Here is a 224,815-nt window from a genome sequence, read left to right on the forward strand (position 1 = left end):
TTTGCTATGATGTGTCATAGCATGCTATTTTATGCTGTTTTGAGGCGTTTTCAGCTGTTTTTGGGACATGTCATATTTTGACATTTTTCCATACTATAGCCTTGCCTTTTGGTCATTTTTTGGATGTCATTCTTCATGGTGTTTTTGAATGTTTCTGAAAGTTTCTTTGCTACAGCTTGTCTTAGCTCGCTATTTTATGCTGTTTTGAGGTGTTTTTAGCTATTTTTGGGACATGTCATATTTTCTCTTTTTTTCCATACTATAGCCTTGCCTTTTCAGTCATTTTTTGGACATCCTACTTTATGGTGTTTTTGAATGTTTCTGAAAGTTTCTTTGCTACAGCATGTCTTAGCACGCTATTTTATGCTGTTTTGAGGTGTTTTAACCTGTTTTTGGGACATGTCATATTTTGAAATTTTTCCATACTATAGCCTTGCCTTTTCGGTCATTTTTTGGACGTCGTACTTTGTGTGTTTTTGTCTGTTTTTTAAAGTTTCTTTGCTATGCTGTGTCTTAGCACGCTATTTTATGCTGTTTTGAGGTGTTTTAACCTGTTTTTGGGACATGTCATATTTTGACATTTTTCCATACTATAGCCTTGCCTTTTTGGTCATTTTTTGGACATCCTACTTCATGGTGTTTTTGAATGTTTCTGAAAGTTTCTTTGCTACAGCTTGTCTTAGCTTGCTATTTTATGCTGTTTTGAGGTGTTTTAACCTGTTTTTGGGACATGTCATATTTTGACATTTTTCCATACTATAGCCTTGCCTTTTCAGTCATTTTTTGGACATCCTACTTTATGGTGTTTTTGAATGTTTCTGAAAGTTTTTTTGCTATGGTGTGTCATAGCACGCTATTTTATGCTGTTTTAAGGTGTTTTAACCTGTTTTTGGGACATGTCATATTTTGACATTTTTCCATACTATAGCCTTGCCTTTTTCCTCATTTTTGGATGCTGTATTTGGTGGTTTTGTCTGTTTTTTGAAAGATTTTTAGCTATGGTGTGTCTTAGCATGCTATTTTATGCTGTTTTGAGGTGTTTTAACCTGTTTTTGGGACATGTCATATTTTGACATTTTTCCATACTATAGCCTTGCCTTTTGGTCATTTTTGGATGTCCTACTTCATGGTGTTTTTGAATGTTTCTGAAAGTTTCTTTGCTACCGCTTTTCTTAGCTCGCTATTTTATGCTGTTTTGAGGTTTTTTAACCTGTTTTTGGGACATGTCATATTTTGACATTTTTCCATACTATAGCCTTGCCTTTTCAGTCATTTTTTGGACATCCTACTTTATGGTGTTTTTGAATGTTTCTGAAAGTTTCTTTGCCACAGCATGTCTTAGCTTACTATTTTATGCTGTTTTGAAGTGTTTTCAGCTGTTTTTGGGACATGTCTTATTTTGACAATTTTTCCATACTATAGCCTTGCCTTTTCAGTCATTTTTTTGGACATCCTACTTTTATGGTGTTTTTTGAATGTTTCTGAAAGTTTCTTTGCTATGCTGTGTCTTAGCACGCTATTTTATGCTGTTTTGAGGTGTTTTAACCTGTTTTTGGGACATGTCATATTTTGACATTTTTCCATACTATAGCCTTGCCTTTTCTGTCATTTTTTGGATGCGCAATATTTGGTGGTTATGGCTGTTTTTGAAAGATTTTTAGCTATGGTGTGTCTTAGCATGCTATTTTATGCTGTTTTGAGGTGTTTTAACCTGTTTTTGGGACATGTCATATTTTGACATTTTTCCATACTATAGCCTTGTCTTTTTGGTCATTTTTTGGACATCCTACTTCATGGCGTTTTTGAATGTTTCTGAAAGTTTTTTTGCTATGGTGTGTCATAGCACGCTATTTTATGCTGTTTTGAGGTGTTTTAACCTGTTTTTGGGACATGTCATATTTTGAAATTTTTCCTTACTATAGCCTTGCCTTTTCGGTCATTTTTTGGATGCGCAATATTTGGTGGTTTTGGCTTTTTTTGAAAGATTTTTAGCTATGGTGTGTCTTAGCTTACTATTTTATGTTGTTTTGAGGTGTTTTCAGCTGTTTTTGGGACATGTCATATTTTGAAATTTTTCCATACTATAGCCTTGACTTTTTGGTCATTTTTTGGATGTCCTACTTCATGGTGTTTTTGAATGTTTCTGAAAGTTTCTTTGCTACAGCTTGTCTTAGCTTGCTATTTTATGCTGTTTTGAGGTGTTTTTAGCTATTTTTGGGACATGTCATATTTTCTCTTTTTTTCTATACTATAGCCTTGCCTTTTCAGTCATTTTTTGGACATCCTACTTTATGGTGTTTTTGAATGTTTCTGAAAGTTTCTTTGCTACAGCATGTCTTAGCACGCTATTTAATGCTGTTTTGAGGTGTTTTAACCTGTTTTTGGGACATGTCATATTTTGACATTTTTCCATACTATAGCCTTGCCTTTTCGTTCATTTTTTGGACGTGCTGTATTTGGGTGTTTTTGTCTGTTTTTTAAAGTTTCTTTGCTATGGTTTGTCTTAGCATGCTATTTTATGCTGTTTTGAGGTGTTTTAACCTGTTTTTGGGACATGTCATATTTTGACATTTTTCCATACTATAGCCTTGCCTTTTTGGTCATTTTTTGGACGTCCTACTTCATGGTGTTTTTGAATGTTTCTGAAAGTTTTTTTGCTATGGTGTGTCATAGCACGCTATTTTATGCTGTTTTAAGGTGTTTTAACCTGTTTTTGGGACATGTCATATTTTGACATTTTTCCATACTATAGCCTTGCCTTTTCTGTCATTTTTTGGATGCGCAATATTTGGTGGTTTTGGCTGTTTTTGAAAGGTTTTTAGCTATGGTGTGTCTTAGCTTACTATTTTATGCTGTTTTGAGGTGTTTTCAGCTGTTTTTGGGACATGTCATATTTTGAAATTTTTCCATACTATAGCCTTGCCTTTTCGTTCATTTTTTGGACGTGCAGTATTTGTGTGTTTTTGTCTGTTTTTTAAAGTTTCTTTGCTATGCTGTGTCTTAGCACGCTATTTTATGCTGTTTTGAGGTGTTTTAACCTGTTTTTGGGACATGTCATATTTTGACATTTTTCCATACTATAGCCTTGCCTTTTCTGTCATTTTTTGGATGCGCAATATTTGGTGGTTATGGCTGTTTTTGAAAGATTTTTAGCTATGGTGTGTCTTAGCATGCTATTTTATGCTGTTTTGAGGTGTTTTAACCTGTTTTTGGGACATGTCATATTTTGACATTTTTCCATACTATAGCCTTGCCTTTTTGGTCATTTTTTAGACATCCTACTTTATGGTGTTTTTGAACGTTTCTGAAAGTTTCTTTGCTACAGCTTGTCATAGCACGCTATTTTATGCTGTTTTGAGGTGTTTTAACCTGTTTTTGGGACATGTCATATTTTGAAATTTTTCCTTACTATAGCCTTGCCTTTTCCGTCATTTTTTGGATGCATAATTTTGGTGGTTTTGGCTGTTTTTGAAAGATTTTTAGCTATGGTGTGTCTTAGCTTACTATTTTATGCTGTTTTGAGGTGTTTTCAACTGTTTTTGGGACATGTCATATTTTGAAATTTTTCCATACTATAGCCTTGACTTTTTGGTCATTTTTTGGATGTCCTACTTCATGGTGTTTTTGAATGTTTCTGAAAGTTTCTTTGCTACAGCTTGTCTTAGCTCGCTATTTTATGCTGTTTTGAGGTGTTTTTAGCTATTTTTGGGACATGTCATATTTTCTCTTTTTTTCCATACTATAGCCTTGCCTTTTCAGTCATTTTTTGGACATCCTACTTTATGGTGTTTTTGAATGTTTCTGAAAGTTTCTTTGCTACAGCTTGTCTTAGGTCGCTATTTTATGCTGTTTTGAGGTGTTTTTAGCTATTTTTGGGACATGTCATATTTTCTCTTTTTTTCCATACTATAGCCTTGCCTTTTCAGTCATTTTTTGGACATCCTACTTTATGGTGTTTTTGAATGTTTCTGAAAGTTTCTTTGCTACAGCATGTTTTAGCAAGCTATTTTATGCTGTTTTGAGGTGTTTTAACCTGTTTTTGGGACATGTCATATTTTGACATTTTTCCATACTATAGCCTTGCCTTTTGGTCATTTTTAGGCGTCCTACTTCATGGTGTTTTGAATGTTTCTGAAAGTTTTTTTGCTATGGTGTGTCTTAGCACTATTTTATGCTGTTTTGAGGTGTTTTAACCTGTTTTTGGGACATGTCATATTTTGAAATTTTTTCCATACTATAGCCTTGCCTTTTGGTCATTTTTGGATGTCCATATTTGGTGGTTTTGAATGTTTTTGAAAGTTTCTTTGCTATGGTGTCTTAGCTTACTATTTTATGCTGTTTTGAGGTGTTTTCAGCTGTTTTTGGGACATGTCATATTTTGAAATTTTTCCATACTATAGCCTTGACTTTTTGGTCATTTTTTGGATGTCCTACTTCATGGTGTTTTTGAATGTTTCTGAAAGTTTCTTTGCTACAGCTTGTCTTAGCTCGCTATTTTATACTGTTCTGAGGTGTTTTTAGCTATTTTTGGGACATGTCATATTTTCTCTTTTTTTCCATACTATAGCCTTGCCTTTTCAGTCATTTTTTGGACATCCTACTTTATGGTGTTTTTGAATGTTTCTGAAAGTTTCTTTGCTACAGCTTGTCTTAGGTCGCTATTTTATGCTGTTTTGAGGTGTTTTTAGCTACTGTTGCGACAGGTCATATTTTGAAATTTTTCCATACTATAGCCTTTCCTTTTCAGTCATTTTTGGACATCCTACTTTATGGTGTTTTTGAATGTTTCTGAAAGTTTCTTTGCTACAGCATGTCTTAGCACTATTTTATGCTGTTTTGAGGTGTTTTAACCTGTTTTTGGGACATGTCATATTTTGACATTTTTCCATACTATAGCCTTGCCTTTTCGTTCATTTTTGGACACAGTATTTAGGTGTTTTTGTCTGTTTTTTAAAGTTTCTTTGCTATGCTGTGTCTTAGCATGCTATTTTATGCTGTTTTGAGGTGTTTTAACCTGTTTTTGGGACATGTCATATTTTGACATTTTTCCATACTATAGCCTTGCCTTTTTGGTCATTTTTTAGACGTCCTACTTCATGGCGTTTTTGAATGTTTCTGAAAGTTTTTTTGCTATGGTGTGTCATAGCACGCTATTTTATGCTGTTTTGAGGTGTTTTAACCTGTTTTTGGGACATGTCATATTTTGACATTTTTCCATACTATAGCCTTGCCTTTTCTGTCATTTTTTGGATGCGCAATATTTGGTGGTTTTGGCTGTTTTTGAAAGGTTTTTAGCTATGGTGTGTCTTAGCTTACTATTTTATGCTGTTTTGAGGTGTTTTCAGCTGTTTTTTGGGACATGTCATATTTTGAAATTTTTCCATACTATAGCCTTGACTTTTTGGTCATTTTTTGGATGTCCTACTTCATGGTGTTTTTGAATGTTTCTGAAAGTTTCTTTGCTACAGCTTGTCTTAGCTCGCTATTTTATACTGTTCTGAGGTGTTTTTAGCTATTTTTGGGACATGTCATATTTTGACATTTTTCCATACTATAGCCTTGCCTTTTCAGTCATTTTTACAACATCCTATTTCATGGTGTTTTGACTGTTTTTGAAAGTTTCTTTGCTATGGCGTGTCTTAGCATGCTATTTTATGCTGTTTTGAGGTGTTTTTAACTATTTTTGGGACATGTCATATTTTGAAATTTTTCCATACTATAGCCTTGCCTTTTCAGTCATTTTTTGGACATCCTACTTTATGGTGTTTTTGAATGTTTCTGAAAGTTTCTTTGCTACAGCATGTCTTAGCACGCTATTTAATGCTGTTTTGAGGTGTTTTAACCTGTTTTTGGGACATGTCATATTTTGACATTTTTCCATACTATAGCCTTGCCTTTTCGTTCATTTTTGGACGTAATATTTAGGTGTTTTGTCTGTTTTTTGAAAGTTTCTTTGCTATGCTGTGTCTTAGCATGCTATTTTATGCTGTTTTGAGGTGTTTTAACCTGTTTTTGGGACATGTCATATTTTGACATTTTTCCATACTATAGCCTTGCCTTTTTGGTCATTTTTTAGACGTCCTTCTTCATGGTGTTTTTGAATGTTTCTGAAAGTTTTTTTGCTATGGTGTGTCATAGCACGCTATTTTATGCTGTTTTGAGGTGTTTTAACCTGTTTTTGGGACATGTCATATTTTGACATTTTTCCATACTATAGCCTTGCCTTTTTGGTCATTTTTTGGATGTCCTACTTCATGGTGTTTTTGAATGTTTCTGAAAGTTTCTTTGCTACAGCTTGTCTTAGCTCGCTATTTTATGCTGTTTTGAGGTGTTTTTAGCTATTTTTGGGACATGTCATATTTTCTCTTTTTTTCCATACTATAGCCTTGCCTTTTCAGTCATTTTTTGGACATCCTACTTTATGGTGTTTTTGAATGTTTCTGAAAGTTTCTTTGCTACAGCATGTTTTAGCAAGCTATTTTATGCTGTTTTGAGGTGTTTTAACCTGTTTTTGGGACATGTCATATTTTGACATTTTTCCATACTATAGCCTTGCCTTTTCGGTCATTTTTTGGATGCGCAATATTTGGTGGTTTTGGCTGTTTTTGAAAGATTTTTAGCTATGGTGTGTCTTAGCTTACTATTTTATGCTGTTTTGAGGTGTTTTCAGCTGTTTTTGGGACATGTCATATTTTGAAATGTTTCCATACAATAGCCTTGCCTTTTCGTTCATTTTTTGGACGTGCAGTATTTGGGTGTTTTTGTCTGTTTTTTAAAGTTTCTTTGCTATGCTATGTCTTAGCATGCTATTTTATGCTGTTTTGAGGTGTTTTAACCTGTTTTTGGGACATGTCATATTTTGACATTTTTCCATACTATAGCCTTGCCTTTTCGTTCATTTTTTGGACGTGCAGTATTTGGGTGTTTTTGTCTGTTTTTTAAAGTTTCTTTGCTATGCTGTGTCATAGCACGCTATTTTATGCTGTTTTGAGGTGTTTTAACCTGTTTTTGGGACATGTCATATTTTGACATTTTTCCATACTATAGCCTTGCCTTTTCTGTCATTTTTTGGATGCGCAATATTTGGTGGTTATGGCTGTTTTTGAAAGATTTTTAGCTATGGTGTGTCTTAGCTTACTATTTTATGCTGTTTTGAGGTGTTTTCAACTGTTTTTGGGACATGTCATATTTTGAAATTTTTCCATACTATAGCCTTGACTTTTTGGTCATTTTTTGGATGTCCTACTTCATGGTGTTTTTGAATGTTTCTGAAAGTTTCTTTGCTACAGCTTGTCTTAGCTTGCTGTTTTGAGCTGTTTTGAGGTGTTTTTAGCTATTTTTGGGACATGTCATATTTTCTCTTTTTTTCCATACTATAGCCTTGCCTTTTTGGTCATTTTTTGGATGTCCTACTTCATGGTGTTTTTGAATGTTTCTGAAAGTTTCTTTGCTACAGCTTGTCTTAGGTCGCTATTTTATGCTGTTTTGAGGTGTTTTTAGCTATTTTTGGGACATGTCATATTTTCTCTTTTTTTCCATACTATAGCCTTGCCTTTTCAGTCATTTTTTGGACATCCTACTTTATGGTGTTTTTGAATGTTTCTGAAAGTTTCTTTGCTACAGCATGTTTTAGCAAGCTATTTTATGCTGTTTTGAGGTGTTTTAACCTGTTTTTGGGACATGTCATATTTTGACATTTTTCCATACTATAGCCTTGCCTTTTTGGTCATTTTTTAGACGTCCTACTTCATGGCGTTTTGGAATGTTTCTGAAAGTTTTTTTGCTATGGTGTGTCATAGCACGCTATTTTATGCTGTTTTGAGGTGTTTTAACCTGTTTTTGGGACATGTCATATTTTGAAATTTTTCCTTACTATAGCCTTGCCTTTTCCGTCATTTTTTGGATGCGCAATATTTGGTGGTTTTGGCTTTTTTTGAAAGATTTTTAGCTATGGTGTGTCTTAGCTTACTATTTTATGCTGTTTTGAGGTGTTTTCAGCTGTTTTTGGGACATGTCATATTTTGAAATTTTTCCATACTATAGCCTTGACTTTTTGGTCATTTTTTGGATGTCCTACTTCATGGTGTTTTTGAATGTTTCTGAAAGTTTCTTTGCTACAGCTTGTCTTAGCTCGCTATTTTATACTGTTCTGAGGTGTTTTTAGCTATTTTTGGGACATGTCATATTTTCTCTTTTTTTCCATACTATAGCCTTGCCTTTTCAGTCATTTTTTGGACATCCTACTTTATGGTGTTTTTGAATGTTTCTGAAAGTTTCTTTGCTACAGCTTGTCTTAGGTCGCTATTTTATGCTGTTTTGAGGTGTTTTTAGCTATTTTTGGGACATGTCATATTTTGAAATTTTTCCATACTATAGCCTTGCCTTTTCAGTCATTTTTTGGACATCCTACTTTATGGTGTTTTTGAATGTTTCTGAAAGTTTCTTTGCTACAGCATGTCTTAGCACGCTATTTAATGCTGTTTTGAGGTGTTTTAACCTGTTTTTGGGACATGTCATATTTTGACATTTTTCCATACTATAGCCTTGCCTTTTCGTTCATTTTTTGGACGTGCAGTATTTAGGTGTTTTTGTCTGTTTTTTAAAGTTTCTTTGCTATGCTGTGTCTTAGCATGCTATTTTATGCTGTTTTGAGGTGTTTTAACCTGTTTTTGGGACATGTCATATTTTGACATTTTTCCATACTATAGCCTTGCCTTTTTGGTCATTTTTTGGACGTCCTATTTCTTGGGTTTTTGAATGTTTCTGAAAGATTTTTTGCTATGGTGTGTCATAGCACGCTATTTTATGCTGTTTTAAGGTGTTTTAACCTGTTTTTGGGACATGTCATATTTTGACATTTTTCCATACTATAGCCTTGCCTTTTCTGTCATTTTTTGGATGCGCAATATTTGGTGGTTATGGCTGTTTTTGAAAGATGTTTAGCTATGGTGTGTCTTAGCATGCTATTTTATGCTGTTTTGAGGTGTTTTAACCTGTTTTTGGGACATGTCATATTTTGACATTTTTCCATACTATAGCCTTGCCTTTTTGGTCATTTTTTAGATGCAGTACTTCATGGTGTTTTGTCTGTTTTTTAAAGTTTCTTTGCTATGGTGTGTCTTATACGCTATTTTATGCTGTTTTGAGGTGTTTTAACCTGTTTTTGGGACATGTCATATTTTGACATTTTTCCATACTATAGCCTTGCCTTTTCTGTCATTTTTTGGATGCGCAATATTTGGTGGTTATGGCTGTTTTTGAAAGATTTTTAGCTATGGTGTGTCTTAGCATGCTATTTTATGCTGTTTTGAGGTGTTTTAACCTGTTTTTGGGACATGTCATATTTTGACATTTTTCCATACTATAGCCTTGCCTTTTTGGTCATTTTTTAGACATCCTACTTTATGGTGTTTTTGAACGTTTCTGAAAGTTTCTTTGCTACAGCTTGTCATAGCACGCTATTTTATGCTGTTTTGAGGTGTTTTAACCTGTTTTTGGGACATGTCATATTTTGAAATTTTTCCTTACTATAGCCTTGCCTTTTCCGTCATTTTTTGGATGCGCAATATTTGGTGGTTTTGGCTGTTTTTGAAAGATTTTTAGCTATGGTGTGTCTTAGCTTACTATTTTATGCTGTTTTGAGGTGTTTTCAACTGTTTTTGGGACATGTCATATTTTGAAATTTTTCCATACTATAGCCTTGACTTTTTGGTCATTTTTTGGATGTCCTACTTCATGGTGTTTTTGAATGTTTCTGAAAGTTTCTTTGCTACAGCTTGTCTTAGCTCGCTATTTTATGCTGTTTTGAGGTGTTTTTAGCTATTTTTGGGACATGTCATATTTTCTCTTTTTTTCCATACTATAGCCTTGCCTTTTCAGTCATTTTTTGGACATCCTACTTTATGGTGTTTTTGAATGTTTCTGAAAGTTTCTTTGCTACAGCATGTCTTAGCACGCTATTTTATGCTGTTTTGAGGTGTTTTAACCTGTTTTTGGGACATGTCATATTTTGACATTTTTCCATACTATAGCCTTGCCTTTTTGGTCATTTTTTGGATGTCCTACTTCATGGTGTTTTTGAATGTTTCTGAAAGTTTTTTTGCTATGGTGTGTCATAGCACGCTATTTTATGCTGTTTTGAGGTGTTTTAACCTGTTTTTGGGACATGTCATATTTTGACATTTTTCCATACTATAGCCTTGCCTTTTCTGTCATTTTTTGGATGCGCAATATTTGGTGGTTTTGGCTGTTTTTGAAAGATTTTTAGCTATGGTGTGTCTTAGCTTACTATTTTATGCTGTTTTGAGGTGTTTTCAGCTGTTTTTGGGACATGTCATATTTTGAAATTTTTCCATACTATAGCCTTGACTTTTTGGTCATTTTTTGGATGTCCTACTTCATGGTGTTTTTGAATGTTTCTGAAAGTTTCTTTGCTACAGCTTGTCTTAGCTTGCTGTTTTGAGCTGTTTTGAGGTGTTTTTAGCTATTTTTGGGACATGTCATATTTTCTCTTTTTTTCCATACTATAGCCTTGCCTTTTTGTCATTTTTTGGACATCCTACTTTATAGTGTTTTTGAATATTTCTGAAAGTTTCTTTGCTATAGCATGTCTTAGCATGCTATTTTATGCTGTTTTGAGGTATTTTCAGCCGTTTTGGGGACGTGTCATATTTTGACATTTTTCCATACTATAGCCTTGCCTTTTTGGTCATTTTTTAGACGTCCTACTTCATGGTGTTTTTGAATGTTTCTGAAAGTTTTTTTGCTATGGTGTGTCATAGCACGCTATTTTATGCTGTTTTGAGGTGTTTTAACCTGTTTTTGGGACATGTCATATTTTGAAATTTTTCCTTACTATAGCCTTGCCTTTTCCGTCATTTTTTGGATGCGCAATATTTGGTGGTTTTGGCTGTTTTTGAAAGATTTTTAGCTATGGTGTGTCTTAGCTTACTATTTTATGCTGTTTTGAGGTGTTTTTAGCTATTTTTGGGACATGTCATATTTTCTCTTTTTTTCCATACTATAGCCTTGCCTTTTCAGTCATTTTTTGGACATCCTACTTTATGGTGTTTTTGAATGTTTCTGAAAGTTTCTTTGCTACAGCTTGTCTTAGGTCGCTATTTTATGCTGTTTTGAGGTGTTTTTAGCTATTTTTGGGACATGTCATATTTTGAAATTTTTCCATACTATAGCCTTGCCTTTTCAGTCATTTTTTGGACATCCTACTTTATGGTGTTTTTGAATGTTTCTGAAAGTTTCTTTGCTACAGCATGTCTTAGCACGCTATTTTATGCTGTTTTGAGGTGTTTTAACCTGTTTTTGGGACATGTCATATTTTGACATTTTTCCATACTATAGCCTTGCCTTTTCGTTCATTTTTTGGACGTGCAGTATTTAGGTGTTTTTGTCTGTTTTTTAAAGTTTCTTTGCTATGCTGTGTCTTAGCATGCTATTTTATGCTGTTTTGAGGTGTTTTAACCTGTTTTTGGGACATGTCATATTTTGACATTTTTCCATACTATAGCCTTGCCTTTTTGGTCATTTTTTAGACGTCCTTCTTCATGGTGTTTTTGAATGTTTCTGAAAGTTTTTTTGCTATGGTGTGTCATAGCACGCTATTTTATGCTGTTTTAGGGTGTTTTAACCTGTTTTTGGGACATGTCATATTTTGACATTTTTCCATACTATAGCCTTGCCTTTTCTGTCATTTTTTGGATGCGCAATATTTGGTGGTTTTGGCTGTTTTTGAAAGGTTTTTAGCTATGGTGTGTCTTAGCTTACTATTTTATGCTGTTTTGAGGTGTTTTCAGCTGTTTTTGGGACATGTCATATTTTGAAATTTTTCCATACTATAGCCTTGCCTTTTCGTTCATTTTTTGGACGTGCAGTATTTGGGTGTTTTTGTCTGTTTTTTAAAGTTTCTTTGCTATGCTGTGTCTTAGCATGCTATTTTATGCTGTTTTGAGGTGTTTTAACCTGTTTTTGGGACATGTCATATTTTGACATTTTTCCATACTATAGCCTTGCCTTTTCGTTCATTTTTTGGACGTGCAGTATTTGGGTTTTTTTGTCTGTTTTTTAAAGTTTCTTTGCTATGCTGTGTCTTAGCACGCTATTTTATGCTGTTTTGAGGTGTTTTAACCTGTTTTTGGGACATGTCATATTTTGACATTTTTCCATACTATAGCCTTGCCTTTTCTGTCATTTTTTGGATGCGCAATATTTGGTGGTTATGGCTGTTTTTGAAAGATTTTTAGCTATGGTGTGTCTTAGCATGCTATTTTATGCTGTTTTGAGGTGTTTTTAGCTATTTTTGGGACATGTCATATTTTGAAATTTTTCCATACTATAGCCTTGCCTTTTCAGTCATTTTTTGGACATCCTACTTTATGGTGTTTTTGAATGTTTCTGAAAGTTTCTTTGCTACAACATGTCTTAGCACGCTATTTTATGCTGTTTTGAGGTGTTTTTAGCTATTTTTGGGACATGTCATATTTTCTCTTTTTTTCCATACTATAGCCTTGCCTTTTCAGTCATTTTTTGGACATCCTACTTTATGGTGTTTTTGAATGTTTCTGAAAGTTTCTTTGCTACAGCATGTTTTAGCAAGCTATTTTATGCTGTTTTGAGGTGTTTTAACCTGTTTTTGGGACATGTCATATTTTGACATTTTTCCATACTATAGCCTTGCCTTTTCGGTCATTTTTTGGATGCGCAATATTTGGTGGTTTTGGCTGTTTTTGAAAGATTTTTAGCTATGGTGTGTCTTAGCTTACTATTTTATGCTGTTTTGAGGTGTTTTCAGCTGTTTTTGGGACATGTCATATTTTGACATTTTTCCATACTATAGCCTTGCCTTTTCGTTCATTTTTTGGACGTGCAGTATTTGGGTGTTTTTGTTTGTTTTTTAAAGTTTCTTTGCTATGCTGTGTCTTAGCACGCTATTTTATGCTGTTTTGAGGTGTTTTAACCTGTTTTTGGGACATGTCATATTTTGACATTTTTCCATACTATAGCCTTGCCTTTTCGTTCATTTTTTGGACGTGCAGTATTTGGGTGTTTTTGTTTGTTTTTTAAAGTTTCTTTGCTATGCTGTGTCTTAGCACGCTATTTTATGCTGTTTAGAGGCGTTTTAACCTGTTTTTGGGACATGTCATATTTTGACATTTTTCCATACTATAGCCTTGCCTTTTTGGTCATTTTTTGGATGTCCTACTTCATGGTGTTTTTGAATGTTTCTGAAAGTTTCTTTGCTACAGCTTGTCTTAGCTCGCTATTTTATGCTGTTTTGAGGTGTTTTTAGCTATTTTTGGGACATGTCATATTTTGAAATTTTTCCATACTAAAGCCTTGCCTTTTCAGTCATTTTTTGGACATCCTACTTTATGGTGTTTTTGAATGTTTCTGAAAGTTTCTTTGCTACAGCATGTCTTAGCACGCTATTTTATGCTGTTTTGAGGTGTTTTAACCTGTTTTTGGGACATGTCATATTTTGACATTTTTCCATACTATAGCCTTGCCTTTTCGTTCATTTTTTGGACGTGCAGTATTTAGGTGTTTTTGTCTGTTTTTTAAAGTTTCTTTGCTATGCTGTGTCTTAGCAAGCTATTTTATGCTGTTTTGAGGTGTTTTAACCTGTTTTTGGGACATGTCATATTTTGACATTTTTCCATACTATAGCCTTGCCTTTTTGGTCATTTTTTAGACGTCCTTCTTCATGGTGTTTTTGAATGTTTCTGAAAGTTTTTTTGCTATGGTGTGTCATAGCACGCTATTTTATGCTGTTTTAGGGTGTTTTAACCTGTTTTTGGGACATGTCATATTTTGAAATTTTTCCATACTATAGCCTTGCCTTTTTGGTCATTTTTTGGATGTCCTACTTCATGGTGTTTTTGAATGTTTCTGAAAGTTTCTTTGCTACAGCTTGTCTTAGCTCGCTATTTTATGCTGTTTTGAGGTGTTTTTAGCTATTTTTGGGACATGTCATATTTTCTCTTTTTTTCCATACTATAGCCTTGCCTTTTCAGTCATTTTTTGGACATCCTACTTTATGGTGTTTTTGAATGTTTCTGAAAGTTTCTTTGCTACAGCATGTTTTAGCAAGCTATTTTATGCTGTTTTGAGGTGTTTTAACCTGTTTTTGGGACATGTCATATTTTGACATTTTTCCATACTATAGCCTTGCCTTTTCGGTCATTTTTTGGATGCGCAATATTTGGTGGTTTTGGCTGTTTTTGAAAGATTTTTAGCTATGGTGTGTCTTAGCTTACTATTTTATGCTGTTTTGAGGTGTTTTCAGCTGTTTTTGGGACATGTCATATTTTGAAATGTTTCCATACAATAGCCTTGCCTTTTCGTTCATTTTTTGGACGTGCAGTATTTGGGTGTTTTTGTCTGTTTTTTAAAGTTTCTTTGCTATGCTGTGTCTTAGCATGCTATTTTATGCTGTTTTGAGGTGTTTTAACCTGTTTTTGGGACATGTCATATTTTGACATTTTTCCATACTATAGCCTTGCCTTTTCGTTCATTTTTTGGACGTGCAGTATTTGGGTTTTTTTGTCTGTTTTTTAAAGTTTCTTTGCTATGCTGTGTCTTAACACGCTATTTTATGCTGTTTTGAGGTGTTTTAACCTGTTTTTGGGACATGTCATATTTTGACATTTTTCCATACTATAGCCTTGCCTTTTCTGTCATTTTTTGGATGCGCAATATTTGGTGGTTATGGCTGTTTTTGAAAGATTTTTAGCTATGGTGTGTCTTAGCATGCTATTTTATGCTGTTTTGAGGTGTTTTTAGCTATTTTTGGGACATGTCATATTTTGAAATTTTTCCATACTATAGCCTTGCCTTTTCAGTCATTTTTTGGACATCCTACTTTATGGTGTTTTTGAATGTTTCTAAAAGTTTCTTTGCTACAACATGTCTTAGCACGCTATTTTATGCTGTTTTGAGGTGTTTTTAGCTATTTTTGGGACATGTCATATTTTCTCTTTTTTTCCATACTGTAGCCTTGCCTTTTCAGTCATTTTTTGGACATCCTACTTTATGGTGTTTTTGAATGTTTCTGAAAGGTTTTTTGCTACAGCATGTTTTAGCAAGCTATTTTATGCTGTTTTGAGGTGTTTTAACCTGTTTTTGGGACATGTCATATTTTGACATTTTTCCATACTATAGCCTTGCCTTTTCGGTCATTTTTTGGATGCGCAATATTTGGTGGTTTTGGCTGTTTTTGAAAGATTTTTAGCTATGGTGTGTCTTAGCTTACTATTTTATGCTGTTTTGAGGTGTTTTCAGCTGTTTTTGGGACATGTCATATTTTGAAATGTTTCCATACAATAGCCTTGCCTTTTCGTTCATTTTTTGGACGTGCAGTATTTGGGTGTTTTTGTCTGTTTTTTAAAGTTTCTTTGCTATGCTGTGTCTTAGCATGCTATTTTATGCTGTTTTGAGGTGTTTTAACCTGTTTTTGGGACATGTCATATTTTGACATTTTTCCATACTATAGCCTTGCCTTTTCGTTCATTTTTTGGACGTGCAGTATTTGGGTGTTTTTGTCTGTTTTTTAAAGTTTCTTTGCTATGCTGTGTTTTAGCACGCTATTTTATGCTGTTTTGAGGTGTTTTAACCTGTTTTTGGGACATGTCATATTTTGACATTTCTCCATACTATAGCCTTGCCTTTTCAGTCATTTTTTGGACATCCTACTTTATGGTGTTTTTGAATGTTTCTGAAAGGTTCTTTGCTACAGCATGTTTTAGCAAGCTATTTTATGCTGTTTTGAGGTGTTTTAACCTGTTTTTGGGACATGTCATATTTTGACATTTTTCCATACTATAGCCTTGCCTTTTCGGTCATTTTTTGGATGCGCAATATTTGGTGGTTTTGGCTGTTTTTGAAAGATTTTTAGCTATGGTGTGTCTTAGCTTACTATTTTATGCTGTTTTGAGGTGTTTTCAGCTGTTTTTGGGACATGTCATATTTTGAAATGTTTCCATACAATAGCCTTGCCTTTTCGTTCATTTTTTGGACGTGCAGTATTTGGGTGTTTTTGTCTGTTTTTTAAAGTTTCTTTGCTATGCTGTGTCTTAGCATGCTATTTTATGCTGTTTTGAGGTGTTTTAACCTGTTTTTGGGACATGTCATATTTTGACATTTTTCCATACTATAGCCTTGCCTTTTCGTTCATTTTTTGGACGTGCAGTATTTGGGTGTTTTTGTCTGTTTTTTAAAGTTTCTTTGCTATGCTGTGTTTTAGCACGCTATTTTATGCTGTTTTGAGGTGTTTTAACCTGTTTTTGGGACATGTCATATTTTGACATTTCTCCATACTATAGCCTTGCCTTTTCGTTCATTTTTTGGACGTGCAGTATTTGGGTGTTTTTGTTTGTTTTTTAAAGTTTCTTTGCTATGCTGTGTCTTAGCACGCTATTTTATGCTGTTTTGAGGTGTTTTAACCTGTTTTTGGGACATGTCATATTTTGACATTTTTCCATACTATAGCCTTGCCTTTTTGGTCATTTTTTGGATGTCCTACTTCATGGTGTTTTTGAATGTTTCTGAAAGTTTCTTTGCTACAGCTTGTCTTAGCTCGCTATTTTATGCTGTTTTGAGGTGTTTTTAGCTATTTTTGGGACATGTCATATTTTCTCTTTTTTTCCATACTATAGCCTTGCCTTTTCAGTCATTTTTTGGACATCCTACTTTATGGTGTTTTTGAATGTTTCTGAAAGTTTCTTTGCTACAGCATGTTTTAGCAAGCTATTTTATGCTGTTTTGAGGTGTTTTAACCTGTTTTTGGGACATGTCATATTTTGACATTTTTCCATACTATAGCCTTGCCTTTTTGGTCATTTTTTGGACGTCCTACTTCATGGTGTTTTTGAATGTTTCTGAAAGTTTTTTTGCTATGGTGTGTCATAGCACGCTATTTTATGCTGTTTTAAGGTGTTTTAACCTGTTTTTGGGACATGTCATATTTTGACATTTTTCCTTACTATAGCCTTGCCTTTTCGGTCATTTTTTGGATGCGCAATATTTGGTGGTTTTGGCTGTTTTTGAAAGATTTTTAGCTATGGTGTGTCTTAGCTTACTATTTTATGCTGTTTTGAGGTGTTTTCAGCTGTTTTTGGGACATGTCATATTTTGAAATTTTTCCATACTATAGCCTTGCCTTTTTGTTCATTTTTTGGACCTGCAGTATTTGGGATTTTTTGTCTGTTTTTTAAAGTTTCTTTGCTATGCTGTGTCTTAGCACGCTATTTTATGCTGTTTTGAGGTGTTTTAACCTGTTTTTGGGACATGTCATATTTTGATATTTTTCCATACTATAGCCTTGCCTTTTCGGTCATTTTTTGGATGCGCAATATTTGGTGGTTATGGCTGTTTTTGAAAGATTTTTAGCTATGGTGTGTCTTAGCATGCTATTTTATGCTGTTTTGAGGTGTTTTAACCTGTTTTTGGGACATGTCATATTTTGACATTTTTCCATACTATAGCCTTGCCTTTTTGGTCATTTTTTGGATGTCCTACTTCATGGTGTTTTTGAATGTTTCTGAAAGTTTCTTTGCTACAGCTTGTCTTAGCTCGCTATTTTATGCTGTTTTGAGGTGTTTTTAGCTATTTTTGGGACATGTCATATTTTCTCTTTTTTTCCATACTATAGCCTTGCCTTTTCAGTCATTTTTTGGACATCCTACTTTATGGTGTTTTTGAATGTTTCTGAAAGTTTCTTTGCTACAGCTTGTCTTAGCTCGCTATTTTATGCTGTTTTGAGGTGTTTTTAGCTATTTTTGGGACATGTCATATTTTCTCTTTTTTTCCATACTATAGCCTTGCCTTTTCAGTCATTTTTTGGACATCCTACTTTATGGTGTTTTTGAATGTTTCTGAAAGTTTCTTTGCTACAGCATGTTTTAGCAAGCTATTTTATGCTGTTTTGAGGTGTTTTAACCTGTTTTTGGGACATGTCATATTTTGACATTTTTCCATACTATAGCCTTGCCTTTTTGGTCATTTTTTAGACGTCCTACTTCATGGCGTTTTTGAATGTTTCTGAAAGTTTTTTTGCTATGGTGTGTCATAGCACGCTATTTTATGCTGTTTTGAGGTGTTTTAACCTGTTTTTGGGACATGTCATATTTTGAAATTTTTCCTTACTATAGCCTTGCCTTTTCCGTCATTTTTTGGATGCGCAATATTTGGTGGTTTTGGCTTTTTTTGAAAGATTTTTAGCTATGGTGTGTCTTAGCTTACTATTTTATGCTGTTTTGAGGTGTTTTCAGCTGTTTTTGGGACATGTCATATTTTGAAATTTTTCCATACTATAGCCTTGACTTTTTGGTCATTTTTTGGATGTCCTACTTCATGGTGTTTTTGAATGTTTCTGAAAGTTTCTTTGCTACAGCTTGTCTTAGCTCGCTATTTTATACTGTTCTGAGGTGTTTTTAGCTATTTTTGGGACATGTCATATTTTCTCTTTTTTTCCATACTATAGCCTTGCCTTTTCAGTCATTTTTTGGACATCCTACTTTATGGTGTTTTTGAATGTTTCTGAAAGTTTCTTTGCTACAGCATGTCTTAGCACGCTATTTTATGCTGTTTTGAGGCGTTTTCAGCTGTTTTTGGGACATGTAATATTTTGACATTTTCCCATACTATAGCCTTGCCTTTTCGTTCATTTTTTGGACGTGCTGTATTTGGGTGTTTTTGTCTGTTTTTTAAAGTTTCTTTGCTATGGTTTGTCTTAGCATGCTATTTTATGCTGTTTTGAGGTGTTTTAACCTGTTTTTGGGACATGTAATATTTTGACATTTTTCCATACTATAGCCTTGCCTTTTTGGTCATTTTTTGGACGTCCTACTTCATGGTGTTTTTGAATGTTTCTGAAAGTTTTTTTGCTATGGTGTGTCATAGCACGCTATTTTATGCTGTTTTAAGGTGTTTTAACCTGTTTTTGGGACATGTCATATTTTGACATTTTTCCATACTATAGCCTTGCCTTTTTGGTCATTTTTTGGACGTCCTACTTCATGGTGTTTTTGAATGTTTCTGAAAGTTTTTTTGCTATGGTGTGTCATAGCACGCTATTTTATGCTGTTTTAAGGTGTTTTAACCTGTTTTTGGGACATGTCATATTTTGACATTTTTCCTTACTATAGCCTTGCCTTTTCGTTCATTTTTTGGATCCGCAATATTTGGTGGTTTTGGCTGTTTTTGAAAGATTTTTAGCTATGGTGTGTCTTAGCTTACTATTTTATGCTGTTTTGAGGTGTTTTCAGCTGTTTTTGGGACATGTCATATTTTGAAATTTTTCCATACTATAGCCTTGCCTTTTCGTTCATTTTTTGGACGTGCAGTATTTGGGTGTTTTTGTCTGTTTTTTAAAGTTTCTTTGCTATGCTGTGTCTTAGCACGCTATTTTATGCTGTTTTGAGGCGTTTTAACCTGTTTTTGGGACATGTCATATTTTGACATTTTTCCATACTATAGCCTTGCCTTTTCTGTCATTTTTTGGATGCGCAATATTTGGTGGTTATGGCTGTTTTTGAAAGATTTTTAGCTATGGTGTGTCTTAGCATGCTATTTTATGCTGTTTTGAGGTGTTTTAACCTGTTTTTGGGACATGTCATATTTTGACATTTTTCCATACTATAGCCTTGCCTTTTTGGTCATTTTTTGGATGTCCTACTTCATGGTGTTTTTGAATGTTTCCTGAAAGTTTCTTTGCTACAGCTTGTCTTAGCTCGCTATTTTATGCTGTTTTGAGGTGTTTTTAGCTATTTTTGGGACATGTCATATTTTCTCTTTTTTTCTATACTATAGCCTTGCCTTTTCAGTCATTTTTTTGGACATCCTACTTTATGGTGTTTTTGAATGTTTCTGAAAGTTTCTTTGCTACAGCATGTCTTAGCACGCTATTTTATGATGTTTTGAGGCGTTTTCAGATGTTTTTTGGACATGTAATATTTTGACATTTTTCCATACTATAGCCTTGCCTTTTCGTTCATTTTTTGGACGTGCTGTATTTGGGTGTTTTTGTCTGTTTTTTAAAGTTTCTTTGCTATGGTTTGTCTTAGCATGCTATTTTATGCTGTTTTGAGGTGTTTTAACCTGTTTTTGGGACATGTAATATTTTGACATTTTTCCATACTATAGCCTTGCCTTTTTGGTCATTTTTTGGACGTCCTACTTCATGGTGTTTTTGAATGTTTCTGAAAGTTTTTTTGCTATGGTGTGTCATAGCATGCTATTTTACGCTGTTTCGAGGTGTTTAAACCTGTTTTTGGGACATGTCATATTTTGACATTTTTCCATACTATAGCCTTGCCTTTTCGGTCATTTTTTGGATGCGCAATATTTGGTGGTTTTGGCTGTTTTTGAAAGATTTTTAGCTATGGTGTGTCTTAGCTTACTATTTTATGCTGTTTTGAGGTGTTTTCAGCTGTTTTTGGGACATGTCATATTTTGAAATTTTTCAATACTATAGCCTGGCCTTTTTGGTCATTTTTTGGATGTCCTACTTCATGGTGTTTTTGAATGTTTCTGAAAGTTTTTTTTGCTATGGTGTGTCATAGCACGCTATTTTATGCTGTTTCGAGGTGTTTTAACCTGTTTTTGGGACATGTCATATTTTGAAATTTTTCCATACTATAGCCTTGCCTTTTTGGTCATTTTTTGAATGTCCTACTTCATGGTGTTTTTTAATGTTTCTGAAAGTTTCTTTGCTACAGCTTGTCTTAGCTCGCTATTTTATGCTGTTTTGAGGTGTTTTTAGCTATTTTTGGGACATGTCATATTTTCTCTTTTTCTCCATACTATAGCCTTGACTTTTCAGTCATTTTTTGGACATCCTACTTTATGGTGTTTTTGAATGTTTCTGAAAGTTTCTTTGCTACAGCATGTCTTAGCACGCTATTTTATGCTGTTTTGAGGTGTTTTAACCTGTTTTTGGGACATGTCATATTTTGACATTTTTCCATACTATAGCCTTGCCTTTTTGGTCATTTTTTGGACGTCCTACTTCATGGTGTTTTTGAATGTTTCTGAAAGTTTTTTTTTTGCTATGGTGTGTCTTAGCATGCTATTTTATGCTGTTTTGAGGTGTTTTAACCTGTTTTTGGGACATGTCATATTTTCTCTTTTTTTCCATACTATAGCCTTGCCTTTTCAGTCATTTTTTGGACATCCTACTTTATGGTGTTTTTGAATGTTTCTGAAAGTTTTTTTTTTGCTATGGTGTGTCTTAGCATGCTATTTTATGCTGTTTTGAGGTGTTTTAACCTGTTTTTGGGACATGTCATATTTTCTCTTTTTTTCCATACTATAGCCTTGCCTTTTCAGTCATTTTTTGGACATCCTACTTTATGGTGTTTTTGAATGTTTCTGAAAGTTTCTTTGCTACAGCATGTTTTAGCTCGCTATTTTATGCTGTTTTGAGGTGTTTTAACCTGTTTTTGGGACATGTCATATTTTGACATTTTTCCATACTATAGCCTTGCCTTTTCGGTCATTTTTTGGATGCGTAATATTTTGTGGTTTTGGCTGTTTTTGAAAGATTTTTAGCTATGGTGTGTCTTAGCATGCTATTTTATGCTGTTTTGAGGTGTTTTAATCTGTTTTTGTGACGTGTCATATTTTTACATTTTTCCATACTATAGCCTTGTCTTTTCGGTCATTTTTTTGATTTGCAGTATTTGGGTGGTTTTGGCCGTTTTTGAAAGATTTTTTGCTTTGGCGTGTACGGAAATTATATTTTATGCTGTTTTGAGGTGTTTTGAGCTTTTTTTGGGACGTGTCATATTTTGACATTTTTCCATACTATAGCATTGCCTTTTCGTTCATTTTTTTTTTTTTTGCAATATTTGGGTGTTTTTGGCCATTTTTGAAAGATTTTTTGCTTTGGCGTGTCCGGAAAGTATTTTTTGTGCTGTTTTGAGGTTTTTTAAGCCGTTTTTGGGACATGTCATATTTTGACATTTTTCCATACTATAGCCTTGCCTTTTCGGTCATTTTTTGGACATCCTATTTTATGGTGTTTTTGAATGTTTCTGAAAATTTCTTTGCTATGGCGTGTCTTAGCATGCTATTTTATGCTGTTTTGAGGTGTTTTAATCTGTTTTTGTGACGTGTCATATTTTTACATTTTTCCATACTATAGCCTTGTCTTTTCGGTCATTTTTTTGATTTGCAGTATTTGGGTGGTTTTGGCCGTTTTTGAAAGATTTTTTGCTTTGGCGTGTACAGAAATGATATTTTATGCTGTTTTGAGGTGTTTTGAGCTGTTTTTGGGACATGTCATATTTTGACAATTTTCCATACTATAGCCTTGCCTTTTCGGTCATTTTTGGGATGCACAATATTTGGTGATTTTGGGTGTTTTTGAAAGATTTTTAGCTATGGTGTGTCTTAGCTCGTTATTTTATGCTGTTTTGTGGTGTTTTCAGCGGTTTTTGGGACATGTCATATTTTGACATTTTTCCATACTATAGCCTTGCCTTTTCGGTCATTTTTTGTATGTGCAGAATTTGGGAGTTTTTGGCCGTTTTTGAAAGACTTTTTGCTATGGCGTGTCTTGGCATGCCATTTTGTGCTGTTTTGAGGTGTTTTATGGTCTTTTTGGGACATGTCATATTTTGACATTTTTGCCATACTATAGCCTTGCCTTTTCGGTCATTTTTTGGACATGCATTACTATAGTGTTTTTGGCAATTTTATTACAACTTTCTATGCTATGGCTTGTCTTAGCATGCTATTTCATGCTGTTTTGACGTGTTTTCAGCTGTTTTTGGGACATGTCATTTTGTGACATTTTTGTCATTTTTTCGACATGCAGTATTATTGTGTTTTTGGCAATTTTCACAACATTCTATGCTATGGCGTGTCATGGCATGGTATTTTATGCTGTTTTGAAGTGTTTTATGGTGTTTTTGGGACATGTCATATTTTGATATTCATGCCATACTATAGATTTGCCTTTTCGGTCATTTTTTGACATGCATTATTATGTTTTTTTTTGTCCAGTTTTCACAACATTCTATGCTATGGCATGTCGTGGCATGCTATTTCATGCTGTTTTGAGATGTTTTCAGCTTTTTTTTTTGTATGTCATATTTTGTCATTTTTGCCATACTATAGCCTTGCCTTTTTGGACATTTTTTTGACATGCATCATTATGCTGTATTTGCCCATTTTTAAAACATTCTATGCCATGGCATGTCTTGGCATGACACGCCCCAAGAAAAGGTGAAAACACCTCAAAATAGCATAAAATAGCATGCAGAGACACGCCATAGCATAGAACCTTGCAAAAACAGCCAAAGACACAATAATAATGCAGGTCAAAAAATGATAGTAAAGGCACAGCTATAGTATGGCTTAAAATGTCCGTATGTTACATGCCTGAAAAACTGCTGAAAACACCTCAAAACAGCATAATATAGCGTGCAAATACACGCCATAGCATAGAATGTTGGAAATATGGCCAAAAACAACATAATAATGTATGTTGAAAAAACGACAGAAATGGCTAAAAATGTCAAAATATGACATGTCCCAAAAACAGCTGAAAACATCTGAAAACACTATTAAATGCCTTGCCACGACACACCATAGCACTGAAAGTTGCAAAAACACCATAATATTGCATGTCCAAAAAATTACCCAAAAGAACAGACTATACTATGTCTAAAATTGTCAAAATTTGACATGTCCCAAAAACAGCTGACAACACTTCAAAACAGCTTAAAATAGTGTGTCATGACACGCCATTGCATAGAAAGATGCAAACAACACAATATTAATGCATGTCCAAAAAATGACCTAAAAGGCAAGGCTATAATATGGCTAAAAATGTGAAAAACATGACTTTTCCCAGGTGAAAACACCTGATAACATCATAAAAAAGTGTGACGAGACATGCCATAGCATAGAATCGGCCAGAAACACCACATTAATGCACATTGAAAAAAAGACAGAGAGGACTTAAAATGTCAAAATATGACATGTCCCAAAAACACCTTGAAACATCTCAAAACAGCATAAAATAAGAGTGCAAAGACAAGCCACAGCAAAGAATGTTGCAAAAACGGGCAAATACAGCATAATATAGTATGTCGAAAATATGAACGAAAAGGCAAGGCTTTGGTATGTCTAAAAATGTCACAAAAAAAACATGTCCCGAAAACAGCTGAAAACACCTCAAAACAACATAAAATAGTGTGTCAAGAAATGCTATAGCATAGTATGTTGCAAAAACTGCCAAAAACACCATATTAATGCAAGTATTAAAAAAAATAACCGACAAGGCAAGGCTATAGTATGGCAAAAATGTCAAAATATGACATGTCCCAAAAAGAGCTGAAAACACCTCAAAAGAGTATAAAATAACATGCCAAAACATATCATAGCCTAGAATGTTGCAAAAACAGCTAAAAACACCATAATATAGTATGCCAAAAAAGATAACCGAAAAGACTATAGCATGGGAAAAAAGTCAAAATATGACATTTCCCAAAACAGTTGAAAACACCTCAAAACAGCACAAAAACCGTGCTAAGACACGCCATAGCATAGAATGTTGCAAAAACGGCAAAAAGTACCATAATACTGCATGTCCAAAAACTGATCGAAAAGGCAAGGCTAAAATTGTCAAAAATATGACGTGACCCAAAAACAGTTTAAAATACCAAAAAACAGCATTAAATAGCATGCCAAGACAGGCCATAGCGTAGAATGATGCAAAAACAGCTAAAAACACCATAATATAGTATGCCGAAAAAGGTGACCGAAAAGACAAGGCTATAGTATGGCTAAAATTGTCAAAATACGACATGACCCAAAAACAGTTACCTCAAAATAGCACCATAATAATGCATGTTGAAAAAAGTGACCGAAAAGGATAGGCTATGCTGTGGCTATAAAAGTCAAAATGTGACATGTCCAAAAAACAGTTAAAGACAAAATAGCATAAAATAGCATGCCAGGACAGGCCATGGCAAAGGATGTTACAAAAACAGCAAAAAACACCTTGATAATGGGGTGTCGGGTAGCTCAGTCGATAAAGCAGACACCCCATATATGAAGGCAGTTTCTTTGCCGCAGTGGCGACTGGTTTATTCCAGCTTGCGGCCCTTTGCTGCATGTCATCCCCTCTCTCTTCCCCTTTCATGCTAACAATGTCCTTTCCTATCCAATAAAGGCAAAAATGCGCAAAAATAATCTTTAAAAAAAAAAGACCATAATAATGCATGTAAAAAAAATAACTGAAAGGGCAAGGCTATAGTTGGCTAAAAATGTCAAAATATGACATGACCCAGAAACAGTTTAAAACACCCCAAAACAGCAGAAAATAGTGTGCCGAGTCACAACATAGCATAGAATGTTGCAAAAAGAGCCAAAAACACTGCAGTGCTCTAGCTAGCTAGCCAAGAGCTGTTGCCATAGCAACGACAAACATCCAGGTCAGGATCTAGACACGAGCAGAGTCTTTTAACTATTCTAGTTCACTGGGCATAAACATCATAATTAAGCATGTCGAAAAAATGGCTCAAAACGACATGGTATTGTATGTTGAAAAACTTACAATACATACATTTATATTTACACGTACAAGGAATTGGTGGTTTGGTGCAAAACGATTAGCATAAAGGAAGAATAAAAATATTGAAATTAAATAGTATAAGACAAGATAAAAAATATAGAAGCAATTTGAAAATATGAAATGAAAAAAATAGAATATAAAGAACACAAAATGTTTGTACAAAAGGTATTGTTCATGATGGTGACAGCAGTGGGGAAGAAAGTGTTCTTGAGGTGTGAGGTGTTGGTCCTGATGGACCGCAGCCTCTGGCCAGAGGGGAGGGTCTCGAAAAGTCCGTGTCCGGGGTGAGAGGGTTCGGCCACAATTTTACCTGCACGCCTCAGGGCCCTGGAGGTGTACAGGTCATGGAGAGATGGCAGGTGGCAGCCAATCACCCTCTCTACATGGCGGATGATATGCTGCAGCCTGTTCTTGTTCCTCGCCGTGGCTGCAGCGTACCAGACTGTGATGGAGAAGAGGAGGTTGGACTTGATGATGGCGGCATAGAAGTGCACTGTCATTGTCTTTGGCAGGTTGAATTTCTTCAGATGCTGCAGTTAGTACATCCTCTGCTGTGCTTTCCTGATGAGGGAGCTGAGCTCACTTGATGTCCTGGGTGATGATGGTCCCCAGGAGGCGGAAAGACTCCACAGTGGAAAATGGGAGAGGATGTCAAATTTTGACATGTTGAAAAAACACCTAAAAACGATATATTATAGCTTGTCGAGACACATCATAGTATAGCATGTTCAAAAAATGGTCAAAAACATCAAAATATAGCATGTCAAAAACATTGGCTGAAAACGACAGAGTATAATATGTCAGAAAACGTCAAATTTTGACATGTCAAAAAACAGCTGAAAACGACATGTAGTGCTTCTCAAAAAAGCTCGACACATAGTATATTATTAAGTTTTTTCATGATTTCAGACCACATACTGTCCTATGACCTTTTTTTACAAAATTGCGGACGACAATTATACTAACGTTTTTTTCATGTGTTCAGAGAACATACTATACAATGACATTTTTTCATGATTTCGGAAGACATACTGTACTGTGACGTTTTTCCATGATTTCGGAAGACATATACTATGACACTTTTTTCATGATTTTGGAAGACATGCTATACTGTGACGTTTTTTCATGATTTCGGAAGACACATACTATGACACTTTTTTTTATGATTTTGGAAGACATACTATATTGTGATGTTTTTTAATGATTTCAGACGACACACTATACTATCACGTTTTTTTTTGTGATTTTGGACGACATACTATAATGCTTTTTTATGATTTCGGATGACATACTAAACTATGACAGTTTTTCATGATTTTTGATGACATACTATACTATTACACTTTATATGATTTCGGATTACAGTATACCATGAGGTCTTTTCATAGATGACAACAATATGTCGGTCAAAGGTTTAATGTAATTCTGTTGGTATTGGATGTTCAAGACTGTAGAATGCATGTAAGTGGGGAAGGCAGGACTAAGATGAGAAAGTGATGTCTTCAGTTATTCTACTCTGGGATGATGTACTTGTGGATGGGTAGCGATAGACTCAGTATGGGGGTCCTGTCTCAGTGAGTGTCCACCCAAGCTCATTCCAACCCCCCAGAATGAGACATGGGAGAGGTGAATACAGGGTTGAATAAGGAGGAATGAGGGTAGAAGGCAAGAAGTAAGGAATGAGGACAGGTGAGGACAAGAAAAGGATGAGGGTGGAGGGCAACAGACAAGGGAAAGGGAGGGTCGGCCAAGAGGTTTGAGACAAGTTGGATGAGTTGACCAGGTAAAAATAGGTAGGCAAGTAATTAGATGTGTGGTAGAGGTGTGGTTGAGTCATGATCCTGCTCCTAGACAAGTTAAAAAATTAACAATATGGCCCAAAAAAAGTCAGAATATAGCATGTCGTTCAAATGGCATTAAATTGTCATACTATATTACGTAATCCATAGCAAAGTATGGCCTCCAAAAAGCATATGTCATATTACAGTATATTGTCCGAAAAAGCATCCAAAAGTCCAATGTCGTCCAAAATAGCATAAAATAAGTCATAGTAAAGCATGTTGTCCGAATTAGCATGAGAAATTCATACTATAGTAAGATGTCCAAAAAAACATAAAAACGTCGTGTTAAAGCATGTCATCCAAAAAAGCATTTAATAATGTCTTGTATACTATATAACAGTATAGTTTGTGATTCAAAATAGCACAAAAAGTCATGGTATTGCATGTCATCCTAACTAGCATAAAAAGTCATACTAAAGTATGTGGTCAAAAATAGCATAATATAGCATGTCCTGGAAAATAACATAAAATATTCATAGTACAGTATGTTGTCCAAAAAAGCTTTAAAAAAAGTCATAGTATACCATGTTGTCCCAAATATCATGAAAAAGTTATACTACAGTATGACATTTTAAAAAAACATTAAAAATAGTCATAGCATAGCATGTTGTGCAAATGCCATAAAAGGTCATTATAGTATGTCTTCCAAAAAAGCATTAAGTCATAGTAACATATGTTGTGAAAAATGCTATAAAAAAGTCATACTAAAGCATGTTGTCCAAAATACCATAAAAGGTCATACCTTGTCTAGCTTGTCATCCAAATAGCAAAAAAATAATAGAAAATGTCTTCCAACATAGCAAAATAAAGCCACAGTATAGGATGTCATTCAAAATAGCAAAAAAGCGCATAATAATATATGTCATCCAAAATATGATTAAAAAAAAAACATAGCACAGCATGTCTTCCAAAATATCATAAAAACAGTATTTTGCAGAGAATGGTAGAGAATAGTCATTTACCATCCAAAATAGCATAAATAAGACACACTATAATATATCCTACAAAAAAGCATGAAAAAGTAAGTATCACATGTCTTCAAACATAGCATAAAATATTTACAGTATCATATGTTGTGCAAAATTGCATAAAACCTCTTAGTATAGTATGTCGTCCAAAATAGCAGAAGAAAGTCATTGTACTTAATGTACAATAAGTACAGTACATTGAAAACATTCAAGAAAAAAAAGTCATAGTATAGTAAGTTAGAAAAATATCATAAAAAATGTCAGAATGAAACAATTCTGTGCATACTTAAAAAAAAAAACATTAAAAAAACACTATACTACAGCCTGCCATAAAATGTGATTATTTTGATTGTCATTAAAACAATTCACCAAACATTACATTGTGTAGTATCCCATTAAAGATTAATCAGAAATGTCAGAAGTGTCATAACATGTCAAAATATAGTGTGTCATAAAAAATCATTTAAAAAAATCACCAAAGAAGTCTAAAATGAAATAGAATAAAAGAATAAAAATATCAAGGTGTATTTCACCATGAAACTATAATTAGAAAAAGGTATACTACAGCATGCCATAAAAATATTACTCAAGAAATCATAGTAAAGTATGCCGTAATAAGTAACATAAAATTGAAATACTTTAATAAAGTAAAAGTACCTAAAAATCATTTTGAAGTTAATGTAATTAATTACTCTGTTCATTTAGAAACATGTTTGCTGTCGCCCAGTGGTCACAGTGAGGAGCTGCAATCACAGCAATCATATTGCATCAACTAATATTACTGCATTACTTGCATTTAACACATCTTTGCATCTGCACTGACGTGTGATTTACTCATATGCACCATTTAAGTTGCCTGGTAAAACCATCCTGGAGAGGTGAGCTCAACATACTGTTTGGCTTGTGCTCTCGCCATCAGGATGGTGCAACCAGGCTACCATATGACAGTGTATTTGCATTAATTAAAGAAGTTGCCGGTTTATTCTATTAAATCTAGGTCGTGCATTACAATTAAACTAGAAGAGGATGCTATTTTAAGATATCACTGTGAGCACAAAGCTTAAAGGACAGGTACAGATAAGAAGGTCCTATGTATGTTCACATTTCTGTAAATCCAAACAATGAAATATAACACCAAACTAGGAAAAATATTACCACAAAGTATATACTTTATTTCAGGCCAATTTTAAAGTATCATATGAAGCAAGATATAATGTAACAGAATTTATTGTTCTAAAACACATGCACATATCTATCAAAAAATGAACAGATCATTACTGAATATAAATTCATTTCATGTGCATTTAGAAAATTCTAAACACAAAATCCTTTAACTTGTGTGATTAGTTCTACTGCTACAATGACAGTCAACAGCTAATATGCTCTGACAGTTACACACTAAGTAAGCATAAAATCAGGTTTGTGTGACAAAATGCGTCATTGCATCAAAATGAAAACTCTGTAGCCGTGCAATACAAGCACTGTAGTGTACCACTCATTTTAGTTGCATTGTTCTCACCAACACTGTTTATCCATCTTTAATCCATCATCAACATGATTTAATGATCAGTAAAATCAAAACTAAAAAGAGGTTTCTCACACAGAATAAAAAAAAAATTTCATGATCTCTGGTCTAAGAAAAATAAAATAAAATAAAAAAATTGTTCCATCAAGTTAATGCTACCAGTTCGGTCGGCAACAGCAACAGTGTGACACCCTACAAGGCTTCAACCAAGGGCATGCACGGCAGGCTGATTATTCAAAGGTTACTGCAGTAATGCAAAGATGTAGACACGGTGTAAACATGAAATTAATGTGATTACGAGATAATTGTCAGTGTGCTGTGTTGTCTCCACTGCAGCTGTAGCAGTCTCTCACTCAGAGAGAATGTAAACATGTGAGCGCTTATAGAAAAAATCACTTACTTCTCTGTTCTGAAACCTCATCCTTAAAATCTCAGGGTTAGTCACTCAAAACAACCATCTAAAACATTTTTTTAAAAGAATCTCTCAGCTAGACCTATTTTGACATGTCCATTAACACTTGAAACCTACATCATTTTCTCATTAGCTTATACAGTGTGTTCATACAGAGGCTGATTTACAATTTTTTCTGGACTCGGTGAAAATGGAAAAATAAGTGTTAGCGTCTTAACAAAAACATCTTTGGAATCTGCCACAACAATTCCTGACTTAGATAACTGATTGTTTCTTAATAATTTCACAAAAAAATTCAACAATCCGCGCAACTCACCGCCGTCAGTCAAACCCTGGCCTTCTACACTACCCCCTCGACAAACCTGCTTAAACTTGTCCAAGCTGTGGTCTAAAAACCCTCATTTCAACACGCAGCATTGCGCTGAGGGGCTCAGCTCCCTCTTTAGGAAGACTCGTAACTCTTGTATACTGTCACAAGGTTCAGTTGATCAAAGAGCTGTAGTTCATTTAGCCAAGAAATCTGCCTTTTTGGTTAATGTTTAGGAAACATAGTTTAAAAGCTGCATGTGATCAACAAATAAACAATAACACTAATATGTATATAGTAAATCAGAGACGAGAAGAGAATTAGCTAAATGGTTAAAAAAAAAAAAAAGAAGCCAAAACTGAATCATTCTGTCTTGGCAGACTTCATCTTGGTGAAGTGATGTGCTGTGATAACAGTTGACCCTGTTATTAAAAATGCATTAATTCATCTATGAAAGAAAAAACAAGAAGCAAAATGCCATTTGATCTAAGCTATCATACATATGTAGTAACCCTAAAAATAAAAGAATACTAAAAAAGATAAAAAAGACTGAATGATGAATTAGGCTTGGATAAGACTGAGATACTTAGAAGCTAGGGTTTAAAAAACAAACAGAAATCCCTAAATCCCCTTATAATGTGTATAAAACAAAAATAAAATTTGGATTATTGAACATTAGAAAGAGGAGAGTGTGACTGATGTCAATGAATACAGCCGAATGCTTATTGCTGCGTTACAGAAAGTAATTGTTCGTGTTGCTCGTGTCTCGAAAAAATACAACTGAAGGCACTTGATCTATTAAAGGTTTAACTTAGACTTGCTGGCACAGCCAAGCAGCAATGTAGTCGGTCCCCAGGCTCCAACCCTCACTCCACCCCCCGCCCTGTCCCCCCGCCGCAGCAAAGCCAACATGTCCAAACTGGGCCTCACATTACCTTTACTCCAAATCAGTATTGTTCTTTATGCTTCAAATACATCATTTTTGGTTTCTCAGGCTCATTGAAAACAAACAAAAAAAGAATAAAAATGTACAAGGCCAAATATAAAGCTACTTAAGCTAGATGCAATAGTCCCAAATGCAGTTAGGTAGTGCTGCTTCACGCTATGTTGCAGGAAAAAGAGGCACCAGAGACTCCAGGTGATAAGTGATGATGGCAGTCCTTGCAGAAGAGCGCATGCACCCGCCCAGGGCAGCTATGAGGGGAGACCAGGGGAAGGAGCGACCCCTGCTCTAGGTAAAGATGCCCTAGATTCACTGACATTTCTGTGAAAGATTTTGGGGACCCTTGCGTAATTGTCTGTTCATGGGCCAGCCTTGAAGACACAGACAAAATAAAGAGATAACACACCAGTGAAAAGAAAAGAACAATACTGCCCCAAAAGAGGTTACACGCCGAGACAGAGACAGACTTCCGGAGAGGCTCGCTGAAATGTCTTGTAAAAGCATTTATGACTCCTTCACAGATTAGAGTGGCAGCAGTTCAGAGTGTGGCAAGAGGAGGAAGGAGCGCCCTGCCTCGATCTTCTATAACCATGTGAGGAAACTCTCCTTGTCGATCTTGGTAGCTGCCAGCACTGTCTCCATGTCATTGAGGATGTCGGAGCTCAGGGCCTCCTGGAGACTAGGCATCAGCTCTTCGCCCTCCACCGCCATGCTCTCGCTCTCAAGGGTGCCTAGGTCCACGTCTGTCCCCGGGATGGCGTCCAGGTAGTCGGGGAAACGACTGGGCTGTGTTGCCATGGAGGGTGGAAGAGGGTCCCCTAATGAACAGCAGAAAATGCTGTTAATGATCTGACGAAGCAAGCCAGGGGATGTTTGGAAGATCTCGTCCGCTCGGCGCGTTACAGGGAAGATAATAATTGAGCCACATTCCTATCTTTTGGTACAGACTCTAAATATGAGCAGCCAAGTGGGGAAAAATCCATCAGACTCCTCGTAATTACAAGCAGGAGATTTGGGGGAGTTCTGACAGCTGCGACATCCCCCACATGGTGGGAAGATTGTGAAATATCAACAAGCCAAGGCGGTTGAAACACCACTGTCATTATCAGTGGTTCAGTGTAAATAAGATCTACTTTTAAAGGGACAGTTGCCCTAAAAATTCAAAAATACATATTTTTTGACTGTAAAGGTGTGGGTTTCCGAATGATGGAGAAATCTGCCATAGAGATGTCTGTCTTCTCTCCAATATAATGGAACTAAATGGCACTCGGCTTTAAAGCACCAAAAACTCAACAGCAAAGTCTCTTTTCAAAAATCATGACCCGGTTACTGAAGTTAATCCACAGACCTTGTTGTGAGTGGTTTCATGTAGGTACGCAAACCGTATAACTGTGCAGAAGGAAACTTGCAGCTACTGCTAGCTCACCTAAAGCCAGTGATCTACCTACCATTACAGCTCAGCCAAGAGGGACGCCATTAATGTTTACATCTCACATTGTCACGAGCATGAGACACTTGCCCATGAGTAAATGCACACTTCCTTCTGCACAGTGATACAACTTTCAAAGGAGGGAAGCGTTCATGGACAAGTGGCTCGTGACAGTGCAAGATGTAAACATTAATAACAATCTAGACTCAAAATAATCTAGACTGATAAATAGCACTAGGGACAATAGGCAGTTCTGGGGAGTAATTGCTTTTTTTGCCCTGTTTAAAACATTTGATAGAAAAGTAATCAGATGTAATAAGTTACATTACTTTGAAGTAAAAAAATAGGTATGTAACTTTTTAACAGGGTAACTAGTACTCTGTAACCTTGTACATTTCAAAAATAACTTTTGACACTATGAAGACTATGGTAAGAGAAAAGTATGTATTTTTGATTTTCAAGTAAATTGTCCCTTTAACGGTACCACTCTTAATTCTGATTTGATATGCTATAAAATCATTACTCTACATGTATAGTACATGATGCAAGTACAAGGCTAGAGATGCAGGTTCCAATCTTTGATTAATAATCTCATGTTAATGACAGGATATTTACCCATTCTTTCTATTCAGCCAACATGTATACATGTGGCATTTTACAAAACTTAACTGGGAGAAACCAAAAATTCACGTAACACTTTAATTAAGCTAAGAGCTGTCGCACTACAGTCCAAGCTGTCTGAGAACTAATCATGTCCATTTTGTTTCCAGACTCACCTGTGTCCATCTCGTCCACGCTATTGAGGAAGTCATCTGGAGTGCGAGGGACGCTGTAGCTGCTCATACTCAGGCCACTGTCTGTGCTCTCATCCCTGGAGTGGTAGGTCCCGCTGTAACATAGAAAAAAATAAAGCTTATAAACTAGGAAATCAGGATGTTTATCGCCAGTCAAACTGAAGGAAAAAAAAGCTTTTTGTGTCTGCAGAGTTGTGGTTGACCTTAATGACCTTCACTTAACTACTTTGAATCCGAACTGCATGAATCTAATTAACTGATCCACCAAAGCAAACACACTCAGTTATTAAAAGTACACAGGCTGGAAAGTAACAGTGTGGCCTGAATTCCCTCAGGGAGCTTCTGCATACATCCACGCTTCAACTGTATCTATTTGAACGGCTATGGCGACTAATCCGCAGTGACACAGAGCTTCACTTTTTCGCCACTCCACTGCAGAATATGGCAAAAAGAGCAATGCTGAATGGGGCAACAGAGAAACAAAGAAGCAGAGAGAAGACATTTGACAAGCCTATACTAATTAGCAGAGGAAAAATATGTAGGCAGAGTATGGCAGAGGCAGAATGAATGAGGCCATTGTGAGAGGAGGGGAGTGGAGGCAACGGGGGGAGGAGGAGAGATTAGGTTGGCCTGTCTACTGACTGGACCACATGTTCTCATGGCCTGTTTGCTATTCAGCTCTTTCCTCACTTCATCCGCTCACAGAAGAAGTAGAGCTTGAACTGCTAGGAACAACTTCCCAGAATGCAATGGAGCAGCATTTACAGATAGTCAGAAAAAACGCCCTGTTCCTTTTTTAATCGCAGCCATTGTCAGATCTAGTTTTAGGTTTTGTGTTGTTGCTACTCAAATGTGGAAGTTGTCCATCTCTACTTTAAATAAAATGTACTTTATGTAAGTTTTTCCCAGGTAACAACACAGTTTAGGTTCTGATTGCCTGTACTGCAGCAGTTGTACACCAGAGGTCCTTGTTGTGCAGTAAACTCTGGCACAGACTGAGTGAGACATTACCATGTGAGGAGGGTTAAGCTTAGAGACTGGCCTTCTGTTTTTACTACTTGTGTAACTCACAAACTTGAGCACACCGATTTCCTCACGCAGGATACATAAAGTCTGTCGAGCTGGACGCCAAATTCACCTTTGTTAATCAGTGCACCTCAGATGTGTATGGTGGGGCCGAGGTACATTTTTAACAACAAATCTTAATGATTTTTCAACAGATTTTAAAGAAAATTAACCATCTGAAATGACCACCAGTACTTCTTATCCATTCCTTTTCATTATAGTACAAAATCCTTTTAAAATATATATTATTTAAAAAAAATAATGAATTCAGAGCGGGATATAAAGCTACTTAACGAGCTACTATCTATATTTTTTAACCAAAGACCACCTTCTTTTGATGCTTCACCTGCCTATAGAATGTCTGTATGGCCATTACTAAGGGACTGTTAGTTGTTTCAAAAAGGGGGTAGGGGTGTTGCAAAAAGGGGGGAGGCATGTCATAATGTTTTTAAGCACTGTGAAGACTTATGATTTTATATTTTGACCTAGGGGAAGGGCATACAAACTTTACATCTCTATATTTTGTGTTCATTTTACTACCATGAGCCTGTAATTTAGAGGGCATGTATTCTTTAAAAAATATAAGATTTTCTAGCAATTTTTGAAGAAAACATTTTGGTGATTTCTTTTTTTGATGATGATGATTTTTATTCATTTTTTGAAAATGATGGCATTTTTTCCCCTTAAAACATGCCTTCCAAACCCACGCTAGTTTTCTTCAAAAATCCCTAAAACTACACCATTTATCAAAGCCACAAACTACAAACAAAAGTTATTGTTGTATTTCAAATTTCCAAAGTTTCTTAAAACATGTCGTGTTAAAATACAGGTTTGTGAAAAAGTTTTTCATGATTTCCAAAACTTACAGGGTATATGTAGTTTTCCCAAACTTTTTTAGGAAATTGCTATTTGCAAATTCCACGACTTTTCAAGGTTTTTAATGACCATACAAATCCTGTTGTACTGAGCTAGAGATTTTTTTGCTCCACAGAAGCTACTCCTGGCGTCTCTGTGAAAACCAACCTGTTGAGGAATGGATCAGAGCTGTTGGCGGTCATGGTCCGGGCATCCTGGGCCATCGGGGAGGACACAGGGTTTGTGCTGCCATCTTGATCCATACTGGTAGGCAGCTGATTCCTTATAGCAAGCTCCTGTGGACAATAAAGCACAAAATCCATGAGCAACACGAGTCAAACTCAGCAGCTAATTACAAACAGCTTCATAAAAACATGTCACAACTGCCCCCCCCCCCCACCCCCCACCCCACCCACCCACTGCGCTGCTGGCACCAGAGAAGATGTTTAATTGAGGAATTACGCACAAGCATGGTGCTCTCCATTTCTCCCCATACCGAGTGTCAGATTACATGGGGGCCAAGAACAGTTGGAGACAATTGTTTTCTACACATGCTCAGATTATGCTCTGATCAGATAAGGCCACGGATATGAAGTCATGCTTTTTTTTTCACCTCCTTCCCCTAGAAGTCCTTGAACGGGAAGGTGAAGTGACCAGTGTCGCAGTTTTAAGCTCTCATTAAACTTTAACAGGGTCATAGATGACAACAAAATGGCAGCCAGGGATGTGATGTTTTTAGTAAGGACATAAGATTGCTGCTACACACCATAAGTGCTTAGTAGAAACTTTAATTGGTTGTGGTTGAGGAGAAATGCACACAATGTTCTCTGAGGCAAAAAATAAATAAAAAGCCCTAATAAGATGTTTTTTTCATTCTGTTTTTAAACAAACAGCTCAATTTATCCCAGAATCCCATACACACATGTAAACAATCTGGTTATGATTAAGAGGGATTATGAGGGCTGTGTGTACTGTAAACATCCTTTATGGTTTTATTGGCTCTCTTTTTGTGCATGACTGAGCAGCGTCAGCATTGGACTGCCACCAGCAAGTTGCATACATCGCCGTCTGCCTTTCATCCTACTTCTGCCATGTGGAATCACTTTGGGTGGGGCAATTATTGCCCTGAAGTTGAACTCCCTACATAAGCATATAGCTGGCACCGTTGCACAATTTCCTACTATAATCACAGTCTCCTTTATTTGCAAACACAGAATGGCCTCTGTATTCCAAGCATGTGAAATGCTACAGAAATTTAGGGTTTACTGGAATCTGGTAAATAACATGATAGAGGAACCCCTGAAATGGTTTGACCTACAATCTCCACATTTTATTTTCCATTAAGCTCAGATATCTGTGTTTTGGATAACAGAGCTGCCAATGTGTCAGCTTCATAACTAATGCTTTTTTTACTTGCAGTAAATCCTGAATCTATCCCTGCATATGCATGCACACAGACCAGAAGAAAGGTGGAAAATAAAAAATGCATGCATTGAAATAACCTGGTTACTCAAAAATCTGGAGTTACACGCATGTAAAAACCAAGTTAGATACCAGTACAAGTCTTCAACATAGCTGAGAAATCAGGATTCTCCAGTAGAAATTGATCTTTGCTTTTCTGATTCATGCTCTTCTAAATGCCTTATCCAATTCTGAAAACCACATTTCTCCCTCACATGACATTTCAAAAAGTTGACAATAACCAGGTTAGATCATCTGACAGTGCATGTACATTAGGGACTTCCAGTAAGGACAGTCAAAATCATCTTTCCCCCTCTCCAGCCTGGAGCATGTACACACTCAGGTCACTTCCTACACTGTGAACTTTAAACAACCCATGTGAATGGCACGGTAAACAAAGTCACCTGCACCCTCATTCATAATCATAAAGCTTGGTTTCTGGTGCTATGACACGGCCTTGAGTAAACTACTGGACTTGGCTGCACCACCCTGTGTGGGCGGCGCAGTGACACATCGCAGTTAGGAAGTGATAAAATCACCACATGTGACTCACAGGACTTCGTTGCAGGGTGGTGCTACAATAAAGACCGATCAAAGGGGGCTTAAAATCCAATGCCATACCTATGAATTATGACTCACATTTAAAGGCCTGCTCAAGATTTACATTACAGCAAACATTGTGCTGTTTTTTTCATTCAACTAGTGAGCAGTGGTCCAGTGTCTTGCTACTTCACTGATGTGCTTTCACATACTGCAACTTTTGACCTTGTGATGCTTTTGATAGATGTTAGCTGTTCCTCCATAAGGGCTGCAGTACTCCCTAAAAGGCCTTTCTTAAATTCTGTGACTCTGATTCCTAACCTGTGGTCTCTGCCGGAGCAACTCCTGTTGCTTCAGTCTCAGTCTTTCCTTCTCGATCTGCAGTCTCATCTGGTTGTTGCTTCCCATGATTCCTGGAGGGAGCTGCCCTCCCTGTTTGACGGGAGCGCTCTGAGTGATCCTCTGCTGGTTCAGGGCTGAAAAGAGACAGAGAGGAGTTTTCAAATTGTTAAACTATACAACATGTAGTGCTCATTTGAAACTTTGCATGACTCAATTTGCATGACAATTTAAAGACACATTATGCAGGAATTTCCTCCCAAAAATCACTTACGACCTACTAGATTTATGTGGCGGTTTGTTCATCTGCAGAGTCCCTGACCTCTGCTTGTATTTTCTTATTTCCGTCTTATTTTGCTGTGGTCAGGACGAGGCTTGGGAAATATCATAATATTATGGTCTACCTGTTTATTTAGAAATCAACTAGATATGATTTTCAAGACCATCAAAAACAGATGCTTTTCTTTAATTTAACTGATATGGAGATGCTGTATTGAGACAATGTATTGTAGTGCACAGCACACACCACCAGAGGTCAGTCTCTGCTGGTGGAAAAGGGCAGCTTAGCTAAAAAAGATGGTGACTGCTCTGTCCCTGTATTGTCAATTAACTTTGCCTTGAGATGACGTCCTCTTACGAAAAAAGTAGTGTATTAGCCATATGAGTTATTTCGACACATCATCTCTTTTCAGCCCACTCGTGTCGGTATATATCAGGGAAAAAGTATCATCGGATCCTCAAGCAAGAAGAGCGCTTATTTCCTGTGTTTTCAATATTCTATTTTTAACTCAGATATAGTCTAATACAGTATATCCTGGTGAAATGTCAGTTATGTATGAAGGTATAAAAAACTGATAACGCCTAAGCCTAGGCTTAAAGACGTATGGGCCCCGGTTGATAATGGCACTCAAGAGGGGTTTTGGAGTTAGCAGCATGCATCAAAGAGGAGGCATTGAAAATTGCAGACACAGCCCTGAAAATGCAAATATAATGAGAAGGCACAACACTAAGTGAACTAAGATTGTTCAAGAAAAAGTGTGAATCTGGGGTTGGCTTTCATTTTTGCTGGCCAGCACTTAAGAAGAGGGTTGGGATGAAGAGCGATGCAGACTTGACCCGTTGGACAAGTGGGTGCTGGTGATTAGTTGAGTTAGCTTACTTAGTTATTAGCTTTTCTAATGCAAATGTAATATTCCTACATTAGCAAATATGATCTTTTAAAATTCAATTTCTTCATTGTGTGTCATGCACACAAACTTGTGGCCGACCCTCACTGCTTTACAAGACACCATTACAATATCATAGCAGCAATCCAAAGTAGAGGCTATTTTACCGCTCAGTCCCCATATACTGAGCCTTCTGTCCAGGCCCAACAGACAAATTTTGCCACAAAGAAGTTTTCTCTGCAAAAACATACACAGACAAGCAGTGTAAGGAGGAGAGGCCAAGTTTGAATGTTGTATTTACAAACAGTAGCAATGCCAGAATAACATACTTTTACATTTTGTAAAAAATGTCTGGAACTGCTTTGTCTGAGCAAGACCGTTGCTGCGACTACAAGACAGCTGCATTTTCTTCTTTTTTTTTTTTTTTCATGTGGGAAAATGTCCAAACCCAACAACAAAATATGTTTGGGGCAAACTGGGAAAATCTTCTGGGATCTATGTTAAGTGGGATGGGACAACTTTGTGTTTTGCATACCCATTCTGTGTTTAGGCCAATAAGACCACAGACAGACAGAATAGGCCAGTAAACATATTAAGCAACGACAGCTTTCAATACTGGATGCCTAAACAATATTTGTAAGCTCTCCAGCAGACTATAACAAACTACCGTCTCTGCAACTGCACCTATTAATACCTGGCTGCATTTAATGCTGCACAACAAGACAGACAACTTGAGCGTTTTGTGCATGAGGTGAACCTGTAGAAGACTGGAGCCAGTGCAGCAGGTTGTGTAGGTCAAGGGAAGTCTCAGCACAAGATTTCCAGCCAGTGTCTGAAACAGCCACTGTTCCTGTAAGACCTGATCCCCTCCCACTCACTGACTAAGACAGGCTTTGTTAGTTTTGCACATTGCATCAGTTATGACTTATCCTCTCATTGTGCGTTTTGTTTCCTTCCAAACAATAACAGATTATCCCTCAAGACTCACTGCTTCCTTACTTTGGCCTGATGCCTCCAGTGTGGAGATCAGGCAAATGAATTCAAAATAGACCTACATCAAACACTGTACCAGTGTCAACTGCAGTTTCAGAGTTCTTTCACCCAGCAAATGTAATTGTGCACTAACAAGCCTAACATCATGTTTACATTACCAGAACAAATGTGTGTGTATTGAAAACACAGCTGTTCCCCAGAGAATTATTTGTTATTCTTTACTCCAGTGAGGGTGGAGCTAATAAACATGAGCACTGCAATCTATGCATGCAAACTAGGTCACACATTTTATCACTATAGTAGAGAAAGAGAAGCAACTGTGCTTGATCACGAGGGGTGTAACAGTAATGAAACCAATGAGGAGCGCTGTTTGCTTATGCGCTTTAAGCACCAACCAAAACAAAGCCTTGACGGGGGCACAATATTCATGCGGGGCTGCCTCTCTGTGCTGTCCTGCCCGCCCCGGCACCTTTCTCATCACCATTCAATCACTGTCTGTTTACACTATCTCAGGAGCTGAATGAACCGTGGCTCAGGGCTCTCCCTGGGAAGTGCTGGAGGCCCCGCCCTGCCCTGCCTGCCGTCTCTCCCTCCCTCCACGCTGCCTCCTCCAGCAACCCCACCCCAGCACATACACATGCACACAAACACACACAGACTCATGGAGCCGCCTCTTCTCTCCCACACATCAGCTGAAGCCATGGGAGATAGTTACTTCTCTCTGCTTCTTATCTTTGGCAGATACTGAGACCTTTTGTGGCTGAATCACTCCACCATCAGGGCACCATTAACTGTTCTCAAGGCAGAGGTGCTGTACATGGGCCATGTCAGCAGCTGGAGATCTGTCAGGGCCAGAACTTTGAAGCAAAGGCATATGGAGAAAGACTCACCGATACACAAGGCCACACATTAAAGGTGGTTTGAAACAACCCAAACTCAAACAAACATAAAACTCACAAAACAGGGGAAACCCAGTAGCTCCTATGTTAGAGCAGGTCCCCCATTTACAGAGGAACAGAGGCTGTACCCTGGCTGCATGGGCCGTGGGTTTGACTCCGACCTGCAACCCTTTGCTGCATACTTAAGGAATTATGGGAACTTTGAAGGTTTTAAGTGTTTTAAAGAACGCAGGTGCTGACAAGTGGCTAAATCTTTGTCATAGTGACGCTCAGTCATTCTAGTACAATTCATTTAAAGCCAAAATTTAGCTCTTTACTTCTGCCGATTACATTTCAATTGCAATTTAAAAAATCAAAAACTTGGTGTTACTTGTGAAGTTTATCTTGACAAACGTGACACCAAGGTATCATAAAATCTTGTTTGCCACCAAGCTTATTTTCTGCAATAATCATAAACCCAACAGAAAAATCCCATATGCTTTTTGACGATGGAAACCAATTTCTGTTTTGGCCTACAAAAAACGTCATCCCTGCAGCACTCTATTGCATCAATACCGCCGTGTTTCCAGATGTAATCAACCATTATGGTGAGTACAATCTTATCATAGCTGATAAAATGGATAGCCAAAACTATGTAAATAAAAAAAAAAGATCAAATTACAAAAACTTCTCCTTTAAGGTACAAGTTATACAAAAACAGTGTGTGCCTTAAAAATCGAGAACACAAAACCATATGTAGATAAATGCAGCTGAGTTTAAATTGAGCCACCAAGTCAAGGACTCCTTCACAGACCAAACACCCAACAGTAACCAATGTTACTGCAGGAACTATGCACAAACAATGAGCATATCAAAGCAGAGAATTACATCTGCGGGTGAGATAGGAGCGGAGGACAGGTTCAGTTCAGGGCCAGAGAACTGATAGCAGTTCTGATAGCATAAAAAAGGAGGCTAGTCCCAGCTGAGAAGACAGTGTGTGTAAGTGTCCATGTGTGCATGCGTGTGTGTGTGTGTAGGGGTGGTTGCAGTCAGCAGCACATATGGGTGGTGATAGCTGGTGGGCAGATAAGAGACAAGGTAATGCTGTCTGCCTTTTGTCTTCCTCACGCACCTCTGCAAAACAACGAGCCAGCAACACAAGCCCTTATCAGCCAATCACACTGTCAGGCATATTACGCCACAAGATCACCTGGGGCAGGTAGAGTTGAGGGTGTGCCAGCTGTGGGAAGTTCTCTATGTGACCAGGGCACAGCACCTTTGAAGGATTGGTAAATATTTGCCTGCTGTCGATTTAACAAGTTTAAAAAAAGGGCCCTTTGGGAAGGTGTTGTGTTTCGAGCGTAGAGATAAGCAAAGTGGAGAAACAGTCTGAACAGATACAAACACTGTTTTATCACTGTGTACAACAGTACGGTGTGAGTAAAGCCAGCCTGTGTTGACCTGGCTTTAAGAGACAAGGAGAGAGGAACTATCAACAATGTCGGCCAGCCTCTATGGAAATCCACACAACAGGTTAAAATGGAAGTTGTGCTGGATTTACCTGATCACTTAATGCCTGGTCATGTTTTACTAAAACTGAAATGCAAATACAGCAACACAATGAATTTTTTGATCATCCAACTACTGGGAAAATCAGGTTAAAGGGCTCATTCAGGTTTAATGTTAGATACTTATATGGACAAGGATGGAGCCTTCTGTCTAAAATATTCATTGGTTTTGTCCAAATTTGTCCAAGTTTTAAAGCTTATAGATACTGACAAAACAGAGCAGTGTCATCGGAAATCGTGAGGGCAGTGTTCCGTAGTTCAAGTGAGATACGATTGTAGAAAATGACAAGACATTTTAAATTTCCACATGCTATAATGTATTTAATGGCATCACAGACCACAGCCCTCCGCTATAGGGCCTCTGTTAGAAGTAACATTATTATGACATTTGACTATTTTTGCCAACATAAAGGACGAATCGAAGTATAAGGGCAATGACATTCACAGCTTTTGAAATGGGCTTTTCTATATTTTCATACGTAAAGTATAAATGATCCCCTAGAGCCCTGACACACCAAGTCAACAGACAGCTGTCTGGCCTCCAGTGGAGTGTCTGTCACCCTAGTCACCCTTGTAATATGCCCACCATTGGGACTAGTGGGCTCTTGTCGCCTGTTTTTTTTTCAGATCAGCATGTTGAATTACCATCAGAGCCAGCGTAGCCCATTGGTGAGTAAAATTACTCCGATTGGCAGTTCGGCTCAGTGCACGAGAAGAGACATGGCAGAGAGGAAAACAAACAGATTGCTAAAGTCATGAGGGAGTGAGATCAAAACAAACTTGTTATATAAGATAAAATTATTTTTCTAGCAATGGACTCCTCAGCAAAACAGTTTGTTTGCTAGCATATGATAAATATGACGTATACAGACTATCACCACCGGCTCCTGTAGGGAGTTATTTTCTCTCACGCAGGCCCAATGCTTGTTGGGCATTAGCTGCAGTCTTTGTGGTGTGTTCAAGTGCAACTTTTTGGCCAAGACACAAATGATGTCAGGCAAAGCGACAGTTAGCCTTCCTCACCATAAGTTCCTTGATGTCAGCTTGGTGTGACTGGTCCCTGAAAGGGTCAGTTCACCCAGATTTGTAAACAGGGACTATGTCAGTAGGTAGTGACTCGGATAGAATGCAAGTTCAGGAGAGTTATCCATAATAGCAGACACTGTTTTTGAAATAACAAACTGACATCAAGTTTTTCCAAATGTAGGTAAAAGAACTAACCCTATAGTAGTACTAACACTAGTCGTAGTAGTAACACCTTTGACATTATGTCCAAGATGTCTATGTATTGTATTGCAGAACAGCCAAGGATGGGCTGTTCCTTCTGTAATAATAATATTACAGTAATTACAAATAGGTAATTAAAATGCTTTTTGCACCACAAACAAAAATGTATATCATCTACATGGTATTGTAGTGGGTGCATAAATATCAGAGGTTTAAATCTCAAAAAAGAAAATCAACAGATTAAACCAACACTGTCCTAATAAACAGAGACCTCTCACCTAGGAGTGAGAAAATATCAACTAACCCTTTAAGCTGACGCACTTCTGCCTCATCACACTTTGCCAATTCCTCTGGTGAAGTCCTCTGACAGCCGAGGCAGAAAACATCACATGACAGATAACGTAGCAACGTGTTTGGCAAACAGCTTTACATTATGGCTTCAAAGCAAAAACATTGAACTCCCAAAGGAAATCTGTCTATTTGTGCACTCCAGTATCCTCCTAGTATGTTTTGCCCTGCTGTTCCTGCAGAGTAGTACGTACAGAAAACAACATTTCCACACAAGCCTGGCCCCCTTTTCGACCTCAGCCACAGTGCACTCATGGCTTGTTCGCTGTTCACCACCTCCTTGGAACTTAAAGAGGATGCATGCTTATCCCGTCGGCATTTTCTCTCTGTTCCTCTGTTTTCCTTTCTTCCCCTTTCGCCTTGCCTCTCCCTGCCCCCCACCTCCCCTCTCACATTGGAGTTCTTTGACTGAAAAGGTCTGGAACAGATTAAGAGTTGGACTACAGAATAAAGAGGCCTGGCAGAGATTCAAGTCTGTCTGGAGCTGCGGCAGAATGGGGCTGTGCCTGCACTGGGCCTCACGCAGGGGAAAGCCAGCCGGCAACAACCCTCAGTTAAAGGCGCTCTGCTGCTTTTCTTCTCAAAGCTCAAATTAGCCTCCATTATCAAAGCAGCTGGCTTATGATTGGAGACCTACATAGCAGCAGTATAGATGTTTCTGGAGCCCATTTCAGTGCACAAGTGTGATATTTTTCAATCCCACTTCTTTTAAGAACACAAATAGGTTTTTTTTTTTCCTTTAAGCACTTCTGAAATATCAAGTAGTTTGAGCATAAAGGTTAAAAAATCTTTTAGAATCCAAAGGATCAAAAAGTGCAAACTATAGACCAGTAAATGTGAAATGTGAGCCATTAGAATAATTATCTACAAAACATATTTGATATATGGTGAACAAAACGATGTGTGATGGCACATAATGAGTTAACATGATCTCTTTCTCCCTCTCACTCGCTTTTAAGGGGCCCAGCAGCCTTGTGTGTTCAAGACTTATAAATCTTCAAAGAGCTGCGCCGATCAGAGCTGCCATCTCTTCCCAGCTGCCCTGCTCCCCCTTACAACTCTGTTTTGAACTCGCCTGCCTGCCTTCAGAGTGCAACTTACAATTGCGTACAGAAGAACTGCCCGTTAAGTGCCCGGGCTGGGTAAAAAGGTAAAGCTAAAATTAAACAGGATAACAGGCTGCGTGCTGATTCACACATGTTGCCTTTGTGAACCGGGGTGAGCTTCCCTGGGGAATGCTGCTGTAATGAAGGAACGGCCCCTGAAGCGTGAATGAGTCAGAGTGACATAAGCAGGAACCTTCATCTCTGGAAGTCTTCCTTGTGCTGGAGGATTAGCTCATTCCCATGGCCAGGGAGAAATCTCAACACATGTACCACGGTCCTGTCACTAATTCACCAACCTCACACTGAAAGCTAACTGTCAAACTTAAGCTCGGCCCGGGGGATTAATGGCTAACTCAGCTGTTGCTCCAACACTAAAATGGCTGACAAAAGGTTAGGTGCCGATTGTGAGGGTAGGGGGGTTCTGTGAAATCTGGTTTCAACAAGCGGTGGTACTGCTAGTCACTCCAAAACAATGTAGTGCGGTGAAATTAACAATGAATCATACAGAACTGAACTCATGATTACAAATGTGGTAATACATCTTTTATGGGTTAGCCAGAGCTTTCTAGTGGGGAAAGTAAACTGCTGGTCCCAAAGCAATTTATTCATCAATCTCTTTACTGCAGAGGCAGGTCCTTATATAATTCCCCTTGCTCAATTCAATATAAAATATTTTTTAAAAATATCACTTTAAGCAGCTACAATGATTTTTGGGTCCCTAATAATAAAGTGTCTTAAATTAATAATAACAACACTCAGAGACCTTCGTCGGGCACCAAAGTGCATTGAACCAAACTGCCACATAATGTTGCTTTAAATCAACAACTAAGCCAAGAAAAAAAAAATCCTGTCTGTAGCAAACTCACCAAAGCGCGGGTCAAGTCGTGGGTCAAGCCAGGATGTGGTCTTGTTCTTGTGGTTGATGTAGTAAATTTCTCCCTCTGATGTAATAGCTTGTTCCCAGCCCTCAGGGAGAGGACCTGAGGGACGATAGGAAAAAATAATGTTGGAGAGATGCTGGTGGTTCACTCAAGACTCAGATTTCTCCTTACTGACATAATGGTGCAACATATAGCAACATCACTGGGTATAATTACAGCATACTGCAGTTTAAAAAGCAGTAATATCAGATATATAGTATATGTTCAAATGCTCGGGTGAAAATAAACAGTCTATATGGGAAAATGATATCCAAGCAAAATAGAAGTACATTTTTCCATTTTCGAGACTGTAATAAATCTTTGCCAGCTATTTGAGAGTATTTATTTAAGAATCAAAAAAAAAATTTTAAAATCCCACAACATTCTGGGTACAGACAACAATAACAGACATGGCACCAGTATGACAGGTGTTCATGAATTTAAGTTTTCCCAAAGGCAATTTTATGCATTCTTAAATAAGGGGATGAACTAGATCAGACACTTTTTTCAGTCTTGTGGTTATAGTAGATTATATTTAGATTACAGAAGTTCTAGCTTAGATGATTTTTAAATTTATATTTATTTTTTAGTATCAGCTTATTCTGTATGTTGAAAGTTACTTAGTATTGATTATTTTATAGTAACAGTACAATTTTAGTCTATTTTTTAAATTCATTTTGTGATCGATTTCATATCAGTTTTCTTGTAACAGCAAATTATTCTGTGTTTTTAATGACAACTGTCTTCATTAACCTGTGATAACGCTGACAGGTCAATAAACTAAGAATACAGAGAGACTTCATTTGTAAACTCTGTAATCTGTGAGTCATGGAGCTTCCAAACATGTCAGACAGGACCTGTCACGTTCTAACTCAGTCTTACCTCACCTAGGGCAAATTCCAAACTGCATGGACAGAACTGAGGTGCACAGAGTCTCACTGACAAGTAAGAACTAGACTAAACTGCTCCTGACTTCTGCTGTCTGTTGAAAGTAAGAAAATACCCAGAAATAACCTCATCCTGAGTTTAATGCTAAAAACAATACAATTAGGAGCATTATCTGTAAAACATTCTGCCTTTCTGGAAAAACTAAACTTAACAAAGTCATTGTAAACATACCACTGGCTGGATTCATAATGTTCTGTTGCTGGACTGGCACAGAACCGGCCGGGGCGGCCTGGTTCATCTGGAGCAGGGCCTTGCGAGGATCCTGCCAAGTGGTGGTCTGATCAATGTGACTGTGAGGAGACAAGAGAGGCAAAATAAATTATCATTAAATTGTGTCTAGCAGTAATCAGCAGTGAGTTCAAAACAGAGGCCATATCAACGTGAAACAGCAGGTGACATGCAGGAACTGATGACTCAGAGCAGTTTCAACAGGCTCTTTGATGAAAACACTGAATCTAACCCCGGCTTTCTGTAAACGATGACTGTTACAGGAAACTCAGCTGTGTCTGTTTAGACTCATACTGAACCCACAATTCAATATAGATTCACACAAGGCTTTCATTCTTGGTTTGGACTGGACTGGGATTGTTTTACTCTTTAATTCACTTAAAGTTGCGCAGCATGGATCAGAATGGAGAAACTGCACCTTGTTTTGAATTAAAATAAAGTTAAACAGAATTAATTAAAATAAAGTTAAACAGAATTAAGACAAAAACAACTAAAAATAAATCAAGTCAAACATATGTAACTGTATTTACGCTGAACACTTCTTGAAAGTCTTTAAGAGGCTACGATTGGTTTCAAAACAACTATTGTAGCGACTAACAATGTTGCTCCATCTATTTTACGGCTCGTCTTTGCCGGGACGGGAGCAGGGGAGCATCGGGGGATGGGGCATTGTGTTGCATTCTGTGAGGGCATTGATAATTAGTGCTTTGTTGGTACTTGTTGCTTGATTAAGATGGAAAGCTAATACAGGAAGCCCTCCTCTCCCGAGCAGGACCCTCTCCATTGAGGGAGGGTCAGTCCCAGGGCTCAACGCAGGGGGTCCTTTTTCCTGGAAGCAGCTCGGACACTGTGGAGTGTCAGGGGCTTTAACAATCTGGCGCCACATTTACAAAGCTTTCACCTGCTTGACAAAGGCACAGACTGAGCTACGACCTAAAACCCCACTATTCACTTGTTCTTTTTTTTTGTTTTTTGAAACATCCCATTTAAAGGGGACACCCCCCCCACCCCCACCCCCCACACCTCAAATAAATAGGCACCAAACTCCAGTAGCTTGTTTATGCAACACCACAACGCTTTTATTTCAATACACATGAGAAAAAAAAAGAGTTTGCTCATGAAGCAATTTAATATTACCCTCAGCAATCTTTATTTTGTACCCAGCAGTAATCATGTTCTTCCATCCACTCTGATTCTTCATGACTCGCTGTTAATTTGATCCCAAAGCGCCATTACGCCAGATTTTGGAACAGCTGGCTCAAGTGAGAGATTCGGAGAGTTTCTCTTGGCCTCTGCGGTAATCCCAGCCTGCCTGTCTGCTCTCTGTCCCAGGCCAGAGAGCGAGAGGGCCTGACTCAGCACTCCTCCCCCCCAACACAATGCAACCCATTTTGAAGCCCCCTCTTGTTTATGCTTTACTGATCAAAGGAGCTGCCAAATCCCCAACCAAACCCTCCCCCCCAGCCCTCACCCACACACACACACACACACACACACACACACACACACACACACACACCACAAAACCAAGCAAAATAGTTGGAACTGCTCAGATTGGAGGGGCCCCTTGAGAAAGTGGGGTCACAGGGAGCGGGGTGAGACAACTAGAGAAAAGAAAAAAGTAGAGTGAAAGACGGGAGGGGTAAAAACATCTACGGAAGCAATCCCTCTGAATTCCATTGGCTGCACGAGTTGCTGTGGTCCTGTTACACTCGGAGCGCCCGCCCTGCCCCCTCCACTGCCTCCTTCCCACTCTGGAAACTATGACATTTATTATAGAGGGGAGGGGAGAACAGGGGAGGAGACTGGGAGAGGAGCACTGGGATAAGGGAAGGGAGGGCTTATCGTAAATGAGAGGCCTTCGCATCCTGGTACACCAAAGCCGAACAGAAATGCTACTAGTGGAAAACACGGATGGAAATATACAACCTCAAAGCCTACGAGAACTACTGCTTATAAATTGTTCTTTGCCTCCCCCATTACTTCTCCAGAAGAAAGTACAAATATTGAATTTTCTATCAAACCTCAGCCTGGGAGGCTAATGTTTGTAGCACAAATCAATCAAAACCGATGTAAACAAAGCTTCAGCTCAAAACAGAGATTATAATCAAAAAGTCTGTGATAAAACCGACACCCTATACGAGTTTCCAAGTCAGCACAGCACTGTATTCAAACAGCCCGCAGAGGGAACTTAGAAAACTGGTAAATCAGTTACCAAGAGCCAGTAATTCATCACCGGATTCTAAAACTAAAAGATAATCCATTCACTCGACCTGCCCCGAACCCTATATGGCCTGAGCTATACGCTGCTTCCTGTAACAGAAAACAAAACAATGTCATGGCAACTGTTGGGGACGGCTGGAGGCCACCAGTTGCTGTTAGGAATTGCTGATGATCCGCAACCTCCACAGTCACAACTGCTCGGTGTTGTCTTTACATGTCTCTGACACCACGGCGAGCTCAGTAGGATGGCCACCACACCCTCCCCCAACATCCATCCCCGGGGCAGGGCAGCGGAGAAAACTGGTGGTGGGCCAGGACTCGTAATACAGTTATATTTGACAGTCTTCAGTCTTTACAATTTCAAGGTTTTATAACCACAGTAATGTTTTTTGATAGTTTTCTAAAGGTTTGTTGTCCAAACTAACATGGCATAACATTAAGATGACACTTAAAGGGACAGTTACCCCTGAAATCAAAACTACATATCTTCCTTCATTCCGGCAGTGCTATTCATCAGTTTAGATTGTTTTTGTGTGAGTTGCAGTGTTGGAGATATCAGCCAAAGAGAAGTCTGTCTTTTCTCTGATTTCATGGAACTAGATAGCATCCGGCTTGTGGTGCCAAACAAATAAATTTGAACAACAAATACATTTGAAAAACGCAAAGTGTCTTTTCAGAAATCATGACCTGGTTAATCAAGATAATCCACAGACCTTGTTGTGAGCAGCTTCATGTAAGGACTATTTTGTTTCTGCCTAACTACACCTGCCAACTGTATCAACACGCAGAAGGAAGCGCACATTGTGCTCATGATAATGTGACATGTAAACATTATTGACGTCCTCCTCGGCTGAGTTATAACGTTAGCAGGTTTGGTGGTGGTAGGTGAGCTAGCAGTAGATTTGTGCTTCCCTCTGTGCAGTTATACAGTTGGCAGGTGTAGTTCAGTTGAAAGAAATTAGTCCCTACATGAAACTGCTCCCCACAAGGTCTGTGGATTATCTTAGATAACCAGGTCATGATTTCTGGAAAGAGTCATTGCTGTTGAGAATTTCCAATCTAATTTTTTGGCGCTTTGAGCACCACAAGCCGAGTGCCATCTAGTTCCATTATACTGGAGAGAAGGCTGACATCTCTATAGCCGTTATCGCCAACGTGCTGCAACTCACACCAAAATATAGCAGACCAATAAATAGCACAAAAAAATGTATTTCTGATTTTCTGTAGAACTGTCCTCAAGTAAATCCTTTGAGTCTTGATTAAGAAAATTGGCTTTGGTACTGGACTGGTTATGTGCCATTAAGACTCTTTGTAAAGGAGCAAACTACAGTCTTTTACAGCCCCCTTTAAGCCTTGAGAGATGAGACAGCAGCTTTTTCTGCAATTTCTGTCAAGTGCTTTCCACAAGTTTCAAAGCCCTGTTTGATGAACAAAGTGCTCCATTTCTTTCATAATCAACCACTTTTAAAAGTTTATAAATGAAAAACATGTTTTTGGTGTTCTGACATGCAATCTTTTTGTAGACGACAGGCCAAAGCAATGGAAAGAATCAATCCATCTACATTATTGTGGACATGGCCTCAATCCGATGTTCTGTTGTGAATCCCCAAAGACAAAACATAACCTATCATTTACTTCTTCATGGGAAACTGACTGTAAATGTCCAAGTACTGCAAAGATGTGGTTCAGACATGACCCATTATCAAATCTGCTGGCTGCAGAGTGGTGCTTGACTTGCTAATTTTTGCTCAAGCTATCATCATGGGTCAACTGTGGCTCAGCAGAGCTCAGAGTGGGACTCTTGATCCACCCAAGCACTTGACATCTCCTTGACTGATGGCCCAATTATCAAGGTAGCGTTTATTGTGCCAGCGTTATTTATAACGCGTCTTGCTGAGGAGGAGAACCTTTCGCATAAAGGCTAAACTTGACTTTGCTTAAATGATTTGGCATTTGAGTTTTTCTGTTCGGTGCTGTTCACATGGAAGCTGATCCACATCAACTTGCATTCAAGATAGAATTTCTTTCTATCAGTAGTACTGCGACTGAAGATTTTAAATGGATTCAGCTTCAAAGAGTGACCTAGAAGAGGTTCAAGAACCTTAAATAGATCAAAGTGAAGAAGTCTGACTTGCACTTGTTTCACAGAGTTCATTTGATTTGACAAACTCCCTAACACAGAGATTGCCTGTTTACATCCATGAAAACTGTGGCATTTACATCCGGCTTTGAGGTGAATGTTCCAGCCAAAAATAAGTCTGCTCCGTGGTTGAAAAGTTACCGAAAAAGCTCTGCTACCTGCCAAAACAGCAGATCAAAGCGCAATTCAAGGCCAGATTGACTGTTCATTCCTCCGAAATCGTCTCTCTTTAAAGACAGAAGTCAAAAGCTGCGTTTCGCTGGTGTGAAACAAGGGAGTGAAGCTGTGGGGAGTGCAGCAGTGATGAAACACACCCCACAGCTGAGTTGTCAAATGTTAAAAATGGGATCCTCAGGCCACAGTGGCTCCACCCAGGGAGTATATACTCAGAAGGTTGTTGAAGACGATGACTAAAGAAATGCACTGAGGGAGGCGAGATGTAATCAGGGCTCTAAGATGAGGATGACCACCTCCACTGCGGCTGACTCGAAATGCCTGGCTGACTCTCTATCAGCAGGACATCATCAAGAGAGATTATTGGGGCAACCTCTGTGACCCTACTGTGGCTTTAAGTTTCCCTTTGAAGGAGGGTTTGTGTCATCGTCCTTCCTAACAAAGCAACAATGTGCCACGGCTGAGTCTGGCTTGGAGGATTTATTTATTTAAGTGTTATTTTAAGGATAGAATTAGATAGAAACAGAATTTCATAAATTAGTTAACTAAAGAGGGAAAAACAAAGCCCACACACTGCATTATGCTCCCATGAATATTCACTACAATTACCACCTAAGTGAGGTTTCGAGCTACACACTCTTCATCAGTAGTAGACGTAGCTCGAAACGTCACCTCGGTGGTAACTGTATTACATTTTCCATCTACTGTGAGGACTTTGCTTTTTCTTCTCTTGTGTTATCTTAAATCCAGCAACTTTTTGTTTATTTTGAAGTTTTTGTATAAATTCATAAACTCCAATGCAATATCACACCTACATACTAGGGGTGGGGGGATTGATATAGCATAGTATTGCGATATATGTTCGTGGCAATATCATATTGATATACAGATGCCAAGTACTGATTTTATATAATGTTTAACAATATTATGTTATGTATTTTTTTAATTAATATTACAAATACAAATTAAACTTTTGGTAGCTTACTAGAATAAAAACAATCTATTGCTTTTACAGTCCACTAGACACATTTTGCTGTAATGAAATGATTGAAGTGAGATGAACAGGCTGAAAACTTTATCGTATTTGAGACATTATTTGCAATTGAAAAAAGGTAATAAATCGCAATACATCGCATTATTTATTGCAATATTTGACAAATCTCAACACATATAACATTGTTATCATATTATTGTGACTTTAATGTCGTGATAATATTGTTTTGTGGGGCCTCTGGTGATTCCTACCACTAATACATACATTTTAACAGTAAAAAAGTTTAAATGTATGCAACTGACAACATATGTACAGTTGTTTCTTTATTTTGTTATCTAAGCTGTATTCGGTTGCCATGAGGTGGTATGGTTTGAGTACTTTTGGGAACTCTAAACCCCACCTGAGAGGCTCCACGTCTCAGATACTACATCTCTGTGGAGATGCCCTCAGTGACAGTGGAGGCATTGATGTCTGGAACAGAGGTGTTACATCAAGACTTTGGTAAACACTAGCCTGACTTTCTCACAGTCCCATTTGTGTACTGAGCTGACAGGCCCCAGTTGAACAGGAAGGGCCTTGTCTGTGTGTGGTCAATAAACCAAAAGTTTGTCAAACACAAAGTTGCTCCAAATAAGGGCTTCACGCAGGCTTACAGCCCAGTCTTCCCAGCACCATTTGTGACCGGCCGAGTGGCCGCGGCTTGTAACGGCTTAGTTTGAAAACCAATTTGCGTACTTCTGACATCAAGCTTTAAGCAGAGTTGAAGTGTATTAGATAGGTTCATATTGAAGATATTTAGGCATTATACATGATGTTTGCATAAGATGCTAAGCTGTGAGATCTGTGTTAGCCAATCAATAAAACTGAAATCAACAAATGTGGCGCAAATTTACACATCAGGCAATGTAACTGACAATATTATTTTACATAACCACAACATTTGTGTGCATCTCTCAATGCACTGTGGGTACTGTAGTATTCAAATGCACTCTGGGTGTTTATTTATTAAGGATGGGAACCAACAGAGGCCCTTCGATACAATATTATCTGATACTTAAGTCATGATAAAATATTATTGTAATTTTAAGCCTTTTATATGTTCAGTATTTTGATAAGATGTTTTGCAAATGCAATTTATTACCTTCTTCTATTGCAAATTATGTCCCAGCTCTTCCAAAATCTAGCGTAATGGCGCTTTGGGATCGCATTAACAGCAAGTCATAAAATTTGTCAACATCTGTTTTATCTATTAATAAAATTTTCAGTCTGTTCATCACCCTTCAGTCATTCATGCACCAAGTTGTCTCTCGCTGACAGGCAAAGCTATTGATTTTATTATATTAGTAGGCTACCAATAGTCAATTTTTTTATTTGTAATATTAATAATCTAATTGCAAAACTGATACTTGGCATCTGTGTATGATTACAATATTGCTGTGCAAAAATATCATTTTTATTATTGCCAGTGCACACGCTGAAGAAGGGCGTCTTGCCCGAAATGTTCGAATGGCAGTAAAAATATTGTTTCAGTGGAGTGCTGTCTGATTTGACTGTTTTTGTTATCTATTTTTGAGGATTCAGCACCCTTTTTCTATCATTTATATTGGAGTGAGCACATTGGATTAAATTTTATTTGTGCAAAAATACTGCAACACTATCTCTGGCCCTTAATATTTATTCATCAAAAAAGTGATTTTCACATAATAACAAAGGGGAAACAGACTGAAATAAAAGAAGCCAATGTTGTTTTCTCTTAGGTAAACAGGAAAAAGTGGAAATTTTCAAACAAGAACCACCCATGTCTGTTTTACACAAGCTAAATATATAATAATCTACTGGAAACCACTCACCATTTTAATTCAAGATATATTGTACATATTTCATATTTTATAGTAATTTTATTCTTTATTCACCATTCTACAATATTTGCTTTTATTTTAAATTTTCTCTTACTGTGTTTATGTTATGCACCAATACAACTAAGCAAATTTCTTGTGTGTGAAAACCAACATGGCAATAAACAGGATAATCTCCAAAGCCATATGTGGACATTGCATACTGCCAACTGTATACAATAGGAGCATAGTGTCCAAATATACATTTGATCTTTCCTGCTCTGATAGGGGGTCTCTTTGTATTGTATTTAGTGCAGCAGGTGTTCAGGAAACCCCATAGTGTACACTGAATTTCCACTAGTTCTCAGTCTGTTTAGTGTTCTTGGTTAACCAGGAGTGTGCGGCTTCACATAGAAAACAAAAGTCTGTAATACAGTATAAAATGTTAAAAATTAACAAATCTGGTCACTAATTTCATCCTTTATAATCGCTGATAAGTTACATTTTGAAAGACGCAGGTCAGCCTCTCTGGTTGTGGGAAACCAGGCTCATCCAAACAGTTTAAAATCCAACTGAGAAAAAACAAAGTGTCCGTCAGCACACGGCCCTACCTGCCCCTGAGGGCAGACAAAAGCTACTCCCCCAGAGCTTCCCTCTGCTTAGGGCTGATTTCCCACGGACTAAAAGCTCATTCAAAGCTGCATTTAATAAGTGCCCGGAAACAGTGATTACCCCTCCGAGTTTACCGGTGTGTCTAAATTAGAAACCTTCATTAGTTTATGACCCAGCCCGGGAGACCGGCCCTGCCCCCATCCCACCACCGAGCAAGGTGACCCAACCTCCCTGCCCCTGCTGTCATAAATCAAAGGCCACAGCAAACTGCTGGAAGAAAGAGGAGGAAAGGTCAACAGATTTTGTTGACGTTCTCCCAGTCGTCTGGCAGCTGAAAGTTTTTGTTATTTATGTAACAGTCAAAACAAAAAAAGAGATTTCTGAAGGAGACTGCTCATTTCCGACTGCTATTTCCATTAAGGCTACAACTACCAGTAATTTAAGTTATTAAACTATTGATTCCTTTTTTAATTATAAATACCTAATTTTGGACTAGGCCAGATGCAGAAAATTGAATATCATAATATTTTTTGACCAAATACATTGATATCAATATTAAAAAATCACAACAATATTGTAAGGGTGACTTTTGGTGCTTTCACAAAGTATTTAAACAATACGATTTTTGGTTTTTCTCTAATTTAGATATAATGACTATTTGAGTTAAGACAAATGATAGAACAACTAGAATAGTCCCATAAGTTGAGGGAATTACATTATTTTACTGTAACGCAGCCTTTGAAACCAGGAAAAGACAACACTTACAATATTACCATATCCAAAATCGTAAGAGTTGAGATATTACGTGGACCAGACGTGGCTATCGGACAGACCGGGGGGGTCTGCCATCGTGTATTTCCTACAGCACCTCCTCTTTTAGCATTTGATTGGTTTAGGTGTGGGGATGGACACTTAATTGGAGAGTTGCATTGTGATTATGTATTAATAGGTTAGAATAGAACAGGGTAGGACTAGTCAAGCATTTACCTCTTTCTACTCCTTTTTGGACATGAAATGTTAATTTATGTTGCTTATTGAAAAATTGTTGTAAATGTTCACTATCATTTTTTGTGTATTTTATTTAGTATTTTTTAAATGTTCAAAATATAGTATATTCCATTCAATTCAGTGAGACGATATTCAGTTTTATACCACGATATTGATATTATATCGATATATTGCCTAGCCCTAATTTTACTGAATTTCCTTGACCCTAATAAAGTTTGAAATCCAAATTTACAACGATAGAAAAACAGCTGAAAAAATTACAAACTCAGAAGCTGGAAACTAATAAATTACAGCACATTTGTCTTTATGAAATGACTGAAATTCAATATTGATTATGACTGAATAATTAAATGATTTACCAATTGTTTTTTAGCCTTATTTTTATTCATATTATCTCAGTGGCTTTTGTTTTGCATTTTATGTTGTGCATTTTGTGCATTTAATTTGTATCCTTTTTTTTTATCTTACTTTCACTAGAATTATCAAGTGGGTTTATCCATGTGGAGATGCATTCTATGTATTCTGATCTTATTTTGTTTTTACATGCTGGTTTCATAATGTCTTTATGTCTTGTGTGTCTTTTCATGTGAAGCACTAGGTGCATGACATTTCTTTGCTGGGCTGCATTTCTTGTATGAAAGGTGCTATAAAAATAAAGTTTATTATTACTAATTGTTTCAGCACTTGTCAATATACAAAACAAAAACAAAATAAACATTTCAAAATGAAGATGTCAGCATAGTTTATATGCACCAGTTCAATATTTTATCATCAACTCCCAGCCTGAACGTTTCAGATGTGAAGAACAAGGTAAAACTCCCAAGAAAGCCGCTGCCCTCTCTAACCACCATCTTTAAACTTCATGTCAACCATTTGTCTATTTTGGGAAGGCTCACATGAGTCTCAACAGGCCTGTGGTCTGAATAAAGATCACTGTTTCACTGCTGGGACAAAGGGAGGGCCGGAGTTTCTTTTGGCCCCTCTTCTAGTCATCTCCACATGGCTGCCATTTAACTCCATTGACACAAAAGAGGCACCATCACAGCGCCACGGCTCCATTCATACCAAAACGGAGCCTGGCTTTTTAAAGGGAGTGGGACATCGGCATCCGCAGCTCCGCTGTGACTCACAGAGGCCAATCAACCCCAACTGTATGACCATATCATGTACTCATAAACAACCAGACACACACACACACACACACACAAAAAAAAACTTTCACTCTGAGTTGATTTATCTCTAAGGACAACAGCGGTCACCTGAGTGAAATGTGAGCCCCCTCTCCGCTCTCTGCCAGCGGGTGATAGACTCCCCACCCCCACCCGTCTGTCCAGCCACCCACACACACTCTCTCGCTCTGCTTCACTCCTTCTGCAACATGTCTCAGTCAGACAACTCCTGTTTATAAATAGGGGAGTGTCTTTTCCAGCAGCTCTGCTGAGGCCGCCTGTATTCCAGATCAAATATCTGCACTTTGATGTGCGGCGAATGGAAGATGTCTCCTGGAGTTTTCCTTACTTGAACACAAACACTGTGTACTACACTTACTCTGGTTGTATAACATGCCAGCTGACACAGAGCTTCTCAACTGTTTTTCCAAAACCACAGAAAGCAAGATGCTCTGCTTTTGGAACAGACTTTTAGACAAATATGAGTAGAGACTGTATAGGACTGTATGGGAATTATGTTTTTTTGACATATGGTGCAAAACGTACACTATGGTAGGATTTCGATTAGGCCATTTCATTGGACCACTGTCCTCTCCCCAGTGTACAAGCACCAGAGGGGAGATTAGATTTATTGAAGGAACATGGATAACTTTCAGTGCTGTACATTTTGCACTTACTCTATGTTTTACTTTATCTTGTTTTGTTTTCCTCCCTTCCTACTTTAGCTTTTCCAAGCTTTCAACTACAAATTTATGCTGTTCAACTTCCGGGTCAAAGCCCAGCACATGGACTATGCAGCATGCACAGAACACCTAGACCAGTTCAGGTCTGATTGAGGCGTGTACACGAAAGAGTAAATCGATCATCAATTATCAAGGTGTGTTATTCCGACTTTGAGAAGTTCGACTTAGTACAATTTCAGTCCGACTAACATGTTTACGTGTATTTTTCAGGTCCAGTTTTAGTTGCACTAATACAACAATTTGACTTTTTCTAATATAATGTAAATGTACTGAATAATTTCCAGTGGTGGAATGTAACTAAGTATATTCACTCAAGTACTGTACTTAAATACAAATTTGAGGCACCTGTACTTTACTAGAGTCTTGTTTTTATCCCACTTTAGACTTTTACTCTGCTACATTTCAGTGGGTATTTTTGTACTTTTTACTTCACTGCATTTATCTGACAGCTAAAGTTAGAAATAACTTTGTAAATGTTTTTTTTTTAACATAAAATCTCAAGAAGAGTTAAAAAATTAAAATTAAAATCAATTAGCAGATTGACAATAAAATTGTCACAACATGCAAGTCATTCTCTTTTCTTTTCTTTTTTTAGTTTTGGGGGTGTTTTTAAAGGATTTTTTTTAAACTTTTCTTACTTTAAGTGCATTTTTCTGATTAAACTTACCTAATTTTACTTTAGAAACATTTTCAATGCAGTATTTTTATTTTTAACAGAGTATTTTCACAGCGTGTTATTAATACTTTTATTTGAGTAAAGGGACTAAATACTTCCTTCACCACTGGTTATATCTGCTTTGTTTTAAATATAGAGGCATTAGAAAAAAACAAAAAGTTTGGCAATTACGAAATTGTTACAGTATATAGCAAGGGCAAAATGACGCATTGTTTCAATTTTTAAAAAGTGATTGACATACTTCTAAAACTATTGAACTATAAATTATTCAAGATTGGGTTTTCCAGCTAAACTTTAATTTAGTTTACAAAATTGGTTCATCATCTGGAGGCTCATTAGATCAGTCAGTTTCCAAACAACAGCGGTGATCCTTGGAGAGTCTATGAGAATAGCATTTTTTCTCTCCTACCCCACAGTCCTTTTGTACAATTTTAGAAGAGCCTCCTCAAAACGGCCCAGATGTTCTCCAGATGTGAGACCTCAAAACATCTGGTACCGAAAGCTCTTTTCGAATCCAAGCAGATCTAAGGCTATCGTGTTTGTTCAGATGTCGTATCAGAGAGTAATATTTCCTAGAACTGACAACATTTTGCCTTTAAGGGGAGTTAGAATGAGGACTCACAGCATTGAATCATCTCTAAACATGAGCTGCTGAGCATTTCGTAAACTTTGAAACATTTCACAATAGGCTGATTATCTCAACACAAATTGTTGACAATGACATCACTTTTATGAATAATTCAATCTTTCACAGAACTACACAGAATTAAGTTAAATACACCAAAAAAGTTGGAAAGAATACTAAAGAAAACGCTCACAACCCAAAATGTTGCAATAAACTGACAGACCTAAAGGGCTCTGCTACCCGCTACCTACTATTTACCAAAGTTGACTTTGGATCATAAATGTGGTGGAGATGTGCTGGTTAGCAGATGAGTTTTGCAGAGATGTCTCTCCTTTGCTGTCTGCAGCAGCTACAATGATCCATTGTTTCTCCTGAAACCTGAGACCAAGAAAAGGAGCACAACATACAGCAGCAGCCCCTCAAAAGACTTCTCCCTTGTTTGCGGAGGCCACCAAATTTAATAACCTACAACTCAACTATTGCAATTGTCTCTTTGTGAGCACACTGGCCACCATTGTGCACTGTAGCACATTTGCAAATTATTGTCAGCATAATGTATGCTGAACAGAGCTGCCGTATCAGAGTCCCAACACAAGAGCACTTCTCTGGTGACTTGTCTTGACAGTTAGTGGAAGCTTAACTTTTCCTGTTATCCCTAAAAATTTGTTTTCAACATGCGCTTGTTATGTTGTGTAGGTTTGACATGTTTAGGTTCATTTACATCTCAAAACACAAACGGCCCTGTCTAGAGCCAGTAGTTGGTTTGTCCATTCTGGGCTATTGTGGAACAACATGGCGGACTCTGTGGAAGAGGACCTGGTTCCTATGTAGATATAAGTGGCTCATTCTAAGGAAAACACAAGTCTTATTTTCAGGTGATTATTACCCCTTAACCTGGATCGACATCAGTTTTGTTGTGCTGCATTCAGACACCTTTCACAAGCATTTAAATCACTAGAACCTAAGAAAATTAGTTGGATTTCTTTTGAAAACATGGGGAAAGGCAATGAGCAACTTAGCAAGAAATATCCAGAAAATTGGGGAAAAAAGAAAAAAAAGAGTATAAGGTGACAAGGAAATGACTTAAAAATTAGCTATGAGATTACTAGATATTAACCAAAACAAGGGGAAAAAAGGATTTTAAAACAATGTTTACTCATAATTATATATTTAGAATTCATTTAAAATCATGTTAAAAAATTATTTTTTTAAGGTAGTTTTATTGTCTCTTTATGTTTTTTACTTTTCTTTTTTTGGCTAATTTTAAGTCATTTTCTTGTTACTTTTTACTAATTTCTTGCTATTTTGGGGTAATGTCTTCTTCTTTTGTTGCTAGTTACCACCCTCCCATGTTTTTGAAAGAAATCAAGCAAATCTGTTGAGGTTTTAAATGGTTAACTAATGAAAATGTAGTTATAAATATTGTTCACTTGCCAAGAGACACCCCTATATCCTACACACTGGACATTTAATACTGATGCCTCTATATCACTGTTTTTCAATGTTGGGCCGCGACTCCCCAGGTGGGCCGCCAGGGGGGCGCGGACACTTTGAGGGAAAAAATGGAGAATATTGAAAAAAAAAAAAAAATCAACCAAAAAAATTATTTGTGACAATGATTTCTTTAAATCAGTGTTTCTCATTATTAACTGACACTATGGCCGCCCGCCATAGTATCAATCAATGGAGCTTGACTATTAATTAGGAGCAGTATTAAAAAAATAAAATATATTGGGTTGTTTACAGCGCAGTAGGCAAAGCCATAGAGATGAAAAGAACTCTGCATGCTGCGCTGCATTCACAGACCCGCAAACCCCCCCCGATCAAAACAAAACCTTATCGTTACAACATGGTGGTACTGTTCTTTTGGACAGCTACTGCTTTTGTCCACAGGGGCCACCAAAATCAACACCAACTGAAAGTTCCTTGCAGCTACTTTGAAAAGATACTCAAGTATTTTTTTTAATTTATACACTATATGTTATTGAAAAATTCTCTTTTTGTAATTCGTCTGGGGGAGTAAAATCACAAGTTTCACCACAATACGATATTATATAGATTCTTTGGACAACAACACAATAATTCCTGATATCACAAAGTCTGCCACAAAACAGTTTTGATTAAATTCAAGTCAGGGGCCTGCGATCAATATGAGATGAAATAAGTAAATATCCTGATTGTCTTTTTCATGGCTTGCTTGCCATTATCTGCCTAGCACTGGGCCAATTGCACAGTTTGAATGTTTAGGAAGGAGGTGCACTTGGACAGAAATGGTGACCTGTCACAGGAATTTCAAAATAATGGTGTATATGATAAAGAGAGGCCAGGCTTCATGCAGGTTCCCAGCAAGAACTCTCTCATGACTAACATGGTCTTGTAGTCACATTTCTTTTATACGAATAACATAGCTGAGTGGTTAAGGTTAGAAATCACAGATCCCTGATTTCATACTCATGTTATTGTCAGGTCAAAAGTCAAAAAAATATTTTAAAGCTGTTTCTCATAGCCAAAGAAACTCAATTAACAACCTTCCTCGAGATGCTGGTTACAGTAGGACAAAATGAGGCATACTGATGTACCTTATGTACCTTAAAAGTCATCCATTAAAACTTTCTAGGTTTTTCAGGGACTCTATATGCAAGAACCAGTGTTGACCTTTGTTGCCATCATACTTACTTGAGGAAGTATCTCTGGCCAGAGGCGGTCTTGGCCATCTCCCATCCCGGTGGCAGCGGCATGTCATCAGGAATCTCATAAGAAGATTGACGGAGATGTTGAGGGGAAGCACCTGGTGGGGCCATGCCAGACAGGGAGCCACCAGAGACAGCTCCCAATTGCAGGGAGGCCGGGGACGAGTGTGCACGGACATGGTGGGGTGTGAGTGCTCCACCACTCCCAGCATCAGTGCTGGCCTAGAGAGAGAAGAGAAGCAGAATGAATGTAGTTCCACAGTGTTTTGAATAGCTCTGAAATAGTTATGGCATTTTAAAAAAGGGTAAACACAGATGAAGTTTGTGTTAAACTAAAATTGTTTGAATAACTATATTCATAATGATTTTTTAAAATGTTTAATTTATGAGAACATACAACTGCCACAACACCAGTATACCAGTATACTATTAGAGGTGGGGGAAGAAAATCGGTATGGTACAGTATTGTGATATTTTTCTCTGGCAGTATCATATCGATACATGGATGCTAAGTATCATTTTTTAAATTTCAAATAAATTATCATTATTACAAACTTTAAAAATATATATATTTTTGTAGCCTACTCAATAAAACAAACTACTTTTAAGTCCATAAGATACAATTTGGTGCAAAAAAAAAAAAAGAATGTAAGATGAACAAACTGAAAATGTTACTTTATTAGAGAAAGGGTGACAAAGCTTAATTTGCAGTTGAAAACAGATAAATAAATACATCACAATATATGGCAATTCATAGTATAGCATACTGCAACATTTTTAAAATTGCAGTAATATTGTGTCATGACTGAAGTATCGTGATAATGTCATATCATGGGGGCTCTGGTGATTCCCACCCCTAATATTTCTTTAAAAAACTAAAGAAAATAAAAAAAATACATCTTTTTGATTTTGAACAGAAAAAACTGTGCATTTGAGTCTGTCAACAGGCAATGGTGAGAATTCAAACAATACTGGAAACACAGCATAAAGGATTTTTATGGGCAGACCGTTTGAATAGATCACCCTGGTTTAGCATTTCAGTCACTTCTTATACGTTAAAATCGCTCCACATTCATGTTAAGGAAGTTTTTCTCCTGTGCATGTGTGGGCAGGTTTGGGAGTTGTTTTAGTCTGAGGATTTGGGGGGGCAGAGGCCTGCGAGGAGAGCGCAGACTCGCTGCACAACAACGCATGCGCACTGGTAACTAAACTCCACAGAGACCACAAGCAACAGTTGTGGGGGACGGTAGGGGTGGACAGGGGAAGGGGGTAAATAGGACGAGTTCAACCATCGAAATTTTTGATTTTAAATCATCTTAATCACAAAAAACACTGTTTTGGAGATTCTCTTTACGTATTCCCACATGATTGCCACTCTTCTTAAAACAGGCTTTGCAATCATAAATCTAACCAAAACATTTGAACAAATTCACTTTATTATGTAGGTTCAGACAATCTGACAACATAGATGAAGTGTAATGTATTCTCTTATCTGCTGTGGATGCTTTTTCTTTACTAAAAAGGCCAAACAAACAAATAGCTCTGAGAATATTTTGGTTACTCCACTTTTACGCACAGGCCCCACAGGCCGTTTCTTTGCGATGATTTAACCAATCTCATTAAAGCTTGTTAGAAATGTTGTTAAAACCAATGTGGTTTAATAAAAATATGTAAATGAATGTTAAGTTAATTAACTTTAAAAAGTGCAAATAGCCCTACACAAAAAAGGGACTTTTTTGTCCTCAAGTTTAGGATCTGACCACAAATACAAGCTTCCACAGCACAGGGGTGATTTACTAAAGGCTCACAACAAATACAAAGTAGAATAATGCAATAAGACAAATCAGGATAAAATAATTATAAAGTCATTATTAGCAGTCACGTAGAGTTACTGTGGGCCTGGGCCCCCACAGGATGGGCCTTGCTTTAATCGTGATTTCTGGGAAGGGGCAGAGGAGAGACAGGGCGGGCTTACTTGTCTGGAATGGGACTTTGGTTCAGGAGGTTTGAAGAAGGAGTCTGGCAGTTTCCTCATCCTCATGGGTACGGAGGGGGGCACGATAGTGTTTTTCGGGTTCATCACGGCGTTAAAAAGAGCCTCCAGATCGGTCTCCGAGTCGCCCCGAACATGGACGATCTGGTGTCCGGCAGGAGGGTTGTGCTGGCTCGGATCCATTGTCCCAAAACAGTCTGTGAACTTTAAGAGTCCAAAAATGTCGCGTTCAGAAACTCACAAAAACAAATTTGAGTCAATCCCAAACTTTTTTTTGTCTTCACGCGGCAGGAAATATCGACGCCACTCAGTAAAAGTTATCCCGAATCATTCTAAAGTTTAACACACGAGCAGTTTACTGTCTTCCAAAGTGTGTGAAATCTGCAGTGAAACACAGCGCTTTCCTGTTGTTTCTTGCTGGCATAGTTGTAACAAAGCGCATATCTGCTCCACACTGGAATATGTTGTCGTCCGGCCCAAACTTTTCCAAAAGAAAAAAAAAAGAGGCAAACGCAGCCACAAACGACGAAAAACACAACAAACACTCAGTTGGAAAAGTCCCACTTCTGCGTTTCTGTTGAAGCTGTTAGTGAAAATTGTTAAAAGAAAGCTTCATAGTTCGCAGAGTAAATCTCCGCAGCTCACTTTCTAGAAAAAAAGACTTTTGCTGCAGTCGGGTCTAAACTTTGGGCAGGACATCAAACTTTATGACTCATGGGACGTCTGCTCCAGGGGCGGAGCCTGGCTTTAATTGGGCCAAGAGTCTTTAAAGGGCCTCTGAAATCAACTGTACCGAAGTTTTCCCCGATTACATCAAAACATGAACTTTCATCAGTGGTGGAGGAATTATTCAGATTATTTACTTAGATAAAAGTACTAATACCATCCCTTGAAAATACTCTGCTACAAGTAAAATTCCTGCATTGAAAAGGTACTTAAGTAGAAGTAAGTAGCCTACAATCAGGAAAATGTACTTGAAGTATTAAAAGTAAAACTTCCTGATGCAGAAAGATCTTTAAAAAAAAAAAAAAAAAAACCCACCATACCAAATATCTCAAAATAAGAAAAGTACACAAGAAAAGTTCACCCCCAAAACTAAAAATTGTTTTAAAAAAGAGGAAAATAAAGTCTAAATTATATTTTTAAAAAATTAGAAATACACCTAAAATTTCAAATTAATGAAATAGAATACAACACCCACAAAACTCCAAATAATAAATAACAGAAAAAACACCCCAAACTCAAAATTATTTAAAAAACAAAAAACAAAAAGAAATAATAAAAAATAATAATATGAACAAAACTGAAAATAACACCCCACCAACACGCTGAATCATTTCAAAAATAGAAAAAGACATAAATGTTTATCAAAATAATTGCCATTAGTTTCCTTTGTATCCAAAAAATTAATCAACAACTTATAACTTATTTTTAACTTATAACAAAATATAATATTTCATAAAGTCTTCTTATGCTTTTTATGCCAAACTCTTAATTTGTAAAGTAACTATAGCTATCAGATAAATGTATGCACTTTATAAAAGTAAAATTGTACAACATTTCCCTCTGAAATTAAGTGGAATAAAAGTATAAAGTGGCATGAAAAGAAAATATGCAAGTAAAGTACAAGTACCTCAAATTCACATTTAAGTACAGTACTTGAGTTATACACTACTGTGCAAAAGTCTTAGGCCACTATAGATTTGTAGTTTTAATAAAGTTGTAATGAGGATATACTGCATATATATTTGTTTAGTTATTCTTTACTAAGATACAAAGAATACAGAGAACACATACAATGCATTCAAACACACAAAAAAAAGTCTGAACAAAAAAGCCTCTTTAGATTCAATATTTAGTGTGAAACATGGAATCATACAACTATTAAAATGTAGCTCAAACAGTCAATACTGATATTTGGACATGTCCTGACTGAAACCTGTAAATACGTCAGAAGATTAATATTGTAAATCTCATATTTTCTGCCCAAGAGAGTTCAAGACAAGCTAAATGGAAAGGGAGGTCACACTAAATATTTGATGCTTAAGCCTGTCGAAATAGTTCTGTTCTGGCTCTATTTTAGTACAGAGACTACTGAGAAATAAATATGTATGATCATTATAAACTTGCTAAATAACAAAGCTTAAGGTAGCCTCAGACTTTTGCACAGTACTCTATGTAACAACTTTTATTGTGAAATCCTCTCACCCAAAACCTCCAACTGACAGGATTTACAGTGCCCACGACTTTTGTTATATTTTTTATTCAGTAATAAAATAAACCATTCTTACACGAGTGCAATAATCTGGGCAACAATTGCTGAAATAAAATATTCCTTTTTTTGTTGGTAACCCCTTCAACACAACAGGGACCCCTGCTGATGCCAACTGGAGCCCACTTGGGAAAACATTAAATTATGACCCTGCCAGAGTGTTTAGCGAATAGAAAGAATTCCATGCATGTTTCAGTATTTGTTGAGCTATATTATCGTCACTTTAAGATCCCAAACATGCAGGGTGAAAAATATGTGTGGAAACAACATTAAAATGTTAAAATCTCTGTTTGAAGTATTTTTATGAGTTACTTAAAAAAAAAAAAAAAAATCGTACAGTTTTCACAGCATTTTTAAATAGATTTTAAACATGTACATTTATATATAACATACATTTTTAGGCTCCTCTGTGTTTATGTATAAAATATTATAAATTCTTGCTGGATAATGATGCAACATGCAATTTCAAACTCAGTGATTAAACAATAACTCAAACCCACACCTTCTCTCATCAGTAAATATAATGGCACTATTTTTTTCCTTCTTTTTACAGTGCTCATGAAAAGTAGATCCACACAGTTCCCACAATTGTTATGCTAATGAGGCCCCTCTTCCATTGAGAAATCATTTTGTCAAGATCCACTCTCTTTAGATACAGAGGCTCTGTTTCAACTCTTTTTCCCATACGTCTACTGAATGAATGATTATGAAGCCCTATTAAATACCCGCAGACACTGTAAAGCCCGGATGAACAGATTAAACAGCTTCGCTCTGCCACTCACATGCTCATGTCTCTTACCAGATGCACCTCTCATAGATGTCCTTAAAGCATAATATATTTAAGTTATCATTTATGTAATGTTATTTAAGTTATTATCATTATTTCTATTTATTTATTTAATTTAAAAACTTTGATGACTTGAAACATCTGAAATGAGCAAAATAAAGAAATATAGAGTTTTGCGACTGATTCAATATTAATAATTCCTGGTAGGCTATTATGGCATTCACTGTAAAGTTTCATTCATATAGCCTAACTGTCTTATAGGACTTCATATTTGTTTCAATTAAGGTTATTCTAATGTAATTTATATTTAAATTTAATTGTTTATTTGTAATTTATATTGTATCTTAATTTAATCGTTTTCATTTGATTTAAGCTATTAGTTTTATTTTATTTAAAAACTTTGATTACCTTTGGACAACAGAAATGAGCAAAATAAAATCTAAATCTGTAAATGAGCAAAACAAATACATTTTAATGACTTCCTGGACTTGTATTTATATAGCCTAACTGTCCTAGAGGAATTTATACTTATTTTAACTTCATTTATGTTATTTTAACTTATTTTTTATTTTGTGCAAAATTATTATGATTTAATTAAATAAATGAATTTATTGTTTATTTAATTTTACAACTTTGGGAACTTTTTAGCATCATTAAGCCCAATTCTCTTATAGGAATTTATATTTTTCCTGTTATTTTGTAATGTTTCCTTCCAAGGCTCATTTGACTTTTTTAATACTCTGTGCAATACTAATAATTGTGCTGCAAGCACACATATTTCAATGCTTTCTTTGCACACATGCTGCCAGTCAAGAGATGTCCATTGTTTGAGTGAAAGTGGTCATTTTCACATCATTGTAACGCACTCAGACACATTAAAGAGATGAACTGCAAAGTCCCACCGGCCCCGGGGGGACCACCCACTTAGAGAGTCTGGTCACTTTTGGTCAACATCTCTTCATCCGTCTGAGGCGTCTCAGTCTCACCGAGGTTTGGTTGGATGATCAGCAGAAACGGGCTCTATGTAACTGAATGTATCTCTGGCCCCGAAAGGCAGGGCGGCTATAACAGTCCTCCCTGTTTCTAAAGCTTCGGTCTGGTGTTATTACCGGATATAGTGACGCACGGTGTTGCTACAGGCAGCAGGGCAGATGGGAGCTTGAGTGTCCCCTACAGGCTTTAATCAGTACTCTACGATTATAGATCATGATAAACACAAACTTTCTCTCTCGCTCTTTCTCTCTGCCTTCTTTTGCAAATGACTTAAAGTACAATATATATACAGGGCCACCTCCATAAAAAAATAAGTTAATGGATGTAAGCTTTTGGTGTTTTTATCATAAACATTTTTTTTCAGTTTTATGCATAAACTCCCAATTATCTTTCATCTGTTTGATACCTCTGCCAAAGATGAATTCTTTGCATTATGTATATTTCTGAAAGTATGTGTTAGGATGAAGTAAAAAGCATTTTGTCTTCATGTGCAATATTGTCAAAAATAGCCAGTTTTGAAATCTTTTTTACATGCATCCAGCTGATTATTCAGTTGAACAGAAACTGCAGCAGACACTCATCCACTGCATGTTAAATGGACTGTTACAAAACATGAGATTACGCCTCACAACGGACAAAAGCACAAGCTTGAACTTGCATGTGTGGAAATGTCTTCCCTTATTTACAGCTCTCTTGCCCTTTCTTGTTGGGTTTCTGGGTGTTGTGCTGGTTAAGGCTTAAATGTCTTTAAGCTCACCATTGTGCAGTATAATGAATCTGAACACAGTTGTCAGCCAAAGGGAAGAGATTTCAGAGAAGAGTATTCTGAGAAAAGGTTTGGGCGATGCTGTGGACACAGTTTGCCAGACGGACCCTTAATGTACATGATGCTACTGTTTTATTTATATGTGCATGTTGAAAGACTCATTCACTTATTGATGCAAGTGACGGGTGCGGGGTGCTTTTTACTTTATTATTGTTATATTATATAAATACAGTACATTTTTATAATAGTCTGCTGATGAAAAGAAAGGTGGAAACAATGCCCAGTCATTTCTGGGTATTTCTACTGGACATATTTTCGATTCAGTGGCACTTAAATACTTTAACCCTTTGAAACTTGAGAATGTATGGGATGAAGTTACAAATTACAAATCACAAAAAAATACCTGAAATTGAGAAAAAAAAGGAGACAGAGAAGAAAAAATACAACCAAAAAAGGTAAATAGATGAATCAACGAATAAATAAATAAATAAAATAGCTAATTTTTATTATTATTATTAATATAGTTTTCTTTTCATTTTTTCCCCTACATTTTAGTGTCATTGTTTCTCTAGCTTTCTCTCATTTAGTGATTTAGTGAATAGTCAATTTTGAAGTCATTCTCATTTCCTTACTGCTTGCAATATGCGGGATACCACTAACCAAGTTGCTCATTTCCTTTTTAGCCATGTTCTCAAAACCAGTCAAAATAACTTTGTTCAGGTTTCGGAGCTTTACATGCATGTACAAAGCATCTGTACGCAGCACAAGAAAAGCAATGTCTCTGCAGGTTTCAAAGGGTTAAATATCAGAATTGACCTATCCAGATAAAGGCTCAATAATATTTGTCTCTAATCACCTCAGCCCTTTGCCTTTGAAGTGATATTGATGTCCCTTCTCAAATAAACACTATGGGCATCTTTTGTCCGTTTTACTGTAGAATAGTTTTGGTGCAAGATAACAAGGAGATGATGCATGACTCTACATGGTAGTGAGGCACCACATTCACATCATTGTTTACTGCTCCTTGTTACACCTAAGAATGTATGCAATCATAGAACCAGAAACCTGCAGCCAGAAAAAAAAGAAAAAAGAAAAAAGTCATCCCAACTGAGCTTGGGTTTCCTCCACCTCTTGGAGCAAGTCCCAGCAGGTTTACTGAAGGGCAAAACCAGACATGCTGATGAGGGAGGAGCAACTGAGTGCACATCAATAATCCCTGCAGTTTTTCCCCCTGATGCACCTTTCTTTCTGGTATAGAGGCACAGAAACATTATTTTTAACAAAAACTACAGCAGCTAACAACTAAAAACAAAATAGGTTTTGATGTTACTCTAATTTAAGAACACCATTAAATGAACTAAAGCAAGAGTAAAGTTCAGAGTAGATGCAATTGCAACAGATGGCTGCAAACCCTCTGGCAACAGCTCACCTTGTTGAGCCAGTAGGTTGAGTCTACCGCACGAGATATAATCGTCCTTTCTACAGCCATCAAAGAAACACAAACACACCTTCAACGTTACGACACTTCTCACTATAAACCATTTCCGGTCCTTAGTCCATTTTTTGACGATGCTATGCATCACTGAGGGAATACAAGAGAAGAGAAGCGACACTGCACCAAGTCCGTGTATCTGCAGGTTGACAACAGGCTTTATTTGGTTTTCATTGCAAATGTGGTCCCAAAATAGACTGCATGAAATTTTAGTTTTACAATAGGAAATACGTTTAGAATGAGACAGGTATAAAATAAATAAGATTGTACAATTCTACAGTGTATATTTTGCTATCAGCTCTGGTCATGCATCAGTTATTCTATTAAAAAAGGGTCTTTTTTAGTTGTAAAATAAAATTGAAGCCAGTATCATTTTCAAAGGCACTTAGAATTATATTGCTTCTAGTAAGTGGCTTAACAAAAGATAAAAAATCTATATTATTTGTAACAATTTGTTCTTGTCCAAGAAGCTAGCAAAAATACAGAACTACTGACAACTCACCTACTTCAAAATTGAGTGAATTTTTCTGATATGTTTTAACCACTTCTGCCAATCTCTTGGATCTTAAAGGTGTTCGATTGAGCATATTTACTTTTAAAGAAGACTAAACTTGATTTATAGGGTAATAAATTTGTTGGTTACACAGCATGACAGGACAGGTATAATGCACTAAAGGGAGAGAAGACTGCTGTGGACCACACATGCTGTGAGTCAGAGTTTACTGTGGTATCGAGAGCGGCCGTTAGCTGAGGCTGCACGGTGCTTGTGATGGTTTGTGACTTTCACTTCACTTGTCTGAAACCAGAAGGACAGTAATAAAACATGTTCAACAAAGTCATCTTAAGTGTTGAAACCCTTAGAAAGTCATACTCACAGAAGGTGCATCAAAAAGTATGAGGCCACGCGTGCCAGTATGGCCCCCCACATGTTCCCGCACACCTGTAAACAGTAACAGACAGGAGTTGTTATCCTGCATTGAAATGACGACACATTCATTCTGTTACACACAGATCACAACAGTCTGTTTAATCAGTTCTGTCCTGATACAAACAGCTTGCTCACAGTGCAGCTGGTGGTTGAGTCTGTCCAGAGAGAGGAGGATTTTCTGCTCTTCCAAGGAAATGGTGGTGAGTCCCTGCTGTTGTCTGCGCTGCTGCACTGTGCCAGGCCTCTGTGTTTGGGCTGTTTCCATGGCAGTCACAATATCTGTTTCTTCCAGTAGGCCTCCAGCATGCACTTCAGCCAGATGTAACTGGGCTGCGCTCACCAAACCTGAGAGCACAGTCAAAGGCATGCATCCTCACCTGTTTCCATTTTACTTTTTACATTTATTTATGTGTATCATACAGCTGTGCTGTTGCCTGTCTGAATTTCCGGTGTCCCTGTTGTACTGCAAAATTTACTAAGAACAGCATTGTCTCAGACTTTGCATTTTAATTTCACATTATGCATAAAACTTTTGGCTACTTTGAGTTATTTTCCTTCAGATAGATAGATAGATAGATAGGTAGGTAGATAGATAGATAGAAAGAAAGTACAACAGTATACACGCAGTAAAGGAGTATTATGAAATACTGAACTCAACAGAAGACAGACATTCTTTGTAGCTCTGATACAGCACTTTCTTTTAAGTCCAATAAAAACATAAAGACAAATGCAAAGTGAATACAATACCTTCATTTGGAAAGGCCATGTTGTAAATACTGGAAAATGATCTGACTGGCTCTGAGGTCTGTTTGGTTGGCTACATGAAACACAATAAAAACATCTAAGTATTAGATTAATCTAATAGAAAGTGTGTGAGATTTAGTGACATCTAGTGGCGAGGACTGCAGATTGCAACAAGCTGAAACTTATCCCATGTGCCAAGCGTTAACCCATCGTTCAGGAGGTTTTTACTGGGAGCCGAATTAACAGCAGAGGTCGCCTCTCCAAAACAAACCGATCAGGTGATTTAAGCCAGTAAAAACACCAAATTAAACAGTTGTACATTAAAAAAATCTGTGTTTTTCCAATGTGGCTTATCACAGAGGGGCTGCTAACTACAGAGACCAATGCAAACACCATTCTGAGCTACTGTAGAAATACGGCTGTGCAACATGTCAGACTTCTGCTCCCTATGCTGATATAAACAGCTCATTCTAAGCTAACAAAAACACCAATGGGCCTCATGCAGCAACATTCTCTTAAATTTCTCTTATATTTACTCTTAATTTTCTGAATTGAAAAAATATAACAGAAGTAAATTCCAGATGCATCAATTGCTCTTAACCACCCAAATTTGCTCTTACCAGGTGTGCTCAATGTTGAATCTCACTTGATCATAAGTCACATGTTAGCACAGGTAACGCCCCCTTAACACCATATAAGGGCAGATTTTGTGCTGTGTGCAAAGACTCTGACACATGAACAAGACTGGAGAGTTGAAAGAAGAAGAAGAAATGCAGTACTGATGCAGGCCTACTATTTAATAAACTTAAACTAAGTAATTTTTTTTATTTCAGGAAGATGCATTTAAGTATTAAAAGTAAAAGTACACGTGCAAAAAGGTTTCAATTAATTCAATAAATCAAAAATAATCTTTAAAATGATTAAAAGATAAAGCAGCAATTCCTCATACAGACAGTACATATAAGAGGCTGGAACCATGAAATGGAATTTTGGTTTTTTTTTTCGCACACAAAAGACTTACGGGAAAGACAGTTGCTAATTAATTTTCTAATTAGTTAATTAACTGTTTCAGCTGCACTTGTATATTTTCATATTTTTGGTTTGTGTGAAAAAAAATCTTAATTTGTAAAGTAGATATCTAATAATAGTACTGGAGTAGTTCAATATTTCCCTCTAAAGTGTAGACCAGTAGAAGAAGAAAGCAGCATGAGATAAAAATACTCAAATAAAAATACTCAAGTAAAGTAAAAGTAACCTCAGATTTGTACTTAAGTACAGTATTTTAGTCAATGTACTTAATTACAGTTCAGCTTTGGTAAGCAGATGGTAGCACAGTAATAGAAATTACAGTCATTGGGATCAATAGACAGAGTATGGTGGAATCTCTTTCGCCCTGAAATTTAATAATCCAGTCACTATAATTCCTCTACAACAATTTTAAGACTGTGAAAGCAAAATGTTTTTCTCTATCTTGGTATGAGTGCTCTGGAAATTTTCTCTTACCTAAGAGAAAAGCAAAAATAAGAAAACATTGGTGAATCCTAAAAATCAGTGTGTACTAACAAAATAAGCACAAATCCTGGATACGAGCAAAACAAGGTGAAAATTTGTTCGTATGTCGTTTCTTGCATGAGGCCCACTGATTCTTATTTTTGGGTGATTATAAACATAAGAAAACATACTTATTATATTATATTCCTCTAATACATTACCCTAAATCCCATACACTGGACCTTCAAATAGCTTTTTATTTTGCCTGTAGTACACTCCAAAAGTTCTTCAGTGGTAGGCATAAAGCACAATAACAGGTAGAGCTGGTTGTAAACAAAAACATCATGCATCAACACTTATTTTTTGCAAAACACTGACAACTCAAGTCCATCCAGAAAGTCTCGTCTTAAGAAGCACAAATCATAGCGTTGAGTCAGTTTTACAAACACTGAGGACGGCCTGAAAGGGACTGCAAAACTGATTTAACGAGTTCAAACACACCCATTTACTGATCTTCAGCAATTATTCTCACTCTCTCTTCCCACAGGGCGATTGCATGCATGTACCTGAGAGGGCTGAGGAAGCCTTCTGTTCCCTGAGCCGGGAGGCTGTCTGCTCTGCTCCACTTTCCTCACAGCTCGCCCGCTGTCCACGGCCTGTCGTCTGAGCATGTTTTTTGCTGAAAGATATATTTGCTGAAATCATTAAAATAACACACAAAAAAAACATAACTACGTCAACATAAATGATCACGTTGATTAGTGTGTGGTGAGTCCAGGCCTCTGTGGTCCTCTAAAAAGGATCAATAACAAAATACTTTCCATCTCTAGCCTGCAATAAAGATGACTGAAAATGATAATATTAATCTTGTGAACAAAAACTGCATATGTGTACCGTTTTTCCACAATATGCAAGAAAGGATATCACTTCATAACACTGCACTGTAATTGTTCTCAGTTTTGTTCGGGCTCTCTGTATCGCTCAACCTGGATCTATTTAGCTGTGCTATTTTAGCCCTTTGAAACCTGGATCAACATCAGTTTTCTTGTGCTGTGTTCAGACACATTTCACAAGCTATTTGAAACCTGTGCAAATTGGTTTCATTTCTCTAAAACTGATGGGGTACAAAAAGGAAGTGACCAACTTGGCAAGAAATGTCCCAAAAATTGCAAGACATTAGACAAATGTGACCTAAAAATTAGTTTTAAAGAAGGGGAGGGTTATTACAAAGTTGTCCAAAAAACAGGGGGAAATGTCCAGAAAACTGTATTTCTAATTATAATAAATTATGTTAAAGATAAGAAATACATAATAAATGTGTAAAATAAACGGTTTTTTAAGCATATTTTTAGATCATTTTCTTGGGGTTTTTTTGTGTGTGGGGATACTTTTCAGGTAATTTTCTTGCAACATTCTTCCTAATTTTTTGCTACTCTTGTCTCAAAACAATTTGCTCAGGTTTCATACGTTTAAAGGATTGTGCATGAAGCATCTCATTTTAAAAGTTATTTCTGAATAGCATTCTTTGATGCATACAAAATGTGGCCTAGATCTAGTGTTTGATCTCACAAGTAGACAAGGTAAGAAACAAGCAACAAACTTCTGTTACGTCTGTGAAAAGTCTGATAAGACTATCACTGCTGATGGTAACTTGGGACAGATTGACACTGGCTTGAGGTGAGGCAGACAGCAGGCCATTGTGAGGCAGGAAGTTTTTAGGGTCAACTCAGTCCACTTGTCCAGATACTACTGGCTTCCTGTTCTCAAGTAATCAAGACTTCACTGACTTCTCAATATCAAAACATAAGATGATGCAAAAAGAAGAGTATGACAGTTATTATGTAGATCAATTTCAATAAACTGGTAAAAAATGGTTTTGAAGTTAACATTAGGCATCAAAGAAGACATGGATTTTGATTCAAATGATGAAAATAGCTTTTCAGTAAATGGGATCTTTGAAAACTGCCATGGACACAAACATCGTGTTGCTCATTAGCTGCATGTTTCTTTCAATTTGATTACATGTAAGGGCAGTTAAAAGACAGATTCAGGGGGTTGCTGGGACTGTTATTGTATGTTGATGGGATAGTTAAGATACTTTCATGAGAGGTTTTATGGGGTACTTATCCATAGTATTTCATACAGTAGATGTTAGTCCCCAGTTTGGAGAAGCAGGCTGGAATCCAACATGGAAGCTACGCAATGTATAGCTGTGGATGGGGGTCAGCAACAAAACACATTTTAGCCACCTAAAATAAAAAAAATCGACATCATTCTAAGAGCACATCATATTGAGAGCATTTTCACCCCTTTACCTTTCTGTCAGACTGCCTGTTATGGAAAAGTCAGTAACAGCTTCAGTCCTCCATCTTTGCTCTCCTCAAAGCCACCAAGCGCCATTGACAAAAACTGTCATTTTAGTTTGCTGAACACGAGAGCTGCTGGTCCACTGCTGCTTCTATCAGTTAGTTAGTTTGTGTTATCGTGTGACTCTGGTGAATCTGAACCGACCCATTAAAATGCCAAAATCACACAATAACACAAACTAACTAACTGTTTGAGGCAGTGGTAGACCAGCAGCTCCTGTGCTCAGCAATGTTAAATCACTGTTTTTCTCAATGGAGTCTGGCTTTGGGGAGAGCTACATAACGGCTTCATTTTCCCATTGGAAATCACTGTCTGACATGAAGGTAAAGCAGTGAAAATACTCTTAATATAATGTACACTTAAACTGATATTCATTTTTGTAGGTGGGACCTTTTTTTTAGGTGGCTGAAATAGGTTTTGTTGCTGACTCAAATTTAAAACAGTAAATTGTTTAGCTTCCATGTCGGACTCCAGCCTGTTGCTCAAAACTTAGGACATGCTGACTGACATCATCACTATATAATACACTGGCTGTGGATAAGTACCACATAGAACCCCACTTTAAAAAAACGAAACTATCCCTTTAAGGACAAAGCACACATGGGTTCAGTGTACAGTACTGTAGCCGCTGTTCACATTGTTTAACCTAAATTTTGAAGTTTGATGGCTCATGGTTAGAGAAAAATAGGCTGGGGAGAAAGTGCATGTAAATCTAAATGACACTTCTCTGCAGATACAAGCCTGAGCTGTGTGAGGGGCTGTCAGCCAAAGTATACATTACCGTCCGTGGTGGCTAAGGCGCTGCGGACACCATGCCAGAGCTGTGAGATCTCCTCGTCTGTGGGAGTGGAATCTAAACAGAGGCCTTTTTCATTGTACGCCATCCCCCTTCTTCTGCTGCAGCTCTGAGCTTCCTGATGACCTGAGCTGGGCGTGCCCTTCGTGTTGCCCTTTGAGATGGGGTAGGTATACGAGGGTGGCAGTGGCGTGTACATAACAGCACCATCGGTTCTTATTACATTAAGTGTGAAAGGTGAGAAAAAGCCCTCTGAGTTTACCTTGTGCAGGGCCTGCGCTACAGCCAGAGCTTGTTTACAGTTGACACTAGTGTGATCCACACCATATGGAGCCTTGGTGATGTACGGCGTCTTTTCTTCCACCGATTTGATCCTCTGAGGTGGGTGGGGCACCATGGTCTTCCCTTGGGTTTTGGCTATCTGACTCACCTCGGTGGCAGATTGAGGTCGTATGACGGTGCCCTTTCTGGTCCGTGAGGAAACAGGACCCGCTCCAGCTCTGGAAGAGCACTCTCTCCGAGGGCCCTTGGGGCCACTGGTCCTGGTGCTGCTCCTTGGCACCTTGACCTCGTCTCCTCGCTCCTGGGGCAAGCTGACTTGAACCCCAACATCTGCCCACGCTTGCTTTGTAAAGTGATAACCAGTGGAGGCTGTAGGGGTTGTGCAGGGTCCAGGCTTGAAGGCCCCTGAGACTGGAGTGAGACTTAGCTGGTGGTCCTCTGAGTTGTTATGTGACTGAGAAAGATTGGAAGACTTCTCCTTCATCTGTTTCGTTATGTTCTCTTCTTTGTCTTGTAGCTCGTCAAACCAACGCAGCTTCTTTTTGACGTTGCTGTTGATCTCCACATCCTTAGTTTTTGACCTTGTCAACTCAATACTGTCTCTGATCGTTAAAGCTCCTTGTTTTGCAAAAATCAAATGTCCTGAGCCGTACACACACGTGCTATCTCCTGACATATATTTGGACGGCTTTTTAAGGATTCCTTTAATGACTCTGACTTCACATACAGGATGAGATGTCCCCACAGAGACAGGCAATTTTTGTACTTTCTTCTCAGGACACTTAAGGCACTTACGAGTGTCTGATTGAATGTTCGACAAGCATGCGTGCTGCAGTGATTCTGTATTAATGGGCTTCTCCCTTTTGTGCTCTGGGTTTGAAACCTTATTGAGATTGTTTATGGAAGCAGAAGGCTCTTTCTGGGATGACAGATAGTGGATTTCTTTTCCTGTTTGCTGATGAGTTCCTTCTTGCGAGGCGTTATCTGGTGTACTATCATCAAAGAAAATATTAGGCTTTGGGGCAGCTTCAAACAAAATGTCTTTGCTGTTGCCATTTTTGGCAGGCAAATTAATTTCTGCAGCTGATGGATGTTTTAATTTTCTGTCATCATGGCCCCCCTTCTGTCTGAGATCTGACAGAGCATCCTGTTCAGGACATGAAGACATGAGTGCTGTGTTGCCAGAAGCATCTTTATTTATAACATTGTCATTGGGACTGTTTTGTGAGGAGTTTAACTCAAAGTGCTCTGGATCTGCACTAATAATTTCACAAAGAGTTAATAAGCTGCAGTTGTTCAGAGCAGGTTGGGGCTCCTTTTTAGGATCTTGCTCAACAGATGTGAACCCCCAGGAAGATTTGGAAATGTGCTCCTTATTGTTAGGCCCCTCAGAGTCCTCCTGTTTTTTCTGCTTAAGTTCGAGCACTTTGTGTGATTGGGGTGAGTTATCACCAAGAAGCATCATTGCTGAGAAAGACGTCAAGTCTGATGTTGGACACAAATCATTTTGCTTTCTCACATCGAGGTGCGGCTTCTCTGAGACAAGAGAGAATGATGAATAGGAATACTGTAGATTTTTGGTGCTGTGGTTGAGCTCCTCGATCTCCAAACTGTCCTTACTGGAGAGGCTTTCAGAATTACAGCAATCAGACAGTTGGCTGTCCTGAAATGTGAAAGCAAACAGAGGTGATGACGAGAAGAAAATTATTATATGATTTATGTTTTCAATGTATATCCAACGGCGAGACACAGATCTAAAAAAACATGGTCCCAACTTAATAAATAAATCAATATGTTTGACATTTTTTATGGAAGTATGTGATACAAATCAAGTTTTCTTGATCAAATCAAGGTTACAGGGCATGACTAATTCAAATGAATACATATAGTCAACGCTTACAAGTATCTGCCCTGTGTCTTTTTCACACAAGCACATTAAAAATCTCTATTACATATCTTTTTTTTTTTTTTTTTTTTTTTAAACAACTACTGACACTCATTTCACCAGAGTACTGAAGCCAGTGGCAGCAAACGGGTGTTTCTGGTGCAGAGGATTATAGAGTACTGCTGCCCCCTACGGGTCTACTTTTGCAGGACGAGATACAAAAAAACCCCAACAACAACAAAAAAATACAAAACAGGCATCTGAACTGCCCCAGATTGTAGCCAAGAAAGAATTTATCATCATTAATAATGAAGAGTACTTGATGAATTGCAGTCTGGTTTTAGAGCAGGTCATAGCACGAAGACTCATCTAAACACTCTCTTAGCAGCACACAACAGTCGCTCCACACAAAGATTATTAGTGAGGTGTGTATGAGATGGAAAAAAGTTCAATTTTGCAAAATAAGGCATCCCTATACAACAATGGGGAGGGACTAAATGGTATAAATAACTTTTTTGGAATAACAATTCTAGCACCTTAAAAAACTGACCAGGGGTGAAATAACACTTCTTTGTGAGAATGCCAGCAACATGTTTTGCTTCCTGCACATTCAAACAAAATAACCGGCATACCTGTGGACTGTGATCTAGTTGTTTCTCTAGTGTCTTTTCAGCTTGTTGACCGTTCCTGAAGAAAGTGACGCTCTGCTCCTGGAGCAGTTTGGTGTAGGCTTCCACCGCAGAGAGTGCAGGGCGGTGGGAGGATTTAGCAACTGTGGGAGGCTTCGGAGAGGGGGAGCAGCTTATTTAAGAGAAAACAGAAAAATATGAGTACAATGCATGACTTCCCCAACCATTACAACATGATACACGACAAATACACTCTTAAAAATAAAGGTTGTAAAAGGGCTGAGTTTCTACCCAGAACCATTTGCTTCTGAAGAACCTTTTTTCTGTCTTTGTAAGACTAATGCTGTGGTCACACTAGAAGTGACACAGCAACAGGCTACATGTCATTTTCAATGGAAGCCAGTGGCATGAAGCTACAAACTGGCACCTGACACTTGTCACTATGGACAGGCTTTTATGTGTTACAAATCAAAGTTGGGCTTGCAGCATCTTTTGTCAGTGCTAAAATGATGCGGTGAAGTGTCAAACAATTATGTTTTTGCTTCTAACTGTGGTTCTGTTTTATTTAGCAAAGTTAGCTGACATTATGCCAGCTTTATTTGCAAGTCTGACAACATGTTCGGAATGTGTGTGTACATCAAATAACCACAAATCTCTTGTGTCTGGATAGTGTTCAACTGAATACAGATTTGAAAAACAGATTTGTAAACCATTGCATTCTGTTTTTATTTATGTATGTATGTATGAGTGTATATTACAAATCAAAAGTTATGAACACACACACACACACACACATATATATATATATATATATATATATATGTGTGTGTGTGTGTGTGTGTGTGTGTGTGTGTGTGTATGAGAATATTTATACCTGGAATTAACATGCATTTTGGGTGATACAATCACAAGTGGTTAGCTTAAAATACAGACACAAACGACCGCAAAGACAAATTATCATCCGATCATTCAAATCATTTGCTGAAGTAGTCTTTGATGCATTTGAATACATATCTTTTGTAGTGTAAATGCTAAAAGGACTCCGAAAAGGACCCCGTCGACAGTGCAGGATGTGCTGGTTGTTTTGGTGACTGTGCGCTTACATTCTGTAACTTGTATACTTTTTGACTAGTTGGATGAAGTGTCCAAAATTTTGCCCCACACAAGGAGACATGTTGGATTCTGCTGAAAGCGATATCTTCAGCTGTACATACATCCGCTAACGTGATTAACAAGTATACCATTGAGCAAACGCATCTTAATACCAGGCATAAACAGGATCTATGAGGTTTTAATCCAACAGCAGTGATTGGACTATTTTTAGCATATGGGATACACAAAAATGATATCATCGGATTTTTTTACCTGCTAACTTTGGAGTTTCTATACAGAAACGAGGACTGCCGGGTGTATGAACTCAAGGAGCCTTGAATTTGACTGAGTGCATCTTCAATATTTGGTACATTTCTTCTAAAAACTATAAAAAAAAAAAAAACAGAAAACAGACCTCAATATGTCAAAACTGTTATGCATTATATCTCAACTCTGATTGGCATATGTGAGAGTCATCACTAACGTTGTCTTCGTCTCTGAGACGGAGATAGATGGGCTCGTTGAAAGCGCTCAGTTGCATCCTGCACTTGCTGTCTGCGCTGCTTCAGGATGCTCTCTATCAGCCGTTGCTCCTGTACGTCCCGCTGCTTCCGCCTTTCCTCCAGAGCTCTGAGCCATGAAAAAGAGCAGAGGCATTTTTAATCGATTAAATGTGGACAGGCCAAATTTTAGATTCAGAAACCTGAGTCTGTTCATTGAGATATGTTTTCAACACAGTCATTAATAAATTAAAGCTTCCACTCACTACTGGGAGGAAGACAGTGATAACCTCAACAGGGTCAAACGAGTTCAGCATGTGTTTTTTTATTTCAATAGGCAAAAATGGTAATAACGTGTAGTGTACATTTTAAAAGTGTTGTGAGCCAGGACAAAACGTTTCTCAAGATTTTTTGTAGTCCTGTCTCATTTAAAATAAACAGAATCTTTTTATCATATATTTATTATATGTTGTATCTTGATTTATAATTGCAGCCAACATGTGGAATAACATGGCATTAAATTTAAGACTAACCATGCAAACACAAGCACCATGAAGAAGTGTTAAAGTAGTCTTTCAAATTTAAATACCAAAATGTATACCTACTTATTCCTTAATTACATTAGCACAAAAGTCAGCAACAAATACTGGTATGGCTTTACAATCAAAACGTTTTTGTTGGCAAGTTGCAAGACTAAATCTTCAATTAAAGTTAAAGTCACTCATCCGATATTATTAAAAAAAAAAAAAAGGAACTTGTATAAAAGCAATCACATTCTCAGGCAATATGCAACTGATCTGTTTAACAATCAAAGACTTTATTTTTCTTTATTCTGGTTATTTTTTTCACAAAATCCGTGCTTTTTTGCATTAATTTATGGTGTTAATGTAGAAAATAATGTCCAGCAGCATAGGTGTAGATTTTGGGGGACACACAGGGGACACCCTTCGCTCAATATTTAGAACAAGTGCCTACCCATTACTGCATCTTTTAACATTTTATCAAGGTCTATGTATTCATCGTTGTATTTTGCTTTGTTTAGTGTCTGTTGCTGCTCTGCATGCTTACATGTGATGCTTACGGTAGCTGTGTGTTGTTGCTTAATGTTGTTATTTGTGCTAAAATGCTGTTTGTTGTTGCTGTATTATTGTTTTGTACTGATGTTCTGCTGTTTCTTTGTTGCTTTATATGGCTTTGCTGTTCTGTCTTGAGAATTCCTGTTTGTTATCGCTGTCTTTATGGTGTCCTGCTGTCTTTGTTCTGTCAATTTTATTATTTAATAGGTTTCAAAACATCTTGCCAAGGGATTAATGACCTGCTTACGTGCTTTGTTTTTTTTTTGTTTTACTGTTTGTCTGCTTTTATTGTGCTGTCTTCTGTGTTTGGTTTGCACCCTGGTGGACAATAAAGATGTATAATATTCTATTCTACTCTATCTTATCTATCGCCTTTAATCCATTCCTCCTTTGAAGGTTTTTTTTCTTTAACAGGCATGTTTTAAGATGTTTCACTGTTAACCAGAAAAAATGGTGACCTGCCTCTTTAAAATTTGTCTCAGAAATTGCACAGTAAACAACACCTGCACCTCCGCCTATCCTTGCATTAACCTTCTTTTTTCAAGCTCTTAGTTTAAAAACAGCAACGCTCCCTTTTAGCCTCTGCTGATAGCTATGGAAACACAAATTTAGACGGTTATTAATATCTGTGAGGGATTTGAGCCTTGCACAGTGCTTAACTTGGCAGCTTTAGTTGTCAGAGAGGTGACGCTTCAGTCACTCCTCTGGCCCACAGTTACCCTCTGGGCTGACAGATCTATTTCCAGGTCTAGACTGCAAAATCCTGTCAACACTGTCCATCCCTCAAGTGCTAAGCCCAGGACAGACACATCAGCTGTCTGTCCAGGAGTTGCACAGTGTACACTGGCAGTGTCCACGAAATAACAGAAGATGTTGCTTTCAATTTACAAAGAACTGACTCTCTGGGCAGACAATAGTTTGAACTGTGGAAACAACCTATTAGTGCAGAAATGAAAACACCAGTGCATAATTATGATGCATCAAAACTCACTTCCTGCGCCGGTTGGTTTCTGCAGAGAACTTGCGAGCTTGGGATCTGCATAACTTCTGCTTATCGACCAAAAGTTGTTTCTCATCTTCGAGGTCTCCATTTGCTCCCAACCTGGAGTTTCTGGAAGTGAGAGGCTAAGGAGACAGCATTTCAAAATGGAAGAGTAAATACAATACCTATATGTAACATTTTGGGTGAATTAAACTAATTCATGTTAAGTTTTTATTATACAGGCTGGTTATATACTTTAAAATAAATATATATATATATATATATTAGTGGTTTACAGCGTCAACGGTATCTCTACATTTGCTCTAAATTAGGTGTAACTGCATTTGTTATTAGGGTGAAGTCAGGTACTGTGGGACACTTTTGATTAACTAGAAAACCACCTAAAACCCTGAATACTACCTTAAGTGCTATAGACCTCTGCTAAATTTCTATGAGAAAACGTGTTACATAACAAAGTGATTTCGAAAATGTGAACCTACAAACATATTAAAAACCCTGACCTCACTCCAATGACATGCTGAGGTAAAATACGACAACTAGTAAGATAAAATTGGACAGTCATATTTGTTTTGTTGAAATGGCTAACTCCATTATCAGTTCAGTCATTATTTAATTAAATCATAATGTAAACTTTGACTATTCATTCAAAAATGATTGTCCAACCTCTCTGCCATTCTGTCTGTACTCTCTTGCTGCCATATTGTCAACAATGTACGTGTGTGCGAGTAACAATTACAGCTAATTCTGGACTATTGTGGCTGACATGGACTCACTATATCGTCTGTAACAAGTAACAAAACTACTCAAAATGTCTTCAGTATTACAGGGTGGCACACAACAGCGTACATTTAAATGGTTCCATGATAGCCTAAAACATGCTGATTTCACAGCAAAAAAAATGTACAATTTTACCTTATTTTTTTGTCCCTTTTCACCTGAATGTATTCAGCACACACTCAAAAGCCTTTGCCATAAAAAGTGTATTGTGAAGATACTTTTTTGCTGAAACCTCAGCAAATTGAATCGATTTCTTTCAAAAACACAGCAAGAAGTTACAAGTTGCCAGAAACTTAGAAAAAAGGAGAAAATGTTAAAATAAATAAAAAACAAAATAAAATATTAAATAAATATATACATAAAAACTAATTTATTTGAATAATAATAAAAATGATAAATATATTTTATTCAGATATTTCCTATTTTTTTAAATTATTATTATCCTCTAATAATTTCTTACTATTTCGTTTTTAAAAAAAAACAAACAAAAACTTGAATTCAGGTCATTTTACTTGATGCCGCACATTACCTGACTTCACCGTACTGTCATTACAGTGGTGCAGCTAAGTTTAACAATTCACATTTCTCTCATAAAAAGGAGAAGTAACTGTACGTTTATAGGATACGAGTGGTAGAAAAAGTTGCCCTGAACAACTTGCATCCTCCGGGGATCCTTGCTGACACCGGGCAGACATAAAGCTTCAGCTCCCTGCAAAGCTGCTAGCTGCTAACTCGGCTTAAAGGGTCCTTTTTTAAGCTAACGTCAGCGCTCAAACTCCTTCAGCCATTTTCAGGACGAAGACAAACTCTCAGAGGAAATGTTCCAATCCACATGGCAGCGACTTTATCCCAAACAATGAAAGCCTCTGCGGTCGTTTTTTTTTTTTTAAAAAAAGTCACAATTTAGTGGGTTAAATTGTCACCGTCTCATCTGTCTGTGTACAGTCCCTCCGTGATAGCAACCGAGGACGCAGTTCCTTGACAACCGGGACTGAGGGTTGTACACGCGCTGTCCAGCAGAGGGCTCGTGCTGCCTTCAGGGGCACCTGCAAGTGTCGTAATACACACACATCATCAATAAAAGGGTAGGGATGAAAACAATGAGCTAAATAAATCTAAAGTAAATGGATTAGCTGAAACAGGGTGGATACAAAGTGATGTTATTAAGTTGTATGATAGTGTATTACATCGTCTTCATTTTACAGCATTAATATTAGATTTTAAAGATCAGAGAAAAAAAGTTGTGTCAAAAATATATATACAAACATATACATTATTATTATGATGTTTTAATATAGGCTATCAAATATATAATATATTAAAAAACACAACAGCACAAGCACACAGATAAAAAAAAAGTATATTCAGTCGGAAATTCATGGAAAAAAAGATATAATTTTTCCAAAACATTCCAAAAGCTAAATAATAATAATAATAATAATCATCATCATCATCATCATAATAATAATAGAATAAACAGGGGTTTAAGCATAAATATAAAAAAGTATATCGCTAACTGAGTGATCGGAAAAGTAGCCTTCATTTCCTTTCCTTCAGAGGAAAAATAAAAATTTAGGAAGTGACATAGGGACTTTTTTTTTTTTTTTTTTTAAATTTTTAATATTTTTAAAAGGATGAGAAATTGTTTCTGTATCTGAAGGTCTGAAATTGATATATAAAGACATAAAATATATATATATTTGTGTGTGTGTGTGTGTATACAAATCAAATCTGAAAGACTTCAACATTTCTTTAGCCATGAACTCTAACTCATGCATAGCCTGAGAATGAAATCGCACATATATTTGGAGATAAAGTTCTCCAAATATATGTGCGATTTCACTACACTTTAATACACTTTAACTATAAACAATATTGTGTTTGCAGGACTCCGCCTATATCTCCTCTGGGCTGCTGCCTCTCATGGAATATAAAGGTGCGTTGTTATTACCTGACATTTGATTGCAGAATGAGTTAAGAGGATTTAGGAAAAGCTTTTTCCAGATTGTTTATGCTGTACTATGGACAGCTGCATCAAATCATCTATTTTAAGTGTGCCATATAGAGTATTAGTTGTGCTATTGCCCTTAGCCTGCAGACACACGATTAGAAATAGTTGGTCATACAATAATCTCTCTCAATCTAATGCGCGACCAGCATCTCTGCTGTTTTTAAACCCTCTAATAGTTTGACAAAGTGCTTTAATATTTTAAAATCAAGTAAATTAAACTGTTATAACAGCACTTATATAATTTCCAAAACTGTATTGGACAAATGCGTCTATCCTTTTACACACACACACACACACACACACACACACACACACACACACACACACACACACACACACACACACACACACACACACAGTCTGCAAATAAACCGCCCAGTGGGCGTGCAGAGGCAGCATCGTCAGCATCAAGAGCCTAGGTGCTAAGAGTCAGACAGGTGGTGGAGTGGATCACACGAGTCGGGTTATGTTTTATGTAAACTGCAGCTGGTCGCTTTTGGACGGAGTTTTGGGTCGTAACGGTTACAAGAAGTGAAAGTGAAGTCATTTTGCACGTCAGAGAGGTGAGTGGACCATCCTGTTAGACTTTTACATATTGATGTGAAACTGTAAGACAAATAGCCTCCTGGAGATAATGACATTTTGAAGCGTATTCCAAAGATTAATGGAGAAATGTCGGTCTTTGATAAGTCTTTAAAGGAAAAGCTTCAGGGCCGTGATTCTTAAAATGACCAACAGTATGAGATTATCTCATCCTGCAGTGTGTCATTATTCAAATCTCCTGTAGTGCTTCTTTTTGTTAAGCTTTCTCTACATAAAGGAGTAGATGTGTTTTTATTACAACAAAGTGTGTTAACCCTTTGAGCCCTGGATCCACATCAGAATTTTGTGCTGCATTCAGACGCCTTTCATAAGCTATTTGTTGACCATTTGAGCAAACTGGTGTGATTTCGAAAACATGGGGGGAAAGGCAAATAACTTAAAAGGAAAGGTCCCACGAATAGAAATAAGTAGAGGATGACAAGAAAAACTGCTTAAAAATTAGTTTTTAAAAAGAGGGAAAGATTATTAGAAAATTATCCCAAAAATGTGAAAAATGTCCAGAAGACTATATTTATAATTATAATCATTTTACATTTAAAATTATGTTACTGAAACAATATTATAAAATATTTAAAATAAATAGATTTTCAGCATTTTTTTAGGTTATTTTCTTGTTTGTTTTAGTAAGTTTGTTGTTGGTTTTTTGTTTATTTCCAGGTACTTTTTTTTAGCAGTTTTAATTTATTTTCATTTATTTTTTGCAAATGTTTGGGCCATATCTTGGAGAGTTGCTCATTATGTTTTCTCCATATTTTTCAAAGAATTCAAACCAATTTGCCAAGGTTTCAAAGGGTTATAACACATGCATATTCACACATCTCACCCAAAGATGTTAACTGCAGAAGAATCTTATCATACATTCATTAAAGTAGTATTGATGCTGCCAGTTTTGTTCTCCATCATTTTTTTTTCATCTCCCAGTATCTCCTAGATGCCTGTCACGATGAAGAAAAGCATCAGAACAAAAACAAAGATGCATTCTCAGAAATCCAGGAAGGTAAATTCCCATCCTATGCCATTTTAAATGCAATAAAACTACTGCAATTTTTTAAATCTATTTTTTTTTTATGTCTATCCATTGTGATTTTCACACCCTCTCTGGCTGAACAGCATGACACCATTTTCATTTTATCTAGCCTCAGCTGATACAGGCTGGATGCCAAAGATGAATGATTTGTCTACATTAGAGCAAATTCTTTATATTCTGTGTGCGCTCAACAGATTTCTCTGTTGCATAAAATCTTATTATCACTAATTAGGATTGAATGAAGGGACTTTGTCATCATCATCTATCATCATCTGTGTTGAAGCTAATTAGCTCCTGAGATAATCACGTTATTCAAATGTAATTACTGAACAGAAAGTAGATTTACGTTTGACAATGATACAAATTAGAATTAATATTAGAGATGGTCACTGTCACATGGCAGTAGTCTAATGAATGGAGTTAACATCACACTTGAATAGGTAAATAAAAGTTTACCACTGGACTAAGAATCAAACACTTGTTGACAATGTAGTTTAATATTACAGAAATGCAAAACTAATTTGGTCAGCTATGATGCAGAGGCTGAGTAGATGGACAGTTCCAGGTCATGTAATGAAGCAGAGCAGATGATGAGTCTGTGGGTGGTTTAACACATGTCGGGCGAGTTATAATTCAGCTGAGACCAGCTGTCCATTGCACACTGTTGTCCATTTACTAGGTCTGCTGTCTCATTTCTAAGGTCTTTTTCTGGAAATGTATGATGTTAATTTATGAAAACCAAAAGTCTAATTAAAGTCTCATTGTAGGAATTTAAAGGAACAGTTTGTGAGATTTAGTGGCATCCAATAGTGAATTGTAGATTGTAATCAGCTGAAACTTCTCCAATGTGCCAAGCGTGGACGGTAAAAATTCCCTTAGTTTTTATTGTTTAGGAGGTTTTTTTTTTTTTACCAGCAGCCGAATTATTCTCAGAGGTCTTTTCCTCTTCAAAACAAATGGACCGGGTGATTTTAAGCAGTAAAAAACACCAAATGAAGCATTTTGACATTACAAGTGTTTTTTCAAAGTTGTTCAGCTCATTGCAGACGGGCTGTTAGCATTGTACCTGCTAATGCTTGCTCAATTTTTTTCTCAGTTAACTTAAGATCCAGATGTTTAGAGTGTTTTTACCAGGAGCAGAATTACTTGCAGAGGTCTTTTCCTCCCCAAAACAAACAGACCTGGTGATTTAAACCAGTTTTAAAAAAAACTCAATAAAGCTGTTTCATGTTACAAATAAGGGTTTCTCCAATGCTGTTTGGCATGTTAGAGATGGCTCTCTTAGCCCAGCAGATGACATAAAATCCAGATGTTCAGGAGGATTTTACCAGGAGCGAAATTATCCGCAGAGGTCTCTTCCTCTCCAAAGCAAATTAACTTTGTGATATAAACCGGTAAAAACAGTAAAAAAAAAAAAAAAAAAAGAAGGGGGAAAAATTAGTTTCACATAAAAAAAAAAAAAAAAAAAAAAAAAAATTTGATGCTGTTTGGCTTGTCATGGAGGGGCTGCTAACTTTGCTAGGTGACACGAAAACATGAATGTCCCTATCTACAGCCAGTGTTTGGTTTGTCCATTTTGGGCGACTGTAGAAACATGGCGGTGCAACACGGCAAGCTCCTTGGACAAGAGCCTGCTCTCTAAATATAATAAAATGGCTCATTCTAAGAAAACAAGGACATTTTTATTTTCTGGTTATTTTCAGGTTATTATTCCATTTACACCAATATATCCACCTAAATCCTACAAACTGGACCTTCAATTGTAAGACTTAATCAAAAAAAAATGTGCGATTTGGATTTGAGTTTGAGTTTTTTTCTATTTTGGCATAAAAATTAAAAAATGTAAACAAATAAGGTGTTCATATTATATCATAATGATATCATATCGTCACAAATATGTCTACTTGTGTTTAGGAGGAGCAATGAAAGAGGAGCCATGATGCTACAGCAGGCTGTGGCCAAACCTCGGAGACAAGCTTTACGGGGAGCTGGTTACCTGTATCATGCTCAATCCATGTCCTGTCTTTCTATGACAGAGGAACTTTTCTTAAATGCTGCAGAATATGGCAACATTCCCGAAGTGAGGCGGATGCTCGAGGAGCTGCCAGACCTCAACATCAACTGTGTGAACTACATGGGCCAGAATGCACTGCAGCTGGCAGTTGCCAATGAGCATTTAGAGGTGACTAAGCTCTTACTCAGGAAGAAAGACTTGGCTAGAATTGGTGATGCTTTGCTGTTGGCGATCAGTAAAGGATACATCCGAATAGTGGAGGCAATACTGAGCCATCAGGCCTTTGCAGACGGTCAAAGACTGACGAACAGTCCCAGCCAGGTGGATACACATGATGACTTCTTTGCCTATGATGAGGACGGCACACGTTTCTCTCAGGACATCACTCCCATCATCCTGGCCTCCCAGTGCCATGAGTATGAAATCGTGCATATACTTCTTATGAAAGGGGCTCGTGTAGAGCGGCCCCACGACTACTTCTGCCAGTGTAGGACCTGCAGCGAGCAGCAGAGGTATGACTCATTTAGCCACTCACAATCACGCATCAATGCGTATAAATGTCTGGCCAGTCCGGCGTATCTGTCCCTCTCCAATGAGGACCCAGTGATGGCAGCTCTGGAGCTGAGCAATGAGCTTGCAGTTCTGGCCAACATTGAGAAGGAGTTCAAGGTACAGTAGTTGTGTTTAAGGGATAGTTTGGATTTTTTTAAGTGGGATTGTATGAGAGTACCTATCCATAGTCAGCATTTCCCATTGAAAATCACTGACACTGACATTACAGTAAAGAAGTGTAAATATTCTTAAACTAGCATACACCTAAACTGATTCTCTCTGACACATTTTATTGATGACCATCCATAGCAATAGATTGTTTTACTTCCATGTAGGACTCCAGCCTGATTCTCCAAACTGGGGGTGTACAGACAGACATCTACTGTTTGTAATACACTGACTATACGAGTACCCCACACAACCACAATTCAAAAAATCTTCAAAAAACTGTCTCTTTAAATACACCTGTTCTTAAACTAAAATTACAGAGAAAATAGCTGTATATCTTGTGTTGTTAGTTTCTCATAAAAGAATAAGACTAAGGTGCTATGAATGTTCCTCTGTCTGTTTTAGAATGATTACAAGAAGCTTTCCATGCAGTGTAAAGACTTTGTGGTGGGACTGCTGGATTTGTGTCGAAACACAGAGGAAGTGAAGGCCATCTTAAACGGGGACACGGCATCATGTCAAAGCTCTGAGAGCTTTGGTCGGCAAAACCTCATCAGGTTAAAACTTGCAATAAAATATGAAGTGAAAAAGGTGAGCATGTGAGAAAAGCACTTTCATTTTTTGGATTAGAATTGATGTTTTCATATTTGTCCCTGTGTTTTTATTGTACTCTTATGTCCTCTGATAATCCTCCTCCCTGACTCTCTCTCTCCTCTCCTCACACATCCCACCAACGGGGGCAGTTTGTAGCTCATCCGAACTGCCAACAGCAACTCCTCTCCATCTGGTACGAGAACTTGTCTGGATTGCGTCAGCAAACCACAGCAATTAAAATCCTTCTTGTCCTTGGTGTAGCTGTTGGGTTGCCTGTCCTGTCCTTTCTGTACTGGATAGCACCATCAAGCAAGGTTCGTACCAAAAAAACACACTGTTTTAACTTAATATTTAGATTTGGCATTCACTGTCTTCACTGTCATTCTAAACATGTAACAGAACTAAAGGGTGAGTGAACGCTGGACTTCGACATGACTAATGTTGCTCTTTGTCTACTGGACATTTTACAAGGCCAATTTTGTTGACACATTGGCCACAAAAACCTTTATAAGGCAATAATATGTCAGGGCTGTGATGCATCTTTAATGGATTTCATTAACTAGTTACATAATCTCAGAAAACTTTTTCAGACCTGTTGTTTTTTCTGATTTGGGTGACTGGTTCAGTTACTGTTGGCCAGTCTGTCACTTTTAACATAGGGCTGCCTATAGGGAAGACATTTTCACGTTTCTGTCGTAAAGCTGGGGACCCAATGTTTCACATACTTTATTTATTCCATTATCATTGTACAGTTACTCACTCACTCAGCTCCTCCTTGCCCTGCTCTCTCTCTCTGTATATCAGACCATTAATGGGATAAGACTTAGCTGCTAGCCACCCCACCTTCCCTCTGACTCACTTCCCAGTGCTGTGGACTGTTTCCTTGGAAGGAGAGACGGACCTTTGTTTGGAAGTTGTCACTGTTCGAATTCTGCTTGCGCAAACCCCTTCAGCACTGGGTGTCACACCAGGCTGGCGGCCAGTGACAGCACCAGGCCTAACCTGTGTAACAGCAGCAACAGAAAGTTTGCTGATCTGGCAGGGAGTTTGGCTGTCGGGTCCCCTAGAGCATGGCTTTGCACTGGCACGATCAGAGTTGCTGCAGCTAGGTGGAGAACACACTGTGATTCGAGGCTCTAGCTAATGCTAGCAACATAAACATGAACTTGAATCCGCAGCTGTGAGAATTTAGCTCCAGTTAACAGAAGGCTAAACTATTAGCAACATTTTAGTCCATCTCTGAAATACTTTGCTGATATTTACCCATATTTTATTTTGTTAATTGTCAGACACTCTTTCCCTTTTTGGACTGCTTTGCAGGGGAGGCAGTTGTTACCTGTGCTGAAATTGCAATTTTCTCCTCAGGAATTTCCGCCATTGAATCAGGTGTTCAGTGGTTTTAATTGCAGCTACGCCTGCAATTGTAGAGCAGACCATAGGAACGTCTTTTCTCTGAAATTACCTGTGATTGGCCAAAGTCTCCCGTCACAGCCTTGATTTTCTAAAAGCCTGAAAACTGAGTCAAGAGGAGGTGCAGAAGTCTAGTTTTGTCTCAGTCCATTTGAATGCTAAAAGAATATTGTGGGATTTTTGCCCAATGATGCCAAAATGAAACTACCTACTCAAGCTTTAAGTTTTGATTTATCTCTGAAGCTACTGTGTGCAAAGGTGATACTCTATCAGAGAATATATTCATAAAATAAAATGTGAAATTTATTTCTCTCAAAATCATGTTAAATTGTGTTCTGTTTGCTCTCCCCTGTCTTGTGTCAGTTAGGGAAACTCATGTGTGGACCTTTCCTGAAATTTGTGGCCCACGCAGCTTCCTTCATGATATTTCTTTGCCTACTGGTCCTGAACGCGGCAGACCGTTTTGAGGGGACATCGCTGCTGCCCAACATGACCACCCACGATCACCCCTCACAACTGTTTCGTATGAAGACCACCCCTTTCACCTGGATGGAGATTCTCATCATATCCTGGGTCATAGGTCACCACCTGCACCCTATTCTTTACACATCCTTGTATACAGTCATAACTAGCTGTTGAATCTTTCTCCAACATTACTACCTTAATGTTAAGTTAATTTATTCCTCTCCCATCTTTCTGGCACTCCCCCACTTTTACAATTACCTCACACTGCTGTGAATGCAGGGTCAAGGACACTGCATGTAATTGGAGGATTTTAAATCTCCAAACATCTATCAAGCTTGGAAATTGCCTACCTAGATAATGTATTCTTACCACATGCAATATAATAAATCAGACTGATAATGACTTTCCAAAGACGAAAAAGGCAAGGTGACACTTTCACTACGGGAGAGTCCTTAAAGCCATATTACACACACAATCTGCCTGGAGACATCCTATGTGATATGACTATAATTCAAGCTTTATTTATCATGACTTTACGTGTGTAACAATGTGACTGACAACAAAATGTATGTCTTTTTTTTTCTCCTATAGGGAAGATCTGGGAAGAATGTAAAGATATTTGGTCGCAGGACATCCGGGAATATATCTCAGAGCCCTGGAACCTTCTTGACTTCAGTATTTTGGCCATTTTTATGACCTCTTTTATTGCCAGATTAATGGCTTTCTGGCACGCATATTCTGCCCAGTGTTATGTTGACCAGCACTACACTGACCTGTCCAACATGTCCCTGCCATTTGAGATACAGTACTTCCAACTGGGTAAGTGCTGACCAACAATTCAAGTATTCTAAATACTGACTTAATAAATTATTGTTTTTTGTTGTTGTTGTTGTATTTTTAAACATATAGTTAGCCTTATATATTTTTTATTAAAGGGATAGTTCAGATTTTTTTTCCATTGTCAGTGTATTACACACAGTGGATGGCAGTTGGCATGGCCTCAGTTTGGAGTCCAACATGGAGGCGAAGCAATGTGCCACTGTCAAAGGAGACCCCCTACAAAATGTGCTTTAGGTCATTGCCTTTTCCTCCCTATTAGCTAGATCCTCAATTCTATTTAAATGGAAGGATATAACCCCTCCATCACACAGCCAATGGATCAAAGATGTGATGCTGAGCATCAAACTGGAAAAAAACTGGCACCCATTGATAAACTGTGTGAATAGTCAACCTGGCCTGGAACTTTGAATTCATACCTCCACAAGTGGTCTATGTGCTAAAATGCACTACAACGCACATGATCTGTTTTGTTGTTTTCTGTTTTCTAACTTGTTTGTTTCCTTTTTTTCCTATTTTTTCTTTTTTTCTTCCTTCCATGTCTCTTTACATTTCCGTTCATATTTGTACTTTGAGATTATATCTAACGTCTAATATCTTGTCTGATAAACTGAAAAATGTGTTGTGTGTGTTAATGTGAGATTTTGGCGCTTAAAAGGGTTACTTCAGCTTCACCAAAGTCACACAGAATCACAGACTCACTAACTAATGGAAGCAGCAGTAGACCAGCAGCTCACATGTTCAGGGAGGTAAAATTTATGTTTTTGTCAATGACGTCTGGTGGCTTTGACAAGCGGATAGATGGGGAAAGGAAGTGTTAACGGTTTCCCCATTAAACCAATTGCCTGAAGGAAATGGTGAAAATACCCTCTGTACAGTATACACATTAACTGATATTAATCTTTTATGGTGGCAAAATTTGTTTAGTTGCTGACCCATACACAGCAGTACATTGCTTAGCTTCCGTATTTAACTCCAGCCTGCTTCTCTAAACTGGGGGCATTTTTACAGACATACTATACTATATGAAATACACTGACTGTGGATAAATACCCTGTACAACTCCATTTCAAAAACCCAAACTATTCCTTTAGTTTTATTTCCTGGTTCAGATTTACATCTTTGCTTGCATTGATGTTGCACTGTATATTCATTTTTAAAACATATTGATCTAAGTCTATTGATCTAATTTTTTTTTCTCCTCCATAATTTTGAGACCCAGAACAGGGAATCTATTAAAATAAATAAATAATTTCTTCACCAAGTTGTGGAAAGTATAATCACTGCCTTTTTCTGCAGCACCATAACAAGCTATCAACTGTTGTTTATTTTCAGCTCGAGTCAACTGGATGCCCTCCGACCCGCAGCTCATTTCTGAGGGTCTCTATGCAATTGCAGTTGTGCTGAGTTTCTCTCGCATTGCGTACATCCTGCCTGCCAATGAGAGCTTCGGGCCTTTGCAGATCTCTCTGGGAAGAACAGTAAAAGACATCTTTAAGTTCATGGTGATTTTCATCACAGTTTTTGTAGCTTTCATGGTGGGAATGTTCAATCTGTACTCGTACTACCTCGGGGCCAAGCACAATGATGCCTTCACAACGTGAGTGCCGACTATTGACTACTGCAATAACACATTTAGCTGAGAAAAACTTTGAAAATGTTCATCTGATTGTGCCTTTGGATACAATCTGTGTTGAATGAATATTATGTAAGATGAACACATCGGTTGCGCTGTTCAATTTCCATTTCTCTATCCCTCCAGGCTCGAAGAGAGTTTTAAAACGCTATTTTGGGCCATCTTTGGCTTGTCAGAAGTGAAGTCAGTGGTCATTAACATTGACCATAAGTTCATTGAGAATATCGGCTATGTTCTGTACGGGGTGTACAACATCATCATGGTGATCGTCCTGCTGAATATGCTCATAGCCATGTTCAACAGCTCCTTCCAAGAAATTGAGGTGTGTCTTAACCATTCATTATTCTTTTTTTTGTCATATATTGGATCAGGGAGTGACCATTTTGTTGTAAGACCATTATTGTTTTGTAATAATTTGAAAAATGTCAATTGATGTTAACTCTTCAGTCCAGTTTTTTGAATGTGCTGTTGTTTACACAATAGTAGGGGTGTAAATCACAAGATTCATCACAATACAATATTACACAGCTTCTTTAGACAGCAATATGCTATTTTTTGAGTTTGCCACACTATAATTTCAATTTGATTTGATTTACATGAACGATATCATTGCATCAATATATCAGTTCAAACTGATGTATCGTTACACCCCTACAGAATAAAACTGCAGATTAAAAAAGCAAATGTCCATAAGTGTATGAAAGTTGCACATTAGAAATGTAAAATCATAACTTCCTGTTCTTACCATTTCTCCTCTGTTGCTGCAGGATGATGCTGATGTTGAGTGGAAGTTTGCCAGAGCTAAACTCTGGTTCTCATACTTTGAGCAGGGCGGCACACTTCCTGTGCCCTTCAACCTTGTACCAAGCCCCAGGTCTGTGATTTCCGTCTTGATGGGAATAAGAGAATATCTCTGGGATGTACCTAAAGGCAAAAGCAAAGAAAATTCAACTGATGAGATGGAGCTGAACAAGGTGAAGCATTAGCTGCAGACACAAACAAGAAAATGATTATTTTGTTGAATGTAAATTGATGACTAGAGACACTAGAGACACACAACTCCTGTTTCACAGATATTCTTTGAAACAGGTCTACAGGGCCCTCTAGTGTCACATTTATAAGTTGCAGGTGAAAGAGTATCCCATAAAATCTTGTTTTTAAATAGGTATCAATGGTGCTTTTTCTCTTTTTTTTTGTTGTTGTTTCTAATTTTAGTTGAGGCAACAGGAAGATCTGAGTGTGGAAGCAACACTTAATCCGACCTGCCACCAAGTAAAGCAGTTTTCATATCCTAATTCTGAATAACCCTTTGTAACCTGGAGCGACATCACTTTTCTTGTACTGCTATCAGACATCTTTCACAGGAATTTTAACCTTTGAACCCTGAGCAAATTGTTGGGATTTTTTTTTTAAATACATGGGGGAAAAGGGCATGAGCGACTTGGTAATAAATTTTTCACAATTTTCAAGAAATTTGTAGATTTAGAAAATTGCTTTTAAAAAGATAGGAAAAAAAATGTGTCTAGGGAAAAATTTTAAAAAGCTAGGGAAAAACTATATTTCTAATGATCATAATTACACATTTAAAAATATTTTAAACACTTCTTTCAAGTAATTTCTTTTTTTAAACTTTTCTCTTTTTAAACTAATTCTGCGGTCATTTTCTTGTACTTTTTACAGGTTTTTTTGGCATGTTTTTGACAATCCACTGTTATTTTAACTTTAAAATTATTTTAGTACCTCATATCAGGAGGACACTCAAATGAATATCTGCGGTATATAATGTGTCAGTAAAAATCGAAACTGTATAATCAAATGTGATCACTGAAGCAAGTGTCGGCAATTCTTTTCCTTTAACTAACCTTTTTTTAAAGGAACAATTAGCTTACCACTTAAGATTTGTATCCTCTGTTCTTCAATCCAGGATATAATGAACCGCCTCATCAAAAGATACATCTTAAAAGCACAGAGAGATAAAGACAATGATGAAATAAATGAGGGTGAGTTCAGCAGGTTTTCTGCATACAGCAGGGTTTTTTTTTGTCTGGATGAATGAATTAGGATGTTACAATGTTCCACGTACTGTCCCTCAGGTGAGCTGAAGGAGATCAAACAGGACATCTCTGGTCTCCGCTTTGAGCTGCTGGAGAGGGCGAACCATGACACAGAGACACTTGCGACGCTCATCAGGCAACTGGGAGACGTCGTGCATGTTCAGCAGAAAAAAGGGCGGAGGAATGAGCTGGCTATAGTTTCCTAAATAATATCAAGATCAGAGATGTACTTTCTGGAAACACTGTACTTACAAAAGGTCAACTGGCCACACTGAGAAAAAATGCAATTTTTTTTCTTTGCATTATTTTATTTCCTCATTGCAATAACTTTTTTTAATAGTCCCCATTAAAAAAAAAAAAAAAATGCATACCTCTACCCAACAGTTGAGATGTTCCTTCACAAATAACACAACAAACACCATTGTAATGCTTTAAATATGTTAGTTTACCAACATGAATCAACATCTTAGTGAAGTAATACAAATTGTATGATTTCTTTTTAAATTAATTTTGTTTGGTGACCAATAACGAATGTGATTTTTATTAAGTAATTTATTATAAATATTATTCATTATGACAAAGGCAATGACATCTTTTTTCTTGGGGCAATAATAACTTTTTTCTTTTTTTCTTTAAATCGACCCATTATTTTTTTAAATAGTGGCTTCAACAAAACAGTTGAGACGTCCCTTTATGGTAAAATAGAAAACTGCCTGTGCACAGCTTTAGTCAAGGTGCTGGTACGATGGCAAAAGTACAAATGTGTAAAAAAAAAAAAAAAACACATATGTTGTGGCTAGCTTTTATCATAAAAAGACAAATGAACTGTTTGGTTGGGCATGTTTACAAAAAAAAGTTGTCCCTTTTTAGATTTTTGTATAAAGTTACATAACTCTGTTCAGTGAGACCTCTGAAACTACAGTATGATGTGAAAATATATGCCTACCTTTGAAAATCCCAACACACACAGCCTTCATGGTGTGAGTTCTCGTTACTCACTTCCTGTAGGAGGGGAATTGAAAAGGCAGACCATTTAAAGACAGCAACATCTAGTGGACTTCTTTAGCATAACATGCATAAACTGAATAGAAAACATAGATCAATCGGAGTGTGCTCCACCAAACGGCTGAGCTGAACATTATACACTGTAAAAATAAAGTATTTGTTTCAAATTAAAAAAGTTAGTGTCCAGGCTGCCTTTTTTTTAAGTTTATTGAATTTTAAAAGACAAGTTGAATAATTACAAAATTACCTCATCTTGTATTCTCAAATTTAGTCAACTTAAGATTTTAAGGCTTTTCTGCACACTAACTTTTTTCAGTTAAAAAAAAATACAGTACACATTTTTGGACAAAAACAACTGATAACAAATTATATTCTGTATTAAAAAAAATCCCACTTAATATCAGTGTATTCCTTTGGGAGGAAAACTCATGAAATCCCTTTTTTCTCAGTGTCTGTTAACCACATGGTAGCACTTTTTTTTTTTTTTTTCGCAGAGGCTCTGTTACACTTGTATGCACTACTCGCTGCTAACATATGATGGTGCTGCCTGCTCCCAGCTGTTTTTGTTTGATTTAGAGGTGATTTCTCCATCTGGAGTAGAAGAGCAGTCCAGATAGAAAAAAGAAGCAAATGTTTGGATGTCTCAGTGGCAGGCTCATAAATCAGACAAAACATAAAAATAAATGAAAACTTGTTGATAATTGCTGCCCACAGGGGTTTCTGTAAATCTTATGTTATGAGGTAATCATTTTTTCTGTAATGTAACCTTAAAATTAACTGACAGGATGTCATTTTCATACAGGACATTAATTTCTGGATTTTTTAATGTTGTGTTTTATTAAAGTGTTGATCACTTAAGCATCATATTTAATGGTTAAAATCTATGTTGATTATCTTCACCTCACAAAATACAGAGGGATGATGGGTTTCTAAAATTGTTGCAGCAGATGCTGCCGTGCTCTCTCAAGCTCGCTGTGAAGCAAGACAAATGTCTGAGAACAGTCTGACCTGCCAGGCAGACAAACAGCTCACCTCCAAACAGCCAGGCCAGGAGTGTAAAAGCTACCACCAGAATTTAGCGGTCACGTCTGTGAACAGAGCTACTGCGAAGCACTTATACCAAGGAAATCTTAAGGATGGATGTGACACTTATTACAACAGCAACACTTATAAAATAACCTTTTTTAAAAATAACACAAACACCAAGAGGCCCGGTAAAAAGCATTTACCCAGAGTTTCCGTAAGAGTAGAAATTTGATTAAAAAGACAATTGGGTGTCACATTGAAAAGTAGGCCATTACAGCATCTGAGGAACACATGATGAAATGAACTTGAACATGTTATCAAAAAATGATGTAGGCCACAGCATGAGAAACCCCCTGATACAGTCAGATAAATGACGTAGGAAACGGGGCCAAGGCCTGTGCGTGCATCATCAGCACTTATATCAGCAGCAAGCACGCTCGGCTGATTAACTTAAATAGTTAAATGACGTTCTGTTATCTAACTGTGATAACAAAAATGTAAATTAGACAAGTAGGCTACAAAGGAGGCGAGAGTACTGGATGACATAATGTCCTTAAGAATTATAGACAGCAAAAGAAAAATGTCAAATATCTAATGCTTAATTACAGAAAAAAAAGGTTTTGGTCTCTTTTGCCAATTTCTATATTCATTACAATTGTAAGGGGGGGTACTTTTTAATATAGCTCACCATCTTACATTTTGTTAAGGCCGAATGTTATGCATATTTAAGTGTGGGGCCTCTTTAGGGACTAGCTGTCTGCTGATGGTGTCTTCAACTACTAGTCAGATCCAACTATCTCTCCTCCACAGCTCCAGCGTCTTGCACAAACATGGTCACTGCAAAATAAATTAAAAAATTTAAAAAAACAAGTTGGTCATGGCCAAAATGCCGAACTTGAGGCATCAAAACCAGACTCAACAAACCAATGGGAGATGTCACAGTAGTAGTTTTAGACTGCATGGTCTAAGACAGTCCAAAAGTATTAGTAAACATGAAAAACTCTACCAAATCAAAAAAAAAAACAAAAACAAGAGTGCCGAAACTGAAATATGTGATGGGTATAAAATCGAGATCTACAATAAGCACCCAGGGAAATGTGACAATATGGGAACATTTTCTGTTTCAAAACTAACAACACTACAAATTGTTAAAGCTCATTTGGGGTATAAAAAAGTAAACAAACAAAATATGAGTTCAAATTCAGTCCTACCATACATTACTGTTAGAGCAGCTCCAGACTTTATACCCTATGACATCACAATTTTGAGACTTCTCTGGTTTAACTCATATTCATAAATATAAGCTGAACATGGAAGTAACCACTGAAATAACATATTGGAATTTTTAGTGCTGTTCCCCTTTGATTCTCCCACGTCTCCTGCTTCTGAACAACATGCAGACCTATTCTGATGGCTGGAATTTACTCATTATAATGAAATATATAGCTAAACTAATAATGACAATGAGGTCTTGACCTTTAGTTGAACTCAGCAGGGCTAGATGAATGAGTTTGGAGTAAATATTAATTGGGTGAAGGCGTTGTATCATTGTCTCCAATATTTCCTGATTTGGCCAAAAGTGTCATCATGTTGTACCTCAATCATAAACAGTAGGGTGGAGACTAATGGTCCTTGATAATGAAGTGATCCATCCATCTCTGTTTTACTGTAGGTCTGCTGTAACTCCATACATCTCTCTGCATTGACTGTTCCCCTGCTTCCTTTGGGGGATTGGAGAGATTTTGTTAAAAAAAAAAAAAAAGAAAACAAAGAGAATACCCATTAAGCTTTGAAACATGACACCTACAACTACAGTATGGAACTACACTTGGAATTTACGTGAACATGCCAGGTTTGTTTTCTGAAAAAGCTGACAATTGCGCACTTTAATCCCTCATCAGCAACACAAAGTTTTCTTTTCTTCTTTGATGAGCAGCAGTTTTATTGCACGGACTAAACGCCTATATTAAAGACAGACGTAGCCACAACCTTTCTCGACAGGGAGGAGGATTACAGGAAAGTCTCTGAGCCACACTTTATCACACACCATCCAACCTCCGCGCGCACTCCAGTCTGTGTGGCGCGCTCCGCAGTTCAGAAAAATGGACAATAAAATAGCCGGAGGGATGGGGACCATCAGTACTACCATCGCTGATTCCACCGATGGAAGAGTGGGTGGCATTACTGAAGCTGGGTATATTGATCCGAAATTATCCAACGAGTCACAGTCTCTGACCTGCCTGTCCTCCGTGCGTAATTTTGAAAACGCTGGCACACCTTTCCATGGTTTAAACTCAAGCGGCGAAAGTGCAGTTTTCAAAGACTGTGCCATATTCGATGGTCCTGTCGCTGGGAAACAGTTTTATGACTGTAGCAGTGAGTATCTGAAGTGTGACACTGTGCCGTGGGAAGATTTTCCAAAAGTTCAAAGGACGAATGTGGCCGAAAGTTTAACAACAACCAGAGCGTTTAAATTCATCAAAGATGAAGAGGAGCCGTCTGTGATTATGGACACGCGCTGTGCCAACTTTGATCCAGCGGCGGAGATACCTGCTCTGGACACCTGCTGTGATATCGACAGGAAGCAGCAGCTGGGACTCAGCGAGGGAGAGTCGACCAGCTTTCCCCCGACCGCCACGGCTCCCCGCCCAGGGCTAGAGGGATCTCCAAACTTTCTGATCGACCTAAACCAGCCCGAGCAGCTGCAGGCGCTGACCCAGGTGAGGACTGACTCAAGGTGCGGGTTGTCCGGGAAGGCTGTCATCAACTTTAATGCCAACACGCACGCAGCCCAGCAAATGGCCATGTACAAGAGCGAGGTTCCCCGTTGGCAGGTGCAGCCGGCTGAGTCCCAGTACTGGTCCCAGTGCGCAGGAGCGACCAAGGACCCGTTCGCACATAGCGGCTATGATGGGATCCAGAATCAGGCCCTGATCCAGAGAAACCAATCACCTTTCTCCGCATTCCCTGGGTAATGAGTTCATTACTAACGACCACCTCGAAGTCAAATGAGTCACATTAACTTAAAATATAAGTTTATAACTTCATGTTTATTCAGCTTTTTTGAAAGTTTAAGTTTCTGTTTATTCAAGTTTATTGAAAGTTTATAAGTTTCTGTTAATTCAAGTTTATTAAAAGTTTATAAGTTTCTATGTTTAATCAAGTTTATACGTTTCTGTGTTTATTAAAGATTATTTAAACATTTTAAGTTTATATGCTTGTGCGACAGTTTAAGTTAAAAGACAGAAAGAAGACAACCGTTTTGCTAAATAGGCCTACATAAAGTCGTATATAAAGTGTTGATAGGACAAATTATTTTCCACTGCACAACAATTAACTGTTTATGAGTCAGTCTTGCCATTTCTGAGTCAGGGAAAGTGGATTGCAGGGAAAATTTATTTAGCAAAACAATAAACAAATTTCCACCAAATAATTCAGACAATACACAAATTGCTGTGGAAATATTAAGTCTCTGACACTCAAAATTTAATTGTGGAGGACAATGAAACCTTGATGAAATTCGTGGCCTCGTCTTTGTTATAATGAGGCTCAGACTTGGATGATATACCCCTTAATGGTATTTACTCAATGCATTGCACATCTATAAGGTTAAAATGGGTATTAAGTTTTAAAATCAGAATGTCCTAGTTGAAACAGAATTAATTTATCAGTAGTTTTTTTTAAATAACTTAGCATCAGAAGAGTTAAGTATAGCATGTTTTTTTTTCTTTTCCTTCCCCAGTATGCCACCTCAGAGACTGTGTGTGATCTGTGGCGATGAGGCCTCTGGTTGCCACTATGGAGTCCTGACCTGCGGGAGCTGTAAAGTCTTTTTTAAAAGAGCTGTTGAAGGTGAGCAAAAAAAACTTATTGATAATATCCAAATCATTTCAAGCACATTTTTTTCTTTTCTTTTCTTTTGTAAACATGAAACATGAAAACATGTAAACAAGCCTAAGACATCAATCAGTCAATCCACACATACACACACACACACACACACACACACACACACACACACACACACACACACACACGCTTGCACCCATGCACACACACACCATAAGTGAGGAAACAATGAGGCAGCATAAAACCTATAGATAAAGGATAAAAACAAATAAATAAATAAGATAATAAATAAATGAAATAAAATACGTTAAATAGTAGATAAAAGTAAATAAAAGGATAACAAAACAAATAATAATAAATACACTTTTTACAAAAAATAAAATAAAATACCAATCTTCTAAATAGTAAAACAGACTAAAATGTATAAATAAAGTCAATAAATAAATAGGTAAAGTTCACAGCAGACAGTTTAACTGCTTTTTCCCCTGACTTAATTCTGTTTCAGGATGCTTTTGAACATCTGGCCAGTGACAACTGATCAAACAAGGATGACTGTTTTTATCAGCCCTCCCCGTTTTTTTCCATCCGCGGACTGTGTATTTTTATTTTGTTATTGTATTTCATTATGCACACCAAATATTAGGGTGCCTAAAATAAACTAAAAGATGGAACATGAAATAAAAACACTACATGAGACTTTACAGGCTGTAACTTATATTAACCTCTGATATCTGCTATCTCAAGTGTACAGTGGATGAAGTGGAGCATTTAAAGGGAGTTAGAGCATCAAATTTGACAGGCTTTCTATGGTAGTTGTTAAAGGTCACGAGCAACAGTATCACATTGACCAGTGCTCGCCATGTTCTCTATCTTAGACTTGTTTTTCTTGTTATCTTTCAATGGGAGAGATATATAAGAGCCACTATGTCTCACCATGGTCGTGTCACTCCGTCCTCACAGCCTTGCCTCTATCTCATTTTCTTCTTTAGATCTCTCCTTCGAACGCTGCCTCAGCGTGGATGGAGTAGCCATGTAAATAGTCAAGAGCCCTTCAACACCTTTTACCCCCTTATTATGTGCCTCTGCTCCTCTGTGCACGTTTGAGAAAAAAAAGTGCTGTTAAAATTGTATGTGTTGTCTGTACCCTTTCACTCAACAGGCCATCATAGCTATCTTTGCGCTGGGCGAAATGACTGCATTGTGGACAAAATTCGGAGGAAAAATTGCCCCGCATGTCGCCTGCGAAAGTGCTATCAAGCGGGGATGATGCTCGGAGGTATCATTTGGATGGATTTCTTTTTTCACACCAACATCGAGCTAATGCACCCATGTGGCAGAAATGGTAGTGATTGGTTATGTAAGACCAAGTCACACTTTGATTTCATGATGAGCATCAAAGAGAAAATTCTACAGAACAAAAAGACAAAAAATAATTAATTAATTAAACAGGATCATTTTGAAGATTGTGAATTTACTTGGCACATAGTAAACACTCTGTGATGTGTTTATGGGCACAACGTGTGCTCTTTGTCATCAAATCTGACCAGGCCTTGTACTCATGTCACAGGCAGGAAGCTGAAGCGCTTTGGGGCCTTGAAAGCCTTGGGTATGGCCCCGTCCCTGATGTTCCAGTCCCACTTGGCCATGTCCGGCGACAATCAGGCCTTGACATCCATGTCTTGCATACCAGGAATCCGTGAGGTGCAATTCTCCCAAACCATCATCAATATCCTGGAAAACATCGAACCAGAGATCGTGTACTCTGGTCATGACAGCACCCAGTCTGACGCTCCGCACATCCTGCTCAACAGCCTCAACAGGCTGTGTGAGAAACAGCTGCTGTGGATCGTCAAGTGGTCCAAGTCTCTGCCAGGTAACAGCTCTCTGCAGCTCAGGGTCATCACATCTGTCGCCATGGGGACCTACCAGCAGGCCTTGCCGAAGGTCTCAGCCTGAAACACTGACTGAGATAGAGGGCTCAGTGATAAATATTGGTTGTGAGAGAAGCGATACAAAATGGTTTGAAAAGATTTGTCACAGGAAGCGGTTGAAAGAAGATTTTCAAGCAATAGAGCTGTAAGGTCAGCCAAAAATAGTGCTGCAGGAATGAGTCCTAAAATCTGGAAATGAGTAAGCATTCTAGCACTCTCAGCCCCCTCATCTCAAAGTCAGTGGTGTTTTTTTATGGGGTTTTGGCTAGATGCCTGAAAGTCTGTGAGTTCTGTGGTTAACTCAAGCTTTAGGGATTTTCACAATATGTTCTACAACATAAAATACGAAAGTAAACAGCCCACTCACAAATTTCAAAAGTTTTAGATGTCAAATAGCCCTGACAATTCAAGCCAATGGTTGGGCTGTAAATGAACGTCTGTCGCTCTAATCGTTGCAGTGTGTCCCACGTTGTCGTCGTTGTCGTTGCTTTTTTTCCAGCAAAATCAGCATGTTGAATCTGTGTCAAAGATGGCAGTGCAGGTCGAAGCACATAAGTGAATGTTTGGCATTTCAGCTCAGGACACAAGAAAAGACATGAGACTGAGATCAGGGCAAACTTGTTATATAAGCTGAAAATAAGTTTTTTTTTTTTAGCCATTAAGCTCTTTAGCACAAACATTTCCTGATGGTTTGTGTTACTGTTCACTGGCGCACGGTAATGTCCTTTATTCTTTGAACATTGCATTGTTTGTTAAATGTGCTTACTGGCTCACTAGTGTCAAAATGGTCATCAGGTGTCTCTTTTTTTAAATGGCGATCACTGACGTAATTTTTTCGCATACCGACACAGAATACGTGTGTCAGTTGGCTGTCAGTTGAAGTCTTTGTGGTGAGACCAAGGTGACATAAGGGAATGCCACAGTCAGCTGTCATCATGTGGTTTGATGTGTCTGGGCCTTTAAAAGAAGTGGTTGCTGACAAGTGGCTAATTGTAACTACAAAATTTAATCACACCAAACACGGTTTCACAGCCTTGCTGTGGTGTAAACATCAAGTCATCTGACCATAACATAGTTCGTTTATAGCCCAACATTAGCTTTTTACTTCTGGCTATTGCATTTATGCTTCAAAAAACACAGAAGTGGTGTTCATTTGTGAAAATTATCTTGCTGAGCAAGATGTGTGGGTATAACATTTTGTTTGCCACAGAGCTTATTTTCAATAATCCAAAATCCAGTGGAAAAGTCCCATTGGCTTTTTGTCAAGAGAACCAGGCGATGTCAACTTCCTGTTGGCCTACAACTAAAATGTCATCCTTGCGGCACTCTATATTACTGGAACCAATGTGCTGCAACACAGGGTATGATATTAGTTCACAGCTGTTATGACACAGTTTGTATATACTATTAAAGATTTTTTTTTTCTTGCAGGGTTTCGTAATCTTCACATCAATGATCAGATGACCCTTATCCAGTACTCGTGGATGAACCTGATGGTGTTCTCTCTCGGCTGGCGATCCTTTCAGAATGTCACCAGTGAATATTTATACTTTGCACCTGATCTGGTTCTTAGTCAGTAAGTAAACCATCATCACACAGGCAGTTTGTTTTTCATTCACTGCGATTTACAAGAGTTATGATCCAATGATTTTGGATGAAAAAGAGGCTCCCATCATTTTCTGTTTCGGTCCGTCAGGGAGCAAATGAGGAGATCTCCAATTTATGACCTCTGCCTGGCGATACAGTTCATCCCTCAGGAGTTTGCGAACATCCAAGTCACCCGCGAGGAGTTTCTCTGCATGAAAGCCATAATATTACTCAACACAGGTAACAGCCAGATGATTTCCTGAATCTTTGTGCCACATGTTGACCTCATTTGAATGACCTACAGTGTTGCGAGCAGAGATGTGAATCTTTAATGATCATTTACTGTAGAGCCGCACAATAAAGGGAGTGTTTTACCAGGCGATTGGACCTTGAAAAGATTTATGTAGCAGCTGCTATCAAGTCCTACTTTTACACTAACTGAAAAACAATGTTTTTAATAGCAGCATGTTACCATTAAAAAGGTTATTTCACTTCTGTTACATTTTTGTAATGTTTGTTTTGCTTGGACAAAAGAGTAAACATTTTCTAGATGCAAAATGGTATAATATTTGGAGAAATATATATTTTACGTAACCTGAAGTGTCCTGTTTGCTTTCAGTGCCTCTCGAGGGACTCAAAAGTCAGGCCATATTTGAAGAGATGAGACAAAACTACGTCCGGGAGCTGACCAAGGTGATCCACATGAAGGAGAAGGGCTTGGTGGCCAGCTCGCAGCGATTCTACCACCTCACCAAACTCATGGATGCCATGCATGAAGTACACCCCCTCATAGATCCGAGTACAGCAGAATGAAATCTTAATCTAACTGCTACTTTACTACTAGTACTAAGACAAAGACAAATGTCTTTTTTTTCTGACAGATAGTGAAAAAGGTCAACCTGTTCTGCCTGAGCACCTACATCCAGGCAGACGCCATGAAAGTGGAGTTTCCAGAGATGATGTCGGAGGTCATTGCCTCCCAACTTCCCAAGGTCCTGGCAGGAATGGTGAGGCCCCTCATATTCCACGGCAAATGATGATGCCAGCTCAGACATCGAAAATCTGCGGAGACATCTTTTGACTGGATTATTCACAACACAATTACTGGATTCTTTCTAGCTTTCACTATCGTAGTCAGTCATCTGTGCTTTTCCAAAGTGGAAGAATGAATATGTTTTTAAGCACACTTGAATATTGTAAATTCAGAGGCATCAATCAATCCCTCCGAATAATTCTGGTGTCTAAACCCTTTCCCATCCTACAATTTGCATATAGATGGCACTTACTTTCTGATACACAGTGGGTTTTGAGAATCACTAAAGCTGTTGATATTTTTATACTGAAGCTGATGAAATACTTAAAACAAAAGTTCAAATATCCTGCATTCTCACCAACATTTGATTCTTAATAAAAGTGAAAGGCAGGAGACACTGAACCCTGCCTCTTAAACTAATGAAAGTCTTTAAGGGTTAGCAGTAGAGTGAATCACTGCGCCTACTTCAAGGAGTAGAAACTGGGAAGATAACAATCTGTAAAATATTTGATTTAAAAACAACTTACTGTGGTCTTGAATAAGAAATAGGTCATTTAGTGCACATCTTTGCTGAGGCCGCTCAAAGCCCTAAATGGTCTTTGGTTTTTTTTTTTTGTATAATTTACTTCCAGATCTACATCAAAATACACACAATGACAGACATTAATTGTAAGCATGGGGAAGATATGAAGTGTCTGTAGTATTTCATTAAAAACACGTTTTCAAAAGTGCCTAATTTCACAAAGAAATCCTTTAAAGGAGCAGTGTGTAGGATTTAGTGGCATCTAGCGGTCAAGACTGCAGATTGCAACCAGCTGAAACTTCCCCCCGTGCAAAGTGTTAACTGGTTAGGAATCCTTCGGTGTTCATTGTTCAGAAGGTTTTTTACCGCAGGCCGAAAAGCAGCGGTCTCTTACTCTTATAAACAAATGGACATGTTGATTTAAACTGGCAAAAACGCAGAATAAAGAAGTTTAATGTTAAAAATCAGTGCATTTCCAATGCAGTTTGGCTTGTCAAGGAGAGGCTTAATTACTTTTCAAAAACAATTGTTCGGTTTGTCCATTCTGGGCTATTGTAGAAACACTGGCAGTGCTACATGAGGGCCTGCTACCTATATCTATGCTATAAATATAAACGGCTCATTTTAAGGTAACAAAAATACGACAATTCTTATTTACAGGTGATTACACATGAAAGAAAACATACTTATTATTACTTATATTATATTCCACTTTTGCCAATATATTCCCCTAAATCCTGCACACTGGACCTTTAAAAACTTGTGAAACTAAAATGTTTTTGAGCTGTTAACAAAAAAGAAATGGTAATAAGTATTGTGCAATTAAAATAAACTGTCACGTAGCTACAGATAGGAAGGAAACATCATCATACTTGAAAATAACGGTATTCACAGCTCTTACAGCTGTGCTTTTTCAGTTAAAAACACAACCAGCTAAAAGTAGCGACACAAAGAATTAGTCTTATTTTACCCTCCAACACTTAATACATTTAAAAAACATTCTCAATGTCCGCCCTGTTTTCCATGTTGTATCCAGTTTCTCGCTACGGTGAGCACAAGTTAAACTCACTAACTGTGACAAAGAATTTGGACCACAGGTCTAATAAATCACGCTGTTTATTTATAGACATGTTTATGCACCGTAAAGACACAGCAGATGATTGCAAGGAAACAAACTTGCCATGTAAAAAAAGAAAAAGGTGCAGAATGTTACATATTTAGGATATGAATATCATTTCCCCTGCAAATTCAGACTGTAAGGGAGTATTATTCCAGCATCCGTGTTCAAGGCCACCTTGCTTTCTTAGAGATGTAAATGGAAAAGAACGCCCTGATCTTGGAAAGTAGACAAGATCCCAGATATATTCGAGGAAGTATTTTCAGTTTGTAATAACTGAAAAGTGAAAGTGTTGTTGATAATTTTCTTTCTTTTATCTTTTTATGAAATAGTATCACTGAAGTTAACCTTTTAGATCATGACGGACTTTGTACTTTGGCAATGTTGTGACAGTAATAGAAAATTAAATATTAAATGGTATCTTTAACATAATATAATCTGATACATGTCTAGTTGTCATTACTAGTACACCAGCGTACCAGTGAGCACAAAAGAGGCATCAAAGGTGAAAGCTCCACCTCATGAACAGCACATTCATGACATTTAAAAAAAACACATTTTTACATACGGCATATGTTTGGTGTGATAATTTATAATAGTACACAATTACAAGAAGTACATGTATTTGATTGGCAACTACAGAAGAACTCATGAGCGTTAATGTACAGTACAGTACCGTGGAGCTAACCAGAAAGTGCGCTGCAGCAGTGAGCAGGTTCAGTGGATGAACAATGATCACAGGCCATAAACATGAAAGTTAAGGTGCAAAACCATTATGCTTTTTCTATTAGACTATAATAGATTATGTTTTAAATCACAGTTTGTTCTATTACAGCTGACAGAAAATGTTTAATAATCTACAGATCAATTTAATGGGTTGTTAAATAAAGATAATATATTTCTGGGAATAAAAGTTGTGAAATTGAGTGTGATTGTTTTTGTGATTCTGTAAGCGAATACTGGGACTAGAAACATCAGTGCAGTCAATGGGAATATATTTACAGCTAACAGTAATACCTATCTCTTCTTATTTCATTTATCTCTGCAGATTCCTTAAACAATTTATAATGATTACAAAAAAAGGAGGTACATCTTTGGACTTTGGATTTCGAGCACTGTTAAAGGGGAACTACCCCCATTTTTAAAATTCCAACATGTTATTTCTATGGTCTAAGACCATAAGTCCAAAATTATCATTGAACAGGAACATTTCTCCTAAATCAAAAAACTAGATTGCTATTACTCAAACTTATGATGTCCAGGGTAACCATATATTTCCACTGTTCCATGACCTTTTTCCTACTTGCCCACCATTTTTCAAGCATAATTTCAGCTCGCTGCCATACATCGCAGGAAAGATGAAATAGGGTAAGAAAATTAAGAAAACATAGGTAATGGTAAACAAAATGTTGTAAGGCATCAAGGCTTATTGAAGCAACTTTGCGTTGACAGGTAAGGACATTAAATTTGCCATCAACATTTCGTAAAAGGTTATTAACCGAAGATTACTGTAAGAATTTCACTACACACAACAACATTCCATTAGTTTTCCAAAACTTCGAATAATTTTTCACCGATTCCAAAGCTTTTCAGGTCTGGGAAAATGTAGCTGAGAAATTCTATGACTTAGAGGTTTTCCATAACAGTGGGAATCCTGGAAAACAGCTGGCAGCGTGGAGCAGGGCTGCATGCGCATACTGCACACACGTGGCCAAAATTGACATTGATGAGCAGTGCGACTCGGTGCTTTGAGCAGAAAAGTTCATGTGAACCCAAAAACTGCCAGAAAAAGGCATCGTGCAGCACCAAGAGAGGACTGCTGTACTACACAGGATCAATGGTTATGCTGGCGACATGTTCTAAATAACACTGACAGAAGCCATGGGAATGGTCTGAGTATACAGAGTCATTCTCTGTTTCAGAGCTGAGAACACTACGACAAAATAAATCTCATTTGTGTAAAAAAGGGAAATTTACATTGTGTGGGTCCAAAATCAGGCGGTTGTCTGTGGAGCAGCGCTTATGGTAATACCCCCTAAGCAGACTTATACCCTATGACATCACACATTTCATACTCATTTTTCTGGTTTTTGGCTTTGAATGCACAAATAAACAAATAGTGATTGAATTTTCTGCGGTCATAGAAATACTATGTTGGGATTCTGAATTTAGGTGATGTTCCCCTTTAAAGCAATTACTTCCCTGATATCTGCTAAGCCTGCATAAAATGCAGAAATGTCAGTTACCAGCACAATCAGCCACACTATTATTTTTTTGCTCATGGATACCATGACAAAGATGTAATGTTTACCAGCTTGTTAGAGGATGACGACATAATTCTCAGGGATTAAACCTGTTTTCCCCTCGAATGTTGCTTGGAGCCAGCCTGGTTCAACAGAAGGGTAGACTACAGGACAAAATAGAAAGAAAATACTTAAATTAAAGAGAAGCATGAAGCAGGCACTTGAATCACTACAACCTGCTGGGAATCACTGAGTCTTTATTTGGTTATTTCCCAGGCTGAGAGAAAATAAAGATGCTATTAGGCAGAAAAATAAACATTTATAGCAGACTGAGAAAGACTCTGGGTCAGACTGCTCTTTCAATTCAGTCCCTGCAGAGTATTTATACAAGCTTGAAAGTGGGATTGCCTTGCTTAGTCACACAGATACTGTATAAACCATAAAAACAAGGTTAATTATTACGCAGGTGCTCCAAAATTTCGACAGCCAGTTTCAAAAATGATCTGATAAAACAATCCAGCAGAGATATGCTGGATAAGGTTGTAGAGAAAACTGATTGGTTAACGTCAAGAGCAATAAAAATGCTCAGCCTGCTGCTAAATAAGTGGAAGGGAGCATTTGTTGACGTTTAGCTGCTGGCTCCGCTGCCAGTGTTAACAGGGAACAGGCACTGGTGCTTTCCATCACTAGGTTACAGTGACCTGCTTGCACTGGTTGTGGGCCAACTCATCTCCTCATGGAAAAGGCAAGAGGCAATAAAAAAAATACAGGGGCTGTTTATACTTTAGCAATGCATATGGGGGTGTCATGCAAAGAGCAAAATTGTTGTATGCCTCCACACAACACTGGGAACACGCCAAATCCTCCTTGCTGTGTGCTGCCGGCGCACAACAGACTGTCTGCTTACACCATCCAAAAGTCCAATCAGCCAAAGCAAAGGAGGTGTGTGCGCTGCTGTGTGCAGCAAAGTAACCATCAGCTGAGGCAGATAAATGTGTTTGCACTGCTTACCATTTGAGAAGTGCGCCCCCTGGGGGAAGCTCAGCTCGTTGCTATGCTCTGCTTCACAAGAATACATTGCCTTGGCATCTCTGAAAAGATACCAAAAACAGGCATGTCAGATTTAAAGAGATGAGAGTGGGGTTGTAGCTCCCAATTTCATAATAATTTCCTTTCCTAAAAGTTTGTTAAAACTTGCACTTAAACCCTTGAAACCTGGATCCATATCAGTTTTAGACACCTAACAACATGAGGAAGAAGGCAATAACCAACTGGGAAAAACATGCCACACAAATTGCAAGAAATTAGTAGAAAGATGAAATTAGGTGACAAGAAAATTACCAGAAAAAAAATGTTTTAAAAAAAAGGGGGAGGATTAGAAAATTTCCACAAACTGTATTTATAATGATAAGAATTTTACATTTAAAATTATGTAACAGAAAAGAAAATAAATCATATAAATAAATTCATTTTTGCTTGTTTTTTTACTCCTCCTTTTGATTATTTTCAAGTGTTTTTTGTAACTTTTTCTAAAACTATTTTTTGCGCCTTGTTAAGTTGCTTGTTGCCTTCTCCTCATGTTTTTGAAAGAAACCAAACCAATTTGTTCAGGTTTTGAAGGTTTAATGTGATTAAATATGTAATAAAACCCAATAATGTAATAGTCTGACCAATAACGTTATAAATTGTTCTGACTTATATTTTTACTGTAATACCTTATACAATATAAGTACAGTGATGCAAACTTTGCCATTTTAGAAAATATTGTAAATCACCAAGAGTGTAAAAAGTACCAAGAAAAATAGTGTTAAGGTAAAGCAGTGGCTGTTAACTTTTTTTGGTCAGGCTAGAACTAGAAAACTGATACTAGAAAATTCTACTTATACTAGAAAAACTAGAAAATTAATTTCCCATTGACAGTGTTTTCAGTTTATTACATCTTTGCCTAATAACAACGTACCACTAGCCATCTATTATTATAAATTCAAATTCTACTTAAAGCCTAAAGTTAACATTTCCAAAACATGATATTAGCGTCAATGGTTAGTGTCATGTTAGCCTAATGAAAACGCTAACAGTTACACGAGTTCTATATGTCTGCATACTTTGCATTTCTAAGGGGGGATTTTTGTTATATTTTATTACATCATACATTTTTTTTGTTGTTTTTTTTTAAAGTCCACCTGAAAGGTATTTTTCATTATTGGTAAAAAATTATAGGACATTATATGACATTGTTGGTTAAGTTACTACATTACTGGGTAATAGGACTCTGATTTGCAAAGATTCATAGCACTTCATTTCATTTCACTTTGTAAATATTAACTTTTATCATTTGTATGTCTTTACCACCTTTGTATTACTGATTGGTCTTAGAATTTTGATCACTTACGCAATCTTCGTTTATATATTTTTCATAAGTCATAAATGGTTATAGTTATTTTATAGGCGGGTATCACCATAAATCATTTTGTTGTTCCAAACTTTTCCTGCACAGTGCTTAAACTTTTTAATTTTCTTTTCTGTCTTTTCTAGACATGTGCATGTGCAAATTACCTAAACTATTACAGTTTCTATCAGGTTAAGTACATGTTTTATTATAATTTCAGGCGTTATTATAATTTCACAAAATTATTACATTATTGGGTGCTAAAGGGATTAATAATGTTAAACTGTTGAAGATGGTGTCATGTTTTTTACAGCACCTTCCAACTGGAACAGACTGCGAGGAAGAGGCATTTTCAAAAAGCTGTGCTCTGGCGGCGACCCTGAAACAATAGCAAAAACAGTTCAGTCGACTTGATTGTAACAAGAATAACGTAAGTGTTTGGTAAAATATGTCAAATCAAAGTATAAGAGTAAATAAAATACTAGTGTTGTCTTCTTTTGATATATATCAGCAATGCAGCCTCAGAGAGAAAGTCAAACCTAAAACAGGTCCGTCCACTTTCTCTCCTGCCTCCTGCGTCACTGTTTAGAACAAGGTGAAAAAGCTTAACAACACAATACGGGAGGTTTCCTTCCTCCGGGCGGACTCAGCCCCAGCATGCTGCTGCACTGAGTTCAACTATTTAACAAGGCTGCGCTTGACCCCGCGCGCAACAACCTCAGAGTCAAGGGGACAGCAGCAGAGCCCAGGGCGAGCTGGGTGGGTGCTATACAAGGAAACTACTCGAGAGACTGTGTGGCTGGCTTCTCAGACATGACAAGTCAAACAATCTATTTGTCTCGGGAGTGCAGACTGCTGCTGGGTCACATCAACCCCAGTGCAGGCAGAGCGTAATTAAAGCCAGCGCTCCCACCTCAGAGGGAGACACATAAATCGCCTAACACATACTCATCTGATCCTGGAGACCTCTCAATGCTCACCGCTCATAAACAGACGGAGGAGGAGGCTGACGACTCAGAGGGGAGAGAAAGAGACGGGAAGAAATGTTGCTCAACTATTGTCCTCAAGCCTTATTGACTCGCAGTTATTTTGTGGGGGCACATAAAACTGCACCTGCACACATTTCCCCTATATATATATATATATATATATATATATATATATATATATATATATATATATATATATATATATATATATATATAACAGCAAAACCATCAGAGAAGAGCAACCAGCTTTCATTACTTGATGTATCTGTTTGTTTCTGAATTAACATGTTGTCTATAATATGTCAGAAAACAGTGAAAGATGACAGTAACATTTTTCCAGAGCCAAGGTAACAGCTTTAAATCATAATTTTCTCAGACCAGCATTCCAGAACCCAAAGACATGAGATTTACAAAGATATCAAACAAAGAAAAGCAGCAACTCCTCATATTTGAGAGCTTAGGACCAATGGATGTTTAGCATTTTTGCTTGATAGATTGATAGATTACTTTTCTTTGTTTCTTTGCCAGCTAGCTAATAAATTCAACATTAGGGATGGGAACTGATAAGATTTTATTGATACTGATGCCATTATCGAGTCTGCTTATCGCTCTGACTGATTCCTGTCCACCAGGTTTAAAGGTGAACACATTTGTATTATCTCTGAGTGTGAACACTGTGCGCCTGGATGGTGGTCTCATGGTGGATGCTGGCACTAATGCTGTGGTCCTACTTTTCGGCAACTGCTACTGCCGCCATCATTAGTCATGAACCACTATTATTATACACATATGACTATTATTGCCACATACATAAGATACAATACTGGCATGTAATGAATGTACTACCATAAATTACATTTATTAATTTTCATGTTTATTGCTATTGTTATATGTTATGTTTTTGTTACTATTATTGTTGCATCTGTACCTCGCTCTCATCCTTTACCTCTTTCTCTCTCTCTCTCTTTCCTGTTATGATTTTGTCATATAATACTGCAATTTTATTGTCCCTTCTCAGTTGCTCTTACTGAGGTTTCTACATTTTTTCCCCCATGTTAAGGGTTTTTTTTGGGGGGGTTTCCTTAGTTGATTTGAGGGTCACAGAGGGATGTTGTATGCTGTAAAGCCCTCTGAGGCAAACTGTGATTTGTAACAATGGGCTTTGTAAATAAAACTAAATTGAATTAAATAGATGAAATAAGAGAGTATTTGTACAGCATTAATTTTCATTTAAGTTTTCTTTGTCACATCTGCTCTACCTCTACACTGCCCCTGCTGTTAATAAACATACTGCATCTCGCATCCATGTTACGTTAATTTTTGAGGATACACACAGGCAACGTAGTAAAAACCAACGCAGGAGACACATGGCAGCCATCATGTGTACTCGTAGTAAACGGCAACTATTTCTCCGGCCTTTAAAAGCTGTAGGTGAGAATGAGGTAAATGATTAGCTTTTTAAAACCCATTACACTGAGCCGGGTCTCTGGTAACCGTTGCTGACTGAGGTGTCCGTCCTGAAGCGGATCAGCTGTTTTGGTGGAAGGTGTGGGTTTTCTGTAGACTTTAAACTCTCTTTGGGCTCCAGTGTTGACAGACTTTGGACAGATCCAGAGCAGCTCCTGTGGCCTTGAGGGAGACATACAAATAATAAATCCTGCCCGCTTGTAAATGACACAAAGACATTAAAGTTTGATATTACAGTAGCTCACACAGCGCACCAAGTAACTGGAATGAGTCATGTAAATAATATTTTCACGCTGCTGTTTAAATTATGCCTAAATCAAGGGGGTGTCAGTCTTTGACAGTATGAAGTCCTGCAGGAATAACTTTTGATAATATAACTATCTAGCTTATGAATTCTGTCCTGGAAATGACACTTTCATGAGGCTTCTTTCCACTTCATTACTGCGAGGGAAACAAAATCAATGAACTTGCGCCAGGCGAGCTTACACTGGCATTACTCTGTGATTATCCTACCTTCAGATATATGCAGTGATTTCAGAGACGGGGCAGCTGAGCGGTTCAGCAGTGGTGGCCTGAGGTCAAGGCGGCAGTGCGGAGCCTTTTTGGGGGCAGGGGACAGCCTGGGTGCAGTGCTAACTGAGGACAGGCTGAGAGCGTCCTCGGACTCTCCATCTGTACGCCCTGCATCCTCCCTGGAGCTGGACTCTGGGCTGCTGACACAAACAGCGCTCCTGGGGCTGTTTGAGAGCTGCGATGGCGTTCGGCAGAGGTCCAGGAGAGACTTGTCCTTGACCTGAATGCAGGAAGCTGTTTTGGAGGAGCTGTTCTGCTCAGAGGAGTGGGAGGACAGAGACTCCATGCTGCCCATCGGGGTGCTGCCTGGACTGCTGCTGAATGTGTCACCTATGCAGGGACCAGAAAAGAGGCACACAAGGCCCTCATTAAAACCTGCTGACTGAGAAAGTGATGTGGTATCGAAGACCATTTCCGCCAATGTGATGGAAAAAAATCCTGTTGGTCATTATAATGTTTATCAAATACTTTAATACAAATAATAAGTTAGTATTTAAAATAATAATAAAATGGATAATACAATGAGAAACTCCCAAAATACTGACTTAGAATGTAAAAATAATGAGCAACTTTCTAAGAATAATCAGAAACTTTCTAAAGAAATGACTTTATATCTCAAAATAAGCTTTCTCAAATTAATAAGAAACGCTCTCCTACATCTTAAAATAATGATTTTTTTTTAAATAATCAAAATAATGACTTATGACTAGGCTAACCACAAAGCCACCGTGCCGCCCCTCATAATAATTAGAACTTTCACTGATAAAATGGGTAACTCTCTCAAGATCAATTATTTAAAAAAATAATGAGACAAAATGATGACAATGATGAGAAACTGAAAATGAAAAAGTTTAAAAAGAAAAAAAATCTCTAATTTATTATTTCAAAATAACACTAAAAATTATGAGAAACAGGGATCTCTCTCATAATAATTATCACTTACTTATTTCAAAATAATGAGTTAGTGTATCAAAATAATGAAAACCTTTCTAAACAAAATAAGAAACTTTCTCAAAATAATGACAAACTCTGTCAATATGATCACTTACTTATTTCAAAATAACTTAGTATCTCAAAATAATGAGAAACTTTATTAAAAAAATAGAATCTCCAAATAAATCACTTATTTCAAAATGAGTTAGTATCTGAAAATAGAAATTTTATTACAACAATAATTTAGTTTTATATATATATATATATATATATATATATATATATATATATATATGTGTGTGTGTATAGATAGATAGATAGATAGATACTAAGTCATCATTTCTAAAAAGTTTCTCATTATAATAACTTAAAGATTTTTTTTCTATCACATTGCCAGAAATGGGCTTCCATACTGTTGTTACTTTACGGGCTTACAGAAAATGCCTCTCTATACTGGCTTTCCACTTCAAAATATTTGAAACAACCCGCAAATATGAGGAGAATCTTTCTGAAATTCGGTGAGACAGTGTGTGAAGATATCTCAGCGATATTAAAGACCACGGACGTGTTTTGGGAAATTATGGTGTGATGACCTGTGGTGGTACTCACTGCTTTGGTACTCACTTTCTGCATCTGCCAGGCACAGTGTTGGAGTGTAGAGGCTGCGGGGCTTCCGGGGCCCTGTGGTGAGACAGATGGCCCTGCTCCTGCGAGAGCCAGGCCGGCTCTGGGGCTGGGGCAGGGGCACATTGGGGTCTGGAGGCTGGTGGAAGATCTGGAGGTCCCACAAGGAGAACTGATTAGTTTGTTACCAGTACCTTCAGATTCTCATTACCTAGAATAGAGCTGGGTGAAATGACGATATATAGACCGAGAATTCTGTCAACCATTAGAAATTTAGCAAAACATTTCATATAGAAGTAGCTATCTCTTCTTATCTGTGGTTGCATTGAACCTGCTACAATTTATAATACAAACAGATGTATTTACTGTATATCATAGACTGTACATAGAGATGGGCAACATGACAGTTCCCCCAATCTTGATCGCCCCCTGCTGTCTGGCTGTGGTAAAGGTCAGTTAGGATAGGTGTTAGTGAATGGACATAGGCCAAAGTAAAAACTCCGGCAAATACATTATTCCCAAAGATAGTTTCTGACACCGAAGGTCGTTCTTATCACCTTGATGTTTGTTCAAGTTTTTATGATTAGTTCAGTTTTAATGAGTTATTAAATTTTACAAAAAGAGGATTTTCCGCCATGATTGACAGCTGTGACAGAAAATCCATTCACTCACATTTAATAGTGCTGCTCGCGAGGTGGGAACTCCCCCACCGCGGATATCGCTACTGCCCAGAATACAACTCTCACTGACATCACCATCGCAAGATGGCAATGCCTGTATGTCAGATATTTTAACCTCACATAAGTATAGCAGGGGTAAGTGGCCATGTTATCCATCTTTATATACAGTCTATGATTAACATTCAAACTTTTTTTAAAATCTCTAAATTTTCAATTTAATTTCCCAAAAACTTAAATATATCAAGACATACAGTATATCAACAATCCAATATAAAAATACAACAAGTTGTGGAAGATACTATCTCTATTGCCCATCTGCATGCTCAGCGACTCTTTGTCAAACATTACAAAAATGCACATCATCACCCAAAAATCTTGGAAACATGAAAGAGCTTGTATAAGAGTAACTTTAAGCTAAGCTTTGCAACAAATACCTTTAATGTAACAATTAAATGTGTAAATAATAGGTGGAATGGTGCAGGTATGATGACATGCATACTGTACGTTTAAAGCTTAACAATGACTCACCTTGTTGAAGTTTTCGATAAGTATTTCCACCACAATGTTCTGAAACTTGATGTTCATCATGGCAGCCACAGTTTCCTCTTGAGACCGCATCAAGGTGGGCCCAAAGATGACCCCCAGGTTGGACACCGTCATCAGGTTGAACTGGCTTTGTGTGGAAACTCTGCAGGTAGACGACACAAGATGCTGCTTGTTCTCTGCTGATAATGAAAACTTTTAACCATGAGGTGACAGCTTTGTTCTTTGCCAGCTACTGACAGTTTTAGAGACACCTACAAATCCATTACAGTGTCACTACACTGTGAAGACAATTTAATCCATTTCAGCTATTTTTATCTTCTCTCATAGTGCTGTCGTTTTTTTGGTTTTTTTTCTTAGGCTGCAGTGTGACTGATTCATTACAAGAATACGTACGTGACAAGGTGTTTTATTAGTAGCTCCAGCATTTCCTTGTTCTTCTCGGGCAGCTTATGAACAAGAGCATGGACGGCACACACTCTGTAGTTCTGGTCATCTGACTCTGAGGAAAGGAAATGGATATAAAATCCTCAAGACTCATTTACTAATAATAAAAAATGCCAAGCTGCCAATTATTGACTTTTAGTAATATTTCAGATCAGTCTAATAAGTATTATAGAGACTGCGATAAGAGTATCAGAATATTTTACTGTAATCACTTAACTGACATATGAATGCAGTTGTGTGACAACTTTCAGCATCCGACTTAATTAAATTTAACATGAGCTCCATGTTTATACATTTTTAAAAAATCAGCTTAAAATTAAAAACAACAACAAAAAACATGCCAACTTCTTTTCTTCAAATTCCCATCCAACTTGAGACTCTATGAAGAAGTGTAGAAAAAGCAAGTTGAGTGAGTGGAGATTAAACCAATTTAACTTTTCAATTTGACATGACACACATGCACATGGCATGTAGCCATTTTCAGAGATGTAAACTGTTTAATTGTGCAGCTGTCAGGGCCTGGATGTAGCGCCCACAAAGCTGTCTCATTTTTAATAAATACATTTCAAGTGCAGCTTAGTTCAAACACAATTCAAATAAAATTTCACAATATGTGAGATGAAGTCAGTATGATCAAAGCTAATCTTAAAAACCAAATTTTCAATTTCAAATGTGCTTTCCTCTGACACAAATACAATAAATGCAAATACAATCCTTGATTAAAAACAGCATGTTCTACAGCAAACAGTCAGGGTGAGGGAAACAAAATCGCTACAGCATAGCATGGCAATATTTTTGCACGGCAATACATGGATGCAATGTATTAATTTAATATTACCAATATTACTGTATACTGCAACAGGTTGAAAATCGCAATAATATAAAATCGTGACTTAAATATTGTGATAGTATAGTATTATGGGACACCACCACAGTGGTATATGTCTTGAATTCGAACACTCTCTGCTTAAGAAAAGATATACTATGCATGATTTTTAGACTCACACCAAAGTAACCCCCCTCAATGATCACTTAAGAACCAACAGGAGTGTGTGGTGTTGTATTTCTCTGCAGAGACTCAGCCCTCCTCTGTTTTCTTGTGTTGAGAACATTTATGGATGTGTGCCTCCACGGCGCTCAGGTGAGGTCAGGGCTTTGTAACAAACTAGTGAGCAGATGTCAGACTATAAGCAGCAGGCATCCAAGAGCCACAGCGCCGAAAAAGTAAAAATAGTGAGGTGAAACAGGAGTGAATCTGAATCTCACTTGTTTCACGTTTACAAAAGGTAACCTACAATCCTCTCCTCATAATGACATATAGTGAGGAATTTGATAATTTTGGATGGTATGGTGTACAGTCTAGGGAGTCACATATAGTGTATGCTACGGTGGCTTCTACTACTACTACTATGTGTTTGTTTTTTTTTTATTTATTTTTTTTATCCAATATAGATGTGGGTTACTATTGACAATAGTGCTGTAGAACAATGGAAGCAGCATGACACTATTATAAAATATCATGGTAGATTTTGAGCACCATAAGGATATATTTTTTTTACAATATATTTATTTATAATAGTTATTCATAATATAATTATTTAAAATAAGTAATGGTCTATTCTTAAAATACAACTCAATAATTAGATATCTTCAATTGTATGTCTCCATAGCTTGGTCCTGTGTATTGTTTTGTATGTTGCAGCTGCCGTTGATGTTGTTGTTATTGTTGTGGTGCTGGTGGAGATGATGGGATCGTTTTTTTATGTCATGTATCGAATGTTGTGTTTTGTGTGGACCCCAGGAAGAATAGCTGCAGCTTTAGCTACAGTAAATAGGGTTCCTAATATATGAAATTAAGTTAAATCCTGCAAATTATTCCTTTAAGAATCTCTCTTTCATGTACAGTAATAAAATAAAACATTGTAAAATACATATTGTGTCAAAACTATCTACAGCCATTGTAGTGACTTTCCAGAACTTACTGACAGCCATGATAAAATCTTTGTGGAGCTTGAAGGTCATTAGAGGCTCAGAGAGACACCTGGTGAATACAGAGAACAGTTGTCATTTATTTCCTGAGTGACACAGGTCTTTTGAATGCAGCCACCTTCCTTTGTGAGTCAGTGGTAGCGCTTGATGCATGACTAACACCAGGGAGGTTTCAAAGAGGCATTACGGAGGTAATGATGTTTCCTGAAAGCTAAGGACACACGTCTGCTGGGGCACGCTGACCTGAGGTAATTCTTTAGGCCACTGGTGATGGTTTTGTTGTCCCATGTCTCTGGATCCAGGTCCATATCCACAGGTGCTTTGGAAGCTATGGGAAATACATTTTATTTTTAAAGAGTCACAAAGAGTGAGCTGTGAACTGTGTGAAGAAACCGATACAACCTGACATGATCTGACAGGCAGCTTAAATAAGCATTAAAAATACTGACTTTAGAGAGAGTCAAGAGGAGAATCTAAAATAAATAGTGGTGTCTCACAGAGATGGAGAATTTAATAAATCATTCAGACATTTCCTGTTAAAATGAATGAAATGTATGAAAACAGGATTAGCATGGGTCATCTAATAAGGTAATGGCAAAGTAATATGAGGCCAGATTGCTGTTACACTGTCACACCACAAGGAGGACCTCTTTCCTCACTCTGAACAGTTACACTGTTTGCTGAAGCTCTACATTCAATTTGAGATTGTTAAAATGAGCTCTTCATAAACGAAGAAAAACTGGTTAATCAGGCATTTGAAAATTGAATAATTGTCTATTTATATTAGTTTTTCTGCACAGCTTTTGAAAACATCACTTAACACTGTGTATACAGAACAAAGAATTACTCTAAGCAGACAAAAACATAATTTAAAGCTTTCTAAACAGTGATAATACTTTGAATTTTGCCACTAATTCCTGTAAAAAAGAAGATTATGTTTCTATTCTACTGAGTAGTTAGTACAAAAATGTCTTTTTTGTGATTTCAAGGCTACTTACAAAAGACCATGGTCATCAGCTTCTGCACTTTGGAGTTGACCCCTCCGATTCTGTACAGTCCCATCGTATTTATGCCTGTGTGTCAATGAAAAAGGACATTAAAGAATTGGAACAACAGTTTAGTTTATGCAAATGCGGTATATTGTCACGTCCACTAATGAATGAAGAGTATTGTTATTCATAATCACAGCAAGTCCTTTGACGGATGAAAGCCGAGAGATCTTAAAGGCCTCACCTCTGCTCTCCACCAGGTCGATGCATTTCCTCACGAAGTTAAAGCCTGCCTCATTAAGAAACGCTGTAGTACAACATAAGAATAGGGTCGACACGTCAATTACCGTCTGGGTTAAGTGTGCATCATGCAGGAATAACAAGCTCTCCCCTCCGCTTGGGCTCTGACTAATAAGATACAACCCCTGTGCTGGAAGGCTCTGCTATGTCAGCTGAGTGGGTGTATGTCAAGTAATTGTGTTAATGAACAGAAATGGCTAGGTAACAATGCATGCATTTGATGTGTGTGTGTTTTATTCTAAGTTGTAGACAGCTTAATATATGCATTTCAGTGATAAAAGGAAAAAAAAAAAACACTTACTTTCTTCCTTTTTGCTTAATATGGCAGGTAGGTTGTAAATCTAGAGAAAGTTTACACAAATTATGATTAATTTGAGGTACCCTTTGGTTAAAATTAAACATAATAAAAGAATTATGTCACAGTTTTCCCCAGTGATCTCTTTACTTAAGTGGACTGAGCTATTATTAGCTCTAGGGGGTGATGAGGTCATGGTTTCTTTAAGACTTCCCACCAGAAGAGGGTGCCAGTGATATATTATTCAGTTTTGGTATTGATTTATTGTCAAACAGACGACTAAAAAAACATCCTGGCCCAAAAGCAGCCGGCCCAGAATGAATATTTCAAAGACAAACAGGCAGAGTTCCTCACCGGCTCCTTGCCATCCATGGCCTCCAGCCACAATCTTCTGTTGGACTCTGACAGTGCCTGCAGTGTCATAACGCCATGCCTGGAAAGATTTCAGAGAAAAGCTGGTCTCAGTCTGATCTCATTGCCTCAGGGCCCCTGGACAGACCTTGTTTACACTGGCTGAGACCACTATAAAAGGACTAGTGTGACTAAAATAGCTTGTGTGAAAATGCCGGACTTCAAACTGTGCCCTCAGTCGGCTCGGTGCTTCACATTCCACTCCCAATTAAATGCTACATGTGCATAATATTAGAGTGGTTTGTTTGTTTGTTTTTTTTTCGCCCAACATGCATTCTCAGCATTCTCAGCAGCTCTCATGTCCTACCTGATGATGCATTACAATACATAGCATGAAACTGCTCTGAGTATTATCTGCAGTGGATACACAGCACTGCTACAGGGTGTAGAAACCTAATGATAGCATTATTTGATGCAACAACAAACCCCACCCAGTGATAGTTAGTACTAGCATGGAGCCATGTCAAGTTGCATGTGTAGGAATTAACGGGTAATACAAACCAAATTCTGTCTCTACCGCTATCACCATGCGGGTAGTTTTGGACTTACAAAATTGCAAAATATCTGTATCTGATGTTAAAGAGAAACTAAACCCCTAACTTCACTTTTTCTTTGGTTGAAAAGCAATATATATATGGCTATTTAGTAATGTTAGTAATCAATCATTTTAGACATTTGAGTGCAAAGTTCAAAATTCTACAAACTGTGTTATAAATAAGCAATGTGAGTGCCCTCTAAAGGCTGAAACCTGGCCACTCCGATTGAATATTGCTATTGGCTGATCCTGGTAGCAGGAGCCTGCTTTCATCATCCACTGAGCCACCTGTTGCTGCCCTCTGTCGCCAACCTCATCACCACCCTCTCACCAAACGACTACTTTGTGTGTGTATGTGGGAGGCAGGGAGGTGCTGTGGATCAAGAGGTGGCATGATCGGGTGACTGGATGTGTCTTAGCTCCCCTCAAGGCCTGCCCATTTTTCACATTCCACGGGGGAGGCACTCACACCAAAAGTAGGGGGTTTAGTTATTCTTTAATGCCTCTACCTTCAAATAAAGTGGCGATGGAAGCAATTTTATTTGTGATGGTCACAACATTGAAAACATTTTAGAGATTCAACAGCAACATATCTTTTCAGAAACAGTGATCCAGTGTTATCGGGTTTCTTTGGAAGTTGTTTCTGCTGAACGCCTCATATAAATAGTTGACAGTGAGGTCTGTGGATTACCCGGAGTACTGGGGACAGTCTTTCTAGAAAGACATGCTGCTGGGGAATGTTTTAAATGCTACTTTTACCAACCAAGACACATTGCAACAGCTGGTATTGTTTTCTGTGTTGTTTGTGTGTATGTCATCATGGCAAAATGTGGTCCTAGTAGACTTATTTTAGAATGAACTACCACTGGGATATTGCGCTGTTCTGCTACCTCACCATACTGTATAAAAGGTACGATTGTGGAATGGGAGGATAGAGTTATCTCGCCGTAAAGCGGGCCCCGCTGTGTTTTCACTACTTCTACTCCTTACTCCTGGCTGCTGTTCATTTGTAAATTTTTATATGGTCTGTAGACTGCTGAAACCGAATTGCCCTTTGGGATAAATAAAGTTGTTTGGATTGGAATCTAACTGAACTGAACTGAACTGAATTGAATTGAAAGTAACAGTGCAGCAACTGTGTCTGTATAAACAACAAAGCCAGCAGGATGGGATCATAGGAAGGATGGGTGTGACATTTTGATGATGTGTCGTGTGCACTCCACTGTGGAAGATTTGAAAAGTAGCTAGTAACAGTTAGTAGCCAACTCTAAGAAGCAGAAAAGCAGCCGAAAATGTCCATAAATTTCGGAAAACAATGAGATTTGGTATCTCCTTACCCTCTGAGCAGAGGACGACATCTGCCGCCATATCAGAGACGGTAAATGAATGTTAATTCCATTGTTATTGTTTCTAAAGTGCTGCCAATGTATATATTATATGTCACAAAAGAGGCCGATGCTGTTTTGCTACATGTCACACCCATCACAGCTCTTCTGGTTCCCTGAATCCAGCATGCTGTCTAAAATCATACACTGTGGCAGCATGCAAGATGCTGTCATTAAACTTCACAGGTGTGTAGCTGAGATCAAAATTAAGGCTGAGTTCGCAGATGGGTGTGGTCTAAGCAAGGATGGCAGAAGTAGGGGGGTACAAAGTAGAGAAGGTGCCATTAGCACCGCCTCTTTACGCCCCCATCCATTTTCAGTTGCTGTATCCCAAGATAGTTTCTAGTTTTGAGTTTCTAGTTCTTTTGCTCTAGGGGTAGAATGGGTGGTTCACTAATCAAAAGATCAGGGGTTTGAACCCCGGTTCCTCGAGTCAGCATGTATCCTTGGACAAGACACTGAACCCCAAATTGCTCCCGATGGCTGTGCCATCTGTGTGTGAGTGCATGTGAATGTTTAACTGATGAGCAGGTGGCACCTTGTATGGTAGCATTGGCCACCAGTGAGTGTAAGAATGTGTGAATGTGGCATGTAGAGCAAATGTGCTTGGAGTAGTCGGAAGACGAGAAAAGTGCTATACAAATGCATGTCCATTTACCATTTTTCATTGATTTGAGCATCACAAATAAAATAATATTTATTGGGGTGGAAGCATGGATATCACAAATCTAGGCAATTAAAAATAAAACCACTCACATGGATGAATACCCCTTTAACAATCTGTGTGAACCAACCCTTTAAAAATGAACTTCTGGGATGGTTGACCTGATTCTGGTGGGTCTATACGTATAGCAGCATGTTTATTATAATGAGGATGAATGGATGAGCTTGAAGCTGACTGGGGCTTGGCCCACATTGTCCTTGTGGTTGGAACAAGCACCTTGGGGCAACGCCGTTTATGATAAATGAGTTGTCTTGCAAATAAACTGCAGTTATTGTCCAGGCTCAGCAACACTCGCCAAGGGTGAGCAGTGCTGGCCCCGCTGGTGCTGTGCAACAATAACACACAGTGATGAGCTTGCTCTATGTTCACAATAATGAGCCCATATCGAGCCCTCATAACGTCTGACTTGATCAATTCAGCTGCTGTTGATCAGCGGGTGGCCAACTTGAAGATGTTTGATCCTTGGCCAATTCCTTATCCCATTTTCCCAGTACAACATTAAATACAAATCAGTTGTAAATGTTCCCATACAGCGAAAAGATTTCAAACTTCTAAAGAGAGGCAAATTGATCAACTGATTTTCAGAATGACATACATTATTTGAGTAATCGCAGACAAGTAGGAATCATTTCAGAATATGTCTGTGTCTTTAAGCCCATTTTGGCCAAGTGATTTTGTGAGGTGCTAAGAAGGCAACAGTATTTCATTAAAAAGTTTGCATTTGAGATTGAGTGAATGATACGATTAGCAGCACACATGCAGCACATGCAACTGCTCTGAAAGGGCAGCACTGGTCAGTTCACATACCGGACTTTACAGAAAAACTGAAGCGGTCTGAAAAGAGTTCCACGATAGATGTCATTTCTACGTCGACATGAACACAGAGAAAAGACGGATTGGGTTCAAAAATATCGATGTTGTGGACATACAACAAACAGGAGCTCGGGAAGGAGGGGACTGGAGGAACATGCAGAATACAAACAGAGCTGAAAACATCTGGTAAACAGGGAGTCTTTGAAGATGTTAATCAAACCTGAACTTGCAATGCTGAGTACTCCCATGATAATCTGGGTTAATTGCCAGTATCAGTGGGGTTCAATGGAACACGAAATGCATGGGAGAAAAATAAATCCCACATGTGTTTTCTCAACCTTTAAATAGGTGTAAAAACATGAATTCATTACTGTTTCCATGTGGCTAACTTTAGCTTTAATAAACAGCTATATGCAAATAACTAAAATTCCCCTTACTATTAGTCTCATCATGTAAAATAAGTAAAGCACAACTATTATTTTTTGTACCATTTTACCTGAGGTAGTATATTGAACAGCATATTAAAGGGTAACTGATATTTTTCAACCTGGACCCTGTTTTTGTGTCAAAGTGACTAAGGGTAACAACAATTTTGGAAATGGGTTCAGTATTGAGCGAGAGGGCTTCAGCCTGCAGCTGCAGAACAGGCTGCAAGGTAACCACTTAGGGAATTTGTGCACTATCAATTTATTTTCACTAAAGCTTTTCCACTGCACAAGAAGATCAGTAACATCTGTTTTTTAATGTTATGTTATGATCGGCATTCACCCCTGTGCCAAATGACTCCAGAGCCATGTACACGGCTCTGCTCTACTGGCATTAGGAAAAGTGTCTGACAAAAATAGCCTCGATATTGTCATTACCAAACTCATCAGACTCAATTTAAATCAATTCTAATTTTACCATCTTATAACACTCTTGATCACACTTCATCTTTCCACTGTTCCAATAATCCCCAACTCTGCTAAAATTACTGTATAATTAAATGGTGTTTGGTGTATTTGGCAATATAGGGGCTAACGTAAATGTAAATGATCTTAGTCTTTAGAAAAATGTTCTCTTTCCATAATGTTGTCAGACACTTTTAATAATAATCTGAGCCTTTCAGTGGCAAAAACAAGCACGTTTCGGGACGTGAAATGCACAAATGCCCTGAGAGGTTCCCCTGCAGCCCATTTTGTTGCTATCACTGAAGCTCTTGCTAAGAACTGGTCAAAATTCAAAAACTGTTATTCCCATTAGTAACTTGGACACAAATACATAGGAAAATACAGCTAAAACCCTGAAATTACCCTTTAAGATCAAAGAGCAATTTCTTGCATGCTGAGTTTTGAATATTGAGCCTGGTGATGTTTTTCCCAATTGCTTTCTCCCGATACACTTTTGACACTAGTGGTGGAAAAGAAATTTCAACATGCTAGAGGTGGTGGTAATAGTGTTAAATATCATGTCTTGTGTATGTTTTCAGTCCATGTAAGTGGTAAGACATTTTTTTTGGCAACATGCAGATGATTCAGACAGTCACAGACCTCTCCACCACTTCGATATCAAAGCAGAAACGCTTGTCGATGGAGTCTGTTTTCCTTCGAATGCAGGACTTGAGCTTGAAAATCTCTGGCTGGTTCAGGACAAGACCATTCTGAAAATAAACATACCCTACATTAATAAATGAGTCTGATGCACTTGTGAAGCCTTTATCTTCAGTTCTTCTCTTGCAAATGTTTACACAAGTCTAAAAATTGTAATAAAATTATCCTATTAGTAAATGCAAAAAAACAAACAGAATGGTAGGAGTTTGTAGTGTGAAATAATTACACCTTACATATTTTCACTCATTTCTAAGTGCAAAGACAGCCAAACTTTCTCAGTTAAAGGGGTTATGTTCCTTCTTTGAGTTTCCTTTTCTTGTTCCCACATCACAGTCCTATCATGTTGACTTTTTTCTCTTTTTTTCCCTCTGGGGTGAGACATTCTTATATGCCTCAGGGGAGTTCTTTGTTTCACCCACACAGACTATACTTTCTCAGTCTTTTCTCGGCTTTTATTATTTGTGTGTGCAACTAAACTGACAAACTAAACTAAATTAAACTAAACTAAGCTACCTGTTTTGCAGCGGACTTATTTTCAGTGTTGCTCATGGTGAAGGTCTTGCTGCCTTTCTCATAAGTGCAGTAGTGACGTGTCCAAGTGCATCCCAGGGGACCTAGGACAGAAAAAGGAGGAAAATATTGGTCAACCCAAGAAGTTTTTCTCTGAATCGCAGGCTTCTGGAAAGACTTCTGAAAATCAATTTGCAATTAAAGTGTGATAAATCAAATGTTGTTTATCACTGCGGATAAAAATCTACCATTTGGGTATCTGCCCCCTTGTTTGAGAGCACATCAAAGTGAATCGGTAAACAGAATGAATTATGAGCTCTGTGTGAGAGGATCTCCTCTGCAGGGGCCTGGGAAAACTCAAGACATGTTTATGGTGATGGATGTAAAACCATGTACTTATAAGTGAGGTGGTGTGTGTGTACGTGCATGCGTGCGTGTGTGTGTCTGTGTGTGTGTGTGTGTGTGTGTGTGGGCCTGGCTGGCTGAGAGCCCAGCTTAAAAGACTCACGTTTCTCCTGGACATACAGGAAGCCCTCCATTGTCCACTGGCCTGGAGGTTTATAGTCTTGATCTGCAGACCTTATCCTCTTCATCAGCTTCTCCACTTCCTGCTTAGTACTCACAAAGTTGTTTCGTGTCTGCGCAGAAAATGCAGGATTGGATTACAATTGCATTAACGGAGGAAGTCTTGCGTGGCTGCATTTTTGTCTGCAATTTCTCATCTCAAGTATTTTGCCAAAATCAACGGGCGGACTGAAACAAATAAAGGAAAAACGTCAAAAAATTGACAAACGCTTCACATTTGTGCAACAGCATGAGAACACCTGGGGAAAAGAACACATTGGCAAAGCATTTGGAAATAGAGACACATTAGACACATCTAATTCAAACACAATAAATTTACATTGGAAAAATACACTTGAGGTTTTCCAAAATTAGGACAGAGACTTAATTGTTAATGCTCCCAGGAATTCTCTTTTTTGAAAGCAAAAAGGTCGGAATGAGGCCGCTTCATATCCTCGACTAGAGGGATGCTGAGACAACCTCACCTTCTCCTGCTCCTATTAGAGCCCTCTGCATCTGAGGACATGGAGAGGGGGTTAGAGAGTGGAAATTGTCAGGGCAATGGCGCTGACATTTTGGGTCAGAGAGAAATTTGAGCCCTCAGGCTGCAAGCGGTGAGGTCATGGTGATGGAAGGAGAGGGCATGGCAGCAGCTGTAGTTTTACTCCCAATTCTACTTCTTTTTTTGACACAGTACCATTAAATGGCCTGCAGTAACTGCCTGCAATACAACACTGAAAATATTGATCCTCTGTGCGGCAAATAATCTCATTTAATCACACAGCTATCCATTTGTGAAAGCTATGCTTGTTATATCGGGGGTATGATAAGCTGCAGAATGTGATTACGTGGCTGGTTGCCTTTGTGTACAACCCCCGAGGTGCTGAGACTTACGTTCTGTAGGTTGAACTGGAGCTGCTGTTTGTACGGCTCAAATTCGTGAGCCAGCTCGTATCCTTCATGGTAGAATGTAAACAAGCCCTGCAGAAAGGCCAGGAGCTGGAGAGGAACAATATTTAAGGGTGATTTACTGAGTTAATATAGAGCTTGATTACTAATTCACACCAGAGAGCACATTTTCAAAAGCTACACTGCAACATAAAACATGCCATTTTGAACACCATAATCACTACTATAATCACACAGTTATCATGCAGCATCTCTAAAACATGAGGAATCCAGTCTGCAGTGATTTTTGTTTTTCAACTGTGGATTTAATTAAAATACTATTGCCTGAAAGGTACATAATTTGCTTTAATTCTGTACTATCAATCAATTTGTCAGAGCAAAAGCCACACTCTGTGGATATCCACTTTTGGAGTAGAAATCTAACTGTAATGCACATATTGTATTGTCATTTAAAGGTCCAGTGTGAGTGATTTAGAGGGATATACTGGCAGAAATTGAAAATAAAAACTTTTCTTCAGTGTATAATCGCCTAGAAATAAGAATTGCAGTGTTTTTGTAACCTTAAAATGAGCCACTTATATCTACAGAGGGAGCAGGTCATTATCCACAGAGACTGCCATGTTGCACCGCCATGTTTCTACGGGAGCGCAAAACGGGCAAACCAAACACTAGCTCCATTAACACTGCCTCTTCAGGGCAGGAATTTTGCGCCATTATGCAGCCTCGCCATTCTATACAAAAGGTGCAGTCGTGCAATGGGGGGGACAGCATTGTCTTGCCTTTAAGCCAGCAGAGGTAGTCGCAGTGCAGAGATGGTGTAAAAGGGCCAGCCAGCATAATGGGATCAAGGCTGGCATGAGTGCTACATTTTAACAGTGTGTTATACATACAAAACGCCACCTCGGAAGATTTAAAAAGTAGCTGATGGCAGTTAGCAGCTAACTCAAAAGAAAGACCAGCAGCTGAAAATGTCTGCAAATTGGGAAAACAATGAGGTCCACGAGCTCCTTATTCTCTGAGGAGCCACAGCTGCCACATAACAGAGACAGTAAATGATTGATAGTGCTGTTGTTATTGTTTATTAAGCACTGCCAATGTATATGTTACAGGTCACACAAGACGCTGTTGTGTTTAAAGTCACACCTGTCATGCCTTTTTTAATTCTGTGATGCCAGCATGCTACTGGAAACCACACACTGGAGCGGCATGATGCTGCAATTGTTTGGTTCTGTGTAAAAATGCAAAGTTGGCATAAATAAGGGACTGTGTAAATAGACAGGGCAGTCTGTGTTTTTGTATCCACAACAATAGACAGAATTTAATCAGAAAGTTTTTTTTTTTTTTTTTTAACTCAAAATTGCTTCATTCACTGTGTTTTTTTAAATATATTTTTTGGGCGTTTTTGCCTTTAATTGATAGGACAGCATAAGTGTGAAAGGGGAGAGAGAGAGGGGGTGACATGCAGCAAAGGGCAGAGGCTAGAATCAAACCCGCGGCCGCTGCGGTGAGGACACAGCCTCTATACATGGGATGCCCGCTCTATCCACTGAGCCACCAGGCACCCCTCATTCAGTGTTTTTATCGTTTTAAATCACTGGGTCAGTGTGTTTCTGAGAGGCAGAAACCTCTGAAAGTAATTCAGTTCCTGGTAAAAACCTCCTGAATGTCTAAATCTTTTGTTATCAGATAAAAATGTGAGCACACATTGGCAGTTGCTGGGAAAGCAGCCTGTCTCCAACATGCTGAGCAGAACTACTGATTTGTAACATGCAACTGCTTAATTCAGGGATTTCACCAATTAAAGACACCTGGTTTGTTTGTTTTGGAAAGGGAGAGACCTCTGTAGATATTTTGGTTCCTGGTCAAAACCTCCTGAACAAAGAACATTAAAGGAATTCTTACTGGGAGAAATTTCAGCTGGTTGCAATCTGCAATCATAATCACTAGATGCTACCAAATCCCCCTAAATCTAACACACTGTTTCATTAAAACACAATTTAACAAGATTTAACTTTAACGAAAAAATGAATATGCAAACCTGGCAAAATTATTTTTTTTCATCTCCTTGCACTAAATATTGCACCACATGCCCAAAAGAGAAAGTTTCAGAAAGTTGTAGGTCTTTATGGCTGACAGATATTGATCTTACTTTCACACACATCCTTGACCATTTTGTGAGAAAAAAAGCTTTGGCAGTATTGTTGGAGGGAAAAGCTGATCTCATCTCTAACATGGTGGATCCCATAAACACAGAGCTGCTCTGAGTCAAATCCTCAGACACAACTAGTGATTTTATTTCTTGGGATGAGGCTTGGTATATCAAATGTTCAAGGATGAACCATCTTATCTGTGCCCAGATTCATCACAGGCAAGGTTGAGCCTTGTCATTTTCTCCACCACTACCTGGGGCCTGGAGATTTACATTTCTGGCCTGCATGGGTTCTGGGTGAGCTGCCAGTGGGTGTAAATAAATGGAAGCTTCTCTTTTTTCTCACATTCACTCTGCTCAAATCTTATGTTTGCAGACATGTAGCACCTAGAGAACTTAATTATTCCCTGTAACATCTCTGCTAAAGAACTGACTTCTTCTTCTTTTATAGAGGCTTTGATTCACACTTTGTCTTGTTTTTCTTGACAACTCATCTAATTTTACACACTTCCTTTCCCAAATGGATCGACTACATTACAGACTGTGACAAAGATGACAAATGTGGAATATACAAGCTTAGATTTATACCTGAGAGATGTATAATTGTGCACGTCTTTGAGACAACAGACATTTAAAAAGCAACTTCCATAAGGAGTGACTACAAATATTCTGTGCTATTTTCGTTATAAGCCACTCAAACTATCTTTTAACTACATATAGTAAAAAGGCGAAGCAAATACTGCATTTACAAAATGCATGCAGCATTGTAAAATCGGACAAGTTGATCTTACTTAAAATAATCCTGGAAACTGATTGCCTTGAAAAAGGGAAGCAAGTATAATTATAAAGACTACTTTATTTTGACTTTCTATTTAATTGTTAAGTTTACTTAGAATTTAGTTTTCTTTACTTCATTTTGTGAAGATGTTGCTTCTTTAAATATTTTGCCAACAATGAAGTTAAGACATTTGCTAGTTCTGTTTTGTTAACATGCAGAATACATATGTATAGCACAGTAAACTTGGTTTACTTAAGTTACTAAAACTTAGAAAGATTGATTTAATTAAAATTGTCATTTTTAAGTTGCAACAACTTCACAAATTCAAGTAAATATAACTACATTTTAAATAAAAGACTGAACATTATATTTGCTTACAAGCAACTTGTCAGATTTTACAGTTAAAGCACAAAAATAAGCCAAATTGACTTGTCTTACCGGCTCGACAAACTCAAACTTCTTCTTTTCTTGCACTTCTTGTATTTTGAAAACATACTCAAGGGATGCGTCATAAAAGAGCTGTCTCTCCTTATCAATCTGCGTATCAGCCTGAGAATGAGCACACAAACTGGGGTCAGCATCGTAACAAAGACTGGGGTCAAACTCTGTGTGGACAGAGAGTTAATGCTTACATCCCCACCTGGACATGGTGTGTGCTCAGGGAAGTAATGAGAGAAGAAAAGTGCAAAACAACAGCTTTATTGTTAGGAGAGACTCAGCCATTAAGCAGGATTATTCAAAGACATGCAAGGGAATCTGAAAATGTTATTTTGATTTTACCTCATGCAGATATGCTTCCTTCTTTTTGGATGATAAGTTGAGGTGTCTCTCAAGCGTGGAGTAGTATTTTTCTGTTTCTTTATCAAATTTCTTCTTCCCTTCCTAAAAAGACACATGAAAGGCTTAAACAGGACCACAAATGATGTGTGTGTGTGTGTGTGTGTGTGTGTGTGTGTGTGTGTGTGTGTGTGTGTGTGTGTTTGGACTGCCACTAGGTGGAGGTCTGACTGCATTTTCACATGCCACTGTCATTTAAAATTCCTGTCAATAGATTATTACAGGTCATAAAAGGGGCATATGACTGTGTAATGATGAGTGGACAATGTCGGCATGGTCAGTAAGGACTATTCATTATCAAAAGGGCAGCGCATGCTTTTATTTTCACAGAGCTCCAGCTGGGAACAGAAGTCCACAGCAAAACACACAACAGTGTATATCATCAATAGCATAATGCATATGGCACTGTCACAGGCAGGACTGGCTGGATGCTGTTTGCATTTTCCTCCCCTGTCATGCTCAACCTGCAAAGACAAGTCAAGCTCTATAGTCACGAGTCCCGGGATTCAGACAGTGTGTCCCAGAAGGCTTAGAGGAAGGCACAGGAAATAGGCTTTTCATGCCAGATGCCCATCTATAAAAGCATATGGACTAAGAGATTGAACATTTCACCCAAAAAAAACCCACTCCGCGAGCCTTAATCAAACTCAGCCCAAGCAGAGAGAACCTGTCTGTGTGAGGGCATTCGAGTGTCTCATCTGCAAGTCTGACCTCTAAACCGAGCTTTGCCCACGTAATGCCCATCTTGCTATGCAAACATTCATAAAAAGGGAGAGTGGAGAGACAGAATAAGGAGGAGAGGGTGGGGAAAGCGGAGGAAATGGCCGGTGTAACCAGATCCTGCTTGTTTGTTTTCATTCCCATGGCCCTGAAATTTAGCAAGTCTAATCTACTGGCTACTGATATGACCTAGAACAGTGTTCTGCCTCAGCGACCCCCACTACCCCCTGCTCCCCACAGCGGTTAAACAAACTGCAGGAATTCACCACAAGACACTGTAACCCTCCCACATAACTATTACACATGCAGCACAAAAATCAATAGATAATTTCATGTAGTAGCATCTTATTTCAATTTTTCTTGTCATGTCTGGCCCCAAAATGATCTTTTCAGTAGGGAGGGGGGGGGGTCAATATATGCCCACTATTTAGAAACAGAGAAAATAAACAAGTGGATGGTAAAATAAACATATGATTGAATATGATAACAAGCTGGCAGGACAGACACTTCCCTGAAGCATTGAGGTGGGGTTGCACCAAAAAGGATGGATTTGATCTAAAAAATAGCCCCAATCACAGTTTGGTAAAACTTGATTTAAAAAGAGTAATTCCACCATTAAAAAATTCATCTCGGTTTAGAAAAGCCAAGTTTATTTATTCAAACAGAATTTAAACTGAGTTTAATCGATAGGGACAATTGTCAAATCTAAATGAAAATAATAATATAATAATAATAAGTGAGTAAGTAAGTCAGTAAGTACATAAATAATAATTAAATAATAAATAAATAAATAAATACTTTGATACTTAAATAAATAAATATATACATAATCAGCATGCTGTTGGCACCTTGTAAATGTGAAACATAGGTAAGGGGGAGCACTGATGGTTTAAGTGGCTGCTTTTCTATATCAATAAATGGTACATTGTTGTTGTTAACTAGTGAAAAAGTTGCTAGCTTAATGGTACTCATGATGACTCACAAAAACAAAACAAAACAAACAAACTAACAAAAAAAAAACAGATAACAAAAGAAAAAAAGAAAAAAAGAGACTGCTTGGCAGAAACTGGCCCACTGTTTTACCAGACTGACCAGCGTGAACGCAAGAAGAGACAAAAATCACCATCATGAAAGTCAGGTGAGCTGAGTCTGTCTCTCAACTTACTTGATTATGTTGCTGAATCCTTCTCAAAAAGGCAGCCATTGTAAACCTTGAACCTCCTCAACTGTGAGTTTAAAGTAGGGCTCTCAGTGTTGACATGATGCAATTAAGGTCCGTAATTAACGCATTCATATTTTTTTTAATCACATTAACTGCCAGCTGAGGCTGTAGCTGAGTTTTGAAACTAGAGTGATGATACTGATATCATATGAAACTAGAAGACCTGAGGAATCCAGTGATACCAACCATAGCCTCTCAGTAAGAGAGCGGCATAAAGCTTCAAAGCTAAGCTAAATTTTGGTGATGGCAAGATGGCATGGCCCCTGACCTCTGACCTCCAGATATCTGAATGAAATGGGTCTGCGAGTACCCATGAGTCTCCCCTTTACAGACATGCCAACTTTATGCTAGTCCCATGCAGTTTTTTGCCGTCATTTGATTCCTATTCAAGACAATCTGGTAAGAATTGCTTTTCCTTGTCAATATGGACTTCATAACATTTTTTATGATGCAAAATAATGGAATTGAAAACATGATTAAAAAGTGCGATTAACTCTAGAAATTCCCTAATTAATGGCGTTTTTTAAAATGAATCGTTTGACAGCCCTAGTTTATCCAAGTTAACCATGGATAAGTTTACACTGGCGTTTTGGTGCAAGAGAATGCAATCAAATCTAGGTTTAGAGTAAAAACTCAACTGGGATTTAAAGAGAGGTTTAAATTGAATCTTTCTTAATTTTAAGACAGTTTTAAAATTTGATGCAACAGAATCTAAAACTTTAATCATGATTTAATAAGGTTTAAAAGTTAATACTTGTTGGTGCAATCCAGCCTGAATAAAAAAAAAAAAAAAAAAAAAAATATTCGATAACAAAAGGGAGCTGACTGCCTGCCATTGCTGTTGACGTGACATTATTTTGTGAACACGCATACAACCGCAGCCCTGGAAAAACACACACTGCACACAAACACACACTCTGGGGATCACATTAAATTAAGAGCTTTAGGTTTAGCTGAGCCCCGCAGTCGCAGCAGGAATCTCCTGGCACTGCTGACCAGCACGACCCAAAAAAACAGAAAAAACTCCTCTGTACGTCTGGACTTCACACTTCCAAAGAGTGGGGAGTGACTCAGAGCTGCAGTGAATCTGTGAGGCAGAGCCAGCCTGATTAAGTCACCCCCAAAGTGTCCTGCTTTGTTTTGATCCAGGCAGGACGTGTATAAACTGGCGCTACCGTAATGATACCCCAAGCAGAACACCAGGTGTTTGTTGCTTTGTCCATGTGGTGAACGCATTCCCCCCTCGGATATGTTTGTGCAATCAGAGTGGAATATGAGCGATTTAAATTGCAAAGACTGTCCTAGAGTAGGAGGGGAGCTCTGAAGCCCGACATGTGGTGGCAGAGGACATAGATGTGCATAGAAATGTACCCTGAAGAACACATGAGGAGGGAGTTTCTGACACAAACTAATGCCAGCGCCCCGGAGTAATCAGCTGGCTGGCAATGGATAAAGCCGAAGCACTTCCCAACACTCTGCGGTGCACAAAACACACATGAACCCACCACTTGGGAGATTTCCTCATCTGATTGCTTTGTTCGCCCTCATGAATAAATCAGATGCAGGAAAGAGAATATTCTCATGCAGATTCCTCTGTAGTGGAATTTCTAACCGGCAAATCTCATGTTGCTGTTAGGAGTGCTTTGATGCCAGCTGTAGTGCGGGTGAGTTTGCTAATTGCTGATAGAGGCATCGCAGAGAGGAAAATGATGAGAAAAACTGCGGGCTGCTTTTCTTCTGGTCATCAGGTGTTCTCAGCTGGCCAAAGAAAGGACGCTGAGAACAGGCGTGAAGACGGCAGGAGGAATATTTGGACACTGGCTGTACATCGCTGGTTTTGACACTGTCCCTAACGAGCCTCAGGGCCATCATTTCTAAGCCTCTTGTCACCATGGTAACAGATGTACGCAGCAAGGGTGGTCGGATATGTCTGTGTGCGGAGAGGAGAGAGCCCCAGATATCATGCACTTCCGTCCAACACCCTTGAATAATACAAACATCAATGGCCGGCGAGGCGTCACATGCAGCATATTTCCCCATATTTTAAATGGATTCTCTGAGCAGTGACATGAAAGGCACAGCTCTGCAAAGTATCTCTGTGAGCTCATTAGACGAAGCTAATTGGAGCAGGGGTCCAGAATGGCGATTAAATAGCAATAGCCGGGTTATTTTGATGCTCCGCCACACATGAGCTGGTCTCTTCCACAGGGGAGGCAGAGGGAACACAAGGCTTCAACTGGAGTTCAGTTACTTTGCTGCAAAGCCAAAAAAACACTTTACTACCTAAAGTCCCACTTCCTGAGGCGACATCACAGACAGCTAGAAGTTGGCCAATTAACACGACTGAAGTACAAACATCTGCTTAGGAGTCAAAAAAAAAACAACAAAAAAACAAAAACAAACTACCCACATTGAAAATATCATATTTAGTGTGCGTGTGTGAAGCAAACTGCTAAGCTTTAGGTTTAAGCATGAACATTTATCAGTGGCTCTGCTGTGACACATGATGCAATAAAGTCAGAAAAGTAAAAGTACAAAAGCTCCATATAGTTTGCATACATTGTTGGTAAACAGTGAACAAAGCTATTTTGTTTGTTTCAGATCTGAGAGGAACTCTGAGGGTAAGAGCAAAGCTGCAGAGAGAAAAAAACAAGCTGGTATCTTTATCTTCATCAACCTTCAAAAGCTTTTTTATCATAAAGGTGTGAAAATGTCCCTCAGCCAGCTCTGTATGAATTTAGATCTATACTCTCCTCTATAGGGATCTGTTTGGTTTCTCCTTGTCAAGATTAATTCAAACTGTCCTTGCAGCTAACCAGAGACATAATGGACCTCATGCAAGGAACAATACACAACAGTAAATGTTCTCTTATATTTACTAGTATCCACCATTTGTTCTTATTTTGCTAGTGCCCATTGATTTTTGGGATTCACCAATGATTCCTTATTTTTGCTCTTCTCTTAGGTAAGAGAAAATTTTACGAGTGGTTGAAAGCACCCTTTCCAAAATGAGAATGGAAAATTAGTTTTACAATTGAGGAGCATTTAAAAAATGCATGAATATTGTTTAATCAAATCTAAATAATGTTTTAGAGTAATAATAACACATTCAAGGCTAAAGAAATACTACTGTACTTGGTGCAATGATCACACTTATTGTAATTAGGTTACTGTGCGTCCCTCCGCTGACCAGAGCTGGAATGTAACTAAGTACATTTACTTAAGTACTGCACTAAAGTACAAATCTGAGAAAAAAAAAATAGGCTACTGAATTATTTTAATCTCATGTCACTTTCCACTTTTACTTTTAATACATCAGTACATTTCTCTAAAATCACATTATTTACGTTTATTAAACAGTAGGCCTACATCAATGTCACTACTGCATAAGTTATTCTTCTTCTTACAACCTTTTTTGGGGTGTCATGTTTTCAGTCTTGGGCATGTGCCAAAGTCTTAGCACACGACACAAAACCTGCCATTACATAGTATTGAGGAGGCGTTACCTATGCTGACGGGTGACTTATCATCAAGAGGGATCCATCATTGATCACACCTTGGTAAGAGCTGATTTGGATGGTTAAGAAGGTTTGGTGCATCTGGAGTTGACTTCTCTTAATTTTCTTACCAGAAAATTAAGAGAAAATATAAGAGAAATATAAGAGAATGTTGCTGTATGAGGCTCATTGTGTGGGAAAAGACAACTTGAGTCATCAGAAAGTTTAAAAAGGAACTCCTTGTTGAGATGACACATCTAATGATTATTTGTTTTGGACTACATCACCAGCCAGAGATGACTAAGAAGCTTCCTTTAATTAATTATGATCGAGGTAGCACAAAGTTATGTAATGTCAGCATAGAGGCTATCCTCTAATAGATCTTATAAAAAGGCTCTGTTAAGAGTTTGTTTTGTCATACTAGAAGAAAGAGTACACTCAGTTTGTGAACCTTAGCTGCTGGCCAGCCTTGTGTTTATCTAGGAAGTTTCTCATTCTCATAACAATTCTGTTTTATTAAACCAAAAGACTGAGAAAACTGTCAGGAAAGGTTTATAACAAAATGACATGAAACATAAGCACTCATAACTCCTGTGTTCAGTGTCTTGACTCCAGAGAACAGTGAATACACTGGAGGAAAAATACAATATGACTACGAGTCATTATGCTAGCTTATCCTTCAAAATCATTCCATTAAGTTATAAGAATGAAAATATCCTTCAAAAATGAATGTTAGAATATATATATCCATGGGTTCTCAGGTTAGAAACTGCCATGAATGCTGGAATAACAACAGTGAGATCTGGTGTCATTCAATGAGTTCCATATGCAATTCAGAGTGTAACTAAAGTCCCTTTTACACCACCTGTTAAAGGTAGGAAAGTTGCAGTATTCCTCTACCTCGCTGTTCTCTATAAAAGGTACAATATCATCTCACCTTTAAGCTGGCAAAAGAGGTAGTTAGAGCCTTGAATTGTCGTTGATGTAAAAGGGACAGCTGGCCGGATGGGGTATGTATGACATATAGAAGATGAGTTATGTGTGCTACCCACCACAGGGGGATTTAAAAAGCAGCTTGCACCAGTTAGCAGCAAACTCAAGCAAGAAAAACAGCAACCAAAAATGTCCGTAAATTGTTAGATAAAGAGATCCGGAAGCTCCTTACCCTCTGAGCAGAGGATGAGATCAGCCACCATATAACAGGGACAGTGAATGATTGTTATTGTCATGTTATGCCATTGTTATAGTTTAGGGTTGGGGTTACACCTCCTTTGCTCACTGACACCAGCATGCTACCTAAAATCACACTGGATTGGCACTATGTTGGTTCTCTATGAAAAAAGCAAAGGCAGCACAACATGACAATTTTCCCAAACTATAGCTCTTCAATCTCAGTCTCCCCCTGGTGTCAGGCTGCAGTATAGGTCATAAAGCCTGTCCCTCTATGTTAGTGAATTGGACATAGGCCAAACTAAAAACTCATAGTACATGCCAAATATATAATATATATAATTTTCCAAAACATGGTCTCTGGAAGGTAGTTTTTTTTTTTAAGATAATTTTTTTTAAGACAAGTTCAGTTTTTTTCAGTTCTACAAAATGGGGATTTTCTGCTATGATTGACAGCTGTGTGTGCCAATCCATGGGCTCCCATTCAATGGGGCTGTTCGTGATTGAAGGGCCACGTGTTTTGGCAGGAACTTACCCCACTGTGGAAATCGCTACTGGGCAGACTCTGGCTCCGAATGACGTCACAAGAGCAAGATGGCAGCGGTCGTATCCGAGATACTTAACTTCACTTGAGCATAGCGGGGGTAAGTGGCGGCACATCGTCCATCTTTACATACCGTCTCCGCTCTCAACATGGATATAGCTGAGCTGGTGGCCAGAATCTAACAGTGCTAACAGCAACAGCAGTGCTAACAATGGCTGTGCTGACAGAGCTAAAAGTGTTGATGTCAGAGGGAGAACTAAGTAGTGGGTGTTATGCTTCCATGTAGCTGCCAGCCAGTGAGATACACACATTGGGACTAACATACACACCCTATCAGACCAGCTACCAGAACAAACAACAGAGAAACTCATAACACACACAAAGGTAGCGTAACTTCATTTTCTTGTCAGAGGGCCATTACTCCACTACACATTTACATAGCAAATAGTTTACTGAGTCTGAATGTTGTATAGAGCTCCTTTAAGAACTAATCATCTGTTTTAAAGATTATGTGAACAGATTCATTTAAAAAAATAATACTTCACAACAATAATACACAATACTCCTGACTCACTATGCTTTCAAACCCTTCACCTTAAATTAAATTCTGTATGATATGGCTGTTTTTTATATAAACTAATTTAACACATATTGCTTCTGCAAAAGGCAAGAAGCTGATATATTAACAGTGGATAGCTGCCGCCTTCAAACTGGTGAAGACCGACCTCTCAAGGTCTACTTTGACTGCCTCATGAAATTCTGGTGATCAGGAGAAAAAAGTAATTACTTTTTGAAAGATTGTTTTAATAGTGTTTCTGCTTTATTGGGTAGGGCACAGTGGAAACTGATGGGACAGACATGAGAATAATGGGAAGAAATATGTTTAATTTGCATCTCCTTAGTCATGCATTTTGTTGTTTTTTCAGCATAAAGATTGAGTCTGAATGTCATCTGCAGTGCCGTCATCTTGATATCCTTTTTTTTCGCCATTATTGGGTAATGTGTTTTCAAAGCCAACTGCAGTTTTCTGGTTTTATTGCAGTATGCTTTTCTTTGATTAATCAATAATACACTAACTGACAATCTGACAAAGTTATGCAACATGATTTGCATTTCTCCAGGACGTTTGCAACGAAATATAAACAGCGCGAATAATTTAGTGCTCATACAATAAGTTGATAAGGGTTAGGTGAATCTATGATAATTTTGATAATTAAGTCACTGTGTCAAATTTGAAGGTTTGTTACATTGGCAGCATCTTATTAACACCAGATTAAAAAAAAACAAACAAACAATAATTTGCTATCAGTTTCAAAAAATAATTATTCAATAATTGCTTTTGCCCACCCCTTATTTCCAGTGTTTTTTGCAAGTGCAAAACTATTAGAGAGAGACAGGTAAAGGACAAGACTTTCAGTCATATGCATGAAATAGGTACTTATCTAAGTTTAGTGACTTACCACAACATCCCAAGGTCAATCAAAGTATAAAAATGTACTGCATATATTTGTATGATTGAAAAGTTTTAGCGTAGCCCACAGCTGGTGAGCATATCTCCAAACTACTTAAATTGATCCTTTTATGACACAGCGCCTTGGTTAGCATATTTTAGGATTTCATAGCATGAATGCAAATGTCACTTCTGCCTCTGGAGTCCATAACTAGCCAAAATTCATCTGACGCTTGTGCACCCTTTGTAGGATGAGGACAGCTCAAATTATCATGGCCATCTGACTCCCATCTGGGTCTGTTTGCACTCATTCCTCAAACTCAGCTAGTGAGGGACCCCTATGGTGCCCCTAATGTTGAAGACCCTTGAAGGGAATATCATATTGTCAAAACTGCATAGATGCCACCCACCAGTTAAGAACCCCCCTGGTATTTTCTTGAGAAACTGTCCCTGGGGTGTTCTTAAAATTTGAAGGCCTTAAGGAATTTGACAACCAATAAACACACGTTCATAAATAGTGTGGAGCCAGCTTTAGGCAGTTTACCTCCAATGGCTCTCAGTTTGTAAAGAAAAACCCCCATGTGTAGCCCTTAGGGCAGCAGGACTATATGCGAATTCAGGATCAAGGTTGAGGTCTACATTGCAGGAGACCTGTTAGCAATTTATACCCCATTCCCACAAAAATTAGGTAACACGGGTAAACCAACTAAAAATTGACTAAAAAGACTGTTTTCCCATTACGAGTCGCCAAAAGCTGACTACAGGGCTCTGCAGCAGGTGAGTATGCCTTTCTATGTGTGTGGGTTTCTGTTTTTTTGGTGTGTCACAGGCCAGGTACTAGTCAGTAAACAGCAGAAAGCAGCATAAAGGCCAGTGAACACTTTACGGTGGTAACTTAACTAGTCTCTTTCTCAAACTCAGTACAGACCACTTTGGGTTGATGTTCGAGCCCTACTTGGGTATTTTGTGGCAGCCCCATCACTGCACCTTGCCAATTAACCCTTTGAAACCTGGATCAACATCAGTTTTCTTTTGCTGCGTTTGGATACCTTTCACAAGCATTTAAACCTTTGAAACTTGAGCAAATTGGTTTGATTTCTTTAGAAAACATGAGGAAAAATTAACTAGAAACTTAAGGCAATGAGCAATAGCAAAGAAATGTCACAAACTGCAAGCTGACAAGAAAATTACATTAAATTTTACTTTAAAAAAAGGGAAAAATGTGGAGAAAACTATATTCATAATTTCATATTTTATTATATAGTTTTGTTTTTCCTTAAATCCTCTAGTTTCAGATGATACCAGCTAGCTTTAAAATTCAGTATGGTACAGCCTCTTGATTGCCGCTGATTAACGCAATTAAAAATGAATAACGAGTTATGTATGAATCTTAATTACATCATGATTAATGATGACACCCTAATATGTGTGTGTGTGTGTGTGTGTGTGTGTGTGTGTGTGTGTGTGTGTTATTTATTTTAAGTCAATTTTTAGCACTTTTTTCTGTTTTTTTTCTTCTTCTTTTTCTTTTCTTCTTACCTAAACTCATATCTTGCTGATTTTTTGGGCCATTTCTCAAGTTGCTCACGGCTTTCTTCCCATATTTTTGAAAGAAATCAAGACAATTTGCTTAGGATCCAAAGGGTTCAGGGGGTTAAATTAGCATGTTTACCCAGGTGTCATGTTCCAATCAATGCCAGTCATAGCCGATAAATACCTGTGACGACTGCAGAGTCATTTGACCCAGGTATGATTGCTGATTGTAACCTTTCCTATTACATTAACAGCGAGATATAAGTGGGTGAGCGGGTGTTAGCGTTTTTTCTGCGCAGTGGAAAAGGGGCTTTAGTGGATTAACAGAAGACAGTGTTAATGTAGATACAGCAAATAGTTTATGTACCCTGAAACCAGGTCAGATTTTCAGTTCTTATTTCAGTTCTGAATACTTTGTTCTTTCCCTGGTAGGTTAACAACTTTCAGCTCCCAAAAATGTATGTGAAACTGAAAAAAAGTATAAAAAATATTTCAGTTCCTGATTTGGCAGCCAGCACATATGGTAAATCCAGTGAAAATACATGATTGTTTGAATTCTCGTGGCTTCCTTGATGTGTATTTGTTATTCGCTCTGCAAAGTTGGAGGGTTGTATTCCAAAACATTTGGTTCAGCCTTGTGTGAAGCAGACTGTGCCTAATATGTCCTGTAGTGCTGGACTCAATCTGCTGGTGTGTTATGGCCACGGAAGTGTTGTGCTTGTGCCTAAGAAGCTGATAAACTGGTACGTAACCTCAGTGGGATTACTCGCAGTATACCCAAATAAGGCAAGAGTTCCCCCGTTTGGCCATCTGACGTTCTCAGACATGAAGCGCACTAACTGGAAGGGTCAGACAGCCTGCAGATCTCTCCACATTCTCGGAAGAGTGGAAAGTTGCTCAGCCACTCGTGATGTCTGCCTTTTATCTCACTCTAGTTGGGCTAATGTTTAGCGGGGGATGGGCTGTAGGAGGAGAGAGCCATTAGGAGGAAGTGGTCGGAGGAAATAAGAGGTAGTGGGAGTGACGGGGGCTATGGCTTGAAACCATTTTATAAACACAGAGAGTCAGTGCAATAACACTGAGCACTGTGGTGGGGGGGCAGCAAGAGAGAGAGAGAGAGAGAGAGAGAGATGGAAGCTAAATGTGCTATTTCATTATGGCAGATACATGTGATGGTTGAGACATGAAGCGACAATGGTTATTTAGTCCAGGCAGTAAAAAGCAGAGTGATTGATGTTCCTACATCAGCACTGAGAGGAGAAATAGTTCCTTTATGTTGCACCAAAGAAGTGCAGTAAAACAAGTACTTTTGCAGACCAGTGACTGTCAGGTCATGTAAAATAAATCAAAATGGGAGAGAGTGTGACTTTGAGGCTGGAATGTCCCTCAGAGGGTTTAGGACTATGCAAAGATGTGCAAATGATTCACAGAGTCCAGTGGAGAGTTAGCAAGCGGACTCAGAAACTCAGCAGGAGATCAGTGCAAGGGCTTGGGTTCGGGCCAGCTTGTTCTTGTGTGATCTCATCAAGGGAGAGACCACAAACAAGCTGCTGTACTTTCATTTTATGCCTTTGCGTTGGCCACGAATGAAAGCATGGCTTGTAGCAACAAGCCCACACTGTTCTTCGCAGTCGACTCTGGCTTCAACAACATATCCACTGTGGAACCAGGATGCCTTCGAGCAACACTCTGCAGAACCCCAACTGACATCAATGCTCTTTGTCCAATAGGTTAGGAGAGGAATGCACTACATTTAATAGGATAACAGTAATCTGATTACAAAAATAGTGAATGCAATATTGTAAATTTATAGTAATAAGATTATAAATGCATTAAAAAAACATCTTGATCACCTTTGAAGGGAGAACAGCACTTAGACTGTCTTTGCATGCATGTTTTGCAGTGTCGTGTCACTTTTAATTAATGATTCACATACTGTAGAGGAGATGAAGGTGTAAGGACGAGAGGCGAAGGTGTCAGCATGATTGAAATATCTTCTGCTGTTCTGTTGCTAATTGCGCATGTAGGTGGTCTCTCACCTTCGCCGCGCCGATTTGCTCCTTCCGAAACTTTTCCAAGGGAGTAATCAACACATCGTCTGCATTCTGAATCTGAAATGACAAACAGAAGACAAATACAGACAGACGTCAGACTGAAAGATGTGATCTGACTTCTGAATAATTCAGTGACCATAAGATGGAAAAATATCACAAAAACCTTTAATCCCGTCATCATTCAGTTTTATTACAATGGTCTTTCTTTACCGATGTGTGGAAAGTGTATGACACACAGGAAATTATAGTGCTGAGAATTATCCAACCCCAGTCAAATACAGATGCATTGAGACCAAATACAAGTGGAGGATAGAGCAATTACATTCATTAATATCTCTTAAGCCCCTGACAATGAACAATGTGTTACTGCGAGGTACCCAAAATGAGTGTGGCAGAGATAAGAGATAAGGCTCTCGACAATGGCTCTGCTAGATAGAAGAAAATGGAGCCTTTTTATTTGAGCTGTGAAGCACCAGCATTGTCAAACCTCACTGAAATATGGCACAGCAGAGCAGATGAGGGAGCTTTACAGCTGCAGCCTGCAATGCATTTAAATGCTTGAGGTATGTCTCCACATATTGGTGACCTCTCCGGCGTCATGACTGAAGTGAAAGGTCTCTCGTCGAGCCTCTACCCTCTCATGCCAGACAGAAACAGATTAGGTGAGATATATTGTGCCAATTACAGTCCACGCCCAATCCTTGCGAGCGAGCATTTCGGAAAGGTGCTATTAAGGTGCTTCTGAATTTCCCGGAGATGGGCTTTCATCCACTGAGATCAGATGACATCAGGCCGGTGGGGCTGCTCGACGGGAGGCGCTGTCACAAATGACATGGCTCTTAGGTTGATTTAGGGTGTTATTCTGTGTGGTGAGTGTATGTGATAAACTAAGGGCTGAGCTCTATAATACATCTATGATACCAGCACTAATTTAGAGGTGTCGGCTCAGATGGACTATCAGCTCCACAGCTACAGTCCTCTGAACACACACCGGAGTTTTTGTTTTGAACCATTAATCACAGCGAATTTCCATTGTCCCAAAATAACCCTGTCAGCTCTATCACCCAACCAGAACGAGTGACTTCAAAAGGAAGCTGCAATCTCTCTGAGCCAATGTTTCCGTCTCCTTTTATATACACTGTTGTGGGATGTTGTAAGCTTGTAGTGTAAATTCGGAGCTTTGTTGTAATAATGTACTTTAATTACACCATGATATTTGCGGCCCTTCAAATATAGACATTTCACACACGAAAGCTAAATCTTGTTCTGATTATGGTGGTTACACTACATTATAATTCCAAATATTTGACGTCTAATGCTGTTCCATAATCTATAGTGAGCAGTAAACTGAGACTGACATGAATCATGAATCATTTTGCGCCATTATTGACTGGCGCAATGTTGCATAATGAGCATTAGAACTTTTAGCAATGGCGAGTTTTGAATTAGCAAAAAGGAGTGTACATGCCATGAAATTATCAATTACAACTGATTGCTTAATTTTGATAACTGTCTTTCATCCAGTGGTAATAAGTATTTGCATGCTTGTTTCATATCACTGTAACTGTATTAAAGGTTCAGTGTGTAGGATTTAGGCGGATGTATTGTCAGAAATGTAATTTAACAAATTAAGTATGTTTTCTTTAGTGAATAATCACCTGAAAATAAGAATTCTCTTCATTACCTTCAAATGAGCCATTTATCTAAATAGGGAGTAGGTCCTCGTTTACAGAAATCACCATATTGCTCTGCTATGTTTCTACAGTAACCCAGAACAGACAAACCAAACACTAGCTCTAGATAAGGCTCATATCAGTCACAGTAGTTAGCAGCCCCCCTGGTGAGCACACATTAGCAGGTGCTAGGCTAACGGCCCATTTCTGACATACCAAACAGCATTGGAGAAATGCTAATTTGTAATGTGAAAAAGCTTTATTCAGTGTTTTTATCGGTTTTAAACACCCGGTTCATTTGTTTTGGAAAGAAGTGACCTCTGCAGACAATTCAGCTCTGTAAAAACCCTCTGAACAATGATCACTGAAGGAATTCTCACCGGGAGAAGTTTCAGCCGGTTGCAATCTGCAATCCTCACTGCTAGATCCATCTAAATCCCCCCTGAATATTACATTCCTTTTATTGCTTTAGAAGGTAGAAGGTAAATTTATTAGTCATTTTTCAAACAAAGTTTATAAAAATGAAATTACAGTATAATAATAATAATAATAGTGACTGTTGGTTGTGCTTAATATTTTTAGTGTTGCATTTATAGACAAAATAACCATTGCACTAATGAAAAAAAAAAGAGATCAATAATCCAGTAGTGAACCACCTACAGTATAAAGTATTAATTAGAAATGAAACTTTGCAGACATATATGCTTTTGGTAACACAAGTTGACACTGAATTACACTTAAAAATAAGCTCATTACTTTCGTCACATGCGTACTGCAAGACACTTTAACTCCTAACCCTAACACGCGACTCCTTTTTAAAAGATCAAAGAGACATTTATTTAAAATAATTAGAAGTTATGATTCAATTGGGGGGCTTCTTAGTGCACCAGTGAAGTGAAAAATAGTACCTTTAACCTTTATTTTCAATCAGTTTCTTGTTATTAATTTGAATGTTTGCAGAAATCACTTCACATACATCATAGCCACTCTAAACCTGTATGATCTGGCCGTCACTAGCTGCGGTTTAAAAGGCATAAGGAAGAGGGTGCTTCTGTAAGATAAACCAAGGCAATTTGGTTACAAGTGACACTCCATTAGGAGCGCTGATGACATTTGACGGTCATCAAATCTAGCTGTTATAATCCCCCAGTCATATCAAAGTCATCATGTTATCTACTGTGTCAACAGTGAGAATTATACTACTCTGCAAGTGTGATAATGTAATTTCCTCTGTCTTATCTCCCATGCTTTCAGTCTAATTGAGCCTGCAGCAATACTGTGCTTTAAATGTAGATTTCTACACTTTTTTTCATTTTCTGTTAAATGGACAGGACAATTAAATATAGGCTACCGCACGATAAGCTTCTGAGATCATGGGGTAATATTTAGAATTGAATGAGAGCAAGTTATTTCACAATGTTACTGGTATATGAAACCAGGCTGTGTACAACATTTGGATGTTTTAGAACCACAGTCAGGCTACAATCTACAATTCAACACTATCAGCAATTGTTCATTTTAAAATAATTAAAAGGAAACTTAAGTATTTTTCAACTTGGTCCCAATTTTGTGACATTTTTGTGCCTTAGGGACTAATGGGAACAACCATTGTTGAAATTGGTCCAGTACTAAGCGAGAGTGCAGCAGCTGTCAGCCGCAAAAAGGGCTGCAATGTAACATTGTGCACCATCAATTTGCGTCCACTAAAAGGTTTTTTTTTTGCCACAGACAGGCTCAGAATGGTATTCTAAATGTCTGAAAACATTACAGTATGGAGAGGATAACTACAGAGAAAGATCTTGTTTGTTTCTATTTAACCAAAAAAAGCTGATATTGTCATCGCCAAACCCACCAAACTTCATGTAAATAAAAGTCACAAAAGTCATCTTGGTTAGTCTTTTTACTGTTTCAGAAATCACGACCTCTGATTGGCTGAAGTAACCCTTACTTTACCCAGTTAGATGTCAAAATATGCTGACTATACAAAAAAGTATTAATTTATATGGAGTCTTTTGGGTTTGGCAACAGAACTCTTTAACAAAAAGATCCTTTCTGTAATGTTGTCTGACACTTAAAATATTAATCTGAGTCTGTCAGTGGCAAAAACAAACACTTCAGTGGATGTAAATTGACAATGTACAAATACCCTGAGTGGTTACATTGCAGCCTGTTTTGTGACTCCCAGCGGCAGTGCTCTTGCTCAGTACTGGACCACTTTCAGAAACTGGTGTTCTGATCAGTCACTTAGGCACAAAATAGTGGAAAAATAGGGTTCAGGTTCAAAAATACCAAAGTAACCTGTTAACAATGGAGTGCAGATGATGGCTATTAGTTCACATTACATCCAAATAAATGCAAAATAAACAAAAGAGATAATCAGCAAGTCCACATATAAAATGGCCATGATTTCAGATCACTTTTGATGATCAATTTCCAAAAAGCTGATTCAGATATTTACACTTGAAAGAGGCCAACTTATTTAAGACTCAATGGATTACTTTCAAACTGGCATTGTGCCGAATGCCCTCAGCAACAGCCTCTCTAAACAGGATTAAATCCATATGAGCGAGCACAGTGTGATGCTTGAAAGGATGCAATAGCGCTAAGCAATTTCATTACCAGATAGGGGGAGGAATGTCAATGTGCTTTACTTCCCTTGCTCCTGCTTTTCACCAGTACAAATATCAAGTGAATCAAAAAGCGTTGCTCTGAGGTTAATTTGCAGAGACAGATCAGAATGCCACCACATTGAATAGTTAAAAGTGTAACAGATGAAATTTGCCTTAGGTATCTTCTTTGTACTTGTTTAAATGTGAATATCGACTCTTAATTGTTTGCAAACACACAATTAGTCCTTGTCTCACTTATTTATCTACTCATAAAAATTGCCCTGATGGATATACACTTTTTTTGCAGCTTCTTCAACACATACAGTGTGTTCTTCTTTCACACATGCATAAGCAAAATCTGCAGAGAAGCCTAAAAAAAACCATCTCCAAGCTAAGGTCTTAAGAGTATCGCACTCAGTTGTACTTCATTGGCTCACAAAACACTGCAAGAATACGGTTTTGACAAAACTATGTTGATTGTTGTGCAAATGTTTACATTATACAGTGTATTGTGTTTCAGATCTATCGGAATGGCTTTCAGTGTATACACTATATGTCAGATTCATTCGCGGGGATGTGTTTGTGTGTTCTGTTTGTATATGCCTATAGGTTATAATCATTGTAGCATTTAACTGTGAATTGCTGGTTACAGTATGTAAGTCTATAACCAGGCAGTAAATAACTTTCATGAGCTTTTTGCCCGTTCTGCTTTGACAGTGTCCTCACAATGAAAAGCCAACTTAATGCACCTAAAGCCCTGCTTCTTCACTGCAAATCAACCGAATCTCTTTGTGTATGAATACGCACAAACACACACTCACATACATAAACACTAGCCCAGCTATTTTTTGCTGGTTGAAGAGGCGTCATAAAAGCTTGCTCGGTCACCATGCTGCATTCAAATGAATAAGCTTTTTTTTAAATTTTATTTTTTATTGTTCAGCAATTTCAATATAAAATCTGCCAACCATGACAGTTTAGTAAAAAAATGCTTTTGACAGAAACAGAGAAAAAAAGATGAAAAAAAAATTAAAGGAATACTTCACCAACAAAATGATTATTCGTGTATCAGTTACTTACCCAGTGTTATACTAAATCTGTAAAGAAAACTTTGTTTTACTTGTATACATCCACAGTGAACGAAGAATCCAAAACCAAAAAAGTTATTGATGAACTCTGCGTATGAGTGTCTGTGTGCCTGTGTCGGATCTCGGCTTGTGAATTCCAGTGAGCACAGTTTAGATGCAACTGTTTGCCCAGTCTCACTAATCATCCCTGTGTGAGCATGTTTGTATGACAGTGTTTTAATAGTAAGTTTTTAGTAAAAATGCATGTGTTTGGGAAGTACTGAGCATACAACTGGATATATATGAGACTTGGATTAGTTGTGTGAGAGTTTGTAATCTGATGTTTTGATATGTAGCCCCTCTTTACTACAGTTAAAGAATTTTCTCAGTTTTGGGATTCTTTGTTCGCCATGAAGAAGGGAAGGAGGAATTCAAGGTAACATGCAGTGAGCAACTGATATACAAATGATCATTTTGTGGCTGAATTATTCCTTGAAGAATTGCCTGATTGCAGTGGTGGACAAATTATTCAGATCATTCACTTAAGTCAAAGTACTAAAACCAAACTGTGAAAATAGAGCGTATTAGTAATAGAAAGTATTTATAACAAAACTACAAAATACAGAAAAATATGTAAAAACACTCAAAAATATTTAAAATAATTTAGAAAAATGACATAAATGTTTACCAAAATAAGTTATCAACTAGTTTTCAGTCAATCTGCAAACTGATTAATTAACTTATCACTGCAGATGTACTTGTATTGACAGTTGGATGATTCAATTGATAACAAAACATGATATTTTATAAACGCTTCTTATGTTTTTAATGCAAAAATATTAATCTGTAAAGTAACTAAAGCTTTCAGATAAATGTAGTGAAGTGACAAGTACAATATATTTCTCTGAAAGGTAGTGGAGTAAGAGTATAAAGTGGCATGAAAAGAATAGACTTAAGTAAGTATCTCAAATTTCTACTAAAGTACAGTACCTGAGTAAATTGAAGTTAAATTCTTCCACTGCCTGATTGTGATTTACATGATCCAACACAACTAAGATTTCAACATATCCATATATTTTCTATGTGCAGGCAACTTTGCATAACCATGTCTATGATACATTAATAGAAACAACCATACAGTGAAGCAGGCTTTAGGCCAGTATTGATTTGTTTCAGTATCTGTTAGTTTTTACAAGTAGACTGAGTAAATGTAGTGACAACGAGTCAAGAGGTGCCAAAACACTAATATTTAACCCCTGCAGAGACAAATCTAGATTTGTTAAAGTATACTGTAAGTTTTGAACTTTTAATCTCAGAAAAGTAGAAATAGCACAAGTTAAATATATATTGTAAGTTTACTCTAGTATGTTTATCATTATTTTCTTTCATATTACAGTATTGGATATTCGTGTTAATGAGGTCCAAGTATGTAAAAGTAATCCCTGTGAGCAATAACCTCAGGCCTGATTTTTTTTTCTTTAAATCAAGCTGAAACTAGCTCTTACCATATTTTTTTTTTATGGTCATTTGCTCCCAGCATACTACTGCAAGTGTAGCCTACACTGCTACATGTAGCTAAATGCTAACATCAGGGAAACGCGTAATAAGAATTAGTTGGTGTTTTTTCATGATAGAATATACTGCTATTCTCTTTTACAGTCATTCCCCCGACTGCAATGAAATGCTTAGATATGGAAGACCCGTAAACACTCACCAATCAGAGCAGACTGAGCATTTTCAGAAGGCAGGCTTAAAGAAACGGGCACTGAAAAGGAGCCCTCTCAGAAGGAAGAGAAAACCCCGGCTCCAGCTCAGATAGTATATGAGGAAAATAAAGTGTTTTTAACCCGAAATACAAGTATGGACCTAAAAAATAAGTATAATAAGCCCCCTTTAAGTGTAAAACGCCGCTCATGTAACTTGATTGTTTCCCACCCATTCATTTATTTGTGGCAGCCACCTCGATTAAAACATGTGCCACCAAAAATAGATTTTCTAATTTTGGAGCTGAACTGTTCATTAGAACTGCTGATGAAATATACAGACCGTTCGGTTTTTGATTGCACCTCACTCTGGGAGCGCAGCACATACTCTGGGCATAGATGGAGCAGCAGAATGTCATGCACACTGGAAGTGAAAGATAACCTTATTCTTCTGGGTCTAAAAGTTTGCATTCACTCGCAGCAGCTGCTCCTCTCATCCATCGAACTGATCAGCTCTGATCGGATTAACAGATGAGTTATCCACCCCAAGAGTCAGAAACTACTGCCAGACAAAAAAAAAAAAAAAAGAACTCATGCCTATGCTACATTCAAGGACCCACAATAACGTCTGAATTTAGAGAGGGGATACAGAATGACAGGATGACAGAATGAAAGGGACAAACATGCAGTTAAAAGAGTTGTTGTCAGCTACCACCACGCATACACTATAATTCTGTGGGAAACACTGAATTCTGTCAATCTGTTTATAATTTATCATAAAAATTGAGAGGCCATGGAGTCAGGTGATAAATACAGTATGTATTCATTTATTCAGAATTGCATACTGAAAGTGGCCTTCCCTCTTGAAAGTGATTACATTTTCCTGTTGGGTCCTCCCCTCAGTTTAGCTGTCTTGTGTAAATGATCAACTGAAGCCTTTGACACTGACATGCAGCTGATTTGAATGTACAATTGTGTCAATTTATTAAGTGTTAGATCCAGCAGTGAGAGTATGTAGACAAGGAATGCTAATGCTGGGGGAGCAGCTGAGTGGAATAACATTGGTGTATTTTCCTTACATGGAAACAACTGTGTGCCGGACATCTGCAAGTCTTTGCCTTGAGTCTTATTATAGCTAATGATAGCCAGCAGCATCAAATAAAAATATCAGCATCACTTGCACCAACAATCACAATGATAGCAGCAGCAACCAAAAGGCATTAGCCTTCCTCATTAAAGCAGGTGTGAGCAAAGCCCCCCACAACCTAATTAATGTGTTAAACGCATAATAAACATTATTGCCCTCATCATCATGACAGTATAAAACATCCCATTGCATGCTGACGGTGTGATTTGACCTTTGTCAAAAGAGGGAGTGCTATAGCTGTTTCAGTCACTTCTGTCTGCAGATTGTTTTTGAGGTGTGTGTATGTGCGAGTTTTGTGTATGTGTGTTTGTGTGTGTGTGTGTGTGTGTGCGTGCATGTGTGTGGTGGGGGGTAACAATCTCATTGCAGAGCTAAATCTTTATCTGGTGCAGCACTGGCACCTGCAGCAGCAAGCTGAAAAGTCATCCTCCCCTAACTTTTATGAGCTATGAAATAAAAAACAAACCTTCTGCAGACAGAGTCACAGAACAGCGTGAGAGTAGATGTGACACGTTTGCCCTCCACATTTCATCGCAGAGTAAGCTGTTAAGCAAGGATATTGAAGCCGCAGCTGAAATGGAGACAGTAGCTGGTTTGTGGGTCCCATGAGGATTCTCTTTTGTTTGTTTTAAGTACAGTTTGGTTGCCTGTGATGTATTGTAATGCTTTCTGATACCAGAGTTTGGGGCTGCTGTGGAGTAGTTGTCTATGTGTGTTTATCCTTGTGTATTAAACTTTTTTTCTGCAAATGAAATGCTGTGGTGTACACAGAGCTGATTTGTGTATATTTTGCAACACAGTTTTAGGTACAGTTACACAACAACTTGAAGTTTGCTTCAAGAAAATCATCAGGGAAATTGTATTATTAACATTTTTTATTTTAATTGATCTATTTTATTGCATATGAGAAAAAATAACATATAATTCAAGTACCACAATTCATGCAGAACATAATGATTTAGAAGTAAAAACAATAACGTCAGACATAAAATGTACAGGGGGAGACAAAAAATACCCCATAGGTACTTCTTGAGTGCCCCTCCTAATGTGAAACATTAAACACAGAGACAAAGTAGTACAAATACAATATACCAAAGTGTGGTGACCAAAACATCCCACAGCAAACTGACAAGCAAATACATAAATAAATAAAACAAAAAATGACTGCTCAACTTGACGCTATCTCAGTCAACCGAGGGGTCTTGGACTAATGATTCGGATCTCGGACCTTTAGGAGGCAGCCCTACTGCTGTTCCTCATGTTGTGCTCTTTGGCGCTCAGTTATAGCAGTATGAATGTTGCTCAGCACATCTGTCACTTTAGATATGACATTGTTGTCTTTGTCAGACACACTTTAAAATCCAATTTGCGGAGCCAGAGCATCTGGACTGAGACACATCTGTAGAAATCCACTTAGATTTCAAACCTCCTCTAAATATGGTTTAGATCAGATCTCCAAAAAACACACTTAGTGTGTTTTTTTTTGCTATCAAGCCTTCCTTAAACGAATCTGAATACAATCTTGATATGCCAAAAATAAAGACAAGATTTGGCCTGACAGTCTAAACAAGGCCTTTGTGAAAACTTTGTTATTCTCAACAGATGAAGCTTGAAACACATCACATTAAACATTAACTCAGCATGGGAAATTACAGCAACTTAAAAATAGTAGTATTATTTACTCACGATTACCTGCATGTCAAAACAGGAAGCTTAACTGTCAGTCAGGTGTATGAGTGGGCAAGATTATGTGGAGAGAGCCACTGCAAAAGTACAGCTGTCCCCCCACACTGCAGTCCCAGCGCACTGAAACTAAACATTTACAACATCAACCCAACTGTCGTCATAAAAAATTCAATTGGATCCTAAAAAATGTAGCTAGCTGTCAGTAAGTTGGTAAAGCTGGCAGGCGGGGTTTACTGAGAGCCCTGAGTGAGTGGGATAATTTGTCTGCTGAAGTAACATAGATATTTAAGCACCATATTTCATGTATTAATTAATGTATGGCTGGCGAACCTTCAGGCTGATATATCGGAACATAAAAACTCTCACCTCCTTTGGGATCCAGTCCCTCCTTAGCACAAACTTAGGCAGGAAATACATTATGTCAGCAAACAGCTCTTCTGGTGGCTGTCTAAATGCCTTCTTTGCTCTCCACACGTTCTGAGAAACAGCTGTCTCCAGACTGACTGTTCACATCAGAAGAGAAAAAAGCTCTCTGCCAGAAAAATCTGTGACCTTGCTATACTAAAGTGACACCTAACAAGCAGAAAGCAGAAAGACACTGAGAACAGCAAGAGGAAAAGGAAAAACGCATGAACGACTTTTAAAACAGTGACATTCATCAGCTGATATCAGGTTCTTTGTGATGGTTTGTTGCAGCCAACATGTGTTGAGAGACACATGAAACACACAAAGTCCATGCAGTGGCTTTTTTCTTAAACTAACTAGGGCAGGAGTTGGCAACCTGCCACTCTGACAAAAAATGATATGAAGTTGAATAAGTCTTTTTTTTTTTTTACCATTTTAATTTTAATTTACCATTGTTGTTGGCCTCGTGATTTTTACATTGTCCAATTGATCTATTGCTGCCCTGCCCGCAAACTTCACAAGCCAATCACATTTCGTGCAGCTACACAATGCACTTGGATATCCTGCACGTAGACTTCCATAGAAAACCATCAAAAACATTGATTTTCCTGTGATTTTATTTAAATTTATGCAGCTATGACTTTAAGAATGGTCAAACGATGTGCATGGGTTAGATGCAACACTAATACCAGGTATCCTGAGAGGCTAGAGAAAGGGGCTGCATTTTAGCCCGTTCCCTAAACCTCACATAGACAGAGCAAAGTGTCTCCTTTGGATTAAGTTGTGTGGCAGACCACACAGTCAGCTCAACATAAAGAAAATAAAAAGGATGTCTACACTTGCAGCAAACTTTGATAGTTAACGTAATGCTAGCTAAAAGCCGCTAACGTTACAGCCAATTTCCCTTTCATAACGTTAGTTCATCATGTCATCTGTTGAAACCACTAACTTTAACTTAGCTGTAACCTTACAAAGAAAGCAAAGGCTGGCTAACGCTAAAACACCAAGGCATAGTGAAGACCTTTTTGATGGCTTCTGTGTGGAAAAAGAAGCTTCTGTTCCCAAAAGTTCTGTATAGCATCTTTGGCTATGTCTTTGACACTGACAGCCACCATTGTTAGTTTAGGCAGCGCGCCGATTGTTTTTTCTTAGTGAGCTAAAGGGGCAGGGGTTAGCAACAGGTCAATTGTAAAAATGTGTAGCTTATACACCGAATAAAAATGTTTTTAATATCCCATCAACTATTATGTGCATCATACACCTACGGCCTAGTGCCTTTTCCTCTAAACAGATTTTTTTATATAGTTTTGCTATATCTAAACATGGTCTTCAATAATCAATAAACCAAAATGTTGAAAAATAAAGCTTTCTTCACAAATTCAAAGTAACTGGTTAACTAACCAATTAAAAAAAAATGTCATTTTGTAGGTGAGTATTCCTTTAAGTCACCATTGTTAGGCTAACTACGGACACTAAATCCAACTCCAAAACAGGGGAAATCTCATGGAAAAATAGAGAAATGAATAGTGCGTGGACAGATTTGTTGTTTATTCATCTCCACTACTGCACAGTTAAAAAGTGCAAAATAATCCTTAGTATCCCACTGCAGAGTAGCCACCTTGTAGTCAAACATATTAATTAAGCACGTTTAGACCTATTAGTAATGTTGATAGGCTAATATAGACTGTGAGTCACTATAAGGCTCAAATATGTTTTGCAGCTCCACGCAGATTTTTTAATTAATTCTTTTGGGCCAAAAATATCTCTTCTGATAATAAAGGTTGCCAACCATGAACTTGGGCTTGCCAGAAAATCTGTATCATCTGCCTGAGGTGCTTTTCATTTATTAACAGACTCTTTGTTAAGTGAAAAATAAAGTCACAATTATAAATGAATTAGATAGAGATACACTGAGATACGATAAATAAATAAAACCATTTTCTCTACCCTTCACTGAGCTGCTATTAAAGTCTAAATGTAATTATTTGAATCTCATTACATGTATAGAAAACAATTGTTCTTTTTGCAAAATGACACAAAGATCACATTTATTTATGTATTGTAAGACTGCCTTGAAAAATAATACTGAATTTATATGGGAGGGAAAAAAGGCAGAATCTGGTTAAGTTTAAAATTTTGACTTTCAATATAAGCTAAAATCAATGTTTGAGGTGAATAACGATATACGCAGTGATATCTTGGCTTGTGTTAGCTGAGGCTCATTTTAGCTGTGCGGTGGACAGCACAAAGGTTTGATACTGTCCTTTCCAAATACTTTTCAGACTTTCATTAAACAAGGGAGCGGGGATGTTACTAAGAACAATGACTGCCTTTATTTCACACTGTTGTTTCAGGGTCAACACAACATTCCTCAGTTCACAGGCCAGCACACAAGTTACCCACAGAGCTGAGTTACTGTACTGTAAAATCCCGAGAAAACAGCAGCGGCATAATATCCACCTCAGACAGGCACACTTTGTACCATTTGGTTTCAGTTCTGTGGCATAGACAAATTATGTATAATTGAACGTGTTTAAAGGCTGTCAAAGAAAATGTAAACCAAAAGGAAAACACTCAACACGGGAAAAAAATGCAAGCAGTGCAGCAAATCAGCACTTAAGGGACTATGAGGGGTTTTGTTGTTTATCTCATACAAGAGCAGGAAAAGGAGAATAGAATTACAAGATGTATCTCACACATATATCTGAGACAGAAATGAGGATGCTGCAGCTTTTTCAATATTGTCTAAGATTTGAGAGATTGCTTAAAAGAACAGAGTTTGTGTTTCTTGTCTAATTCAGAACATAAACGATGAGATTCATGATTATCAGATTTATTAATTAGCTGAAAGTGCAATGAACACAGAATGTGTAATTACTTTTTTCTCCACCTGTCATTCATAACCAGGGTTCTTGAGCAATTGATATAGTTTTATTATTTTTAGGAATCACTGAACTTGCAAAAAGAATAAGCTGAAGGTTTCTTTATGTAAAAATATATAGATCACACTCTGGCTAAACCTATGGAAAGTTGGGCTGGTCCATATACATCGTTTTTATATCAATAACCTGATATGAGGCTAGATATCATATTAGAATTTGGATATTGTAATATAATGTGTTTTTTTCTGGTTTTAAAGGTTACATTACAATAATGTGATGCAACTGTAAGAACTTACCAGTCACGTAAGAGCAGTGAGAATAATAGTGTAACTGTGTAACACTGTATCAAACCAGGTCGCATCATTTAAAGACACATAACCTGACACATTGGATTTCAGATCTTCTTAAAGAACTACAAAATTCACCTTTATTTATGTTTTAATCTTTTTTTTTTTAGTTTTATTTTTAAGTGCATGATGAAATTAGAAGCAATTTAATGTTTTGTCCTCGAGTCAGATTTAGATTATATGTATTAAGCATATGAAATGGAATATATACAAGCATGAATTCACAATTGCTGTGACCATGTGTGTGTATGCATGTTAGAAGTTAATTAGGGTTGCATTCAGTCCCAAAAGACATAGCAAAACCTTTATTTAAACAGAATCTGTGTTGCACTGAACACCCTGCTATGTTCCACAAGCGCACTGTTTTTTAACATGATAGGTTTAATTCAATGTAAAGGGTCTTTATTGCCATGGAAAACATATGTTTACATTGCCAAAGAAAGAGTGAAATACAAATCAAAATGGTATGTGCAATTATGTAAAGATCTACCAGAACTTGGTTTATGTACATGTTGCTGCTGATCAGGTAACACCTCTGGCATACACGTACACATGCCGTTTTAGTCAGTTGGTATGGATACAAACACTTGAAAAACCACACACACACACACACACACACACACACACACACACACACACACACACACACACACACACACACACACACACACACACACACACACACACACACACACACACACACAACTTCCAGATTCCAGCCACCTATAGCCCAAAAACTGTCCACCAAAGGGTGGGGAAAGTTTTGTGGACCAACCAACCAACGAACCCTCTGACCAAAAAAACCAACCAACAGAGTGAGCTATAGAGCATCTGGTTGAAGCCAAAAGCTACACCTGATTTGTTTCCCTTTTGATGAAAAAAAAAACCCTAACAAAACAACAACAACAGGAAAGCACTATCTGTTTTCCACTGCAGCCATAAAAGGCTCCCTCCCACGGGGATATGATCATCACTCCAAAAGCCACAACATCAGGGCACTGCCCTTCCACTGCCATCCACGCTCAGCAGTGCTGAACCTTCTCAAACCATGCAGAACTTGAACGACTTTCTCTTTTTATGCTGCTGAAAGGGTTATCAGCAGGGGAATTATAGCAGAAATCTTCTTTAAAAAGATTTTGGGTAGTCTTCCCATGGAATAACACACATGGGCAGTTGGTAAGCCGATCACAAAGTGTCCAAGCAAAAAGATTTGAGGCCTGGCCACCAGCCAAGCCAACAGACAATAAAAATGCTTCATGCTTGACAAGGCCAACAGAAATTGGGCTACTGTGAAAAGTCAATCCCATGCAGCTGGGGCACCTTTGGTATACAGTGTGCTAGTTAACATTCACAAAAGACAGGAGGCTCGATTTGAGACATACAGGGTTCCTCTCCATCTGCTCTGAAATCTGATAAGAGTCTGAGTGACTCTTATCAGTCTGTGTTCTTCTATTTTTAGTTTGTAGATTCAGTCCAGATGTGAAATGGAAGTAAAAGAGATGGGAGAATCTGGATTTTATTTCAGGATCTGTTGGTGAAATTTTATACCCACTCAGCGTACGTTTTAAGTTTCTTTTTACCAGTGTGTGTCTACTGCTGCCACATCTGTCTGCCGTTATCTATTAGTAGTTACAAACCTAATAGAAACACCATCTGGGAGCCATTGCAGTTTAAAAGTCTAAACCAGTATAATTTCCAATATTTCACGCTTTGTGGATAGTATACTTCCATTGTTAAGATAGATTTCATACATTTGGAAACATGTGTTGGTTTGAGATGCACAAATTGCTTTCAAATTACATAAAAACCAAAATAAAGCTTTCTGGTCATCTGCCTTTCTCACCCAACCAAATGCACACACTATGACAGCGCCGATGTGGAAAACATTTAAGGAATTTCCTCTTTGTGCTCTCTCATGTGACAGCCAACGGGTTCATCATAAAATAAAATGTGTTTAGTGCAAAGTGCTCTGCCAAATAAGCTTTTCGTCTTTCATAACCTGACACTGAATAATATTTGAGCCATTGACAGACAGCTGAATATGTGAGTCTGGCACCTCTCTCCCTGACAATCACACTTACCTCATCTCTGTGTTGTAGTTTGTATGCTGTCACCCCTGATTTTGTACCTTTGTAGTTCAATATGAGATACACAGTCTGCTGTTTGGAAATGCCATAATATGTTACACTGATACAGCTGTCAGAAGCAAACATGCAAAGCAGCTACAAATCTGAACTTCACTGCAGAAGTATTCAAAATAAATATCAAACTTAAAGAAACATCGCTACAAATGTTCCTTTGTAACTTCTTTTTTGACTTTTCTGAGCTTCACTGCATTTTGATCAACTCTAATGAACAGAGCACAAACTTGACTCGCTGTTAGTGAATGCAAGTCATGAAAGGGAAAGTTATCTCCCTAAATCGCTCTGTATTCTTCTCTTCCTCATGGGGTCTAAACAATTAGTTTGTTGCTACCAGCAGGTCTATTATCGTAACACAATGAATTATTTAACAGCTGCAGAACAATATATGAGATAGATATTTGGAAGCATCAAATGGGCAATTATCCTGGCCTGTACACTTTAAAAAAGGCTGAATTTTTGGTTGGTGAATCAGCGATAGAATGACAGGGGAGCTGAATATTGTATGCTCACAATGGGTATATGACACCTTTATGTGGTCTGTTGTATTCCCTTTGCATTATTCTACAAAAAGGCAAGATATAAAAGGCAAATCTGATATTATTTACTTTGTCGGATAGTTTAAAAAATTCTTCTGGTCACACTAACGGGGGTCATTTGCTTTAGACTTTATGATGGATCCATTACATCTTTTGCATAGAGAAGAAGAAAGACTGAGACCTGACACTGCTGGATCTCACTCGATAAACATGATTTATACAAGCTGTTTATCATCATTGTTGGATATCTGGACATGAGCCGCAGACTGTAGGAAGGTTGCTGCTGAGTGTTTGCAGAGCTCAGTGGATGTATTTGTAATTGAGTTGCAGAGTAAAACTCAATAGCAACACTACTTTTGGAAAATGAATTCAGTAAAATCTCTACTTCCTCTCGGAGGTAGCAAAACGTGGATTCAGTCTGGAGGCATATACAGCTGTACATATTAAAATGAATTACTGCATTACATGGTGTTATATACAGGGCTGACACACAGAGACAGACAACTATTCACTGTCACATTCACAGTAGGGCTGGGCTATATGGCTTCAATATAATATTCCAATATTTTTAGGATACATCAAGATACACGATATATATCTTCATATTTTAAAATGTCCTTTAAACTAATGTTAAAAACTAATATGTTAAATTATCGAATGAAATGCTGTAACAACAAAGTTAAATAAACTTGCTACTGTCATGAAATAAAGTGGAATACACTACTGTTACAATAACATGTAATAAAATAAGTGTTATAAGGAACTTAAAAAACTATTTTTATAATGAGATTTTAAAAAGTATTGTTATAATTAAATAAATCAAAGCGTGATCCATGGTGCTTGTCTCAGGCCAGAAGTGTTGATGTTTTTGCTGTAGACTTGAAGCTTCCAGTCAACAGTTGGATGTTTGCATTACTCCACCTGACAGAATGTCCTTCTCACATTTTATTACTTTTATACAGGACGTAGTCAATTCTGAAAGATATATATACACACACACATATGTGTATATATATATATATATATATATATATATATATATATATATATATATATATATATATATATATATATGCATGCTTACGGCTGTTTTGTTCCACCATGCTATTGTATCAGTCGTTAGGAACTTAAAGCCATGTTTTACAAAATTGTTACAGATGATGTTGAGAATTGGGTTTTAAATTTCTGATTACTGACTTTTCTGCTTCAAAACATCTTCTTTTTTAAGAGAGAACTGCGATGCGTCTATGAATCAATTTTTCCTCCAACACTTCTGTTATTCCTTTTACAATTTATGTAACGATAAAATGGAGAAAAGGCAATGCTACTGATGAAAACTAGCTCCCCAGCTAACTTGGGTGGAATTATATTTGTTTAAATGTTGATTCATGTACATTATACCTTCTTAAATAAATAAAATGAAAAATCAAACGTCATTGGTAAACTCGGATTGCAAGCATTTACCAAAATACTAATACTGTCCACAGATTCTGCATGCACACACAGAATCTGATCTCCAGTTTGATGGAAGTGTAAATGATGGGGATGGGGACAGCTAATGCAGTTTTCAATGCTGGGTCTGTTTATCTGGCCTAGACTACATAAAAGAGTATTTTTAATTATTTATGATAGAGCTCAATGTATGCCAAGGTGGCACTGTTGTGAAAGCTGTGAATGAAACTGAGACACAGAAATATGCTTGATGTAAGTCATGGTCCTGGCAACCTGCCTAACAATCACTGGCCTCGGTCTGCATGGCCTGTTTCTTTAAAAATGAGCTTGAAAATGAGTAACTGCAGTAGCTCATAATGCAATGTTGCTCACAGTTTTACACCCCCATGTGAGGTGAGTCATTAGTGATTTACAGTTCATATATAGGAGCAGTAAAGAAAATAAAACATTGCTTTAACTTTAAAGTAAGCAGCACCTTGATATGATCTCTGAGGAAAACTACATCAAAAAATCATTTTTCATATCATGGGGTTATTTAAAAATACTACATTTATACATATGACATTAGATACAATTCTGACATTTGTATCCCCAGAGATTAAAAATGCAAGCTTTACTTCTTGCATTGCCAACATTATAATCAAGCTCAAAGTGTAGGGATCAGAGTCGTGTTTCTTGCGTACTCCTGTGATCTGATGAGACTGCTAGGTGAAGAAAAAGTAGATGACGCAAGGAGGATGCCTTTCAAGCAAGTCAAGAGAGATACAGTATATGAGGGAGGGAGTGTGTGTGCTATGAATAGGTTTATACCTATTAAATGTATCGCAGCTGAATAAAGTACTGCATCCTATAGCCTCTGACTGTGACTAGTCATGGCTGCTTTGATTTATTGAGTTTATTTCCATTACTTTGCAATCGTGCATTTTGTTTTTGTTCTTACAGTTTTCCTCCTACTCAGCTGTGGTGTCATTTCATTTCTGTTGCCAGTTCATCCATGTCTCTGCTTGTCACATTGTTTTGTTTTTGTTGTTTTGCACCCTTTAAAATTATATACTTGAAAAAAAAAACACCTGTAATAATATATATTTTCCTTTTATCTGTGTTTCTATCATTTGTGCAAACAAACGATAAAAACACATCAAGCTGTAAATTAGTGTTCCCTCTTGGTGCAATCTAGAGTTTTGTCCCCAAAGTATGTACTGTTCACCTTTGTAAGATGCAAAAAAGAAAGGAGCTGGTACCCAGAAAATCAAAAATATATTTTTTACTCTGTAATGCTTTTTATTAGTCTAGATTTTTTTGTTGTTCATTGCTGAGTTTTGGAGATATCCGCCGAATCTCCTGAATATAATACAAAGACAGCACTTGGCATGTGGTGCCTAAAGACCCAAAAAGTGCACATGAAAAACTCAACAGCAATGTCTCTTTCCAGAGATCATGACCCGGTTGCTCAAGATAATCTGCAGACCTTGTTATAAGCTATTTCATGTAGGTACTATTTTCTTTCTGACAAATGATACAAGCAATATCACCGTACAGAACGAGAACAGGTTTGTAAATTATCTTGACTAACTGGATCACGATTTCTGGAAGGAGACATTGATGTTGAGTTTTTAAATGTTATGTTTTGGAGCTTTAAACAGCACAAGCAGAGTGCCATTCAGTTCCATCATATTGGAGAGAAGGCAGACATCTCTGGCCAATATCTCCAACACTCCTAACTCACACCAAAACAATCTAGACTCATCAATAGCACTACAGGTTAGAGTTTGAATTTGAGTGAACGGTTTCCTTAAAACCAAATGTAACTCGTTGTGCCCAAATCTGTCCAGATCATTTTCGACATCCATCAAATGACCACCGCTCCAGCAGAGAGACAGAGGCACAACCATATGCCAGAGGCTCGTTTGAGGCACCATGGACAGAGAGAGCCAACCAGCTCCGTGTCACAGGCAAGAGTGTCACATCTGTTTTTGTCCTTTCTGGAGAAAATAGTATTTTAAACACTGTATAATTGCTAAATTAGCCAGATATTAAAGCTTCAGATTGACATGATTAAATGATTTACAAGTATCAAAGTACTGAAGAAAAAGAAAACGTTCTATAGGCCATATGAATTTATGAGATGTGTTTTATGCTTGTCATATAGATTAGGATGACATGGCTGCATCGAGGTGACAGACATTTTCAAAGGGCAACTCTTTCCATCATAAAATTAAGCTGCACTTTGAATGTCTGGAGGAATATGCTCACATTTAAGCCTTTATATTAACATATATAAGACGAGCCGGTGCTATAGCAGCTACCACTGTTAAGAAACAGTGCGTTCATGTGGAAATGTACTGTGTAAGAGCTTTAGGAGTTTAATCATTCCTCTCATTTTCTTAGAATTACCTTAAACTTCAGAGCATTTGTCCTAAAAAAGCCCCATGCTCCCCATTTAAAGTGTTATTCCAAACTAAATCTCTTCAGAACCAAACACTCACGTCTTCAGACTGAAAAAAAACAGTGGCTGTAAAAAGTCTGCTCCTTCACGGAGAACGGAGCCCTAATGAAAATGTCTCAGGTAGTTACAAAACCCATGACTGCGAACCTGCAGCTGATCTCATTTGCATATCAGACTCGGTAAATCAGATGCAAGGCTGCAGTATGTGGACCGAGGTAATTCCTGCCTTGAGGCACCTCTTAGTACACCCTCTAAAATGTCTACTTTTAGAAAATAAATGCTAAGTGCAGGTCCAGGTTTTTTTTTGTTGTTTTTTTTTGCACAACCAGCAACAGAGTGATAAAGATGAGAAAGCTTTCAGCTAACTATAAAGCTGGTACATCAAATTACACTGAAATAAGTACACATAGGTAATTAAATATCCTACATAACACAATTTACATTTTTTTTAACAATAGTGCTGATTAATTTGAAATATTCAAAACTTTCTGTGGCAGCTGACCTACTTGACAAAATGTGATGCCAAACTGAACCATCGCAGCTAAAGACAGAGAGGGCACTGCCAGAATTTCAGGTGGAAAGTAAATCTTTAAAAGTTGCCCAACAGATCTTTGTAAAAAAATAAATAAATAAAAACATAATCTGCATTTAATTATCACAGAAGAAATATGTCGGTGACATTTCACTTCAAAGAAAAAAAAAAAACACTGAAACTACTGGACTTTGCAATGCAATGAAATCTAAAAAAACAACAAAAAAAAACAATAATGAATGAATGAATTAATAAATAAAATTAAATAAAAACTATGATACAGCATTGTGGTATTCATGGCTGAATATTGAAACCTGTTAGTGATATGGTAACTAAAACTGTGGTGAAATGGTAAGCTAAAATCTACCTCCCAATTAACAAAGAAGAAGACAAAGGACTGAAAGAAACCTCCCGTAAATCTTCCCTTAAGTGGAGCCATCGTGTCAAGAATGCACTCTTTGAACGAGGGAAGGAGGATGACCATACTTGAGCAAGCACAAGACGTCACACTTAAAGCTGACCATTGGACTTCTGTGAATAATAACAACTGGTTGGGCGTCACAGAGCACTTCACTAATAAAGAATAGAATCTGCAATTGTTTGCACTAAATGTGAGTCAAACAGAAAAGCGACACGATGAACTACACAGCAAACCTCATGCTGAGCACTTTCTGGATGTCACAAATGAGGAGAGAATCTGGTTAGAGTTAAAAAGATACAACAATAATAATTTAATTTGAATATGCATCTTTTTCATTGATCTTACATTAAAGGAATATGGAGGCATGCAAAAAAAATAAAGCCTCTTCACAAATTCAAGGTAACACCGCATGACTAATTGATAAACAAATAGTCATTTTGTGGGTGGCGTATTCCTTTAACTCACCAATTTTATAATTAAATAGCAATATTGTTTTCAAGCTTCTTTCTTGAGAAGAAAAGAGCTGATTCATTGAAACAAATTGCAGCAAACTCTGTGATTAATTAGTTATGTTTTGAATTGACTGACAGCCTTAATATCAATAAAGTAAAGGGCATTCCATGTCCAGCAGTACTGTGTGTATTCTGTACCGGTTTTTCTCTTTCACTTCCCACTACTGGGACTTTTCAGGGTAATTCCAACCTCACTGTACTTCGATAGAGCACCAGTGTCTTTCCATGGCTGAATAAGGTGACTGACTGGTGTGCAGAGGAAGTGGAAGAACCCACAGGTCCTGTCAAAAACTGTGTTTGCTTTAGGGGGAAATGAGAGCTTGTAGATTTCATTCGTTTTGCCAAACCTTATGTATCGATAAATGTGCATGCTCTCTGTTCACAAAATGGTATTATCCAGGCCTTGGCCAACCCTGAGCTGAGCTCAGACAGATTTTCATCCAGACTGTGGGACCATAATTCTGTCTTTTTATATGGACTTGCATAGTATAGTATTGTGTATAGGCCTGGGCAGTATCATGGTATTATGGTATACCAGGGAATTTAGAAATCCCAAGGATATGTTTTTCAATCCCATCATACATACAGGCGCTTCTCTTGCTAGTAAACTCATTGTATGTAGTGCGTAGCACGCACCACTAGAGCTCAGTCTCTGGTCTCTACTGGTGGACCAGGCAGCTGAGACAGCGTGAAAACTTATGGTGAGGGAGAAGTTACAGGACTGTTAACAGCTGGTAGTCTGCAGAAAGAGACTGCGGAGAGTAAAGTGGTGATTGTTGGAACTATGGACGAACTAATTAGATTACTAGCAAGAGTAACCAAGACGGTTTGGGTGAGTTTTATTTTGTTTGTCAACTTTGCATGAAGTGTGTTTTATTATGAGTTAACAAGGCCACTAAGCCTTGTCAGTCTCCCATGGCAGAGAGAAAGCTGTATTCACAAGGTGTGCAGTTGTATTTGAATGTTTAATAAGGAAAATAAATGTGAGAATATTACTTTTCTTAATATTTTGCGGGTTTCAATTGTATATTTATTAGTCTGAAAAGGCAGACGTAAGTAGCACAGGCGCCATTGTTAGTGCTGCACACTTACACCGTCATGTATACCCCGTGAAATTTAAGGGAGGTATGAAAGTATGAAATATAACATACCGCTCAAGCCTAGTTTTATTTATTTATTTAATTGTGTTTATTGTATCTGTTGTATCTTTCTACATAGACCATCGTTTGTTTTTATGTAGTACGCTATGTAACTTTTTCTGTGTCCTTAATAAAGTCATTATTGTTATTATTTGTCACTGGTAGATGTCTCGACTTCATACCAGTCCAAGCAATAAATAAGAATATAACAGCATAAACAAACTTATGTCAAAATGATTATCCTCGCAGGGTGTTAAAGCAGTTCAAGCATGTACTCTTCCTCTCTTTTGTTTTTCACATTTAAAATATCATTTACAAAAAGCAAATAAAAGTTGCATTCTTACCAAGCGTCTTCTTTCTTCTTCAACAGTAGTCAACAGCTGGGAGAACTCTTTGAATGACTGGGCTGAAACACACACAAAGATCCTCCTTACAACACCATATTAAAGGTGAAATACTGCACAGTATGTTTGGCCGATAAAAGCATCAACATATATGATGCATCTTGCACAATATGTTCTCCATTGAGAAAGAACACAGCGATCCACCGTGTTGTTGTATACAGATGATAAAAAAGGGTATTTTAACACTGTGGCTGAGTTGTTAAACATCAGATGTTGCTGGTACCCCACAAGCACTATAGAATGGTGCTAAAATGTTTATTCGCACTGCAGCTTCAGAGCTTTCAGTGCAGCACATTTTAGAACCTAATAAAATCATGCAGCTGTCCAATTTAAAACCAAGACTTGCAGTAAAAAACAATACTTCAATTGAATGGAGCCCACTGATTGCTTCCCTTTATTTTCTTCCCCTGCTAGGCTTTACAATATACTGTCACAATGCAGGAGTGACTGATGTGGTCGAGATATGTTCACGCCATCTGGGCGAGTAGCTGATATTACATTCTGCAGGGGCCAGATGAATTCAGCATACAATACATCGAATCTTATCTGCCAGTGAATTGTGCCGTGATAGCTTCACAGCTTCATTAAATAGAGGGTCAGATACAGTGTGGCCTCTGTTGGTCAGCCCCCGTGTCACCTAGTGTCCAGCCATTTAGCAGCGGCCGAGCTGCTCCGCTTGCCAACACAGTAACATCATTATCAGCTACGACGGCCTGGCATACAGACCCATGCATCATCTTAGACACTTTGGTCCATTTACACACCAAAGCTTTTAAAGACCAGGGAGCAATGATTTTGTGCCAGTGATCCTGCAGGCAGACTGGCCTCCTATTAATGCCACGAGCTCCTTTATCAACAGCACAAACCTCTCAGGGGGTAAAGGGCACAGCTGGAGCCATTGATGGGACAAGATTAGACTCCAAAGAAAGGAAATGGGAGTCAAAGTGAGGTTACAGCTTGCATATAATTCACTGGTAAATGGAGGCGAGGCAATAGACCTGATGAATCACTGAATTGAATAAATTTTAAAACCTCAAGAGTGGACAAATAATGACAAGCTTATTTGAAAATAAAGAGAAAAATTCACAGTAAATGTACATTTTTTCTGCACACTACAGAACGATAATTTTATGAGTTTAAATGTTGCCTTTCTTCTTGATATTTAACTTTTTAGACACAGACTTTATCTTACTTGTTCTAACTCAAAAAGGCACCGAGCAGCTCCTCGAGACTTGACTGACCTTCTGAGAGAAGGGCAGGTAACTTTTCTAAAAATCTAAATTTCTATAGCCACATCAATCTTTTGGCCCCATTGATTCTCGGATAACTGGTGTGGAATGTGAATGTCACTGCAGGAAGTCATATAGAGAAATCAATAAAAGGTCAGGTGAACCTGTCTGGCGGCACATACAGGATCTCGATGTTATGCGGGGAAGTTGGGAGCATCAAAGTGAACTATACCAATACTACATCACGATCATGGCTGGCATTCACGCAAGGGTCTTACTATGTCAGTCAGAAAGCTCAGTTTCATTGATGACTAGATTGATTTCAACAGGCTGGCGTAATGATGGCCTTTTCTCTCTGAGATGGTGAGTGAACACAGTACTATAGCTCAGAGGACGAGGGAATCATTTCTCTTTATGAAGACATTGAACACTTAAATTCAAGCCCAATAATTGGACTGACTATGTTATTTCATATGTAAGCACTGAGTTTGTGTGTTGTAGATGCAACAAATGTAGTATTCCCAAATGTTATATGGTGTTTAGTGTTATTTCACATTATCAATTGCATTTTGTAAAGTCATGTTATTTAAATCATTCAATCATTCATTTCAATCATCATTTGCGGTCTTCATTTAAGACCTCCCAGGTTAATTTAACAACGCGCTCTTATTCCCAAGGCATCAAACACCAATGTTTTGTCATGTCTGTTGGTGTGTGATATTGATGCAAAATACTTTTGGTGTATTTATGAGATGCAGCAGGTTTTCGACTAACTCAAGTGTTAACTCATTCACCACAACACTTGACGCTGAGAGCAAATGATGTAGGATAAAGAGTGAGGGTGGGAGGGGAGCTGACTTTGGCTGGCTTTGAGACACGAAGGGGCGTTACAATGAGTGGGTATTTGACAACCAGGGAATTACAACAGGTCTCATTTACCACTGTCTGCATCACACAGCCAAAATGCTTCCAAACAGATCACTGTGGCTCGGTTTTTGGGCCACTGGCTCAGCCAAGCCACTCGCTTCTATCATGCCAGTGGTTTGTACCGTAAATACTGAGCACATCCAGCTACATAACAGGTGGGCAGCTAAAACATCTATTCTTTAATCTGAGATCAAAAATGCTCTTGATTGAAGGCCAGGAAAGAGGTGCATTGTCTCAAATTAAAGCATGCATGATTCTAATGAGGCTCAGATTTGGGTGTGGATTCCTCCAATAAGCATAATTGGTTTGCAGCACCCCTGCCTATCATACAGCCTCTTCAGCTTTGGGAGAAAAAAGGGAAGCAGGACTATTCATTACGCATTCAGATGAATATTACAGCCTCATGTAGAGGAGGTCGATATCCAGTCTAGCCCTCACAGATGGACAGTAATTCAGCATTCTCCAGCACCACGGAGCGAAGGACCTCAAGCTGGGGATAATGAGCAATGAAAAAAAAGGAGAGGAAGAAGAGGCCAGACTGGGAGTCCTGCCCATTAGAGCCAAAGAGGCCCTCTGCACAGCTGCTTTCATATTCCTGTTGGAGGTTAGGAGGTTCGCACCTCCATTAATCTCTGACACTGATCACAATTAGTCCCTTTGATCTCTTATAGGCTGAAAAGATACAGGGGAAGCATCATAAGCAAATCAATAGCATTAATTATACATGCATCACGGACAGCTTTAAGATCTACACTCAAAGCCGAATCCCATTTTGAGAATTTGCAGAGTATGCTTAATATTGTCTGAAAACAGCTCCAAATGATTCAGATAAAGCTTTTCTATTTTTCATTAGTACTCACACTGATGTAAAATTGCTCGAATATAACAACATCATATTTTGAGGACAGCTCTTATGATAGGTGCCAGCACTACAGCCCATTGTGCTCAAGTATCTCCCAAGAGAGTAATTATGGAAATGTAAGACAAGGTGCTGATTGAGGTGACAAGCTGACTAATTTGGCAGAGCAGAGAGGAAAGAAGATGAAAGAAAAAAAAGAGAGATCTGCCCTCCTGGGACCGGCCAAACTAAACTTACCAATGTTCACCTCGTCATCTGTCTCTGCATCACCGATGCACTCGAACTGGAACTCCTGCAGGGACTGAGAGAATTTCTGGACGGCAGCAGAAAGATCTGCAAAATCAGAGAGTCTGAGCATCAGAATAAAACATTGCATAAATAAATCATTGAACACATGGATCAAAATTGGCAACAGGGTAATTAGAAAGAGAAAATCCAAACTCAATATTACATCCTATCAGCAAAGTTCAACTACAGCAACAAAGTAGTGCAACTTAGGAACACTTTTGCTTGACAGTTTCAGGGAGCAAAAGAGCGAAATGATACATTTTTGTGATTTGCTGATTGTCCAATTCCATGCCCGCTGACATTCATACAATAACAGTTTCATGAGTAACTTCAATATCTGTTAAATTTGCTTCACCATTTGTCCATTGATCATAATACTGAGATCTGTCCACAAGAATTAAACCCAATTTAGCTGCCTGAACTTTGTGTCAAACATGGTATAGTACACATAGAAATGATAAAATCCTTAGAAAAAATCCACCTTTGGATATGCTCACACTGCTAGATATAAATTTATGATGTTTACTGCATTCCAGGAGTTTAGTTGTGATAAAGTGCTGTCTTCAATTTTTCAGAGTGACGTGAGTTTTTGCGTTCCAGCTTTCCAGATGAGAAAATGTGAATCCTGATATTATTCAAACATTCATTGGTGATGTCAGTGGAAAAAGTGCTACCTGTATGATCTCAGCAGTACTTTTTCCGACTATAAATGTCTATTTGACAGTTAACTTTTAATCCATTCAGATCCATCGTCCATTCCAATGGACTTAACTTTTCTAGGATGTCTCGATCCATGATTACTCCACCAAAATGAAAAAACTTATTTGATTTGACATCTGTAAGCCAATCACAATATTCCACGTCATCCAAAGTGGACTGCAATAGAGCCAAAACTCTGTTCTTCAACAAGCATGACAGACTGTGAAGCAGTGAGGAAGCACAAGGGACATTTTAATCTATTAATCATGATGTTAAAGTACATAATTTGTGTTTAAACTGTGTTTAAAGTAAACATGAGATGTTATATTACTTATACATGTCAAAATATATGAAAGATTTATCACTTTTACTCAGGATTTTTTAAATTTTTTATTATCTACTGGAATAGACAACAGATCGGACTATCACCAGAACATGTATATGGAAATATTGTTTAAAATGTTCTAAATTTATTTTTAATGATATAATCAGCCTTTAATGAATTCTGTTGATTATGTACACCGTATATTAATCTTTTAGCATCCCAAAGCATCATTTTTTATTAATATTACTTAAACATTATTTTTTTAAAAATGGGAATTTATTGTCATTTTTACTATTAGGTAGTTATTCTTGTTTAGATTCTATGTCTTTTGGAATTGATAGAAAAAATACATGATGAAGTGTTTTATTTTTCAAAAAAACATTGCATTTAGAGTATGAATTCACAATCATTTTTTGTGTGTGTTTGGAACATAACTGGACTCTGAACAGGCTAATGACTTAATAACACTAGAAACTTGAACAATACTACAGGACTTTGTTATAGCCATGTGTTACATACATTTCATCCTTGTTCAGGAAACATTATTTTTTAAGGATTTTTATGGACATTAGTTTGGTATATTGATTGGCTCTTTGTACTACAGTACCCAGTAGTCTTGAGGCAATGATGGGAAGAAGCCAACTAAAGGTGCAAATAAAGTGAAGCATTTTCAAAAAGCTGCAATGTGACAATCAGAGAGCTGATTCAAGTTCTTTAATGTATTTAACAAGTTCCACAAAGCTTAACCTCTGTGGTCATCCTGCTGTTTATCTGTGGGAGTTGTAGTTGTCTTCTCTTGTAAAGTTTATTTGTAAACGGTTCTGTACCTTTGACTTATCAGCAATGAGCCAGAGTTGGCCAAGAGCAATTGTTTATTGTTTTCAGGGATGAGTCAACCACAGTGTTACAAGTCCATTTAAGAGTTAGAAATGCTTTAACAGCCTATCACCTAATAATGTCTATGGAAAAAAAAAAAAAAAAACAGAAACAAAGACAAATGACAGGTTTTCATTTCCTGAACCCTGTTAACCCAACAAAAAAACCTCCCACTTCTCTATTATACATCACATAAAGAAAAACAACAAACAACCTGTTCTAACTAGTATTAACTGTTTCTGTCAGCTTAAAAACCTTACCTACTGTGATTTGCGAAAAAATATCTGAAGTTGTATTGGTATTCAGTTTGGATTTTTATATATAGATATATAGTTGGGCTGTAACACTAATTGTGTCTATGTGAACACTTTTCAAAAGTTTATGTGGAGTATCAAAAACTTTAACTCCCCAATTAGGCAGCAGAATCAGCTGATTTTCAGGGCTGTATAAGCTCAACAAAAATCTCTCTGTATTTTGAATCAGGAGCAGATTTCCCTTGTTAAATAATGAATAAATTTGTTTAATGGCACAAATTTTGAGTTATAGTGGGGAAATAAGTTTTAACAACTACCATAAAAGACAAGACAATAATAAACTCTTTAAAATTGAAATAAAAACTGTATTGTGTCATCAATATGACTGAGAAAAGCATGAAGATGTAAACCTTATATGTATCCAGTGATCTGAGAGGATGTCATTTTAGTTTAGATTCACGAGTAAAAATTAAACACGTTGAGAAGAAAATCAATTAAGCTGTATTTTAACACAAAGCAACTGCAGTCCTGACCTGTGGGTAGCTGACCGACCGAGTGCATGAATCACTTTTGACTTTATTTCGTTTCAATTTGTTTCATACCTCAGTTACATAAAGGTGAGCGCGTGGTTCTGCTGTGTTGGCATGGTAAGGATATTCTTGCTGATTGAGGGGAAGTAACCTATGTTTACAAGCACATTAAATAGTGGGACGAGGCTGCACTACATTGCGGAGGCTTTTAACATTTCATAATTCAGCCGAATACATAATTAAAGGCAAAGATGGAGATTTTAAAATACTCTGACATTTTAGTTGTCAGCCCACGTGGTTTGAAATGTACACAATTCTCTCATATCCATTGCTGACAATGACTCACTAATTGCCTCTCTCTGTCTTTCTTCTCTCACCGACAGTCACGTCTTTACTTCAAAGAACTGTGAACTTTAAAGACTCCTGCAAGGAAAGTATGAAAATGCACACACTAATATACAGCGAATACTGCAGACACACAAACGTGTGTTCAAGTGACAGAAGACTCAAGAATTACTCTATATGAAAAATGAAGACTGACGTTGCTATAGCTACACTGTACTGTAAAAATTCAGTTTTAAAAGTATGCAGGGTTTGTAACTGTAAATACTGTATGGATATGTACAGTTACACATGTTCCTTAAGAGAGATACCCTATATGGTAACCATATTTCCTACAGCAATAACAGAATGAAAAGTATTAAGTAAATAAATCGATTGATGCAAACTTGTGGTTTAGGACAATTTTTCAAATTAAATTTTTTTTCTTCATTTTTCTCTTTAAACTCCTCCACCGCTCTCTTTGGGCTTCAGTATTTCATAGTGGGCTGTGCCCTCCCCCCATGCTTACTTTCAAGAGATACACAGTGACGAGCACGTTCCCATAAAAGGTACAGTCTCGTCAGTCGTTTGGAACTGGTTTGGTTTTGCAGCATCAGATCAAACCACAGAAACGATGTCACACAGAAACAGAAAACTGTCTCCCTGATCCCATTTGAACGCAAAATTTTAGCCGTGTATGCTGGCCCCTCCAGAAGAATTGCAGTATGTACCATACTGAGGAAAACGAACACTGTTACATTTTCAGAATTTTGGCATCGGCATAGTACCTAAGTATCTGTTTTTGTGACATCCCAGATTAAACTGATATCTAATTGGATCTTTATCAACCACAATAACAAAGACCGGAAGTTAAAAGCTGTTATGAAAAATACTTACCTTGAAATGTTTAGTGTTTGCTACGACATGTCTGCTTGAGGTAATGTTTGAAAGTCCATAATGGATTTTGTGTTGAAACCTATTCAAACTCCTATACTGCGACAAAAATAGTTTATCTAACAGGCATCCTGAAGTACAAACTGGCCTTAAAAGCCAACAAAAATCGATGCTCTCATCTCCACAGTAACATAAATTTCTTGGAAAGCCTGATAAAAAAAAAAAAAAGAAACACATGAGATTTGTCAGTGAGTATCTTTTTCTTTACCTCAGAGCAACCATTGTTATGTTGTATTTCAGTGCATTTTAGTTATTGGCTGGGAAGAGAATAACAAGACTTTCATTTAATGAGACCACAGACAGAAAGGCTCTTAAAGACATCAACGCTGTATTGAATGAGGATGTCTGACCACTTGTAAATGTTGCTGAGTCCACTCTGAGTGCCACTGAGTGGACCTTTTCCAGAAGACGTATTGTGCCAGTGATGTGGTCCTATCATTCCTGCTTTGACTCAAAAGCTGCTGATTTGAAATCAATAGCTAGCTGCAGTTGTCTGGATATGCTGGCAGGACCATCAATAATGGATGATGTTTTAGCTCTGGCGTTCAGACAAGCCCAAACTTCAAAAAACAAACGCAATGATACTGTCAGCTGAGTGCATTGTTTCATTACAGACACCAGAAAACAAAGAGATGAGTACACCTCAAAAACTGCAAAAAATCAACATGATCTTTGTATAATTCTTAGGTAACAGTGAAGTTAATTTAAGTTCAGTAATTAAGGTGAGGTTGGCTGAGGTTGCTTGGCTCCTTTTGTTATAGGAAAAATTTATTTCATTGCAGATGTACACTGCTGCACTTGGTGGTAAATTCTGAGCTCCATATCATATTGACAAAGGGAACATAATAATCATTTCTACATTATGTCATTAGTATGACACAGTCACAGCTCCCATTGGGCTTTGACAGCACTCCTGCATCAAGGGCTCATGGGAGATGTGGTTGAGACAGCTGCTGGAGCATGAGCTGACACAAAAGTGGGGCAGTACTGCGGTTCTCTACTCCCATGTAACAAAATACTACACTGCCAACACCCCTTTTACTAATTACTCTCTCGCTATACTTGGAGTAGCAGGGTAAGTGATGAGTACTTAATACGATCTAAAATAATATGAATCATCGTCACTATCAGTCAGTTGTGGTATTATGTGACTTTGGAGTTTAAAAGGGTTAGTTTGGATTTACCAAAGTCACACAATAACACAAACTAACTTACAAATTCAGGCAGCCATAGACCAGCAGCTTCTGTGTTCAGCTCCGAAAAATGCTGTTTTTATAAATGGAGCCCTGGTGGCTTTAATGAGAGCAAAGATGGGGAACTGAACTAGTAATGGCTTGCCTGGCAAATCAGACTTTCAAACAGCGAGATAAAGCAGGGAAAACATATCATAGTGTAGAAATAATATAGTGTAATGTAAAAGTATCCCTTTAATATTATAAGTACGCTTGGTTATTTTAGATATAGCACACAGTAGCAAAGATTGAGGAAACAGATTGTCTCCATGATGCAGCTCTCCAACCCTGCTGCTGCTACCTTAATGTGAACATATGCCTGAATGAATATTTGCCACATCTTAACTCAGGCAATGGTCAAGAAAGACCTGGCACTACAATGTTGTGTTTGTTTTCTATTTATATGCATTATTTACTAAGTTTGGGAACCATCATAAAATGATTGTGGCCCTTTTGCTCATTAGTGAGGAATGCGGAAAAATATTGTTCAAGCATTTACAAAGAACTCACTCTAAGTGATCACAAGAGCGAGGAGCAGAGATAAATGGAAAAGAAATCAGTATAAAAGAAGATAAATGAACAGCTTACATTTTTTAACCTTAGGCAAGCAGTAAAGGCATAATCAGTGTGACACACTCCTGGAAACAATGCAAGCAGAGACCCTCTGCTTTCTGTTTTATCTGTTTAAATGGCAATGCTTACTGTTCGTGTTCTGCATCCATATATTTAAGCCTACTGATGAATCAACATTTTATTCATCAGCTTTTAAATGTGGCAAATCAAATTTAACTAAACTAAATGACAAAGCAAGTGCATTAGACTCCACTAAGTATTCCAGTTTTCATTGTTATGGTGTTTTGTGCAGGCTTGTTATGCTATTACCGCCCATATTACAATGATTAGAGTAAAAACAGGGAAATAAAGCAGCAGGACAGATACGCTTCTTTTGTTGAAAAAAGAGAGAAAATAAGGAATAAAAGATGTAAAAAAAAAAGGCACCTTCATTGGCTGTATGGGAAGTAGAGACTTCATGCTTCGCCAGATATTTCATTTTACTCCTCTACATCTCTTCTGACAGAAGCAGGAATTCGGTGCATCCCACTTTGAGTATGTGTGGTGAAAAAGAGCTGTTCTGTTCAGGGGCGTATAAAAGGAAAGAAGCCTAACTTTGATTCAGTGTGAATGTGAGGATGTTATTTACCACATGAAGTGTAACAGAGAAACAAGAAAAGAAAGAGCTATTGCAGCACGAGTAACAGAGGTACAAAAAAAAAAAAAAAAAGAAAAGAAAAAAACGACCTATTTTAGAAATTTTGACTCATTCAAACACTATTTATACCACCACCTTAAAATAGTGCCTTCTAATTTTATTACACTTGGAAAACATTTATCTTACCCTGCATGCAATTTTTCTGACATAGTATTTGACCTGCTGTAATGATTCTTCACACAGCGAACATGCACAAAGGCGGAACAGAGAGAACAATAGTTATAGTGTACCGTCCTCCGATGCAGGTTTTAATCAAAGAGCAGAGCTCTGACTACCCAGCCAAGACACGACTGCATACAGCAATCACCGCAGTTAGTGCCCAGTGTGTGTGAGATGTGTGAGACGACTATGGCTGTCAGTCACCACACAGCAGAGCTTCCCCTGGGTACACCCTTTATCTTGTCTCCAGGGCAACCACATACCACTAAATTCCATGTGCTGACAACCTCTGACAAAACACAGACAACACTGCAGGGAAAGTCTGCAGTTTTCTCCCAAACTGCTAAGGTGCATGCTTACGTCAGTAGTAATGAGGACAAGATTTATATTTTAATGACATGCATAAATTCTCTAACAGCTATTTAGAATTTCACAGTTTAACTTCCACAAACTACATGCATGTAGTTTTATGCAATGTTTGAATAGAATACGTATATATGTCACATGGGCAAAATGTTGAGATTTTCTATAATTTATATCTAAAGTAGGTATTATAACAAATAATCAACGACTGATTATTAGGTTGTTAAGAATTTAATCAATCGTGAAATTTAATTGGTTAAAAAATAGGCTATGCAATGCTGTCAAAGTATATGTAATATGCCAAGTTTTTATCTCTTTTTTTTGATAACGATTAATCGATTCATTCATCATTCATTTTACCAATTTAATTTAAAAAAGTGTCTACGATTTGCAACTTCAATCTAAAATTTGGCTGTTTTAGCTATATTTACACTAATTTTTCACAGCACAATTTCTTGCCTCAATGTATATTCATGTAAGACATTAATGCATCTATATTATTAAAGGTTTTCTATGCAACATTTAAAGCATTAATAGAGCAGCAAACCAATATTTTCTTTGGAAATATAGTGGAGTAATTACATTATGGCAGCTGTGGGGAGGACACAGCCTCTATACATGGGGCGCTCGCTCTATCAATTGAGCCACTGGCCCCAGGCCCCCAGGCCCCAGTGTTTTTGACAAAATAAGAGTATATGTCTGACGGTAAATGATGATGACAGCAAACTTCTGTTCTTTTTTCTTTCTTTTCTTTACAGTGTGTATATGTCCCTTTGCTGGTCCATGAACGCAGTACAGGTGGAGCTCTCCATGAATTCTCTTTTTCCTCAGCAGCAGTTTATGACTCATGGGGTTGATAATAAATCTGTCTATTCATTCAGAGCTGACTAGATCAGATCAGAAGAATGAGAGGAGCAATCGCTGTGAGTGAATGCAAACTTTTAGACCCAGCGGAACGAAAGGTTAAATTTCATTTTCACTGTGGCTGACATTCTGCTGCTCTGTCTGTGCCCAGAGTATGCTCTGTGGTCCGAGTGTGGCGTGAATATCCAAACAGTATATACATCTCAGCAGCGCTCCTAATGAACTGTCCAGCTCAAAAAATAGAAAATCTGTTTGTGTTGTGTTGTGTTTCTGTTGTGCAAATGATTTAATCGTGGTGGGCTGCCACAAATAAATGAACAAGTGGAAAACTCTGTGCTCTTTCTGTACTGTTCACGGAGCTGGCATCGTTAGCTGCTTGCTGCCAGCTCAGGCTCCTCCATGTTGAGAGCCATGACCAGAAAAAATCATACACTTTGAATTCACAGAGTTCCTTTAAATGTGGTAGTAAATACACAAATGCAATGGTACTTCAAAAGCATCACTTAGTATGATAGAACATTGCCTAACCTTAAAGTTAACTACACATTCAGTGTAGTTAACATTCAGCATGCTACTCTATAATTGTGTTATATTTGTCAATACCTAGAAGTAAAACCCGGTGAGTTTAAATATTTCAAACAATAGAAAATACACAGATTTCAGTCCAGTAGGACATGATATGTTACAACACAAAGTTGGCTTTTACTACTATAATTCCAATTAGCAGAATTTCTATTTTAATTGCTTTATGTTTCAATATAATGTGAGAAAATGCCACCAAGGACACTGAGGCATTTGGAGATAAATTGCAAGGGCAATGGTCACAAAAACAGCTCAACTGCTAAATAAATAGTTTAAAAGACACACCACAAAAGAGAAACAGACTGTACTAACAAAGAACAAACAAAGAGCTTGAAATAAACCAACAGTGATATGATAAACTTGCAGAGACTAACTCCAGAAAGTCCTTTTTTCACAAAGTTTTCATGTTATTTTGTCTACAGACACTTTGGCTGCAATCTTTATAAATTATAAAGTATTTCAAGCCATTTCATGCTAGAACATCAGTGTAGCACACTTCCAGCACTCTGTGTTATGTGACTGACATGTTCATCCCAATGCTAATTACTAAGCGGCATCCTTGTTGTGCTTTCACTCCTACGAATATTCTTAGGGGTTTTAATGAAGTGCTTTAACACACAAATTAGTGCAGAAAAGCTTTTAAAACCTCAAGTCACAGGCATAAATGTGCTCCATTAAAAAGCAACAATCTGCACAATAAAGAATTCATCTTCAGCTTTGGCTGTTCAGCTACACACTTCCCCTCAAAGGACTCAGAATGCACTCAAGGTTTTTTCTGTTTAGTATTTACAAGGTGCATTCTCAGATTTCATTATACCTATGTGCCTTTTATTGAGGCAAACATTCGAAAACAAAGGCAACTCTGCACTTCTGTTGTACAGGCACCGTCTGCCTGTACATTGTAGCGAGCAACAGTACTTTATCTTGTCAGTGAGACACCGCTGATTTGAGATGAGAAGGTCTTCAAAGGCGAACGTCTCTATGCACCCAGCTTAACGAGAGACGGAGGGATCTCTTTGATGCAACAGTAGGGTGCATTGTGCCACTTTGATTCCATTTGGAGGGATTGTAACAGGGGAGCGGGCCTTCAGGTAAGGCCTCTTCCACCTGCTTACTATTACGTTCGCCTGTCAGTCGCCCAGCAGGAGAGCGAGAAGAGCTGTGTGAAGAGGGCCAACCAGACGGGCCTCTCGTGCTCCTGGAGCATACCGAACGTTTCCCACCGCCGACCGCTGCCTGGAACAAAGCCTTATCTAATAACTCCACACTCACTGCCGTAGAAACAGACAGTAACTTTAAGTAGCAGTTGGTCAATGTGTGAACTAATTCTTAAGTGGCAGAAAGCTCTTAATATGGCTGAATAAAACATGAAAGGAAGACACAACAGAACACCGTCTCTGGGCTGAAGTGATACAGCATATATACTTTACTATTAAAATGCCTGTTGGCAAGGCTATTAAAACAGTTTTCAGTCTGCTGACTTCCAAAGCAAGAGAGGAAGTTTGGGGTGGTGTAATAACATGTTTAGGGATTAAGACTTGAAATTTAAAGGGATACTTTGCACATACAAACCATCTTTACATCACTGCAATGTGTGTAGTATCTGTAAATTAACTATGGGTTACTTGCCTTCATCTTGCCAGCACCCAGATCTCTCTGCTCACTTGCAAGCGAAAATCTGTTTTGCTGGCTCTAAGACTGCTGCACAACTACAGATTCTACTTCTCTATTTTCATATACGGACACAAACTGTGTGTTCCAATACCCTTACTACCATACTACATACAGTATACCAGAAAAAGATTCAGTATGTCCCAATACACAGTATGTCAGACACAGTATGCCAAAAATACTAGGATGTTCAACTACATCTAGCAGGATTTTGTAGTATGCAGGCCAGCCAATACTATCTATTCTGACCCACAATCTTCTGCACAGTGGCAGATACATCACTTCTTAACAGCTGGTTGACAGCTGACAGAAACTGCAATTCAAGTGACTGATGACCAGCCATGGTAATATTATTAATATGAATTGTGTATGTGAAAAAAAAATAATCATAGAGATTACAGCAACAAAAAAATGAAAAAGTATAATAGAGAAATGCAAATGTAGACTTATTAAATGAATATAAAATTGGAATCCACAACGCATGCAGTTATAAGTAAGTAGTAAGTAACAACATCAGAGCTCTCTGGGTTAACCTCTGTCACTGCCAAGTTTTGCGAATGGCGATTTGTTTTATCTCCAAGAGGGGTCAATGTTCAGGGCACAGCATTAAGGAGGAGTATGTCTCAATTGTATGTAAACTACACGTGCAACAGAATGTGATAGCAGCTGTAGTACCTATGAAAAGTAAGAAGAAAAGGTATGAGATTTGGAGCACACCCAAAGAGTACACAAGCACATCGAAGTCAGATCAGACGGTAAAACTATGCACTGATCAAATATAAACCAAAATCTCTCTCACCTAAAATGCCTTTATTAATATATTTTAGTGCACTTCTTAGCTGTATTAAGAGAGTTTATGGCAGTAAATGGACGCTAAACTGTTTACTGAATTGTAAAAATGAGATCAAACAGTAAAATTAAGCAGGGCTGATCAAATATGAACCAGATTCTGTTAATGTATTGCCTATTTTTCACCTAAAATGTCTTCAGAAGGACATTTTATCGCACTGTTAAACTGTATTGTGAGAGTTTGTGAACAGAAAGTGAATGCCATACTGTTTCCTGTATAGTGAAAATGAAACCTGACAAAACTAAGACCAAACGGTAAAACTGAGCATTGCTGATCAAATACGAAGATTCTGTTACTGCGTGGCTTATTTCTCACCTAAAATATTTTCAGAATCATATTTTAACTTACTGTTTTACTGTAATACTTTTGCTACTAGCTGCCTGCCATATTATTTCATTATCAAGATTTTATCCATCCGATCAGTCCAATAACATTTCAAAAAATCTAGAAAGGATGAAAGATTAAATCATGGTATCCTCATTCAAGTTAGCAGAGTGCTAATCCAGAACTGCTCTGCTGAAGAAAGTTAGCTTGTGCGCTCCAGGTAATGTCACACCGTGGAAGTTGAGTCTTACTGACTTAATGTACCACTGTGCAACTTGAATGGTGCCCCAACTCCAACACTCTCCTACCCAGTTCTCTGGGAGACTGTAGCAAACTATGTCTTTGGAAATTTAATGGAATAAACATAACCAATATGACTTGTTAACAGCAATCCCCTGTATGTGCGCTACCTAATTAAGTCAACTAACCTAAATATGTTATAACAATGCACAGGTCAATGATGATCACAATATGACAGTGAGAAATATTCTTTTTAAATCTAGCCCTGCAGAATACACTTCTGCATTTATCTACCTAAATTGTACAAAACTATTGAAGAAATAAAAGAAACTGACACCAGGTCTTTGATATGAGGCTGATGCAATGCTACAGCCTATTCTTAAGCTCCAAAGAGAAAGATCAGAGTTATTAGCCCTGCAATTCTGCTGGAAAGAAAAAAAGCCAGCCAGGCTAGCCTCCACCATTTATCACCACATCTACAGCCTTTAGACTGAGTTGAGAGATTTTCTTTCAGAAGACACACAGACGCATCTGACACAGCTTCTGACAGAGATGAACTTCCCTCTGAGAGAAAAAGCACTCAGAAAGAAAAGCAGTATTTCACTTTTGTAGTAATAGTTGGCATTGGACTTTTCACAACTAAGATTTTACAAAAGATCTATTTTGGGAAAGGCCTTTTTGCCTTTACAAGGCAAGAACAATTAGCCAGGAAAACATGCTTTAAAGTAAGGCAAGAAAAAGAAAAAGAAAAAAAAAGGTGTGCAAACCTAATCTGAACCCCCTGTTGTTAAAACAGTTTCTAATGAAAACTTGGCAACGCATGGGGCCAGGCGCTGGAGACTTTCTAAAGTCCCATCCAAAGTCTGAGTTTAGCATCTGCGTAGGTTGACGTGCAAATTTACCACTTTTACCACAATCCTTTTGGTTTTTCACAAGAATGTATTGCACACTCATGGTGTTTGCAAGGCAACTCTGCATGAGTCGTTTTTAACAGGTAGCCTACACAAATCATGTGCCTGCTGAAGCAAAATACTGCAAGATGGGGCTGGGTATTATACAAAAAAAATTTAAATACAGGTACCGATACATGTGCCCTTAAAGTGATACCAATCTGAAACCAATGGAGAATTTCATTTATGTGACACTTCTGCATTCCATACATTTAGCTTGTATCAGATGCCACAGGCATGTAGAATATATATATACATACATACATACATACATACACACATCAGCAGCATCCTAGAGCCCTAATCAGTAGCCTATGTCACCTAGGAAGATCTACTAATTATTTTGGATGCATCTCAGCACACTGAATTGTCAGCTCCATCAAATACACTGTGCTTGAGTTCTCCACACCACAGACTATATGTATTGTAGCTTCTCCAGTTGTTATGCTTTGCATTATTTCAAAGAATTTTTGCAGTAAATAGCTTCCAGCAAGATCTTTTTTTTTCTTTTCTAAATATCGGTACAAAAAGGATCAAATTCAGATAACGTCTGATTTGTTTCTATACTACTTGGCCCTGAGTAATTTCTGTCAATACCTCAAAGTACCGGGCACTGTTACCCAGCCCTACTGCAATACAATGTGACCAGGTTCCATTTAATGTACCAACACTGCACTTCGAAGATACAGCACTTAGCTCAAATGAAAGAAACACTTCTTAGTAGTAAATTTTTAATGTTGTGGAGGAGAAACACAAACGAATCACCTTATCTTTTTCAGTCTGAAGAAGCGACAAAAGCAGCAGCGTGCAATGCCTGGTCGACTGCAAGCATTAAGATGGTGTGCTCGGTGTGACAATCACTTTGACTGACAGAGTAACAACAGAGTTACTTCAGAACAGACCTCAAATCTGGAGTCTAACACATTTCCCTGCACAGTCTGAGGGGAAGCAGCTTTTAGGAATACATCGTCTAATCCTTTTATCAAAATCTGTCCACAAAAACAGCCGAGTCCCTCACAGTGCTGCATGAGCTCCACTTACCGCTTTGCTCAGTTTTATTGCTAAACAAGTCACATAATGTACTCCTGTATTTCATTTCCATTACATGAGTTCAAATTCATCAAAGCAGTCAAAGCAGCAGCAATACATTATAAATGGTATAATCCTGCAACACACAGCCTGCTTTACAGTCACAGTCCAACTCACACACACACACAGACAAAACACATATACACACACCCACACTGAAGCAGAATGATGTCCGGCCAAATGCTATCTGAGGGAGGATGGGGGATGGTTATACAAGCATGTTTACAGGACATTTCCTGTGGCTGAGCCTTGGGAGCATCATCTGTCCTCAGACAAACAAACACTCAGAGTTCCCAACGCTATTGTGAAATCACTTTAAACAAAAAGACTCCACATCATGTCTTCATTTGATTAAATAAGTCACCAATTATAGCTATGTTAAGTTGCAGAAATGCCTCAAAATTATGCAGGCACAGTTGGAAATATGCTGTTTGCAGAAATGCTAAATACTGTAGTTTTTATAATAACAGCTGTGCGTGTCAGCCATTCATTACTGCATGTATCGCAGGGAGGAAGCATCACTCTTGCTGGTGAACAGGCGTGGGCATGGGGTGGCGGTGGCAGAGACTCACAGTCGGCTAACATAATAATGGGCTGTCTTCTAGTTTAGACAGAGCTAATCCTGCTGCATTCTTTAAAGCTTATGGAAATTAACTGCTTGCTGGGATTCATGAGTCTTCTTTAAAAAAAAAAAAAAAAGCAACATTCTTTATAAAAAAAAAAAGGTTTTTAAAAAGTACGGGTAATGCAAAAATAAATATGTGTAATGACTCTGCAACACCACAGAATAATGTATTATCAATCACCCAGTCAGATTTTAATAATTCAAAAGAATCGACAAGAACATAAAATGAAACTACGTTATGCTTACCTCTAACATAAGAGTTCATAGCATTATATGTATTAGTGTCATTCCATTCACCCAGTGTGTGATCGACAATTTTGCAATGTTCTACAAGTCCTTTTAGCTCTTTTGGTCTACTAAATAAATGAATAAACCATCATGTTAGAAGCCACAATCATACAAACTTGAACAGAATATTCCTCACTAATGTACCTTTCAGTCGTTTTACCCCAATTTGGCAACCCAACCAACAGCAGTTACTGCTCACTGCTTTGTGTGTGTGTTTTGTGCTAAGGTTAGCTGTTACTAGCTGCTCTCTTGTTCTTTGGTTTGGAATGTCTGTTCTACTGCCGCAGCTGCTAACAACAGTCTGTAGCTGTGCGGGGCTCGCTCTTCAGTGCTTTAAGCACTGAAGAGGAATTTATGGATTTTTTGGTTTAAGGGAGAGGCATACAAGTTTAAATGTCTGTATTTTGTATCTATTTTATGGACATTTTAAGAAAACATGAAGACATGCTGGTTTAGAAGTCATGTTTTCTTTAAAAATCACCAAAAATTACAACATGTTTCACAGACAAAAACTGCAAAAACAGATATTACCTTTGGATTTTCAAATCTGCAACGGTCCTTGAACATGTCATGTGTTATTATATTTTATTTTATTTTATTTTATTTTTTTTGTGGGGGGGGGTTTGTCTTTATTGGACAGGACTGAATTTAAGGCAGAGCGAGAGAGGATGTCATGCAGCAGATTGCTATTTGCAAATTGCATGACTTTTTCAAGTTTTTCATGACCGTACAAACCCTGTAATATTGACTGTAAGTAGCTAAAATAACTTTTAAATGCACAATTACACCTTAAATTTGAGTATTATTCCTGTTTTGCAGATATTTTAAGCTCTGGGCCTAAACCACAGATATCTGGAGAAAGGGCAGTGATGCACAACGTACATGCCCTACCTGCTACCACTGTGAGCAAGGAACATGCAGTTGGCTCGTTATTTTGCAAATTTGTACAAATTATGTGTGAAGGACACAAGCCATTGCCCAAAGGCTGCCTGAGTCTGAGCGAGTCTCTGAGGACTCCTTCGCTGCACTGGGACCAGCTGTGGGCCTTCAGCTCACTGTGTTTTTCATACATATTTATCAATGACATTACATTCTGACCCATCTTGTGCATGTTATATAGCTGAAAATGTAATCTATCGCAGAATGATGTCTGTGGTTTGGCAGCGCCACTTGGAACAGCTATGAACAATGCTTGCTTTTTTGCCAGCGACTCAGTTTAAACCACTCTGTAGAAAATATGGATGGAGCAACTGTGACATCACCCGTAACCCTCTGAAAGGATGTTGTAAAGCTTGTCCTCTAAATCAATTGGCCTCCTGTATAGCAGCCACTCTCAGGACACGAGCTCATACACAAGCCAACTGTACTCTACAGGCTCAGTGTGAAATGACAAAGGCCGAGTGGTTGCTGGAAAAAAAAAAAAAATCTAGTGAGCTAACAGTCTCAAATATTTTTCTTGGGAGCTGGCCAGCCAATCCACAGCTAAAAGGCTAATGAATGCGGGATTTACAGTACATGACAGGTGGTGAGAAAGAAGGCTGCAAATGGGATGCCCATGGTGCTCTGTGTGTGTTTGATGTAAGTGATAAAACATGATGAGGTGTTCTGATATACAACAGTGATGGATGAGGTACAGGGGAAGGAATACTCCTCTGCCAGGTCCGATATACAGAAAACCTCATGTGTGTTTGGACAGTCCCTCTCAGTTTATTCCATGGTAATGTATGCAATTACTTGCTAACATGAACATTATTTAACCAGCTACTGGCTGTGCTTGATATTTATTATAAAGACATGAAAATGGTATCAATCTTCACAGTGAGAAAGAATATAAACACATTTACAAAATGTCAGACTATTTATTTGATGCACTTTTTCTTTGTTTAGTCACCGTTTAGACCAGTGGGTTCACATTTATCCTTATTTGACCCCTTTTCTATCATGAAGTAACCTGACCACCCCTGACAAAGTGACATATTTTATGAATATTTAATATTACATTTAATGCATAACAATAACAGTACAGAACACCTCATAAACTGTGCAAATAACCCGAACAGTGAACGCAATGACTGCAGTAAAACGAGCAATTTGGGTGCAGATTATTTTCTGTGAATGTTGCATCAAAGATGAGTTCTCCTGACATTTTGATAAACTTTTTTTTAACAATTTGCTTTCTGTATTTTGGTTTTCTTTTCAAGTATGTATATTTAACAGATTTATTTTTTGACAAATTCCACATTGTAACAAATTTTATTGTAAACTACTGGCAACTTATGTTTCAGTTTCACTGCCGTATTTACTTAAATATAATACCATTAAATCTATTACAGTATTCTAAAGTAGAATGTGAGGTTCACAGTGTAATACTGTAGCTCACTTGCATGTGGCTTTTGTCTCTCTGTTGGGTCTACATCTGGTAAAATTAAAAATACTGTATAATGCCGTAAAATCACACAGCAGCCTACTGTTATGTTATGTTGCTTTGATTCTAAAAAGTGTTGCATCTAACAATGCTTTACTGTACTCTATCTGTTACTGTTAGAATCCGGCTCTCTTTGTATTTGGCTGTATTTTACACAAGATGTTTCCTCCTTCCTGACACTTGACAGTAGTTCTGTTAGCTCTTTGGTTGTTTTAACTGTGTACTTTTAATGCAGGACTAGGCTGTTAAGCAGAGCGTGACGGCTCTCTGAATATAGCCTGTGTTCAGGTCTTTATTTTTCCCTTATCCTGTAACGTATCTTTTAGGTTTATATCTTGATTACACCATTAAAATCAAGAGGGCCTCGTGACCCCCTGTGAAGATTTTGTGACCCCTAAGAACCAGTCCTTTAGACAAGTGGTTCTCAACCTGAGGTCTGGGGACCCCCAGGTGTCCTTAAAAAGGGAGTTCTAGGAGGTCCACAGAAGAACGGGGTATAGTTTGTTTTAATTATTTAACGTACTATAGAAGTGAGCCCAAAGTGATTAAGAGTCATACCAGTGACTATAGAGTGCTGCAGGGAGGATGTTTATTTGTGGGCCGTCACAGAACTTAGCGTCACACTGGCCCCCTAAAAAAGCTGGATCAATTCATTCCATTTAGAAAAACCTGTTGAAAAAGCACATTGATTTCAAGATGAACCAGGTGTGCTAAAATGCTGACTCATTTTCATATTAAGAACTCATTCCTGCAGCCTTCTATTGTAATCATAGGATTCACTTTCTCTCCTCTTACCTCCACAACTGTAGATGATAAATATAGAATTCTTAATCATATCTAACAGCTGTTTTCAGATGGTTTCCCTGTGAAGTGAAATCTTATCAAATGATGGTCTGGGACTTCATGTGTATCAATTTAGAGTTCTTTATCATGAAAATTGTTGATGACTTATGGTTTAGAATGTCAATAAGTCTCATCACAAGAAAAAAAAAACTTGACATTGTGGTTTATTTTATTTTAACTGAAAGTGCAAATGAGAGTCTGTTTATTAAATGCAAGTGTGCTAACTGACATTTTGAGCATCCTTTGTTACACACATGCTTTCACCATTTGAACGTCTCCAGATGTATTTCAAGAATACAACATTATTCTCCGATGATGCCTGACTACCTGTTCAGGTGCTCTGTAAACACACTTACCTACATCTGAAATGTATCATTATTGGCCTCAGATCTGTGGTTTCCAACAGCCTACTCACAATGGGGTTAATTAGTACCTTCAGTGTATCCAATTACTGCAGTCAGCAGGGAGATTAATAAAAGTCAGCAGTCGTTATTGACACCAGGTGTGAACAGTCGGTGCCAGCCAAAGATAGGCCAGGTATGGCTAGGCTATTTACAGCATCTGCAGACAGATTGAACTCACACCTGGAGTAAATTATCTATGCGTGCCAGCAAATAAATTCAGAATGTAATGGGTTTTTGGAATATTTAGACCACAATCCTCATAACACAGATTATAATGTAAATATGACTAAGACTGCCATGTTTTTATTGCCATATTTAAAAATAGACAAGGAAAAAGTGAAATAGTCTCTGATGAACGATATATATTTGGATCAAGAGCCTCTATATAATCCCCATAGTTGATGTTACCTCCCTTTATGGCTTTAATATTTCAGCCACAACCAGGACTCAGCCCTGTAAAATTTAATTCCATGTGTCATTACTAGGGCTGGACATCATTTAGGTTTTTCCTGATACCACTATCAAAACTATTTAAATGGTACCCATGTCTAAATGAAAGCCCAAACCCATACTTTTTTCATTTAAAGCACAAACCGAAATTTGAACTTGAAATTGAATATTTTATCAGTTTAAAGTACACTTAGATATATAGCAATATTAACAAATCCACATGAAACATTCACATGATCAATAAACTCTAATCTAATCTAGTGTTATTCAGCTGGTCCACCTTAACATTCCACCTTAAAAGGATCATTTGGGATTTTTGAAGTGAGGCTGTATGAGATACTTCTGTAGAGTCAGTGTATTACATACAGTGGCTCGTAGTATTTTAGCCACATAACAAAAACCCTACCTGAAAAAAATACAATATCCGTCTAAGTGGACACTGTATAAAGAGTGTTTTCAACGTGAAGTTTCATTTCAGTCGGACTGTGTAACAGCTGCTAACAGCACTTTCTGATCCAAACAGCTGAAAAATGTAGTGCCAAAGGAAAAGGCTATGTGACGGTGAGGTGAAACAGTGAAAATACTTAAATATAGCATCCAATTGATTCTTTAGGTAGGCATTTATCAAAGTGGCTAAAATACGTTTTGATATCAACCCCTGTGGGCTGCGCGCTGAGTCTGTTTCTACAAACTGGGAGGGCACCAACTGCCAGCTTCTGTATGTAATACACTGACCATACATAAGTATCTCATACAGCCCCACTTCAAAAATCCCAAATGATCCCTTTAAGGGAACATGGTGAGTTACCAATGTAAAGATAACTGGGTTTGCTAACTTCAGGGCTAACGTTCTCCACTTTAATTAGCAGACAGCAAGCAAAACACTGTAGCTTGACTTGGGTCTAGAGGGGTTACAGCATTTATTCAAAGTAAGATAAAGTTTTCAGTCAGTTCATCTCTCCTCAGTCGTTTTTATTGCAGAATATTGTATGTAGGGGACTTAAAAAGCAATTGATTAGACAGCTACCAAAAGTTTAACTTGTATTTGTATCAATAATAATTTCTACAATGAAAAAAATATTTATAAATATAGTTGGCGTCCATATATCAATATGATATTGCCACATAAAAAAAAAATCTCTATTCTATTCTGTATTGATTTTACCCACCCCTAATGCATGGCTAATCCTACAAAGAAGTAGCAGAGAAACAAAACACCATCTCTGACCATACCTAAGTGTCTTTAAATATATGACTGACACACACACACACACACACACACACACACACACGCACACACCCGCACACACGCACACACTACTATGTTGTTTCAGTAATGTGTAGAAGCACTTTACAGGTAATGTATTAACATGAAAGTCAACCTTGGCTTATCAGGCCTCATTCACATCGACAGCACATGTGAAGACAGATGAATTATGGTACACTATTCCATTCTGAAACATGAGATGATTACTATTAAAAAAAGGGTCCATTAAAGGTCTTCCAGTAATGTCACCACTGATGGCAGGTCATAAAGGGTCATAAACCTCTGTGGCGTCCTAAGTTTAAGACCATCAATAATTTACTTCCGTCTCTTCGCTTCCCGCGCTCTCACCCCGCCTCTGACTGAAACTGGACTTTCCAGCTAACTGTTCCACTTATTACAACAAATACAGGACAAATACACCCAAAATATTTATTCAGTAGACTTTGGGCCAAGATTTGAGTTATTTACTGTTATTGTTTACACATTAAGGCCCATTATTGGTTGATTTACCTTTCTCCATTTTGAATTTTAATTGGTCAAGAGACAGGACGCCTGGGACACAGAGGGTCGACTTTGGCTACAGAGTTTTTCTGCATCAATAAACCAATCAAAAGCAATCAAAGTCTCAATCCACTTCACACTGTCTTATATGCATAATACAACCTGCAGGGTTAAGGTCTAATTTGGTATTAAACCGCATGGACCTTTGACATCCTGCTACTGAGTATCTGCCATGAATAAACCATTCAGCAGGGTATTCCTGTCCACCTGTGGTGCCCTGCCCACTGACAGAACAGCTTTCCTGCAAAAAAAAGCTCTGAAATACATTTGGCCTTCAGCTGCCCTCAGAGCTAGTAGATTCCTACAGTGTCAGTACAGCATGATGATCCAAATACTAAGTGCTCCTCATTGTTTTTTTGACATCAAATGCACCAACAGAGAAACAGAACTAAAACAGTGAGAAAAAAGTCAGTATTTCATTATAACAAGCTATTGCTATCCCAGATGTCACACTGGTTAACCAATGTGGCTAGGATAGACTGATGGCTGATTTACTCTGTCGATGTCAACTATTAAATTAATTGCCAACTAATTATATATGTGTTCAGTTTCAGTCAATTTTTTCAGGGCAAAAGTAAAACTTCTTATTTTTCTGGTTTCTTTACTCCTCTATGACAGTTAACTGAATGTTTTTGGGTTGTGGACAAAACAAGACATTTTAGGATGTCATCTTAGGCTTTAAGAAACACTGACTGACATTCTTCATCATTTTCTGACATTTTATGGACCAAACAACTAATGCACAGATGAAGCGACAATGGAAATAACTATTAGTTGCAGCGCTAGTACAATACACAATAGGCTTATACAATACGAAATAGGTCTAATCACAATAGGGGTTTTAAAAAAACATCAATCTTGATCAACATATAGATTCAATAATCAGCGATCTAATTTGAAAACATTGATGTCTATCGTTATCATTTAAGATACACCTTTATTTTGAAATTCCCACGGCACTTCTGTGTCACCATGGAGCACACCTCCAGTGTTAGTGATTTAACACAAGTCAGCCAAAAAGAGAACAAGTCAAACATAAACGGACAAAAAATGTGCTGCATGTTAAAATGTATGAAAAAATGTTAATATAGGATGCTTAAATGTGGAAAAAAGTTCAATATTGCAGCTTTAGCTTACATCAGTGTCACTCTTGGGCTGTATGTCAGCTTTGATGACTGGATACTGCCTCATGTACAGTATATGTACAGTGTAGGACTGATGATGAAACGGTATAAGAGCTTTCTCACAGTAAAGGTTGACAGGACCATGCTAGGTTCAACCGTGAAAAAAATGATTATTGCCCTGATTGATGGGTTAGTGAGTGCACTGCAACACGCTGTGCTGTGGCCTTCCCATCCTCTTCCAAACCAGCTATTTTCCATATTTATTAGGCCTATATTTCTAATCTTTCTCCATTTCACAGACACACTTCTGACGTGAACAGACCAAACTACCATCCCTCCAGGGATCCAGCAGAACAGGAAGTCCGCTTTAATCAGCAGAGTGGAATTTGAGATTGAGCTCGGAATTTGAGAGGACAATGACCCATGACAGTGCTGGCATCCTCATCAGCACGCACTTCTCATTCACACAGTCATTAAAGAAAGTTTTCACTCACTCCTGATAACTTAGAAGCCTTTAAGGGTGAAAGAATCTTTCATGAATGAACAGAAGCAAATTCCACCTCTGCACTAATGATCTCCATATGTCTGGCCTTATGATTAGGTATCACAGCAGAGTAAAACCAACCATATCACAGACAGAGCTTTGACTCTGGACTCTGTCAGACAAGCCCATGCATGCATGCATGCAGTGCAGTGGTCGACCAAGTACTCAGATCCTGTACTTAAGTAAAAGTACTAATACTACATGGTGAAAATACTCAAAATTACCTCAGAATTGTACTTAAGCACAGTAGCCTGTTTGAGTACGTTAAATATACTCAGTTACATCGAATCACTAATGCAGTGCAGCCAGGGAAGCAGACAAAAGGCAAACAAATGTCCTGGAATTGCAAACCTCCCAGTAATGAATTACGTCTGCTTTTTGTGCAGATTAGAACCTTTTCACCAGCAATATAAAGGTTTCCCACCGGGAGAGTACGGGGTTATTCAGCTCCCGGTGGCTCTACTTCAAAGAGGGGACGGAAGCATTCTCTCTCTCTCTCTCTCTCTCTCACACACACACACACACACACACACACACAACACAACACAGTGGACTTAAATAAGCTGTAATGAATGCAGCCTCTAATTACGAGTCGCCCGTGGCTTTCAGGTAGTTACAGTTAGAAAAGCTAGTTTGTGGAGCCGTAGGAGCGGAGAAAGGCCGTGTCGGGCTACTTACTCTTGAGCGCAGTGATTAGCATATTCCCATCCTTGATGAGCTCTTTGATGAATTTATTTGTCCGCTCCAGCTCGATTTCATGGCATTTGAGACGCTCTCTGAAGTCGGGACTGTCCAGGAAAGAGTCGCTGAACTCCAAAGTGGGGAGTCCCATTGTAGCTCAACCACAAAAGCTGCCTTTTCACACTTAACTCGGCTTAGAAAAGTTTTGCATCACGTAGCTCCGAAGTGATACAGCCGTCTCCAAGTTTCCAAGAAAAGTTTTCCTGCTCCGCTCAGTTCCTCACTTCCGCTTTGATTTTCGGCTACCTATCATGAAAATAGTGGTCGCGTGACTCCTGCTGGTTAGTTTAGGACAGTTTACAACAGTTTGTGGTCCATCTCTCACTTAAAGGTCTAGATTTCAAAAGTTTGATTTATTCAAAGTGAAAATACTGTATAAAAGGTGAGATTTTACATGCAAGCTGAATAATAAAATAAAGCATACACATACAGGCAAACTAGTCATATTTCCACAGTGTTTCCCCGGAGTTACAATGCTCTTTTTATGCGTCCTGCCCATTCCAGATAAATTATGAATTGCAATGACAAAAATATTGTGGTTAGTATTGATTACAGAGTACTTAACAAATGCAATAGTTAAAATTCTATTGACTGAAGATGGCAAAACAGTTAAATGTATGTTAATAGTGATAGGATGTAACTAAGTACTTTTATTCAAGTATAAGTGTGAAAAGAATGACAAATTATGAGATCTGTGACTCTTTTTAGATTTGTATTAAGCTTATTCTTATTTTTTAAATAAATAAATTAATAGCCTACATATTTAGATCCGTGGCTTTTTATTAAACATTCAGGGCTCAGAGGTCTCAGATGCTCAGGCCTAAAGACACCACTGTTGTTTGCTATAGGGGACACACCAATGTTGTTGTTTGAGCACACACTTCATTTCCTGGTAAACTTAATTCTAGTGAATTTTTATGCACAAATTTGTGCCTTTTGGCATTGATTAATGGTGTAAATGTCTTTAATTTTATCAGAATAAAAGTTCTCTGCTACTTGCATGTTATTACTGGGGGATACAAATGCAAATGTTCTAAATTCTGAGCGAGGCATGTCCCCTGAACCTCCTACCACAACTACGCTGATGATAAGTATTCCTGAATTAAAGCAGGGCTGGCTCCAGAGTTTTTGGGCTTCCTAAGCAGAATTTGACTCCCATGTACCCCAGCAACATATCCTCATACAATTTAATGAAGCTTTGTAAAAATATTTAAGACCTGCCAAATAGGTTATGATTTGCAGAATTTTGAGACAAATTAATTTCTGCTTCATTTCCAAACACAGCAATGCAAACATCTGAATTATATAATAGGCTTTTCCCACAAATTCACATTATTTCACTGGTAATCATTGCTCAGTGCTTCAATTAAACACTTACATTTTTGCTATATTACACTTTATTTCATTTTTATCTTATTATAACACCCTCTGAGCCATGACTCAGCCACATTTTTTGGTTAAATGATGTCAGTGGGCTGACTTTTTAAAGTAATGAACTGTATGCTGTGTAGAAATTATGGGTGACAATGCATCATACTGGAATTAGTGCAGGTTTGAGGAGAGGGATCTGAATTAATACCTTGGTAAATGGAAGTAATTAAACTAGAGCCTAATTGGAGTCAGAGGAATTTGTCACATTCTCTTCATGCAACCGGGACAGATAGTGATAATGATGTCACGCACCAAATGAGTATTTTGGTAGGCGTGAAGCGGAGGCTCTGTCACCAGTGGCACTAAGTCTTTTGGATGACTCCTTCTACTGATGGTCCTTTAGAGCATCAGGGGGCTGAGAAGAGGCTTTATCTTTGAGCAAAGCGTAAAAACAATCTCCATGAAGAAGCGAATGTTGCAGAATTGGCTAGAACCAACACACACTCACAAAAATGCATTAATAATTCAATACTTCGCTATCAAGAGCAGACCATAAGCCCTGCGAGTGGGGATAGGCTTTTGCTCAGTGTCATTTGGAAGGTAGCCTTGTGCCCGTCCTCTTCAATAACTAACTAGCAACCTTTCCTAATAAGATACCTGCTTTGACTGTAGGTAGCAGGGAGATAAATCATCAGAGACAGATAACCTTCCTGGGCAGTATCACGTGGCTGCAGCCAAGTTGTTAGTGTGTGTTAGCATCATGCTCCATTAGTAGGCCTGCGGTCAAACTGCATTTTTAAAAAAAGATTATAAAGTGCATCTGTTTTTGTACAATACTCACTGTATTGAAATCATGCCACAATGTTTCATCTGACTAGGTTCAAATAAATATAAGCAGTATACCAGGAATGTTTTATCAAAGCTTGACAAGCAGGTCCTGCTGCACCCAGGGGACCACAAAGACATTATGAATCTGCCAAAATAAGGGGTCTTAACCTGTATATGACAGATCATATTCCCTATTCATTACAAGGGACATAACATTTCTTGGATGTCTAGATCTATTATTACTGTCCTCTGATTATACTGAACTGAACAAAAAATAATTTGACAAGATGTCTAGAAAACCAACTACAGTGTTACAGATCATCTAAGTGGACTGCAGTAGAGCTACGCCCCCTTTTTTAACAAGCATGGCTGACCATGAGGCAAGGAGAAAGCAATAATAATCAATCAATCAATAATATCATCTTATAAAAGTATGTCATTTGTGTTTAAACTGCTTTTAAGGGGAACATGAGATGCTATATTACTAATATATGTCAACAAAATCATATGTAAGATCTCTAGCTGAATGGATGGTAGATCTGAATGCCAAGGAAATACTGTTCTAATTTGACTTTCTAACAATACATACACAACATACGATCAGCCCTCATGAAATTTTGGAAAAGGGGCCGTCAATGACTACTTATATTGGCAAATTTTGGATACTCACTAGATAACGATAAATAGGACAGTCAGCTAGCTACCTGTAACTGTCACACATATGTTACATGTGACCATCTACAATGACACAAGGACACCTTTGTGGTCAAAAGAAACAAAAGAAAAACAAGGACAGGAGGAAAATACGCTACCAGGGGGTATTAGGGGGCTGGATAGGCCCGTGAGCTTGCAGGTAGCTGTGCAAGGTTGTTGAGTTCTATTCTTAGGTCACGTCAAATAAATTTGCTGGAGAAGACCTCAGGACAAAGCTGAAAGCTCTACCTGCTGAAAAAACAGCTTGACAATATTAAACTGGACCAGCAAGAACTGGGTCAGGACCTTTTAAGACCATCTTTGACCAGTTAAAACCAACTAAAACCAACTCAAATCAGCTACCAGCACAAGTTTTGTTTTTTTTTCAGCAGGGAAGCCAGTAAGTGAACCTTGATTAGAAATAAAGCTGAAAACAAAAAGGCCCATAAACTCAATGATAAAGTGCCTCAGGGATGATGTTTTTCTGTGGGCCGACACGGAAGTTAGCTTCACCCTGCTTCCCTCGTCAAAAAGCATGGTGGGATTTTTCCATTGGATTTTGGATTACTGTAGAAAAAAAGCTCTGTGGTAAACAAACATTTATAATACTGACACGTTTTGTTCTGCAAGATAATCTTCACCAATTAACACCACTTTTAGGATAGGATTTGTGAAGCCTAAATGCAATCAGTAGAAGTAAAAATGTTGGACTATAACAAACTACACCACAGTCACAGGATTTAATGTCACCACCACAACAAAGTTGTAAAGTCGTGTTGATGATCGGTCTCATTTAGCCACTTGTTAGCAACTGCCTTTTTTAATTAGCTTTAAAGTTTACCACAGACCTTATTTCAGGCTTTTAAACAAAAACCCATTAAAAAATCCTAGACATCGAGATGAGGTAACTGGAGGTACTGAAATGCTAACTCATTTCAGGGTTTAAGGACTCATTACTGTGGCACTACATGGTAGAGTGAGAGATGTATTGTCCCTGTAATCCTGACTGTGGCTATGTTGTGTTTTTATTCTGGGTCTAAAAACAAGAAACTCACTTACAGATCGATATGTTTCACATGTGTGAATTAAGGTCACACCAGCTCTTAGGTCTGCCTGAATTCACTATGGTTACTGTGCATACTGTTATGAAATAACCCGTCATCTTATGCTACCGCCTCCTGTTTTCACCTCTGATATTAAAACTATAGGTTTGGCACAGTGTTACCTTCTCTGACTCTGCGACACACATACCACAAATGCTTCGGTTATGAGCTACAGTCAACCAGCTGTGAGGACATGGAACTGGAGCGAAGCCTGGCCTCTGGCTGCACCCGAGGAATCAGCAACAATGTCTGCATCTGTTCCCAGACACATATGCATTTACAGTGATGAAATCTTTAGTCTGCTAATGAAACCCTGCAGTGAGAAAACCCAGAGTGATTCAGTGGGAGGTGAAACACTCATTGTGGTCAGTGCTAAAATCATATTAAACTTGCATGTGACAAAGCTGGCCAGGGAGCCCAGTTTGCCTGGGGATATGTGATTACTGCAGCTGTAATAATGCCCTTGCATGCACTATCTGTTTGGTGGGATGTGACCGTGGGAAAAGCAGTGGTTCAGTGGTCAGGTAATTCCCCAAAAATAAAGCTGAATGTGCTGTGCATTCTAGCTGGATGCTGCTTTTGGAAGAATTATGCTGAAAAGTAGACTAAAATATTGCCCTAACAACACACCAGTTGAGACTTGTGGACGAGCAGTTAGCTGTATGAAGCATGGCTAATTGCAATCTAAAATAGCTGCCTGTAGAGTCTTTGAGGGAAATTTGGTTTAATTAAGATGAAAATCAAAAGAGAGCTGTGTCCCTGCACTCCTCTTTCATAGAAGCATTCACACATTTATATTAGTCATGCAAACATGAGTCCACTGAGACGCAATGCACATGTCTTTCTCTGTGACTGCACCTATGTAGACCAATCACAATCTGTAAAGAGACTGCCGAGGAGAAGCATGCACACACAAACACACAAACCACTTCTGCACACACTAAGTGAGTGAGACATCTTTCACATATCGTACATGTGGGGGAGGAAATTAGAAATGAGACACACATCTTCCCACATCCTCAGTCTCGCCCTCACTGCATTAAACAGTGCCACTTCGGCCTTGCCTGATGGAGAATCAGCAGCTCAAATGGAAAAAAAGGCTTGGATTTCACATCAGATATCAATAATCCATGCAGAATAAGCATTGATTAGCTCTGCAGTGAGTTATGCGCAAGTCAGGCGGCTTCTGATTAGATTTCCTCGGGTATCACTGCATCACACAGTGGGGCAGTCAGTGCATGCAAGGAGATGTCTGGTCTCCTGGTGGTGGTGGTGGTGTGGGGGGGTTGTTGGTTCCTAACATGCCCCCGTCAATTCCAGCTCTCGTGCCATCATTCTGCAGCAGAAGCCCTCAGGGGTGCAGTTTGTTACATCGACACAGTGAGCAGAGAAATGTGATACATTAGTGGAAACCCTGTTGTGCCAAGTTAATTGCTGTGTGCACTCGGCAGCACTGACCTGGGTTATTGGGTGAAAGATGATGACTGCAAGATGGACTACAGGAGAAAGAAATATGTTACTACTCAATGCACAGCTCTCAATTTTCCATCTGGACGTGCAGTGATGATAGAGTTTAAGATGTCACACTTGACATGTGTATTACTGGCCGCGATGCCACCAAGAGCTCGACACCAGAGGAAGACATTTCATATGACATTCAGTATCATAGCTGTAAAGTGTAGGGCAGCATCAGATATAAGTGGATTAAAAAGGAAAACTGTAAAGTTTAGTGGCATCTGGTGGGGAGGATTGCAGATTTCAACCAACTGAAACTTTGTGCAGTTAGAATTTGTTCAGTGTTCATTGTTAAGAGGGTTTTTTTTTGCCGAATTATCCGCAGAGGTCTTCTCATCTCCAAAACAGGCAGACCCTGTGATTTAAACCAGTAAAAAACACTGAATAAAGCAGTTTCATGTTGCAAATCAGTGTTTCTCCAATGCTATATGGCACGTCTGTGACAGGCCATTAGCCCAGCACCTGGTGACCTGTGCTCCCCTTTTTTCTCTGATAGCTTGAGGTCCAGATATTCAGGTTTTTACCGGGAGCCGAATTATCAACGTAAGTCTCTTCCTCTTCAAAACAAAAGGTATAGGTAATTAAAACGCTAAAAACACTGAATAAAAAAGTTTCATGTTAAAACTCAGTGTTTATCTGATGCTGTTTGGCATGAGGAGGTGGGCCACCAACCCTTGCTAACGCGGGCTCATCCTTTTTTCTCTGATAACTTAAAATCCAAGGATTCAATAGGTTTTAACAGAGAGCCAAGTCATTAGTAGAGGTCTTTTCCTCTCCAAAACAAACAGACCTGATGATTTAAACCATTAAAGTCTGAGAATAAAGCAGCTTCATGTTAAAAAAATGCAGTGTTTATCTGCTGCTCTTGTTGTGGAGGATCTGCTAACTACGGTGGCTGCATGCAGCGAAAACATAAATGACCCTGTCAAGCGCCAGTGTTTGGTTTATCTGTTCTGGGCTACAGTAGAAAAAAACTGTTTTTATTTCCAACTTGTCAAATACCGTTACTTGGTCAGTGATTTCAGCATCAGAGACTAACGCAAAAATTCACCATCCACACTGGTATAATTTGCCACCAGGCAGCAGTGATTTCTAACGCTGCCAGACAGTATGACATGCTGGGCGATCTGCCAGATGACGCCTATCATAGCAGTATGATATGTGGCCAGACAGCATCAGTTTGAAACACTGAGTGTCGGTAACACTGTAATATAAGGAGCTGGAAAGTCGCTATAGGGTGGGTGGATGGGTCCAACAAACCCCAGACTTTCAACCGGGAGCCTGCTATTTGTTATTGAAAAAAATAAAAGTTTGTTTTTTGTTTTTTTTTTTACCGATGATGTATGTTTACTTTGAAAAAAGACTGTATGCATCCAAGAAAAATAAACTATACATTTCCTGTGAAAACAGAAGAATATTTTCAAAAGACACAATGTATTTAACAGGTGTGAATAGAAATGCTGTCTTGGGTCATCAGTAACAGACACAGGAGGATACCTAACGCATACTATGTAGATGTAAACGGCACTGACCAGGCGGTGACATTTGATGAGCTGGGATGAGAATGTGCTGGTAGGACCATCATGGTGCACCATGGCAATCTCCATACATGAAGACCTACTCCTGAAAACACAAAACACAACAGTTCTTATTTTCATGTGATTATACACTAAAGAAAACATTTATTAACTTATATTAAATTTCTGCCAACATATCCCTCTAAATCCTACACACTGAACCTTTTAGGCAATATTGTTGTGTTAATTATGCATTTGTGACAAATGGATGCATCATAAAAAAGATAAGATTAGATAACTAGACTCCTTGTGATGGCAATTAGCTATAAATAATATGAGCTGTTTCCCCCAATTAACAATTGACACTGCCGTGCATACTCTTCATTTAAATCAGGTATTAAGGTAATTGCACAATTTCCGGGTGGCACTCAGCTTAGTTCCAGAGGAGAGCTTTTGAGAACAAGACCTGTCACTGTTTTCGCAGCTCATGATTAATGACCCTAATTTAGAGGTTTTTTTTAATCCAATCATGCTCTGACATTTCCTATCAGATGAGCCCTTCCTCATTCTTTCCGTTGTTTACCTCCTGACACTGCAATCCGCCAAAGTGGCAAGTATCGGGCTCTCATTTATGACTCCCATGTCCAGATGACGTTTGAGCAGTTATGCGTGATTACCTCCCCTTTACACAAAGAGACATCTCTAAAGCATGTGAATGTCCACAGGGATTCCGTTTATTGCTTTTTGCTGCCCAGTGAAAATTGGGATGGTAAGCTTTTTCAGCTTGAAATGCCACGGCTGCATATGAGTTGAGTCTGATGTCAGGTAAAGGACACATCCTTTGGAAAACGCTCGAGGTACAGTGGAGAGTAAATGCAATCCTGCTCACATGAAAGTCTTGTCTGTGTCCCTGCATCTGCAGCTTTAGACTTACAAACCTTCTCAGCGCACATAAGAAGGGTTGTCCTCAGGAGCAAAGCAGGTTTTATTTTTCGTTTGACCTTCATAAGGTGATACCTGTCCGGGCGGACCCCAGGCACACAAATTTAGCTCTGGATGATAAATTACAAGAGATGCTCTAACAGCTTTGTTAGCCAACAGTTTGTGTGTTTTACTGGGACTTTGGCTTTAATTTGGAGCAGTGGAATTTTAAAAAGGGGCCTCTCAACCGCAGCGTGCCCCTGTTGACCCAAATTAACTACTGTTTGGCACCTCCATCTTTTGGCCCCACACTGTGAGGATGTTTTGGTACATCACCAGTCAGTGAGCAGAATGCAATAATGTGACAGAGTGAGACAGAGGATGGTGCTTAAGAGATTTAAGACGAACTACACCAGAGAGAAGCCTTTGTTCTTCATTTAAAACCAGATGTAGGATGCAGGTGTTTGCACTTTAAGTGCCGGCAGCTGCTTTTGATTTCCTCTGAATCTCAGTAAAGACTCTGATTCCATTTCATCTCAAAGAAGAATATTTTACATCTAAAACATCATTGAAATATGGATGATTCACTCCTCTTCATAACGCACATTAGAACAGGCTCAATCCACTCTGTCCTTTGACCATGAAAAAGAAAACTCTTTGGAAGAAAGAGGGAAGCCAAACTGATCGTGACTTATTTTTTTTGAAAAACTTGTATTAAATAGGATATGCCAACCAAAAGAGTTTTTTTTTTTTTCATTTTTCATTTCCACCTCTCTCTTTGGAGCAGTTGTTATAGCTTCAACCCAACAAACACACTGGTGCATTTCTTTTAAAAATGATGATTTCAAAGAACTGTCGTATGAATGATAACTGGGGTAATTTATTGGACAATCCATTTTAACCATCTGGGAGTTAATAGTAAAGGATCCAGTCGATAGCCCAGTCCCAACACAAAACAACAGATTGCATGTAAAACTGGATCATTCTCTCTGGCAGCTAATTCCATCTGGACACCGTGCTTTTGACCAGACATCCTTTTTGATTGCCATTTCAGTTGGAAATGGCATCATGGCTTTCCTTTTCTTCTCATCAAAAACTGGGCTTTTTTTTCCAGCAGCTTTTGTGAAATGATTTGATACTGAGGGAAGTTTAATAAGGTTTAGGGATAAACACTTTTTTCACCCCAAAATATGAATAAAATGAGTACCATAGACTGAACATGACTCATGTACAGTAAACTGTGCTCTTCTTTGTTTGAGTGAGATTAAGATTTTATGGCTTTTTCATGTTTTGCTTACAATTGATTAGTAACTTAAGCATTCTTGTCACGTCAACTGGCCTAACCAATGTCTTTTGATAGGAGACACCGGGGTTGGTTTGCACACAGCTATTTTCTGCTCCTTTGAAGGTCACAGAAGAAAAATGTATCATGAAAATATTTTCTTTTTTCACCTGCAACTCAAGTGAAAACATCTGAATGTTACTTTTTTTTTTAAATTTAGGGTAACATCTCAATTAATAGTATCAAAGTGAAAAAGTGGTCAGTGGACTGAACATACTATAAAACAATGTTAAATAGAGATATTGGAAATGTGTTACTTCTACTTAACATATAAAGGAATAAGCTACATTTGCAGAGTAATATTTGAAAGTTTGTGATGGGTGAGTGTAGCTGGCTAACTTAATTACATTGAAAATTTTGGTCAAATGTGAGCGGGGCTTGTTGACACAGATTCTGGGTTTAATTGTGAAGTTAATAGTTGTAACTAAGTTATTTTTAAAAAGTAAAACTAGTTTTGAAAAAATAAGAGCTATGTTCATATTGTCATTTTTATATGATATATATATATATGATATAATATATTGTGAATAGTCAATGGCAAAAGTACATTCCATCTGATAAATTGCTTTAAAAATGTTTTTTTTTTTTTTTTTAAAGAGCAGGTATTTTATTAAATGTTTATGTTTACTGGTCCAGTTTGAATTAAATGTCCAAATTGTTTGTATTATTTGCTTCATTTTATTTGTTAGTATAGAATTTTAACAGTGACTGTATATAAAGATGGACGACCCATACTGCAATATCGTCCATCATTGTTTCAGTCTATGGTTCCAAAAAATCTTGTGTTCGGGCTCATTGACACAAGTGCACAACAAGGCTTAAATCACAAATCACCAATTTTTAGAAAACATTTGTGTACACTTGAAATATTTGTTTTATACCTGAGAGAGTAACCTGTTCATTTGCTGAGAGTAATATAACAGAAAGTGAAAAGTGTGCCACCGAACCCCAGTCTCCTCCTGTTTTTGTCAGCATGGTTTATATTTTCATTTTTGTAGGCTATGCATTTATATTAAAAGCATTACCATTGGCTAAAAGTAATCACAAATTCTATTTTTAGCAGAGACAAAAATATCCAACACCACCAACACAGTTATAAATCGTGGGTAAATAAATACTGCAGCCTCAAATGATGTTGTTTGTAAAGCCTGGATCCTGTTCAGCTCTTTGCTGAATAAGTCTTCCGTTGACTGGTTTATTAGTATTCCTGGAGCAGACCTCAGAAAGCTGTTGAGACGCTCTTGATCAGATAAATCAGTATTAAGGGTTTTCATCAGAAAGAGAATTACACAGGTCCTCCCATGCTTCAGACTCTTCCTCAGGGACGCTGAATTATAATTTTACATTCTTCAAAAAGTTTTCCAATCATCTTCCCTTCTCATGGTTAAATTTAAAGCCCATTAGTTTTATGTCACCTGAAGTTTCTCGATCCAATATATTCTTTCGGCTGACAGCAAGAAGGGGGCTAAAGAGATTAACTCCCACAGAGCATGCTAAAGGTGAAATCAAGCAAACAATTCTCCCACAAATTCAAAATTGCACAACTGGGATACTGCGAATTCCCAGAGGCAAAAAGAAGGGCTATTATGTTTCTCAGGAACTAAGCACATAGAGTAAGTGAGCAGTCACATGTGGTAACACTCGGTGGCTGCTGAAACTTATTTCATATGATAAACATCTACTGTAATTTCATATAAAAAGACATTATTCAATATTTTTGTATACATTTGAGGGGTATATTGTAGTTAAATGTCACATTCAGTAAGTGACACAAAGGTAATCTTTGGTCACTGGTGATGAAAGAAAATGTACTTTGAAACTCAGACTGGAGCTCACCTGTTATTGGGTTTATTTCATGAGTGAAAAAAAAAATCAGAGTTGAGAAAAGCTCCCTCAGAAGAGATCATTTTTTTCTTGCAGGAGAATGTGCTTTTCAGGAAAGGCTTAATAACTACGTAGCCTCCAATTTTAAAGGCACACAAGTACATGCCTCCACTGCAAGTGATTGACTGATAAAAGCTTTGTTTGCTCTCTCTGGGATCCCTATAGCTTTGAGCCAGGTAATTGAAACAGGAAAAAAAGTCTTTGTGTAGGTCATACCTAAAAGGAGCCCACACAACTAAAAGCAGTATGTGTCTGAAAGGAGCACCTCTGTTTTTCTGTTCAACACAGATATTTATATAGCCTACGCTTCCACGCTTATAATGCATTCAAATTAACTTAAGATTTTCACAGTCCATCAGTGCAGCACATAGAATATCACCTGACGGGTTAAATGCTGTCACAGAGCAGAAAGAAAGGCTAAATCCTGAGAGCTGGCACAGATGAGAGACAACAAATCCATAACACTAGCAGCCTCATCAGCAGTTACATAATCCTGAATGGGCTCAATAGACTGATGCCTCACAGACCATGAGCCATACTGCATCACAGCTGGGCCTTTCAATCAAGCTTCTTTTGGAATGAGACCCAGACACAAAGAATTCAATGGCAGGTAGTTACACTTTCCAAGTGGCTAACTGTGCAAATACAAAAACAACAACATAGCTATTACTGTGTGTGTGTGTGTGTATATATGTATGTATATATGTGCGTGTCTGTATATATATATATATATATATATATATATATATATACAGACATGGACAAATTTGTTGGTACCCTTCCATGAAAATAGAAGAACCCACAATTCCCTCTGAAATAACTTGACACTGACAAAAGTAATTGGCATCCATTATTGTTAATTCCATATTTAGTGAAAATAGACATTTACTTACATACTTTACTCTAGGACATACCAAAGTAACGCAGGTGTACATGAAACAATTGCTTTTAACTCAATCAGTTTTCAGGAGTAATGAAACATTGTTTCAATGAGCTGTAAGGGTACCAACAAATTTGTCCACGTCTGTATATGTGTATATATATATATATATATATGTATATATCCCTCTATGGTACAGCGTTGCCACATGGCAACAACCCCATTTTAAGCCTTCTACACACAGATAATACATCCTAAGTTATGATGCAATGCATTAAAAAAGAGGTGGGGTTCTAAGTAAACCAATAGCAGTGTTTAAATTTGTCACATTACTTTCTATAGGCCATTTTGAAACCCTTTTCTGGAGACATCATCGACGGGAGGAGCCTCACCATTTGACGCCTAAAAATTCAACAAAAAAAGTGTTTTTTTGAAGTTTTTCAACGGGAAAAAAAATATACACTCAACAATAGGTTAGTTAAGTTCATTATCATGTAGTTTCTTGCACTGTAGTCGATCAATAAATAATAGAAAATGTTAAAAATGTGTACGTTGCCATATGGCAACACCGTACCATTATGGATTGCTAGCCTGGCATGTTGATAACATTTTGTATATAGGCCTACTTTGCAATTGCATTGGTGTACACTGATCTTCTATAGTCTCTAAACTATAATAATGCACTTTGTGAGTCCTTTCCACATTGCATATGATGATATTTGACACATCTTTCTTCCATTTACAGAATGAATGCAAATTTTTTTTATGGTACATCATGAAAAAGGCTGAACTAGCCCTCCCACTAGATGATAGTGAAGATGACAAAGAATTCAGTGACGAGGAAAATGAGCTGCTGGAAACACAGAGTGAGAGTGATGAAGACAGTGAGACGGATGAAGATTATGAGCCAGAGAATGAGGACAGTGGGGACAGTGAGGACAGAGACAGTGAGGGCAATGGAGACAGTGAGGAGAGGGAGGACAGTGAGGATGAAAGTGAAGTGACAGGTATTACCAATAAGAGAGTGTAAAATGGGTAACACTTTACTTGACGCCTGTTCAGGCTACTGGGGATTGTTTATACTATAACATGAGTTTTAAAATAAATGTTACATACAATTTTAAACAAAACTCTCATGTTTTCATTACTTTCCATTATAGTGCGGTGTTGCCATATGGCAACGAACCCTAAAAACTACTAAAAAAATAATATTTTTTGAAAATGTCTCTTCATTATGTTTACTTGGTCTATTTTAAGACAAAAAAACACCCCAAACATTTTTTTACCAACTGGGATCATAGTGCGTACCATAGAGGGATATATATATATATATATATATATATATATATATTAGACCAATGTTTTTGAAGATCAAAAGTAGACAGACAATCAGACTATCCATACCTAAAATGATCAATACCATGACTGAAACACACACAATATTCCCCAAATCAACAAAGAAAAGACAACAAATTAAAAAGTTCTTGGAAATCCTGAAAATCACTGAACTCCAGTGATCAGGCATTGAATGTCTCATCTTCCTGAAGGGCGACATAAAGGGCCCCTACAGGTGTCTGGAGGAGAAAAATGAAAAGGCAAAAGCCATTTTTGGTTCAGTACAAAATTCTGACAAAATTTGCAAATTCTCAGAAAAATATTTTTTATTGTTTGTTTTATATTATTATCATTATTATTATTAACTAATTTATTTATTTTCTGTTGTCTGTTGTTGCTGGGTTTTTTTAAATTATTTTTTGGGGCTTTTATTGCCTTTAATAGACAGGATGGTTTGAGCATGAAAGGTGTGGAGAGAGAGGGGGCGACATGCATTAAAGGACCAAGGCCGGAATTGAACCAGCAGCCACTGCGGCAAGGATACAATCTCTGTATATGGGGCACTGCTCTATCCACTGAGCCACCAGGCGCCTGGTTTGTGAGCTAAGTTAATAATTAAATAATTTGAAATCTAAAAATTTAGGATTTTTTTCCAAAGCCTTGGATACTAACAGGCAGCTGCAACAACCCCCAAATTTATAACCAAATCATCATGGTTTGGTAAAGTAGTTAAATCAGTTTGGAATCCAGGCAAGCATAACTTTGGTAAACTAGGCAATGTGACATATGGACCCAGCTATGTCTCAGTGTTGTCCCAAATGGACAAGCACTAGGAAATTTTTCATCACAGTCTTCACTGTGCAGCAGATGCTACTCACAAATGTCAAGTTATTATTTTCACACCCACAAACATTATGTGAAACATTAAAAAATAAGCCCCCCAGCATACTACCAAGTGCCAGGTGGGGTCATGACTAATGACAGCCTTGAGTGTCTGTAAAGACGGCTTCAAAACTGTCATCCATCTCTGCACCAGAATGTCCTTACACAAGCACAAAGCTGGTAAATAAGCAATGGGGAGAGGAGACTGCAGCTGACAGAAGCTCAATAATCCAAGGTCAGGGCATTTAACAGACAAAGACAAAAGGCTTATCTAGCCACTTTCGTTTGCCTCACATCCACAGTAATGCCATTCAAACCAAATGAGTGACAGCTTCCACTTTAAAGATTTATGCTAATCTAAAAGGTTGTTTTGAGCTTGCCAAGTCTAACTGTTGTTATGGAGTCAGGCTTTATGATCACGCAGGGACAAAAGATGTCCAAAACAATTAAGACAGTCTCCGTGATATCTAACTGGATGTAGTTTATTGTATGGAGAGAGGCTTGCTATAACTTCTGTTAACATAAGAAAAGCTGTGAGAGAGCAACCACACTATCAATACCTCACTTTCAACCAATATGTGTCTGGATTTATCCTTCGCTTGAAAGCAGATAATACCCTTCACTTTCATGTGTCATGTGATTTGATGTGCAGCATTGCCAAACATCTCTCATTGTTAAATGTGAGGTATTGTAGGAGCGGGGGGAGGGGGGATCTGATATTCTGATGCTCAGGTGTGACAAATCCCTCTGTGGATTTGTTGTAAAAACAGACTGCAGATTGTAAACAGGCTGCTGAGAGAGGGATGTGATACAGCTGAATGAAACTAAATAATCAAGTTATATGACTGATATGGACATTATTTACCCTCCTGGACACCATGATGTGGGTTACTTCGATGATTGTGGGTTACTTTTGTTGCATAATATCCTTTTTTTTTTCTTTTTTTAAATAACAATTTGTTCTACTGGATGTGGATGATAAAGTAATATATTATAATTCTGTTGATATATTTAATGAAAATGTGCCTCACTTTGATCTGACATGTTTTTTTTTTTGTTTTGTTGTTGTCTGTTTGTTTCTTTTCGCCAGGAAAACATATTGTTAGTGTTACTGTTGCCTGTATGAATAATTTTACAATTGCAATAAATTACTAATTTATTTTTTATCTTATTCTATCTCTTTTCCAGTTTAATGTTGAGACAGAAAATGATGAAAGTATGCTGTGCTATATAATATACACCAATTTTAATTCCAATAAAAAAAAACAACTAACAGATTTGGAGACATTAGTACTTAGAATAGAATTATAGAAGAATGTTGTCCAAGAAAATATTAAGTATCAGTTCAAAAACATGTTAAAACAGCATCTCTAAACATTTCAGGAACTAAAAGTGAATTGTCTTTGTAAATTACCATGGTTTAAGAATTAAAGATATACCTGGGTGAATGCTGAAATCCCCTTTGGAAGAGAATGACATAGGATTTTTTTCATACCCTAAATGATTTTTTTTTTGTGTGTGTTTGGCCTCTTTTTGTTAAAAGGATGGCAATTTTGTTTCTTACTATACTAACAGGATGAACTGTTTATGTTGTTGTGTTTTATCTGTGGAATTGTTGTTAAGTGTATATGAATGTATGTGTTTGGACCCCAGGAAGCACAGTCAATGATTGTGCTAATGTGGATCCGAAAGAAACAAAGAAATAATAAAAGGAGACCATTTTGTGCAGACTATAAAATGTATAAAGTGATGGACATAGCTAGTGTGAGGTCACACATTAAGGTAAGGTAAGGTAAGGTAAGGTAAGGTAAGGTAAAATAAGGTAGATTTATTGGTCATTTTTTAAACAAAGTTTAAAGAATAAAATTTCATTGATTCTTGATCCTGCTACATCATTGGCTTGTTTGGCAACCTCGAATTTGGCATTGAAGCCAGAGGTGGGGTGGATCTGACTGAGACCGAGGACACCATCTGCAGACAGCATGTCACTCTAAGCGGCCACGCCCTTAATACTGCCAAACTTTTCCGTGCCAGGCTGTGAACATGTTTGTTTCTGCTGTCAAGTTGGGCATTTAATATTTTTCAGCTCCGTTTTTCCACCAAGTTTACCACTTCGATGAGACGGACTCATCGATCTGCCTCCGTATTCATTAGACAGTCAACAAAGCAACATGAAGTCTGAGACGGAGAGGATGGTGCAGAAAAGTTCCCGGGCCAGATTCAGTCTCTGCACACTGAAGGTTCATGGAAGATGTTAACCCTTGAGCCAATATAAAGTATGTTCTTTGATATTTTCCCACTAAAACACTAAATTGTTAATGTGATTCTTAGGTGTTTTGTCTGGAAATACTCTTACAGTTTTCAGTTTTTTCTTTGCTTAGACTTCAGAACTCTGCATGTTGTTGCTTCAATTTTCTATAAACCTTTCAGCTTTTTTTGTGATCCCAGTAAAAGTTATAAATAGCAGACGAGCACAGGATTTGTCGGTTAGCATGGGGTTCATTAGTATGCACGGCATGAATGATAAACCAAGTGTGGATTTAAACAGGGCCCAGTGGAAATGCTAAGCATGTTATAACATTATGCTAGAGCTGCAGAGTTGCAGCACCGTTTTAACTCCCTGCCAGGAGCTGCTCAGTGTGTTCAGAAACTTTTTGCCTGTTTAAGTGTCTCGAGTGAGAACAGGTGAGGTGATGAAGCCTGAAGATGCATCATCATTTAACCCTTTAAAACTTAGCTCAACATCAGTTTTGTTGTGCTGTGTTCAGACCCCATCACAAGCATTTAAACCTCTGGGACCTGAGAAAAGTGGTTTTAGATTATTAAATATTATCAAAAAAGAAAAAAAAAAAAAAAGAAAACTAATTAAAGCCATAATTCTATATTTATATTATATATTTCAAACTATTTTACAGAAAAAATATTTGTTTAGTTTTATTGCACTCTCTTGGGGTCATTTTCTTGTTTTTCTTCTTTATTAATTCATTTTACTTTTTTTGTTGCTTAATTTCAGGTAATCCTCTTGGAACTTTTTGCTCATTTCTTGCCAGTTTCTGTGCCATTTCTTGTTAAGTTTCTCATTGTCTTCTTGCCACGTATTTTAAAGAAATCAAGCCAATATCCTTAACTTTTAAAGGGTTAAACAAATAAATAAGTAACCATGTATGCAGTATTAATTTGGTCTTGCCTCCTTGACCTCCATGTTGCTCTCATATTTTTTACTATTCCCACATGTCTGTAGAACATTTAAATTAGTGTTGTCCAACAAAATTATGCAGAAATATAGCTGTCACTGCTGTCTGCACAAAATGACTCATAAACATAGCAGTGTTGGTGCCAAAGGATCAAGGCGTCGGGGACAGTCCGGTGGGAGAGCACTTGAGCTGCGGCTTACATGTACAAACTGCCGTTTCAGAAAGATTGAAAACTGAGGGCTGCATGTCATTGTTTTCACAAAACGGCTTGATCAGAGGCTCCTAGTGGTCTGTCATTGTTTGAGTAACCACAAAGGCAGCTTTTGTGTGGAAATGCTAAACTGAGATTAGCTCCAGCAGTCTAGCGGGCTACACGGAGCCTCAGAAGAGCGCGCAGTAATCACAGTCGCTCCGATGGCGTGGAAAGCCCTGTAACTGAACCACTTAAAACAAACCGTGCAGCTGCTCTAAAAGAAACCCCAAAGGAAATCTCCGGAGATTATCCACCAAGTGCACAAGTTAAGACATCCAACAGGATATTCAGAAAACCATATTACATTGATTTTGTGCCAGTGTGTAACACAGTAAACATATCAGTGGCTCTATTGATTTCAGTGCTTCTGTTTTTGTGGGATAAATGGACGTCTTGATATCAAGTACGTTCATGCTAAATCTTCACTTGATTCATAACCTTCAGGATCCTCAACATAGGTTGACAAATGCAACATTACAGCTGCACTTTATTACAGCCATCTATCAGAACATGAGGCTGATGTCAGTGCATGCCTTTACAATAACTTCAATTGCACTGCAGTGTCAGATCATTTAGATTTCACTAACATATAGAGGATATTCATAAATCACTTTTCTCTGTGCAGTCAAATTGTTTTTTCCACCCTGATAAGAGTTCTTGGTTGTTAAAATGGATAAATGGTCTCAACAATATGCTCCTCTTCTCGTGTGCCGCATCAAACATGTGTGCCTGGCCGTTTTAAAATGAGCGGCATCTCATTTACTGTGAGGAGTTTGCACGCTGTGATGTGTGAAGACGATAGCGCCGACAGCACCCACTATTATTTGACGATTTATTGTAGTTCTCTCAGAATGGGCAGCTGCTTTGTTTTCAGATCTTTACTTCCCAGCTCCCCGTGGCTCTTTTTCCTGTCGTGTATTTTTGCCTACGCTTTGTCACAGCCATAAAGGAGCTGTCTAACATGCTGATTTGTCTCAGAGACAACGTTAATCAAGAAGCCCTCTCAACAGTAAAGACCTTGATGTCCGGTCCACCTGAACAGACAGTACCGCCATCTGTGGCCCATCCCAGCTGTTTGTAGTGCATTTTCGAAATTAATTTGGCTTGTTTTTCCCCCTGCACAGGAAAATCGGCCCGACTAATCTGCTGTAAAGGGAAACACGATCCACACATGTGACATAGTGGTCTGAACAAAGGCTAAAGTGCACCACTCTGGAGAGCAATTTCCTCATTTGAGCTTTAAGTCAATAAGGTCAAACATAGGACATTAATCACTAAAGTTTGAAAAAAAAAGAAGAGAAAATCTCTTGGTTTCAGTACAAAGAGAAGTAGCTCTCTGCTCCACCTACGAGCGTATACCTAGATTTCCACCTTACAGCTCATTAAATCTGAATTGAATTTCTTTTCAGTCGCCTGTGTTGCAGATCTGTATTCACCTCGGGTGATAAACCTCTTCTGGCTAACAATTAAGGGAAAACATTTACATGCACAGCCCAATTTAAATGCACCACCATCAGAGTAGACATGCTCAATCACCTCCAAGTCTGTCTCATTCATCATGGTCTTACTTACAGCAGCAATCTCCTGCTATATTGATTCTGCAGCTCGCGTGCATACCTGTTTTCACTCAGCAGTCTGGGAGGACAATGCAGCTCGACTGGGACTACACCTGGGGTTGCTGTTGGGCTTTGATGGTGTGCAACTGTCATACAGGGAAGACATACTGACAGCACCTTGTGTAAGACATCAGAGGTGAATGATTTAAGCCTTGAGCGTATTGGCAGTCTGTACGCTATCGACGCTGGCATTGATTCTACAAGTATCATTGTTGTATCCTCCCTTTAGATGTTGGAAGTCTGCAGGGCATTTGAGGTGCACACCGACATGACCTGTTGTAGCCAGCTCGTCTATACTGTGAAGTATTCCTGTGGTCCAAGAAAATGAAGTTTGCATTCAGAGTTGTAAACTTTAAAAAACTAAAAAATGGTTTTTTTCGCTCTCACTAACCCTAGTTTTGTGACTTCAGTCTATGAATCTTCTGCTGCCATCCCAACACAGTGGAGGTAATTTTATCTGTGCTTCTGTGAGCGATGGAAAATTACATTTGAAAAACTAAATCGATGTATCTCTCCAAAAATGGTGTCCCAGATACTTGACCTCCCTAAAGATGATTTCTTAGAAGTTACGGTGAAAACTTTTGTGACACATCAATGGTAGTTATTATTCAAAGTAACTGATGTTGGAAAGAAAAAATGATGTGATTGTTGAAAGCAACATTATCACAATTTGACCAACTTTTGCTGTATTACAATGGAAGCAGAAATCTCACAGATGAATATCTCAAATTCTCTGGAGCCTAACCTAAAACTGATTGAGTGACCAGACACAATCTGTCTTGTTTACCTGTAAGCTAATTCATCATTATTTCTTGCATTCATTTTTGCTTCATCTTACAGTCTTAATATTTCTTAAAGGTCCAGTGTGTGACATCTAGGGGGATTTAGTGGCATCTAGTGGGGAAGACTGCAGATTGCAACCAGCTGAAACTTATTCCAGTTAGAATTTCTTCAGTGTTCATTACTCAGGAAGTTTTTTACCATGAGCTGAATTATCTGCAGAGGTCTCTTTCTCTCCAAAACAATCAGATGAGGTAATATTAAACCTGTAAAAACAGATTAACGTAGTCTCATGTTACAAAACGGTGTTCCTGCAACACTGTTCGGCATATTGGAGATGGGCCAACAGCCCACTAATGTGTGCTCGCCCTTTTTTATGATAATTTAAAATCCAGACATTCAGGAGGATTTTACGCGGAGCTGAATTATTAGCAGAGACCTATGTAGAAACATGAATCGTCTTATCTGTAGTTAATGTTTGGTTTGTCCATTCTGGGCTACTTTAGAAACATGGTGGTGCAACATGGCGATCTATGTGGGCAATGACCTGCTCCCTATGTAAATATAAAAAGCTCATTGTAAGGCAACACAATCTGAAGAATTCTCATTTTCAAGTGAATCCACACTTAAGATAACACACTTAATATGTTATATTCCATTTCTGCCAATATACCCCCCTCAATCTTATACACTGGACCCTTCAATAGAAGCTAAAAATGGCCTATAATTATTATACATTACAAGAAAGAATTAACTAGAGGTTAGCCAGGTTCTTTTTTTGTAAAATGTGCAAATGTACCTTGAAACAATTGATTTAGTATTGTTAATGTACAGCTTTAAGATATGACAATAGTTACATTTGCCGCATACTATAGAACAATATTTCTCATTCTGCTACAAATTACATGCTCGATGAGGATAAGCAACACCAATTCACAACTTGGATGTCTCTCAAAGATGCTGTGACAACACATCTCAAAACAGACCTTTCATCTGAACAATAATCTGCCACTGTGGTACACACTTCAATGACATTTTCACCATTGTGTAACAGACCACACCATAACATGCAGACTGGATTCACTAATGCTTCCAGCTTAGCTGTAAAATGAGCTTTTTGATCTGTGTTTTGCCTTTTAGGGAACATACCATGCACATTATGTACATGCAGGCATATACCCTTGACTTTCATCCTTCTTATGGTAATGGATTCCATCTTGTTATCATTTTAAGACTCTCTGAATAACAATACAATGAGCTTATTCATCGTTTAACAATAAATACTAGCTCCAAGGAATCATAGGAGTTAACTGAAGTGAGTCAGTGTGAATAGAGTGAAAGATGCTGTTGTTGTTCCCTCTGTTTTTTAACTGAGATCAGACGTAATGAGCGGTTTATGCTCTATACATTCCATGCGGTTTGTCAGATAATACATTCTGATTTCATGCATGATGAACAAAGAGTGCTGCAGTGAGCTATTTCAAATGCTCTTTCAGCAACATCCTTACCAAAACACTTAGCGAGTATTCAGTGTCAGAGATACAGTCAGACAGTTTGCTATTTCGGTAAATGAATATTGAAATGTCACAGCTGTTGTTAAATTGCACATTGCAAATTTCATTTGAAAATCAGCCGCATTTCATTCAAGCTAAAAAAAAAAAGAGCACAACTGCTAAGTTTGCAGTGTGAAGAGGCTTCAACTTTCACTCCTGGAGATTCTCAGATCTCTTCGACTGCAAAGGATGAAAATTGGCAAATATGGAGCTTTCTGATAATCCAGCCAATTTAAACTTGGAGAAGGACAGCAAAAAATGAGCATGGAGACGATGGGAGTGTGGCCTCTTTACTGTTTTATTACTTAGTTTCACTTTAAAGGAACCCTCAGATCGCCTCAACTGATCCGGGTTTTACTGTGGCCTGCCACCCAGGGAATCTTTAAATCAGGTAATATGTCAGGCCCGTGAAAGGTTTGCTGCACCTGGCTTTACTGTAAAGTAGGCAATGAAGCTGTAAAAGGCCAAGCAATGAACTGGATGCTCCCTTGCACAGCCAGACTCCAGACCAAGGATAAACCCAGCATTTACCTTTCTCTCTTACCTCTATGGAAAGTGGAGGGTGTGGGGCTGCAGCAGGGTGTTAGCGACAGGTCAGGACGGTTCAATCCGGGAAGAAGCCACTGCATTAAGGGAACTGATGAGACTTTGATTCATCTGAATCTAAAAGCAATGAATAAAACATTAGGTATTACCTTCAGATCCACTTGTTATTGAGACCTTGAAAAACTGAAGAAGGAGGAAACTGTATAGCTGGACTGATTCAGTGTAATTTTACGGACAAACAGGAAACCTCTGAGATATGCATGTACAAACTGAAGCTCTGACAACTTACACCACATATTCAGCTGTCCAAGTTCACAGGTGCTCTATTAAAGAGTGACCCAGCAAGCCTAATTTTTCAGTCAGAAAAAGGTTACTTAAAAAGAAAGGGAGAACAACAACAGCAGCATCTTTTTCTGCTGTGAGCTGCATGAATCCACCAGACAACCTCGACACAATTAGATGTGACCATCTGCAGGCATCCTGCATTGCCTGGAATCCAGATTGGTGACAAATGTCACAAAATCAGGTACTGTGTGTGACATTCTGGTGATTTACTTGTGTTTTTCCATGGATGCCTAACCTCCTCACATTATGTTGAAAATGGAAAGGTTATCTTTTTTTCCTATTTATGAGATAACCTGAATGATATCTGAGCTTTGAACTAAAAACTGTTGTAAAATAATTGTTGCCTCTTCTTGTAGGGAAATTAAATGTCATATATGTCATATTGGATGGATTACTATAAATACTGGTGCAGATGTTAATGCTCCCCAGTGGATGAGTCTTTATGGAAATCCATTTAAGGTCACCAGCAGGTAAAAACTTCTATTTGTCCAGCAAAAGATAACTTGTTTTCACCTGCTTTTTTCTTGTCCCACTTTCCCAGTGTTTTTCAGAGATAAAAAAAAAAATCAAACTCTGTTTAAACATTTTTTAAGCACCCCAAATGATGTTCAATGAAGATAAATAAAGAAAACACGCATACCAAACCCATGGGCATACATGAAGGGAGAGAAGGAATGCAAGGAGAAAATGAAGAAACTTTCACACAAAAACAATGTCGTCAGCTACAGAAAATAGATTCACTGTTAGGTAATTTAATTTATTACACACAACACATTCCCATGATATTTCAAAAACTTTCAATGATTCTCACTAGTTTTGTGACTTTTCCAGGACTTTCCAGGTTTTCTATGACCGTGGGAACCCTGCTTGTTTCTTGTAACTCAGTTTACAATCACTGTTACTCACCCAGAAATTGTTGTGTGAGATCAAACAAATGTGTTAAATGCATTTCTTTCATCACAGAACATTTGCAAAAAAATGTTTTTTGGAACATTTAAAATTGTGTATTCCTGTTCCTCCCTGCCTTTGTTGGCGCATGTTGAAGTGTCTTGGCGAACAAAATGGGAAGGTCAAAAATGTCACAGATTAGCTTTAATTTCATTATAAAATATTTCTAAAATGAAAGGTTGAAATCCCATCAGCCCCAGCTGAATTTTCTGAATAATATTTTAATGCCAAATTTTAAAGGCAGAGTGCCAGTGAGAGTCAAGGCCTACAATGAAGACAATGAGGAAACCCATGAACAATTCATACAAAATCCTAACCACCATCACAACAAAGTGACTTTAGCAGCAACAAAATAAGCAAGCATACACAAAATGCTCCTTTTCTCAAGTCGAGACTAATTTATGTGCAGGTTTGGAGTGAATAACAGTCCCTAGCTCAGTCCCAGCAGCTAAGAGTTTGCATTGATTAACATAAACACTCACTGAAGTAGCTCAATCAGCATTTTAGCACAATAAAACAACTCACCTGTCCTTCTCCAGTTTACTTACTTAAATTCTGTGTATCACTGGAGAAGTTACCTTAAGTAGCTGTTTGCTGAAGAGCAGTCAGCTCATATCATGGACAGCCTAGATGTTTCCCTGCTTGATGGAGGTTTGTTGGAGATTTGGCTGGACATGATTTGCAGCTCTGTAGGACCTGAGGACAACAACATGAGGTCTTTGGTGCTGCCAGGGTTAGATAAACTATAGCCTGATGGCTAATAGTCCCACTGAACATGGTGGATCTGTTCCCAAGTAAGTTCACAGGCCCCACTGAGGCACACAGAAGTGGGCGTGTCTCAACAAAGCCAAGAGCTTCCTTAAAGCGGTAGATCCCTACATGACATTTAGACTGAATACCTCTTTTTGCATCGGAAGGTTCCTAACTGAGTGAGATGAACCGGAAGTACCTGAGTGGCTGCCATGATAAGAACTGTTTGAATTCTCCTAATATTAAGGAAAGGTGTGTCACTGCTTTCTTTATAATGGCCTTTAGCATAGGATACACCCCACCATGCTTTACCAAAGGAAAGGAAAGAATCCACAGCACAATTCTTTGCAGCAACAACTTTTAAAGTGATGCGCTCATAGATCCACAGTCTGTATGAGCCGAATAACTTTAAAACACAATCACAACAACATGGAGCTGTTTACTGAGTTGTGTGCTGCTTCTTTGACTGTTATATACACAGGCTTATAATCACATCATTGCCCTAATTTAAGCTACCATCATGTCCGAAACGTAAGAATGATCATATGTACAGTAGGGGATCTAACACGTCGTACATATTTTCATATATATCAGGCTATTTTCACGAAATCATATAAGGATTCATGATAATAAATATGAGGGAAAGGAGGGTGAGTGTGACAACGTTACATTTTACTCCTGTGACTGGGTGCCAATATTACTCTTTATTTTTAATTCTCACCTTGGTAATGATGTAATATATTTCACCGCGTTGGCCTCGTTTAGCCTTCATAACGTGCATTAAACAAAGTGGCGAGTACGCTCAGAGCTTAGTAGGCCTGATTAAGATAATAATGATAACAATAATAATATTAATAATAATAATAATTATAGTAATGAACATAATATTAATACTCAGTGTTTATGACACACTTTCTAAGATCCACATTTTAAAGGGTTTGAAAAAGGCAGCAAATAAAGTTTATAAAAGAAAACACAAATAAAACAATTACCAATAAAAAAAAAACTTTTTGCTGAATAAAAAACAATCCAGTGAGGATGTCCTTCTGTAGTCCGTCATGTGAACAGCCTCATCACAGCAGACCCACGTCAACAACATCCGCAGTCGCATCATCACAGAGCCGAGGAGAAGTGCAGTTGGATTCTCTAAACACCGCAATCGTCTTTTCCTAACTCCTTATGAATCCTCCTTCACATCTTTCCTTGACCTTGTGACGTTTTCTCTGGAGGTTAAGGAAAAGTGGTTAGGAAAGGAGATTACTTTAACTTTTTGACCGCAGCCTTACATTTTAGAAAACAAGGTAAACATACTAGGTTTAGCAAAACAAGCATTCTGTGAATACGGCATGTTTGGCAGTGGCATCATGGTTTTGGTTTTGGGAGAGAGGAGACACTTACAGAGTGAGGAGATGGCAGCCAGGATGCTCCTGCCGCAGGCTAGATCTACAAGGTTTAGAATGTCATCCTTTTAGTCGAATGGAATTTGATTCAAACTTGAAAATAGCATTGAAGTGTGATGTTTCACCTTTCTGCATTTACTCTTCGCTGCGCACAGAAGCCTAAACCCACAATAAACACCTCTATTTGTCTGTGTGATCAACATATTCTCATCCCAACTGGTGCCACTCTGTCAGTGACCTTCTGTATCCACTTTGGATCTTTTAGGTATTGTAATGCATCAGCTGTTTACACTCTGGGACGCTGTGATGTCAGCAAATGCACATGGTAGGATTACACATCGAGTTGCCCTGATGGCAACAGATGCACATGGTGGGATGACATAGCACAATACAATGTTAATTCGTTTTCACAGAAAAAAAAAATGTATGAAGAACTTAGTTTCGACAAACATGTCAGATAGAACCTCATAATTCTTAGATAATGATTTATTGGCATCATTTAGGTACTGGTACTGGTGCAGCCACACATCAGGGACAAAATCATTTTGTAATATAAAGCTTGAAACTATAATCAGACTGTGTTGAAATGTTCTGAGCAACCAAAGAGCAAGTGAATGCAGCATTACTGCCCCATAGACTACCATTACATTCAAACTGTATCTACTGGAGCTTAACTTAGATGCTTATTGTGCACATTTATGCTTCCATCAGGATTGTGGTGATCCCTTGACCTCTCCTCCAGTGCCATCATCGAGTGAAACGCTGGTCACCTCCATATAGCTATTCGGTTATCTACATGGTACAAAAATGACTGAAAGTAACGGTTAACTGGGAGGATTATAAGGTCTTGGCAGAGGTCTACACTGAGCTGACTGCTTTCTTGCTTGACCTTTAAATCTCCTTATGCGGCCCTCTTCCTCCTATATACAAGCACTTAGATCATCCCCAAATTTACAAATACATCCCATTATATTTCCTCACACAATGGGTGTGGAGAAAAGTGGCTTGGATCTCCTAATTGAATCACCACCTTCACCAATCTGCAGAGATTTGGCTGAATTCCAAGATGTATAAACAGATCACCATATGTGACTTTGACTTCCTGAAAGGATTTACACCTGCTGTGGATATTCTTGGAGATGCTGACTTTGTTCTTGAGCAGCATTACACCATTTTGTATATATTTGCTGTTAGAAATCATGTGGTTCATCAAACATTTTAGCATACCAGGTAATTTGTATCCCATAGACTTGTGATGAATGTAAGCTTGCTGAGGCTAAAGAATTACGTTTTTGGTTGAGACTATGTCAGAGCACTGTTGACTTCAATACAGCTTTGAATAAATACAGCTGTACAGTGCATTTCATTACTATATTTCAATATTATATTTGGCAAACAGTGGAAGAACACAAGGCCTGAACTACAAGGGCTGGAAAGTTTAATTAACAGGATTTTCTTTTTTTTTTCCTTCTCAGATTTACTCTAAACGTGCCTCCCTAATGAAGCCTCTCAGCAGGGCACTTTTACTTTTAATTTCTTATGAGGGAGGGTTCACAGCATATCAAATTAGCTTGTGCTTCTTAAGAAGTTTCCCTCTAATCGTACACCATCTGCTATTGCACAGGCGAGAGCATTTGTTTTGGAAAAAGATATATAACTAAGTTCTATAACTTTAGTTCAGCTTATAATGCTGTATGTTTGATGAGGGCTGTGTTTTAAATTCTTTGCTTTAATGAAACCATCCCTGCATGCAAATGTACTTGAACTATGGCACATTATGAAGACATAATGATCCTTTTTTCCTTTCATATACATCAATAGAAAGACAACTAGGGGTGTGTTAAACCAACAATAGTTCCACAACAAGCTCTCTCACTGAGCCGACAATGTGATGGTGTAGCAAATTGAGATGCTAAAATGAGAAATTAGAGATTTTATTTTATCTTATTTTATTTTATGTTTGAGAGTGGTGCTAAAGGAAAGGCCACTGAGTCATTGTAATTACAAGAGTTTTTCCCCCTTTGAGCATGAATGTGGGCAGAAAATCTCTCTAGTTCCCCAGCAAGATTTACAACATATCTTCTGTGTAAAGGGGACATTTAAGGATGGAGAAATTCCTGCTATGGCACTGGGGGTCTGATCTCCCCTTAAGGGTCGCCAAGTGTCACAGGGTGTTGCAAGGCCCTCTTACTTTAAGGGTGAAGACAACTTTTTAGAAAAAAAAAAGGTATACAGAAGGCCTTTATCTCAGCATTTCATTTATTTTTGTGAAGAAAAGTAAATAAAAGGTTTTAAAAATTTTGATCATTATTCAAGATATATAATTAAAAAAAATCTCACAGGATAAGGGCAGGGTGAAGACCTGAACGAGGTTGTCAATCTACTCAATCATAAGAAAGGGTTAACTTA

General features: G+C 37.9%; 5 protein-coding genes and 1 long non-coding RNA gene across 8 annotated transcripts; 2 read left to right on the forward strand and 4 right to left on the reverse strand.

The window, feature by feature from the left end:
* Positions 1 to 29,557: 29,557 nt before the first annotated feature.
* Positions 29,558 to 65,048, reverse strand: yap1 (Yes1 associated transcriptional regulator). The gene is made up of 8 exons (XM_042486644.2): positions 64,323 to 65,048; positions 62,334 to 62,569; positions 47,402 to 47,520; positions 46,229 to 46,342; positions 38,059 to 38,213; positions 35,905 to 36,032; positions 33,799 to 33,911; positions 29,558 to 32,411 (listed from the first exon to the last, which is right to left on the reverse strand). Exons 1-8 carry the CDS (start codon positions 64,521 to 64,523, stop codon positions 32,176 to 32,178), a joined length of 1,302 nt encoding a protein of 433 aa, XP_042342578.1. The 5' UTR covers positions 64,524 to 65,048; the 3' UTR covers positions 29,558 to 32,175.
* A 5,742-nt stretch (positions 65,049 to 70,790) lies between these two features.
* Positions 70,791 to 96,401, reverse strand: cep126 (centrosomal protein 126). 2 transcript variants are annotated; one of them, XM_088079194.1, is made up of 13 exons: positions 96,283 to 96,401; positions 84,847 to 85,266; positions 83,432 to 83,551; positions 81,349 to 81,494; positions 81,138 to 81,249; positions 79,776 to 79,944; positions 77,239 to 78,921; positions 76,962 to 77,130; positions 74,380 to 74,492; positions 72,326 to 72,395; positions 71,714 to 71,923; positions 71,526 to 71,590; positions 70,791 to 71,446 (listed from the first exon to the last, which is right to left on the reverse strand). In XM_088079194.1, exons 2-13 carry the CDS (start codon positions 84,879 to 84,881, stop codon positions 71,363 to 71,365), a joined length of 2,976 nt encoding a protein of 991 aa, XP_087935320.1. In that variant the 5' UTR covers positions 84,882 to 85,266; positions 96,283 to 96,401; the 3' UTR covers positions 70,791 to 71,362. The 2 variants fall into 2 exon arrangements, with proteins under 2 accessions (XP_087935320.1, XP_042343226.2); XM_042487292.2 differs by having other exon boundaries at positions 76,962 to 78,921.
* On the forward strand, positions 86,668 to 99,456 carry trpc6b (transient receptor potential cation channel, subfamily C, member 6b). Its single transcript, XM_088079195.1, has 13 exons — positions 86,668 to 86,794; positions 87,756 to 87,831; positions 89,776 to 90,544; positions 91,001 to 91,186; positions 91,339 to 91,503; positions 92,963 to 93,179; positions 93,656 to 93,883; positions 95,237 to 95,501; positions 95,664 to 95,859; positions 96,305 to 96,511; positions 96,753 to 96,809; positions 97,462 to 97,537; positions 97,631 to 99,456. Exons 3-13 carry the CDS (start codon positions 89,798 to 89,800, stop codon positions 97,795 to 97,797), a joined length of 2,511 nt encoding a protein of 836 aa, XP_087935321.1. The 5' UTR covers positions 86,668 to 86,794; positions 87,756 to 87,831; positions 89,776 to 89,797; the 3' UTR covers positions 97,798 to 99,456.
* A 2,157-nt stretch (positions 99,457 to 101,613) lies between these two features.
* pgr (progesterone receptor) lies at positions 101,614 to 109,658 on the forward strand. Its single transcript, XM_042486410.2, has 8 exons — positions 101,614 to 102,593; positions 103,365 to 103,474; positions 104,631 to 104,747; positions 105,039 to 105,344; positions 106,834 to 106,978; positions 107,099 to 107,229; positions 107,609 to 107,766; positions 107,871 to 109,658. Exons 1-8 carry the CDS (start codon positions 101,725 to 101,727, stop codon positions 108,024 to 108,026), a joined length of 1,992 nt encoding a protein of 663 aa, XP_042342344.2. The 5' UTR covers positions 101,614 to 101,724; the 3' UTR covers positions 108,027 to 109,658.
* arhgap42b (Rho GTPase activating protein 42b) lies at positions 109,644 to 196,988 on the reverse strand. Of its 2 annotated transcripts, XM_042486195.2 has the most exons (25): positions 196,688 to 196,988; positions 173,875 to 173,970; positions 170,563 to 170,624; positions 147,503 to 147,574; positions 135,271 to 135,372; positions 134,929 to 135,039; positions 131,549 to 131,653; positions 130,599 to 130,728; positions 130,094 to 130,194; positions 129,521 to 129,630; positions 127,986 to 128,042; positions 124,478 to 124,556; positions 124,130 to 124,169; positions 123,773 to 123,835; positions 123,538 to 123,612; positions 122,783 to 122,867; positions 122,533 to 122,591; positions 120,500 to 120,605; positions 120,089 to 120,248; positions 118,881 to 119,031; positions 117,264 to 117,653; positions 116,756 to 116,912; positions 114,611 to 114,673; positions 112,917 to 112,996; positions 109,644 to 112,069 (listed from the first exon to the last, which is right to left on the reverse strand). In XM_042486195.2, exons 1-25 carry the CDS (start codon positions 196,839 to 196,841, stop codon positions 111,981 to 111,983), a joined length of 2,697 nt encoding a protein of 898 aa, XP_042342129.2. In that variant the 5' UTR covers positions 196,842 to 196,988; the 3' UTR covers positions 109,644 to 111,980. The 2 variants fall into 2 exon arrangements, with proteins under 2 accessions (XP_042342129.2, XP_042342131.2); XM_042486197.2 differs by lacking the exon at positions 127,986 to 128,042.
* Positions 196,989 to 199,568: 2,580 nt separating this feature from the next.
* LOC148189429 (uncharacterized) lies at positions 199,569 to 221,069 on the reverse strand. The gene is made up of 4 exons (XR_015776731.1): positions 220,835 to 221,069; positions 218,962 to 219,080; positions 203,793 to 203,883; positions 199,569 to 202,241 (listed from the first exon to the last, which is right to left on the reverse strand). It is a non-coding gene; the product is annotated as an uncharacterized LOC148189429 (long non-coding RNA).
* Positions 221,070 to 224,815: the final 3,746 nt, after the last annotated feature.

This window comes from Plectropomus leopardus, chromosome 6, assembly GCF_026936395.1.
Source record: "Plectropomus leopardus strain MGB_pleo_1.0 chromosome 6, ASM2693639v1, whole genome shotgun sequence".
In the NCBI taxonomy this organism is placed as follows: domain Eukaryota; kingdom Metazoa; phylum Chordata; class Actinopteri; order Perciformes; family Serranidae; genus Plectropomus; species Plectropomus leopardus.

Excerpts from the sequence above, each read along its gene's own strand:
- trpc6b (XM_088079195.1), top strand. The coding sequence starts at position 89,798 with ATGATGCTACAGCAGGCTGTGGCCAAACCTCGGAGACAAGCTTTACGG. Across the intron at positions 91,504-92,962 it reads GGATAGCACCATCAAGCAAG|TTAGGGAAACTCATGTGTGG; the intron begins GTTCGTACCAAA and ends GTCTTGTGTCAG. Across the intron at positions 97,538-97,630 it reads CAATGATGAAATAAATGAGG|GTGAGCTGAAGGAGATCAAA; the intron begins GTGAGTTCAGCA and ends ACTGTCCCTCAG.
- arhgap42b (XM_042486195.2), bottom strand. The coding sequence starts at position 196,841 with ATGGGACTCCCCACTTTGGAGTTCAGCGACTCTTTCCTGGACAGTCCC. Across the intron at positions 147,575-170,562 it reads AAGAAGAAAGAAGACGCTTG|ATTCAGAATGCAGACGATGT; the intron begins GTAAGAATGCAA and ends TTGTCATTTCAG. Across the intron at positions 130,195-130,598 it reads CCTGTATGTCCAGGAGAAAC|GTCCCCTGGGATGCACTTGG; the intron begins GTGAGTCTTTTA and ends TTTCTGTCCTAG.
- cep126 (XM_042487292.2), bottom strand. The coding sequence starts at position 84,881 with ATGCAAGTTGTTCAGGGCAACTTTTTCTACCACTC. Across the intron at positions 83,552-84,846 it reads GGCAACTTTTTCTACCACTC|AAACTCCAGGTTGGGAGCAA; the intron begins GTATCCTATAAA and ends TCTCACTTCCAG. Across the intron at positions 81,495-83,431 it reads GAAACCAACCGGCGCAGGAA|AGCTCTGGAGGAAAGGCGGA; the intron begins GTGAGTTTTGAT and ends TTCATGGCTCAG.
- pgr (XM_042486410.2), top strand. The coding sequence starts at position 101,725 with ATGGACAATAAAATAGCCGGAGGGATGGGGACCATCAGTACTACCATC. Across the intron at positions 104,748-105,038 it reads AGCGGGGATGATGCTCGGAG|GCAGGAAGCTGAAGCGCTTT; the intron begins GTATCATTTGGA and ends CTCATGTCACAG. Across the intron at positions 107,767-107,870 it reads TCATGGATGCCATGCATGAA|ATAGTGAAAAAGGTCAACCT; the intron begins GTACACCCCCTC and ends TTTTTCTGACAG.
- yap1 (XM_042486644.2), bottom strand. The coding sequence starts at position 64,523 with ATGGATCCGAGCCAGCACAACCCTCCTGCCGGACACCAGATCGTCCAT. Across the intron at positions 47,521-62,333 it reads GGCCAGAGATACTTCCTCAA|TCACATTGATCAGACCACCA; the intron begins GTAAGTATGATG and ends GTCTCCTCACAG. Across the intron at positions 33,912-35,904 it reads TCTGATCCATTCCTCAACAG|CGGGACCTACCACTCCAGGG; the intron begins GTTGGTTTTCAC and ends TCTATGTTACAG.